At 35.6% G+C, this 288,358-nt stretch overlaps 1 pseudogene; it reads left to right on the top strand.

The window, feature by feature from the left end:
- The first annotated feature begins 64,116 nt into the window (after positions 1–64,116).
- LOC100591192 lies at positions 64,117–65,764 on the top strand (annotated as a pseudogene).
- Positions 65,765–288,358: the final 222,594 nt, after the last annotated feature.

The following is a 288,358-nucleotide window of genomic DNA, read 5'->3' as shown; positions in this document are numbered from 1 at the left end:
GGTTTAGTCTTGGGAGGGTGTTTGTGTCCAGGAATTTATTTATTTCTTCTAGATTTTCTATTTTCTGTGCATAAAGGTGTTTATAGCATTCTCTGATAGTAGTTTGTATTTCTGTGGGGTCAGTGTTGATATCCCCTTTATCATTTTTATTATGTCTATTTGATTCTTCTCTCTTTTCTTCTTTATCTAGCTAGCAGTCTATTTTTTAAATTTTCCTTTTAAAAAATGTCCTGGATTTATTGATTTTTTTGAAGGGTATTTGGTATCTCTCTCTTCTTCATTTCTACTCTGATCTTGGTTATTTCTTGTCTTCTTCTAGCTTTGGAGTTTGTTTTCTCTTGATTCTCTAGTTCTTATAGTTGTGATGTTAGTATGCCAGTTTGAGATCTTTCTAGCTTTTTGTTGCCCACATTTAGTACTCACACAGAATCGATACAGAGAAAGGCCTCTCCTTTGGAAGCAGGCTGTAGATCTCGTCTCCCAGCTTTTCCATGGAGTAAAGGGATGGCCTTGGGTAAATTACTTACTTCCTCAGTGCCTTATGTATTTACACATATAATATGAGGGAAACAACTTAACTCGCTAATTAGACCCTGCTTTCAAATTTTTTGTGTTGGAGAGAGTTGAAGTAAGATTGATGAATCATATGATATTTATAATTATTTGAGGAACTGTCATACTTTTTTCCAAACTGGTTACACCATTTTTTTAATTCCTGGGTTTCAACTTACACATTCCTGCCAATGCTTATTACTTTCTTTCCTTTTATATTTTTGATTGTAGCCATTGTAATGGGTGTGAAATATCTTATTGTGGTTTGGATTTGCATTCCTCTGATTAGTGATGCTGCATGTCTTGTTAAGTACTTTTTGGTGATTTGTATATCAACGTTTGAAACAGTTGTTTAAGTTATTTTCCACTTTCAAGTTAAGCGATTTTATTCTGGTTTTGAGTTGTGAAAGGTCTTTATGTATTCTGTATATTAATTCATTATTGGGTATAGGATTTGCAAATTATTTCACAGGTTCCATTTTCAATCTATTGATCTTGTCCTTTGATACATAAAAGTTTTAAAGTTTGATATGGTCCCATTTGTGTATTTTTGTTTCTGTTGCCTGTATTCTTGATGTCATAGCCAAGAAATCATTGTCAAACCTGCTGTCATGAAGAGTTTCTCCTATATGTTCTTCTAGGACTTCTGTAGTGTAGGATCTTAACATTGAGCTGTTTAATTCACTTTGAGCTCATTTTTGTATGTGGTATAAGGGTCCAAATGTATTATTTTACATGTGGATATACAGTTTTCCTTATACTATTTATCATAAAAACTGTCCTTTCCCCATTGAGTTGTCTTTGCACCTTTTTAGAAAATCATTTCAATATATATAAGAAGGTTGATTTTTCGGCTCTCTGTACTGTTCCACTGGGCTACATGTCTGTCTAATGTCAGTACCACAGTGGATGAATTATCATAGCTTTGTAAAACATTTTGAAATAAAGAAATACGAGTCCTCTAGTTTTGTCATTTGTCAAGAGCATTTAAGCTACCGAGGGTCCTTTAAGAATCCATATGTATTTTTAAATGATTATTTCTATTTCTGCAAAAAATACTACTGGGATTTTTATTGGAATTGCATTAAATCGAAAGATAGTTTTGGGTAATATTGACATCTTAAAAATTAAGGCTTCCGGGCCGGGCGTGGTGGCTCACGCCTGTAATCCCAGCACTTTGGGAGGATGAGGTGGGCGGATCATGAGGTCAAGAGACTGAAACAATCCTGGCCAACATGGTGAAACCTTATCTCCACTAAAAATACAAAAAAATTAGCTGGGCATGGTGGTGCGTCCTGTAGTCCCAGCTACTCGGGAGGCTGAGGCAGGAGAATCTCTTGAACCCAGGAGGTGGAAGTTGCAGTGAGCTAAGATCGTGCCACTGCACTCCAGCCTGGCAGCAGAGTGAGACTCCGTCTAAAAAAAAAAAAAAAAAAAAAAATTAATTAAGGCTTCCAATCCATAAACATGAGATAACATCCTATTTATTTGTGACTTATGTAATTTATTTCAGCAATACTTTCTAATTTGTGGTGTATAAGTCTTTTGCCTTCTTAGGTTTAATCTTAAGCATTTGTTATATTGTTTTAAATGGAATTATCTTTTTACTTTTATATTCTCATTGTTCATTGTTATTCTATAGAAATGCAACTGATTTTAATGTATTGATTATGTGTTTTGCAACTCTGCTGATTTTATTTATTAGCTCTAACAGATTTGTGAAGTCTCGCTCTGTCCCCCAAGCTGGAGTGCAGTGGTGCGATCTCAGCTCACTGCAAGCTCCGCCTCCCGGGTTCACCCCATTCTCCTGCCTCAGCCCCCCGAGTAGTTGGGACTACAGGCGCCCGCCACCATGCCCGGCTAATTTTTTGTATTTTAGTGGAGACGGGGTTTCACCGTGTTAGCCAGTATGGTCTCGATCTCCTAACCTCGTGATCCGCCGTCTCGGCCTCCCAAAGTGCTGGGTGGCGTGAGCCACCACGCCCGGCACACAGATTTGTTTTTATATAATATTTAAGGTTTTCTACATACAAGGTCATGCCATCTGTGAGCAGGTAAAAGTACTTTTTTCTTTCAAATGTGGATGCCCTGTATTTCTCTTGCAGAACTGCTCTGTCTAGGCCTTCCAATAATGTGTTAAACAAAAGTGATGTTGGTGGGCAGCCTTGTCTTCTTCCTATTTTAGAGGAAAAGATTTCATTAATTCACCGTTAAGTGTGATGCTAACTGTGGGCTTTTCATATATGGGCTTTATTATATTGAGATAATTTTCGTCTATTCATGTTCTGTTGTATGATTTTTATCATGAAAGAGCATTGTATTCTTCCATATAATTTTTATAATGAAAGGGCATTGAATATTGTTGAACAGTTTCTCTGCAAAAGTTGACATGATCGTAGGGTTTTATCTTTTATTCTGCAAATGTGATGTACTACATGGATTACTTTTTATAAGTTGAACCATCCTTGTATCCCAGGAATATATTTTCCTTGTTGTGGTGTTTAATTATTTTAATGTGTTGTTGAATTAAGTCTGTTAGCATTTTCTGAGAGCTTTTGTATTAACATTCATCATGGATATTAGTTATTAATTTTATTTTCTTGCAATGTCTTTGGCATCGGCATCAGGGTAATTCTGGCTTTATAAAATTAGCTCAGAAGCTTTCCCTACTTTTCAATTTTTTGGAAGAGTTTCAAGAGGATTGATGTTAATTCTTTAAATGTTTGGTAACATTCTTTAATGAAGCTATCTGGTTTGGGGTTTTTATTTGTTGGGAGCTTTTCATTAATTATTTAGTTTACTTACTAGTTATTAAACTGTTCACATATCTTATTTCTTCATGATTCAATCTTAGAAGGTTGTGTGTTTTTAGGAATTTAGCTATTTCTTCTAGATTATTCAATTTGTCAGCATATTTAATATTATTTTAATTCTTTTATTTGTGGTGTTGATTGTAATATACATGTTTATTTCTGACTTTAATTATTTGAATCTTCTCTCTTTTTTCTTAGTAACACTATGTAAGAGTAGTATGTCAATTTCATTGCTGTTTTCAAAAAATCAATTCTTAGTTCTATTGATGTTTTTCTATTGCTCTTCAAAAATCATATATTTAACCACAGCTAAGCCAGCTATACTGCTATGCAAGACACTGACATTTATGAGAGCATATTAAGGTATAACCTATTTTTTTTCTCTTAATAAATAAGGAAGTTAGGAAAAATTCAAAAACTTTCAGGACAAATATTATGACTAATACATTTCCTTTTCTTCATTTTTCTCTATTTTTGATAAATGATCAACTTTATTACAGAAACATAGCCTTTATGGATATATTTAGAAGATATTTTATGTTTTCCAACAGATACAATTAAACTCAAGTTTTACTTCTTTTAGATGCGACTGACATTTAACTACCCACTTGATTGAATATAAAACTTTATTTCATGACCATCAGAGGTTACTCTTTAAGTAGAATTCTTGGGAGTTAGGCTTCCAAACATTTTTGCCCTGTTCACCTACTGAGACACAAATGAGGGCAACAGCTCACTAGGAATATTCACTTCCTAGAAATATATTAATCAATAAATATTGCCAAAGATCTATAAATGGATTTTGTTCACCATCTGTTTTGTCTATTCAGTATACCATACATCCTGCAACGCCATATCCACTTGGCTTTTTTGACAAGACATTTTTCTAATCCTCCTCATACTTTTAGACTATGCTTTTGAGTGCCAAACTTCCTCATATTGCCCAATAAATGCTGAAATTCAAAAGGCCCTTCTTAGGCTTTTTCATGTTACCACCGCGTGTGTGTGTGCACGTGTGTGTGCATGTGTCTTTTATTCCTTAAGTTATCTTAGCCCACAGTTTCAATTAATACCTATAAAAAGAGACAAGAGACTTTACAAGCTTACAAATCTGACTGCGACAACTTTACTCTCTCCCCCTGGGCTCCAGAGATGTAGATTAAACTTCCTCTATGTTAGCTGGAGTGTTGTAAAGGACAGTAAGCCAAAACATAAAAACTCACTGAGGTAGCTACTTGAGGAGTTGCCAAAACTACCAAACTTCAAGAAGTAGCTATGGTCTCTTGTCTGCATCATTATATTGCACTGTGTACCTTGTGCTGCCTATTAAGTACTTTAGGAGTAAACATAAGTAAAAGCATTTTAGAAGTGTTAAAGTCATTTCACCTACTTTAGATTAGCATTAATGAGGAGCAGGGGTAAATAATGACAAGATAAATAGAGAAAAGAAGATAAATAACAAGGACTAAAAAGTATTAGTTATGTCTATTGTTAGTGTAAGCCAGGGGACGCTTCAGTGCATTTAGAATGCATATGGGATTATTTAAACTTTAGTTCAAATTTTACTATAACATAATTCAGTAGTTAAATCAGTAATATTAATTATACTTAAGTAGTTAATTAAAAACAAACAAACATTAACCTAAGAGTTAGAAAGATCATGTTCAAGTAACTTTTCAATTAGTTGTATAAGAAAGTTCCATAGACAGGTGGATAGGTAATTTAATTTCTCTGAAGTTCACTGTTAACATAAGGTAAAATGAAGTAAAATGTAATAAATTGGATTAAGATGATTAGATAAGATAGAAAATGTATAAATGAGCAGAAATCATTTAATTATATGAATATATGAGTTTATCACTATTTTGGAATGTTTGACATATTCCTAAAGAATAAATAACCTCTTCGTTGTATTGCTTACTATCACTTTGGTTGGTTTCATGGAAATGAGGATATTTCATTTTTTATTCAAAAATCCCGGGAAGGGATAAAATTTGATATTAATATAAATTTTATTTTTAAAACTATGAAAAATCTTTCTCTTAATGCTTTTCATTAATATGTATGAGTTATACTTTCTGGTTATATAAGAACAAAATGTGTCAAGGATTATGGAAAATATTTAATATAATTTATGTTAATAAATTTGAAACTCTAATAAAAACGTTTTTATTATATATATAGCTTTTATTAATGAGCAATTGACTCCATCATACAAGGAACTTAAACAAATTTACAAGAAAAAAACAAACAACCCCATCACAAAGTGGGAGAAGGATACATACAGACAATTCTCAAAAGAAGACATGTATGCGGCCAACAAACATATGAAAAAAAGCTCATCATCACTGGTAATTAGAGAAATGCAAATCAAAACCACAATGAGATACCATCTCATGCCAGTTAGAATGGCAATCATCAAAAAGTCAAGAAACAACAGATGCTGGAGAGGATGTGGAGAAATGGGAATGCTTTTACACTGTTGGTGGGAGTGTAATTTGTGTAAATTTGTTCAACCGTTGTGGAAGACAGTGTGATGATTCCTCAAGAATCTAGAACCAGAAATACCACCTGACCCGGCAATCCCATTACTGGGTATATACCCAGAGGATTATAACTCATTCTACTGTAAAGACACATGCACAAAGCAAAGACTTGGAACCAACCCAAATGCCCATCAATGATAGACTAGATAAAGAAAAAGTGGCACATATACACCATGGAATACTGTGCAGTGATAAAAAAGAATGAGATCATGTCCTTTGCAGGGACATGGATGAAGCTGGAAGCCATCATTCTTAGCAAAATAACACAGGAACAGAAAACCAAACACTGCATGTTCTCTCTCATAAGTGGGTGGTGAACTATGAGAACACACGGACACAGGGAGGAGAACATCACACACAGGGCCTGTCAGGGGGTGGGCGGCAAGGGGAGGGATAGCATTAGGAGAAATACCTTATGTAGATGATGCGTTGATGGGTGCAGCAAACCACCATGGCACGTGTATCCCTATGTAAGAAACCTGCCAGTTCTGCACATGTATCCCAGAACTTAAAGTATATATATATTAAAAAAAAAAATCTAAGGCAGCCTGATATTTCGATTCATTTGACTGATGCATACTGATTTAGACTTATTTAATCAATTCCATTTAATGATTAATTGCATGTATTCCATATAATGAAAGACACTACATTGAATATAATCTTCGGTATGTTTGTGATGCCTTCTTTGAACCTTGTGCCTCCTTCTTTGAATCTCATTCCTCTGACATCTGAATAGATTCCTCTTTTTCATGTAATCTTATATATATTTATTGTACATGCTACTTGCCTTTTAAAAATTAATTGCTGTTAACATATATATTCTACATAGAGTTTTGTTATTGTTTTACACATAACTTTTTTGAAAAATTATCCATATTTAACATCTCTTTGAATGCGAACAGTGAATAATTACCACAATGGTATTTTTTTTTTTTTGCTGGTGAGAGGGAATAAATTAAGTACTCAATTGCATACCAGAGAGGTACATATTTCCTTTGAATTTAGCTAGTCTTGGGCAGGTGGGCAGAGAGACTAATGTTTTTCTCTAAGTGTGCCATTTATCAACCACCACAGTGGCTCAAAGCAATTTTGTTCTCTCTTCATGTCTCCGGGGTGCCAATATAGATTTTCATTTTGCCAGCTGGAATGAGCCTGAAAACTCTACCTGATGCTTTGTCCTGATCAGCTGCTGGTCTTCATTGACTGAGCAAGTAATCATTTTACTGCCATTAAGATGGAGAGGTGACCTATCTTATGAGTGACCCTGTAATTCATTTCCTCTTTGTATGACACTAATCTGTCCTGTTGAAGGACAACAGAGAAGCCTGGGTCACTGGCCACACCTTCAAATGAAATCCACAGTTTGTAGGTGAGGATAAAATATATACAGAGCTTCTTCTAAGTAGAATTCTACAAAAGACCATGCACACACACACACATCTCTATCAGAATTCTTAAGAGAAGCCCCATATATATCTTATTCTCACTTCATATACACTTTATTCACTCACACCATTTTTTATTTGGAACTGTGGCCAGTGACACAGACTTTTCATTATTTAGTCCAAACAGCTTCTTTTGTTCTTAAATAGTATGGATTAGTGTGAATTAAGAGCAAATTAATTACAGGGTCACTCTTATGATAGGTCACTTCTCCATTTTAGCACAGCGTGTGTGTGTGTGTGTGTGTTTATGTGTGTGTGTATAGTCATCAAAATTCTGCTTTGGTGAAGCTCCATATATATTCGTGGATTTCATCAAGGGAAATAATTATGTGTATGTTTGTTGTTTTCTTGCTTACTTATGCTGCAATGTCTTTTTTTAGTGTTTATTAACAATAAGAATACCTTCATGCATTACTTGATTGAATAAGTCCCCTTCGGTAAACTATCTGTAATATTTTACATGCAGATATATTTAGTTGACTTTACCAAAGAAAGACTTTTTAGGATTTGTTTTGTGCACATCAATATGATAGATAATGGAAATGCAAGGATGAATACACACCAGGCTTTATTTTTTATTAAAAAATCTAAAGCACCCTGGCATCGAAAGTGAAAACATGGATGTGCTGAACAATTAAATAAATTATGCAATTATATTTTTTCAATCATTTAAATTAAAATAATTTATATCAAAATTTAAAGTGCCAACCCTTAAAGTGTTACTTCTGCAAAGAGCTTTTAATTTATTTTTTCTTAAAACATACATTTGTTTTATTTATATATTACTTCATAGCAAACTATCCTATAACTTAATGGCATACAAAAGGAGAAATTTTAACATATTCATAGATTTTGAAAGGAATTCAGAAAGAACACAGTTAAGATGGCTTGTCTGGGTCTCCAGATGCCTGGGAGATCAGCTGTGAATATATAAACACCTACAGCGGGAAGAGCTGGAGCTAGAAATTTCATTTCAATCTTGGCTTCTTCCACTCATGTGTCAGGTTCTTGGGCTCAGCTTGTCTGTCTCTGTGTTGCACTGGAACACCTAAATGGTGATATTACATCAACATCATTAAGTACATATTTAGAATTTATGTAATAGAATTTGAATGCAAGATCTATAGTGACTCATTCATCTCCTGTAGTTACAACTAGCTGAGAAATGGACAAAGTAATCACATGAACATGTTAGTTTTATGATGCTAAAATTGGATTGTAGGAAATGGTCTAGATATGAGGCCACCATGGTCTTTATACTTCCTGCAATATTAAAATTACTTGCTCAGTCACAGAGAACAAGACCTTCTCCTTATAGACCTCCTCAGTCCAGTAGAGTTTGGTGAGTAAACCAGAAGCTCTCTCCCTCTGAACAGGAACATCCCAGAGAAGGAACAAGAGAATCTGAGCCAGCGATGCTTGTTTCCTTTCTAATGCAGAAAGAACTAAAACTCATAAAGAGGCTGGAATCTAGTAAGTTCCCACGTAAAAACAAAGGATAAAAAACACGAGGTGTCTCTCAACAGTGTGAAATACACAGAGTAAATCATGTTGTTTTATGATATTTGAAGACTAGAATACTTGTAAGACTAGATAAAGGGATAGATAATTTGGAACAAATTTTCTTTGAAAATTGTGGGTTTTCCTCTGATTAGTTTATTACATAAGATTATTGTATTTGCAGATTAAAAGAACTATTTGCTTATAGTACAAGCCTAAAATTTGAAAAATATAATTTCTGTTTTTGGCTTTAAGCAAAAGGATGATACATTGAATGATTACCATTTACTGAACACCAAATCATATTATAAATGCTATACTAGACGAAGGCAATTAGAACAAAATAGAAAGAAACACACACACACACAAAACTATGAGGGACTAAGGAAGGGCTTTATTAGAATAAAGGCCAGGAGTGAATCTGAAAACAAATCAGTGTTCAGGTATTTACTGTGGCCTTAAATATTGGTACTCACCCCAGTTAATGCAAGAGAAGAACACTATGTTTATATGGTACATATACACCATGGAATACTATACAGCCATTAAAGGGGATGAGATCATGTCCTTTGCAGGGACATGGATGGAGCTGGAAGCTATTAACCTCAGCAAACTAACGCAGGAACAGAAAACCAAACATCACATGTTCTCACTTCTAAGTGGGAGCTGAACAATGAGAACACATGGACACAGGGAAGGGAACATCATATACTAGGGGCTTTCAGAGGGCGGGGTCAGGCAGGGAAAGCATTAGGAAAAATAGCTAATACATGCTGGGCTTAATACCTAGTTAATAGGTTGATAGGTGCAGCAAACCATCATGGCACACATTTACCTATGTAACAAATCTGCTCATCCTGCACATGTACCCCAGAACTTAAAATTAAAAAAATAAAAAAAAGAACCTTGAAAAAAATCAGAATCTACCTTCTACTACCTCACACTTCAAAAGTTTTATTTTGCTGCACTGTTTATTGAATGCTTCCAGTTCTTCATCAACATTTTTGAAGGTGTCATAGATGTCTGAGAAAAGTAAAGGACAAGTGAATCTGAATGTCATGTCATCGAGGACCTAAAAAAAGCGTGAATTGGAATAGTATCTTTGTCAAATACTACCCATGTGTATTCTAGTTAAATTGCCATGATCTAAGAAAAATTCATGCTAGAAGTAATATGGAGAAGGGAGCAAGGTTAAAGTAGGAGATGTTCATTACAGTTTTTGTCAAAATTTCCAACTTTGTTTTTACGTGCTTGTTTGTGTGTGTGTGTGTTTAATAAGTGTAAAACAGATCCCAAAGAGATTCATTGAGACCTAATATAACTAATAATAAACCTCAGGTTGAGATAAATTTTGAAAAACACACTCGAAGCTACTGTATGTAAGAAAAGCGAAGTTAAATAAAATCCTTGAAAATCATTTACCAAATTTAAAAACAAATCAGTATACACTAAGGGTGTAATAGGCATTTGGAGCCATTTGGGGCTTTTTTTTTATATAGATGTGAAATTTATGGCAACTGCCAACTATTGCCTATAGCATTTTATTTTTCTACTAATAATTAGAAAATTAATAAAAGGAGTGAATTGTTTATGTAGTGGTAAATCTAAAGTTTGATTAGACTGTCTAGGATAATTAAATTTTTTTCCTTGAAACCATAAATTGCAAATCATCATTAATTTGAACCTGTGTAATCACCTCAGATATTGAAACAAGTATATATAAACTGTTATAGGGATTTAGACATAAAAGAAAAAAAATGAACCAGTGTGTTTTCTCACGTCCGTAACTTCAAATACAACATGGAAATTTATATGTAAAGTAGATATACTGCTTTTTTCTATGTTAAAATTTTATTTTTATTTTCACAGTTGTGGGATTACTCATTTTACTTAAAAAAAGCCACACAAGCACACATACACACATATTTATGTGAGTATTTATTTATATAAAGTGAACAGTTAGAGAATATCATGGCACGGTGACATCTGGTTTCATCAGTCATTGTGTAAACATGATGCAAAATACATTGATATAGAGTGAAGCGGTATTATTTGTTTATTTTCATTGCAGTTAAAAATACACAATGAAAACAGCACCGTTTGATTGTTAATGTCACTCCTCAATTAGCATAAAATAAAATCAATTTTTCTCTGGCTTGAGGGGGCAAAACAACCAAGAGTTGTTTTCTTCCTCCAGCTGTATTTTTATCAAATCCATCTTTACTGCAAACTATGTTTGAATCTAAGGCAAGTAATTTTCATTCTTGTAAGTCAGAAATAATTTTCAATGGAAACTTTCTATGCTCCCTTAAAGAAATATATTAGCCACCACATGGTGGTTTAAGAGCTTAATTACCTTTTTTCGCACTCTTCCATGTTACACATCCAGGTGGGTGGTCTCTAAACACTCAAGCAGTTATTCCAAAGGCCCTGAACACATGCAAGTTTTGCTCTTCTACTGGACTCAAAGATGAATTATATTCAATCACGTTTGGCTTTAGACAAAATGGTTTGAAAATGGTTTGAGTTTTAGCTCTTCAGTGAGTCATTCTCCACTGAATGGCAAAGTGTGATAAATGATAACCGACCTGGAAGAAAGGATGATACTAAAATAAACAATCCAATCACCCAGGAGAAACAGCAGGGCAATAACAAAAATGGCCTTTCTCTTAATTCTGTTGGGTACTGAATAACGGAAAAATATAAAAAGCCATAAATGTACTTTGATATAGAAATAAAGGCTGTCTACCTTCTAATAGGAAGTGGTGCACTTTATCTCATTACTCTTACAGGAAGCCACATTATTAATTAATTAGAGTGAAAAAGAGGTACAGGTGAGTGCCTGTTACATGCAGGGCTTATAGTAACACTTAAGTAACTAGACTACAATTTTATAAACAATAATTCACAGACTGTAATTGAAACCCTCTAGATTAAAGCCTCTCTCTCAATTCTTAGGTTACTCTATACTTGAACCTAGTTACCAGCGAACACATATAGTCTATAGAGACGCAAATCCAAAGTGTGTAATCAGCATATATTCAATAAAAGCAAGCTGTCCTTGGGAAAATGCTGCTATTAAGAAAATTAAAAATTGTTCCATGTGTTCATGTGTGCAATTCTTCTCAGAGAAAATGTACTCTGCTCTTTTCATATCTACTGATATTCATGATGTACATAGCTTGTGAATGATATACGAAAACAGGGTTCAATCCTGCCCTCCCTTCTTAAAAAAACTATTTGTTAACTCATAACCCAAAAGGAAGATGGCTTATTATTATTAAGGTTATTCAACATAATTTATTACAGGTAACAATATGAACACAAAAGAAAGAATGAAACAGCCCATCACTGCAAAAGAAGTTATCACAATTTGAAAATGCTTCACAAACTACTTCAAAAGGAGCAAAAAGTATCAGGTTTCTTCCCCCTAAATTAATTGTTGACTATAATTGTGACTTTGCTTTTGCCTTCAAAAATGTTTCAATAGTAACTTTATTTCTTTGCTTATTTTTAAATAGTTTTCTTATAGTTCATTATGTGAATATTAAGCTCTTTATATACATTCTTTGACATTTTAGTATTAATAAGCTATAAAATGAGTTGAGAATATCAGAAACATTATTTTAAACTTGAACCACTTAACTTTCAAACTAAGTTAATGTTAGTCAAAAGGTTACCTTGTTCCTTGAGTAAATTAGGTAATTTTCTGTCATTTGATATGCTGTACTGTTTTGGTCATAATGGAGCATATTTTTCAATACTTGAGTATTACTAAAAAGGCTGGTCACAGGAATTATAACGCCTGTTTCTCTTTTGCAGTATAATTACCCAATAATGTGGCTTTTTATTGCCTTTGTGCCTCGATTTATTCATCTATAAAAAGGGGATAATAGCAATTGCTCCGTAAGATTCCCCGGGACATTACATTTGTAACTTATTCTCCATTAAAAAGCATCTGTCAAATATTTAAAGATTCAATAAATGTTAACGTTAGTCTTAGTATTAATATAAACCTGGTTTGCTTATTCAGCATTTGTATTATTTAACTTTCTTTAGCTATCAAAGAAGTTCTAGAGACCAAGAAATATTCCCAATTTCTGATAGGCCATGTAAGATTTTATATACTTTAAAACCCTCTTCAGTGAAAATAGGCATGTCAAAGACAGACTTTTCTGTGCCATAACAGCAAGTTCATCCCATATATATGCATACATGGGGTAGTTCTTCAGAGAACTCTGAAAGAATAAAAGAACTTCAGAGAGTTCTTTTAACTCTCCCATATTATTCTAAAAAAATATGATTTCTATGAGATCTCAAATCTGGGAATATGAAATAACACATCTACTGTGAGCCCCAAATAAATCCAATGCCTCAGCTACTCTTTGAAACTTTTGACAGTTTTTATTTTTAATATTTGGATTATTTTATTTCTGCAAAGCTTACAAAGAGTAAATGCAGAAATCATAAGTAATGGCTCAATAATCACATACTCTATGACCACCACAAAATAATTAGATAATTATTGAGATTTCAGAAGCCAACCTTCATTTTTCTTCCAGGTGTCTACTACTCTCTCCATCCCAAAGGTCACCACTTTGCTGACCTTTGAATATCATATCCTATATTAGTTTTTTCTACCCATTGAAACATGTGCAAGTGAATCACCTAATAAGCATTGCTTAGTGTCTAATTTCTTTCACTTCACTATATGTATATAAGTCATTAATATTATGCATAGCAATGAGTTCATTTTCATTGCTGAATAGAATTTTATTTTATGCATATAACATATTCTTTCTTTGTTTAATGGAAAATTGTTGTTCCAGATTAGACAATTATGAATAATTATGCTATAGATACTTATATACATATATTTTTTGTGACATATATACATATATCTTTTGGGACTACAGCTAAGATCATTAGTAGTCAAGTTCAAAAATTTTTCTAAGTAAATAGAAAAATATTTCACTTCCATCAGTAGTTCATGCTTGCTAAACTGACATTACTCTTTTTTCTTTTTTAATTCTATTAGGTTTGTAGGGATATATAGAGATTTCAGATTTAATTTGCATTTCCTTTGTTCTTATGAGTAACTACCTTTTCATAATTTTTGGGGCCATTTAGACATCTTTTGAGAGACCCATTGAAATCTTTTTCAATTTCTTATATTATTTCTTCAAATTTTTCTTGATGATTCTCAGGAGATCTTTATATAACCTAGATAAGTAATCTTTGTCTGTTTGGGGTATTGAATGTATATTCTCATTCTCTGTGACAACAGAAGTTATCAATTGTAGCCTATTTAATCGGTTTTTATTTATGGTTAGTGCTTTTTGTATCCTGTCTAAAATTATTACCTCTTCCAAGTTTATGAACATATTATCCTATGTTATATGATAAACATCTTTATTCTTTTACTTACATGTTTAGGTCTATAGTACACAGTGAATTCAATTTTGTATCTGATGTGACATGGAGTAAATTTCATTACTTTTCATTTTGATACACAAATGACCGACAGCATTTATTGAATAGGCCATCTCTTCCCCAATGCTCTATACTGCAACAGAGGTGACAAACTTCCTGTAAAGTGTCAGGTTTAAAATACTTTAGACGTTCAGGGCCTGTCTCTGCCACAATAATTCAGCTCTGCTGTTGAAGCAGACAGTAGCCATAGACCAGACCATAAGTGAAGAGATGGGCCTGTGCTCAAATATTATATTATTTTATTTTATCATTTTATTTTATTTTATTATTTTATTTTATTTATTTTATTTTTGAGACAGAGTTTCACTCTTGTTGCCCAGGCTGGAATGCAATGGAGTGATCTCGTCTCACTTCAACCTCCACCTCCTGGGTTCAAGTGATTCTCCTGTCTCAGCCTCCCGAGTAACTGAGATTACAGGCACCTGCCACCACGCCTAGCCAATTTTTTGTATTTTTAGTAGAGACAGGGTTTACCAAGTTGGCCAGGCTGGTCTTGAACTGCTGACCTCAGGTGATCTGCCCACCTCAGCCTCCCAAGGTGCTGGGATTATAGGCGTGAGCCACTGCTCCCAACCCTCGAATATAATTTTATTTACAAAAATGGGCAGTAGCCTAGATTTGTCCCACAGGCTGTACTTTCTGACCCCATGTTTTTAATGTCATATATGTAGATTCTGTTTGAAAATAATCTGTTTTTTACTATTACTCTGTAATTATTTTGTGTCAATTAAATTTTCTTAGACACTATAGCTTTAAAGTAGGTTTTACAGATGGTAAATTATTTCAGCTTCTTAGTGTTTCCCCAAGATTGACTTAGTTATTCCTGATTGAAATGGCATTAATCTGCTGATAAATTCGGGAGAAGAAAAATTTTTGTACAACTGATTGACCTTTCTTATCTCTGATCCTTGTTTGATTTCTCTTAACAAATCACTATAGAGATGTCAGCAAGATGGTGGACTAGGACTCTTGAGCATTTGTTTCCCTGTGGAAATACCAATTTGAACAACTAACCAAAAGCAAAATTATCTTCACAAGATCTAGGGAATTAGATGAGAGATTAGAGTACCTGAATATAGCACGGAAATAAGAAAATACACATTGAGGAGTGTAGAAAAGACGGTTTTACGTGACCCATGCCACTCATCTCGCAGCCCCCTGCAGCACAGCTTGGAGAGAGAGAGCCTCAATGGTGGAGGCAGGAGGAGGAAATGAGCACTGAACTTGGCGTCAGACATCAAAATTGTACCCACCCCTGGAAAATCCAGCATTGAGAAAGCTTCAATGGTCCCAGACCCTAGTTAGTACCTGCAGACTGAGCCTCTGTGCCTGCCAAAGCACCAGGCTAGATCTTGCATCTGCAGGCTCCAGGCCTATGTATGGGTCTTGGTGTCTAGGCAGCCCCCCTGCCAGGCCAATCCCAGTGGCCCCAAACTCCAAACTGCTAGTGTCAGGCCAGCACTCACATTCTTAGTCTTTAGGCAAACACTTAGGGATCCAGCTTCCAGACCAGTCCCTGCAAATACAGAATTTTGGACCATCTAGCTCCAAGCCAGCCTCTGAAGCCACAGGCTGAAGCCTGCCTCAATGCCGGGTCAGCATTCCTGGCCTCAAACACCAGGCAAGCACACCTGACACAAGACGTAAGCTCCAGGGCTACCCAATGCCAGGCTATTCCCCACAGTCCCATGCTCCTAGTCACTTGCTACATCTTCATGCTCCAGCAGACCAAGTCTTCAGATTTGGCCGGGTAGACCAGTTTCAAGCGATTCTCCTGCCTCAGCCTCCTGAGTAGCTGGGACTACAGGTGTGCACCACCACACCCAGATAATTTTTGTATTTTTAGTAGAGACAGGGTTTCACTATGTTGGCCAGAATGGTCTCGATCTCTTGACCTCATGATCCATTTGTCTTGGCCTCCCAGTCTAAGATTACAAGCGTGAGCTGCACTTACATACTTTTATTCAACTTATACTCCTCTGTCATTGTCAATTTTCATAACTCTTGTTCATACAAGGACTTGTTTCTCTACACTAGGCATTACCAACCCAAATCCTATGGGCTACATTTATTCTCAGGCCTGTTTTTGACATAATTTGAGTAAGAGTGTTTTTAAGTTTTTAGAAGGTTGAAAAAAGGAAGAGGATGAGGAGAAGGGGCAGTAGGAGATAAACAGAAATGAGAACACAAACAAAAAAGAAAAACAAGAACCACAAGAACCAGAAGAGGAACAAAAGAAGGATCAGGAAGGGGAAGAAGTTACAGAAATCATATGTGACTTTTAAAGACTAAATTATTGACTATCTAGACATTTAAAGAAAAGCGTGGTTGATGTCTGCTCAAGTATCTAGCCAGGACAGGCTCTCCTTCAGCATTCAGCATTAAGTGCCACACATGTACCTAAACCTAACCTATCTTTTCCTTTTTATCTGATCACAATGAAAAAGGCATACATTTCTATGTGGTTCAATGGTTAATTCTCTGCTGTATACCCAAATTTCTGTATCTAAATTACCTTCTTTATCAATTTTTTTTGTATTTTAAACTTTTACACCAGCACTTTTCCATCATCAATGAATCATACTATCCTTATGACAAAATCTACTAAGTGTAAGATTGATAATTTCTACTTTTATTTGTATGTCTGACTTCTGACTCCATGACTTTTCCAGTATGACAGTGGTTTTGAATGTGTAATCCCTGGGAATTCCAAGGTTCCTTTCAGGGGTGCGTAGTGTCCTCTTTTCAAACTACATACCCGTGTGAGGCAAGATTTTCCTCATATACTCAAACCAAAGCATCATATCACAAGAGACTGGATGCAGAAGCAGATATGAGAGTCCAACTATCTTCTAGTAAGAAAGACTTTATAAAAGACTATGAAAAATATATAAAGCAATAACAGCCTTCATATAATTTTCCATTTTGAAAAATATAGTTATGTTTTCACAAAATATATTATTTATAATAGTATAATGGGTTTTTAATAGCTGGTTTAAAATAAGTCAACCTATTTCTAAAAACTCTTAGTTTTAATTTCCAATAAATATTGATCTGTATAACCTATATAAACAAAAATAACTTTATTTCCTCAGACAGGAAAGTTTGAAAACCACTGCATCATCGCATAGATTCAAGTTAAGTAAAAATCAAACTACAATAGGTCTGTCTAAATATGGAGGGCAGAGTCTCCAACTGTCCCTGATATTAATAAAATCACCTATTTCACCCAGTTGTCTTCAATATTAACACAGTGCCTTTCATGGAATACGTGCTTAATAAATATTAATGAACATTGATGTAATGCATAAGTAAATTGAATTTATAAATGAATACATAAAGAAATCAATTCAGTTCAATATATGGAATCAATGGTGAATTAGAGACGCATTGTGTCTGAGCTGTGGTGGTTTTAAAAAATAGAATACCTGTTTTTATTATTTGATTGAAAAAGAGAAGGGAAAACATATATGCCACAAAAGAAAGAAGTTGTTTTTGTCTTCTCTGATTAACACTACAATCCCTCATACTTTCATAACTTTGAATTTTCCTCACTTGTCTGCTTTGGGCACTCACTAAAATGCCCATGCCTAGATCCAGATTTGGGTGATAACTGATCTGCATAATTCCTATCTCATGTTAGGCCTTCCATAATGTTTTATTAATAAATGTATGATCATATGTATTTTTGTTGACGATTGTAAATTTTGGAAGAAACTTCCATTTTTAAAAATGTGACAATTTAAACACATTTGTATAATTTGGAAGAACAAATCAAATTTTGAGTTATTATTTTAAGAATAATGTTAACATAGAAAAGGAAGAAGAAAGAAGAGGAAAATGAAAAGAACATGAAATAATTTATTTTAATATGCATTTATAGTGAGAAGAAGAATCCAAATCAGGGCAAAAAGGACCCTTAGAATTTTCAGGATGAGCTTCACTTTTCTCCTCATCCTGCATTCAAGCATACCTTGGAGATATAGGGGGTTTGGTTCCAGACCACTGCAATAAAGTAAATGTGTCAGTGAAGTGAGTCACAAAGAGCATTTAGTCTCCTTGTGCTACTGTAATCTAGCAAGTGTGCAATAGCATTATGTCTAAAAAGGCAATGTACGTACCTGACTAAAAATATTGATTAAAAATGCTAACAATTATTTGAGCCTTCACTTCTTTTTGCAGTGGAGGGTCTTGTCTTGACATTGATGGTTGCTGACTTATCAGGATGGTGAAGATTAAGGATGGGATAGCTGTGACAACTTAAATTAAGGCAACAGTGAAGTTTGTTGCATTGATCAACTCTTCCTTTCACAAATGATTGCTCTGTGGCATGCAGTGATCTTTGGTATTTTACCCACAGTGGAACTTCTTCCAAAATTGAAGTCAATTCTCTCGAATCCTGTTGCTGCTTTATTAACTAAGTTTATACACTATTCTTAATCTTTTGTTGTTGTTTCAAAAGTGCTTACAACAAATTCACCAGCAGTAATTTCCATCTCAAGAAACCACTCTATTTTTTTTTCATTTATAAGAAGCAAGTCCACATCCATTAAGGTTTTACCATCAGATTGCAGCAATTCAGTTCCATCTTCAGGCTACACTTCTAATTCTAGTTCTCTTGCTATTTCCACCATTTCTGCAGTTGCTTCTTCCATTGAAGTTTCAAACCTCTCGAAGTTAGCCATGAGGGTTAGAAGCAACTTCTTCCTCACTACTACTACTTTTGATATTTTTATATTTTCCCATGAAGAATGAATGCTCTAAATAGCATCCTGAATCGTGAATCCTTTTCAGAAGGTTTTTAATCTACTTTGCCCAGATTCATCAGAGCTATCACTTTCTAGGGGAGGTATAACATTATGAAGTGTATTTCTTAAATAATAAGATGCAAAACTTGAAATTAATCCTTTATGGACCGCAGAATGGATTTTGTCTTAGCTGGCATGAAAACAACATAAATCTCTTTGTACATCTTCATCAGAGCTCTTGGGTGACTAGATGCATTGCTAGTGAGCAGTAATACCTTAAAGGGATCTTCTTTTCTGAGCAATAAGTCTCAATAGTGGGCTTAAAATAGTCAGTAAACCGTGCTGTAAAGAGATGTGATTTTCTCCAGGCTTTGGTGTTCAATTTGTAGAGCACAAGAAGAGTAGATTTAACATCATTCTTAAGGGCCCTACAATTTTTGGAATAGTAAGTGAGCATTGGCTTCAACTTAAAGTCACCAGCTGCATCATCCTCTATTGACTTTTTCTCTCTAGTTATGGAAGTCCTAGATGGTATCTTCTTTCAACATAAGACTATTTATCTATATTGGACATCTATTGTTTAGTGTAGCCACCTTTATCAGTTATCCTACCTGGATCTTCTAGATAACTCTCTCCAGCTTCTACAACAGCGCTTGCTGCTTCACCTTCCATTTTTATGTTCTGGAGATGGCGTCTTTCCTTAAACCTCATGAACCAAGTTCTGCTAGCTTTCTTTACTCCTGTGGCTTTCTTACCTCTCTCAGCCTTCATAGAATTCAGGAAAGTTAGGACCTTGCTCTGGATTAGGCTTTGGTTTAAGGGAGTATTATGGCTGATTTAATTTTTCCAGACCACTTAAACTTTCTTCATATCCAAAATAACACTTTCATTTTCTTATTATTCATGTGTTCACTGAAGTAGCACTTTTCCATTTCTTCAAGAACTTTTTTTTTTTTTTTTGCATTCACAGCTAAGCTTTCAGCCTATGTCCTCTTTCTACAGGCCCTCCTCAGTAAGCTTAAACATTTCTAAATTTTTATTTAAAGTAAGAGCCATGAAAAGTGTTTCTTTTGCTTGAGCATCTAGAGACCATTGCAGGCTTATTAACTGGACTGATTTTAATACTGTCATATCTCAGGGAAAAAGGAGGTCCAAGGAAAGGAAGTGAGATGGAGGAAGGACTAGTGGATGAAGCAGTAAGAACACATAACATTTACCAATTGTTTGTCATCTTATATGCGTACAGTCCATGGACCCCAAAACAGTGCAATGATAATATCAAAGATCACTGATCACGGATCACCATAACAGATAAAGTAAATAATAAAAAATTGAAATATTGCTAGAATTACCAAATGTCACACAAAGACACATGCCAAACATACTATGTTAGAAAACTGACATAGATTTGCTTCGTGCAGGCTTGCCACAAACATTGACCTTGTAAAAAACCCCAATATTTGCAAAGTAGAATAAAACAAAGCCCAATAAAGTGAGGTATGCCTGTATTTTCATGCATCTATTAAAATATTTAGAAAAACAATTCAGCCATTTGGTAAAAACATCTTTTTGATTAAGAGGGATTTCATTTCTGCTCCTAACTGGGGAAAATGTATCATGGAAAATTATTCGTCAATCAGATAATTTTAAACCTTCCTACTTTTTTGAAAGGAATGCCATTGCAATAATTATTAAAACAATAGGTCCAGTGATTTAAATATTTTAATGATAAAATAATGCTACAATAGCAAAGTAATTCTATTTAAGAAAATATGGTGCTGAAAACAGCAAACACAAACTGTTAGCAAAATACACGAAAAAATTAAATGTATCAATAAGGGCCAATTTTAACTTGAAACATTGAATACACACCACTTCAGTCTGCCTTTGATGTTTTAAGAGATGTATTTAAGAAGTTCATGTCTGTTGAAATCAGCATTTGGTTTGGAGACAATGCCATGTCAACTGTTTCATGAAATGTAAAACATCATGTCTGAAAGTTTCAATCTATTAACTACCTTCAATAAGAAATGAAACATAAACTCCAATAATTTCAAGAATATATGTTCTAAATCATATTCAGTATTACAACAAACATTTTGCATATTAATAAGCATTCAAGCATCTCAAAATAATTGTTGTCCCCTAATGTTGCTGCCCCTTTTCACAAAGTACTTAGAACTGGAAATACCATTTGACCCAGCCATCCCATTACTGGGTATATACTCAAAGGACTATAAATCATGCTGCTATAAAGACACATGCACACATATGTTTATTGCGGCACTATTCACAATAGCAAAGAGTTGGAACCAACCCAAATGTCCAACAACGATAGACTGGATTAAGAAAATGTGGCACATATACACCATGGAATACTATGCAGCCATAAAAAATGATGAGTTCGTGTCCTTTGTAGGGACATGGATGAAACTGGAAAACATCATTCTCAGTAAACTATCGCAAGGACAAAAAACCAAACACCGCATGTTCTCACTCATAGGTGGGAATTGAACAATGAGAACTCATGGACACAGGAAGGGGAACATCACACTCCGGGGACTGTTGTGGGGTGGGGAGAGGGGGGAGGGACAGCATTAGGAGATATACCTAATGCTAAATGATGAGTTAATGGGTGCAGGAAATCAACATGGCACATGGATACATATGTAACAAACCTGCACATTGTGCACATGTACCCTAAAACCTAAAGTATAATAATAAAAAAAAAATTAAAAAAAAACAACAAAAAAAACAAAGCAAAATTCTGGCTAGAAAAATTTGTACAGAAGGTGGACAAGCTCAATTGTGAAGACAGGTCTTAGAAACTCAAGTAAACGAAGATGTCCATCACTGTTTAAGTAATGGCTGGCAGGAATTATGCTAATAAGAGATGACATATTGAGCAACATGAGTCAAAGTCTTAGGAACCCATATACATATTAGTATTAACCAGTATTCCACACGAATAGATATAATCTTGTTTCATTCAAAAAATACATTCTGACGTCGAATTTCTGTTTGCAATGAATGTCAGTTCAAGAATATGAAATGAAGCAAAACTATATTTACACTGTCAGTGCATTCAATCTTTAGATATGAGAACTCTATTTTAGAAAAAAATTGACAGAAGGAAACTTACATAATGCAACAGCAATTCTTTTCCATTCTATTTCTAAAATATACTTCTACGTTGTTCATTTCTCTCATACACACTCTACCATCAACAGAGCCAAGCCCTGTTCATAACCCAAGGGATTGATTTCTCAACAGATTTTATTACTTACACTTTTGTCCTCTCCCACTCATTTTGGCAAAGCACAGTGATTGCTGAAAAATCTAAAAATGATTCTGTCATAATTGCCAGTTAAAATGCTCCACTAAATTCTAAATAGGTATGAAATAATGCCAAAAATCTTTACTATTTTATCCATATGCTGCACATATGAGAGTTAACCTGGCCAGGTACGGTGGCTCATGCCTGTAATCCCAGCACTTTGGGAGGCCAAGGCAGGAGGATCACTTGAGGTCAGGAGTTCTAGATAAGCCTGGCCAACATGGCAAAACACCATCTCTACTGAAAATACAAAAATCAGATGGGCTTGTCCCCACAACCTGTAGTCCCAGTTACTCAGGAGGCTGAGGAAGGAGAACTGCTTGAACCTGGGAGACGGAGGTTGCAGTGAGCTGAGATAGCCCCACTGCATCCTACCCTGGGCGACAGAGGGAGAATCCATCTCAAAAACAAACAAACAAAGTTAACTTACAGAAATGATAATGTAGATTTGTTTATTTTATGGAAATATATAATCTTTTTATATCATTCTGTTTAAGTTAGGTCATATTAAAATAACAACAGACACAAAATTCTCAGTGGTATTGTCAGAAGCTTTTGAACCAGAACAACTCCCTCTTGAATAGAGGCCGAATAAAATGAGGCTGAAACCTACTGGGCTGCGTTTCCAGTAAGTTAAGGCATTCTTAGTCACAGAATGAATTAGGAGGTCGGCACAAGATAGAGATCATAAAGACCTTGCTGATGTAACAGCTTGCAGTAAAGAAGAGAGCTAAAACCCACCAAAACCAAGATGGTGATGAGAGTGACCTCTGGTGTTCTCACTGCTGCACTCCCGCCAGTGAGGTGACATTTTATAAATGTCAGTAAGTTACCCTACGTGATCTAAAAAGGGAAGGCATGAATAATTCACCCCTTGTTTAACATATAAGCAAGAAATAACCGTAAAAATGGGCAACCAGGGGCCCTCGGCGCTGCTCTATGAAGTAGCCATTCTTTCATTCCTCCATTTCTTTCTCTCTCTCTTTTGAGGCGAAGTCTCGCTCTGTCGCCCAGGCTGGAGTGCAGTGGCGCGATCTCGGCTCACTGCAAGCTCCGCCTCCCGGGTTCCCGCCATTCTCCTGCCTCAGCCTCTCCGGGTAGCTGGGACTACAGGCGCCCGCCATCTCGCCCAGCTGGTTTTTTGTATTTTTAGTAGAGACGGGGTTTCACCGTGTTAGGCAGGATGTTCTCGATCTCCTTACCTCGTGATCCACCCGCCTCGGCCTCCCAAAGTCCTGGGATTACAGGCGTGAGCCACTGCGCCCAGCCTATTTTTAATTTTTGTATTTTATTTTTATTTTGGTGAACACAATATTTTCTATTTGTGGTTGGTGAATCCACAGATACAGAGGGCTAACTGTAAGTCTCTTTGTTTTATTCAGAAATCTGCAAGGTAAAAACATCACCAAGTATGACTATTGTTCCCTATGAAGGCGGGGTAATAAATCAATCAATGTTGCAAATTTTAAATCACCCTAAATATTATCTAAAATGATGGAAAAAAATAGAAATAAGTGTTCTTAAAGTTTCTTTCTACTGGACACCACTGTCCCATAACATCAGGGAATTATAGGGGAAAGATTATAAGCCTAATTTCCTAGAACATGAAAAGAGATTAAACTTTGTTATTGGCATGAAAAATGAGAAGCTCAATTTGGGATAATTTTTATTATTCTTTCCATTATAAGATGCATAGTACACTAATCTAACGAGTGCAAATAAGATTGACTTGTCATTAGATGTATAAAATATTTCAACAGCATCACTTTATTCTCCTTCAATCTCCTAATGTAGTATGTGATTCATGTCACACAGATATTCATTCAAAAAGGTGAAGATGTCAATCTCTAAGTTTTTCAGTGAGTTACAAGGATGTCCTTTTTTCAGTGAGTTACAAGGATGTCCTTTGATGATTGAATTAAATGACACAGAAAAATGCCCAAGTTAGTCTAATGTACTCTCATTAAAATGCATGTATGTTTTACCTAGTATAGGTTTTTCTATTGGCTATGCACCTACGGATATATATTTTTTAATGCATTCTGATAGAAAATTTCATACTGGAAAAAATTTTTAAAGATCACATTTGGTGAATAACATGTGAAAAGGTGTTATTTGTTTTGCTCAGTCTGGATTTTGTCCAGAAAATAATACTTCCCTGTATTCATACTGAAGACACATATAATTGTTACATTGGATTTTCACCTGCAAAGTGTTGTGATGGGTATATTAGCATTTATATAGAAAATATGATTTTTTACAATGAATACCAATTATTTTTACTTTTTACAATATCTAGCACTCAGGATAAGTGTATGGTATAAACTCAGAATATAGGTGAATGCCAAGTCATGTATTCTATAATATACTAAATTCCCATTAAATTGTAGGTATGTTGTGCTTAGATAAATTCTTGTCAGAGGCATGTATTTTTGGTGACTAATTTTAGAATTTAGTATAAACTGTATATATGACTGGTTAGTTTTAAAGACCAAATAAGAAAAGGTGAATGGGAACAGCCTTCAGGAAAAAAATGATTGGTAAAAATTTAATGGAATTTTACATCATGCAAGCATTTTTTACTCCATGAAGGGGGATGAGATGGTACGGTTTGAAACAAAGAGATGAAATTGGGCAAATGAAGTTAAAAGTACTGGCAACATAAAGTTCACTGCTTAATGTTAACTGCTTATTTAAGAATATCTTTCCATAATTCATTGAATTCAGACTGGTTTGTGAAAACTAATTATGCTCCAGGCAATTAAGATATAGCAAAAATTGGATATTATCTTGTCTTCAAGAGATATAGGCTGTTATCCTAGATATAAAGAAGTAAACTGGTGATTTTCCTAGAGTAAAATAAATGTTTTGACAAATGAATATTCAGACTTTTATGGGATGAAATAATAGAGGCCTGTAACCATCTTGGAAAATGTGGCATAGAGCTGAGTCCTGGTGGCTGCTCAAAAGCTAACTCAAGAAAGAACTGGGAAGAGCATTTTCAGTCATGAAAGTGCAGTACATAAAAGCTGAGAGTTGGGAGAGATTATACATAAAGTATACATGGAAGAGTGCTGAGCCAAGTAAACATATGGGCACCAATGCATGCATGCTTATTTGTGATGCATAGATGGGAGGGCACAGGACAAAGACCCTGCAAACATAATCCTCAGTGTACCACGGAAATAGCACAGCAGTTTGTTTTCTTCTCCTTTAGGAAATTTGAGGAATTATACTTAAAGATAGTTTATAAGAATAAAGCAAATTAAAAATACAAATATATAAAGAAGGCAAAAAATACCACCTAGCTCTCAATATTTGGTTTTCAGCCTCAATGTTATATTTTAATATATTTTAGCTTCCTAGTTATTTTTTGGGAGGGTTTGTAGTTGCAGATTATATCACTCTCCCTTCTGCTTTGAGGAACTGACAAAGGAGTCTGACCTAAAATGGTAATTTCATTTACAGACGAATCTGGATGACTAAACTCATCAGGGACAAGGCTAATATGGCCTCTTGGGTGCTTTCCCTTCAAACTGAACTTTCCTAAAATCTCAGAAGTAGCGGTACCATACTCAACCTAGAAGAAAGGTAAGATTTCTATAAAGAAACAAACAAAACCATCAGTGTAGCATGTTTTTAGTAGTGTTGGCATTGTTCATCGAATAGTACTTGTGTTTACTGTGGGATACTGAAAATTAGTAATAATACAATATTCTAATCAAATAATACCTTATCCCTTTAAGAACCAAGGTTCTAGATGTGGTGAAAGAACAAATAGAGATACAAGATAGAATAAAGTTTGTAAGCCTGAATTCCATTTGGAACTCTCAGAATGGAATCATAAATCTCTTTTATATAATACTTTTCCTATAACTGCCAATGGAAAGGCTTAGAAACAGTGAAAGAAGCCTCTTCTTTGAAGTATCCTGTGTGAAAAATTACTGCTAGTGTCCAGACTGTGGTCCTGAAATAACATATTTCACTAAAAAGCAAATATGATAACAGGGATCTCCATAGAAACAAATTTATTCCTTGTTTGAGGCAGAGCATGGACAACATGGACCATTTTGATAACCAATTAGCACAGGAGTAAAATAGCTAGTAAGGATCTTATTAAGAAGACTCAGGAGACAATTTGAAGCAGGATTCACTGGCAAAAGATGGAAAATTTGTATCCAAGAAGACACTGAATGAAGCACATCCAAATATATCAACCATACTAAATCCGTAAGTTCATAACAGTATTTAAGATACAAGTTGTCAAATGTGATGTGTTGTCAGGAAGCAAAGGAACAGTACCAAGCATTTATCTTGCCTTTATTAATGAAATAAACCATAAAATAACCATAGGTCTATAAGGTAAAATATATCTTTTTAAAAGTATTCTTTTATCCTAAAAGAAGGAAAAATAATGTAATTATAAGAAAATTTGTGATAAACTAATAAATTAGTGTATCTAGCCATTGAACATCAGCTCATACAAGAAGACATATAATAAACATTATATGACTTTTGATAAAAGAAAAAAATGCCATCTATAAAGAAGTCTTGACAGAACGTCACACACATTATGACTGAGTCTCTAGCCAAGCAAACCTCAGTGAAATTTTTTTTTTAGTTGTAGAAATGGACAAGCTGATTTTATAGCTTAAAATTAAATATAAAGAATATGGAATGTCTAAACAATCTTAAAAGAGAACAAATTTGGAGAACTTACACTACCTGATTTTAAGACTTATTGCCATGTATCTAGACTGTGGTTTTTGTGTAAGAATAGACATAAAGAACAATGGTGTGAAAAACAGAAGCAAGAACAGACATCTTACATGTACTAGTTTAATAGCTTTTTGACCAAGATACCAAATAATTTCAATGTAGGTGAGGTAGTCTTTGAACAAATAAGGCTAGGACAATTGGATACAATTTTGTGGAAAAACTAACAACAGTATTTAACATCCAGCTAACATAGTATTCAGTTAGCACGTAAATATAACACAGACAGATGTTTAAAAGTTGAAATGTATGAAAGATAGGCAGAAACACTAGAAAACATAGGAAAGATCATTGTGAAAATGAAAAAGTAGAAAAAAATTACTTGTGACCTTGATGGAGGAAAAGAATTTTCTAGAAATGACACAAAAGTATTAAGCACATACCAAACAGATACATTTTATTGAATCATATTACTCACTCCCTTAAAGATACATCTTAAAGATGAAAAGTATGCCTCACAAGGAGAGGAAAATGGTTGACATGCTTTATTAGACAAACGACTTGTTTACACACTTTATAAGATATCTTTAACTTTATGAAAGTTAACAACCCAACAAAAAAAGGTCAAAGATTTCAACACACACCATCCAAAAGAAGTTAAATGAATATGACATAACCAAATGAAAAGAAACAAACATTAATAGTCATCAGGGAAATGCAAGTTAAGCCACAGCAAAATACCACCCCAAAAAACAAGAATGGCTAAAATTAAAGACATTCCACATACTGGTGGAGATGGGAAATAATTTATCATGCATTGCTGTTTAGGGTGTAAAATATTTTGGAAGTTTCATATAAAATTAAGAACACACTTCCTATATAAAGGAGTAATTTCAACTCTAGGTATTTAAACAAGAGAATGACTTGCACACAAATGTTCATAGCAATTTTTTTTTTAAGTACAGAACTAGAAACAATACAGATACCCATCAAAAGCAAATAAATTAATATTGTGATATATACATAGAAATACTATTTGGTGATATAAGATAATGAACTGCTGATATCACACATGATAGCGAAGATGAATTTATGAACAGCATGCTGAGTTACAGAAGACAGAAACAAAAGAGTATAAATGTTAATATTTTATTTATATGAAATCTTAAAATAGTCAAAACTAATCCTTAATCATAGAAAACAGCTGTGGTTTTTTGAGGCTGAAGAATGGGATTGTGGAGTGATGGGATGAAGATAACTACAAAGAAAACTTCAGTAAATAATCTGATTTGGTTTTGTCCCCACCCAAATCTCATCTTGTGTTGTAATCCCCATGTGTCTAGCAAGAGACCATGGTGGGAGGTGACTGGATCATGGGGGAAGTTTCTCCCATGCTGTTCTTGTGATAGTGAGTGAGTTCTCAGAAGATCTGATGGTTTTACATTTTCTAAGGGGCTCTTCACCCTTGGCTTCTGACTCTTCTTCTCCTGCTACCATGTGAAGAAGGTCTTGATTCCCCTCCAACTTCTCCCATGATTATAGGTTTCCTGACGCCTCCCCAGCCATCCTAAACTGTGAGTCAATTAATTCTCTTTTCTTTATAAATTACCAGTCACAAGTAGTTCTTTAGAGTAGTGTAAAAACAATTACAGTGAATTATAGAAATATTTTATTATTATGGTTGAACTGCCTTGATTATATATTTTTATAATGTAGCAAAGTATATGCCTAAAATGTTTTTTTAAAAATAGGGAAGCTATACTTCAATAATATAGATTATTTAAACAATTAAAAATATGGGAAGTAGAATGACTTTTTCTGTTGCTCTAAAATCTTGCAAACATAAAATAGAATATTTGTAGTGTTGTGTTTGAGGACATGTTACACATCGATGCCTTGGTTTGAGTGCTATGAAAACTAAAAAATATTTTCTAAAAATCTCTCTTAAATTCATTATGAAATTTTACTTTAATATAAAATTAATTAAACCATGTCCCCATTTTATTTCAATAGGCAATATACTATTATTGTTCTTTAGAAATAGGATTATCTCCAAAGCGATTCGAGATTATAATGTTAAGATAAAAAGTGAACATAAATATTTACATAATATTCATGGCCTTTATTCACTGGTTCATTGCTTTTTATTTTGTTTTGTTTGCTTTGTGATCTACTTCTCAGTTCAGCAAAAATGTCAATTCCTTAAATAAACTCATTATACATACTAAATGAGTAAATATGCTCTTTATAAATAATATTATCATGTTGAAACTTAATAAAAATGCCTAAAGATAAATTTTAAAAAAACCTTCTGTAACTATGATGTTAATTAATCCATCTGGAAAGCAATAGACTTTTTAGACAAATAAGTTATATGCTTCTGTATAGAATAACAATTTAAATAAATCACCAACCAGAAAAGAGACAAAAACATTGTGTATTGGTACAGCAAAACGAATGCTAGACTTTATCTCAAGTTCAGTGAAGCTATATGAAAATCTCAATCGAATGGCAAAGAAAATAATGAGAAATGCTTTTAGGCTTGAACAGCATTTAACAGAAATATCAACCAAAACAAACCCCACAATTTTAATGCGGCAGGAATTGAGGAAACCTGCCAACAACTGAAAATCTATTTTGTAGTGAGTATAAAAATGTGAAGGTGATTCCAAGGAATTCAATTGAAATAAATTCACATGAACCGTGATTAACAGGATTGGAGACTAAAACTAGCTAAACTCTGCTGAATAAAGCTGGGTTAACAGCCAAAAGAGAGATGTTTTTCTAAATGATACCTTAAGTCTACTTAACTTTTAAAAAATGTTTCTTTTTTTGTTGTGCTAGAAATTATATATGATTTATCCTCTTAGAATTTTAAGTGTGCAACACAGTATTGTTTAAGCACAATGTCCTACAGCCAACTTTAGAATTTTTCAACCTGCATGACTGAAACTTTGCACTATTGAACAGCCATTATCCATTTTCCCCTTCCCTCAGCCCTGACAACCACCACTGTACCTTCTGCTTTCCTGAGTTTGCCTACTTTAGATACCTCACCCACGTGGAACCACGCAGTGTTCGTTCTTGGTTGACTGGGTTGTTTTACTTAGCATAATATCCTCAGATTAATCCATTTTATAGCATATGACAAGATTCCCTTCTTTTTGGGGCCGAATAATATTCCTTTATGTGAATATACCATATTTTCTTTATCCATTCATCTATCAATGGACATTTGAGTTGTTTCCATATCTTGCAAATCAGACTGCAATACCATAAAAATGCACATACCTCTTTGAGATCCTTATTAATTTTAACTTTTATTTTTGGTTCAGAGGAACACGTGAAGGTTTGTTATATAGATAAATTGCATGTCATGGGGTTTAATATACAGATTATTTCATCACCCAGGTAATAAACATAGTACCTAAGGTAGTTTTTTGATCCCTTCTCTTCTCCCACCCTTCACCCTCAAGTAGGCCCTGGTGTCTGTTGTTACCTTCTTTGTGTCTATGTGTTCTCAATGTTTAGCTCCCATTTTTAAGTGAGAACATTTGGTATTTGATTTTCTATTCGCATGTTACTCCAGTTCACTTAGGACAATGGCCTCCAACCTCATGCATGTTCTGCAAAGGACATGATAGGATCCCGATTTCAATAATTATAGATAGATACCAGAAGTGTGATTGCTAGATTTCATGGTAGTTCTACCTTTAATTATTTGAGAAAACTCTATACTATACTGTTTTTTATAGATGCTATACCATTTTGCATTCCCACCAACAATATACCAGGGCTCCAATTTCTGCTTCACAATACTTGCTATCTTTTTGTTTGTTTGTTTGTTTGTTTTTTGCTTTTCTGATAATGACCATTCTAACAGGTGTGAAGTGATGTCTCATTTTTGCTTTTAATTTGCATTTCCCTGATGATTACTGAGGTTGAACATCTTTTAATATCCCTGCTGGTCACTTGTACATCTTCTCTGGAAAAATGTCTATTCAAATTCTTTGCACATTTTTTAGTTGGATAATTTATTTGTATGCTATTAAATAGTAGGATACATCTCCTTAAATTTTAACAGTATTTAACAACTTTACAATTGACAAGGCTTTGGTTAGCATGTAAGAAATGCAGTGCAATATATTGGGATAATGTAACAAATTTAACAGCAATCTGCAACTGATATTCAGCATATCACTAATAAAGTAATAATGCTTTAAAACACACACTTATTGATCAAGATAGAACTGTGTCAGCTATGTGTCCATTAACGTCCAAATTAGTATCATGTGAGTTATATTTCCTTTCAAAACGTCTCTCATTTGATGAACTAAATAATAATATTGTGAAGAAAAAATTATCTATCATCTCCCACCTCCATTAATGTCAAAAAAGGAATTTTATATAGACAAAAGGCATAAAACACAATTTCCTACTATAAATTTTAGATGGATGGATTCTACCTATAAAAGATTTCATCTATGATTTCTTTCTGCCTTAGAGACATTTTGTAGGGCAACACTTTTAAATATTTCATATGAAATCTTGTAGCCTGATGAAAAATGAATGGCTTCTGAATACTTAATTATGTTTTTGTTAAATTTTAGTACGGTTTTCTTTTTTAAAACTCCATTGGTCCTCTTTTATAATTTTGACAAAACAAAATTAATTTAATAAAACATTTGGTATTTTAAAGCACCTTAAATTCTACTGATTAAGGGAAATCACCATTACCGTTTTAATATATTTCATTCCAACCTTTTGTGTATATTTTATGTAGCTGCTATTATAAATTATACATACAATTCACAATCCTCATTTTATAATATAAAGATATATTGAACATTCGTCTTATTGAAAATATTTTATAACATTAGTTTGAGTGTGTTCTAAGTTTATAGTTATTTTATTGTAAGGCTAGAACATGCTGTAGCTTTTCTCATACCATTAAGATTTAACTAATTCATGTATTTTGCTTTTAACTTTTGATTTTATATGTAATGGCAATTGGAAGAATCATTTTTAAAGTGTTTATTTCCACTGGAAAAATCCTCAAAATGAATGCTAAACAAAATGATCACCCTAATTTTTAGATGTGATATACATTAGGGTATGTATGTCTGAATAGATTGTCAATTATTCTCTCATCATTTTCAAATCCTACTTTATTTCTATCTATGCATGTATCTACGAAGTGTTATATAATTATATATTTATGCTATCTTTATGGCAACATATAGTATTTACTACTTTTGTAACTTTATACTTAGAATGATCCACATATTATTCACTTTATTAAATATTCCTAGTGCAGGATGCACCATTGTAGAGTCTCATACTTTATATTTACCTAATCACTAATTGTTGGTTATATTGGCTAATCTATTTGAAACTTAAATTTCATTTTGATGGAATCACTTAATCAACTCTGTATATTTCTCATCATTTTCTTCATAATGAATGGCATTGGTCATCCAGTTGATATTATAATCTTAATCTTAAAAAATTTAATATATCTTTTCATACAATTCTCTGTACATTTTCACTGTTTTTCTCTGAGAAGGACTATTTTCTACATATATGATAATATTAGTGTTGACATTAAGTTGTTTTACCAATTTGATAGAGGCAATATATGAATTATATGAATGTGCTGTTTTTCCTTGCATACGAGTTTTATTAATATTTCTCTTTTTCAGAAATAATTATCAGTACATTTTTTTCTTTTAAAATAATTTTCTATTTTTTATATCTATTTTTTGCTTACTGAATTTTGTTGAACTTTTCCTCCGGTTTATTATTTGTTTTTTTATTTTGCCCTAGTAATTCAACAATCACTTTTGTCTCTAATTTTTATTGTCAAATGTTTTGACCTTTCCTCTTGTGATCTATTTTGTTTTGTATGCTAAGCTAAATCTTATCGACCTCACATTGACTTTAATTCTGACCTTAGTCAGTGATTCTCGATCTTTTTAGATGATATATAAGTGATAGTGTAAGAAACTCAATGTTTTCTTCCGGAACCATGGGAATGGAAGTGGGGCTTGGATTTGAAGAGCAGTAATAATGGCTGGTACTTGAAAGAAAGACATTTTATTAAATTTCGTGTAAACCTGAAGAAATTGATTGCTTTTGCCATTATAGTGCATTATTTGCCCTTACTTTTAAAATTCGAATGATTAAAAGTCTACTCTAAGAATAAATGGGTGATTCTTCTTTACATTTAATAGTATCCTAGTTGAGATTGTTGGTAGTTTTGTGGCTGAAAAAAATATGAAAACAGGGTGTTTTTACAATTTTATTCAACTGGAATTAATGGTGGTTTATGTGTAAGGTAATTACAATTTTACCATTTGTACTTAAAAAAAGGTTTACCAAAACAGTATATGTTTTGTTTTGTTGTTGTTGTTGTTGTTTTGAGATGGTTTCTCTCTCTGTTACCCAGGCTGGAGTGCAGTGGCACCATCACAGCATCTCAGCTCACCACAATCTCCGCCTCCCGGGTTCAAGCGGTTCTCCTGCCTCAGCCTCCCGAGTAGCTGGGACTACAGGCACACACCACCACGCCCAGCTAATTTTTGTATTTTTAGTAGAGACAGGGTTTCCCCATGTTGCCCAGGCTAGTGTGGAGCTCCTGACCTCAGGTAATCTACCTGCTTCGGCCTCCCAGAGTGCTGGGATTACAGGCATGAGCCACTGTGCCCGGCCATGTATTTTTTAAGTATGTTTCTTCCCATTGATTTTAGGATACATTGCTTTCTGGTTTTAGTCTCTACTACACCCATGTGAGTTTCCAGAGGGTTTAAATTTGTGATTTACAATATTTTCTGTTATTTCTAATGCAAACCTTTTTTTCATTTTTTTTTTGAAGATTCCTGGTCTATTTATAACAACGTATTTATTCCAAGAGAGGTTTATTTGCTTGACAAGTTCAAAATCTTTTTTTAAAAAATTTAACTTCTATTTTAATTTTGGGGTACATGTGCAGGTTTGTTAATAGGTCAACTTGTGTCATGGGGGTTTGTTGTACAGATTATTTTGTCACCCAGGTATTAAGCCTAGTACTCATTAGTTATTTTTCATGATCCTCTCTCTTATCTCAGCCTCCACTCTCCAACAAAGCCCAGTGTGTGTAGTTCTGCTCTATGTGTCCATGTGTTTTCATCATTTAGATCCCACTTATGAGAACATGTGGTATTTGGTTTTCTTTTCCTGTGTTAGTTGCTAAAAATAATGGCCTCCAGCTCCATTCATCTTTCTGCAAAGAATATAATCTTGTTTTTTTTTCATGTTTGCATAGTTATCTGTAGTGTATATGTACCACATTTCCTTTATCCAGTCTACCATTAATGGGTATTTAGGTTGATTCCATGTCTTCCTATTGTGAATAGTGCTGCAATGAACCTACATGTGCATGTGAGTTTATAATAGAAAAATTTATATTCATTTCAGTATATATCTAGTAATGAGATTGCTGGGTCAAATGGTATCTCTGTCTTTAGGCCTTAGAAGAATTGCCATGCTGTCTTCCACGATGGTTGAACTAGTTTACACTCCCACCAACAGTATAAAAGCATTCCTTTTTACCTGCAACCTCATCTGCATTGGTTATTTTTTGATTGCTCAAATAAATAAGAAATGACACAAACAAATGAAAAGACATTTCATGCTCATTGATAGGAAGAATCAATATCATTAAAATGGCCATACTGCCCCAAGTAATTTGTACATTCAATGCTATTCCTATTAAACTACTATTGACTAGAAAAAAATATTTTAAAATTCATGTGGAACCAAAAAAGAGCCCAAATAGCCAAGACAATCCTAAGCACAAAGAACAAGGTGGGAGGCATCATGCTACCCAACCTTAAACTACATTACAGGGCTATAGGAACCAAAATAGCATGGTACTGGTGCAAAAACAGACACAGAGCCTGATGGAACAGAACAGAGAATCCAGAAATAAGACCACACACCTACAACTATCTAATCTTTGACAAATCTGACAAAAACAATCAATGGGAAAAGGATTCCTAATCAATAAATGGTGCTGGGATAACTCGCTAGCCATATGCAGAAGATTGAAGCTGGGCTCCTTCTTTATTCCATATACAAAAATTAACTCAAGATAGATTAAAGACTTAAATGTAAAACCCCAAACTATAAAAGCCGTGGAAGATAATATCATTCTAGGCAATACCATTCTGGATATGGGAACAGTCTTAGACTTCATGATGACGAAGGCAAAAGCAATTGCAACAAAAGCAAAAGTTGAGAAAGGGGAACTAATTAAACTAGAGAGCTTCTGCACAGCAAAGGAAACTGTCGACAAAATAAACAGACAACTTAGAGAATGGGAGAATATTTTAGCAAACTATGCATCTAACAAGGGGCTAATATTTAGCATCTATGAGAAACTTAAATGAATTTACAAGAGAAAAACAACCCCATTAAAAAGAGGGGGCTGGGTGCAGTGGCTCACACCTGTAATTGCCTGAGCTTGGGAGTTGGAGACCAGCCTGGGCAACATGGTGAAACCCTGTCTCTTCTAAAACACAAAAGAAATTAGCGAGTCGTGGCAGCCTGCTGCAGTAGTCCCAGCTGCTCAGAAGGCTGAGGCAGGTGAATTGCTTGAACTGGGGAGGTGGAGGTTGCAGTGAGCAGAGATTGCACCACTGCACTCCAGCCTGGGCGATAGAGTGAGAATCTGTCTCTCTAAAAAAAAAAAAAAAAAAAAAAGTGGGCAAAGGTCATGAACAGACATTTGTCAAAAGACATACATGTGGCCAACAATCATATAAAAAAAATCTCAACATCACTGACCATTAGAAAAATGCAAATCCAAAAACCACAATGAGATACCATCTCACAACAGTCAGAAGGGCTATTACCAAAAAGTCAAAAACTAAATCTTAATGTGTTTTTTGTTAAAATTAATTAAAACGTTAATTAATTGGGGTGAGCTTCTATGTTTTATTGTAGGCTTTCCATACTCAAACATGAAATATGCTTCCATTTTATTTTATTTTCTTCAATAGAAGTTTTGCAGGTTTTATTTTACTCATATAGGTCTTAAATGTTTCTTCTTAGATTAACTCTATAAGCCTATATAATCAGTACATCTATTTACTTTTGTTTTTTATTGCTATTATAAATGAACTTATTTTCAACCCATCAAATATTCAAGTGTTACAATTAGTAGCTTTAAGGAAATTTATTCAACTCTATTTTTTTCCAAACTCATATTTTTCATTTATTATTTTTCATTATTTTGGGGGTAGCAACTTTGTGATTCCACGTTGGTGATTTTACTATTTGAAAATATTTACAGTATGTTTTCAAATATTTATACCCATTTTTATACTTTATAGCATTTGACAAAAAATTTTGTTAATTATGTAGTATGTTAGATTAACTGAATAAGTCACATTTTTTTATTTAGCTTTTTATTTATTCAGTTTATTTTGGTTTTATGTCTTCTCTTATGTAGAATTACTAAATCTTTTTTATTTATTATATAGGTTTCTGTTTTCTACAAATTCTAATTATTCATCATTTAGGTTAAGTCTCATTTTCTACAATATCAGTTCTTTCTATATATATTTTTTCTATAAAATTTTAATGTTTTTAAAATTATATTTTAATATTTATAAAGTCATATAAGAACATCCAATATTGACATTTAAATAACTATATTGTAGCTAAACACTGTGTAATTGATTAGGTACTATAATACTTAATCTTGGCACTATAATAAAGAAACTCCCAAATCCTAGTGGGTTTACCAAGTAAATATTCTTGGTGGGTTCACAGAGAAATTTTATTTCTTGCTCATGTTGCAGTCCAGTACATGTCCATAAGGGAGGGGGTCAGAAGATTTCTGTTCAATGTAATAATTCAGGAATCTCAAATCCTTCAATCTCAAGGCTTTCATATATATACACTGGAGTGCAGTGGTGTGATCTCAGCTCACTGCAACCTCTGTCTCCTGGGTTCAAGCGATTCTCTTGCCTTAGCCTCCTGAGTAGCTGGGACTACAGGTGTGCGTTACCATGCCCAGCTAATTTTTGTATTTTTAGTAGAGATGGGGTTTCACCATGTTGGCCAGGATGGTCTTCATCTCTTGACTTTGTCTTGGCACCCAGCCAAGGCTTTCCTGTATTCTAAGACACCACTTTTCTCTGTTGGAATCTAGCCGTTGGTAAAGAGAACAGGAGGAAAAAGTATACTACTTTTAACTCCTTTGTCCTCAAAGTAATCCATGTCACTTCAGCAGACATTCTAAAAGTGGGTTCCCTTCACATATCGTCACCTAGATACACAGGACTTGAAAAATATTTTCTAGCTGTACCTTAGCAAATAGAGAAAAAGGCTAATATTTTAAGAACTGTTTTCTCCATCATATGCTGCTACATTATATTTTCGTTTTGTGTTTGTCTCCTTGCCAATAATGGTACTTTACCTACTCTAAATATGTAAGAAAAAGAGGTATCTTTTCTAGGTAAATGAAATATTTATCAAAATGTACTCTGTGTAAACAGTTTAACATTAGTCCCAATGATGAAATTAACAGACAAATAACAGTGCATATTGGCAAAGGTAGAATAGATGCAAACTATCTTTACCACAGCAGGTAGAAATGTCCTCATAATAAGATTTTTAAAAGAACACTGTAAAAATAATATCATTCACTTATAATCATGTTTGTAATTAATGATCAACACTCATTTTATTTTTTATCATTTTGATTTTATAGTAACATAAGTTCGATTGCAAACTCACAAGATAACTTGTGAGTTAAGCATATTTGACAAAATGCCTTTCCTGATCAGTAAATAAATACAACATACTCCTTAGAAAAAAATTGTAGTTAGTACTGTTAAGACGATGCCACAAATAGACTACAAAGTGTTTAATGGTTAAAGAAATGTATTTCTTGTCACATAATGTCCAAAACAGTTTTACTTCTTTGTATGTCACTATCTTCCTGGTGGTGATTCAGACATCAAGGATCATTTCATCCTGGGGTTTTGCCATCTTCAATGTCTGGCTTGGGAGTTCACGATGCTCATCTATTAAGATGACAGAATGGAACATAATGAAATAATTATTGTTGGAGGTTTTCATGGCCAAGGTCTGAAAGTTGTGCATATGTTTTCTGTTTATACATCATGAACTATGATTCTGTTCATATGTGATTGGATATTGATATGGCTTGGCTCTGTCCCCACCCAAATCTCATCTTAAATTGTAGTAATTCCCACATGTCAAAGGCAGGGCCAGGTGGAGATAATTGAATCATGCCCGTGGTTTTCCCCATACTGTCCTCATGGTAGTGAATGAGTCTCATGAGATCTGATGGTTTTATAAATGGGAGTTCCTCTGCACATGCTCTCTTGCCTGCTGCCATGTAAGACGTGACTTTGCTCTTCCTTCTCCTTCCACCATGACTGAGAGGCCTCCCTAGTCATGTGGAACTGTGAGTCCATTAAACCTTCTTCCTTTATGAATTACCCAGTATTGGGTATATTATTAGTAGTAGCATGAGAACGGACTATTACAAATATATTAGTCATATTTTTATGCTTAATTTTAAAGAAGTCTTGAAAATACATTTCACAAAGTACTACTGAGGGAAAGACTACAGGTTTTGGTCAACAAACAGTAATCTCTCACACTGGATTTCTAAATTCATCTAACTTTACATTAAAAAGTGTATCGATAAATGAATAGATAAATATAAATTTCAGAATAAAAGGTATCAAGACAAAAGAATAAATTTATAAACTACAAGAAAGATATACAGATTATCTATGATGTAATAAGCAGCAGATTTCTAATCCCAAACAATAAACAAAAGAGGTCAATAGAATAATACATTTTCAAGATACTAAAGTAAAGACTTGTCCAACTGGAAATTTAAAGAGACCTCAACTAAAATTCTAGACTAAAGATAAAATTACAGTGTTTAAGCTATATTAAAAAGCAAAAACAAAGATACTTTTTGGTCTCAAGAGTCTCCCTTCACCGAAAGGAAAAATATAAGAAATAAATTTGAACAAATAGTTTAGTAAATCTGAATGATAATTAACTATAGAAGTACTTGAATATATAATGCAAGTATTTTGAGATTATATCATCCTTATGACTTGTCAGTTTCTGGAGAAAGTATAATATGTAAGTTAAGTAAAACAATATGTAAAGAATTTCCTCCTATATTTGATTTTTACAAATACTGCTGTAATCTCTCTTCTATTTTACATACATAATTTCTTTCTAGTCAATAAATAATAATTTAGAAAGTTGAGATATTTTAGAAGTATATTCCTCATGACATTCAGTATGCCATATACTTTATACATACATTTTGAATATGTAGATTGTGAATTTCATGTTTGAACATATTTTTCATAGTTTAAGTGTGTAGATATATTTCTCCTCTACTATCATTATGCCAAAACAGATGAAATTATTTCAAGTGAACTTCAACTCACATCCTCCATATAGATAGCTATCCCTTAAATTATTTCTTTAGCTTTCTAAATATACAGTATGTTGGAGGAAAAAAACAGAAATCTTGACAGTTTATGCAGAAAGTATATCAATAATATAAAATTAACATGAACAAAATCACCTTTTCTGACTGAGAGTAAAATAAAATTATTCTAAAAATGATTTTAGTGAATGATTTACCTATCTTAACATTCACCTTGGGTCAAAGAAAAACTAAACACAAAACCCCAATGACTTTGTCTGCTATATGTTAAAATAATGGACATCTATGGCTTTTATTACTCATCACAGGTTTTTTGTTCATAGATCATTTTGGCAATTTACAATGAAATTACTGAAATCTTCAAATTGTTTCATAATCTAATATATGAACAGATATTTATAAGCTTTATATCTATCTATATATGTGTACTTTTTTAGGAGGAGTTTCGCTCTTGTCACCCAGGATAGAGTGCAATAAGCTTTATACCTATACTTAAAATGATCTTATTCTTTATAGATAATCAAGAAGTAACCTGCTTTTACGTAAGTTCTTTTTCAGTTTTTTTTTTTTTAATCTACAGAAATGTTACTATTAAGAAATGAGCAGGTCAGTTTTTCAGTTTAAATTCACAGATCCCCAAATATGATATATAACCAAATATGATATTTGCATATGAAGATTGTGCAAAGCAAATTTTCTTTAAATGATTAAATATGTGCTATATGCTGTATTTTACATATAAATTATAGCTTTATTTGAACTGAATGTTTCTAAAGTTAAACATAATTATATTTGAAAATTATGTTTTGATGGCTTTTATATCTGAAACCGGAGAAAGCAAGAAAATTGAGTCATTACTTCACTTGGTGATACTTATAGTAGGTGAGTGTATAAGATATTTCAAAATTATAAGTAAAATTAAAATATTAAGCTTCCTCAGTTAGCCAGTTTCTGAGTAATTATATATGTGCATATGTATATACATAAATACATATTCCCTTATGTGGCAATCACATCTTTTTTTTTTTTTTTTTTTTTTTTGAGATGGAGTCTTGCTCTGTCACCCAGGCTGGAGTGCAGTGGTGTGATCTCGGCTCACTGCAACCTCTGCCTCCCGAGTTCCAGCAATTCTCCTGCCTCAGCCTCCCGAGTAGACTAGCTGGGATTACAAGCACACGCCACCATGCCCTGCTAATTTTTGTATTTTTAGTAGAGACAGGGTTTCACCATGTTGGCCAGGCTGGTCTCAAACTCCTGACCTCAGGTGATCCGCCTGCCTCGGCCTCCCAAAGTGCTGGGATTATAGATGTGAGCCACTGCCCCCGGCCGGCAATCATATCTTTTTCAGTGTTGATAATGCTGAGCATTAGAGGTCAAGTAAACTGCCCAAGATTATAGAGAATCACGATCTTTTATTTGTACATGGGACATCAAATCTCATTTGCTTTCAATACACTAAGCACTCATTATCTCCTGATAGATGTACAATGCTTCTTTCAGAACACAGAGTTAAAGCAACACCTGTGAGAGGTAAATATGGTTAGTTAAAGCTCCGCAGAGAATGTGAGAGATGATCACAGAAATGGGTTTTAAAGGATAAATAGGATTTTACTAACAGTATTGAGACTGATCTTGACACAGGGCCAAATCTGACCTAATTCCAAAGGGAAAAAAAAATGATGAAGCACCTATAGTAGATACATAAGGAAATGAGCAAAACAAAGGTGAAAGAGGAAGAGGAGAATCAAGATATTAATGCTAGTAAGGTGGAAATTTTCAAATGGTTACTAAGAAATTTGAGATTTAAAGTAGATATTCATGGGGTCACAACATGGGTCTTTAGGAAAGATTCTCAGAAGTTGGACTGAACAACAAGACTTCTTGCTGGTCCCACAATTTGAAGGTCCCTAGAAAAATTGGCTTTCTTCACTCTAGTTTGGAGAAATTCAAGAAAGTTGGCCTACAATCATCTGGGACAATTGTCCTCCAATTTGTTCAAGATAAGGCCTGACAAGTGGGGCTGGGTTCCTTGGCCTAACCCCTAGCTGGGGTTCAAAGGCCATATACACACAAAGCAAGGGGAAATCAGGGTGCATTCAAATTCAGTGTGTTCAAGTTCAGTGCTTACAAGGTCTGTTTTCCACCCAACAGTATGACCAAATTCCACTTAGTTTGCTACCATTTTAAAATAAGAATATCCTTTTCTCCGGTTTCCAATATCGTGTTTCTCATTTCCTTTTGAGACTCATCAGAAACACCTTTAATGTTCTACCAACATTCTGTTCATGATGATTTATGTATTCTTCAAGATGATAGAAGCTTTCTCTACCATGCTTTTTACAGCCAATAAGCCTTCACCAATAACATCTTTGGCATCTATATTTTTACCAATTGACTTTTCAAGGCAATCTAGGCACTTTTTGTCATATGCCCCAAAGTTTGTCCAAGGTTTGTGTATCTTTTAACCCATTCCAAGGCACTTTCCATATTTTGATATTAGATACAGCACTGCCCCAATCTCAGTACAAAAATCCAGGTAGCTTAAAACAAAATACACTTATTCTCTCACAGTTCTCGAGGCTGTAAGTAAAAAATCAAGGTCTCAATGAGGTTATGCTCCCTCTAGAGGCCCTAGAAAGGAATCTTTCTTTGCCTGTCCCAACTTCTGGTAATACCAGCATTTTTGGCTTGTGGTAGCATAACTCAACCTTCTGCCTCCATCTGCAAATGGTCTCCCTGTGCATTCTCCTTTTCTTATACAAGAATGGATTTAGGGTCCATCCTAAATTTAGGGTAATTTCATCTTGAGATCCTTAATTACATGTGAAAAGAACATATTTCTAAATAAAGTCACATGCTGAGGTTCTTGGTAGGTATAAATTTGGGGGGACACTCTTCAATCCACTGAAATATAATACAAAAATATGTAAGTCAAACAACTTACAAAAGAACTTCTTTTAAATTTTCATATTACATTTATAATAAATAGGTAATTTTCTTACCCTTTTATTTCTCTTGAATTAATGTGGCTGATCTTATTCTAACCCATCTTAATTCTGGTCAATATGCAACCTTGTTTTCTATTCCTTTTCTATGACATTTACTTACTTAGAGAATAAATCAACTTACTTCAAAATACTGAGCATTATGATCTGATTTGTTGTGAGGCTGCAGAATCTGGAGTATAGCCAAGGATGACCCTTCTAGGGCTATAAGTAGGCAAAGCAGTCACTCTGTCACTAAGTAATTTAACTGTTCAACGGAACACAACTTGTCCAAAAGTATGTTTGTCCCTCATGTTTGGTTATGCTATTTCTTCAAGCAATTGATGTGAAATAACATGCCTAGAGTTGTTTTTAGGGCTAGAAAACAAAGACATAAATACTTTGCTAAAATCTGTGTGCTACCTATGCGCTGCTTGTGGTATACCTTCCTTTACTCTTCTAGACTTGGGTACCTCAGAAAGCTGCACCATTTAATTTTCATAAATCTGGAGTCAAAGAGAAAAGAATGGAGCATATTTCCAGTAATCATAAAAAAGCCAAGGGCATAGTAACTTTCTTATTTGCTTCCAGTAAGATGGAACATGGATGAACAAATTAATGGCAATTAAAATGAATTGTATGCTGGCATGCATTTTCATGCCTACAATAAATGTTAAAATTTGCAATTAGAGGTGCTCTCTAAAAGGATATCATTGTCACTAAGGTCTTACATGTATTGGGTAATTTTCAGCTGCTCTGCTAAGTTTCAATTATATTGGCATCCATCTTTAATATGTGATCATTTTCTTAAAACATAAATCCAGATTTTAAGACTTCAGATCAATTTAAAAACTCTGTTCCTCCTAATACTGCTAAAGTATATGCAAAGTTTGGCACCTTTTCATTTGCTAAATTTTTATATTCATTATTAGAAAAAATTTCTGTAATAAAGACTACTGAACATCTTCTCTTCCATACACATTTCCAAGTTATTATTCTCTTTATAGGGTAATTCAGTTTTATTAATGTTCCATGGGGCAGTAGAAATAAGTAAGCTATTATTTTTTCTCTTATATCAAATGGGCACTAGCCTTCAATTTCCATTCTCATCAAGACTCTCTTTATTGTCTGTTTAAGCAGGTTTTCAGAATGTTCCTAAAGCCATGTACTTTATAGCTGTCTAAAGCCATGGCTACATATTTTCTTTTTCTCATTTATTCCAGACACATTGTTCTAGTTTATTGTATTGTTTAAATAAATAATACAAATGTATAGGGGTAAACAAATGACATATTTAAGCAAACTAAAATTATCCTTCAATTATTACAGGTGGTGCAATGTAGAAAGGTAAGTTACTACTTTGTTTAATTAAAAAAGACAAAAGCTTGATATGAAATATTTCCAAAATTAGCACAAATATGATAAAATCTCTTTTGTTTACATACTTTCGAACTTTCTCCCCACATGATACATATTAATTATGAAGATAAAAACATAACCTTACTATTTAGAAACCTGTCATACACCACCTTGACCAAACATACAAAGTTAACGTAACCAGTAATGACTCATATTGACATCATCCACCCACTGAAATGATGTATAAAAAAAGCATAAACCATTACTTCCATTATATTTTTACTAAAAATACATACCATAATCAGGAGAAAACATTAGATAAACGCTCATTAAGAACACTCTTGAAATAACTGGCCAATACTCTTCAAAAGTTTTAAAGTCATGAAAAGCAAAGAAAAAAATGAGGAATTGTGTTGGAAGATACTAAAGAGACAAGACAACTAAATATTTGGTCCTGGATTGAATCTTGCACCAGAAAAAGGAAATTAGTTGGACACATAAATTATTATATTTTTCTTTTTGCCCTAATCTTTTGAATCTGTGACATAAATTAATTTGAATAATACTGGTAGATTATTACTCATATTAATTTATTTTCTTAGTGTTCATCATTGGTTATATAACATGAAATTTTTAAAACACTAGATGAAGGATATATTTGTTTTGAAAAACTTGGGTCCCCTTTTTGTAAGTCTGCATTTATTTCAAAATTAAAAAATAAACACACATGACAAAAAATAGTGACATATGATCAGAAAACTTAAATACAGTTGCAGAAAATTATATAGGTTTTTATTGCTAAAATATTTATTTTGAAATATAAAACGAGTTATTCATCTTTCACGTGAGATCATAGCACCCACATAAAGTAGGAATAAGAATTAACCCACGGCCTGGCGCGGTGGCTCACGCTTGTAATCCCAGCACTTTGGCAGGCCAAGACGGGCGGATCACGAGGTCAGGAGATCGAGACCACAGTGAAACCCCGTCTCTACTAAAAACACAAAAAATTAGCCGGATGTGGTGGCGGGCATCAGTAGTCCCAGCTACTCGGAGAGGCTGAGGCAGGAGAATGGCGTGAACCCAGGAGGCAGAGCTTGCAGTGAGCCGAGATCGCGCCACTGCACTCCAGCCTGGGTGACAGAGCAAGACTCTGTCTCAAAAAAAAAAAAAAAAAGAACCCAATAATTTCAGAGATTTGAATTACAATTTTAATCCATTTGTAATTATTAATAAACACACACACAGATGTGCAGAGAGAGAAAAAGAGGCAGAGAGAGGCAGAGATGGCAGATTATAAAAGATCTTATGGTTCTGCTGAATGAGATTCTGGAACAAGTAGAAGATAAAATATGTCTGAGATCATTAAAGTAAATCGAAATGAAGTTAGAAAAATTCAGTAGAGGAATACAGGATATGATAACCAAGCTGTAGCAGTAAGTAATGCCAAAATGACTGTCATTGTACAAAGTAAAATAAAAAGAATAAAAAAGCATGTATGACTCTCAAGTATATGTCATGCAAGCAGCCCTAGCATCAAAATCTACTCAGCAGAAGATGAGCAGAGGTCAGAGAAGGTGACAGAACAGTTTGCCTGGTGTGAACAGATGATGTCAAACTCTCAGGCTAACATAATGTGACCTAGAAGTTCCAGAACCAGAAACAGAAATAAAGGTGAGTCAGTCAAATGGTAGCTCTGTTTTAAGTTGTTAGAGAAATCTCCAGACTGATTTCTAAGTGGACGAACTCATTTACATTCCCACCAACAGCATATAAGCATTCTCTTTTCTCTGCAGCCTAGCTAGCATCTCTTGTTTTTTGACTTTTTAATAATAGCCATTCTGACTGGTGTAAGATGGTACATCATTTTGATTTTGATGGACATTTCTCTGATGATCGTTGATGCCATATGTATGTAACTTTTCCATGTTTGTTGGCTGCATGTATGTCTTCTTTTTTTTATTATTATTATACTTTAAGTTTTAGGGTACATATGCACAATGTGCAGTTTGTTACATATGTATCTATGTGCCATGTTGGTGTGCTGCACCCATTAACTTGTCATTTAGCATTAGGTATATCTCCTAATGCTATCCCTCCCCCTTCCCCCCACCCCACAACAGTCCCCGGAGTGTGATGTTCCCCTTCCTGTGTCCATGTGTTCTCATTGAGAAGTGTCTGTTCATGTCCTTTGCCCATTTTTTTAATATAGGCCTCTGTCAGATGCATAGTTTGTGAATAACTTCTCCCATTCTGTGGTTGTCTGTTTACTCTGCTGATAGTTTCTTTTGTTGTGCAGAAGCTCTTTAGTTTAATTAGGTCCCACTTGTCTATTTTTGTTTGTGTTGCCATTGTATTTGGGGGCTTACCCAAAAATTATTTGCCAAGGTCAACATCAAGAGGAGTATTTCCTAGGTTGTCTTCTAACATTTTTGTAGTTTGAGGTCTCACATTAGTCTTTGATGTATTTCGAGTTAGTTTTTTTTATATGGTAAAATGTAAGGGTCCAGCTTCAATCTTCTGTATAAATCTTCTTGCCAATTATCCCAAAACCATTTATTGAATAGGGAGTCTTTTCCCTGTTGCTTGCTCTGGTCAGCCAAGTTATAGATAAGATGATTGTAGGTGTTTGACATTATTTTTGAGTTTTCTATTCTGTTCTGTTACTGAAAGGAAAGAAAGTAATTCTACCAAGAAGACATCTGTATTCATATGTTCATCTTCACGCTATTCACAATAGCAAAGACACAGTGCATCTCAGACGCCCATCCATGGTAGGCTGGATCAAGAAAATGTTGTACATATAAACCATGGAATGCTGTGTAGCCAGAAACAAAAATGAAATTATGGTTTTTTTTGCGGTAATATGAATGCAGTCAAGATAGGTACTATGCTCATTACCTGGTTGAAAGGATCCATACCCCAAACCTCAGCATCACACAATATTCTCTTGTAACAAAAACTTCACATGTACTCCCTGTTTCTAAAATAAAAGTTGAAATTTAGAAAAAAAAAAAAAGTGAGATCATAGACAGCAGTCCACACAGCAGCACTGGAAAACAATAAACTCAATTTTGCAGAATTTAGAAATGAATACATAAGTTAGACATAATGGAGGCGGTCCCCTTACTAAAATATTTTTGAAAATTATATTTTGTTATTTGCTTTAATGAAGTTAACTTTGTGTGGATATATTTTATTTGTAGTCAAGTAACCTTATTGATCTTTAGATCAATTGTACACTTGTTTATAGTAACAACAAGAAAAAGAATGAAACTGTGGTAAATCTCAAAGAATTAATTTCATTTCTGAAAGGTATTGTAGCAAAAAGCAGGAATTAAATTTTCTCCTTAGAATAAGAGAAACAATTCTCTGAAGTTGTACTTGACTTTTTTATCATAGAATGAAGGGATGCTTACATTTGTATGCTGGCTATGTATTTTGCTTGGCTTCAAATAAAGGAATCCCATAACAATTTGCTTTTTATAAACAAATATATTACAAGACATTATATTTTTAGTGATTTAGCTAGTTTAAACAAACACAAGGTCAAATTTAGAATATTGGAAGGTCATTCTTTGAAACAAACTAATTAAATTATTTTGCTTGAATTATAAAGTACAGAAATTCTTTGAACTGGTGAAAGCTAATCTGGCCCAAATTTAGTGTTTTGTTTTGTTTTTTTCTCTTTCCATTCCTGTTTTCTCTTCAAATGTTATTCTATAAAGTAATTGGAGATATGTTTGGAAATATTTATACATTAATGCATATGGATCCTTTCATCTAATAACTCCATATGCAATTCAAATGTTATCAAACTATTTTTCAGATCCCAAGAGATTCATAGGCCACTACATGACCTAAACAAGGTTTATATGCATTTTTCTGCAAGTTGATAGATATTTAGCTGTTTAAATTTAAGTTCTATTGCCTGAAGTGAAATTGTGAGCTCCTGAGCTTAATTCTTTCAAAGAAAATATTCTCTCAATAGAGTTTGAGTTTGTCAATTAAATCCACCTTTCTTTCCCTTTTTATTTTTTCCTTGTCATCAAAATTATTATTCTTCTCTAAATAGCTACATGGTTACATGAGTTAAAACTAATAATCACTATGGAAAACAGAATTTTTCATGCTATAAGTAGAGAAGCAGAAGAGAGTTGCAGTATTATAATTATTTTTATTTTTACTGTTATTTATTATTACTTTTTTTTGATGGAGTCTCACTCTGTCGCCAGGCTGGCGTGCAGTGGCGTGATTTCTGCTCACTGCAACTTCCACTTCCCGGGTTCAAGCAATTCTCCTGTCTCAGCTTACCAAGTGGCTGGGACTATAGTGATCTCCTCCTTACTATTCAGACCACAGTTTAAATGTCTTTTTTGAATAAGAGATGCTGATGAGGCTGCAGAGAAAAGGGAATGCTTATACACTGCTGGTAGTAAAAACTAAGAAAAGATGCAGATTCCAACTCTAATGCCTCTCACTGTTTCATTCAAAAATAAAATTAAAAATACAGTTGCATATCACACAGACATAGCATTGATTATAGAAGAAACATCAATTTGCAAGAGAGGCCCTGAACAGAAGTCTCTGTGCCTCAGCTGTAAGACTGCTGTGGGGAGAGAAAGGAAAGCCCTTGATGTCTTTTAACACATTCTACGTTGACCAAAAATTCATCAGATGATGAATAATGGGAAAAACAATCAGTACATAGAAGCAGAGGCACTTATCTAGGCTAATTGGGAAGTGACAACAATTTAGCAGAATCTTCATCCCGACTTTAACATTTATTTAAAATAGAACTTTTTCAGCCCTAGAGAAATAATGTAGAATGGTGGAGTTCTCAGCTAATCCCACCCAAACCAAGTGAGGCATCTTCGATATATTCCAGGGAGAAGCTTCCACAGGTAGCTGTTTACTGTGCAATCATCAAAATTGCATTGTGCAAAGCTGTAGGACAGCACCCACAGAGCCTTTCCACAAGAAAAAGCACACTCCTCCCCACTCCTCTTCTGTCAATCTCCCCTTCCCTGAATTCTCTCCCTCCAATTCTCTTATATGTTATTCGAGTAGTTTTAATATAGTTTGGCTGAACATAGAATTACTGATTCTTCATCTTGTTTCTGAAGACATTCAGCCTATATGTAGGCCATTCAGCCTATATGTAGGCCAGTCAGCCTATATACCTTTTTTTTTTTGTTTTTCATGCCCATAATAATTTCTCCTGTGTTTAAGCAGTTATCTTTGTTACATCCTGTTACACATTTATCCATGCAATTGTTATATAGTATGTTTGTAAATATATCAAAACAATAACTATTGATGTTATTCATTTATTTATTTATTTACCTTTTTTTATTATTTCTTTTTTGAGACAGAGTCTTGCTCTGTCGCCCAGGCTGGAGTGCAGTGGAGAGATCTTGGCTCACTGCAAGCTCCGCCTCCCGGGTTCACGCCATTCTCCTGCCTCAGCTTCACCGGTAGCTGGAATTACAGGCGCCCGCCACCACGCCGGACTAATTTTTTTGTATTTTTAGTAGAGACGAGGTTTCACCATGTTGGCCAGGATGGTCTCGATCTCCTGACCTCGTGATCCACCCGCGTAAGCCTCCCAAAGTGCTGGGATTACAGGAGTGAGCCACCACGCGCCGCCTGATGTTACTTTTAATCTTGATGCTGTTTGAGTATGAAGGGAGAATCATTACTTCTTTTTCAAGGTGATTGCGTTTTTACTAATTCATTGTTTTATATTTATTATTGAGTGTGGGATTGCCCAAATAAGTCTCTTTTTAATTTACAGAAGGAAAGATATGGCATGTCATTAGGGGAAGGAACTTGACTAATTGTTCATGGGATGCAGAAGCATAATTTTTTTCTGCTAGTTTCCAACTATTCAAAGCCTCAGGCTTTTTCTTTATTCTGATAATTTCTTTGGGTTTCTAGAGAATAAGGCAGTATTACCTGGATTATGGTGCTCAGGCAATGAGAATGGGGTCAAAAATAAGGTCACATAGTCTAGATCTCCATATCAAATGTGCTAGATAAATGCTGACAGTCTTTCCCGGGCACTCTCCTGATCCTGTATCCACTACTGCCAAGATGTGTACATTTTAAAACTGATCCCTCCTGTCTCTTTTCTCTGCAGTGAATGATTTACAGAGTGATTTCCTCTGTAGATCTGACTGTATTAGTTTTCTGTTGCTATATAACAAATTGTCATATACTTAGCACACTTATAAACATACATGTGTCATCTCACCGTCCTGTAATTTAGAAGTTAGAGCAGGTTAGACTGGGTCTTCTGCTCAGGGTCTCATAATGTTGAAATTGATGTGTCAGCTAGATCATGTTCTTTCTGGAAAGTCTGGGGAAGGATCTGCTTCCAAATTCATATAGGTGGTGGACAGTGTCGCTCTGTGATATTTGGGACTGAGGCCTCTGCTTCCCCATTGGATATCAGTCCTGCTCATCCTCAGCTTCAAGAAATCACCCGTATTTCTTGAATCATGGTCTTTTCCTTTTTTTTTTTTTTTTTGAGATGGAGTCTCACTCTGTCACCAAGGCTGGAGTGCAGTGGCGCAATCTCAGCTCACTGAAAGCTCCGCCTCCCTGGTTCACGCCATTCTCCTGCCTCAGCCTCCCGAGTAGCTGGGACTACAGGCTCCCACCACCACGCCCGGCTAATTTTTTGTATTTTTTTTTTTTTTTTTTTTTTTTTTTAGTAGAGACGGGGTTTCACCATGTTAGCCAGGATGGTCTCGATCTCCTGACCTCGTGATCCGCCCGCCTCAGCATCCCAAAGTGCTGGGATCACAGGAGTGAGCCACTGCGCCCAGCAGGTCTTTTCCATTTTTAAATTTAGAAATTGTGGCTTGAATCTTTCTTGTATATCAAATCTCCCTGACACCCTCTTCTGCCACCAGCAGGGGAATGTTCTCTGCTTTTAAGGATTCATGTTATTGCAATAAGTCTACCTGGGTAATTTTCTTATTTTGTGATCAACTACATCTTATAACATAAAATCATTATGGAAATAATATCTTATGATATTCACTGGTTCTGGGGCTCAGGGTAAAAACATCTATTTAATATGAATGGTCATTTTAGAAAATCATTGCACATTAACATACTACGCTTTCTTATTTCCAAAGATTCTTCCTTTTCCTGGCTCACCACCAGAAGTTACTCATGTTTTTTAGCATTAATACAAATATTTTTCTTGAAAACCCTATACATATGTATGTTTGTAAATATCTATATTATAATTTCTAAATATTTGAGATAGGAAGAAAAGTCTAAGTAATCATTCATTTATTCAAAATTTTTGTTAATGCTGCATTACTGAAGAGTCCAGGGATATGTGGGTCAAGGAGACAGATGATGTGTTTGTTGATATGGCGCTTGCCTTTCATGGTGATAGACAAATAGCAGAAGATTAATAAATGCATGAAAACAGTTGTTTTGTCAGCCTCTCTTTCACTCCATCAGTGAAGGAGGGATTCTGGTCAGAATGGCTATAGGAAGGCTGAACACTGCATAGATGAGCTAGACGGCAGTTTACTCATCATAGAATCCAGGGAAGGAGAGCACCACATTTCATGTGGGGGCATGCAGAGGTTAAATTCAGGAAGAGATTGAAAAAGTATGGGCCATGGGAGGCTGGCTTTTTAGTATCACAAAGGTGGGTGCCCTCTAGTTTCCACAGGAGGATATGTCTTGGCTGAATAATTCTGCAGGCTAGCAGAGAAGCAAAACCCACTATTCTGGGTTTACTAAGATGAGTATCTAAGGAATATGGCTTATCTCCTTGATAAGAAATGTTATTTAGTGGCGGGGCGCGGTGGCTGACTCCTGTAATCTCAGCACTTTGGGAGGCGGGCGGATCACCTGAGGTCAGGAGTTCGAGACCAGCCTGGCCAACATGGTGAAACCCCATCACTACTAAAAATACAAAAATTAGCTGAGCGTGGTGGCAGGTGCCTGTAATCCCCACTACTTGGGAGGCTGAGGCAGAAGAATTGCTTGAACCTGGGAGGCAGAGGTTGCAGTGAGCTGAGATCGTGTCATTGCACTCCAGCCTGGGCAACCGGGCAAGACTCCATCTCAAAAAAAAAAAAAAAAAAAAAAAAAATTTGGTGACAAAGCCTTATCCATGGAAGCAGAATGGGAGAGGGAACTTGAAATGAGGCCATTGAAAACCCTCCTGGTTTCACTGGATGTCAAAGCAGCACTATTGAACCTTAATTTTATGCCTTATACAAGAACAATTTATGAAAAAAATATTAGTACTGTATTAAAATCATTAGATGGAATGTTATTAGGTTGGTGCCAAAGTAATTGCGGTTTTTGCTGTTACTTTTAATAACTGACTAGAGAACTGATAGGCTGGAAATAGAATGGTTAGGGAAAGCTTCATTGCAAAAATAGCATTTTATTTATTTATTTATTTTCAACTTTTAGTTTCTGGGGTACATGTACAGGTTGGTTCTATAGATAAATTGTGTGTCACAAGGATTTGGTGTATATATTATTTCATTACCCAGATAATAAGCATAGTACACAAAAAGTAGTTTTTGAATCCTTACCCTCCTTCCACTTTCCAACTTCTTGCAGGCCCTGGTGTCCACTGTGCCCTTCTTTTTGTGTCCATGTGTACTCATGTTTAGCTCTTACTTGTAAGTGAGAATATGTGATGTGTGGTTTTCAGTTTTTGTGTTAGTTCACTTAGAATAATGGCTTCCAGCTCCATGCGTATTGATGCAAAGGACATGATCTCATTCTTTTTATGGTTGCATAGTATTTCACGGTATATATGTAGCACATTTTCTTTATCAGCCTACTATTGATGGACATTAAGTTGGTTCCATGTCTTCGCTATTGTGAATAGTGCTGTAATGAATATATGAGTGCATATACCTGTATGGTAGAATGATTTATATTCCTTTGGGTATATACCCAATACTGAGGGTGCTGGATCAAATGGTAGTTGTATTTTAAGTTTTTTGAGAAATCACCAAACTGATTTCCACATTGGCTGAACTAATTTACATTCCTACCAGCAGTGTATAAGTATTCCCTTTTCTCTGCAGCCACACCAGCATCTCTTATTCAAAAAAGACATTTAAACTGTGTTCTGAATAGTAAGGAGGAGATAGCTATATGAAGTTTAGGAAAAGCACATTTTAAAGAGGAAGTAGACCTAATGTGGAAATCTCAAGGTCAAAATAAATTTTTCCTGATTAAGAAATAGAAGGAATTTCAGTGAGACTGTGATATCACGAATGAGTGAGGGAGTGATGGGAGATAAACTACAGAGCTAAACTATATTTAGGCGTATGTAGGATTTTTTAAACCAAGTCTATTCTGTGCACAATCAGAAGTTATTTAAGGATTATAAATAGGGGGGTGACATGGTCTTGACAACGATTTAATTAGAAGTGATGAAAAGAATCAGCCAGTATGTAGTTTAAGAAGGAAAGGGGACTTATTATGGAGATCTGGACACTCTAACGTTAGCTGTCCAGCCAAGGAAAGGTTGTCCAAGAAAAATATGCTCAGTCTCCCACCAGAACACAAACCTTAAATCACTTCTTTAGGAATTCATAATTTGGCATCATTTATATCACATTTTTGGTAAATCAGGCACAAAGAAAATTATATTGACTAATGAGAGAGCACCTATAACCTATAGCTTTCAAATTTATAGGAATTTAATGTAAGATTGTCAATGTTAGAGACTTATGTATTTTTATCTTTTCTTGGAGACAGGGCCTCACTGTGTCACTCAGGCTGTAGTGCAGTGGTGATCAGAGTTCATTGCAGACTTGAACTCCTGGGCACAAGTGATCTTCCCACCTCAGCCTCCCAAGTAGCTAAGATTACAGATGCACACCATCATGCCTGGCTTTAAGTATTTTTATATGCTGGAATTCATGTCTAAAGGGGATGATCTTTTTGTATTTTTCTATTAATTACTGTCATGACATTTTGCTATAACTTTCTAGAACTTAAAAGATAAATTTAATTATGTACAAGTAATTAAAATGTACACACATACACACACTGAAAATTACAATTTGTGTTTCTCTATCATTCTACATCCCTGATCTTTCTAAGAATATTTTAAGCAATTATTTTTTAAATATTGCACCTTTCCTACTATTAGCAATAAGCTAATTTAAGAAGTGCATCTATAAGGTAGTATACCTTTTAAAATCCACTTCCATCTTCATTTTTTTAATGCAATGAATATAATCAAATGAAATTTGATGATAAATTTAAAAAGCAAACAATTAATATACTTTACTGGAAATTCACTCAAAACCACATAGGTGACAAATAATGGAAGCCACATTTGAAAACCTGTTTGAAATTCTTGCCACCTTACCAGTGTAATAAGAATTTTATGAAAATTGAGAAAGTGCAAGAAATAGCAATCTGATTGAAAATATTATCTCTTCAAAATAGTTGAGGAAATTGCATTTATAGTCCCAGTAATAGAAAATTATCTGAATACCTCAGTAAAGGTGGCAGAATGGCAAGGAGGATAATCAAAAAACATTTGCAAATATGACTTCTGAGAAATAAAAAGGATATTATAAAAATTTAAATTCAAGACTTAAGAAAATTTTCTCATACATTAGGGTACACAGAGATCTGTGGGGATACTGCTTTAAAATGTGTCAAAAGGATGGGCATTCTTCAAACATTCTGATTCACATGCTCTAGAATGAGACCCAAAAATCCCAATTGTAAACTTACATATCGCAAAAACTCTAGAATAGAATACTATGGACCACCTTTTCTAAACACCGACCTAAGATATTTGAAGAAAACATCTTTATATTTAACATTATTGAAATGCAAACAAAATTAATGCAACTTTTTCAAATCTTCAGCAGAAAAAATGAAAATCTTCTAAGTATTATATTATTGTCCATGAATAAATATATATTTAATGTTATTTATGGTAATGCAAATAATTATAGGAATTGATTATTAAATTACATTTGTTTTGGACAATAAAAAAATAAAATAGTTAAAAGTTTAAACATCTTTAATATTGGAGTTGGGAAGAAAGGGTGATAAATTTTGTACATAGATTATAAATTGCTTAACAGAGAGATAAAGATGCAATTGATAGAGGACAGAGGATATAGAGGCTTTGAGGAAAAAGAGAGATAGAACAGCAAAGCACACGGAGAGAAAAACACTCAGGCACTCATTTCCAGGGAAGTTGCTCCCACTCAGTGGGAGTAATATCCTCAGTATCATATTCACCGCAGCTGAGTTCTACAAGCTTCAGTTGGAAATTTCTGCTTAATAATGCATTTTAAAGCTTCCTGTAGTTTTATCTTGAAATCATTGAAAATGAAATCATTTCTGTGATTGTGGGCGTGCTATTAGAATTATACTTTCGGAACAAGCTTCTATTTTTGCCAGTCTTTACTATATGTTTAAACACACTGGTACTTACCCCATGAATATTAAAATGATAATGAATATTATGAATCACTCTATGCTCTATTGAAACAACTTTGATGAAATAGACCAGTATTTTTTAGGACACAAACTCCCAAGCTTAACACAAGCAGAAATAGATGAACTGATCTTTCAGGCCCAGTCATAGTCAATTACAAAGTTTTTAATGGCAGGTTTCAAGGGGGAAGGTGGCTCTCCCCACTCAACACTTGGTGCACAGCCAATGCATTGCAACCTTTGGAGATAGTTGTAGTCAAAGATTCACCCCCACTCCCACAATGGCAGGCCACAGTTTTAGCCATATATGCATTCCTAGCTTAGACATCCCCATTCAGAGGCCTCCTATGGCAGGCTGGGGAGGCTACACTGACAGAGTATTCAGAACCTCTACTGAGACCTCCTTATTGGTGGCCTTGAGATATTTCTTCAAGCTGGCTCACTAATTTTCCATATCAGTAATTTTAAACATTCATCTGACTCCCCGGGTCCACAAAATGGCAGAAGGCTTTTGTTCATGGCTTCCTCAGCAGTTTTTTCTCATGATTATTCCCATTTATGCTGATCCATCTCACCCTCATCCCATGCTGTTCCACGTGAAAAAAAATGGAACGTTGTGGAAGTTGGTAGAGTTCTAAATAATTTATGTAGATACTCCACCTTCAAGGACTGAAGGGCATATTTCCTCATTCCTGAAAGAGGAAGGCAACATTACAACAGAAAACCCTGACCAACACTACCTCAAACATGGGCTTATGGCCAACACCAACATGATCATAAACCATGTTGCTAGCATATACTCTTAATCATGAAAAAAAAAAAAACATCGGGGAAATCCTACAGAATACCTGATTAATATCCCTCAAAACTGTCAATGTCATCTAAAACAAGAGAAGTCTGAGAGACTGACTGCTAAGAGTGGCCTACGGAGACATGTCAGGTAAATGGAATGTGGTATCCTGGATGAGATTTTAGAAAAGAAAGGGTATTAGAAAGAAAATCTGAACAAAGACTTAATAATTTATGACTGTTTGCTCTTAATTTTAACAAATGTTCCATACTAATATAAAACATTAAAAACAGGGGGAACTGAGCATGGAGTTTATGTCAATGGCCTGTACCACCTTTGTAATTTTTTCTGTAAATATATAACTGTTCCAAAATTTAGAGAGTTTATGTTTTTTAAAGTTTTGTTTCATAACCACTGCATTATTGGCCATAAATATGAAAATCTTACTCTTTAATATGTATATGAAATATATTGCACTGTATTAGACACAAGGTATATTCTATAAAGCATCTCCCAGAAACATAAACTACACCCAATATCAAACTAAGGTATTAAATTTGGAAGGACAGAAAGGATAGCATGTTGGTTTTAGCACCAATCACATACACATAGAAACCTTCTTTGTTAGCCATGAAGGCATAATTATAATAAAAACTATTGTGTAAATGCCAAACTCTACCATTACTAAAGGAGAAAAGATGAGAGTTGTAGCACAAAGCCAAGTTGTAGGGGTGACAAATAGGAGGCAGCAGAGTAGACAGATACATTTCTTTTTTATTGCTTAACCTATATAATGGATAATAGCAGATCTAATAACAGGAAGACTGGCCCTTTTATGCCATAATAGCATAATTATAAAACCACAAAAATATTCTAAGGAGATAACTTTCATTCACTGTTTTGATAGAGATTGTTTGGAGTTTTGTTTTGTTTTAAAAGCTTTAAAGATTCTGAAGGCCTATAGCTTCCAGTGCTAATTTTAAAAAACTTTTCAATATGATAAACATAACATTAACCACTTAAACTCTTTTTAAAAATATAATTCACTGGCCAGGCATGGTTGCTCATGCCTATAATCCCAGCACTTTGGGAGGCTGAGGCGGGCGAACCACCTGAGGTCGGGAGTTCAAGACTAGCCTGACCAACATGGTGAAACCCCATCTCTACTAAAAATACAAAATTAGCTGGGCATGGTGGTGCATGCCTCTAATCCCAGCTATGCGGGAGGCTGAGGCAGGAAAATTGCTTGAACCTGGGAGGCAGAGGTTGCAGTGAGCTGAGATTGTGCCATTGCACTCTAGCCTGGGCAACAAGAGTGAAACTCCATCTCAAAAAAAAAAAAAAAAATTCATTGGCATTAAATACATTCACAATGTAGTGTAAACATCACCACCAGCTAGTTCCAGAATGTATTCATCACCCCAAAAGGAAAATCCATATCCAGTAATCAGTCACTCCTGAATAACTCCTCTTCCATTCCCTAATAGTTACTTATCTGCTTTCTTACTCTGTCTCTGGATTTGCCTATTCTGGATATTTTATATAAGTTGAATCATACAATATGTGTTTTTTGTGTCTGGCTTCTTTCACATAGCATAATTTTTTCAAGGTGAATCCATGCTGTGGCATGTATCGGTACTTCATTCCTTTTCATGGCTGAATAATATTTCATTTTATAAATACATCACATTTTGTTTACCCATCCATTTGTTGATGCGTGTTTAAGATGTTTCTATGTCTTGGCTATTGCAAATAGTGCCACTTGGAACATGTCTATACACATTTTTGTTTGAAAATCTGCTTTCAGTTCTTTTGGGTACATACCTGGGAGCAGCTTTGCTAGGTTATAGGGTAATTCTATGTTTAACTCACTGAGAAACTCATAAACTTTTTCCCCCAGTGGGAGTACCATTTTACATTCCCACCAGCATACTTCCAGTACTATTGTTCGTGCTTTTTATGCTTCTCATTTTTGAATGGGAGATTGCCCCTGCTCCCAATCCATGTATAGTTTGTAATACAGAATTTGATTTATACTCAAATGTGAAAGCTTTTTGTTATGTGAGCTATGAATTAAGGAAAATTTTTTATCTTTATGAAACTCAGGTTACTCATCTTAAAGTGGGGTAATTCTTACCTTATAAAATTCTCAGTATTGCAACAAACAAGAGAGAAACTTTTAAATTTGCATGCCTTGCCATCTTATCAGAATTGTCACTTATGTTGTCCATCTTTATATATTTGTTTCTCTTGCTTTTGTTTAAATAGAGTGTTGTGGTTTCCTCCTAACAACTGAGTCAATTTGCATTTGCTTCTATGAGCTGCCCTTTCAAATATTGCCCTTCTGAGATTCACATTAGCCCTTCTTTACTTCTAAGTCTTTTGACTCAAGTGACTACTCACAGAGAGAAATTTACTGTATGTTGATGATTCTCATGCCTATATCCCCAGCTCAAATCTATCCTCACAATTGCAGATCAGAACACCTGCCTCCTAGATGTATCTGTGAATATGGTATACAGACACATCAAACTTCACAAACTCCAAACTGAAATTTGATTCTCCTTAAACTCATGTTCCTATGAACATGAATGACAGTGACAACCACACTATTTTTGAAGCTAAAGCCTGGCTATCATCACTGCTATGTACCTCTCCCTCATTTCCCGTTTCCCACAAGTCCCCCAAGAGCATTGATTCTACAGACTAAAGAGATCTCTAATTAGCCTGCTTTTTCCATTTCCTCCTCCTAGCCTGTACTGGTAGGAGTTGTTGACATAGAATAGCAGCCACATTCCATTGGGATTTTGAAGAGAATTAAAGAAAGGGACCAGAGACAGATTTAATGTGAAGCTAATGAGGTTTAAGCTGCAGGGCCCTCATTTGCATGAGCTTCTGTGAAGTCTGGGAGTTGCTGTGCAATTCAATACTCTGGATGGGGAGGGACAACAAGCTTTCAATTAGGAATCATTACAGTAAGCATTTCAGATAAATTCCCTAAAGGGATTTCAGGAGAAAGGGATCCACCCTTTTAAGTCTGCAGTAAAATAGTTTTGCTCTCAAATTTGGCGTCTATAACTGTGTACTCCCTATCTTAAAAAAGGAATTCCAAATTGCACAAATTTCAGGCTCCATAAAACCTGTATCTGTCACTGCAAGTGACAATTTCAACATGTATGGACAAAGTTAAGGAATATAACAAGTAATATTGAGGCACTTAGTCAAGCAACTATAGGAATTAGTTACAACCCATAGGTCTGAAAAGTCAAGGGGAAAAAATGGTTTTGTTACCAGAAAGGGGTTGTGATCCAGACCCCAAGAGAGAGTTCTTGGATATTGTGCAAGGAAGAATTTGGCATGAGTCCACAGAGTAAAGCGAAAGCAAGTTTGTTAAGAAAGTAAAGGAATAAAAGAAGGGCTGCTCCATAGACAGAGCAGGGCATTCTCGAAAGCAAGGGGAGAAATATACCACCTTAGGAACGATGCCTGTTTATATATAAGATACATAGCAAGAAATCACGGGAGAGATGTGCTCTACAATTACACAGGGCTCCTGACAAAGGATTGTTAATCTTTGTGTACCTACTGTCTTCGGCAAGAATCTATATTATTACCTTTAAAGAAGACCTTATTTTTAAACTAAGAATTGTTTTCTTCTTAAGATATTGGTGGCTGGGCGCGGTGGCTCACGCTTGTAATCCCAGCACTTTGGGAGGCCGAGGCGGGCGGATCACGAGGTCAGGAGATCGAGACCACGGTGAAACCCCGTCTCTACTAAAAAAAAATACAAAAAATTAGCCGGGCGTGGTGGCGGGCGCCTGTAGTCCCAGCTACTCGGAGAGGCTGAGGCAGGAGAATGGCATGACCCCGGGAGGCGGAGCTTGCAGTGAGCCGAGATCGCGCCACTGCACTCCAGCCTGGGCGACACAGCGAGACTCCGTCTCAAAAAAAAAAAAAAAAAAAAAAAAAAAAGATATTGGTCTGGCCAGTCACAGTGGCTGATGCCTGTAATCCTAGAACTTTGGGAGGCCTAGGTGGGTAGATCATCTGAGGTCAGGAGTTCAAGACCAGCCTGTCCAACATGGTGAAACCCTGTCTCTACTAAAAATACAAAAATTAGCCAGGTGTGGTGACGTATGCCTGTAATCCCAACTACTCAGGAGGCTAAGGCAGGAGAATCACTTGAACCCAGGAGGCAGAGACTGTGGTGAGCCGAGATCATGCCATTGCACTCCAGCCTAGGTGACAGAGTAAAACTCTGTCTCAAAAAAAAAAAGGTATTGGGGCGTTAGGACATTTCCTGGATCTGTTAAGTTCTGGATCTGTTTAGTCAACATTATTAACCTGTTCCCTTAGTCATAAACATCCTCTGACTAAATGCCTAACCTCCTGGGAATGTAGCCCAGTAGATCTCAGCTTCATTTTACCCAGCCCCTATTCAAGATGGGGTCGCTCTGGTTTGAACTCCTCTGACAGTTTTATCAGGAGTGGGTGAGAGGACAAACTTTAGATGGTGCATTTGGAATATGATCTAAAACAATTCGTATGAATTGAAGCCTCTGGAGGTTACCAAATATTTCTTCTTATTTTCTATAGTGTTTTTAAAGTATACTTTTTATTTTTGATCACTATTGACTTATACATTTACAGTGAAGATAGTACAGAGAGTTTTCCACATAACTTAGTTTCCCAGTTTTTAACACTATATATCAGTATGGCATATTTGTTGTAATTAGTGAACAAATATTGATACATTATAATTAAGTAAAGGTCAGATGTCATCGTATTTCCTTTTTCTGTTGTTCCAAGATCTCATCTAGGATTCTTCATTACATTTAGTAGTCCTGTCTCCTTACAGTTATTATTGGCTGACAGTTTCTCTAATTTGCTCTGTTATTCATGATGTTTTCAGTTTTGAAAAGTCCTGGTAGAATATTCTTCTACTGGGATTTTCCTGATGCTTTTCTAATTATTTGAGTGGATATTATTTTCTTAAGGTGAGACCACAAAGGTAAAGTGCCATTATGATGATAAAATATCAGCAGAAGTACTACTTAACAGTGCTACTATGGTTTGAATGTCCCCTCCAGAATTCAAGTTGAATTTAATTGCCATTGTGAAGGTATTAAGAGTGGGACCATTAATAAGTTATTAGACCACCAGGTCTGTACCCTCATGAATGGATTTATATTGTTCTTGTGGGACTGGGTTGTTATGAAAGTGGGTTCAGCCTTCTCTTGCTCTCACTCTTTCCATAATCTGCTTTTGCTTTTCTCCTTTCTGCCATGGAATGACATAGCACAAAGGCCCTCACCAGATGCTGGTACTGTGCTCTTTGACTTCCCAGGCTTCAGAACTATGTGCCAAATAAACTACTTTTTTAAAAAAATAAATTACCCAGCCTGTGCTATTCTGTTATAGCAACACAAAACAGACTTAGACAAGTACATACTATCAACATGGTTTATCTGTTGATGGTGACTTTTATCACTCAGCTGAGGTAGTGTCACTCAGGAATCTCCATTGTAAAATTATTATTCTTCCCTCCTTTTAATAATGCGTTATTTGGAATGAAGTTATTATGCACAGCCTGCACTTAAGGAATGGGGAGATACACATCCTCTAATTGAGGTTGAAGTATCTCTATAAATTACTTGGAAAATTTCTATTCAGGGCATTATTTGTCTATTTTTTCCCATTTGTTTATATAGTTAATAATGTATTTATATCAGTATGCACCGATGGATATTTATTTGATAATTTAAGTTATTATCTCGTACAACATTATTTGCTGCTTAAATTTGACTCTGATATTCTTTTGGTATACCCCCATCATTGCCATTTTTTGTTGTTGTTTGTCTATTTGTTGCTGTTGTTTTCAAAATTTTCTAGTACTACGTGAAATCCATGCTAATTTTATGTATTTCTTGCTCGAGTCCTAGAATCACCTTTTTATCTCCAAGATGGTTTGGTTACATTTTTTGAGAATGACATTAAATTAGAAGCCAAGCTGTGAAAGTTAAGTATGCTTATTAGTTCTGGTAAAGCAAATAAGTATATGTGGATAGATCAACCCATGTATACACACACACACACACATACACACACGTATTTAACTGCCTTTGTCTATATTAAGCTAAACATTATGTTGTATTGATGTCTCCAACTCTAATCTATGACCACCTGGATTATTCTGTCCTCTTTTCCTTACTTGCCTATAATCTCTCACTCCAATATTTAGAAATCTTGCCCCATCATTCACCATTTATTTACCGAATTATTCAATTTCAGTGTTCAGTGGTTTCAAAACTATTAATTTGTATCTCCATGGAAAATCGTTTCATCAGGTAGAATACAGTGCTTACATACACTTCCTATTGCCCTTATTTTAAAAAACTCCACTAACTCCAAAGTTACTTGTATTGGTAACTCATTCCGTAACTTCAGTCGGTGAGGTTGTTTTATAAATTGGTAATATATTTGGATTACTTTCTCACATTCTACATTCCATTCTATTGGCATCACATATGTCACACAGAAGTTTATGGCACAAGGTGTGAACTTAAATGCCTAACATGTCAAATGTTAAAATTCTTCTATTCACCATTACAGAATAGTTTTGCCACAATAAAATATTCCCTCTGATTCACCTACTAAAGATCCCCCCATCTGAACCTCTGGCAACCAGTGATCTGTTTACTTTCTCAATAGTTAAGCACTTTCTAAAACTTTACACAATTGGAATTATACAATATATGATGTTTTTCTGAATGACTTTTTAAATATAAACAATGGGCAGTTTTAAGGTTCAGCCTGTATTCACCATGTAATCCTTACATTTTAGTGTTATTCAAATATAAAGAAACAAATTATGAAAATGTAAGGCAACTTCCAGTTTTTGAGGCATATAAATCTTTATAGGAATAATCAATTCTATCTATTTTATCAGGTACCCCATGCATCAACACATAAGTATGAGAAGAAGAAAAAATGCTAGAAAGTAAATACAAAATATTTTAAGTAAAAGAAGTTTAATGTACAAAACTAAAATACTGCGGAAAATAAAGTTTCATTTCCTAAAATTTCTGTTTCTTCTCATAACCGGCTCAGAAAACAAAACAAAACTCTGAATGTATAAATGTACAAAAGCAATTCTATCAGAAGACAAGAATATCATTTTGAAGTTTGCATCTTTCTAATAGTGGATATATCAGTTTTACTATTTTACATTGTTGGTCTTCTAATGAGAGCCTCTAGAATTTTATTGGAAATTCAGGAAAATCATGTCTATCCTATAATACACCATAATTTTCTTCAGTTGTTCTTATAAGCTAAGAAAAATATAGTGAGATAGTCCAATAACAGGAAATCCATATCTTTCTAATGTTGGATATTACAATTACTATATTGCATGAATCCCATGCTCAGACCTTCAGCGTTTTATCTGAAATTCATGAAATTATATATAGCTTGTAATATAGATATTTCTATAGTTACGGAAAGCAAAGCGATATAATACAGCATAGGCTTCTCCAGATGTCCATCCAAATAAAAATCATATTGAAATAGAGGCCCGACCATGCATGGTGGCTCAAGCCTGTAATCCCAGCACTTTGGAAGGCCAAGGAGGGTGGATCACTTTAGGTCAGGAGTTCAAGACCAGCCTGGCCAAAAGTATGAAACGCCTGTCTCCACTAAAAAGTACAAAAATTAGCTGGAGGAGGAGCCAGCCAGACCGGGGGGTGGCTGCACGCTCTCCAGGATCCTCAGGACTGCAGCGGGGGTCTGTGCACGGCCGGCTGACTCTGCCCCGCGTCCGGTCCCGAGCAGGTCTCCTTCGGGCCAGCCCGATGTGACCGAGCCCAGCAGAGCCTGAGCAAGGAGCGGGTCCGTCGTGGAGCCAGAAGGTGGCAGGAACATGACATCGCGGAGACGGTTTCACCCAAATATCACTGGTGTGGAGGCAGAAAACCTACTGTTGACAAGAGGAGTTGATGGCAGTTTTTTGGCAAGGCCTAGTAAAAGCAATCCTGGAGACTTCACACTTTCCGTTAGAAGAAATGGAGCTGTCACCCACATCAAGATTCAGAACGCTGGTGATTACTATGACCTGTATGGAGGGGAGAAATTTGCCACTTTGGCTGAGTTGGTCCAGTATTACATGGAACATCATGGACAATTAAAAGAGAAGAATGGAGATGTCGTTGAGTTTAAATATCCTCTGAACTGTGAAGATCCTACCTCTGAAAGGAACTGAAATACAACGTTGGTGGAGGAGAACGGTTTGATTCTTTGACAGATCTTGAGGAACATTACAAGAAGAATCCTATGGTGGAAACACTGGTTACACTACTACAACTCAAGCAGCCCCTTAACACGACTCGTATAAATGCTGCTGAAATAGAAAGCAGAGTTCGAGAACTAAGCAAATTAGCTGAGACAACAGATAAAGTCAAACAAGGCTTTTGGGAAAAATTTGAGACACTACAACAACAAGAGTGCAAACTTCTCTACAGCTGAAAAGAAGGTCAAAGGCAAGAAAACAGAAACAAAAATAGATATAAAAACATCCTGCCCTTTGATCATACCACAGTTGTCCTACACGACAGTGAGCCCAGTGAGCCTGTTTCAGATTACATCAAAGCAGATATCATCATTCCTGAATTTGACACCAAGTGCCACAATTCAAAGCCCTAAAAGAGTTACATTGCCACACAAGACTGCCTGCAAAACACGGTGAATGACTTTTGGCGGATGGTATTCCAGGAAAACTCCCTAGTGATTGTCATGACAACAAAAGAAGTGTAGAGAGGAAAGAGTAAATGTGTCAAATACTGGCCTGATGAGTATGCTCTAAAAGAATACGGCGTCATGCATGTTAGGAACGTCAGAGATAGCGCCTCTCATGACTATACGCTAAGAGAACTTAAACTTTCAAAGGTTGGACGAGGGAACATGGAGAGAAGGGTCTGGCAATACCACTTTCGGACTTGGCCGGACCATGGAGTGCCCAGTGACCCGGGGGCATGCTGGACTTCCTGGAGGAGGTGTACCATAAGCAGGAGAGCATCATGGATGCAGGGCCAGTCGTGGTGCACTGCAGTGCTGGAATTGGCCAGACAGGGACATTCATTGTGATTGATATTCTTATTGACATCGTCAGAGAGAAAGGTGTTGACTGCAACATTGATGTTCCCAAAACCATCCAGATGGTGCGGTCTCAGAGGTCAGGGATGGTCCAGACAGAAGCATAGTACCGATTTATCTATATGACAGTCCAGCATTATATTGAAACACTGCAGCTCAGGATTGAAGAAGAGCAGAAAAGCAAGAGGAAAGGGCACGAATATACAGATATTAAATATTCTCTAGCAGACCAGACAAGTGGAGATCAGAGCCCCCTCTTGCCTTGTACTCCAACGCCACCGTGTGCAGAAATGAGAGAAGACAGTGCTAGAGTCTGAAAACGTGGGCCTGATGCAACAGCAGAAAAGTTTCAGATGAGAAAACCTGCCAAAACTTCAGCACAGAAATAGATGTGGACTTTCACCCTCTCTCTAAAAAGATCAAGAACAGATGCAAGAAAGTTTATGTGAAGACAGAATTTAGATTTGGAAGGTTTGCACTGTGGTTGACTACCTTTTGATAAGCAAAATTTGAAACCACTTAAAGATCACTGTATTTTAATACAAATATTATCTGCTCAAAAATATCTGCTTCCCAATTACTTATTTCCTCAGATAAGAAGAAATCATCTCTACGATGTAGACAACATTATATTTTATAGAATTTGTTTTAAATTGAAGAAGCAGTTAAATTGTGCGCTGTATTTTGCAGATGATGGGGATTCAAATTCTAGCAACAGGCTTTTTTCTTTCTTTTTATAACCTTAACCAGTTTATTTTTTTTTTCCTCATTGTGGAGGATGATAAGAAGAAATGATTTAGGAAAATTAAGTAACGACATCCTAGAAAAGTGAGAATGATCTCATTTACCATCATGTATCCAGTAGTGGATAATTCATTTTGATAGCTTCTATTTTTTGCCGAATGAGAACTAAGCCAGTGCCTGAGACTGTCAGAAGCTGACTGGTCTACTTTTGCATTGGCATTAGAGTCATAGGAAAAGAATCATGGATATTTATGAACTAAGATAAGAGGTGTGGCTTTTTATTTTTTTTCAGCCGATGACCAATTATAGTTCAGCCTTTGACTGAGAAGGTTGTGGTGGGAAAACGTTTGCCATATTTTCTTTGCATTTGAGTAATTATCTTGTACTTAGAAAAAAGGCATCTATGAATGATCAGTGTTTTTGGTTGTCAAATGTTGCTGACAAACTTACCCTAAAACTTTAGTGGCTTAAAAAATCACCACCCCCAACTGTTCTTCCGTCTGAGCTGGGCTCAGCTGGGCTGTTCTTCTGCCAGCCTGCAGGTGGCCACTCATGTGGTCAGCAGGTCAGCGGAGAGACTGGGATGGCTGGGCTTATCTCTCTGCCTGCAGTCTTGAGTCTCTCCTTCTCCATGTAGTCTCTTTCAGTGGCCTGGCTGGCAGGGTACCTAGACCTCTCACATGCAGCTCAGAGCTCCCAAGAGCTCAAAAGCAGAGTGGCCAGGCCTTCTGAAGACTTAAGTGCAGAATTGTCACAGTGTTCCTTCTACTGCCCTCTATTGATGATGATTTTTTCTAATCAGAAGAGAGCTGGAGTATGCCCTCTAGTTACTAAACACGTCACAAGCCCAGCCCAGATTCAAGAAAAGGATGTGAAATGGAGGTGCAGCTAATTGGGGGGCCACTAGTCTAACAGACGGTCACAACCACAACCTTGGCCATGGAAAACCAAGGACATTAGCAAAAGTAGAAGTTGCTAGTGAACTTGGGAAGCCAAAGCTGCTTACAGTAGCTGGGACAAGCTGAAAGTCAGACTGAGAAATAAAGAGAGGGCCTTCAAGAAGCTTCCTGAATGATTTCTGCCAACTCTGAGCCTATTTTTGGAACCAGCACTTGGGGAAACTGATCTTGTGAGGATGGATGTGTTTAGGGACACAGGGCTTTTGAGAGCAGCACCACCCCACTGGGGCACTCCCAGACTTGGGAAATGTGACTCTTTCTTAATGCCACTGGTTTTAAGTCAGGCCACAGTGAGAAGGAACAGCCCTAACAGGCCTCCAGCCAGGTTGAACAAGCTCATTTTTGTTTTAGCCAACTGGTAAGATTTGCTAATATTCTACCTTAAGTCCCTTCTCCAAAGACATCTCTCTTTGCCTCATATGTTGAATCATCATTCAGTGCGGATATTTCAATGAAAATATCATTGGTTTCTTTTGTAATGGTAATAAAATGCTATGGCATCTTTGCTGTGAAGTTACAGTCTCCTTGGATTCTTCTGACTGTGGCTCCTGAAAGAAAGGCCTAGATCCAGCCCTGGTAATAGTTCCTTTCTGAGGTCTCTCAGTCTCTTGAGACTCTAAGGTAGTTTGGCTGCCATTCTCACTGACAAAATATATATCAGCCCCTATCCCCGCCCCCCAATATTCATTGAACTTTGAATTGCTTCAGAACACAGGTGTGGCCTGAAGGTATTCCCTTATTAGGGAAATGTTGTGACTGCTGTCTTCTAGTCAAACTTGTAAAGAAAAAGATTTCAGCTCAGTATTTGCAGCAAGAAGCTTGAATCCTGTTCTTTTTATTGCATTCTTACATTGACTCATTCTCTATTTTGCTTTGGTTTTGTCTTGACTTGACTTTGGGGTAAAGTCTTTCACCAGCACAGAAGAGTTTGTGCAAATGTATCTCCTGCATTAACATCTCTGCCTGTTGCTTAAGATCAGTTGCTTTTATACTCAGAATGGAAATACCTGATCTTGGCTAGCTTTGTTTGTTACAGGATACTGATTTCATTTAGATTCCCCTCCATGAGGTCAACAAACTATCACGTTCTTATGTGAATTTAGGCCAAGGCCAGAGTTATCATAGACCCTAGATTGCTAAGGCTTATCATGTGTTTGGTAAAAGGTGACCGCAGGTTCTCGGATGAGTTTACTTTACATGGGATGGAATCAGGCAGAGGGGCTGGGATTAGGTGCAAGTTTTAAAAAAATTGTAGAAATGAAAGTTCCAAAGAGGTGGTTTCTGAGGAAGTCAGAGAGCCCAGGACCAAAGCAGTCAGTAAGGGGTGATTCAGGTTATTTGGAAAGTCGGTGTGACAGACACATGGATGCCATTTACTTCCAGGTTTCTGGTAGGTATTAAATATGCACAATATTCCATAGCTCACTGAGGATTTTAAAATTATAAGCCTAGGATTTTATATTTTGGAGTGAAAGATTTATCTGGCACATGGTATTGGGGTTAAAAAAAAAAAGCCAAATTTCACAGTCTTAGTAACTTTTTCAAAAAAAAAGAAAAACTAAAAGGCACTTTGTGTCTAGGGTGTGGCCCTTCTGAAACTTATCGGTCATCTTTCCCACTGAAATCAAGGTCTTTTCAAATGTGGCTAATTGGGGATGAGAAAACATGGGTAGGACTTTCTTGGTGTGTGTGCATTCTTTAAAGAGCCCAGTTGCTCTGGGGAAACAGCCAAGAAAATGGTCAAGATTATTTTTAGGGGTTATTTTATTGGGGATTTTAAGAACTAATAACATCTTGTGTTTTTTTAATTCAGGGGGATGTGGAAAGGTTTGCAATTTTGAAGTGTTTTCTTGTAGCTCAGTATCCATAAGGGAAACTTAGACTGTAGACATAACTACAAAGCCAGTGCAGCTTTTGTTTTCTGTATGTTGTTGGGGAACTCAAGTTTTACATATAGCAAGCACATGGCCTCCCTGATGTCAGGATGCCTTTGTTAGGATGTGTATTTGCCCTTAATTTTGTTGAAATCTTTTTTCCTTCTTCCTCTTGAAACATTCCGAAATATAGTTTATAGTATCTTTCATCACTAAAAATTTGTTTGTTTTTCACTATGGGCAGTTCACACAAGGCAAAAACCATTGAATAGTTGGTTTTAGTGTGTCGTATAACTTTGCTGTATATCAAACTAATTTTGACAAGTTTTCATCGTAAGCCTCAAATCATGTAATTAATAATTTGCCTGTTTATTTATGACCTAATTGTGATTCTTTTATTAATAAAAGCTAATGGGAAAAGGATCCCTGATTAAGCTGATGACTAGATCTATAATTAATTTTCCTGCAATATATGAAGTATTGCACCGGAGTATTAAAAGATATGCAATATTTATTGATAAATCTATCCTTTAAAAGGAATATGTTTTAGGATGTCATCATTTTGATGTGAATCATGTAAATGTTGATAATATGCTGTTTATTATACATTTAGTGTTTCAAGAGATTCACTTAATTACCTTTTTGCCCACGTATATTATGTAGTCTATTTGCAACTGTTTTTTAAAAAATGACATTAAAAGAATAGTTTATGTAGAGAAATATTAGTGAATGTTAATTTTCTCCCCACCTATATTTATGAATGTTAGTGCAACTGCTTTGCTAGTTGCAAAGCTGTATTATCAGAGTAAAAGTGTATTTGTAAACTGTATGGGAACTAAAAATTAGGAATAAAACCGTTTTCTTAAATGAAAAAAAAAAAAAAAATTAGCCAAGCGTGGTGGCAGGTGCCTCTAATGTCAGCTACCTGGGAGGCTGAGGCAGGAGAATCACTTGAACCCAGGAGGTAGATGTTACAATGAACCAAGATCATGCCACTGCACTCCAGCCTGGGTGACAGAGTGAGACTCCATTTCAAAAATTTTATTTCTTTAACAAGTATTTATTTTTTTATTTTTATTTTTTTAAGACTAGTCAAGCGCAACAGTGAGAAGGAGGAAAAGAGTAGAACAGAAGTTCAATCTGTGACTGTGAACAATCAATTGAGATAATGCGTTATCTCTGGACAAGCCTCTTCGAGTATTTAATGGACACTTATTATAATCATATTGAACTAATTTTAAAAATATGTGATTTATATAAACATATGTAAATTGCACATACATATACATCTACACAGAGCTTATTCTCAACAAATATATATGTATGGGCAAGAAACACAATAAAACTCCTAGGACAAAATGGTACACTGCTGGAATATATTACTGTATTGTGCCTACACTGTGGGCTTGTGTACATGATTTCTTATGGAAGTGACAATTGAACAAATGTAAAGGTAAATTTGCCAAATGTAATACATAAAATTATTGTTCCATCTCTTCATTCCCTTCTTGTAATAAAATGATACACCAACATTTGCCATGTGACTGCAGTGCCTCCAAGAGAGAACACAGACCATCCAGCATATCACATTGGTGAAGGCTTCACCAAACGATTCTTGTGGCCAATAATAGGATATTAGGAGATGCCCTGAGTTTCTGCTTAAAATGTGCTTGTGTAGTTTAGCTTAGCTCTTACATTTCTTCTACCATCTGCCTTGAAAAGAGCATAACCAAGGCTAATGCTAATTCCAGAATGAGGAACTCACAGGGAATATGGAAGCCCATGTTTCTATAAGTAAAAAAGAAAAAAAAAAACTTTCGATAAGTCATTGAGATTTTGAGTTTGTTATGAAGAATTTATTGCAGAATTCTAATAAATACATCAATGGTAGTATCAATATCAGATAATTCTGGAATGAGAAAATTCTGAAAGAAGCAATGTGAGAGAAAAATTAAACATTGTGAAGGGTAGAGAATGAAAAATAAACCCAGACAATAACATCTGCAGGTCAAACTTGAGATGTAATAAAAATAATTGCTATTTTTTTAATGCAAATCACATGCCAGCACAGGTTAAAGTTTCTCTATATATTGGTAAGCAAGTTCTATTTTGATAAATGTTTTCATTTTATTTATTTTTTTCATACTACTCTACCTATCTTATATTTACTATATGGTGTTTAGATAGTAATAGGCAGTATATATTTTTTAAAAACCAGTGTGACAAACTTTTAAAAAAATTGTTGTTTAATTCATTTATAATTACCCTAATTACTGACATGTGTGTTTAAGTAAACTTTTTTATTTTATAATTTTTTCATTCTTTCTTCCATGTTTTTGGATGTATTATATGTTTTTTAATCAATTTCCATTTGCCTTTTTGATAATTTGCTAGTTATTATTTTACTTTTAGTTGACAATTCATCTAAAATTTATAAGATACACTTAACTCATTAATGGTAAAATAAAATACAGGACTAGTATAGGACAGAGTGTGTTTCCTAGAATATTTCTGGATTTCAGACAATATAGGGGTCTTAGAATTCTTAGAACATCTGTCTCCAGTTATTTCCCCATGCCTTTAGTTTTATTGTAGATATGTGCTTTAATTAAGGTGCATGCATATCTATAATATGTACTTAATTGTGCGTAAGTATTATATATAAAGCTCTACAACATATAATTATTTCCTTAGTCAGTTTCATTTAATCCACCTTCAAATTTGCCTGCCACATTCTTCCCTCTGCTTTCTTTATCCCCATCGTTCTATCTGTGATTGTTTTCCAGTGCCAAAAAAATCTTCCTGTAGCATTTTCTTTAATTGGGGTCTTACACAGCTGATTTCTTCCAGTTTTTGTTTTTCAGAAATTAACAATTATCTTCATTTATGAATGATATTTTCACAAGGTATTGAATTCTGGGGTTCTAAGGTGGCACTTCAATGGTTTCAGCCCATTGTCTGCTGGCTTCTATTGTTTCTTTGGGGAAGTTTTTTGAAGGCAACATGCTTTTTTCTGGTTTCTCTAATTCTATTTTCTTGCTGCCTTTATAATTTTCCTCTTTGTTTTTGGCAGTTTTACTATGATATTTCTGCTTTTTTTTTCTTTCTTTCTTTCTTTGATTTGCTTTCAGTTTGTGTGTGTGTGTGTTGTTGTTGCTGTTATTGTGTTGCTGCATGCCTATTTTTGCATGAGAGCAAGAAATTATGTATAAAACATTGCAAGATAACTTAAAACTCAAACTGTTTTCTCATCCAAAAATGTTTTCTTCAAGAATCAATTAAACAGTGTGCAGGGAACCTTAATACAAATGGACCTTGACTTGCTTTGATGCTGGCTTCAGTTACTGTGATTGCTGGCGTATTTTCTCTTCACCTAACCTAAGGCATATCCTCTCAGGACTCAACTGAAATTTTGGTGTGGAATCCAGGATCCTTCTCCCAGGTCAGCCTCAAATTCCAATTTATGCCCTCTCATCAACTCTGTGCAATTGTCCAAAACTCTGGTAAGTTTCTCGCCTCTCAACCACAGATGACTGTTCAGCTTCTCAGATCCCCACCCTCCTCAGAGCAAATCCTTGGTGAAAAAGTGGTTCCAAGTGTCTGCCTCACATCTCTGGGCTTCTCTGCTGTCCAGGAGAGTTAATTTGTAAGGCTTCCATGCTGTAGAAGCACTCTGATAACTACAACATAAGGAGTGTCTAAAATTGGATACTGAAGATCAAGATGATGGTTAGAAGACAGGACTAAAGTCTGCAGCTCCCACTTGGTCAGACAGAGCAGCTTGTGAAGACTCACATTTTTGTGAGTCTTTTGCTCCAAGAACTACCACAGGAACATACTAGGAAAGGTGAGAGAATCCACAGACCCTTTGAAGGAACTGGATCACCCATGCAGGCTACCTGAAAAGCCAAAAAACTGGGCGTCTGCTTGCTTCCTCAATGGCGAGGCTCCTATTCTGAGGCAAATTCTCAGCCCTAGTCAGCAGTTGCCTGGAAATAGACACGGTACTGTTAGGGGACCACAAGTGGGAGTGAAATTGACCTTTAGGACTACTGACTGCAGAGAAGCAGAGTGAAACCAATGACTCCTGGCTTTTCCCCACCTCCCTGGTGACCTGTATGAGTCAGCAGAGGCAGCCATAATCCCCATGGGAATATAACTCCATTGAACTGGGAACCACGCCCCATCCCCCACAATAGCTACAGCAAGCCCTTCCCAAGGAGAGGCTGAGCTCAGTTATGCCTATCCCTGCCCCCGACCTGGTAGGTCTTTCTCTACCTACCCTGGTAGCCAAAGACAAAGGTCATAATCTCTTGGGAGCTCTATAGCCCTGATCACCATCTGAGATTCCTGAATACTTAACCAGGCGTCCCTAGAGCAAGTTTGCATCCTCCCTATACGACCACAGCTGATGGACTCTTGAAAGTCCTCCTCCTGGCTGGAGGCCAACTAACACAAAACCAGCCCACTAAACAAAAACACAACTGTGGACCCTCACAGAGTCCACTTCACTCCCCTGCTACCTCCACCAAAGCAGGTGCTGGTATTCACTGCTGCAAGATCTGAAGACTGATTGCATCACAGGACTCTTTGCAGACACTCCCCAGTACCAGCTCGGACCTTGAGTGGCTGGACCTTGAGTGGCTAGACCCAGAAGAGCAAAAACAATTACTACCCAGTTCAGCTCTCGGGAAGCCCCATTTCTTTGGGAACAGGGAGAACACCACATCAAGGGAGCACCCTGCGGGACAAAAGAATCTGAATGGCAGCCCTTGAATCCCAGATCTTCCCTCTGACATATTCTGCCCAAATGAGAAGGAACCTGAAAAACAATTCTGGTAATATGACAAAACAAGGTTCTTTAACACCCCCAAAAGACCATACCAGCTCACCAGCAACGTATCTAAACCAAGAAAATAATCTCTGAATTGCCAGAAAAAGAATTCAGAAAGTCAATTATTAAGCTAGTCAAGGAGGCACCGGAGAAAGGTGAAGTCCAATTTAAAGAAATCAAAAACATGATACAGGATATGAAAGGAAAAATTTTCAGTGAAATAAATTTAAAAAAATCACAACTTCTACGAATCAAGGACACACTTAGAGAAATGCAAAACACACTGGAAAGTGTTGGCAATAGAATCAAACAAGCAGAAGAAAGAACTTCAGAGCTCACAGGCAAGGCTTTCGAATTAACCCAATCCATCAAAGACAAAGAAAAAAGAATTTTTAAAAATAAAAGCTGTGTCCAAGAAGTTTGGGACTACATTAATGTCCAAAAGTAAGAATAATTGGTGTTCCTGAGGAAGAAGAGAAATCTAAAAGTTTGGAAAACATATTTGAGGGAATAATCAAGAAAAACTTACCCGGCTTTGCTAGCGATTTAGACATCCAAATACTGAAAGCTCAAAGAACACCTGGAAAATTCATAGTAAAAAGATCATCACTTAGGCACATACTCCTCAGGTTATCTAAAGTCAAGGCAAAGGAAAGACTCTTAAGAGCTGTGAGATAAAAGCATTAGGTAACCTATAAAAGATAACCTGTCAGATTAACAGCAGATTTCTCAGCAGAAACCCTACTAGGTAGAAGGGGTTGGGGTCCTATTTTTAACCTCCTCAACAAAACAAATATCAGCCAAGAATTTTGTATCCAGCGAAGCTAAGGCTCATAAATGAAGGAAAGATACAGTCTTTGCCAGAAAACAAATGCTGAGAGTATTCAAGCAATGAAAAGCACAATTAATAGAATGACACCTCACATCTCAATCCTAACACTGAATGTAAATAGGCTAAATGCTCAACTTAAAAGATACAGAATGGCAGGAAGGATAAGAATTCACCAACCAAGTATGTGCTATTTTCAGGAGAGTGGAAAAAGATATACCATGCAAATGCACACCAAAAACAAGCAGAAGTAGCTTCTCTTACATCAGACAAAACAAACTTTAAAGCAACAGTAATTACAAAAGACAAATAGGGACGTTATGTAATGATACAAGGACTAGGACTTGTCCAACAGGAAAATATCAGAATTCTAAATATATATGCACCTAACACAAGAGCTCCTAAATTTATAAAATAATTACTGTTGGACCTAAGAAATGAGATAGATGGGGGACTTTAATCTTCCACTGACAGCACTAGAGAGGTCATCGAGACAGAAAGTTAACAAAGAAACCATGGACTTAAATTATACCTTAAAACAAATTGACTTAACAGATATTCACAAAACATTCTGCACAATGACTGCAGAAAATACACTCTATTCATCAGTACATGGAACATTCTCCAAGATAGACCATATGATAGGCCACAAAACAAGTTTCAGTAAATTTAAGAAATTGAAATTATATCAAGTAGTCTCTCAGACCACAGTGGAATAAAACTGGAAATCAACTCTAAAAAGAACCTTCAAAACCATGCAAATACATGGAAATAAAATACCCTGGTCCTGAAGTATTGTTGGGTCAACAATGAAATCAAGAGGGAAATTTAAGAATTCTTTGAACTGAATGATAACAGTGAAACCACCTATAAAGACCTCTGTGATACAGGAAAAGTGGTGCAAGAGGAAAGTTCATTACATTAAATGCTTACATCAAAAAGTCTGAAAGAGCACAAATAGAAAATCTAAGGTTACACCTCAAGGAACTGGAGTGAAATAGAACAATTGAAACCCAAATCCAGCAGAAGAAAAGAAATAACAAAGATTAGAGCAGACTAAATGAAATTGAAACAAACAGTCTGAAAATTCAAAAGATAAATGAAACAAACACCTGTTTTTTTGAAAAGATACATAAAATTGATACACCATTAGTGATATTAACCAGGAAAAGTAGAGAGATGATTCAAATAAGGTCAATTAAAAACAAAATGGGATACTACAAACAATACCACAGAAATATAAAAGATTATTCAAGGCTACTACGAACATCTTTACACAGGTAAACTAGAAAACCTAGAGGAGTTGGATAAATTCCTGGAAATATACAACCCTCTTAGATTAAACCAGGAAGATACAGAATCTCTGAACAGAACAAAAACAAGCAGCGAGATTGAAATAGTGATTTTTAAAAATGACAACAAAAAGAGTCCAGGACAGGATGGATTTACACCTAAATTTGATGAGACATTCAAAGAAGAATTGGTACCAATCCTGTTGACACTATTCCAAAAGATAGACAGAAAGGTAATCCTCCCTAAATCATTCTAAGAAGCCAGTACAACCCTAACACCAAACCCAGGGAAGCACATAACAAAAAAAGAAAACTACAGACCAATATTCCTAATGAACATAGATGCAAAAATCCTCAACAAAATGCTAGTGAACTGAATCCAATGGCACATCAACAAGATAATCCACCGTGATCAAGTGGGTTGCATACCAGAGATGCAGGGATGATTTTACCTATGTAAGTCAATAAATGTGATACATTACATAAACAGAATTAAAAACAAAAATCACATGATCATCTCAATAGACACAGAAAAAGCGATTGACAAAGTACAGCATCCATTTATGATTAAAACTCTCAGCAAAATCAGCATACAAGCAATGTATCTCAATGTAATAAAAGCCATCTATGACAAACTCACAGCCAACATAATACTGAATGGGGAAAAGCTGAAAGTGTTCCCTCTGAGGACTGGAACAAGACAGGGATGCCTACGTTTACCATTTCTATGCAACATAGTACTGGACAATCAAACAAGAGAAAGAAATAAAGGGCATCCAAATCAGTAACAAGGAAATGAAACTGATCAAATTGTTGCTGCTCGCTGATGATGTTTGTATACATAGAAAACCCTAAAGACTCATTCAAAAAGTTCCTAGAACTGGCAAATGAATTCAGCAAAGTTTCAGGATATGAAATTAATGTACACAAATCTGTAATCTGTAGCTCTGCTATATACCAACAGTGACCTAGCTGAGAAAGAAATGAAAAACTCAACCCCTTTCACAATAGCTGCAAAAAAAAAAAAAATACAGAAATGTACCTAACCAGGTCAGGTGCAGTGGCTCTCGTCTGTAATCCCAGCAATTTGGGAGGCTGAGGCTGGCGGATCACCTAAGGTTGGGAGTTTGAGACCAGCCTGACCAACATGGAGAAACCCCATCTCTACCAAAAATACAAAATTAGCTGGGCATAGTGGTGCATGCCTATAATCCCAGCTACTCATGAGGCTGAGCCAGGAGAAGCACTTAAACCCAGGAGATGGAGGTTGCAGTGAGCCGAGATCGCACCATTGCATTCCAGCCTGGGCAACAAGAGCAAAACTTCATCTCAAAAATAAAAGAGAAATATACCTAACCAAGGAGGTAAAAGACCTCTATAAGGAAAACTACAAAACGCTGCTCAAAGAAATCATAGATGACACAAACATATAGAAACACTTGCCATGCTCATGGATGAGTCGAATCAATATCATAAAAATGACCGTACTGCCAAAAGCTATCTACAAATTCAATTCAATTCCCATAAAAATACCACCATCATTCTTCATAAAACTAGAAAAAAAAATCTTAAAATTTATAAGGAAGCAAAAAAGGGCCCACATAGCCAAAACAAGACTAAGAAAAAGAACAAATCTGGTGGCATCACATTACCTGACTTCAAACTGTATTATAAGGCCATAGTCACCAAAACATCATGGTACTGGTATAAAAATAGGCACATAGACCAATGGAATGGAATAGAGAATGCAAAAACAAAGCCACTCACTTAAAGCCAACTGATCTTCAACAAAACAAACAAAAACATGAAGTGAGGAAAGGACACCCTATCCAACGAATGGTGCTTGGATAATTGGCAAGCCACATGTAGAAGAATGAAACTGGATCCTCATTTCTCACCTTATACAAAAGTCAACCCAAGATGAATCAAAGACTTAAATCTAAGATCTGAAACCATAAAGATTCTAGAAGCTAACATTGGGGAAAAAAAAAAAAACCCCTTCTAGAAATTGGCATAGGTAGACTTCATGACCAAGAACCAAAAAGCAAATGCAACAAAAGCAAAGATAAATAGATGGATCTTAATTAAACTAAAAAACTTCTGCACAGCAAATAAAAATAATCTGCAGAGTTAACAGACAACCCATAGAGTGGGAGAAAAATATTTACAACCTATACATGCAACAAAGGACTAATATCTAGAATCTACAAAGAAGTCAAATAAATCAGCAAGAAAAAAATAAACAATCCCATCAAAAAGTAGGCTAAGGACATGAATAGACAATTCTCAAAAGAAGATATATAAATTGCCAATAAACATATGGAAAAATGCTCAACATCACTAGTTATCAGGGATATGCAAATCAAAACCACAATGCTCTATTACCCCACTCCTGTAAGAATGGCCATAATCAAAAAATTGAGAAAATAATAAATGCTGGTGTGGATGCAGTGAATGGAAACACTTTTAGACTGTTGGTGGAAATGTAAACTAGTACAACCACTATGGAAAACAGCATGGAGATTCCTTAAAGTACTAAAAATAGATCTACCATTTGATCCAGCAATCCCACCACCAGATATCTACCCAGGGGTAAAGGAGCCATTATACAAAGAAGATACTTGCATATGCATGTTTATAGCAGTACAATTTGCAATTGCAAAAATATGGAACCAGCCCAAATTCCCATCAATCAATGGATGAATAAAGAAAATGTGGTATATATATACCATGGAATACTACTCATCCATAAAAAAAGGAACAAAATAATGGCATTCCCAGCAACCTGGATGGAATTGGGGACTATTATTCTAAGCGAGGTAATGCAGGAATGGGAAACCAAACTTCTTATGTTCTCACTCATATGTGGGGGCTAAACTATGAAGACGCAAAGGCATAAGAATGATAGATTGGACATGAGGGATTTGGAGGAAAGGGTGGTGGGTGGCGAGGAATAAAAGATTACACATTGGGTACAGGGTGATGGGTGCACCAAAACCTCAGAAATCACCACTAAAGAATTTATTCATGTAACCAAATACCTTCCTGTTCCCCCAAAATCAATTGAACTATAAATACATAAATACATAAATAAAACCAAACTATAAAATTGGATCCTATTTTTAGTTTTTACCAGTCAAGTTCTGTCCCATTGCTACAAGTCGAACTCACTTCCCTTTAGCTTTACCTTGTTAAATAACAAATTTAAAATGTATGAAATTATAGCATAAAGATATTAACAGACAAGTGATTTCTACATTTTGGTGAGGTGTGCATCGTATAGTACTATAGAAGAGATATGTTTTTTACAATGTGAATTAAGCTCATAATACACTGCAAGGACTTCTGTGATTTTAATCTAAACTACATTTAAAATTATGGAATATGCAATAGATATACAAGGAATACCTCTTGAAATAATGTAACTTTGAACTGAAAGCATGTTAGATCCATATTTGAACAAACAAGTTAAATTTACAGTCATTTATTTCCAGATTATCCCTTAACACAAAACATCTGTTCTAGAAATAAATTGCTTCATCACAAAAGTATATGCTAATATGGAACTGGCACAAAATAAGGGCTTAGTAATTGTTTGATGTAATTAATTTGTGGTTGTTAGCTAAACGCAGGCCCTTCCATTAGAAACTACTCTCATGTTAATCTCATGTCTTACTCGCAATTTGTTAATTTTAATTTACTTCCTATTTCATAGCTTTGCCTGTAATAAGTGCTTGATAAGTACCAATTAAAGGAATTTGAGGAAAATTTAGATGAAAATAATAAGATTGTGCCTATGGTATGTCATATCAGTTGGAATAATTTGAATTGAAGTAACAGAAAATGTATTTTCCTGAGAAGAGAATAAAATATTGGAATGCCATAGAGTAGAAAATAAAGATAAATTTTATTATATCAGATTTCAGGAAGGACATTCTGCATGGGTAAGGACTTAATGTCCACATTTTGAGGTACAAAGGTCAGAGTGACTCATCTTCAACTGTCTCCCACAGATATTCAGTTCAACTCAGGATTTCTAGGATAGACAGAGACACAGGTTGAATCAAGTTGAGTCATGTGATTTAATTGTAAATAATATATGGCTGTTATATATATATATAGTAATAAAACTTAATAATAGATTATTTTGGAGATATTATATCTGAATATACATAACTATGTACCCAACTCTTTATTGAGGCAGAGAGCTGTTTTAAGATAGTCAATCAGGATAAAGTTGAATGGCATAAGACTAATCTCTCTAAAGACCTGTAGGGACTATTACCAAAAGATGAGGAAATAGTTGTTTGATTGGCAAGCAGAGAAATGCAATAAGGTATAGTGTCCAAGGCACAAGCACTGGTGCTACCTTTACAAATCTCAAATTCAGACTTAAGCAAGTGCTCGGTTCGTGATCTTTGTCAAGATTTAAACTACCCCGTGCTTGTTTCTCATGATCATTAAAATGTCAACAATAATAATAATAACAACAATATCTGTTTTATAAGAGTGCTGGGTAAATTTAATGAATCTACAGACATAAAATAGTTTAGGAGAGTGTTTGGCACATAATGACTCAAATAATTATAATTGTTTATATTCCATATGGTTGATTAGTTCTCTGAGTTTGCATGCATTTTTCTGCTTTTCTTTTCCATAATACAAATTAAAATTATTATGCCTTCAAGTAACATCCTGGAATACGCAGCATTTTAAAATGTTGGCTCTGTAATCGGATTTGGTTATAATCGTATGTTTTCCACTTAATTGCTGTGGAATATTGTCCAGGTGACAAACCATCTGAGATAAAAAATTTTATTAGTAACTGAAACTAATATTTACTTTTTTTGAAGAGGTTTATGAACAAACTAAACAAGATAATACATCAAAAATTCTTAGTGTAGACTCCAACATTTCTTAAGTGATATAACGTGTTATTATTCTACAATGTTTATGAATACAGAGTATCAAATATCTTCACAAAATATACCTGGAATAAGTTAGAGGTCTGATCATTATGGGAGAACTATAAATAGCCATGAAAGTACTTTAATCCTTCAAAACCAGGCTAGATTTGATGTATTTCTTTATGGCCCTTACTTTATGTTCTTCTATGCATATTCAGGTATACTGTCTGTATGCCAGGGTTTCATTGTACCCTTATAATTAAATTTAATTGACATTTTGATGCTATTGAGATGTGGTGCCTTTAATAGATTATGATGGCAGAGGACTTATACATAAATAGATTAATGAAGTTATTACAGGAGCGGGCTAGTTATCGTGAGGGTGTGTTCTTGATTTAAAAAGAAAAAGAGTTTGGCTAAATTTCTGTCTCAGTTGCATGCCCTTCCTTGACCTACTGCCTTCCACCATGGAATAATGCAACACAAATGTCTTCACCAGATGCCGGCACCTTGATATTTTGCTTCCCAGTCTCTAGAGCTGCGAGTCAAATAAACTTTTACTGTTTATAAATTACCCAGCCTGTGGTATTCTGTTTTAGCAGAAGAAAATGGAAAAATGTACTTTACAACTTCATTCTTTTTTTTTTTTTTTTTTTGTATTTTTAGTAGAGACGGGGTTTCACCATGGTCTCGATCTCCTGACCTCGTGATCCGCCAGCCTCAGCCTCCCAAAGTGCTGGGATTACAAGCGTGAGCCACCGCGCCCGGCCACAATTTCATTCTTTTTAAAACAAAACTTTTTTATGTGATAACCTATTACTGAGTTTTATTCAAATGTAATAATATATGTAAATGAGATAAATGTTTTTAAGCTATGTACTGCCTGGTGGATATTAAGGGCATGTTAAATTTCTATAGCAAATTAAATATTTAATTTAAGATTTAATTCAATTATTTTTATAATTCAAACTATTTAATATTTAAATATAAGCTATTTACATCACATGAAGTTTTTTTTTAAATGTATGTCACATAGAAATTTGTCTTGTAATTAATAAATAGATGAATATACTTCTGTCTTTAGTATTCTTAGAAACATTGACAGTAGAGTCTATCTGTTCTAGAGGTAATATAGTGTAACCAGAATTCTGAAATTGAAATTTGCTACATATGAAACCAATGATATACTACATAATTTCTTCAAGGCTCATTTTCATCATCTATAAAAGGATAACTATAATAAAATTATACTATAGAATTACAGAAAGAATTAAATGAGATAATTCTTAATGCCTGATGTATAGGAAAGGCATAATAATTATTATGGTTAAGTTATTTAGTTGAATATTTAATTTATAATTGTTAATTAAATCACATTTAAATATATTTAAATTAATATTTATCCCTAGTACTGGTTAACTCACTAGTACTATGAGTTGCTCTAATCAGTAAATGATTTTTTCAACAATTTTTAAGTGGGAGCTAGAATCTAACAGATGCACCTTCAAATCCATCACTTATTTCATATCCCACACATTAACACAATATAGTTTTGGACAGAAACAGGATTCTGTAGCCAGACCCATCAGGCAGTGAAATTTGATTCTCTAATAAATATGCACAGGGTTCACAAATGAATTCTTGCTTTCCTAATTTTTTTTCATTGGACAATACTATCATATGCTTGTCACCATCAACCACTGATAGCTATTTATAATTTGTGGGATTTTTAATAGATGTATAGCTATACTGCAACAGTTAGACACATATTTCTGGTAAAACAGGTAGAAACAAATTAACTATTAAATATTCAGACTAATTGCATCTATGGTGTTCAAGACTCAAAAGGAAAAAGAAGGCACCAGCTTTAAGTAAAAGACTGGCAGTTGAACTCGCAATGTAGGTTCTATATACCAGTAACTCATTGCATCAGGTGAACCATTTGATATCTGACAACTTTAAGGTGGTGTTAAACCGCAGGAAATTGAAACATTAAACTTCCTGGTAGTTACGAGTCATGATGGTCCTAACAAATCACCAGAGGATATTTCAAATGACATATTATAGCTCATAATCCATCTACCTGAAAGTAGAGGGAGCTGAGGCTTTTGTGGCTGCTTCTTGTATTTTCATGGTCTCAATGTTTTTCATCATTTTGTACTTGTATGTAGAAATATATGTAGCCATAAAGTGCTAACTGCATGTAGGGAGAGATTTGAGAATTAACTGGAAGCCAAATTAAATTTGTAATACAGGTGATCTTAGATAAAAAATATACTTCATATTTGTGTTTCTACCCTTTTGGAGGACTTAATATAAACTTGGCATTGTCTGTGCTAACATTCACACAGAAACAAACTGCACTTTCTGAAAATAGGTGCACAGATCTATAAATAAATGAGAAAATAAATTTTCTACCTTGAGAGGTCATTTTAAAAAGAAAATAATGTTCTATGTTTTATCTTTCTCTCCCACAGAGACCTTCCTCCATTTGAATACTTTAACATTAATAATATTATTATTGTACAATTAAAGCTTTATTACCAGTGAAACCGAGATGTTTTAATGATAGAAATTATGTCATTTCGTTTTATGTTAATTACAAAGAGGAAAATTACCTACTATATCTCATAATCTAATATTACCAAATTTCAGTAAGCAAGATTAGATTCCTATATAAATCATACCTGAAAATTAAGGACATTTTTCAGTTCATATCATACACTATATTCTTTTCAAACTGTTTTTAAGAGTTTTCACTCCATTCTATTGCTTTTTTTTTCCCTATAAGACTTTGAAGATTAACGATTAAGTTTATTTATTTACTTATTTCTAAAGAGCCCAGCACAATCATAGCCAAATACATTTTATTTAAGAGGCCTAAGGTTTTAGAGTACTGATAATGGTGGGTAATTGGCACTCTTTCTATTTAGGGCGACTTAATCTGCTATTTAGAAAAAAAGAGAGATGGAAAAAGGCTACTTTCAGAAAATGCTTTGAAAAGTGAAAGGAAATGGCAATAAATGAAAACAGAAAGCATAATGTTTCTATGATTGGAAGTGAATAAAAGACTTCCATTCTCACAAACAATGTGTTCAGGGTAGTGAGAAAATATGTATTTAATTTTAAGACTATTATTTTCAATATATTCACTTCTTTCCATAGAGATTTTAGACTATTTTTTATTATTCACATCTTTAAAACAAAAAAATATATATTTTTGTAAGGCAGAATGAAAAATATTGCCTCACAGTATTCTATATGTGTTTGAATATTAATATCAAATCTTAATCTTTTAAATAAATAAGAAATAGAACAAGTAGTAATTTTTATGAAAGAAAATAGCGTAATATTTTTAAGTAAACAGAACAAAGCATCATCACTAAAATAAATAAAAACATAAAAGCAGATTGCCCTTATATATATTTGTGAGCACATTTAATGAAATGTTTATTTAATACAAATAAAAGTTTATATCAATAAATATGAAATCTTTCAATTTTGCAAATAATTACATTTTGAAATATCTTAAAGTCAGCCAAAGGAATTTCTGCAAAATTGTACTGTGTAATTTAATTCACTAAGAAATAGTTTTGCAATCAGTGCAAATACTAGCTCAATGCCTCCTGAGTATAAATATTAACATTAGAATAGAGTGGTTAGTTTCAGGAGTCACACTGGAGTAGTGCGCAATCCAGTCCACGAGTGTAAAAGTTTCATTATTATACAAGACTCATTTCATTATCTGAAGAACATAGCCCTGGGGCAATCAACCTTTGAGGGACTATATTTAAAAACAGAGTTTAATCAGCTCTGATGCATTTTGGAAGAATCTGCAGAATTGGCTAAGAGGAAAAATTATTGTTGAGATAGCTTTAGAGAAAGATTTACTTGCAAAGAAAGGTTGAAAAGGAAGCAAGATGGTCCCAACCAAATTAAAAAAAAAAAACAACTTTTATTTAAAATGATAATCAGAAGATTGCCAGAATTAACCAGGTTTACAAGGAAGCTGATCACGATGAAAAAGAAAATTTACATTATCATATCTCATGGTGGTTCTAGACCTTTAGACATCAATACTGCAAGTCGGAGTACAATTGGTTTGTGAAATCTAACAAAGATGGAAGTCTCCAAGTTGCATTGATTAAGAAACTATAATTAAACAGTGTGGCCATGTATTTTGTTTGCTTTAGAAGGCAAATTTGGGTTTCCTGACTCTGGGATCTTATGTGTACTCTTATCATCCATAAAGGCAGCAGAGGAAGTTTCCTGTTTTACTTGTACTTAGTCCTTCTTTGACTTAGTCTTCTCTCAAAATAATTCAGAGTAGAAGACCTTTAGCTTTTTCTCAGGCCACCATGTTTTTTCAGTTTCATCCTCTTCATTGCTTCTTACCTTTCTAGCCACTTAACTTCTTTCTTGTTCTTCTATCTCTACTTGACCCCTGAATGTTTTTTTTTCTACTTGTTTTGTTTTTAATTTTTGTTTTGAGTTTTAAAAATTGTTGTTGGCTTTTGGCGCCAATTCTAAACTCTTTGCTTATCCTTCTCCAATATCTTTCTGTATATTATCTCATCCAGATATTATCTCCAATATCTTTTGGTATATTTTTGTATAATATATTTAATATTGTGTATAAGTTCAAACATGCATCTCTAACCCCAATCATTTTTTTCTTTATACCCTATGTATATATTTAACTTTATATTTAAAATCTCCTGTTAGATGTCTGACAAAAAGTCTGAAATCGTTGAGGTAGGCCTATAATGGGTATGACTATAACTGTTTGGTAATTAAATTGTTGATTGCCACACTCGTTCCTTAGTCTTCCCTTATCAGCCATATTTTTTCAGGCCATGAATTCATTCAACCATGATTTTGTCACTGATTTCCATTCATTCTGTCTCCTCAAACATATCTCAGTAAACTTATATTCAAGAACACGTTGAGAACATAAATATTTCTCTCAATCTAGACTGCCAAAGTTAATAACTGCAATTTCTGTTGGCTACACAATTGTCATGTTTTCTGAATTATTCTCTATGATTCTGCAATTAAATCTATTATCCATGCAGCATTCTGAGACATATTTTAAGTATTTTACCACATATATAATTAGTTTTTTAAAAACTTCACAGGTCTTCCCATACAATTTAAACTCCTTAATGAGATCTAAAAATGTTTTTCTGCCTCTGCCTTGAACCACCAGTCATAACCACCTCCAGTTCATTTCCATTTTTGTCACGCTTGACCATATGAAATATCTTTACCTTCACGTCCCCACTCTCATGACATTCTTTTCATGCCAAAAAATTATGAATCTTCAAAACATAGCTGAAGTGATTTAAAAAAAAAATCTTTCTTGCTAATGCACCAACACTCTTAACCTCAGTAGTCTCTATCAATACACCAGGATTTGCTTTCTTTACACTAATCTGAATTTTCATCTCTTTTGGCTTTTGAACCATAAGCTCCACTTTTTTTTTCTGAGAGTGTCCATTAAAGACTATGTTGAAGCAAATTGTTCGATTTCTGTGTCCCATGCTTGATATAGTTGCTGTCCATTATATGTCAACCCTATTTATATTAAGTATGTAAATTAGGAAAATGAAGCAGAATGAGTTCCCCATAGTATTATAGAGGACTTTCCATTTGGAAGTTGAACAAAGCTTTCTTAAGAGAACGTTGCATTTGAAAAATGATGAGACTGACTATAAAATATCTAATGAATAAACCTAAAATGCAATTGAAACCATATAAGGTATATGATTATCCCCAATTAAATTAGCAAAGAGTGCTCTCAAAATGTATTTAAAAATTCTTAAAGCCTCAAATGCATATTGGGCAGTATAAATATTATAAAGGGTATGATTCAAAATCTAAACATTCCTTTGTGACCAGTACCCACATCAAGAAATGAAACACCACAGAGTACTTCTTTGATATTCCAGAAGACTTCTGATGCTGTCATCCAATCACTACCAAGTTCTGAATTTCTAAGAATATGTTTTGTTTCTTTGCTCATATGAAACTAAAACTTGTGTTATTTGTCTATTTGTAATACATATTTGTGACATCAAAAATTGAAAGAATAAAGGTTAAAAAAGAAGAAAAAATGTCACTGCCCAGAGACAAATTTTGGTATAGATCCTTCTTTTCTAATCATACACATATAATTTTTAAAACAAAACAGTGATTGCATAACTATATTTAGTTTTATAGTATATGTGAATATATTTCTTGCCATTAAATATTCTTTCCTATATGATTTTGAATGGTCTCATAATCTTTCATTGAGTGTTTGTGCTAAAATGTATTTAACCTACCTCCAATTGCTGACAGTTTAGACTGTTATAATTTTTTTCTCTGCTATTTGTTATGAACATTTTGATAGTTAAATCTTGGTACACTTGCTTGATTTTTAAAAAATTTTTATTATGGTAAAATACATATAACATGATATTTTCCATTTTAATTGTTTTAAGTGCATAATTTAACAGTATTAATTATATTCATTGTGTTCTGCATATCTACTTTCAAAATTTCATTACCCCAAATAGAAACTCTATCTATTAAGCTATAACTCTGCCTTCTCCTAAATTGTGATAACCATTAATCTACTGTCTGACTCTACAAATTTGCATATTATAGATATTGCATATAGTTGGACTTGTACAGTATTTTTTGGTGTCTGGATTATTTCACTTTGCATGATGCTTTCAAGATTTTTCATGTTGTAGTGTGTATCAGAAATTTATTTGCTTTTGTGGCTGAATAATATTTCATTGTATGTATTATAGATTTTATTTTTTACATAGATGAAATCATGCTAATTTTCTCTTTTGTGTCTAGTTTACTGTGGTTAATTTGACATATGGATATTTATACATATTTTACATGCAGTAATAAATTATTTATTTTGATTATCATATAGTATTCCATTGTGAAAAATATATATGTCTATTTTACTGTTAGGCATTTGGGCATTTTGCAATTTTTTAGCTACTGTGAATAATACTGCTATGAAGATTCTAGTATATGTCCTATGGTAAACTTATGTTTTTCTGTTGGATATATACTTTGGTGCAGAATTTCTGATTCATATATCCTGTTTTGGTAGATAAAGCCAAAGAGCTTCCCAATGTAATTATATCAATATATGTTATCACCACCATGAGAATTCTACATCCTCACCAAACTTGGCATTTTCTTTCTTTTTCATTTTTACCATTATGATGAGTATGTAGTAGTATATCACTGTGTTTTGAATTTGCCTTCTCCTTATAACTCCATTAATTCTTTTGACTTTTGCCCATATCCATATTTGACTTTCTGTCTTCTTTTCCATTCATCTGTTGAAATTGTTTATATATTCTGGATATACATGGTTGTAGTTAAGTATTGTGTAGTTGTCTCTTATGATGTTCCTTGCCTTTTACCTTCAAGTATGTCTTTTGATAAATAGGAGTTTAACCTTAATTCAGTCTAATTTATAAATCATTTTTCTCTTAAAATTAGCACTTCTGTTTTCAGTTTAAGAACACTTTGCTTACATCACAAAAATATTCTGTTTTCCTATTTAATTATTGTTTCCTTTTTACATCAAGATCTGCAAATCTAGAATTTCTTTTTTGTACATAGTGTGAAGTATGGATTTGCGATTGTCTCAGCACCGTTTATAGAAAACACTCTCGTTTCCTCATAGTACTGAACTATTACATTTACCTTTAATCAAGACTTCCATATATACTCCTATTTTTAGATTTGAGAAGTACTGATTTAAGAACTCATATTTAACTTTGTCACAATGTATAGTCTGGAGGGTGGCTATGATTGAGAAGTCACGTTAGCAGGGAACATAACCCAACAAATACACAGCATAATGGTGATTGGAATGGGACAGAGAGGAAAAATTGATGATATGTACTGAAACCATAATGCCAAACTGATTTATGAACTGGTTGCATATAGGACATGAACAATTAATGCAGTAATAAACTTTAAGATGAACAAATCAAAAGAGAAAAAGATTTCTTTTAATGAACATGTTATAAGTTGTATCCATATTGTGTATAAATTTCTTATTAGCAGTATTAACAGATTGCCCAGTCACAATTTAAATAAAAATGTCCCAAGCTCAGATGAAAGATAATTTGCATAGAGATAGATGGTTATTGAAGTTTTGATATTGGAAGAAACTCTGAAATTAGACAATAAATACAATAAAGTAAGAATATTAATTTAATCATCCTGCTTGTGTTCATTCATTCTTCACAAGTAGTAATTACTACAGACAAGTCTTATGAGCCTGAGGTTGGTAATAGATTACCTATTTATCAGAAATCAATTAGGGATGATTTCATTTCACATTTCATATTTGCCACATAAAACATTATGCATAATCATTATGCATGATTATAAAAAGAGATTATATTTACGAATCTTCTATAACAATTAAATTTAAATCCAGTCTTATTAAAACTTTGGTGATAATAAACATCATCACTAATAATGACAAAAAGTATTTTGTTTGCTGCCCTTTTTAGAAGTCAACATACTAAAAATGTGCCCATTCCTTGAGTAACTTCTAGCATGTGGTATTGATTTATGCATAATTAGGGCAAGCAGATACTCTATTAATGTAATTTGAGGGATTCTAAGAAAATCCCCTTTGAATAAATTAACTCCTAGTTGAATCTTTTAAAATGCCCACCATTAGTGATTTTCCCTGTAGACCCTTTATAGGGGATGTATGCAGAGAGTTAGGCATTACATTCCCTTGGAGAGGTAACACATTATCTGGCTAATGAATTAACAGAGAATAATTGGTTGGATTTACCACCACTATCCCTATTCATACATTAGATGGATCCTGAAGGGAATAGGAAAGTAGAAAAATGCAGATCAGCAACAGGAAAAGACAGGAAAGTCAGTGAACAAAGAAGCAGCATATTTTTATCTAAATGTTTGGATTGTGGCCAGAAAGCCCATGTGAAGATAGTCTGCTAGCGTTTGCATGTGTATACACATATTTATTTTATTATAGTATTTCATACTGTGTAAATATGGATACACATATACATGTATACACATATTTATTTTATTATATTTCATATTGTATAAACTGTAATAAAATTTAATTCTATCAATATATTACAAACATATATGATATTGACACTAACACATTGCAGTTTCTGAGTACTTATAAATTAAGTACAATTTTCAACTGTTTGAAAATTTTACACTATATTGCAATCTAAAAATTGAATAGTGGTTTTCCTATTACATTGCAAAGCAATTACATATATTTGCCTTTATAAAATATATTTTAATGAAGACTATTGTTTGATTACTATCTATTCTTCTTTGACTAAAACATTACTGAGAAATGAATGATGAAATAAGCATGTGAAGGTACAAAGAAGAATGGACAGCAATCAATCTTTTAGAGGGTTAATACTTTTACTTAAGGAGTATTATGACAAACTTTAAATTTTTACATTTAATAGAAAATGTCACTTTTTTCTGTATGCAAATAGCATTTTTTTCTTCTTTGTACGTTTTAGTACAGTCACTCTGAGAAAAAACAAAATATTTTGTCACGCCATATTTTTATTCTATGTCAATGACTATTATCACTCTGGTCTTTTTATTTTTTTATCTTTATAAATTTAAGGTGTACAAGTGTAATTTTGTTACTTGGATATGTTGCATAGTGGTAAAGTCTATTTTTTCCTTACCAGGTAAAACTTATATTGAAGGACTGTTTGTTGGGCTTGGTTTTGACTATGCTTCATCATCTATACTTTCTTTCTACAAGGTAACATAAATGTGAATAGCTTTAAAGATATCTGTGTAGATCACATCTCACAAATGTGTATGTTACTCTTGACTTTTTTCTCTTGGGCTATAAACTTCACTGTCTGCCAATGTGAAGTATTCACTTAGAAGCCAAAATTTAGCACCCAGAAATATCTCTAAATTTTTTGTACTGTGTTAAAATGTTCTTGCATTGCTATAAAGAAACACTGGGCTGAGGATGGTGGCTAACATCTATAATCCCAGCATTTTTTTTTTTTTTTTGAGACGGAGTCTCGCTCTGTCACCCACGCTGGAGTGCAATGGTGCAATCTTGGCTCACTGTAACCTCCGCCTCCCAGATTCAAGTGATTCTCCTGCCTCAGCCTCCTGAGTAGCTTGGGTTACAGGCATGCGCCAACATGCCAGGCTAATTTTTGTATTTTTAGTAAAGACGGGGTTTCACCATATTAGTCAGGTTGGTCTCGAACTCCTGACCTCATGATCTGCCCACCTCAGCCTCTCAAAGTGCTGGGATTACAGGCATGAGCCACCACTCCTGGCCGGGAGAAACTTGGAAATCTCTATTATTGTTTAAACGTATTAAAATTCAATGTTTGGATAATTCAAATATAGGCTTAATCAAAAATGTTTATAAAGATTTTTGCATAGGGATAGTAAATAGCACCTTAAAAATGTGATGAGATACAATAAATATTGGTACAGCTATAGGATGTGTATAGTAGTCTTTACTCACTTGCAGGTTTGCAAACAAGGGTTAACTACAGTCTAAAACATTAACTGAAACTTTCCAGAATTTAAAAATTAATAAGTATTAAATTGCATGCCATTCCAAGTAGCCTGATGAAATGTTGTACCATTCCACTTTGTCTTACCGTGGACATGAGTCACCTCTTTACACAGTGTATCCAAGCTGTATATGTAACCAGCTCGTTAGTCACTTAGTAGTCTTCTTGGTGATCAGACTGACTGCCATGGTGTCCAAATGCTGGTATTAAAGTAACTCATATTACTTAATGATCTCAGAGCACAAGAGTAGTGATGTTGGTAATTCAAATATGTCCAACAAAAGCTATAAAGTGCTTCATCTAAGTTAGATTTATATTTTACCTAACTATGAAAAAAAATCATACGCTGATAGTGCTAACATCTATGGTATGAACAAATCTTCTATCCATAAAACTGTGAAGAAGCAAAAAGAAATTTGTGTATAGTATATGCAGTCATGCATCATTTAAAGATGGAGATACCTTCAGAGAAATGTGTTGTTAGGTGATCTTTGTCATCATGTGAGCAACATAGACTGAACTTAAACCTAGAGGGTATAGCCTGCTACGACCTCTGTTATATGGTACGGCCTACTGCTCCTAGGCTACAAACTTTTACAGCATGTTACTGTACTAAATGCTGTAGGCAATTGTAACATGATGATATTTATGTACCTAAACATATCTAACATGTAAAAGGTACAGTAAAAATATGGTATAAAATATAAAAAATAATACACCTGTATACGGCAGCACCATTATAATCTTATGGAACCACCATTGTTTATGCAGTCAGTTGCTAACAGAGCATTACTGTATAGGGCTCAGTACCATTTTAGGTTTCGAGCATCCACTGGGAGTCTTGGAACATCGTCCTTACAGACAGGAGGAGATAATACTGCTGGTTTTTCAGTGTTGTTGTAATACATTGCCAATAACCAGATAGCTTGGATCACAGATTTTCATTCTATCACATATCTGAGCACCAGAATTCCAAAATCAAGGCATTGGCAGTGTTAGTTTCTTCCAGAAGCTCTGAGGGAGGACCTATTCCATGTCTCTCTCTGCGCTTCTGGTTAGAAGCTTCACTCCATGATGTTCCTTGGCTAGTAGATGCGTCACTCCAATCTCAGCCTGTCCTCACAAGGACCCTGCTTTTGGGTATTGTTTTGTCTTCTTTTCTTTCCTATAGGGTGCGTATCACTGTGGGTTAATCCATGGTTAATCCAAGATGATCTCATCTTGAAATGCTTAATTTAATTACATCTGCAAAGACTCTTTATTCAAAGAAATTCACGTTCAAAGGATAAATATTTCGGGGGAGCTATTATTCAATCTAATATAGAATAGAATATAATAGAATATAGTCTTTAAATATTTTGAGTAATATTTAACAACATGTAAAAATATTAACTGTAGAATGTTACACCAAAACTAGATATAGAACATAAATATATTTTATCTTTCTGCATACTAGAATATGAGTAGTATAATATTATCCAGATTTTATATATAAATTGCTAGATGGCAATATAAACAAATGATACTAGTGTTGTGGGACCTCAAGGGAGTGAGGACTACAGATGCGTTTTTTTCTTTTAATTGTGTTTTTCACGTTTTCAAATAACCATGACTTACTATTATAACAATTTAAGTTATAAAGTAATGAGCTATTATATATTTTAGTGTTATTCACTGTATTCATTGTGTTAATATTCTTAATTTAAAATATAGTGTTAAATAAAGTTTAACTTAAGGCTGCCTCCTTACATATTTTAAGCTTGGCCTAAAGGCTTTTCTGCACATCGTGAACTGTAACAAGTGGACCTCCACTTGTTACATACCATAACCTACACTTGTGCCAGTCACAGAGTTTTGGCCGATCAAATGTAGCCAACTGTTCGAACCATGTTCAAATAAGGCCAACACCGAGCTGTAACCCATCCAGCTGTTTCTGTACCTCTCTTCCATTTTCTGTCCATAAATCTTCTTCCACCACATGGCTGCACTGGAGTCTCTGAGCCTACTCGGGCTTGGAAGGCTGCCCAATTTGCAAATCATTCATTGCTCAATTAAACTTTAAATTTAGTTGAGCTGACGTTTATCTTTTATCAATAGTAAACAGACACATATGCATTTATATATGCATGTGTATATATACATATATACATGTAAGTATGTGTGTGTGTGTATTCATGTGTATATACATATATTTTGGTCACAAACTTAATTTTGGTCACAAGCACTGGCAGTTACAGTGAAATAACGAAAAAAAGGCTAGAAACAGAAGTTTTCATATTCCCTTAGGAATATTCTGTGAAATGTATTAGTATTAGTCCCTAAAATCTAATTGTCTTTAAATATTTTCTAAAGTTTTGAGGTCTTAACTACTAAAGACCTTGTTGTGGCTATTTGTAATTACATTTATTAATTAATTCAAAGTACTATATATTGAGAGGCCAATATTACTTCTGACTTTGAGCATATATTAAAACTATTTTTGATTTGGGATGATACTTGTAAATCTGATTTTTTTTTTTCCTGAATGAAGCCTTTGCAGGATATAAAGTCATCTTTGGTGAGTCATTTATATAGATTTATTGCTTCACAAATGTTTCATCTCTTTGCCTACCAAGCAAAAGCAGGAGACTTGGGCTCTAGTTCAGTCCTTATGGATTACAGGATGTATGCCCTTGGGTAGTTTATTCCTTCATTTTTGTTGCAGTTTTCAGGGACCAATATGTAACATTACTTCATTCTTCTCTTGTTCTGATTCAATAAAGAATATGAGAGGAGATAAATGTTTATTAAGATGTAACTTATAATAATGACAATGCTAATTGTTTAAAATAATTTTAGAAACTCCTCCAGTTGGATATGCAAGCAATTTCTCATTATTTAAAGTCAACTAAATTGTTACCTGCAAGTCTTCCTTGGACAAAGCCTGATTCAATAAGTTTATGTCCTGGAAAAACAGTAGAGCATAGCCTGCCAGGAGGTTGGCAGGAATGAAAGAGAGAAACTGAAAAGTACCTGCAGAGAGAAAGAGTCTTTCCCCCAATTAGTCTTCCACATCAAGTCAGTTATCCTTTCTCTTCTAGGGAGGTCAGTGATGGAGTGTGAAGCAGGAAGTATAACTCTCATAATTCATTTTATTTATCTTTTCTTTTACTTTGCTTCCATGGATATACAAAACACGAGCCATAAACATTCTTCCTCACACAGGATTTGCCCTCTCTACCCCTGAGGCTGATATGAACATCCAATAAAAATTTAGTATGATCTTACGGCCATTTGTAGCCACTCACACACAATATGACAGAAATCCACACAAAATGTGTTTCTGAAACATACATTTTCCTTTAATGATTTTATGATTTTGTTCATATTATTTTGCCATTGTTCCAATTTGATGCTGTCCTTTTTTTCTTACAATCTTCTTAATTTTTTTCCAAATCACACGATTGTTTTCTCTTATTTAAAAAAAATTCTTTACAACTGTGAAGTGATATGCATCTAGTTAATATTTGAATTTGAAGTGTTGATGTCATTTATTCTGATTGGCCAATAACCACTAGTTATTAAATATTTTAAATATAAATCTTGTTTATTTCATTACATTGTTATTGTTCAAGTCTTTTTCGATAGTTTGTTAGCTTAATTAGAAACACCTTAAAACATGACTTGACATATATATATATGTTATATATATTGTGGGTGTGTTTATCACTGTGCTTTACACACATATTAAAAGACTTTGTAAGTTAAAAGTGATATATAATATTAAGGCATTTTAACTCACTTGAAATTGAGTGTTACTGATTATTAGAAAAGCAATGAACTACACATAATATATGGAGGTTTAAAACATTCTTAGACCTAGGTATATGGAGCCCATTTATTATATATATTATATATTTTCCATCACTAGTTTTTAAACTAATGAAAATATGTACATATGTTTAGGTTAGATCAAATAGAGGAGGTAGAAAACAAATTTATGATCCCTTTCCCTTCTCCTTCTAACTTTTCCTAACACAAACTGTTAGACTCATTGCAATAGATAAGTTGAGAGGATCTCTGGTTTTTGTTTCCCTGTTTCAAAGTAGATATGAGGAGGTCTTTGCTCAATGTCTATAATACTTTATGAATTTATTTCCCTCTATATTATGTGTTCAGGCTCTATGTTGCCCTTATCTCTCTTTCTAGACCTCTCTCTGCCATGTTCCGTGTAAGATAAAAATTTTCCTTTCTATCATACACTTTTATCAATTACTGCTCATATCAATTTTCAGGCAGCTTTACAAAATATGTACACTTTCAGAAATCCTAAAAATATGTACACTTTCAGAAATCCTGAGTAAGACAAGTAAGAATGGGCAAAGAAAACTGATAAATGGAGGAATAGGTAGCATCTAGGGGCTCATTGTTTTGACTTAAATATACTGAGATCACAGAGCATTCCTCAAGGACTGACGCCTGTCCACCTGCATCAGAATTGCCTGAAATGTATTATTAAACCTACAGTTTCCTGATCCCCACTTCTAAACCGAATCTTTGTGGTTAGATCTTGGGGGTCTGCATTTCTGAGAATGCCCTTTGATTTTTTACTTTCTAAGTAATAGAACTGCCATTTGGCAGGTGCTTCACCTACTTCTTTCTTAAAGTTTAGCAAGGTTTGCTCCACCAGGTTGCATTGAAATAAACGCTGCTTCATTTTTGAATTGAATGAATTCTATGTGTTTTGAAGATTCTGATTTTCCAACTTTTGGTGTGACATATTTGACAGTGATGAAATTGTTAAACTCTAAAAATGATGAATATGGTGTTTTCAAAATTGGAGGTTTAAATGGTGGACTCAGATCTCATTGTAGTATATTAGCTCTGTCTGGAATTGGACACTCACTGAGCTTTCCAAAAGGATTTCCATTTCTGGGACTACCAACACTTTGTTATGAATGTTTTGTGCTTAGGTAAGAGATTGCTGAGAAACCTGTCAACATTATTATGCTAATGTAAATATTGGCCCACACACAGGAATTCTATCATTCTGTTCCTAGTCTTCTTCTTCAGACGTTTCAAGTAATAGCATTTACAATTGTGAGCACAAATGGTACTCGCTGTGATTCAGGAGTCCTGGGACCATCTTTCAACATGATTACAAATAGCATGTTATTTGGCAAACTAATTTGCCTTTGACCCAGTTTCATCGTCATCCATCATAATAAAGGCTTAATGCAGACAATAATTTTACCCCTGTAATTCTATAACAATGTTTTTTATAAGATATAGAAAAGCTTCCATCACATATGACTGTATTAAAAAAATGCAATAACCCAAGGAATTGTCTATACAACTATAATAAATAATTTGAGTGTCAGACTTTGGTTTAAAATTATTTGCCTTTAAGTTTCTAAGTATGTATAATTTTTTTTTAATGAATGGCTTTAGTTCCTACATATCAAGGTAGATTTGATAATAAATAATAAGCCTACTAAAACTGAGATTTCAATTTAAACCAATACTGTATTAAAATGGCTACAGCCTTAAAATCAAATTACACTGGATACAGTTATTCACTGTATTAAATAACACAAAGTCATTGTTAAATATTTATTCTCTTACCTGGTGTTTATTCAACAACACATTGTGTAGTGAAATTATACATTATTATAGAAAAAAAAGACGCCATTTATGTATCTTCATGGGTTCATGTTTTAATGTTGTTTTTCTTGGTGAGAACATTGCAGCCAATCTTGTTTACTAGCATTTGGAAAACACTTTATTCAGAATTCTTTCTGGAAGGAAATAACTTTAATGCATTATTGGTCCTTGTGTTGCAATGGTGACTGATCTGGAATTTCAAATAAACTACTTCAGAGTCCAAATGTTCCTCATGCTAAAGATATTTTCGCTTTATTAGCATTCCATAGAATAAAGTATATCTTATGGGTTCTTTAATCTACAAATAGCATCAGACACTTTGTGAAAAATATTTTTATTTTATTCTTTAAACTCATTAAGTTTTTAAAATACATGTTTTCACCATTTCTCCCCTTTATCTATTGAATAAGAATGAATGTTAAAGACAAGGTGGTTAAACTTAAAGTATGAATTTGGTTGACATCTGAATTGAATGTATTAAGTGATACATTGCTTTACTTTTTCCTTAAGACAAATTTCCAAATTCTCTTGCTTTTCCAGACATGAAAACATAGAAATAAGCTAAAAAAATTAAATAAATAAAACAATTCAAAACATTCAAAACTCCCAATTACCTAATGAAGGTAGCTATGTTATATATTTGCCTCATATACTACTATTTGGTTCAAACTTTTTTTTCATTTTGTAGAGAATGGGTTCTCACTATGTTGCCCTGGCTGATCTCAAACCCCTAGGCTCAAGCTATCCTCCTGCCTCTGCCTCCCTCAGTGTTGGGATTATAGGCTTGAGCCACTGTGCCTGGAATATACTACTACTAAATATTGAAAAAATATTTACAAGAAGAGAAAAATACAAACAGTCTTCAGGAATTACTGGTATTTAAAAAGCCATTTTGTATTACAATAATAACATAATGTGTAATTACAAAATATCTTATCCCGTTTCTGTAACTAATACATTAGAAAATGGAATGTTGCTTAAAAGTTAGGTGAAATGTGTGTGCATAGTAAAAAGCAATTCAGTGTAAAAAGAAGGATTGCCAGTTTACCAAAAGAAAATACTTTCAAAAAAAATTTGGACACCACAATATGCTTACTTTGATAGTATATATGTATTTTATCCTCTCCACAACAATTTCCAGTAATAGCCCATTATTGTTCCTGCTGTGCTACAGAAAGCAGCATATAGAATTACACAGAATATCAAGGTTGCTTTCAGGATTAAACATTTTGTAAGTACATCAGAATTTTTCAGGACTACAATCATTATAATGAGATTTTGACTTTTCGGGATTCCAAGCTTTTAGGAAATTTCAGGTAGCCCATCTTACTGCAACTCCAAGTGACAGAATATATGTGATTTACTGACTGTGAAAATAATTATACTTACTTCATTTAAAATGATGCAGATTTACAATGATAAGCACATAAATTTGCTATAGAAGTTAAATTGTGTAGGAGACTAGCGTAAGATTCCTACAACAAGGAATCCACAGTCTATGCCAAAACTATCCAAGGTAATAGTGGATTCTGGTGAAACTGATGATAGTAAACTCCAGGTCCTTTCAAGACAGCTGATACAGTCACTATCTTTGACAACAAGATAACTCTTCAAATCCCAGTTGATCACAACACTAGATGGTCAGAAGATATGTTAGATCAGGAAGGGAACAAGTGTTTAGAAGAAATGAGCCCCGTCAACAAAGCTGTAACCTCAGAAAAAGGCCTCAAAGGCCTCTGCTATCCACAGTGGTTACCACTGATAAGTACACAGCTTGAAGACCCAGAAGGTAGTTTTCCAAAGGCTGAGATGACAGAAGAATGTGGCAAAGAAACCAGAAAAAATACTTGCAGTCTGCAACTACTGGCCTGCCTTTAAAAATGGCAACCAGCAAAGTCCTTTCTGATTCTAAATTTATTGGTAAATGTTTGTTTCCTTCCAAATCATAAATAAGATCCAAAAAATATACCAAGTCAGATTGTCTCTACACTCATCAAGAATACCTGAACTGCTTCAAGAAAGTAGCAAGAGCATTAGTACCATATGTAAGTAGTCATCTTTGCCATTTCTTGCCCGCTTATTTTTAAAAAGTAAAATATTTGGCCGGGCACGGTGGCTCATGCCTGTAATCCCAGCACTTTGGGAGGCCGAGGCAGGCGGATCACGAGGTCAAGAGATTGAGACCATCCTGGCTAACACAGTGAAACCCCGCCTCTACTAAAAATACAAAAAATTAGCCGAGTGTTGTGGCACGCACCTGTTGCCTCAGCTACTCAGGAGGCTGAAGCGGGAGAATCGCTTGAACCCTGGAGGCCGAGGTTGCAGTGAGCTGAGATCGTGCCACTGCACTCCAGCCTGCGTGACAGAGCGAGACTCCGTCTCAAAAAAAAAAAAAAAAAAGTAAAATATTCTTTTTATTACCTGAACACTGTAGATTTAACAGTTTCTAGAACCACCCTGCCATCACTGTATTGCCACAACATGCCTTAAAGTGGTTTCAGCTTTAAACCGGGATAAAACCCAATCCCCCCAGAATATTTTGTGTTTTTGAAAAAGTTTCCACTATGGTAAAAGTTATTTTACAGATCTGATCCAATCACTGAAACTTGCAGTATATTGTTTTCTTACTAAGATGCTTATTTCCTTTATAATGTGTCTACTTTTTTACATACGGAATTTTATTCAGTGGTCTTAACATGAGTGGTGTTTGTTACTATGAAAGAAAGTCAGTATAAGGAACAGCTAAAATTTTTTTAATTTTTAAAATATTTTTGAGGCCCAAAAAGGGATATATGAATTATATATTATTTTTCTTGGGGTTTACCAATATTTACATGTATATTATATATTTATATATAAAATTATGTCAGCACTATTTAGGATTTTTCAATCTTTGTCATAAATCTATGTGTAAACCTTAGAAGTTGTATTTAGCATGAAAAAGAGATCCTAGGGCTCCATGCAGATTCATCAGAAGTGAAACACAGCATTTGACATCCTTTCTGCTCCTGTGCATCAGAAAACACTATTTAATTGCACTACAGCCTTTCTGGAGCCCCTCTATAACTATGATGATGATGGCTCTTCTCACTATTCTTGATTCTCTCTGGTTAGATCAATTGGTTTCTAGATTATAGTTTTAGAAATGCTGAATCCTGTCACCTTCCCACAAATAAGAATGTCTGTATCGCAATTATTAAATGCTTTTGGAGAGAATGAAGACAAACCTACTTTTTAACAATTTTTTTTTATGTAAACAAGGATCTTTAGCAATAACCAAGAACACAAGGAATGAAAAACAAAGACACAGGCTCTACATTAAAAGTCGTTCACCTTTTAATTGTGTTAAAAGATGAATAAACCTGAAAAGATATTTTAACATATGAAGCAATAATTGGTAAAGGTAAAAACATGGGTGGAAAAATAACCCTCCTGCTAAGGTTTGAGAAACTGTATGTATGTTGGATTAGAATTAAAAGTTACTGAGTGAGTCCTGAGGAAATGCAAGCATCAGTGCATGGTATGAAAGGAAAAGTCAAAGGAATTAAGATTTACTCTGTGACATTTCTAAAAATAAGTAGAACCCAAACAGTGTAATGATTCAATACAACCATTTAACATGATGTGTTAAGATTTTTTTTTAATTGTATTAATTTGGGGGCTCAGAAAAATACCTCTAAAATAACAAGGATTAGTCACAGTGGGATCCCACCACTGGCTGCCAATTACTATGCAGTAGTAGTGGCTTGTCATGATGTAACACAGCATGAATTTTTTTCCCAGAGGATAATAAAGTTGATTTTTTTTTCTGCCTTTTTGTTAGGGGTTATATACAGTATTAACCCAGGATCAGAACTGTGGAATTAAAGCATACTTTTACTATTTCCAGCCCCAAATTCTCTGTAAGCTATAACTGTTTCCATTTTGTGCCAAAGATACTTGAACTACTAAACTAAAAATTTAAATTGCTCTCCTTTAATTAGCATTGCTGCTTTTTTGTAAGTCAAAGTAATATTAACAGTTAGTGAAAGTAGTGTTTCTTTACCCGAATATAATTACATGTATTATAATGAACCATTTTAAAAGACCTTATTGCTAGAATTCACTAATTGGAAAATAATAGAAAAAACAGGTATCATGCAATTATTTGCAATGTGTTTGAGGAAACTCAACTAATTTTGCCAATTACACTAAATATAATAATCTCTATTATTTTTGTTCAGAAAAAATAAAATTTCATGTTGAACATAATATATAATGGTATTCTGCCTAGACTTGCAAATTTGCATAGATAAGTAAAAAATGATAATTTAATTATTGTGCTAGTGTGATTCTATCTTGGTAAGGAAAAACAGGTTAATGCAGTTATAAAATAATAATAATAAATAATGAGGAAATTAGTGTATTATTTATATCAGTGGTCTCAAAGTTTAGCATTCATCAGAATCACCCAGAGGGCTTGTTTGTCTTCATGCTCAGAGTTTCTGATTCAGTATGCCTTGAGTGGTACCCAGGAATTTACATTTCCAACAAGTTACCACATGATGCTTATGCTACCCACACTTTAAGAACAATTGGCCCATGGACGACAAAAATGATTATTTGCAGTAAGTAAACAAAACAAAACAACAATGATAACAAACAGTATAAAACGCTATTTCTTTATGTTTCTACCTACGCAATGGCAATTCTAATCAAGGTCAGCGTTAAAATAACTCTTCCCACAGAGGTTGCATGGCTCCCATTGTGCAAACCACCTCCCTTTTGAAAAAGAGAAGAGGAGACAAAAAATAAAAATAGACAGACAGAGACAAAAATAAACAGCAGGAGTCCAACCTTGCCTGTTATAATCACATTCTACCATTATAACAGTTTTCTGCTTCTATCATATACTGTATCTATATTATTTCTAACTTATGTATACACTATATCCATGTATATATGTTATATATTTCTAAGATAAATGTATATTTAGATAATAAGACAGACTAATAGATTCTCTTCCATTTTGCATTATTTGTCCCAGTGGGCTTTGTTGGCTGTTGCAAATTGGCTTCCCTGACAGCAGACTCTGAAACAAGGATGGGCACGCAGGAAGCATCTGAGGAGTGCTCTGCATCAGCACCTATGGGCCTAGGGCAAGAAGCCAGACTAAGTATAAGGAAAAGTTAGGATGTAGTATTATAATGGTTAATATTGTATGTCAACTTGACTGGGCCATGGAGTAATAGGACATTTGTCCAAACATTATTCTGGGTGTGTCTGTTAGTATGTTTCTGGATAATACTAATATTTGACTAATATTTGAATTATAGTGAAGTCTTTTGTCCTCCCTAATGTGGGTGTGCCTTAGTCCATCAGGTGAACATTGAATCGAACAAAAGGCTGAGTAAGAGGGAACTCCTCCTGCCTGACTGTCTTTAGGAATAGTGAAGGTCTTTTCCAGTCTTCGGAAACATAGACATTAATGGGTCTCTGCTTGCTAACTACAGATCTTGGTACGGCTCAGCCATCATAATCATGTAAGCCAATTGCTTATAATTCTCAGTTATAAGAAGAGGCAATTTCTAAGTTGTTTACCAAGAATTTACGTTAAAACAGCGTAAAGTTATTGGTGGGCTACACATTGTTATTTGTATCACAAATTTCAGGAACATGAAGATAATGGGTGAGACTGCTAGTCAGGAACAAAGTACCTTTAAACAGTTGCCCCTGGGCATGGGTGGTGTGGGTGTGACTAAAGTTCCCTACTCAAATATCTCTAGGCCTGATAAATTTAGCATAGTTCACATAGCTCAAACTGCTGTTTTTCTTTTCTCAGTGAACACATGTGACCTGAACACATGTGTGAGCTTATGGAGAGCCACAGGTGAATCAATGGAGGATGGTATGGGGAACTAAACCACTTGCTGTGCCATCAGGCCTTATTCATGCCCAATCCTGTATATATCCCTTCTGATGTTATGGTAGACTGCTGCTGGGCACACCAACCTTGTGACTTATTCAGGGTGACTCAACCCAGCTCAGAATGGGCAGTTTGCCATATGTTGTCACTTGATGAACCATAGCCATGTGTTCCATTTTTGACAAGACCAGTAGTATGGTGTACTGGGACCAAGTGAGAAATGATTTTTAAAGACAATAAATACTCTGCCACTTAACATAGCCATGTTCAGCACTTTGAATAAAGGCTCTGCCACTTAACATATGTAATATGCCACTTAACATATATAATATAACATACAATATGCTGCTTAACATACACAACATATAATATGCCACTTAACATATATAACAATATGCCAATTAACATGCCACTTACATATAACATATATGCTTATGTTATATACAACTAATAACATATATATAACATACATGCCACTTAACATATGCCACTTAACATATATAATAAACACTCTGCCACTTAACATAGGCTTGTTCAGCACTCTGGGGTGTCTACATTTTGCATAAGTCACATAGAGCATATTTTACCATTACTAGTATCTCCAATATCATTTATACTACAGCCCAAACTTGTCTTAGCCCTTTCCTACTCTGAGCCTTACTCAAATGCAGCAACTTTTATTACATTTTTATATGGGTTGAAACAATATTCCCATGTAGAATATACTGTCTTAACAACTCAACGTGTCTCACAGGACATTGCGATTCTTTTAAATGGTGGAAGTTTAGATACAATGATTGATTCATTTTTTTTTTTTTACATTGAACTTCACCCTCCAGATTATTGGATTTCTATACATTTTATAAATGTGACAGCCCTGAAACTTCATAGAGTTTTGTAGCACATTTGTTCTTAAAAGGCCTCCAATGAACTTACCATTTCTTTCTTATCCCATCTTATTCGCATAATGTCGTGAATATAGTGGATCATTTTGCTATGCTGTAGGAAGCTAGAAAGAACGATTATCTTTAGACAAAGTGAGACTTTTACCATGGCCTAGTGCAAGATTGTATGTATACATTGTTTTTCACCCTACATAAATAAACCATTTATGATCCTTGTCTTAGTTCATTTTTTGCTACTATAAGAGAATACCACAGATTGTGTCATTCATAAACAATGTAAATTTATTTCTCACGGTTCTGGGGCCTGGGGAGTCCATTTCAAAATGCTGGCATCTGATGAGGGCCTTCTTTCTGAATCATTTTTGGCAGAAGGCAGAAGGCAGAAGGACAAGATAGTGAGTACTTGACAGCTGGAAGACGGGCAATCTCATCTTCTCGTAAGAAATCCACTATGATAACTAAACCCCTCCATTGATAATGGCATTAATCCACTAATTATGTCCCCGTCATCATAATCTAATCAGTTCTTAAAAGTTCAACCTCCCAGCACTGTTCCATTGAGGATTAACTTTCTAACACATTAACTTTGGGGGACACGTTCAAACTGTAGCAATCCTTCTTTCTGATAGGGATGAAAAAGACTGCATGCAATAGGTAAATGCACATCATGTACATATATCAAGTTGGCATTTTATCTTACAGCAAAGGTGCCACATATGTAGCATAGCAATTGCGATGAAGAATACTACCTATTTAAATCTGTGAAGGTCTACTGCAATTATCTTGGGTCTATCTGGCTTCTAGAAAGGCATGTCTGATGAATTAAATCAAGCTATATCAAGGGCCATCATCTTTACGTCCTTTTATATATTTTAGGGTGGCACTATTATAATTTATTCTCATGAGGAAAAACATTGTTTTTGATTTATAACCATGGAAGAAGGTAAGGCGGGACATTTTAGAGGCTTCCACTTTTTCATTTCCTACTGTAGATAATAAGTCTTACCCCATAGTCCAAGAAATCAATATGCAGATTGGGATATCTACCAAGTATGTTCTTCAGACACTAGGAAACAAATCAATAGGTAGTTCTATGGATCCAGTGAACCAAAGGTGAAGTGGAACCAGGCTAGGACTAGTCACCAGTCACCACATTTCCCTTTCTAACAGAGAACCTTGAGAATGTCTTTTTTTCCCTGCTATTAGTATTGATTCTTACTGTGTAATATTCTCCCAATGTTTGAGGTATTTCTCATTCCCAGTGTATTCTTGCCCAAGCAAATGGCCACTGGTTTCATTGAGGAAAAACTGAGGAATTCACCATAAAGTTGCAGGGCTATCCTTTCAGGGAACAAAGAGCTATGGGCCTATGAACTATGGGCCTATAAACTGGCTCAGATATGGAAACTGGGCAAGAGATATGCCTTTTATTGATATGGATCTATTTAACCTCTTGATCGTCAACAGTTTGGGTTGTATAGATAGATCAGTTTTCTTCTTGGAAGACCACTTATCTTTTCCCTAGGGATACTGTTTCTTAATTAAGCACCTGCATTGGCTCTCTGAGGATCATGTACCCATGACTGAGACTCCAGCCTTGTCACTCATGATTATTGTGTTTTTCTTGAATCTGTCGGTTAAGTGCTACCACCTGGCTTCTGTAATTTCAGTTTTGTACCATCCTTATTACTCAATAAACCAAGTTCTAAAATGGCATCTCCTACTTCTATCCCTTAAGGAGTTGTAGAACCTAGCCAACATGTGCTAGTGGGATCCAGGAGAAAAAATATAGGTCTGAATTCTAATCAAGAACAAATGGAACATAAATTTAATTAAAGGATATATAAATATAGGTATAAGTATATATAAATATAAAACTTACAGAATATACCACCCAGGCATGGACCCCAGCTTCAGGTTGATCATCAGACTTCTAAAGGATGCTACGATCCCTCTTACCATTCTTTATTACCTTGGTCAATAGAATATCTCTTGTACCCTTCCTGACGACATAGTCAACTGGTGAGTGGTGCAATCTTCCATAGTATAATCAATCTGATGTCTTATTCTTTGAACACTTTGATCCATACTTCCAGTCTTTGCATAAAAATCTTATACTTCTACTCAACTTAACATCGGCCATTTATTTCTCTAAGTTTTTAAAGACATATCATCATAGTGTTTGCACTGTATTCTAGGGTCCCTGGGTGGGTGATACACTCTGTGAAGCATATATCTATATATCTACATCTATATCTATATCTATATCTGTATCTATATCTATATCTATATATTTTGAGACGGAGTCTTGCTCTTGTTGCCCAAGCTGGAGTACAATGGCGTGATCTCGGCTCACTGCAACCTCCACCTCCTGGGTTCAAGCGATTCTCCTGCCTCAGCCTCATGAGTAGTTGGGATTATAGGCATGTGCCACCACACTGGGCTAATTTTGTATTTTTAGTAGAGACAGGGTTTCTCCATGTTGGTCAGGCTGGCCTCAAACTCCTGACCTCAGGTAATCTGCCCACCTCGGCCTCCCAAAGTGCTGGGATTACAGGGTGAGCCACCATGTCCAGTGTCTATATTTCTATATTTCTTTAAGGGTCTCTTGCACCATTAACAGACTCAGCATTTCACCAGACAGATCACATTTTGGCTTAATGCTAATTATGGTTCTTAGCCAGAAGGCTAATGGAGGGAGATTTTGAGGAAACTCTGTTTTGATTTTCAGGGCAGAGGCCTCTGTGTTTTATTCATGTAAGGAAGGACTGCTATACACAACGAAGAAGGAATGAGCCATTTATTCAGATTCAGAGGATTCAAGATAATCTGAGTTTTTGAGAATATAGAATGTTCAGTGCCCAGATGCCTCTATCTCCTATCAGAGCATTCCATTCTTTCCTACTTAAAGCCTGGACATAAGCATAACATAAATGCCTACATTTCTTTGGAACTCAGTGGCCTTGTCTTGAACTTTGCTATTTTGCTGATGGATGCTCTTAATAAGCTGCCGGCTTGGTCTACGGACTATTACATAAAGCCTTTAATTAATGATTAATCATCCTTGGCCTTGTAGTGTCTTTCTCTTCACCAACATCCATCTATTTCCATTTTCCTTATAATTGCTATCTCCCCCATATTTTTCAAATGATAAACATGGAACAATTGCTAGTGCATTTTCTCCCAGTGGTACGCCATCACATTTCACCACTAGTGAGAATTTTAACAAATATGTTGCTAGTTCTTAGCAGAAATAAGCACTATTTATGCTTGACCCTCAAGCAATGAAGGCCTCATTACCACCTTTCAATTAGTAATCCAGCACCAATATTTCATATTGGTGTCTGCTTTCTCAGACCAATTCTGGAAACATTGATGAATATGTTTCACAAGGAAGCATATGGTTTGACAGAAGAATCAGCATGCCATGTGTTTATTGGGGAGTGCTCTAGTGATCAACATCTGAGGGGAGGGAATGAAAGCATGACTGGGCAGAGAAAGAAGTTGGACAGCAATGTAGTACAAACAAAAGTTTCAGCTGACCTTGCAGGGATATTAAAAACTGAAAGGCACTTTAAGGATATGTTGCACTGAGAGAAGAGATCAGATTTTTATATATCCACAGTGACCAATCACTGGATGCAGAAATGGATGAAAAATTGGGCAAAATGACTTTTTTAAAGCAAAGGGCAATAGTGAGATGAAATTTTAAGCATGACATCCAATTTCACTCCTAGTAGCTGGGAGAAAAGTCCTTCCATGCTGAAAGAAATTTCTAATGGTGTATTATAGTGCCCATTACATTAGCACACAGGCATATTGCATATTTGTCTTCTCATGCTAAACAAAAATCATTAGGGCTTCAGAATTTCAGCTTAACATGTATGAGATATTTTCTCTGATTCTTGCTACTTCTATTCTGTTCCTATTAGGTAGTTGATTTAGTTCCTCTAGGTCACTGCAAATATCTCTTCAAAACTATCCAAAGAAGCTTTGCCTAATTTTATATTGCCTATCTCCACATTAAATCTCAAGCAGACAAAGACAAGGCACCCACTTTGTCTTCCTTTACTCATTTAATAATTAATTGTAGGCTTATTTTTTTTTCCATTTTCCACCCGAGCAATTCTCTGGAAACTTATGAGTTATTTATTGTCTGTATTGTATACTTCATAGTTTACTATTTCTGCATTACATCATAGGCTATTACTAATAGCTTATTGTTGACCAGGAGCCTTATCAGTAATATAAACAGTTAACACATGCTTTGTATGTTATATATAATTCCAGGTAATTTACTGTGCTCTTTTTTTTTTTTTTTTTTTTTTTTTTTTGAGACAGAGTCTTGCTCTGTTGTCCAGGCTGGAGTGCAGTGGTGTGATCTCGGCTCACTGCAACCTCCGCCTCTGGGGTTCATGCCATTCTTCTGCCTCAGCCTCCTGAGTAGCTGGGACTACAGGCACCTGCCACCACGCCCGGGTAATTCTGTATTTTTAGTAGAGATGGGGCTTCACCATGTTGGCTAGGATGGTTCTACCTCCTGACCCTGTGATCCACCTGCCCTGGCTTCCTAAAGTGCTGGGATTACAGGTGTGAGCCACCACGTGCAGCCATTACTGTGCTCTTATATCAAAGTAAGCTAGAGAAAATAAATACTATTGCAAAGATCATAAGGAATAGAAAATATATTTGCTATTCATTAAGTGGAAATGGATCTTTGTAAAGGTTTTCATCCTGGTTGTCCTCAAGTTGAGTAGACTGAGAAGAAGGAGAAAAAGGAGGAGGTAGTCTTGCTGACTCAGGGGTGGCAGAGGCAGAATCAAATATATGTGTAAGTGGACACTTACAATTTAAACATGTGTTGTTCAAGAGTAAACCATAGTCTTATTTGACATAATGTAATGACATATTGTATAATGTCATCACTGGTGTGATTACTTCATTACCTTTGTCATATAATATAACCTAATAATATGGAAATGACTCTCCCATCATATTTACAGGCCTCATTTACACTGAAAGGGCAGGGCTTGTGCACTATGGCACAGAATTCTACCTAAAACATTATATTAGTTTGGTCATTATTTTGCTTATCATTTCTGTGATGTTTTTCTATATCAATCTTTTGTTTTAATAGATGTTGCTAAGGCTGCCAATCATTTCCATATTGCTAAATCCAACAAATAATTGTAAACCATCATCTTCCTTGACCTCTTAGAAGAATGCAATTTCTTGACCATTTCTGAAACACAATACTGGACTTCCCTAATTCATTAAAATTATATGTGCCATTATACATTCTAAGGCTAAGAGGTGTCAATGGTATAACAATACATGATTATTCATTGGCCATCCCAAAAAACAAGTTATGAGTAGTCCTCAGTAATAAGCAAATAAATATTTGTCTAAATACTTATATTTTCCAACTACCATTTAGGAATTTTATGAAACTGATTCCTCTTCTACACATGTTGTAATTATGCCAAATCTGTAGTACCGTTAACTGTTTTGTAGTATATATAGATTCCTAAACTTGATGCCTGTAGGATCTTTCAGAAATGTATAATCTGAAGAGGAAAAAAATATATTTTTGGAGATTAACTAAATAAAAAACTAGCCATAAAAATCTACATACTTTGTATATAAAATATTTACATTGCCAGTGCTGGCCATATCCATAACTTTTAAAAGTTTGCTTGTTGAGCAAACGAACACAATTACAGTGTATTTCTGTATAAAACATTTATTAATGCATATCAGAAACAAATATAAAATGCTTATATATTTATGATTATCGTTACAATGAATAAATATGTTTTGTGAGACACATTCAAATGTAAGACACATTCTCTTGTTTTTACAATAGCATGATAACATTCAAAAAATCTACTAGAACTTAGAATCCTTGAGCAAAAAATATTATTGAGCTGGAAATAAATAAATTTCCTTGTTGGGTTCTGACTTCTCTCACTTTATTTTTCTATTACTTATTGGGTAACTCTGCATTCTTTATATTAAAATATTTCTATTTATTTGTTTCATAAATTATAATTACTGGGCATAGTACAACTATTACAACAGTATTTACCCTATATGTAAATATTCAGCCTGACTAATTAAAATATTACCTGAATTACCAAGTGTGCTAATTGTAGCATCACATTTAGCATATGTAACGATGAAACTAGATTATTCTGGGGTAGTTCATAAAACAGTCTTTCATATACAATACTGACATACATTTTATAATTTAATTGCTAGCACATAAATGATAAATTATATTTGTGTTTATAAGTATATAAATTCAGGAAAATTTTAACATGACACAGACCCTGCCTGAGTTTATATCCAGAATATTTTATTGTAACCATTTATAGCTTTATTTATGTAAAATCTGAATGTATTCATTATTGATACACTTGAATTAATAACAACAGATCAAATTGAATAATATTTATTCAGAATGACCCTAAGTTAGGAAAAGAGGTGGGTAAGAAAATAACAATTTAATTTCTTTTGGACAGAACAGAAACATAATTCTATCATTCTTAGTTAAATATATTTTCCTCACTGTTGTATCCAACCTCTAGAATTATCACTGAGCTTCAGAAAATTCAGGGAAAGGGTCTAAGGCTACATCTGGGTTTTTAGTTGGAGATCATCTATCATTATTGGATTGTTTATTGCTCCTTTTAAGTCTATTCTTTCTGTCTAAATTTTGAGGGGCATTTTTACAGTTATAAGCATCTCTGTGACTTGACATCTTATTTTTTATTTGCTTGTGGTTTCCTTTTTGGTTCTTAGAACACTTTTTAATTATTTTTGAGATGTAAATCACCCTTGTAAAAAAATATATGACATTAGGTATTACATACAATAAAATATGTTAGCTTCAATCCCAAACCCTGGTAAATACCATTAATAGTTGGCACTTGAAAAAAAAAATAGGCCAATGGAACAGAAAAGAGAACCCAGAAATCAATCCCTACATTTATGGTAAATTCATTTTCAACAGAGGTGCCAAGAATGCACCACGTGGAAATGACAAACTTGTCAATTAATGGTGCTGGGAAAACTGAATATCTACATGCAAAAGAATTAAATTGGACCATTATATCACTGCATATACAATAATCAACTAAAAATGAATTAAAGACTTAAATGTAACACCTAAAACTATAAAACCACTAGAAGAAAACTTAGAGAAAAAGCTCCAGGATATTGATCTGGGCAATTCATTTTCGACATGATATCAAAGCACAGGAAACAAAAGCAAAAATAGACAAATGGGATTATATCAAACAAAAGAGCTCTGTAGAGCAGAAAAAAAAAAAAGTGAAGAGACAACCTACAGAATGAGTGAATATATTTTCAATACATATATCTGATAAGGGGCTAATATCCAAAATAAACAAGAAATTCAGATAACTCAATTTTGTAAGAAAACTTTAAAAATTGGGAAAGGACCTAAATAGACATTTCTCAAAAGAAGACAAACAAATGGCTAACAGGTTTATGACAAAAATGCTCAACATCACTAATCATCAGGAAAATGCAAATTAAAACCAAAATGAGATACTACCTCACACCTGTTAGAATAATTGTTATCAAAAAGACAAACGATAACAAGTGTTGGTGATTCGTGGAGAAAAGAGAACCCTCACACACTGTTGGTATGAATGTAAATTAATAAAGCCATTATCAAATACAGTATAAAGGCTTCTCAAAAAAATGAAAATGGAACTACCATATGATCCAGCAATCCCATTGCTGGGTATATATTTAAAGGATCTAAAATCAGTATGTTGCAGAGATATCTGCACTTCCATGTTCATTTCAGCATTATCCCCAGTATCCATAATATGAAATCAAATAAGTGTCTATCAATGGATAAATAGATAAAGCTGATATATATACACAATGGAATACTATCCAGCCTTAAGAAAGAATAAATTTCTGTCATTTGTAACATCATGTATAAGCCTAAAGGTTATTATGTTAAGTTGAAATAAGCCAGGTACAGAGAGATAAATACCATATGATCTCAGTTATGTATGTAGTGGAAAAAAGTGAAACTTACAGAGATGGAGAGTAAAATGGTGTTTACCAAAGGCTGCGTTGAGGGAACTGGGGACATGTTCATCAAAGGATACCCAATTCCAGTTAGGCAGGAGGAATAAGTTCAAGATATCAACTTTACATCATGGTGACTACAGCTAATAACAACATTTTAAATTTGAAAATTGCTAACAACAGATTTTAAGTGTTCTCACCACACACACACAAAACAGTAAGTATGTGAGGTAATGCATATGTTAACTAGCTTAATTCAGCCATTCCACAAAGTATACATATTTTTAAAAATCATTTTTTGCATACATATAATTTTTACTTGCAAATTAAAATTAAAATAAAAAAATGGTGGCTATATTTTCATGTATTTTGCCTTTGAAATAATCGATCAAATTATGGCTAGTATATACATATAAACATTTCACATTTTTCTCACTTTTGTTCAATAATTCTTTTTTTCTTCGTCTAGTTTCTTTTTTTTTTTTGTCAATGTTAATCCATTGCTGGAACAATTTTATAACATTTAAAAAATCTTAGTCTAGAAATAAATACATTTCCTTGTTGGGTTTTGATTTCTCTTTATTTTTTTATAACCCATTGGATAACTGCATTCTCATAGTATTAATAATAGAAATATATCATGTTCATTGATGTTATGGCACCACTGTATTTATTTTATTAGAATTCTTTTGCAATCCTTTCAAAAGTGAATAAAAACAGTAATAAAATACAGCCTTAAATGCTAACATTTAATTATTTTAGTTAATATGCAGCATTTATATTACATAAATGTACACTTAGAATATAAAAATTAAAAAGTAATATTTGTCCTGAAGTTACAAGTTACAATCATTCTCTTTTATCACTCCTCATTCTAAATTTATTTTCCTTACAATCACTTTTAAGTCATTAACGTTATCTGCTATTTGCTTTCATACTTCTAATTCACTACCATTTCTTGCTCTTTTTTACATGCTTCATGTATTGATGTTAATGTAGAATGATGTGTATAATATCTTAAATTTGCCACTGCCTGTACACATAACTATATTTTCATTTTCCTAAATCTCTCAATAAAATTTAACCACCTTTTTGGTGCTATTAGCAGTCAATTTTTAGATTATGTGACTGAGTAAAAATTCAGATCTAAGACAGAATATGTTATGATTACACTGCCTTTATTGATTTTGAGTGTCTTTATTAAAGATCTAATTTTCTAATTTATTTCATTTTCTAACTTTGTATACTGTATTAGTCCATTCTAACATTGCTAATAAAGACATACCCAAGACTGGGTAATTTATAAAAGAAAGTTAAACTCACAGTTTAGCATGGCCGGGGAAGCCTCAGGAAATTTACAATCATGGCAGAAGGCGAAGAGGAAGCAAGGCAGTTTCTTCACAGGGCGGCAGGAAGAAGAACTGGAAGCAGGGGAAGTGTCAGACACTTATAAAACTTATAACAGGATCGACCGAGCGCTGTGGCTCACTCCTGTAATCCCAGCAGTTTGGGAGGCTGAGGCGGGCAGATCACCTGAGGTCAGGAGTTTGAGACCAGCCTGACCAACATGGAGAAACCATGTCTCTACTAAAAATACAAAATTAGCCAGGCGTGGTTGCACATTGGCCCATGCCTGTAATCACAGATACTCGGGAGGCAGAGGCAGGAGAATCGCTTGAACCTGGAAGGCAGAGGTTGCGGTGAGCAGAGGTTGAGGTGAGCCGAGATCACGCCACTGCACTCCAGCCTGGGCAACAAGAGTGAAACTCCGTCTCAAAATAAAAATTTAAAACAAAACAAAACAAAACATCAGATCTCCTGAGAACTCACTCACTATCATGAGAACACCATGGGGGAACCGCCCCCACGATTTACCTCCACCTGGTCCCACCCTTAACATGTGAGGATTATGAGAATTACAATTCAAGGTGAGATTTTGGTGGGGACACAGAGTCAAACCACATCATGGACTTATGAATTAATTTTCAAATACTAACTGTTTTAGTCAGGGTTCTTTAAGAGGGACAGAACTAATAGGATAAATGTACACAAAAAGGGGAGTTTATTAAGGAGTATTAACTCACATGATCACAAGGTCTCACAATAGGCCATCTTCAAGCTGAGGAGCAAGAAGCCAGTCCTAGTCCCAAAACTGAACTTGGAGTCCAAGATTTGAGGGCAGGAAACATCTAGCATGGGAGAAAGATGGAGGTCAGGAGGCTAAGTTTGCTGATCTCTCTACGGTCTTCTGCCTGCTTTTATTCTGGTCGTGCTGGCAGCTGATTAGATTGTGTCCACTCACATTAAGGGTGGGTCTGCCTTTCCCAGTCCACTGATTCAAATGTTAATCTCCTTTGGCATCACCCTAACAGACACACCCAGGATACTTTGCATCCTTCAATCCAATCAAGTTGACATTCAGTATTAACGATCACACAAACAAATACAAAAAATCTTCTGTCGTTATGTTCAAAGACATTAGTTTTTATTTCTAAAGTTTCTCTTCATTCTTCCTCCCTTTTCTTTCCTTGTCTTTTCCTTTCTTCATTCCCTTTTTATTCCCTCCTTGGAGATAGCTCTCCTAGTGTCCTTCTTTGTTATTCTTGCGAATTTTTCTCCTGAGTATTTTTATTCTCCATTATTCTGAAAATATGTTTACCTTATTCTTAAACAGGATCACTTATTTCCAATTACAGCATTTCTTATATTCCTCTGTCTTTGTTTACTCCCACGATTGGATGGAACACATTCTTCAGTAACTTTTTGAGAAGTCCACAGAGTTGGTGAAGTATCTGTTTAGAGAAACATTATTGATAAAATATTTTTTGATACTTTCCCATAAGTCGTGGCTTCACATAAATAATTTTGGATTTTAAAAGATGTTCTCTCAAAATGTGGAGACTTTTTTTCTTGATATTCTATATTCCAGTTGTAAAAGCCACTTAGCTGTCTAAACATTTTAGAGTAAACAATTTCCCCTTCCTCTCAAATTTTACAACGATAGATTTTGGTATGAGGTTATAAATTTATTTATTTTTTCTTTTTATTGGCCTTTTTCTTTTGGAATATTCATTTCATTTCAAAATAATTTATATATTTAGTATGTTTTCTTATTTAACTTATTTTTATATCCTCATATTTTCTCTATTTATTGTATTCTGCAATTCACATTATGAGGATGTTGGAGAATGCTAATATTTGTATCTTCAGTATTTTTTTAATCTATATAAATTTTTTCAATCCATGAGGAATTTTCTCAACTTGTATCTTATAATATTTTGCATGTCTCATCTCTTATTTTGGGTCACGCCTGTAATCCCAGCACTTTGGGAGGTCGGGGGGGGCAGATCACCCGAAGTCAGGAGTTCGAGTCCAGCCTGACCAACATGGAGAAACCCCGTCTCTACTAAAAAAATACAAAATTAGCCAGGTGTGGTGACACATGCCTGTAACCCTGGCTACTCAGGAGGCTGAGGCAGGAGAATCGCTTGAACCCGGGAGGTGGAGTTTGCAGTGGTGAGCCAAGATCGTGCGCCATTGCACTCCAGCCTGGGCAACAAGAGCAAAACTCCGTCTCAAAAAAAAGATATACTATTTGTTTTCTGTTATTTATTTTATTGACCACTATTCTTTTAAGAAAAAAAAAATACAGTGTTTCCTCTTCCAATATTGAGAAGATTTCTTAGTTTTAAAGGTTTGTCTCAAAGTATATACATGCATATTTTTTATTTAAATCATTTTTCCTTTTCTTAGCTTTGAAATATGTCCTTCATTATATATTTTCCTCAAATGCCTTGATAATTTTCATTGTGATTTCAGTAAGCATAACTACCTATGCTGAAATTTAAAAATCTTTACAATCTTAGGACTAAAGCAGTGCTTAATTTCTGTCTGTTGCTAACCATTCATAAAATTGTGTGTTGGGGATTCTGCTCTGTGTCATCATCATGTTCCCTCTTTGACCCAGGCTGATGGAGTGGAACTGATGGATTGTGATATATAGTTTGGCTCTTTGTCCCCACCTCAATCTCATATTGAACCGTAATCCCCCATGTTGGGAGAGGGCCCTGGTGGGTGGTGATTGAATGATAAGGGTGGACTTCCCCCTTGCTGTTCTCATGATACTGAATGTGTTCTCAAAATATCTGTTTGTTTAAAAGTGTGTAGCAGCTTCCCGTTCACTCTCCCTTCCTCCTGCTCTGCCACATGAAGAGGCTGCTTGCTTCCCCTTCGCCCTTCTGCCATGAATGTAATTTTCCTGAGGCCTCCCCAACCAGGCTTCCTGTACAGTCTGTGGAAATATGAGTCACTTAAGCCTCTTTTCTTCATAAATTACCTTGTCTCAGGTAGTTCTTTAAAGCAATGTGGGAATGGAATACAGATTGTATCCAATGACTATGGCAGAAAGAAGCTCTTAAAGTTTCTATCCGAGAATGAAAAAATCCACTTTTACTCACATTCTGTTGACCAAAACAAATCCTGAGGCTAAGCCTAAATTCAGCATGCTGAAAAGTGAAAAACAAAAAAAAAACACTTTAACTCACATACTCACATTCTGTTGACCAAAACAAATCCTGAACCTAACCCTAAATTCAACATGCTGAAAACTACAACTCTGACATATGGCAAGAAGAGAAAAAATAAACAATTTAGGAAAATGATTAAATGGTGCATAGTTGTGCCTTTATAATTAATAATGAGGCACCAAAATGCTTTAAAAGCCTGAGTGGGACTAATTGATAAGAAAAACTTTTAAAATACAGATTCTCAAATTTTATTTTCTGGCGTTTCATCTCCTTGACAAATAAATGTTCACAGAAAGAAATTCTCCTAGCTCTTACCTTGAAAACTGCAGTTAGGGCAACATTCTAGCCTCAGACATTGTGGAAACCAGGTTGAGAGAAGTTGTAGAACTTTCATCTTCAATGTGTAAACCCAGTTTTCAAGATGGCACTACACCTCCATATTTAGTGTGCCTGTTTTAGGTGAGTCCAGAATTAACAACTCCATAGGATGTGAATTTTGATTGTGTCTATAGCTAACAGAATTCATAATTTTTAGTTTTTTGGGGGGCATTGTTGTGGAGGTAGGAAAGAGCATATATGCTTCTAAATTCTTCCTTTAAAACCTTCAAACAATCTCATTTTTTCAGCTCATTGGACTCTGCCAAGGAGCATTATCTCTATAGAATCCACTAGCATTTGTTTTCAATACTTTTTCAGCTCTCTTTATTTTATGTATACTTATATACAAAATTATGTAGTATTCTTCACTTGATCTTAGCCAAAAGGCCGAGAAGTGATAAAATTATGTATTATTCTTATCTTGGTTTATCCATTTTGATTCTGGGAGAAACACTAAATTTGGAAGTGTTTATTTTGGACTATTCATAAGAGACAGAATAAAATGATGGCATTATTTCCAGTTTGCTGGAGAATGATTAAATGTCCTTGTGACAGTAGGAATACCGAATGAAGCCATTTAATACTCTCATTAAAATATTAATATAATTTTATTGCCTGAAATCATCTAATACTGAATCTTAAAATATATATTTATTATGGGAATATACTACTGATAGGCTTAAAAATGCTGAACATGCAGTAATACAAAATGTAAAATTTACTGAGAGTAGCTTAGGTGATAAATCCAGATTTCTCCAATAATGGCAGAGGATTAATTGGTACTATATATATTATTGTTGTCTTTTTTAAAACTTGATAACAATTGTAAACGTAATAAAGCTTCATGACCATTCAAACTGCTGGAATCAAGATAATTAAGGTATACTTAAATCTAGATAACACCGAGAGTTAATTTAAGTAGTGACTGAGCTTGAACATTCACAAAGTAACATGCAAGATACACAACCTAAAGCAATTGAGTCAATTTGTCAATCAACAATTTAACATGGAACATCTATTTATTTTTATCCTTTTTTTAGTTTGATAAGCTTTTATAAATACAGAGGTTTAATCAAAATACTATATAAGGCATTGTCTGCTGAGTTTCTAAGCAAGAATAAATTTTCAAATATGTAGGCAATATAATTCAGTGTGAATTTTCCTAGTATATTTAAAGCTTGACAAATGTGCTGGGTGTATAGCTACTTTTTCTTAGCTACAAAATCACCTTTCCATACTGTGTTGTGATGCTATGTCTGTGAATCTTCATATCACATTTTTCCTATACCAGCTGACTCAGTGAAATGTTCTTCCCATAGTAACTGATTGTAGGAATGAGAGGGCACTTGGCTTCCTGTTTCTTTCTGTGTTACCCAAATTATTGATGTTTACCCTGAGGATGGCAACTGTTCCACCTATAGTTAGGTCCAATTTCCTGTTTTTGTTCCAAATCTGCCACAGCATTTTATTATTCTGTTTTCACACATACTAGAACCAGATGACCTGGGGGCTGGTAGAGAAGGTCATAAGAAGTCTGTCTGAGCTCTCCTGAACTATTAATAATGCCAGTCTCTTCTCTTTATCCCCTGTAGCCCTAGGAATCTCAGCTGTTTTCTGTGGTAACTCTGCGTTCCCCTGTCCTTTTTTTATCTTTTCATTCCTTATGTACATGGTTAAACCATTTTTTATACAAAAGTCCTCTTTGCTTACTACTATTTGATAGCACAACAAGGTGACTATAGTCAATAAAAATGTAATTGTACATTTTAAAATAGCTGGAAACATGTAATTGAATTGTTTGTAACCCAAAGGATAAATGCTTCAGGGGATGGATGCCCCATTCTCCATGGCGTGATTATTTCAAATTGCATAACTGTAACAGAACACTTAATGTACCTCATAAATATATACACCTACTATAAACCCACAAAAATTAAAAATTTTAAAATTTACAAAAATCCTCTCTGTTTAAATAATTTGTGTTGTCTCTTTTCAAGGAAGTTAGTAGGGATTTAAGCAGTCAAATGGGATTTGATAAAGACATTAAAATGTCTGTGACCTTGAAAAATGATTACAATGTGGGTGTCAGACAAGAGAAGGGGTAACGAGGGCCAAGAAACAGAAGTAACAATGAATAGAGATTTTGTAGCAGAGAAGGAAAGTGAAGACTAGAATAATTAGGACAGAAGACGTGTGCTGGAAACTAAATCAGACAGGCATAACAATTGGAAAGTTTGTTGATAACTCTTACTATGGGATGTAAATGGCCTTATAATAAAAAGAATAAAAGAAGTGGCATATATAAGAAAGATATGAAAGGCCTTGAAAACCAATAAATGACCTTTAAGTGAAATCATATTGCTATTATAAGTTGGTCCAACCAACAGAAAAGAATTCTATAAATAGAAAAGAAAATATTTTATTTTAATTTTTTGTGGCTATGGCTATGATTAGTTTGAAAACGTATAACTATGGTAGATATTTGAGACTGAAATAAAAAGCTATCGGAGATACATTATTTATTGAGATTGAAAGAAATCGAAGTGTCAAAGTGACTTTATGGCTTTAGAACTACTCATAGAAATGAGATATTAGGTTTAAAAGTGATTCCAGGAAGTCAGGAGGTGGGAGCAACGAGAAGGTTAGAATTTGAATTTTGATTGTGTTGAGTTAGCAGTAATGGCAGGATTTTTAAAAGATGTCATAAAGGTGGGTAGAAATATATTTCTCTTTTATTGTAGGAGAGAAAGAGAGAGAAACAGATGTGTAACGATACTAAAATATAAGGTGCGTGTATAATTCTAGTGCAGTAATATGGAAATCACTTTGAAATAAACCATTTTCTAGGAAAATCTTAGAATATAAACATATTTTTAGAGTTAGAAACAGAGAAATCTAACATTTATTGACACGAAACAACACAGCAACACAATGCTTTTGTTTGATACTATTTACACATATATGTAAATCCCTTTCTGTTTTACTGAGGCATCTTAACTTACATGAAATTATATTGGTTTTATTTTGGGGCAGTCACTGATTTTAACTCTGCTTTGTAGAATTTCTCTGTCCTTTGCGTGAGTGTGTCTGTGTGTGTGTGTGTCTGGTCACTTACTACCCTGGCGGGTTGCATGGCATTCTACTCACTTTCATTTATGAAAAGCAATCACAGAGCAGACTGGATTCGTCGACAAGACATTCCCAAAAAGGAGACAAGATTATGGTCTGCTTTTCAACGTCTCACACTCCAGGACCTTGGCTCTCAAATGAGAGTGTGTCTTTCCCTCCTCCTTCTCCCTGCTCTGCTCTATTCGTTGGGTCAAAAACTTCTATTAGGGGATAGGAAGGGTGGGGTAATGAAGGCAGAGTTTTTCCTATGTAAGTAAGTCTTCACTGCCAAGGAGGTTAGTCCTTGGCCTAATAGGGATTTATTCTGTCTGCTGCCAGGGGCTCAAGCTGTATTCTCCAAACAGAGAGTGTGGATGTCTGTGGTGTTCTCTAGGCCATGTTCAGCTTGCTCCAGCCTTTCTGTCACTCACAACACTCAATACAGTACACCCATGTCCCTCCAAACCCAGTGTCTTATTCTGGTTGTGCTGCTACAACAGAATATCTGAGACTGGGTAATTTATAATAAGCAGAAATTTATTTTCTCACAGTTCCAGAGGCTGTGAAGCCCTAAGTTCAAGAAACTGGCATCTGGCAAGTGCCTTCTTGCGGTGTCACCTTATAGCAGAAGACAGGAGAACATGAGAGAGAGCCCATTCCTCAAAGCCCTTTTAATAGCAACATAAATCTAACCATGAGGACAGATTTCTCATGACCTAAACACCTCTCATTAGGTTATACCTCCCAATACAATTGTATTGGGGATTAAGTTTCCAACAGGTGAATTTTGGGAGACATAAACCATAGCTCACCTTTGCTTATGGAGCTTTGTGTATTTTTGCCAGAGTTCTGCCTCCTCCTTTAGTTTCCTGGCTTCTTCACTGTAAACACTGGAAAAACAGAGGCCTCTTTTAAGTCTTTAAAAGATCACAAAGAATGGCATGGAGATGTATGTACATGGGTTTAATTGCATTTATTTTCTTACCAGGTTCTACACTATGGTAACATAAGTCCCTCCTTACTAAACCTCCAGACTAGTAATTAGGCACCATTATCTTTCATATATACCCACAACTCCAGGAAACACATGTCAATCTCTCTCTAGAACTCTCTCACTACCATTTCCCCTCCCTTAACAGGCCTCCCTGAAGAGGGCCTATGGGTTCTGCAGCCCTCCTAAGTTTGGACAAAGGAGCAACAGGCCAAATGCCGTTTCACTCAGGGATGGCTGCTCATGTCTGCCATTGATTCTTTTGAATGGCTCTGTTCTTATTGTTTGATGTGCCATAGTACATATGAAATCCCTTATATCATATATAGGTATTGAAAATATTCTAATTAAGAAAAAATAGCTATAAAATATATTATGATCTTTCTTACTACTGTGATAAATATTCCTACATAAAGTCAAAATAAATCATCAAGTGTAAAGTGACAGACTGTATCATATATTCAGTCTCCTTTTCTAACCACTTGGGAAATTTGTGAAACAAACTTCCATTTTCTCTCACTCAATGGAGAGCTCTTTCCATTTTTTCCTGAGGTCTGCCTGTTTTCTCACCCGTTATCCCTCTTCTACCCCTACCAAGGAGGGACCTCTAAAAGGGCCCGAGAGCAGAAATAATAATTTTTTCCAGGCAGGATCTGACCACGAAGTGCTCTATGGGGATCATCTTGCTTCCATCTTTGTTTTTTAAAACAATATGGGACTAAAAGGCTGAATTTGAAATTAAAATTATCCTGCTTCTAAGAATTGGCACATGGCAGAGAAAAAAGAGCTATCCTCGTGCCAATCAACGGCTATCCTTGGTTTTGTTTTCGTTTTTGTTCTTTCAACCCAGGCCGCTTCTAGTACCTGGAAAACTTTTGTGGGCTTATGTGCATCTTCAAAAGAACTCCCAAGCAGATAATCCTTGGGCATCCAACATCATTAGAATTGTGCACAGTGGCTCTGATCTGCCCTTGGGAAATTAGATCCTGAGAAAAGACCTGCTTATGTTGTAATACAGTTTTGAGATTTGTGCTGCAAATTACATAGTTCTAGTCTGTTGAAACGTGGTCAAGAAGGGGCATACTGAGTGTTGGAGAAACATAATTTAAAACAAAATATTCTTCCAACCCAGAAAATCTTTCCATAAGGGTGAAGAGAAAGAATAACAGTTTAAATCTTTAATAAGCAGTAAGCCAGAATGGAACGCACATCCCATGCCATTCTCTAAGAGATTGCACAGATAGAAAGAAATCTCACCTTTTGTATAGTCAAGCAGATACAACCCGTTCCATACAAGTTCTCAAGATTAACAATAAGTAGTCCTCAAGTATGAGGACTTGACAATACCACTTGTCACACACAGTTCATCCTAAAATCACTTGGTGGTTGAAGTGACCATCTGTGTTAGCTAATTGGCTTTTTCCAAAGAAAAAATAAACTTCTCATATCTTTATGACAGGAAGTAGATTTGCCACTTGGAGCAAGGTTTCCACAGAAGTTTGGCTCTTACACTCCTACAGAAACTTGGAGATGGGGTGGGGCAGGAAAATAGGGTCTGGAGGCAGGGAACATAAGGACAATTCACACTTCAGCTATAACAGGAAACATGCTCTCCATAAAGCATACACAGTAAATAACTTTGTAGCTTTACTTAATCTTCTTCATTTACATAGGGCGTACCCCAAGCAGAGAGTATTTAAACTCCAAAAAACGTCTGTAACAGGGTCTTTGAGCCACTATATTAAGGCCCAATCCCACGTTGTAGAGTATACTTTCATTTTCTTTTCTTTTTTTTTTTTTGAGACAGAGTTTCACTCTTTTTGCCCAGGCTGGAGTGCAATGGTGCAATCCCAGCTCACCGCAATCTCCGCCTCCTGGGTTCAAGTGATTCTCCTGCCTCAGCCTCCTGAGTAGCTGGGATTACAGGCATGCGCCATCACACCCAGCTAATTTTGTATTTTTAATAGAGATGGGGTTTCACCATCTTGGTCAGGCTGGTCTCGAAACCCCAACCTCAGGTGATCCGCCTGCCTCGGCCTCCCAAAGTGCTGGGATTACAGGCGTGAGCCACCATGCCTGGGCAAAAAAAAGAAATCCCTTCATTCCTTCCTTGCTTTGTGTGTTTTGTCCAAGTATTTGTTCAAGATGCCAAGAACCTGGACACTCTCCACCATTACCATACTTCGGTGAGCCAGCCTGGAGGAAGAGGTAAGCCCAAAGTTTGGGATTTATTCTTCTCCTTTCTTTTTTTCCTTTATGCTCCATACAGGGGAATCTCTTTCTCTCTCTTTTCCTTTCCACCTTGGTTTAGGAGGACACTCTGTGGGTCCTGCAGTCCTCAACCTGCCCAAAAGGGACGCCCTTGACAGAGTTTCCCAGGACGAGTATTAAGCCCTTCTTAGAATTTTCTCTCCCAGTTGCAATGCTGCTTGGCCCCAAAATTGTTTAGAATATGAAGTTTACTGTTTAATGAGAAAGTGGAATGGCATTGCCTGGGTCCAGGCTGGTGTGCTGCTGTTCTAAGCAGGGGGCCTGGTTAATGGGTGATGCCCTCCTTTGGTACTGTTTGGCCCCAGTGCTCCTTGGAGTCTGGGGAGGTTTAGCCTTTAAAAATTAAACTGTCATGGAGACTGCTTTATGGAAAATTCTGGTTCACAACCTTCCTCGGATTATCTATTGGGCAAAGTAAAACTGGCAAGCTTGTAGTGCTGTCTCACGGCTAAGGTTCCAAGCTACCAGATCTTCATTTATATGTGCGTATGGATGCCTAGATGTGTTTATTTGTATGTACACATACAAATGTGTCTACCAAACTGGCTTATAAGTAAAAGAGCGCTCACAAATTAAGTAAGTAAGTCTAGGCAATTTTCAAGCTCACGTGACCTAAGTATAACTTAACTAAACAAGCTGGCTTTAAAACTATTGGTGGAACAAAAATAGAAATGCCTTCGTGATTGTCAGCATACATTTTGTCTGGATTTTATGTTTGTCTTTGCTGGATATTTTAAAATGTCAGTGGTTAATTCAAGCTGGGAGATGCTAAGAGAGAGCCTGCCTTCCATTTTATTCACAGTCTCACTGAGATAAATGCACATCTGATTGCTTCCTTTGGAAAGGCTAATCAGAAACTCAAAGGAATGCAACCTTTGTCTCCCACCTGTGATCTGAAAATCCCCAAGCCCCATTCCTTACCTCAAGTGGTCCCACCTTTTGGAACCAAACATATGTTGATTGATGTCTCATGTCACCCTTATTAAAAGTAAAAATTAAGTACAGTGAATGAAATAAATGTTTTAGGTAAGTTTTTTTGTATAAATTAAATCTTAATGTTATTTTTGATGCCCATTTAGTATCTGGATCATTTCCAATTAAGAAAGGGCTGTGGTAAGGGAAAAACTCTGGAATTTTTCTATCTATAAATATGCATATCTAATTCTGTTTAACATGTAATTCTGTAAACAAAATGTGCCAGAAAGGGTTATGCTGTTAGTGAAAAAAAGAAAAAGAATAATTTTATCTAATGCAGACATTATCTAAAAGTTCAAATTACAGATTTGAAAGGTTATTTATGAAACAATGTAGTAAGAAATCATTAAATAGGGGAGGAAGATGTGGAAAAGTTTAAATAATAAAATATTCTTTAAATCCAGATAAAGAAATGATTATATTTGGCTAAGAACTATTTTCATAGTTAAAGCTCTTAGTCTTAATTAAAGTAAAATAAGATGTATTGTAAAGAAATGCATTGGCAGTTTGGCAATTCTTTTTTAATATAGTTAAGCATGAAGCTGAATTTAGCATAAAGCCAAATTTCACATCCATGCTTACATTGCTTCACACCACGTTTGTCATTTTGCATGGATAGTGCTGGAGTACTTATTTTGGCCATAAGCCTAAAGTGAATGTCTTAATTACACTGAACGTACAATGATACTGGTGAACTTAAGGATACTGAATTGTGTATCAGGAATAAAATATTCATTATGTAGGTTTTTGGGGGGCCCTGAGTAACACTGTAGCCTCTAGGGTAAACTGAGTAGGAAAATTTAGAGTTGCTTTCCTGCTTACTTGTTTTTGCTTCTAGTTTTCATTCGTTTACTGTTTATTCTCCTCTGACTTTGCTTGGGTATCCATATATATATAGAACCATGACACTTTTTAGTTTCTAGTGGAAGGCTTTTATTTGGTTCTGTTATTTTGTTTTCTACACATTTCTAGTGAGTCATGATCTGTTTCATTTATCTGGCATTCCTAAGCTACCTTTGTCCGGTTGCAGGAATTAATGGAACACACCAGCTTTCTATCCTTAAGCTAACTTTTTGAATTTTAGGCTTCCTGATGCTGTAAGTGTGGTGACTATACTCTCACAAGTAGAATTTGAGTCATATTTCTCTATCTCTGCCTAGTTTTTCCAAAATTTGTAAACTATCTATGAATATTCTTAATTCATGGCAATGTGTTTGTTTGCGTACAGTCAAGCAGGGTCACTGGGACCGCTCAGGGAGAGAGAACCCAGAAACCTGGCATGCCGGCAAAAGGGTAAGAATTTCTTACCACTGAGTCTCTGGCCTCTTTCTCTCTTTGCAAACTGGTTAATCTCCTCTGTGAAGTCTTAAATTGACTGCTTTAATAAGAAGAAGAACTTAACTCAAATATTTTGTCAGAAAAATAGAAAGTGTAATGCCTTTCAGTTCACAAGACTTTAGCAATCTTTGGGAAATAAAGATAGTTTTCAAGATTATTGGTAAAATAGGATTGTCTTCAAAATGTAAACACATGGTCTAAATTACGGTCAAATATTAGGTTTGCTAAATGCTTTCAGGTCATAAACTGCTTCTTTGGCTTTTGAAAATTGTTTAACTTGCCTCCCTTCCGATACCACTCCAATGAGTGGAGGAACACCAGTTTCTTCATCTGGAGTTGAATTAGATAAAGTGACACAAAAACATGTGGAGTGGTTTTAAGGAGTGGAGAATTTAACAGGCAAGATAGAAGGGAGAAGAAAGAAGGAAGAAACTCCCCTGTACAGAGACAGAGGGAGAGAAGCTCCAAAGGTGAGAGAGGAGTCCCCACGTTCAGGAATACCAGCCAGTTATATGAGATGGCTCAGTAAAGCAGTGTCTGATTTGCATAGAACTCAGGGGATTGGTTTGACCAGGCATATCATTCATGTAGCCAGAGAAAAAAACTGGCCCCCCTACTCTAGGGGGTAATTTTGAGTTTATTGTTGTCTCCATCCTTTATTAATTTTGTGATTTTATGCAGGACACTTAATTGCACTAAAAATGTATTTTATAACCTGTAAAATGAAAGAGAACTCATAAATTAACTCCAGTGAAATCTTTAAATAATCTCTAATGAATGAGTCCCCTAAATGATATACATGTATTTATTTTAGCTATAAAACAACGTATCATTTGAATAAAGAATAACTTGGTTTAATTTACATGTATAATAAAATATTCCTCAAATAAAGATGTTTGACCAATAAAACTTGATTGTAGGTGCCAATTTCAGAATTTGAAATAAAATATTTTATTATAAAATAATTTGTCATAAACTAAAAGTCTTTGAGTATATATATGAATATATAAAATATATATACTCATATATATGAGTATATATAAAATACATATATATTTCATATATACTTAAAGTCTTTGAGTATATATGAGTATATACATTTTATATATTCATATATGTGTATATCTATTTTATATACACATATATATGAGTATATATAAAATATATATATTTATAAATATATAAAATATAATATATATGAAATATATATATTTCATATATACTAAAAGTCTTATATATATACTTTATACATACACTCATATAGTGTATATATAAAATATAGAGAGAGTATATATAAAATATATATATTTATATATAAAATATGTATTTCATATATACTCATATATATACTCAAAGACTTTTAGTTTATGACAAATTATTTTATAATAAAATATTTCAGATTCTGAAATTGGCATCCATAATCAAGTTTCATTGGTCAAAGATCTTTATTTGAGGAATATTTTATTATACATGTAAATTAAACCAATAGTTATTCTTTATTCAAATAATATGTTGTTTTATAGCTAAAATAAATATATATATATCATTTAGGGGACTCATTCATTAGAGATTATTTAAAGATTTCAGTGGAGTTAATTTATGAGTTCTCTTTCATTTTACAGGTTATAAAATACATTTTTAGTGCAATTAAGTGTCCTGCATAAAATCACAAAATTAATAAAGGATGGAGACAACAATAAACTCAAAATTCCCCAACTGCTAGCTCAGCACTTATTCTATCACATAAGAATAGAGTCACAGAATCAAAATGTGGAAAAAAAGAAGACATGAAAAAAGCCTTTTACTGAAATCTCAGTTACTTGAAATCAAGAAAAAAAATTTACACTTTTTCCCTATATTTAAGTACTGACATTCATAACTAGCTAACATGCAAAATGGACTAATACTGAAAATAAGTAGGACGAAATCTTTCAAATGTGCATTTTTATTTTTTGAATGATCGATTTTGAACTGTAATGCAGGTTAATAGACTGTTTACCTACGTATTTGAGTTCAGTGATACAGCAATATACTCACATACTACAAGTTACATGAAATGAGTTTCTTATTTAGAGATAAGCAGCAAGAGACAAATGAAGCCTAGCATCTATCATGAGCCAGTCCCTCAAGGCTCAAGAAACTGACCAGGATGGATGCAATATTGACTGCATGTGCCTTAGCTGCACCACAGAAGAGGGACGCTGAAAGACATCCCTGGGTCATATACCTCAGGGGCCACGTGACTGACTGGGCAAAGCTTTAAAGGACATCCTGTTTCCAGGTGAGAGAGGAGCAAAGCTGGGGCTGTCTTGGGCATTTCCTCTGTATCGCAAGATGTTACATTTTTTAGGTGGAACAGGAACAAGACCCAGGCCGTTTCAGGCATTTCCTTGCTATCTTAGCATACTATATCCCAGCATATTCTACAGTTATTCCTGAGAACTACAAGCTAAGAACTTGGAGTGGGGATAACTAGGTTTTTCCAAGGCTACCCAGAGAACTGACCTGTATTAACTTTTAAAACATGAAATAAATGTACTTATCTATAAATCAAATATATGCATTTACAAATGCTTTTTAGCTGATAGGATAATATTTTATAACAATTTGATTACCAAACATTGGGCATAGGTACAGCCCATCGTCTTCCCAAACAATAAGGGAAACCTAAAATGCTAACCATCACAGGTACTAGTAATAACAGCCTAAACAAAGCTACTACAGTCGATTTCCTAATGCATGAGGTGGTAATCATAGCTGCCTCTTCTACCACCCATTCATTCCATATTCCCATATCTTTGATCAGTAGCATGACTGCCCGGTGTGTGCCAACCTTCATTACTGCAGTTACCTGCTATTTGATTGTCTTCTCTGGATTGAGTTGCTACAATTTCAATTGACCAGGACTATTGTGCAACTGGAGTACTAAGAGCACCTCATTGAATTTCTTGTTCCAGATTGTCCTCTTTATCCTCAGCATACATCAGTAACTCTGTGTCTCCTGGATAATTGGGATCAAGCTCACTAGGTCATAGAGTGATACTCTTTTCTTTGTCTGTTGCTTTAGGGTTACAAAGAGCCCAAAATAGCCAGGGGATAGTCTCTGCTGCCAATTAATTGGAGCCCTGACTGGATTACCTGGTGGAAATAGTACTTGTTTGGCACTAGGGTTCAGTTGATTAATTCTGAGGCTAAAAATTCTTAAACTGTGTTCTCTGGTGACACGAAGAAAGCAGTCACTCCTGACTCTACCACTTAGTTCCACGATACATTAGTTCCACGATACATTCATTCTTGCTACGGCAAGATGGCACTGTCTACTGGATACCGGGTTAGAACATATTTCATATACGTGAGGACTCAACGTACTGGTCAACAGGCCTCAGAGAGTACTGTAACTAAGCTTTCAGCTCATCCCTGGTAGATTAAATTATTTCAGCAAATGTTTAATTTTCTTTTCTCCTATCCTTTTCTCCCTATCCAGCTTCATATGCTTTTCCACCAGTCTGACTTTAGGCTTAACCCACTTACTTGCTTTAATGGATAAAATATAAACAGAAGTGACACTATGACAATTCTGTGAAGACCAAAGTCTTTAAGAGACATTGTGTGTGCCCTTTCAGTCTCCTACATTCCTGATACAAAATAACTGATATGATTTCAGCCTCCACCTAAACATGAGATATGTGAGGAACAATCCTACACTACAGCCCAGCTAAGCCCAACCAAGCCCAGGAACAATCTGCAGATCCACAGATAGCCAGCCAGATGCTGATGTAGACATAATGATTGTCTTTAAACCACTCAAGATTTGTGGTGATTTAGAGCTGAAATTGCCTTTCCAGTTCCATCAAGGCAGCTGCTTCTGGGTGATGGGGCATGTGGTATCACTGGGAAATGCTGTGGGCATTATGCCATTGTCCCACTGTCTTCCCTCTAAATTGGCAATTGTTAAAGGTGATACTGAGTGAAATACCATGGTGATGCCACAAATGGAAGCATAAATGCACAAATTGTAGGCCTGGCAGAAGCACTGCATGGAGGAGAGAAAAATCCATACCAGACTCAGTAATCTGCTCTTTTAAAAGAAACAACTGCTTCATTCATGGTGGGAAAGCATAATGTAATCAATTATATTGTCACCAGGTTGCTGAACGATAACCTCAGGACAGGGTTTGCAAGCTAAAGCTCTTGGGTAAAGTCTTGTCTCTGTTTTTAACAAAATGTAATTCAATTACAACTACACTCGATATATTTACTGCCTATGGCTGCTTTTGGGTTATAATGGCAGTCGAGTTTAGTAGCTGCAATAGAGACAACATGGCCCACAAAGCCTAAGATATTTACTATCTAGCTGTTTGCAGAGAAAGGTTGTAGACCCCTGCCTTAGCAGTTATATGCTAGATCCATATCTGAAGATTACCTCTGATTTCTACCCTTGGTAGGTTGATTACCCAGCACGTAGTTAGATGCATTTAAATGAGAAAAAAAGGGAATTTATAGCTCTTATCTCTGCAAACCAAACTGATATAGCTGTGATGACTGGGGGAACACCACGGTTCTTGGTCATACTGCTCTGATGACTGGGGGAACACAACGGGTCTTGGTCTTGCGCCAGTAGGATTAATGACATGGACACACGTGTAGTGGTTTTAAGGAGTGAAAAGTTTAATAGGCAAGAAAGAAGGAAGAAGAAAACAGCTCCGGCTGGGCGTGGTGGCTCACGCTTGTAATCCCAGCACTTTGGGAGGCCGAGGCGGGTGGATCACGAGGTCAGGAGATCGAGACCACGGTGAAACCCCGTCTCTACTAAAAATACAAAAAATTAGCCGGGCGTGGTGGCGGGCGCCTGTAGTCCTAGCTACTCGGAGAGGCTGAGGCAGGAGAATGGCGTGAACCCGGGAGGCGGAGCTTGCAGTGAGCCGAGACTGCGCCACTGCACTCCAGCCTGGGCGACAGAGCAAGACTCCGTCTCAAAAAAAAAAAAAAAAAAAAAAAAAAAAAAAGAAAACAGCTCCCCTGCACAGAGACAGAGGGACGGGGGATTCGAACAAAGAAGAAAAACCGTGTGCAGTGGAAAAATGGCTACTTACATGAGGAGGCTGGAGTAGGTGGTATCTGATTTGCATAGGGCTCAGGGGATTGGTTTGACCAGGCATGTCTCTCATGTAGCCAGTGAAAAAACTGGCCCTCCCACCCTAGCCTTTTAATATGCAAATGCAGGGCACCATGACGTTCTACACAAGTGAGGATATGTGGGGGCGACCATGTTGCCAGGCACATGTTGGGGCAAGGGCAAGAAGAACACAGCAGGAATCTCCATGTTTGGGTGGATCCAGTTCCTAATGGACGGCATTTCCACATCAAAGCTTACCAGCCAGGCTCCAAAAGCCAGGGCTATCTTGCTACACGATAAACGTTTCTGTAACTGCTTTAAAAGAAACAAAAACTTCCCAATGACCCCTTTTCCTATCTGCCTAAAATAATTTCTTAATAAACTCCTATAACAAAACCACTTTGAGAGCATGGGCCCTTTGAGAAATCACCACATTGGTTGAGAAAAGAACAGCAGGATATCTACAGGATAATTCCTACCTCTCCTTTAGGCCTCTTGGCCATCTATTTTCTGGTGATAGTCCTTTAAATATCTGACCAGTTGACCAACTATTTAGCTATGAGTAATGGATCGGTATAGATCCACATATCAGGCTATTCTCTTTGTACACCAAGTGGTACACCTGATGTTCTGATCACTGAAGAGTATTTTCTTTCAACGTTTTCTTTTTGGGCCACCCAGGAGTGAGGATGGAGTAATCAAATGCAGGCACAGAATGCAATGGAGTTGGTCTTAATCAGCTTAGATTTTTGACCAGGGAAGTATGGCACAGAGACACAAGGACAAATGAGTATAGAGTATAGATATATGCAGGGTAGAGACAAGGAAATCAGACAAGAAACTTCTTGTCTCTACCAGTGGTAAAAGGAGTACCAGTGGTATATCTGCTTGTACATAAATCATAGCAGGTATCATTTTTGAGGGATAAAAGAAGAAAAAGAGTCTCCTGGTAGCAATGGGTAGGTAGTATAAGTACTGCACTTCCAGACCCTGCATTTTGTGTAATGTAGGAGGAAAAAAAAGACAGAAGTGTAGCAAATATGTAAGAGTATCACTTCATGGGCATACTGCCTGAGATTGTAGTTGAGGTTCCTCACACAGTGTGGCACTGTCTATGTTAGCTAAAAGCAAATTCACTGTTCCTCAGATTTATTATATGTAATTTGGTGCTAATGCTAGTACCTATCTCATATATTGGTGTGAAAAATAAGTTCTCTAATAAATGTAAAGTGTAAAATATTGTGTGGCCTATCATATGCATTCATTAGTATTTGAGAAAGCGACAGAGGATATGGGCAGCTGGTCATCTGTGCAAGAGATAAAGGAATGCTCACTACAAATCCTCAGTGGCTTAAAAAAAAAAACACACAGTCACCATTTCTACATCAAAGCAGTCTGACATTCTGGAAAGTTGTTCTAAATGGGAAGTACTGGGATCCAGAAAGTATCTTGGAAGGTTTATAGAGAAGAACCTGTGGAGAAACTGAGTCTTACCCAAGCAGATGTGAGGGTATGAGTCTAGCTGGGGGTGACTGACCTGGGAGGCTGGAACATCTGGGAGAGAGAAGATGTGCAATGAGACTTCTGTGTCAGACTTGGCAAACTTTGTCTGTAAAGGGACAGATCATACATATTTCAGGCATTGTGGGCCACATGATCTCACTTCAAAACTATTCAGTTATTTAGTGCAAAAGTAGCTGTAGGTAATATGTACAGAAATGGCTGTGCCTGTGTTCCAATAAAACTTTATTTAAAAATACAAGTGGTAGACCACATTTGGTTTGTGGCCATAAGTTGCTGTATTTGTTACGGTTGCTGTAACAAAGTACCACAACATACATACATTTATAACATTTATTTTCTTATGTCAAGGTGCCGGCAGGGCTGATTTCTTCAGAGGGCTGTCAGGGAAGAATTGGGTACAGGCCTCTCTTCCTTGCTGGTAGGTGCTTTCTTCTCTCTGTGTCTTTTTGCATAGTGTTCTCCCTGTGTGCATTTCTGTCTCCAAAGTCCTTCTTTTTATAAGAACACAGGTCATACAGGATTAGGGCCTACACTAATGATCTTAACATAATTACCTTTGTAAAAACCCTGTGTCCAAATAAGGTCCCATTCTGAAGTACTGGGGGTAAGGACTTTAGCCTATACACTGGGGACACAATTCAACCCATAACAGTTTTCCACTCTTACTCTGAAATGATTATCTATATTCAATCTTAAATAATACCTTATTTTCTTAGGCCATGTGGAAAACAATTATTAGTCATTTTCTTATAATCTTATATGATTTTTTGCTAAAAATTTGAAATAGGAGTAGAAAGCTGATCTCTCAGCAGCAGCTCACTGACATCTGCTTTATTGTAGCTCTTTTACCTGGTTACAAATAAAGCTCTGACTTAGGTTTTCTTTTCTGTTTTTTCTTTTCTTTTCTTTTTTTTTTTTTTTTTTTGAGATGATCTCTTGCTCTGTTACCCAGGCTGGAGTTCAGTGGCATGATCTCGGCTCACTGCAACCTCCACCTCTCATGTTCAAGCAATTCTCCTCCCTCAGCCTCCCAAGTAGCTGGGATTACAGGTGCCCACCACCACCATGCCTGTCTAATTTTTGTATTTTTAGTAGAGATGGGGTTAGGTTTCACCATGTTGGCCAGGCTGGTCTCGAACTCCTGACCTCGTGATCTGCCCACCTAGGCCTCCCAAAGTGCTGGGATTACAGGTGTGGGCCACCGCGCCTGGCCCGACTTAGGTTTTCATTACAGCTGATTCAATCAGAAAACCATGTCTCAAGTCCAAGAAGGGGCTGAATCCAGAAATCAGAGTCACTGGCCGGTCAGGTCAAGAGATTCAGGGTTGTCATATGGCCGATGTGGACCATGCACTTCATCACTTCCACAAATGCTGTCTAAAGAATACCTGCAGAGCATATATGCTCCTGAATTGAAAACACTCTGGTGAGGTTCTGAAGATGGCCACTTGTCTAACAGTGACATTCCTCAGCATGATGTCAGCATAGCCCACATAGGACCATGCAAACCTCCCATTCACCTCCCTGTTTCCTCCCACCTACCATGATGCAGCCCACACCACTCTGCTCATAGACTAAGAGACCGTTGACAAGTAGGGTGGGATTTGTTTTATGCGGGAGGGAGATGAACATTAAAAATGGGGAAGACAGTAAAGACATAAAGTTGGCAGGAAGGTATTTTCATGAGGTAATTGTTTAATGAGAAAAGTAAAATATTAAATAAACACATATGTTTATGTATATGCATAAATATATTTTTATACATGCATATAAATAAAATTGCATATTTAATAAAATATATGGACAATAGGAATACATTTTCAAACCATGTCTGGACAACCTATCTATGTATATGTGTGTGTCTCTGTGTGTGCGTGTGTGTCTGTGTGTATGTGTGTAGCAGGGTGCATATTCGGTGTTTTGTGGTTTTGGGTAAACGTATGATGTTGGGAAGGGTGAAGTCACTTAGGAGAGGTGGCAATGTGATAAGAAAAGAAAGGCCAACCCCACAACTAAAAGAGCGAAATTAGATTGAAACAAAATACCTATATTTTTATTACATTTATGCATGTATTTAAAATTATGCATATGCGTGGGAATATATCTATATAAAAAGCTTCAAAAGGTGGTGAGGCAAATGCGGAGGTCTGGAAACTAAAGGAGCAGCTTTGCCTCCTTCACAGTTTGCAATGAGCCATGTTCAGCATGTGCTTGCTTTGGAGGCTTCCAGGAAGCTTGCAAGAAGCAAAAATAGTTTTTCCACTTAACATTTTCCATGTAGCCAAACGTCTTCATAGTGTATTATAAGTGACTTAGTGAAGTTATGATTATTTTCTTATGTAAGTGAAAAACTGGTGTATCCTGGCACCCCCAATTAGAATTATTAGGCAATAAAAGCAAAAGTTAGCAAGCTTAAAGCAATCATATATAATCATAAGACCTAGTCTTTACATAGCTCTTACTACGGGCCAGGCACTTCTGAAACCATTTTAATGTATATTTACTCCTTTAATCCTCCCGGGGAAGCTATGAGGCAAATACTGCTTTTAACCACATTTTTAGGATATAAGAAAATCACATTTATTTTCTGCGCTATGCAAGAAACAACTAAAAATTAAGCAGCTTAAAATTACAAATGTATTACCTCATAGTTTCTGAAGGCCAGGAGTCGGGGCATGACATGGCTGCATTCACTGCTCAGGAAACCACACAGCTAAAATCAAACTGCCAGCCATGTGATGGTTCTCATTTGCAGCACAGGGTTTGTTTCTAAACTTATGTAGGTTTTGGCAATTCTCTTCTTTGTAAGAATTCTCTTTATAAGGCTGAGGTCCTCAACTTCTAGTGGCTGCCCCTCTCCATAGACAGCTTAAAATGTGCTTCTCATCTACTGGCCTCAAAGAAAAATACCTGCTAATGCTTCGAATCAATCCGAAAGACTTTTTTTTTAACCTGTAGACTGTCTTTAAAATGGCTCACCTGGGCCGGGCGCAGTGGCTCACGCCTGTAATCCCAGCACTTTGGGAGGCCGAGGCGGGTGGATCACGAGGTCAGGAGATCGAGACCATCCTAGCTAACATGGTGAAACCCCGTCTCCACTAAAAATACAAAAAAAAATTAGCCGGGCGTGGTGGCGGGCGCCTGTAGTCCCAGCTACGCGGGAGGCTGAGGCAGGAGAATGGCGTGAACCCGGGAGGCGGAGCCCGCAGTGAGCCGAGATCACGCCACTGCACTCCAGCCTGGGCGGCAGAGCGAGACTCCATCTCAAAAAAAAAAAAAAAAAAAAAAAAAAATGGCTCACCCGATTAGCTTAGATTCACCCAGGATGAACTCCTTTTTGATTAACTTGAAGGCAACCAATTACTGACTTAATCATGGAAATAAAATCCCATGCTATTCACAAGTCTCTTCCACACATAGCTTGGAAGATATTAAACAGGGCATGTATACTAAAGGCAGAAATCTTGGGGGCCATTTTAAATTCCTGCCAACCACAAAACCTAAGACAAAGAAGGGAGGTGAGGCTTGCTCCATATCACAGTCAGTCTACATTTAAATTCCATGTTAAGAATTACTATGTTATATTATGCAATGAAAGAGGAGTTTCAGCTTTTAGATATTGTATTTGGTGTCAAGAAAAGTTAAGACTGAGATTTTCCCCTACTTGCAAACTAACAAGTTATTCTTCCCTAGTTTCATGGGGGCTAGAAGGAGACACAATACTCCTGCGTGAAAGACAAAGGACATTTTCTTACAGGAATAGCAGTAGCCAGAGTATCAACATTTGTGCTGGTTTTTTGACCCTCAATTTCTATAGGGTGACATAAAGACCATGTGATATCTGCACATGTATTGGATTGCATTACTGGAGGAAAAGAAAGCACTTTATTTAGCGAACTATATCTCTTTTACTAGACACTAAGTTGGCCTGAGGCTTGCCTTATGGAGAGATATTATCTTTATTATACTGGACTGTAAGCAAACTTCATTTTCTCTGTAGGGAGATACTATCTTTATTTTCCAAGACAGTTTCCTACACAGCCATTCTTGAAAAGCTAGTGCTGAACAGAGTCAATGCTTCTACTTAAAAGTATGTGAAAATATGAGACCTCTTGGGAATGACTGTCCAATCATATCCACCCTTTGTTTCTACAGTCTAGGTTTCTAGTAAATTTTCCCATAATTACACTGACCTTTGGAATTAATCTTACTGACTGAGTCTGGAATCAAAACCATTCCATTTGTCCTATAAGGTCTTTAATTAAATTTGCAACCAATAACACAGCAAAGATCAAGATGAGGCCAATCTTCAGCACTGAACTCAAACACGTCCCATTTAGGACTTCAAACAAGACTCCAAATAAACCGACTAAACAAATTTCACAAATCGTGAAGTTCTACCTTAACAAATCAGGTGGCCTCCTCCTTAATTTTTTATATTGACATTTTCACTTGACCTGAAAATCAATCCAGATAAGTCAGAGTGAATTCATGATTTCACAGACTCTACCTTGCAAAGCAAGGACAATTTTATCATCCATAGCAACCCTGGTCAGTGAGTTGCAGATGAACTGAATACTTTCCAGGGTCAAGGTAGTATCTTCCAGGGCCAAGGTATTATGTTTTAGCTAGAGTCAGGAATATATTTCTTACAATCATTCCTAATTAGAGAATTCCCTTACAGGGAAAATTGCCCATAGCATGTACACAAATAATGAGTCAGTTATCCCTCTGGGAAGTTGTCCTGAGTAAGCAAAGTCATGTGATTTGGGGCAGTAACACTTTTTTTTTTTTTTTTTTTAAATGAGATGGAGTCTCGCTCTATTGCCTGGGCTGGAGTGCAGTGGCGTGATCTTGGCTCACTGCAAACTCCACCTCCCTGGCTCACACCATTCTCCTGCCTCAGCCTCCCGAGTAGCTGGGACTATAGGTGCCCGCCACCACGCTCTGCCAATTTTTTGTATTTTAAGTAGAGACAGGGTTTCACCATGTTGGCCAGGATGGTCTCGATCTCCTGACCTCGTGATCCGCCCACCTAGGCCTCCCAAAGTGCTGGGATTACAGGTGTGAGCCACCGAGCCTGGCTTTGGGGCAGTAACACTTAATTCGACTTACTCACTATTAGAAAATGACTCAGGTGTTCAGGGAATACTTCAAATATATATTCTCTCATTAACACATTTCTCTTTAAGTTTCTTCCTGATTGTGATAACTCCCTCTGGAAGATGAATATTTACAGTATGCACATGTACAATACCAATTATATATTCAGCCATGAAAGCCAAAACAACAGTACATTAATTAGAAAAATCCCCACTGACAAGGTTATCTGAGTTTCCCGCTGTAAACTTTATCCAAACTCCATCTGTTGAATTTGGGTACCTCCACATCTTGCCAGATAGGACGGTGACTTGGGTGCCTGCATCCAACAGAGCTATGAAAGTTAGTGTTTCTCTCCTTCCTGAAATTCCCCAAAATACTCAGACAGATTGTATTGCTTTTATTATCCTCATGGACGGGGGTCCTCAATCCCACCCCAATCATATTTATTCTCATAATAGCTGCATTCAGGTTAGAATGGGATAAAAGGATCATGGTGGTTGGAGGAAGAGAATGACTCCTCATCATTAAGCAAAAACCATTCACTTTTGCTTTCAAGTGGTAGGTTGTCTGCTGGGCTTCAAACAAACTTTTGACTGCCTTAGGCTTGACTTGTACAGCAGTGGTTTTCCGCAGTAGATTAAGGAATCCATCATAATCTGGGGCATCTACTGCCTCATTTTCATGACAGCATCTCTTAAATGTTTGAATGGTTTCAATATAATGGCAAGGAGATTTCTTTCAAGGCTGTAGGTCTCACCACTAAAATTTACTTGGAATTCTTTGGGTCAACGTAATGTAACGCAATGTAATGAAAGTTTGTGTCTCTCCAAAATTCATATGTTGAAGGCCTAACCCATAGCACTGCTGTATTTGGAGATGGAGCACCTAAGGAAGTAATTAAGTACAAATGAACTCATAAGGGTAGGGCTCTGATTCCATAGAATTAGTGTTTTTAAAAGAAGAGACCCCAGAAAGCATGTTATCTCTCTCTCTGCTCCTATGCACCAAGGAAGGGTCATGTGAAGATACAGTGAGAAGGTGGCTGTCTACAAGTCAGGAAGAGAGTCCTCACCAGGAAGTTGGTTGGTAGATATGGAATGTCTACTCTCCAGAACTGTGAAAAAATAAATTTCTGTGTTTAAGCCTCCCAGTCTGCAGCATTTTGTTATGGTAGCCTGAGCAGACTAAGACAGTTTAGATTCTCATTTTCCGGTGTTCCACCTGCATTAGCATTGTAAACCTAGTCAGGGACAGTGAAGGCCTAAATGCATATCAATTTCTCTCCTGTGATTTCCCACAAGAGTGCTTCTTCTCAGATAAATCACCCCTAAAACACCAAATCTCCCCTATAACAATCAGGGCCTGCTGCAAAAAAACTCTGAGACTCTTTACTGCAATGTTTAAATATATCTGAGGTTCTCATGATATACTGCAGAAAGAGCTAAGCCTTCAGACAACCCAGCTATTGCTACTTTTTTTCTTAACAAAAATAATACATCTTACCTCTCATCTCCTAATTGAAACAACCAAATTTGTAATGAATTATTCTGATTTATGACCATAGAAGTCACACATTTCTCTCCTTACATACTCAAGTGTTGACTGAAAGAGAAAATAAAATCATGCCTGTCAGGGAAAACAAAACAAAACAACAACAACAAAAAAAACACCTTAGTGATAACATTTGAAGTGCTTTGTACCTGAGGCTGACCACAACATTGACTAGAAAATTTCTACATCCAGAGGAGCATTAGCAATAACCAGGGCCCATTCCAACAGCTGCCTTTGAAACCCACTTCTTGGTTATAGCCTGCAATCACCTCCTTGATTCTTCCTCCTGAACAGGCATGAATGAAAGACAATCTATTGTACAGCAATTAACTGTACAATTTAGTTGACATATATTCTCTTGGACTTTTCTCAAATCCTGTTAATTGGCCCCAACACCTCTATTGTTCCTGTTCCAGAAATGTATGTTTCTATCAATTATATTGTCAAAACTGTCAAGAGCTGTGAAGGATCTGAGACTTTATCTATTTGAAAGTTAACAAGTTAGCCTATTATAGCTCCATGGATGCTGGCAGAAAGCATGAGACTCCTGGATCAGAGACAAAGGACAGTTAATTACACACAGAAATAGCAGTAGCCAGAAAGTTAACATGTGTGCCAATTCCCTAAGCTCCAAAGCTGCAAGTTGCATTCCAGGGGAGGAACCCCAAGCACAAGAAATCCAAAATTTTTATGGTGGTCCATGATCCTACCCAACCTGGAGGAAAACATGACCTTTATTAAACAGTAAACTTGAATTTTTGTCCCAGAGGGAGAGACTATCTCTCTTATAAGACTATTTGCTGTACAAAATCCTTAAAAGGCAGCTAAGAATAAAGCCAGCCAGAGACTTTGCTTGTACAATAGGGAGAAAGGCAAGATTCATGGAGAATTGTCTGTAATATTTGCTTTCTTAAAGTCACTTCCGGCTGGGTGTGGTGGCTTAGGCCTGTAATCCCAGCACTTTGGGAGGCAGGTGGATCACCTGAGGTCGGGAGTTCGAGACCAGCCTGACCAATATGAACAAACCCCGTCTCTACTAAAAATACAAAATTTCCGGGTGAAGTGGCACATGCCTGTAATCCCAGTTACTCGGGAGGCTGAGGCAGGACAATCGCTTGAACTTGGGAGGCAGAGGTTGCAGTGAGCCAAGACCTCGCCATTGCACTCCAGCCTGGGCAACAAGAGCAAAACTCCATCTCAAAAAAATAAACTAGATAAAATAAAAAAAACTTCCTTTTTTTTTCCAATAGAAAAGCACCAACTTTTACATGCTCTATATTTTGTAATCATAAAAACTGCTGACGTTTACTATTTGGGAGGTTGGCACTGATTTACATATATGTTTATATTAGCTCATTTTATCTACACCACATTACCATGAGGTAGATGCTATTATTTTATCTCCCATTTTGAAGATGAAAATACTAAGATATGGAATGTAAAGTGCCCAAGTTCACAGTTTAGAGCACTTAGTACCAGAAGACATGGAAAATATTAATCTTAGGAATTCTGAATCGAGAGTCCATGCTCTTAGCATCAAAACTAGGGCTACAAGCAGGACCACATAGCTTTAAAACAGACCCAAGAACAAATAAAGTCCTTAGTACTGAGTTGGATACATGACAGTTTCTCAATGGATAATGATTAATATTAGGTTTTCTTATTATCTCTTAATTTTTAAAATGGAGAAACTTCGACTCAGAGAATATAGGTTGGATAGCCAAGCATTCTCAAATAATAAAGGTTAGAAGCTTGGTTTTAAACCTAATTTTTACCAATTATAAAACTCCTTGTTCACATAAAACACCATGAAACTTTTATGACAAAGAGGTCTCTATTGGACATTTCAAAACATTACCTGATTTCTTGTAATGATTTGAAAAATACTGCAAGTTAATATGTTTATTCATATTATGAAGTCATAATTATCCTAATATTTATGCATATAGAATAATGTCATTTAATGCAGTTTCTTAAACACATCAAATGTAGAAGCCTATTTGCATATAACATTCAACACCATAAGAAACATTGTTAAGTGCTTTAGGCCTATATTGGACCATATTTATTTTGTTTTGAATATTAATTTCAACTCTGAAAAGTTAATCTGCATTCTAATCATATCTACTAAACATACGTGTGATTCTTCTGATATGCAAAATAATAATGGCTATGATGGCTTTTATTTTATTATGAAAACCTATAGTATCCCAAATGCCTGTAGAAAGTATGACATAGGAAGCCCTTAGGTTTCATACTCAGGACAACGGGTGACAATAGAGTAAATCAGTTACCTACTAACAGTAGGTAACACTTCAACACAAAGTAGGAAAATCTCTCATAAAAATTAGATTATTTGATAGAAATACAAACTCTTTTGAGTGGCCATGCAACACAGGACATATTGATTGATTAAGTGGTACATTAGGTACAGGATTAGTGATTTTCTATTATCACTTACATTTAGACTTTATGGCCGGACAGTCCTGGATTGGAACTCAAATTCTGAAACTAATAATCTGAGGTAATTTAAATATCTCTGAACCTTAATTTCTCCATCTGTTATGTGAGAATATCTGGATTGTTGGAAGAAATTAGTTAGATACTCTATGGACAGTGCTTATTTCAGTCCTATTAAAGATAAAATAATAAACAGTAGCAGATAATTTAGTTTAACTGTAATTTATTGGAATCTCATGACAAGTTGAGTACTGTGGTTGATGTTAGGAATGTATGGATGAATAAAGCACAGTTCATGAGTGAGAGGGACATGTACTTCACTCGGGAGCGCCACATGTAAGCAAATATTGCCTACACAATGGAGTATGTACAGAGGTGTACCAAAATAAATAGCTCGGCATGTCAGGAGCTTCATTCTGGAGAGTGGAATCTATTCTAAAACTCAGATTATGAGTATAAATATACTACTTGAACAAGTGGTAATGTGGTCTGATATCATAGGCAGATACAATACTCTTGTGAAAATAGTGTTTGCAAAGCATTCAGTCTTGGCTTTTCTTGTATGCGGAATCTTTCTAAATGTGGAAATACGTTTGGGAATGTGGCACACTTTGCTTATATTTGTTCTCAGGTTTGAAGTAAACTGTTTTAGAGAGGGGAAAAGCGTGAACAGTGAACCCTGAGGACGCACGGTATTTATGGAAAACTACAAAGAGTTGTGTAGAAAGGCACATGAAAAGCGAATGGAGCGACAGATGAGAAAACAGTGGGCATTAAATAGCATACAAAAGCACTGAGCTTTTATTCTGTAGATTAGCGTTTCGCAAAACGTCATCAGAATTAGACCCCATGCTGACCCATAGAGTTAGAACTTTTGGGAGAATGAATTAAGAATCTGCTCCTGTAATTAAATCTCTAAGGATTTGTAAACAAATAAAAGGGGAACTTGAGCTCTAGGTGAGCTGCAGCCACCAACTGTGTGATTAGCATTTTTGGTAGATGGCTTTAATGGTCACTAAAGAAAAAAATGGAGGGGGACAAACTGAAAGGCAGGAAGACAAATTAGGAGCCCATTTATTCATTCATACAATAACTTCGGCTACGTGATGTGTAAACATAGTAGGAAAAAAGCAGGCAAATTCTTTCAACTTTTGGTGTCTATGTTCTTCCAGAAAACAAGATGAGTAACTAATAATTTCATGTGTATTGTAAAAGAGATGTTCAAAATGCTGTAGGGGCAAATACATCCTGGCTTAACCCAGACAGGAGGGTGAATTGGGAAAAGCTTGAACGAAGTGACGATATTCACAGTTAGATTAAGTAACTAGATATCACGTGGGTGAAGTCTGAAAGGAGGAAGGGGAGAGTGCTCAAGGCTGAGCGAACATCATCACTGAAAGCTCTAAGACATGAAAGAACAGAATATGGTTCCTTGGAGCAATTCAGTATTTAGTATTTCTTATTTTGGGTGGGAGATTTCTTTTTTTTTCTTTTTTTTTTTTTTTTTGAGAGGTAGTCTCGCTCTGTCGCCCAGGCTGGAGTACAGTGGCGCGATCTCGGCTCACTGCAACTTCCGCCTCCCAGGTTCAAGTGATTCTCCCGCCTCAGCCTCCCGAGTAGCTGAGGCTACAGGCGCCCACCAACACGCCTGGCTAATTTTTTGTATTTTTAGTAGAGACGGGGTTTCACCGTGTTAGCCAGGATGGCCTCGATCTCCTGACCTCATGATCTGCCTGCCTCGACCTCCCAAGGTGCTGGGATTACACGGTTGAGCCACCGTGCCTAGCAGGGTTGGGGGACTTCTTTAACAATACCATATGATTATATAAATCCTCTTAGGAATTTAAGAATTTTTTCGTTTGTATGTGTTATATTATAAATTATAGGGAAATTTTAAAAAATAAAGTAGGTTTTAAGAAAATATTTTACAGCAATATGAACACAATCTATTTGTATGTATTCTGGATAGGCAATTTGGAGCATTTGAGCCATTTTAAAAAAGTATGTTGTTGACTTTAATTATCTCAGAAAAATGTAGGAATAATATAGTAAAAATGTATTGTATATAGATGAATTTGGGGATTTGGAGGACTGAGTATATACCAAATATAGGTTGAAATAGAATTATATCTTACGCCATGTAATATAAATATATTGCTTTCATAAGCTGTTGTTTAAGTTTCTTGAATTTTTTTCTAAAATAAATGAGTGTTTTAATAATGTTTATGTTTTGCTTCTAACTAATGAGATAGTAGACAGGGTGTTAGATTTCTACTTAAAAGTAAAAAAAATTAGCACATTAACACGTTATGGTTGCATATATTTCATTCTCAAGAAATATAAAAAGGCAATTTCAAATGTAACCAGTCTTATATTTTCTCTTTTATTAGCACTGGAACTGGTTTCAAAGTTGACAAAGAGAACTTGATATGTCGACGTGTTGTACATGATTTTAAAAATACAAATACAACATGTAGTACAATGAAAGTCACCTTGTTGTTTATTTGCAGAATTATTATTAACTTATAATTCAACATCAACAATGCTCGTGCTTTCTATCTTCAATCTAGTATTTATTCTGGAAATAGAAACCCCGTCTCTACTAAAAATACAAATTAAAACGAAAGCAATAAAGCTAACCAATATGGTAAAAACTGACACAGGACTCGGCGCGGTGGCTCATGCTTGTAATCCTAGCATTTTGGGAGGCCAAGGCTGGCAGATCACGAGGTCAGGAGATGGAGACCATACTGGCTAACACGGTGAAACCCCATCTCTACTAAAAATACAAAAAATTAGCTGGATGTGGTCGCCGGTGTCTGTAGTCCCAGCTACTAGGGAGGGAGGCTGAGGCAGGAGAACAGTGTGAACCCGGGAGGCGGAGCTTGTAGTGAGCCCAGATCCTGCCACTGCACTCCAGCCTGGGCGACAGAGAGAGACTCTGTCTCAAAAATAAAAAAATAAATAAAATAAAAATAAAACTGACACAGGTAATGAAACAATTCAGATACATTGTTGGCTGAGTCATTAGCAAGTTTATTTCAAGTCAGTAACCCCTTATATGAGCCCACTTAAAAATTACAGATGTCATACCATTGTATTTTTAAGTGGAAGTATGTACGGTATTTAATTATTAAAACTAGAAATTAAAATAGTTTTAATTATCACCATTAGAAACTTGGACCCACTGAAACACCTTTGCAAGTTCCTGATTGTGGGGGAAAATGAGAGATTCAGAGACAATGGAATGTGCAGAATTGAATGCAATCCAATGAAACAGGCCAGTAGAGAATGAGAGAGACAGACACACACACACACACCGAAGGAGAGCGACAGAGACACAGAGAAAGTTGCATGAGATTTATTTGAAAGGTAAATATTTTAAAGCTTTCAACTGAAATTTTTCAGAATTCTTTTTTCCTTGTGAACATCATGAGATGACATAAGGCTATTAAGTTGAAACTGATATGATCTCATTAGCATTTTCATTCAGACAATCTAAATGTATATTCAAAAATGAATCTGGTAGCTAAGAATGGATAGAAGAAGCAATTACAAAAGTTTAGGTAAGATGTGATGGAAGATGGACTTTCACGTTGTTATGGGAATTGAAAGAATTAAGCATAGTCAAAAATTAGAATAAAGAATGGGCTGCGGCCATGCGCGGTGGCTCACGCCTGTAATCCCAGCACTTTGGGAGGCTGAGGTGGGCGGATCACCTGAGGTCAGGAGTTTGAGACCAGCCTCAACATGGAGAAACCCTGTCTCTACTAAAAATACAAAATTAGCCAGGCGTGGTGGTGCATGCCTGTAATTCCAGTTACTCGGGAGGCTGAGGCAGGAGAATTGCTTGAACCTGGGAGGTGGAGGTTGCGGTGAGCCGAGATCATGCCATTGCACTCCAGCCTGGGCAACAAGAGCTAAACCCCGTCTCAAAAAAAAAAAAAAAAAAAAAGAATGGGCTGCAATTGTTTAGATGTGAGAGAGAAAGCGTTGATCAACAAGTTGGATGCTATCAATGTTTTCTGAGAAAGGTATTATTGAATGAGAATGAAAGAGATGAAAAGAATGACTATTTTTGTGGTTATGATAGTTGTTTTATTTTCCCCCGATTTTATTCATTTTTTAATGTTTTTGAAATTTATGAATGACACATAATTGTACATATTTATGAGGTATAGGTGATGTTTTGATACATGAATAAATAATATAGTGATCAAATCAGGGTAATTAGCATATTCATTCATTTAAATATTTATCATTTATTTACAATAAGAATATTTTAAAACCTCTCTTCTAGCTATTTTGAAATATATATTATTGTTACCTCTAGTCACCCTACTATGCAATGGAACACCAGAACTTATTCCTCCTATCTAACCATAGTTTTGTCGCTGTTGACCAATCTTTCAACATCCCCTTATTTCCCCTACTTTTCCCAGTCTCTGCTAACCACTATTCTATTTGCTATTTCTATGAGAATGACTTCCATTTTTTAAATAATGGAATAGACAAGAATGTGTAAATTCTATTAGGAAGAGGTGGATAAAGAGGGAGACATTAAAGTGACAGAAAAGGGAAATGAATGTTATTGTAAAAATAAGAAATTGGCTGAGATATTTTAATAACAATTTTAATAACATAAAAAAATAGGATGGAGACATAAGAAAAACTATATGGAGCTGATAATATTATGGAGATGATAGTGACACATTGATACTTCATTGATTATCTCCCCAACTATCTTATGTTTTATGTGTGTGGTAGGAGGCGAAGACAAAGGAGATTAGTTTGGAGATGTGAAGAGTGTGGAGAGCATTTTCAAAATTCTTGGTGGTGAATATGAGATTAGAATTGCATCCTTGAGGGCTCAGGTGAGGTTGCATAAGCAAGAATTTACTTTTAAATCAAACTGCTTAATTGTGAGATGTTCTCAAGTATCACCAGAAGCCACGTTGCATTTCTGGTGTAGGCAGGATACTTAAATGCCAATTGGATTAGGTTTTGCTAAAATGGTTTGATGACAGAATAAAGAGTCATGTTATTGGTCATTCAGATGATGATGATGGTGGTGGAGGTGATAAAAGGCAATAATCGTTGAAAGAAATGATTAAAATTTTTAGTTTCTCTCACATGGATTGGACTTGAGAATAATCAAGAAATTGAAGGCCATCCTGAAATTATCCTAAAATTGTAAGGACATGAGGATTGAGTAGATGAGTGTGTGTGTGTGCACACATATGCATTTATGCACACCTCCACAGATTATACAGGAACATGGCTTAATTAAGAGGCAGCAACAGAAATTAAATTCACTCAAAGCTTCCTTCTTGGATGACTAACAATACACATAATATGAGAGAAGCTCCAACACTTTGGGGGCTGGATTATGAGTTTAATTTTAAACTTGTGAAAAAGTTTTAGGTATTTCTCGTGTATTTTTCAGAGTCCTACCAGAAGACAGCAACATTGCATTTTAAAGAGAAAATGTTTAATATAAACAACTATTAACTAAAGCAGAGGATTGAAGCTCACAGGGGGTTTGCTAAGAAGAAAGAGAACTCTGAAGAATACAGATAGGAGATCAGAGGAGTAACATTCAATCATACATCTAGATGTAGAGAGCACCTGTGGAAAAGCCCCTCACACACAACACCCCAAACTTGAAATCCAGAGCTCAGTGGAATTGGCCTAGCCTTAGCTCACTGAAACATACAGAAATCTCAGGCGCTGTCCTAGCAGAATTTGCAGAAAATTGGCTGTGTTTCTAGGGCAAGCCATCCACAGAGAGATGCCATACCTCAGAGCTTAGGAAATCAGCCTGAGGTTTTGCTGAGCTAAGCTGTTGTCTGTTCTGCACTGCAGGAAGCAGATAATGGAAAACCCATTGCTGAAGGAGCTGAATTGCAGAGAAACTGTGCACTGCAGGAACCTACTGAGAAGAGCCACCCTGAGACTGAAATGCCCGTTCTTCCTTCACAGTTCCTCTACTGCCCTCTATTGGCCAGCCCGCAAAGTACAGACATTTAAAAGGCCCAGCTTCATTTTCAGAGGAGGAAGTAAGGGATACATGTGCAGTTGAGAGTCAATAATTTGATAAATAGCACAGTGGGATACTTATTGGAAGTAATCTGCTGAAGGAAACTTAGAGCTGAAAAAAAGAAGTTAGGCAAGAAATCGGAAGTTGTCAAAGAATGGGTGTTCTCCAATTATTTCCCTAATTGACCATAAAATTTGGCACAGAAATACACATTTGAAGGTAAATTAATCATTTTGACAGCTTGACAAAAGAAAAAAAATTGTTGTCATGCATGAAAACTTACATTTGTTCTACTCTTCTAACCTATAAGTAAACAAACATAATTTATAAAAGGGCCAGATAGTAAGTATTTGATGCTTTGCAGATGATCTGGTCTCTGTTGCAACTATTTAACTTGATCATTATAAGGAAAAAAACAGCCATAGACAATGTATATGAAATTAAGGCTCTGTTCCAAACAAATTATTTATAAAATAATAATAAATATGTATAATAATATAAAATAAAATTTAAAAACATATTATTTATAAAAACCAGATGTGGGCTAGATTTAGTCCACAGGCCATAATTTCTAATCTCTGATTTAGATAATTACAATTGGCTAATTACAAAGAATATATATGATCAGAATGCTCCAAGCAATAGCCAGAATGACAAATCACTGTCTTTGTTTAATGTTTTATTCTTTGTTTTTCATATAAACTCATTGTCTATATTCAGTATATTCATCCATCTGATGAAAAAATATATAATTCTCAAAACTGTACATATATAATGGAAAACATATCAATATTATAAAAGCATGCTCAATTTTATGAAATAATAAAACAACTCCTAAATTCAACTTATACTTGATATATTGAAAAATAATATTCCACATACCATTAAGGAAAAGAAAAGTGAAATTCTATTTACCTGCTTTCAGATTTTTAATTGATGGTATGATGTTCAAGTTTACTTAATTTTGATTTAGATTTTAGCAAAATTCATAAAAGAACAGCAGACATCTATTACCCCAATATACATCCACTATTGCTCCAACATTCATAAATTGGGCTACAAGGTTTTAATATATTATTTCAAATAAATAAGTGGAAAATTACAAATGTTGATTCTTATAAATTAATTCATAGATAAATTACATGTATTTAGTTATTTTATGGATTTTTCTCATTAAAAAGAGGCCACATAAATAATTTTAATATTTTAAAATTTTATTTGACAAATCTTACTGATCTTTTTCAAAATCTTCTGTGTCACACACACTGTTCTGGTTACCAACATTCACACAAAAACTATTAGATACTGAAACATAATTTCAATTGGTGTCTCCCCAAAAATCATGTGTTGAGTCTGTATTAGTTCGTTTTCATACTGCTATAAAGAACTGTCCAACACTGGGTAATTTATAAAAGAAAGAGGTTTAATTGACTCACAGTTTGGCGTGACTGAGGAGGCCTCAGGAAACTTACAATCATGGCGGAAGCGAACGGGAAGCAAAGCACCTTCTTCAAAAAATGGCAGGAAGGAGAAGTGCTGAGTGAAGGGGTAAGAGCTTCTTATAAAACCATCAGACCTCATGATAACTCACCACTATCACGAGAACAGCACGGGGGAAACCGTCCCCATGATTCAATTGCCTCTGCCTGGTCTCTCTCTTGATATGTGGGGATTATGGAGATTATAATTCAAGATGAAATTTGAATGGAGACACAAAGCCTAACCATATCAGTCTTTAGGAAGTGATTAGGACATGAGGGATCCACTCTCATGAATGGAATTAGTACTGTTCTAAAAGAGACCCAAGAGAACTGCCTTGCCTATTCCACCATGTGAAGACACAGCAAGAAGGCACTATCTATGAACCAGGAAGCAGGCCCTCACTAGACCCTGATCTGCTGGCATGGACTTCCCAGCCTCTGGAATTGTGAAAAATAAATTTCTTTTGTTTATAAATTACTCAGTCTGAGGTATTTTTGTCATAGCAGCCTAAACATACCAACAGAAATTTAGAAGTTAGGCATAAAAGAATGTGAAGCTATTCTCATTTATGAAAGAACAGGAAGAAGTCATAAGATGGTTCAGAAAGATTAGCAAATCCTATTCAAAAGCAGCCAGGAAATCAGTATGTTAAGAGTAGAGGTTTTGGCCAGACATGGTGACTCATGCCTGTCATCCCGGCAATTTGGGAGTTTGAGGTGGGAGGATTGCCTGAGGACAGAAGTTTTTGACCAGCCTGGGGAACATAGTGAGACCCTTTCTCAACAAAAAAAAATAATTGAAAAGCTATCAGGGCAAACTTGTGAGCCTGAGGTGGGAGGATTACTTGAGCCCAGGAGTTTGAGATTTCAGTGAGCCATTATCATGCCACTGCACTCTGGCCTGGGTGACAGAGAAGACTGTTTCTAAAAGAATTAAAAAAAAAAAGTTAAAAAGGGCAGAGGGAATAGTTACAATGAAAAGTTGTCAATAAATAAATACTGATCATTTTGATGTGATTAGTTGGCTGTGAGTGGTGCTTAGGGAAATAACAAGTTAAGTTTGCCTGTATACTTGATTACATTTACTAAAACCTTAGATTCAATGAACATAAAAAATCTGAGAAGTGAACATTGGCTACCTTTAGGAGGTAGAATGAAGAAGAACTCTTGCAGAAGAAATGGAATTGAGACATGGAAGAAATAAGGTAGAAACAGGGGGTATAATGGTAATTTGAAAGCCAAGGAAATTTCCCAGTGAGAGTGTGGTCAGCAGTATCAAATACCAAGCAATGAACTGCATTTGTGGACATAAAGAGAAGGAACTCTATTATGTAGAAGATACACGGGGGTTGCCATAAGTGAATTTATGTTCAAATTCCTATCCTGCCATTTAGCAACTGGGTTGCTTTGAAAGGGTTTTAGAAAAAGTCTTTCTGATCCTCAGTTTTACTTGGGAAATAAAAATGCTAATAACAGCTTTCCCAAAGGTTATAATTAAGGATCAAATAATTTACTAATAATGAATCAATCTGACACATTTATGTTGTGACAATTAGTACTATTTGTGATAGCACTGAAGACTGGGAGCAAGAGTTAAAGTGCTAGATGAAAGGGATGCGAATGGAGCCTATAAATGTACAAGCTTATTTCAGGAAGTTTGACATTTACGGGAAGGAAAAAAAATCTATTTAAGTTAAGTGGGGCAGGTTTTTGGTTTGGGTTCCAGTAGTTACAAGCTACTGTGCAAGGCAAGTATTTAAGGCAATAGGAAACATCTTCGCAAAAATAGCCAAGACCAAGAAGTACTGCATGCCATTTACATTTGTTAATCAGCAGATACCCAGAGTTTAAACTGCCATACATAATACAGCATACAAAATAGTTACAATACCCCTACTTAAATCCACTATTCCAAGCTTAATCATGCTATTTAATTGCCAAGCTTAATTTGAAAATAATTGTTCACAGCAATTAAGTAAATGCCCCAATTTCATTAACAGACTTTCTAATTAGAACCTACAACATAAAAGTGCTAATGTTGCTTCATTATCTTTGATTTACTCTTTCTAATACACACTATTTTTTTATTATTCTTTTCCTCAAACCTGAAACTGTGTTTTAGGGTTAATTTTGTATTGTTCTTTGCAAATATCAAGGGATAATTATTTCTGGATTAAAGCCTAGATAGATCTTATATTAAACTTTCATTTTAATTTTTCACATTAACCACATATTGGGACCAACATTTTAAAACCTCCTTATTGTAGAATAGTTTAAAGCAATTAGTGAAGATTGCACTTGGCTTGAATTGTAAGCAAACAGGTTTTTCAAAATTGAATATGCTCCTTCACATATGGTATCCAATTGTAAAACAGAAGAGCAAAGAAAGAAGTCTAATTGCAACATAAGCCCACTATTACAAATTGCTTAAGTTGGCAATTGAAGAGAATGGAAGATGATTTTGATTAGTAGTAATATTAAAATCTAAGACAGTAAAGTTAAAAATCTTCAAATATATAAACTATTGTTTGCTAATTTTAAAACCTAGGGAATTAATTTTTCTCTTTCAATTTCTGCCTTTGTCAACTGAAAAGAATTTCCTTATGTTTTCAAGCAAGTATTGCAACCTTCTGTATATAATATACCTACTATTATGGCATAATTATAGAAAAGGATGGAAAATATACTGTTTCCCTAAATTGGCACTAAGATGAGTCTTGAACAATTTGAACATTATTAGTAGGATTGCAGTTTAAGGGTGAGGGAGGCAGAATTAAAAGACTGCCTAGTCCATCTTCACTGCATAAATACAATTGACCCTTGAACAACATAGAGGTTGGAGGCACCAATTCCCCATGCATTTGAAAATCTGCATATACATTTTGACTCTCCAAAACCTTAACTACTAATAGCCTAGTTTTGATCAGAAGCCTTATTGGTAACAAAGAGTTGATTAACACGTATTTTATATGTTATATATGTACATATATATATTATGTGCTGTATTCTTACAATAAAGGAAGCTAGAGAAAAGGAAATGCTATTGAGAAAAACAAAGAAGAGAATATTTACTATTCATGAAGTGGCAGTGAATCATCATAAAGGTCTTCATCTTCCTTGTCTTCAAATTAAGTACCCTGAGGAAGAGGAGGAAGAGGAAGGGTTGGTCTTGCTGTCTCAGAACTGGAAGAGGCAGCTTTATGTTAATGTACACACACACACACACTCCCCAGAACATATTTTTCTTGGAAACATATCTTTGTGAACATGTCACAACACATGACAATTGCTATCTAAGGAGATTGCATCGTGATGATTGGGGTAAAAAGAGAAAATTAAATATGAGAGATCTTGTATGGATCAACTATGTTAATAGTTTCCCTGAGGAGACTGCTTAATTGTATCATTCTATATTTTATACATAAAGTTCAAAAGGAAAAATATAAATATTAAATTTAAAACTATTACTTTTTTAGATTAATAAATTTTAATTTTTAGACCATTTTAGTTTCACAGAAATGTTGAACTGAAAGTACAAAGTTCCCACATATCCCCAGGCACTCATAACCTCCTCCACCACCAAAATCCCACACATTCTGGTTCATTTGTTATCATCAATACATGAACATTGATGCATCATCATTATCCAAAGACCACAGTTTACCTTAATGTTCCCCTTGGTGTTGTATAGTCCATGAATTTTGACAAATGTATAAGGATATATGCCCACTATTGTATTTTCACACAGAATAGTTTCATTGCCTTAAAATCCCTCTGTCCTCTTTCTATTCATCCCTCCCTCTCCCCTAAACACTGGCAACCATGAAACTTTTTACCATCTCTTGAATGTCATATAGTTGGAAGCATACAGTGTGTAGCCTGTTAAAATACTTTTCTACTTAGTAATATGCATTTAAGTGTTCTTCATATCTTTTCATGGCTCAATAGCTAATATTTTTTAGCACTGAATAATATTCCATTGTCTCCATGTACCCGAGTTTATTTATCCAGTAACCTACTTAAGGGTATGTGGTTGTTTCCAAGTTTTGGACATAATGAATAAAACTGCTTTAAACATTTGTGGGCAGGTTTTTGTGTGGACATAAGTTTTCGGCTCCCAAGAGTAAATACCAAGGAACACAATTGCTGGATTATATAGAAAAGGTAGGTTAAGCATTGTAAGAAACTCCCAAACTGTCTTCCAAAGTGGCTCTACCATTTTGCATTCCCACCAATAAGGAATGAGAGTTTCTGTCATTCCCACTGGTGGGAATGCAAAATGACCACATCCTTGTCAGCATTTAATGTTGTCAGGTTTTGTATATTGACCATTCTTACAAGTGTTGAACAGTATCTCATTGTTTTTATTGGCAATTCCCTAATGGCATATAACATTGAATGTATTTTCATAGACTTACTTGCCATCTGTATACATTCTTTAAGTGTCTGTTCAAGTCTTTTGTCCATTTTCAGTAGGGTTTTTCATTTTCTTGTTGTTGAGTTTTAGAATTGCCTATTTTGGATAACAGAGCTTTATCGGATTTGAATTTTGCAAATATGTTTTCTCAGTCTGTGACTTGTCTTCTTTTTCTCTGGTCATTGTCTTTTGCAGAACAGAAGTTTTTAATTTAATGACAGCAAGCTGATTTATTAATTATTTCATATATTGGGTTTTTAGTATTATATATAAAAAGTCATTGTTATACCCAAGGTTATCTAGGTGTTCTCCTATTTTATCTTCTAGTTCTATAGTTTTATGTTTTAATTTAGGTCTACAATTTATATGTTATTATTTTTTGTGGAGGATTTAAGATTGTGTGTAATTCAATTTTTGCATATTTGCTCAGTTGTTTTAGTGCCATTTCTTGAAAAGAATATCTCTGCTTCATTGTATTGACTTTTCTCCTTTTTTAAAGATCAGTATACCACATTCATGTCAGTCTATTTCTGGGCTCCATTCTGTTCTATTGATTTGTTTAATCTACTCTTTGGCCCAAACCACACTGCCTTGATTAATGTAGTTTTATTGTAAGACTAAAGCTGGGTAGTATCAAATTTCTGACTTTTTTTTTCTCCTTCATTATTGAGTTAGGTATTCTGAGTTTTTTTGTCTCTTCACGTAAACCTTAAGTATAGGTTTGTGAATATCTACGAGATATCTTGCTGGAATTTTTATTGTAAATGCATTGAATCTAATAACCAAATTGGAAAGAACTGATATCTTGACATTATTGACTCTTTCTATGCATAAATGCAGAATATTTTTCCATTTATTTAGTTTTTCTTCTTAATACAATATCTTTTTATCAGAGTTTCATAGTTTTCTTCCTGTAAATTTTGTGCATATTTTGTTAACATATTTTGTTTTCAAAGTATTTCATTTTGGGGTACTAATGTGTTATTACATTTTTTATTTCAAATTCCACTTATTCATAGCTGGTATATATAGAATTGCCTTTTGTATATTAACCTTGTATCCTGCAACCTTGCTGTAATTGCGTATTAGTTCTGAGAAAGTTTTTTAAATTGTCTGGTCCTCTAATTTTTTCCATTTCTTCATGTCAATGATAATATCACCTATGAACAAAGCCTGTTTCATTTTGTCTTTTCAAACTATGTGATTTTAAATTTCTCATATTGACTTATCACATCAACTGGGACTTCCAGGATGATGTTAAAAAAGCAGTAGTGGCTGGGTGTGGTGGCTCACGCCTGTAATCCCAGCACTTTGGGAGGCTGAAGGGGGCAAATCACCTGAGGTTGGGAGTTCAAGACCAGCCTGACCAACATGGAGAAACCCCGTCTCTGCTAACTGCAACCTCCGCCTCCCAGGTTCAAGTGATTCTCCTGCCTCAGCCTCCCAAGTAGCTGGGATTACAGGCATGTGCCACCACACCTGGCTAATTTTGTATTTTTAGTGGAGACAGGGTTTTTCCATGTTGGTCAGGCTGGTCTCAAACTCCCAGCCTCAGGTGATCTGCCCACCATGGCCTCCCAAAGTGCTGGGATTACAGGCGTGAGCCACCGCGCCCGGCTTCCCAATTCTTTTGATTACTGTTAGAATGGTATATCTTTCTTCATCCTTTTATTTTAAAACTACATGTGTAATTACATTTAATGTGGGCTTCTTGTAACTAGTACATAGTTTTCTTTTAATTTACTCTGACAATCTGTTTTTTAATTGGTGTATTTAGACTATTAATGTTTAAGGTAATTAGTGATATAGTTGAATTAATATCTACCATATTCGTTGTTTTTTATTTGTCACTATTGTTCTTTGTTTCTATTTTTATCTTCCAAACTTTTTCTGCCTTTTGTGATTTTAATTGGGTATTTTATATTATTTCATTCATTCTCCTTTCTTATCATCATAATTATGTATTTTTTTAATTAAGTGGTTGAGATTTTACAATCTATATTTAGAATTACTTCAAGCCCATTTTCAGATAACATTATACTACTTAACAGGAAGTATAACTCATAATAACAAACTATTCCTGTTATTTTCCTCCTGTTCCTTGTATTATCAGTGATGTCATCCATTTTACTTATACATAAGCATATGCAAATATATATAGTCATAAACAATTGAATATGGCTTCTACTGTTAATTTGAACAATTTTGTTATCTATTGGATAAACTAAGAATAAGAAAAATAAAAGTATTCTTTTTAACTTATTTATTCTCTAACGTTCTTCCTGTCTTTATTTAGATCTGCATTTCTGACCTATGTAATTTTTCTTTGTACTGAAAAATATGTTTTTAACTCTTCTTGAAAGATATCTGATGGCAAAAAATTCCCTCAACTTTTGTTTTTCTGTGAAAGTCTTTACTACTCCTTCACATTTGAGAGGTAATAAATTCTAAGTTGCTGTTTTTATGTTTGTTTATTTTATTTTTTCTCTCAATCCTTCAAATATTTTATTCTACACTCTCCTTTCAGGCATGTTGTTTGAGGGGAAGTTGTATGTAATTCTTTTTTTTTTTTGTATTTTTAGTAGAGACGGGGTTTCACTGTGTTAGCCAGGATGGTCTCGATCTCCTGACCTCATGACCCGCCCGCCTCGGCCTCCCAAAGTGCTGGGATTACAGGCGTGAGCCACCGCGCCTGGCCAGTTGTATGTAATTCTTATCTTTGTAAGGTTTTTTTTTTTTCTTCCCTCTGGCTTCTTTCACAACTTTTTAAAATCTTTTCTTCTTTTTTTTTCTGAGAAGGAGTCTTACCCTGTCACTAAGGCTGAAGTGCAATAGTGCAATCTCGGCTCACTGCAACTTCTTCCTCCAGGGTTTAAATGATTTTCCTGCCTCAGCCTCCCAAATAGCTGGGATTACAAGCATGTGCCACCACGCCCAGCCAATTTTTTGTATCTTTAGTAGAGATGGGGTTTCACCATGTTGGCCAGGCTGGTCTCGAACTCCTGACCTCATGATCCACCTGCCTCGGCCTCCCAAAGTGCTGGGATTACAGGTGTGAGCCACCACGCCTGGCCAGATATAAGTTTTCTGGCATTTATCCTGCTTTGTGTTTTCTGAGGTTCCTGGGTCTGTTGTTTAGTTTCTGATGTTAATTTGGGAAAATTCTCCGTCATTATTTTCTCAAATAACCCTTCTGTTCATTTTATTCTTTCTTCTTTTTCTGGTATTCTCATTATACTTATGTTATACATTCTGTTGTTGCGCAGCTCTTGGATATTATTTGCTGTTTTTGTGGGGTTTTTATTCAGTATTTTTTTCTCTTTTGTTTTTAGTTTTTGAAGATTCTATTGTCATATCTTCAAGCTCCAACAGTCTTTCCTCAGCCATGTCCATTCTAATGAACCTATATGATAAATTCTTCATTTCTGTTACGTTGTCTTTTATTTCTAGCATTATTTTTGACTCTTTGATATAATTTCTATCTCTCTGATTATATTATTCTTCTGTTTTGGCATATTATCTACATTTTCCATTAAAGCTCTGGGCATAGTAATTATAGATTTTTGGGGAGATTTTGTTTTGATTCTTGATCTGACAATTCTGGCATTCTTTATATTACTGACTGGTTCTGAATCTTATTCAGTCTCTTGAACTTCATTTTTGCCTATGAGTATGCCTTATAATTCTTTGTTGAAAAATGGATATAACCTACAGGATAGAAGAAACTGCAGTAAATAGACCTTTAGCAATATAACAGTAAATTGTGGGGACAAGAAAAGTTTTTGATTGTCTTATAATTAGATCTCAGTCTTTTGGTAAGATTGTGCCCTTGGACCATGAACTTCGCTAGTGCCTCCTGGTCCTCTCCCACTTAGGTGGAGCAGGATGGCTGGAAGAGGGCAAGTGCTGTGTATTTCCCTTCCCCCATGTAGAAGGATTCCTTTCCCCAGGACAGTTAGGCTTTTATAAAACCCCAGCAGATTAGTCTCTGCTAAATAGTTTCCCCTGAAGGCAGGCCTTATTAAGAAGAACAGAATGCTATGTCATCTTTCAAAATGATTACTTTTTACCTCCCCCTAGCAATATCACAAAGGGAAGTTTTTTCCAATATTTACTGTGAAGAATTGGTAGCACTTATGAAGGTAATTATAAAAATGTGGCAGCCTCCAGAAAACAGGGCATCCTGGAGTTTTTAAGTCTCAGAGTTGTCCACACTGTGCTTCAACAATTTGTCAATTACAGTTCAGGTCCACCCTGCCACTGGTTCCTGCAGAGATTTTTGATCCAGGGTTTCTGCTCAGATAAGTTGTGATTCTCTGTATCTGTCTGTCTGTTTCTCCAACATTGGGAGTGATAAACAGTGGTCTGCCCTCAATTCTCTACCAGATGTAACAAGAACTGATGATTTTGTTATCTTTTTATTTGTTGTTACGATGGAGTGGCAACTTCTAAGTAACTGACAAGCCAGACCGGAAATCAGCATTGCCCTACAAAATTTAAAAAATTATGCATAACCACTGAGAGAACTTGGGAAGTCATAGAGGAATGAAGATACTATTGGTGTTATATGCCAAGAATGGCTTGCATTGATTAGCAAGAATTGATCACATCCATCCTTCACAACTCCTAGTTCAGTGATGAAACATGGGTAGATTGAAATTGACCATGGGATTGTTTGAGTAGGTAGCTGGTCAGACATGAGCAGGGTAACAGAGGGCCCCACACAATCAGGAATGTCAGGCAACCATCAGGTGATGGCCAGGTGGTCGTTAACTGTCTCTCTAAAATAATAATTAGTTGTAGCCAGCACCAGGGAAAGGCAGTCTCTCAACAGATAGAAACACAGGAAACTGGTGATTAGCAGTTTCCCAATAAGATCTCAGAAGTTGGGTGAGTGGGCTCAAATATGTGCACTAAGAGGCAAAATGGCAGATGACCTTCCTCTAGGAACACCTGACAGATAAGGGAAAAATGCCTCAAGTGAACACGCATATTTTAGTAAACACACTGCACATAGAGCCCCTCCCAACTGCCAGTAGGCCACTGAGCATGCGGAGAGCCCACCCTAAGGGAAGAATCAGAGGAGAAGAGATGCACCTCCCAGGAATCATGCCAACATATAAAACCCCAAGCCAAAAGTCAAACCACTCATTTGTCTCTCTAGAGTCAAGTGCTTGGCCTTCTTCCACATGTACTTTACTTCCTTTCATTTCTGTCCCAAAACTTTTAAATAAACTTTCACTGTTGCTCTAAAACTTGCCTCAGCCTCTCACTCTGCCTTGCGCCCTGTGGTTGAATTCTTTCTTCTGAGAAGACAAGAATTGAGGTTGCTGCAGACCCCTGCAGATTCACCACTGCTAACGTATAAGCATCTACTCTTCACAGTAATTGGCTTATCCTACAAATCATCCCCCTTTCCTCACCCACACACTTGATATAATGGAATACTTGAGGAGTTTCCAGTGACCATCACACGGGGAGACAAAAGTTAATATCTGCTTTACAGTCTCCCAATTTCAAGTGACATAATCCAGTACTAACAGGTTCAAGCAGAAAGAGAAACAAATTGATTGGTTCAAAAACGGAAACATCTGTTTTTAGTCCTAGTTTCAGACACCATCATATTCAGGATTCATACTATATCATCAGGGCACTGTTTCTATGATTCTCTAAGCTCTGCCTCTTATGGTGTATTCTTTTACTTTTTATGGTGGCCCATAGTAGGTCAATACTCACAGCCTCCTGGGTTCAAAGCCAGCATAAAAAGAAAGTTTCTCTTTCTGATGAATAACAGTCCCATGCATTCCTCTGTATGGACAAATTTAGCACAAACTTCTACCCTGAACCAATAAGTATAAGGTGTGTGTGTGTGTGTGTGTGTGTGTGTGTATGTGTGTGTGTCTGGAGAGAGAGAGAGAGATTGCAATGAAATTGATGCTTTACCCCTGAGCTAGAAATAGCACCCCACCTAGGGCCAGAACCCTACTGTATAGGACAGGATGGTCCTCCAAGACAGTCTTGAGTTTGTCACCAGCAGCAACATAAAATTGGAAGAAAAAGACACAACAGATGTCGATTACTTCCTACAATGAAGTGAATGTAAAAGAAAGGTGTCCCTTTAAATTAGAAACCAAGTGATTTGTGTTTACATCTCCCCGAATTTTGTTTGAAAGTTCTAAATTTTTAATGTGGCAGTTGAGTTATCTCCAAATTGGCCCTAAATGGAGCTTTTACCAGATTGTGACAGATGGATATCTCAGTTCAGAATGCTATAACAAAATACCATACACTGGGTGGCTATAAACAACAAATTTTTCTTCTCTCACAGTTCTGAAGGCTGAAAGTCCAAGATCAGGATACTGGTATGGTCAGGTTCTGGGGAGGGCCCTTTTCCAGACTGCAATTGCCAGCTTCTCATTGTCTCCTCACAGTGTTGAAAGAGGGCAAGAGGGTTCTCTGGGGCCTCTTTAATAAGGGCACTAATCTCATTCATCGGGGCTCTATCATCATGATTTTGTCACCTCTCAAGGACCTTACCTTCTAATGCCATCACATTGGAGATTAGGATTTCTATATATGAATTTGGAGGAGACATAAACATTCAATCCATAACAGTAGAAGTTATGGAAAAAGGAGAGTCTGACCCGTAACAATGCCAGAAGTAATACATATATGGCTCTACAGGGGCTTATAAGAAAAGCAGATGTCTAATAGGAGAAGGCCATCTCCATTAACAGAGAGCACTGTTTTGGTACCAGTGGAGTAGGCTGACTTACCATTGTTGGTCAAGGCCACCAAAAAATATTAAAGTCAATACCAAGGCCATCTGATGTCATCCAGGTGCATTTAGGTGACAGCAATAGTGGCCGTGACATAACCAAAATAGAAGTTATGGACCACTGTGTTTTGATGTTAATTTTTTTCTACTTGAAATGTAGAATGGGGGAATGTAACTTGAAATACAGTCTTGAAATACAGTCTCAGAAAGGGTGAACTTTAGAAAGGGGCATTGAACATTAGAGAACATCATTTCTGCTCCACACTCCATGTTTGTACTTCTTTGCAGGCTACCAGAGCAGTTACAGAGAAAGAGGTAAAATCTAGGCTAGGAATTTTGGCTTCTGCCCAGAGCAAGACAGAACAACAAATGCATTACTAAATATGAGTTCCATTTTTAATTTTATGGTGAAGGATAAACACATACAAAATTAAACAAGCTCCTAGTCTTGCACTGTAGGCGTTGGGACTATATTGAGTTGTTTATCATGGTAAATAAAATTTGTACTTTAGAACAAGTTACCAACGGTGTTATAGATAATTTGTGAGGAATTCAGACACCTTACATTGGAAATAAGTTGTATGCATGCCCCTTAATTGTCATCACAATATATTCTGTTTTACCACTGTATTTTCTCTCTTTTCTTTAGCTTTCTTAAACAAATGGTAATTAAACTGATTATTTTATTGTGTATACTCAGTGATTTCTGCAGAGTAGATAGTCCATCCATGTTTGAGGAATAAATTTAAAAGTTGGTCTCAGCAAGAGGCTTTATTGCAATCATTAGAAGTTGGTTAACCACATGTACTTTATCTATTTATTTTATTAGTTTTTAAAGGATGCTTCCTAATAATTTAATATCAGGAGGCTGTGTTTCACCTAAAACTTTCTGAGAGATCCTCCTTTGCTTCACCTATGCCCAAGGTGAAATGATCACTATTTATTATGTATTCCTACTAATCATTCAATTACAATTATACTCATACTCCTAGGACATATTTCAAAATTAAAATTATTTTTGTAATGATAAATGTAAGGTAAACAAAATAGTTACCGAATTAAGAATCATTAACTTTGCTCATGACACTTGTATTTAAGTAAATATATATTTATTGTACATAGATGGAGACTTTTGAGAAGGATTTTCATTTAAAAGCATCGAGAAGTATTATGCTACCAATGGCTATGAAAACAAATATATACAACCTTAGCCACTATATGAACTCCTATTTAATAAAAAGTTCGTTAAATCTAGCCGGTAAAAAAATTAAAAAATAACTTTTCTAAAGAACACCTTATAATTAAGTCATTAAGCACATTTATAAGATAACCTAATTTGGGTAGTTCAAATGTTTCCACTGGTAAAATAATTTTGCTTTATATGAAGTTTAAAACTACTCTAGGTATATATTTGTGTTGAGGGTATATGAGGGAGACATAATTGGTTTTGTGATTGTTGTTTTCTGTTAGTCCCAGGTAATATAAGAAGTAAAATTAGGTTCCTCTTTTGATGGAGGTTTCAGTTAAAAACAAAAATGAAACACATACTCATTTCTTAAGTCTACAATCTTTTCTTTTTTTTTTTTTTTTTTGAGACGGAGTCTTGCTCTGTCGCCCAGGCTGGAGTACAATGGTGCGATCTCGGCTCACTGCAAGCTCCGCCTCCCGGGTTCACGCCATTCTCCTGCCTCAGCCTCCGGAGTAGCTGGAACTACAGGCACCCGCCACCGCGCCCGGCTAATTTTTTGTATTTTTAGTAGAGACGGGGTTTCACCGTGGTCTCGATCTCCTGACCTCGTGATCCACCTGCCTCGGCCTCCCAAAGTGCTGGGATTGTAGGCATGAGCCACCGCGCCCGGCCCAGTCTTTTCTTTAAAGGGTCAATTAGTAAATGTTTTAGGCTTAGTCAGCCATATGGTCTCTGTCACAACTATTCACCTCTGCTATAGTAAGCCAAAATGGCCACAGACAATACTTAAACACAGGGGTGTGACTTTGTTTAAATAAAATTTTATTTACAAAAAGTGGTGGCAGATTTTTGCCCACAGTCCTTAGGTTGCCAACCTTTGTACCTACATCAGTCTACAAATTCTTAGGAAAATAATATATATTTTAAAGTATACTGAAGAATAAATACTGGTTTCTTTGTTGCATTATCCTTAAATGACATTATCATTTTTCCATCTTTTAAAGTGTTTTTAAAATTATTTATCTGAGAATAAAATTGTCCCTTTCAAGAAATTTTAAATAAACTTATATAATATAATATAATATAATATAATATATAATAATATAATGCATTTGTATTCAGAATGTGGTATTGCATTTGGTAAGGGTAAGACCAAATAAAACATAGACAAAAGATAATAATACACAAATATTTGGGCAACATTTTATGAAAAGACTTGTTGAAAATACTGTGACTTATTATCTTTTTAAAAAAATTTTTAAAAATGTAACTTCTACTTACTTTAGAGTGTTGATGGGTATAATATAAAAAAGGAAATTATTTCTTCACCAGCAAGCAAAACTATCATAGCTGGTGCTTGGTCTGTTTGCTCTTACATGTGTTCCTCCCTTTTTCCTTACTTTGTTCTCTATCACAAGATAGGAGACCTTTGCAGTTGCACTTTGCCATGCTCTCTTGACAGCTGGTTGTTGCTTGGTTTGGTCAGATGGCCCAGGGGTCATGGAACACCTCTTCATTCCTGTCCTTCAGTTTCAGAGTGGTTGTTTCTGATCTTTATGTTACCTCACTGTCCTCTGTGTGGCTTAGATCTTACATGACAAGAGTAACAAATCACCTGCGTTAAATATACACTATTTCAATACTTTCTCTGTGTTCTGCTTTCTCAGTAGGCCTCTGATTGATACAAGCAAGAAAAAGAAAAAACTCTAGCTAGGCTCTATTTCACTAGAGCCATTTGAAATATCCAAGATAGGCTATCTTGTGATTGCACTGAATAACTTAATTATCACTTACTTAGAAATGTTCATTTATTTATTTTTCCACCAGCTGGATTAAATTACTGGCTGACCTTTATGAAAAGCATTTTGTCGGTAACATATGATTAAGCATTATAAATGTTACCCTAAAAATCAAGAAATGTCTGTTTAGTTTATGAATTTATCACTGAATTCTCTATCATTTCCACTTTAATAAGAAAATCAATTTATTAAAACATGGACTAATTGCTTTAGTAATTATAATATTGTTTTATTGTTATATACTTTAACATGGAGAGAATCATGTTTTATCATGGGTAGCTACATGTGTAAAAAACAGCATTATGATCAATTGCATTATAAAATATATGCATGAGAATGTTATACCATTATCTTCTAGTGTTGCATTTTAGGCACAGTTAAACCACTCTGATATTATGAAACAAAATGAGCTCCGTCATAACAAAACTCTGTTAAGTTGCATTAATTACTTAATCTGACTGTACATCACAGATATCTTGTATAATAAAGATGAACAAGGGGATTTTAGGAGAATTAAATGAGATTTTATATGTAAATCCCATAGCACAAAGTTTGACACTCATTAGATCTAGGTTTACTTTCTCGAAAACAAATTATCCTGTTAATAGTAATTCTTAACTAGAAAGGATAAAATGTTAAAAGTTAAATGTCTTATTCCATTTAGACAAAAAGTATTTTTGTTTGTTTGTTTCATGGTTTTACCCTAAACAAAGTTTTTAGGCAAATTACATATATCATTTATGGATCAGGATGCACTGATATCTCCAAAATGTCAAAATAATATCTGTTTATTTGGCCATGTAAGGTTTGTCTTATGAAGGCAAAGATCTAAATTCTAAAAATATTCTCAAGGTTTTTTTTTTGTGATTTCATTTTAATTCTTAGCCTGTATTTGAAATCAGGCAAATTAAACCTATTTATAAAACATGTTTTAATGAAGACAATTGTAACCATGGGCTTATTTTATTAAACTCTAAATGATTGTTCTGAGCTGCATGGCACCTGCTGATGAAGACATTTTGTATCTAAAGTTCAGTAAGTTTTTAAAATGAAAGATTTTTTATGCCTCCTCTAACTTCAGATCTGCTACTCATAATTCATTGTAGTAATCATTTTTTCAAATTAGGCATTTTGACATGCACAGCCATGGCAAATGCATTCAGTAGTCACGTGGCCTATTTAATTTTAAATCTTCATTTTTATGCATACCCTGGAAGTTAACAGCAGTTAACTATGTACAGGTGAATTTAATGAACAGATATTTGGAACTTTAGAAAAAGACAACGGGGTAAGAACTAGCTCCTAATTCTCTGTCCGTTTCAAAAGATTCCTAAACTATTTTTAAAGTGAGCAAAAATAAAAAATGTATCTTCATTCATATTGAAACTAGGTAACAGTAAGAACCATATACTATAAAATATTTATACAACATTACGTAGAATTTACGTCAAAATGAAGAAAGAAATACAGAGCCAATGCATGGTACTCAGTCACGAGAAAATAGGGCACTGTTGCAAGAAATAGTCATCAGACACGTGAAAAGAAAATGCATGTGTATTTCTTTTTTATTATTATTATACTTTAAGTTCTAGGGTACATGTGCACAATGTGCAGGTTTGTTACATAGGTATACATGTGCCATGTTGGTTTGCTGCACCCATCGACTCATCATTTACATTAGGTATTTCTCCTAATGCTATCCCTCCCTAGCCCCCCACTGCCTGACAGGCCCTGGTGTGTGATGTTCTCTGCCCTGTGTTCAAGTGTTCTCATTGTTCAACTCCCACCTATGAGTGAGACATGGGGTGTTTGGTTTTCTGTCCTTGTGATAGTTTTCTGAGAATGATGGTTTCCAGCTTCATCCATGTCCCTGCAAAGGACATGAACTCATCCTGTTTTATGGCTTCATAGTATTCCATGGTGTATATGTGCCACATTTTCTTAATCCAGTCTATCATTGATGGACATTTGGGTTGGTTCCAAGTCTTTGCTATAGTGAATAGTGCCACAATAAACATACGTGTGCATGTATCTGTATAGTAGGATGATTTATAATCCTTTGGGTATATACCTAGCAATGGGATGGCTGGGTCAAATGGTATTTCTATTTCTAGATCCTTGAGGAATTGCCACAGTCTTCCACAATGGTTGAACTAATTAACACTTCCACCAACAGTGTAAAAACTTTTCTATTTCTCCACATCCTCTACAGCATCTGTTGTTTCCTGACTTTTTAATAATAACCATACTAAGTGGCGTGGATGATATCTCATTGTGGTTTTGATTTGCATTGCTCTGATGACCAGTGATGATGAGCATTTTTTCATGTGCCTATTGGCTGCATAAATGTCTTCTTTTGAGAAGTGTCTGTTCATATGCTTCACCTACTTTTTGATGGGGTTGTTTGTTTTTTTCTTGGAAATTTGTTTAAGTTCTTTGTAGATTCTGGATATTAGCCTTTTGTCAGATGGGTAGATTGCAAAAATTTTCTCCCATTCTGTAGGTTGCCTGTTCACTATGATGGTAGTTCTTTTGCTGTGCAGAAGCTCTTTAGTTTAATTAGATATATTTGTCTATTTTGGCTTTTGTTGCCATTGCTTTTGGTGTTTTAGTCATGAAGTCCTTGCCCATGCCTATGTCCTGAATGGTATTGCCTAGGTTTTCTTCTAGGGTTTGTATGGTTTTAGGTCTAACATTTAAGTCTTTAACCCATCTTGAATTAATTTTTGCTTAAGGTGTAAAGAAGGGATCTAGCTTCACCTTGCTACATATGGCTAGCCAGTTTTCCCAGCACCATTTATTAAATAGGGAATCCTTTGCCATTTCTTGTTTTCATCAGGTTTGTCAAAGATCAGATATTTGTAGATGTGTGGTGTTATTTCTGAGGTCTTTGTTCTGTTCCACTGTCTATATATCTGTTTTGGTACCAGTAGCATGCTGTTTTTGTTACTGTAGCCTTGTAGTATAGTTTGAAGTCAGTTAGCATGATGCCTCCAGCTTTGTTATTTTTTCCTAGGATTGTCTTGGCAATGTGGGCTCTTTTTGGTTCCATATGAACTTTAAAGTAGTTTTTTCCAATCCTGTGAAGAAAGTCATTGGTAGCTTGATGGAGATGGCACTGAATCTGTAAATTACCTTGGGCAGTATGGCCATTTTCACAGCATTGATCTTTCCTATCCTTGAGCATGGAATATTCTTCCATTTGTTCATGTCCTCTTTTATTTAATTGAGTAGTGGTTTGTAGTTCTCCTTGAAGAGGTCCTTCACATCCCTTGTAAGTTGGATTCCTAGGTATTTTATTCTCTTTGTAGCAATTGTGAATGGGAGTTCACTCCTGATTTGGCTCTCTGTTTGTCTATTATTGGTGTATAGGAATGCTTGTGATTTTTGCACATTGATTTTGTATCCTGAGACTTTGCTGAAGTTGCTTACCAGCTTAAGGAGATTTTGGGCTGAGACAATGGGGTTTTCTAAATATACAGTCATATCATCTGCAAACAGGGACAATTTGACTTTCTTTTTTCCTAATTGAATACCCTTTATTTCCTTCTCTTGCCTGATTGCCCTGGCCAGAACTTCCAACACCACCTTGAATAGGAGTGATGAGAGAGGGCATCCTTGACTTGTGGCAGTTTTCAAAGGGAATGCTTCCAGTTTCTGCCCATTCAGTATGATATTAGCTGTGGATTTGTCATAAATAGCTTGCATTATTTTGAGATACGTTCCATCAATATCTAGTTTATTGAGAGTTTTTAGCATGAAAGGCTGCTGAATTTTGTCAAAGGCGTTTTCTGCATCTATTGAGATAATCATGTGGTTTTTGTCGTTGGTTCTGTTTATGGGATGGATTACGTTTATTGATTTGCATATGTTGAACCAGCCTTGCAACCCAGGGATGAAGCCAACTTAATCACAGTGGATAAGCTTTTTGATGTGCTGCTGGATTCAGTTTGCCAGTATTTTATTGAGGATTTTTGCATCAATGTTCGTCAGGGATATTGACCTAAAATTCTCTTTTTTCTGCTGTGTCTCTGCCAGGCTTTGGTATAAGGGGGAGCTGGTTTTTTGAAAAAAATTAATAAAATAAGTAGACTGCTAGCTGGATTAATAGAGAAGAAAAGCAAGAAGAAGCAAATAGACACAATAAAAAATGATAAAGGAGATATTAACACTGTCCCCACAGAAATGCAAACAACCATCAGAGAATACTATAAACACATCTGTGCAAATGAACTAGAAAATCTAGAAGAAATGAACAAGTTCCTGGACATATATAACCTCCCAAGACTGAACCATGAAGGTGAATCCCTGAATAGACCAACAATGAGTTCTGAAATTGAGGCAGTAATTAGTAGCCTACCAACCAAAAAAAAGCCCAGGGCCAGATGGATTCACAGCTGAATTCTACCAGAGGTACAAAGAAGAGCTGGTACCATTTTTTTCTGAAACTATTCTAAACAATGAAAAAGGAGGGCCTCCCTATAAGAATGTTGTTGCTTCTCACCTCCTTGCCTTGTTAACTGTCTTCTGCATGGAGGTTTACTGTTCACTGTGCATTTAATTCTACCATTTATCCAATATCTCAATGAATATTGGCATTATATAAAAATCTGCATTGGCTAACTATTGATGTGTAACAACATTACCAAATATCTAGCAACTTAAAAACGCATACACACATTTACTATCTCACAGTTTCTCAGGGCCCAGCTTAAGCAAGTCTTTAGTCTCAGCCTCTTTCACAAGACTAATCAGGATGTCAGCCGGGCTGCATTTATGTCAAGACTCAACTGAGAATAGATCAATTTTCAGGTTCACGTGGTTGTTGGCAGAATTGAGTTTCTTTTGGTTGTTGGACTGAGGAACTCATTGTCTAGCTGGCTGTTGGCCAGAAGCCACTCTTAGCTTCATGCTAGATGGGGTAGGGGAGGAAAAATAATTTCCTCTCTACTTTTCTGAGTTTTTAGCTGGGAGTCCGTGACATTGTAAAATCTATATTTGATCTTTTACTTCATTTTCTGGAACACAACTTCTAAAATCCTTAGAATCTCCAAAATGATGTATTTCTGTATGCTAATGAGTTGGCTGGGAGCCGGAAGCCCCTGGCTTGCTTCAGGTTGAGGGTTGGTCACCAGAAAGTCCAAGGAAGGATTAGAGGGTTGGAACATTCAAATCCCACCCCCTAACCTCACAGGAGGGGAGTAGGATTGAAGGCTAAGCTGATCACCAGTTCCCAGTGGTTTAATTACTCATGCCTGAGTAATGAAACCTTCATAAAACCTAAAAGAACAGGGTTCAAAGAGCTTCCAGATAGGCAATCACGTGGAGCTTCCTGGAGGGTGATATACCCAGAGAGGTCTTAGAAGCTCTGTGCCCCTTCTTACATCCTTCGTAATATCTTTTATATCTTTTATAATAAGCTAGTTGGTGAGGCATGGTGGCTCATGACTGTAATCCCATGCTTTGAGAGGCTGAGGAGGGAGAACCACTTCTGGTCAGAAATTTGAGACAAGCCTGGGCAGCACAGCAAGACTCTCAACTCTAAAAAAGTAAAAATAAAAGTAAATTAGCTGGACATAGCGGTGTGTGTCTGTAGTCCCAGCTAGTCGGGAAGCTGAGGCAGGAGGATCACTTGAGCCCAGGAGCTTGAGGCTGCAGTTAGTTGTAATTGTGCCACTGCACTCTAGCCTGGGTGACAGAGGAAGACCATATTTATTTTAAAATAAATAAATAAACCCGTAAATGTAAATAAGTGTTTCTCTGAGTACTGTGAGCCACTCTATCAAATAAATCAAAATCACAAAGGGGTCATGAGAACCCCAACTTGAAGCCAGTCAGTCAGAAATTCTGGAGACCCAGACATGCAATTGTTATGTGAAAGGAAGACAGTCTTGGGAATTAAGCCTTCAGCGTGTGAGATGGGTGATGCTCTTTCTAGGTGCATAGTGCTCAAATTGAGTTAGAGCCACACACCCAATTTGTCTCCCCGGCAGAATTGTTTGCTTACTTGATGTAAGGGGGAAAACTCTCACACCTTTGGTCACAGAAGTTTTCTGTATTGATTGTTGTGGTGTGATAGCAGAGGAAAAACAGTTTGTTTATTTTTTTTTCTTACAGACCGTAATGATAGAAGACAGATTAACAAGAAAAAAACAGGTTTATTCACATGTATATTTCCTTTTTTTTTTTTTTTTTTGAAGTGGAGTCTCGCACTGTCACCAAGCTGCAGTGCTGTGGCGTGATCTCAGCTCACCGCAACCTCCGACTCCCTGGTTCAAGTGATTCTCCTGCCTCAGCCTCCTGAGTAGCTGGGATTACAGGAACGTGCCACCACGCCCAGCTAATTTTTGTATTTTTAGTAGAGACAGAGTTTCATCATTTTGGCCAGGATGGTCTCAATCTCCTGATCTTGTGATCCACCCTCCTCGGCCACCCATAGTGCTGGGATTACAGGCATGAGCCACCGCGTCTGGCCAACATGTATATTTCATATATACATGGGTGATACCCAGGGAACCAGTAATTCTCAGAGGAGGCTTAGAACTCTGGCTTATATAGTATAGCAACATCAATAGAGCACAATACATTTATAGAGAAGTGTCAAGACAAAGAAAAGAGAGTTTCGAGGGGGTGCAAATCATGAGGAGGCAAATATACGAAGGGCAAATCTTCTTAGCAAAGTTACTGAGTAAAGTAACTTTCTTCTATTATCAAACTTTCTTGTCATCACCACCCTCCGCCACACACCCTAGGAGTGAAGGGACACCTTTGTAAAATTATGTCCTGCTCTGAGGTCTAGATACAGAGCTCAGAGAGCCTTTCCTGCATCTGCTTCTTCTCAATTAACTCAAAGTAATCCTGATGTCAAAGGAGCAGATTTTATGGAGGTGTATTTTGCTATCTTTTAGTGTGCCTTTGAAGGATTGCAATTGCTTAATTGCTTTGTAAAAGCCAATAAGGGCAGTGGTCCCCCACCAATATGGCACCAGGAACCAGTTTCACAGAAGGCACTTTTTTTCACAGACCAGGAGAATGGTGGGGATGGTTTCAGGATGATCCAGTGGTGGGGGTGGTTTCAGGATTATCCAAGCACATTACATTTATTGTAACTTTTATTTCTATTATTACTACATTGTAATGTATAATGAAATAATTCTGCAACTCACCATAATGTAGAATCAAGGGGAGCCCTTGGCTTGTTTTTCTGGAATTAGATGGTGCCAGCTGGGGGTGATGGGAGACAGTGGCAGATCATCAGGCATTAGACTCTCATATGCTCTTTCCCACCTCCACAACAATGCCCCCCAAAATCTTTATTTTTGGTCATATGTGAAAAATGAAATCAGTTCTTTCTAATCTTGCATTTGGTTTTCATATAGCAAATAATACAAGAATCATTGTTAAAGTAAAATATAGCAATGCAGTTTATAATTTCACTAGAAGAATCATGTCAATCAATCAAACACAGGGAATGTGAAATGCTTCTTTAAATTATCAGAGCTACAATTTGGTGTTTCAATAATCTCTTAGGGATTAAATAAACTTTTAAAATTTGTTAGCATTCTGAATACAATTCCTTATTATTCAATGATGCAATCTAGGTAACCACCATTTTTACTGAATAATTATTTTATCTAGATTGTGAAATTAAACAAATTAAGGAATAATTAGTATGTTGGTTTCCTGAAGGGAGAAACAAGAGTAGCAATACATTTTGTTTTCACTAATCAGATACATATATACTCAAAAATGCAAATAGTATGTAAAAGTCTATATTTATCTCCACCATAATTGAGAAATGCAGAGTTTAACAATAAAATGTATTTAAAAATATTTTTGAGAAAAATTAATTTTAAAACATAATCCAGTCTAAGAAAAACATTTAATTTTTAGTAATTCAATCACAAAAATACTATTACGAATAAAATACATAAGTTTACTTTTTATTATATTATGTAGTTTAGAATTTATCTTTTTTTTTTTAAATTTTAAAGACAAGGTGTCATTCTGTCACCCAGGCTGGAGTGCAGTGATGTGATCATAGTTCCTGCAGCCTTGACTCTCTGGGCTCAAGGAATCCTCCTGTCTCAGCCCCCAAGTAGCTGGGACTATACCTATGTGCCACCATGCCAGGCTAATTTTTAATTTCTTTTTTTTTTTGTAGAGATAGAGTCTCACTGTGTTTCCCAGGCTGATTTTGAGCTTCTGGCCTCAAGCAATTCTCCTATCTTAGCTTTTCAGAGTGCTAAGATTACAGGTGTGAGCTACAATTCCTGACCTGGAATTTAGCACATTTTGACCATTTCTTCTGACCTCCTGGGTTGCTTCTCTCTTGTTCTCTCTCTTTCTCTTCTTTCCTCTCTCTCTCTAATACATACACACACACACACACACACACACACACACACAATATAATCCAGAAAGTTTTTGTTGTATCCTTTTAAAAGATTATTACAGTATTTTTTAAATAATTCCTTTTTAGATGATACTAACCCACAAAATTTTATAAAGTTTTTATTCCAAACATTTTCATGTTTATGAAATGAGTTATTACTTATACTCTGTCTTTCCAAAATATCTTGTTTTTTATTCTAATGTATTTTGCCTTTTCTTAAAGGATAAATTATTAAAACAAAATATTTTATATTCTTCAGTTCACTGCTAATTTATCAATTTTGAAAAAAAGCATTGTAAAATAAAAAGGAATATACTAAAATATCCAGACACTTGACTTTTTATTCTGTATAATTATTTTATCATCCAACTTAAATTCAAAGTTAACAATTAAAAACTAAGCGAAATTTTAGTTTTAGTTATCTCATGGTATTTAAAAATACAGCGATATAAAAAGAATGACCATGTAATAAAATGTTTGAATTCTTGTTTTATATGCATTCATTTTAAATTCCAGCGTTTGGAAGATTTTTATGATTAACATTTTCATGATGCATGTTATTTTGTAGTTGCCTAGTTTCAATTTACACCTGAAATATGACACCATTCAACAATGTCATTTTAGAGAAGATTAAGTATCCTGGTATGTGACACAGTGAACTCTATTTTTAAATTATGCACCTTGAAATAATGAAAACAAAATAAAATGGAAACTCTATTTGTCAGGAGCCTGCTATCTAGTATGTAAATCACTTACAGCACTTGTCCTTTTTTTCTCACTGCTCATTTTTCCAAACTAACTTCAGTACTTTACTACATTTAGCTGTTTCTTAACTTCTCTGTGTAGATGTTTAGTGAAGAGGCAGAACACAACTAAATACAACTAGAAAAATGTAGCTAATTTTTATTTATATACCTACTTCGTTCACTTGTCCCAGATACTAAGAAAAAAAAAAACCCTGAGGTTTCAGGAGGCAGAAATTACCAAAATCATATTTTTGTCTTCATAGTGCTTTATTTGAATCAATTTTGTGGCCCTAAACTTAAGTCAGATGTGGTTTCCCTGAGGATCTTCCCAAAGATAGAAGAGTTTTTTTTTGCAGTTGGTGCTGGTAGTAGCTGTGGCGGTGAAGAGAAATGCCTGAATAAAAGAAGTAACTTGAACTTACAGGAATAATTGAGCAATGATTTATAGGACTTTGACTGGGATATTTCTCCTTTATGACATGGATCTTAAGACTCTAAAAATAGTGGCACCCTCACTTTCGAGAGTGTTCTGGCCTAGGTGGTCAGTTTTATGCACACTTTGTAAAAACTGAACGGTTATACAAATACGAAACTAAGCAAAGTTTTATATTTGTGTAACCGTTCAGTTTTTACAAACCTGTTTTAATTTTGCCATTATATTCAATTACTGTATTAGGAATATTATGACGCAGGAAGAAAAAGAATTGTTATTCTAAGTTCACCCACAAAAATATTGTATGAAAATATTAGGCACCTGTTTTATGTGCCTCAGTTAACTGAAGTAATGAATCCAACCAAGGTCTTTTATTCCAGTCTTGTTGCCCTTTCCATTATAAAATACTGCGACAGGTCAACTCCCCCAGATATCACCAGATAGCTTGTTAATATAATAAAATACATTTGTTGGAACTCATTGTCATAACAGAGAATACCATCTTAACAAAATTTTAGCAGTCTCTCAGAAAAGGAAACACAAAAGAAAAATAATTATAAGGTTTTAAAGTTTGGGCTCAAGTGGTTTAAGGTATGTATATCTAACAAGGTGTTGAATTGGCTTAGATTTAACAATCAATGTTCACTCCATAAATGTGTAGGATTGGTGGGCACGGTGAGGTGAGCATCTCAAAGTGAATCTTGATAAATGATTGTTGGATATGTTTACTGTTTCCTCAGGGGAGCAGACTCTTGTCTAAGATAATTTGATCTCCAGGAATTTCCCGAAGCAAACAGTGAAGTTATTAATTTTTGTATTGTCTTACCTCGACCGACAACTGTTTCACGACTGCAAAATGTTGGTTCAGCTGCTCTCAATGCTTAGCTTCTCCTTACGGTCATTCATCACTCATTCTGAAGGATTCGGCATGGTCATCTGTGGACTTTACTACTTCAGAGCTGTACTGTTCTTTGAAGAGTAACAATGCATATTATGTTTCTGATGGTGGTGATTTCAACTGCTATATACTTCAGATTTGCCTGTTTTTGTTGGATGATCTTTTGTTGGATCATTTGATGTGAGAACAGCTTGCAACAACATTTCAAACTCCAAAAGTCATATATTTTAACACCATAAGAAGTAGGTTTTCTAGAGTTTATAGTCCACTTCTAAACCAGAATCTAAAGTGTGCTTGAAAAGAACAGATCCCATCCTTTAGAGTTCATGAAAAAAAAGGGGGGTGTCAATCATGTTACTGAATTTAATGCTTTATTTGCTTCCCAGTTTTCTTAGAAATATAAACATCTCACAAAGTGTATAGAAATTTAAGTGTGTTCTTCTCATAAAATAGTGCATACACTTTCTTTAGAGGCCCGTATTATGTTTAAGGTTCCTCTAGTGTGAACCACCATCAATTTTTCAAAAAGCGAAGAGAAAGGTTCAGTCTCAACTACATTAGGATTTACTAATGGATGCTGTCTAAAGATGATAAGAAGAGTATCCCTAAAATGCCTAATAGACGATTGATTCTTTCTTTGCTTGCAGAACTGCATTAGGGTCTACTCTACTCACAAAAGAAAGATATTGGAAATAGCCTTCAAAAGATTTTGTCCAAGTTCTACATATTTTCCAAACCCCCTTGTTTCCTGTGCAAATACAGCTTTCTTAAATCGTTCTTAAGGTCTCATAATTCTTCCTTTTCTTTCCAACTATTCTGTGTTTAAGGGTTCTGATAACATATGAACCAATTGATATAGACAAGAATAATAGATTATATGCTGCTAAATGTATTCTAAATCCCTCTGTTAATCATTTTTTTTGTCTATCTTGTCTAGGCTTTGGAAAGTCTCTGATAATTGTTCTCAGCACAGAAGGAGACCAGCTTTTAGTATCAACCTTGCCCTATTGAGAAAGGAATTTACCCTTAAGAGGTAAATTAGCTGTGTAAGTGTTTGGGCAGCCATAAAAAAAGGAAAGGAGGCCAAGAAGAGAGTAACAGCAAGGGGTACTGTTAAAGTGTAGGTTTGGGGAAGAGAAACAGTAGTGTAATGGCCATTAGATTCAAATTGTGCTTGGAGTATCTAACATAAAGACAATTTTAACTTTTTTACATTTATATTTACCTTTGTCAATAAAATCATTGTATAATCTTAATTTATTTTGTAAACTTCCTTTTAACTCCACTTCCCCCAATTCAGACCATTAAATGATTGTATCATTTTTCTTTCATTTCTAAAGTACCTCTTGAATGAACAATTTTGTTCTTGATAAAGATCTTCAAAGTGGCAATTGTAATTTTAAATTATCATTGATAAAATTGTAACATTTAGATGATATTTCCAATAACTAGAATTATAATGTAAATACATTAATAATTGTCTGGCACAGAGAGGATAGACTTAGATTTATAATAATATGGCATCATTAAAACCACACCAATTAGTAATATTGGTAGTTAACAGTAGTGCTTGATTGCACAGACTCTGACTTATGGTTTCATTGATAAGTTTTCAACACTACCATGGGTTTACTGAGATGTAACCCCATCATAAATTTAGGAGCATCTGGACTTACGATGGTTCAAATTATGAATTTTTATTTTTACAATGGGTTTTTGGGGGTAATAAATACATTTTCAACTTCTGATATTTCTTATTTGTAATAAGTTTACCAAGATATAAGCTCATCCTCAATTAGAGGAGCATCTGTACTAGTTTGGATTGTCTTAACAAAGTACCATAGAGTAGGTGACTTAAACAACAGAAATTTAATTTCGTATAATTCTGGAGTCTATAAGTCTGAGATGAAGGTGTCAGCAAGTTGGTTTCTTCTTAGGTCTCTCTCCTTGGCTTCTTGATAGCCATCTTCTCCCTGTGCCTTCATATAGTATTTCACTCTGTATATCTGTGTCCTAAACTTTCTTCTTATCAGGATACCCTGTGTATCAGATTAGGGCTCATCCTCATGGCCTTTCTTATCCTTAATGACCTCTTTAAATATTCTATTTCCAAATACAGTCACATTCTAAGGTACTGTATGTTAGGACATCAATATGAATTTTGGAGAGGGGAACAATTTAGCCCATAATATTGATATATAAGCTATCACTTCAGGTGAACAGATTGTTATTTTACATAAATTGGTTTGCTGGAATTTTCTGAAGCAAATAGTCATGCTTTACAGTCTTATATTTCCTAGGAAAGTGTTGATGTGACACAGGTATTCAACTTTCTAATTATTTCATGTTTTTAATTTAGTGAGTTGTCTCTGCTATTACCAGTCCAGGATTTATCCCTGCCTTCACACAGTGTGAATTTAAAGAAGTTACTTAACCTTTATAAAGCTCCTCTTTCAAGACATTACCAGTAGCTACTTCATGAAATTCTTGTGAGATATAAGAAAACCATACAAAATTAGCCAGGCGTGATGGCACATGCCTGTAATCCCAGCTACTCAGGAAGCTGAGGCAGGAGAATCGCTTGAACCTGGGAGGCAGAGGTTGTGGTGAGCTGAGATCATGCCATCGCATTCCAGCCTGGGCAACAAGAGCAAAACTTCATCTCAAAAAAAAAAAACAAAACACCACGAAAATGGATGCATATCTTTTAACAGCGTGCCCCAGTAAATGTGGACTAGGAGGGTGATGATGACGATGATGATGATGATGACGATGCAAGGGCTACAGAATTATATAGTTTAGAGTTGAGTTTCAAAGAGAAAGTAACACCTGGAGTCTTTGAGACCAGAGCTTGCTTTTTTTCTTTCTTTTTATTCTTTTTTTGTAAGAGTAAAGGATAATAAAAAGGAGTCTTTCCTATAATGTGATATGGTGAAACCTCAAGTATTTCAGAAACTATTAAATGAGCATTAATTACATGGAAAATTTTTATTTTCTTTAATTCTTAAATAAACCAGTGAAACTGATCATTTTTACCTTAGCTATTGAAGAGAGCAAAGATCATCTGGTAGCCATCAAGCAGATCATCCAGAGGTAAAACTCCTTATGTGAGGAATTCAGAAGTAATTAGACTTCCCTATTATCTAAAGCAGGCTTCAGATACTAGGCTTCTTTCCCCAGAATTGATAAGTAGAATTTCTATATATCTTCAGAATGCATGCATATCAAAACTGATTATGTAACCCTTGCTAACATTAAGGCACCAAATTATCTACAAATGTAATCATTTATCATGACCTACATGGCAATTATGGTCCAAATTACCCTTAAGCTCCTGCTTCAAGGTCCATAAATACCTCTAAGGAAAAAATCCACCCTGGTGCTCTCAGTCCTGTCTTGCTGAGGCTCCCTGCCGTACTCTTCCACAGCATTATTTCTTTCTAAAGAAACTTTCTCTTTTCCAAACCTATGCTGTTGGTAAATTCTTCTTACCAACTCATGAGTTGACCACTTTCTGATGCCGGGACTCTGACACCTCACCCAGCAGCTACAAGCAAAAAAGAAAAATAAAAAGACTCAGAGATGCTATTTAATGTGTTCAAGTGTATTCAGACAATGAGTGAAAGGGCCAGAAATTGAACCTAGACCTGTCTGATTTAAAAACTCATGTTTTTAGGCAGTATTTTATTTAATCACTCATTTAGCAAATATTAGAAAAGAAGACACAGTAATAAACTCTTTTTTATCTCTTGAACATATATTTCCTTTTTTTATTAGAAGGTATTTGGACTTATTTCAACTAGATAAGTAGTCACAAGAGAATCACCCAGATAAAAGTTTGACTGCCTGATTATGCATGCGTGCAACATGTCGTAACTCTGAGAATTTGGTCACCATTTCAAAGATGAGATTTGACATGGCATAGTAGCTGAGGGAATAAAAATCCTTAACACTATGGAATCAGCTCCCATTCTCTTTAAGTGCCTGGGGGAGATGCATTTATAATTGATTGCTCAAGTTCCAGCTGTTCTCTGAACTGTCACTGAAGTCATGAATTATTTGCTGAATCTAATATGTGGATAACAGTTAAATCAGCACAGTGAATTTATTTATCTCTTGCATAATCAGTTTTATAAACATGCTTGTCCAAACAAAAGACACATAATTATCAAAGAAATTAGTCTAAATTTTTTGACAAAAAATAGTACAAAATAAACACACATGTGTAAACGCAAACACATACACACGCAAATACACCCAGAATAACTCATTATGGAATAGATGTCAAGGCAGCTTCACAAAATTTTCAAAAATTTCTGTTTAGAAGATCCCTGTAAACATCTTTGAGACTATTTTCTTGAACTGGCTTCCTTCCTTCCTTAGGATTCATTGTTTGAATCCACCTCCTTGAATTACAAAGTAAGGCTTTGTGTGCCCAACTGACTAGAGCAGTGTTTGCCAACTTTCCTTGATAAGAAATCCTGAGGCATTCCTTATGTGACTTCTTTTAGAAAAGTACTTCTCACCTTTAATAAGCATGTGAGTCACCTGAGAATCTTTTGAATATTCAGTAGGTTTGAGGTCAGAGATGAGAGTCTGTAGCCCTCAGAAGCTCACAGCTGATGCTAATGCTGCTGGTCCAAGAACTATTCTCTGAGTAGCATGAATGTGGACCCACACCATCCAATAACCTAGCCACCAGTGACAGGCAGTTATGGGACACTTGAAATGTGACTAGTCAGGAGAGAGACGTGCTGTAAGTCTAAAAGAGACAGCAGATTTTGAAACTTAGTAAACAAATAATAGAAAATATATCAACAAAATGTTTTTTATCATGGTTACATGTTGAATACATGATGTTTTGGACATATTGGATTATGTAAAATATATTCTTAAAATTCATATTATCTGTGTCTTTTTGTGTATTTGAGTGAATGCTAAGTTTTTAAATGAATATTTGTCTTGCATTATGATTCTATCACATGGCAGTGGTCTCATAGAGGGTCAAGTCTGTGATGTAATTCATTTAAACTGATATGGAGGTTATATGATTGTCACACTTTACGACTCATGCATATTAATAATACTAATGTATCAATTTTCCCCACAGGATTGTGAACTTCTTGAATGCATGACTCTTCACCCTTGCATCACCAGCAATTAGGAGGGTGACCAGCAAAGAAAAGGTTCTTGTGTTGGTTAGATATTTACAACAAATCATTTTGAAGGAATAGCCATCCTGTGATCATTAGAATCAGTGATGCAATGAAGAATAAATGTATTTTCTGGAACATTAGTGATATAGTTTGGATTTGTGTCTCCAACCAAATCTGATGTCAAATTGTAATCCCCAGTGTTGTAGGATGGGCCTGGTGGGAGGTGATTGGATGATGGGCACAGATTTTCCCCTTGCTGTTCTCATGATAGTGAGTGAGTTCTCATGAGATCTTGTTGTTTAAAAGTGTGTAGCACCTCCCCTAGCTCTCTCTCCTGCTCTGAACATGTAACACATGCCTGTTTCCCCTTTGCCTTCCACCACGATTGTAATTTTCCTGGGGCCTGCCCAGTCATGCTTCCTGGACAGCCTGAGGAACTTTGAGTCAATTAAACCTCTCTTCTTTATAAATTGCTAATCTCAGGTGGTTCTTTGTAGCAATGAGAGAATGAACTAATACAATTAGATTTTCTGAATTTAATATCGGCTAACAAGAACTTTCTAAAAACCCATTAATGCTTCCTTTCTTCTGGTAAGAAAATATTCCCTATATACTATAGAGAATGTGTGAAGTCATGTCATAACCCCTGCTCAAATATATGATTATCTTACCTCAAACCTAAGAAATGATAAAATGCAGCTTGTAGGAGTTCCATACAAGGGAGCTTGAGATGATAAAATGTCTTGTAATTCTCAGTTATGAATGACTCCACTGAAATGGAAAAGTTTACTTTCAACAAAGTAGTAGTCTTCAGACACACAGGAACTTTTTCACTACTGTAATCTGTCACAGAATATACTGTATTATCAGGATCTACATAGCGTACAATGGAGCATGAGTTTATGTGCACACAGGTACATAAAACATCCACCGTTCAGGGGTACAAAGGTGTGATACCTTTCCACACCCATTGTAAGGGCCATCAAAGGCACGTAGGTACGTATAACAGACTATGCAGAGGTGCAAAGGTGTGATACCTTTTCACACCCATCATAAGGGCCAGGACTGACACTCCTGTAACAAAAGACAGGTCAACAAGAGAAAAGCATAACAAATGGGTTTAATCAAAGTTTGATGTGACATGACAGCCTTCAGAAATGAAGACCCACAGACAAAGGGAAAGCAGTTTTTATGCCTAAGTTCAATGAAGCCATGTAGAAATGTGACAAAGATGTCATTAATATGGTATTTTGGTTTTCCCCACATATGAGGCAATAGAAGGTAGTGATTACGATCAAGGTACCCAGAGTCAAAATGCCTTATGCAATTTACCATTCTCTATTTATCAGTTGTCCCATCTCTAGAATGTATTTTTCTCAGAGGGCTATTATAAGGAAAAAATGAGTTAAAACATATCAACTATAAAGAACAGTTTGCATATAGTAAGTACCTGATAAATGTTGCCATTAGATACTGAAATGTTCCTAATTATGTCCTGAACTAGCAACTGAGATAAAGAATTTAATAGCCCCAAAGCAAAATCTACATTATAATTTAAATATAAGGGATATGCATTATTTATTTCTTACTATATTTCCACTGAGGAGAAAATTTAAGGATAATTCATATGTTCTATCATCTGGAATCAAGTATCACCAAAATATTTTAAAATTCCATTTGAAAATATTTCTCTTTTAAGTGAGAGAAAATCTTTGTGTTTCTCATAGTTCAAGAGAAAACATAGGATTTTTAACCTTATTTTCCCTGACAAAATAGAAAAGAAATTATTATATGTCTGTAGCAACTACTTTATCCAAATTTAGAAATATATTACCTTTGGATTTTTTGAAGGTATATTATATTCCTTTCAGTTTGAGTCTCAATATTATTCAATATATAAAATTTCCAATTCAATCTTGAAATTATAGGTCATGCATGATTTATGTGGCCGGATATATTAGCACTTTGATAGTCCATTTTCCACCTGTGCAACATAATTGCTTTGTCTCAATATTCTAGCAATCCCAGTGTGCAATGCATTTGGTTATATTCTATATTTGAAAATTATGAAAATATATTTTGGAGGGATGGAGACATGACTAAATGTGATGTCATAACTTGAGAAGGGATATTAGAATAAGAGAATGACATTAGGTAAAAACAAAGGAAGTTCTAATAACATATGGACTTTAGTAATACTAAATCAATATTAATTCATTAATTATAACAGTTGTACTAAAGTTATGTAACATGTTAACAATTAAAAAAAACTGGGAGACTTGGTGTATAAGTCTGTTCTCATGCTGCTAATAAAGACATACTCAAGACTGGGTAATTTATAAAGAAAAGAGGTTTAATTGACTCACAGTTTCTCATGCCTGAGGAGGCCCTGGGAAACTTACAATCATGGCAGAAGGGGAAGCAAACACATCCTTCTTCACAGAGTGGCAGGAGACAGAATAAGAGCCAAGTGAAGGGGGAAACCCCTTATAAAATCGGCAGATCTCTTGAGAACTCACTCACTATCCGGAGAACAGCACAGAGGTAACCACCGGCATGATTCAATTACCTACCTCTGGGTTCCTCCCATGACACGTGGCTATTACATTCAAGGTGAAATTTGGGTGAGGGCACAGCCAAACTATATCACTTACTACACAGGAACTTTCTTTAATATTACTACAACTTTTCTATCAATCTAAAAGTAATATAGAAATGTTTATTAACTGCCAATATACACATTCGGAGCTTTATGAAATTTCTAATCCTAAAATTATTTATTCCTCCCACCCCCCAGCCTCTTCTGTCCTTCACTGTCTTTTTATTATTCCATGTGAAATTATTTCTATGAAATCAGCATTATGAAATCCTAACAGAAGCCTATATTGCATATATGTGCTTCTGACTTAGAGCCTAAAACTTTCAAATATAAGAATAATATTATCTTTCTATAAATATGCAAACATATCTGATTATTTACACTGTTCTCAAATATGGATGATACTTGTAATGTTAAGAAAATGAAATTCTGCAATAGAACTCTGTACATCTCTACAAATATTTCTAAATCAATGTAAATGGCTACATGAATAATAAAGGTCTCTCCCTGAATAGAAAAATAGCATCTAATTATCATTTTCCTCCACTTGCTTGCCTTTCTGGGACAGATATTTATTTAAATAGAAAATATGAATAAAGAATTCCTATCATGAACCTTGTAAAAGCTACTTCATAAAATTTAAATAATTATTTTTACTTCATTTAATAAATGTAGTTACCCAATTTACTGTTTGTTTTCCTTTTAAAAATTACTTTATTAAAGTACACTAATTTGAGGTTTTAGATTACTTTTGGGCATGGTTTTGAAACATGAGTAAATTTTGATTCAGAATGAGGTCAAACAAATGCATTTTGCAAATGTTTTGTTTTATAACTGCTTTAGTGTCTGCTTCTTTACTCAAACACTCTAGTGTTCAACCCGCACTTGTAGTGTGACTCTAAGAGGGAGGAGGGAAGCAGTGGAAATTAGTGTATTTTAAGGGAATTTCTGCTCCAGAGACTTCAGGCTTCTCAGATCCTGACCTCCTCTCATACAGATGATATGCAGGGTTCCCAGAGTTAGTGTTGCCTGGATTATATACTCCTATGTATTTTATTCTTCTTACATGGAGTTTTCATCTCTTTTGCCTGATTTCTTAGATTCAGACTGTGTTTCCAGACATTATACTAATATAATGTCATCCCTTACAGTTCCTGCCATCTCCCTGAAAATCTTGGTCTTAATGTATTATTTTTCTTAATCTAAAAAAAAATGATAATAGCAACAACAAAAATATTCTAGAAAGTAAATCACATCTGAAATACTATGTTTCTGAGTTTTATAGCACAATTAACATTTACTTTTTAAGGGTGAATGGAGGCCTGTAATCCTAACACTTTGGGAGGCTGAGGCAGGTGGATCAATTGAGCCCTGGAGTTCCAGACCAGCCTGGGTGAAATGGCAAAATCCCTTCTCTACAAAAAATACAAAAATTAGCCAGAAGGGGTGGCAGGTGCCTGCAGTCCCAGCTACTCGGGAGGCTGAGGTGGGAGGATCACCTGAGCCTGGAAGGTTGAGGCTGTGGTGAATCATGATTGTGCCACCGAACTCCAGCCTGTGTGACAGAGTGAGATCCTGTCTCAAAAATAATAATAAATATAAAAATAAATAAAAAAAGAAGTAAATGGATTAGCTTTAGTCTTTTGATTTTAGGATTTAGATTACTTTCGGACTTTTGGAAAAAGCCCACATTTTATCCGCCTTATATTGAAGACTCTAGCACATACTACCATTTAGTAGCAAGATATTATTGCAGTTCAGTGTCTAAAACATAAAAAAAACTTTAAAGTTACTAAAAGTCTTTATGTCTGCTAATTTTTATCTTTCATTATGGAGTTGCAGGGTCACAAATGACATATATTTTCAAAAATGTTATGTTTTTATCAGGAACTACAAAATATTTCTTAATGGAATCAGAAACTGTTAGCCAAGTTTGAAACTCATAAAATGTGTGGGCCCTAGATCTTAATCATGAAAGTTAGATGTTACTTATGAAAGCCAAATTAGACTCCATCTAGAAAGGGTCAGAGGGTTCAAGAAAGTCAGGACTAGTAGCTATGAGGGAAAGCATGAAGAGTGCAACAGAAGAGGCTCTGTATCTAGAGTTTTCTCTGGCTTGGCTGTTTTGGAGGAGTTACATGTATTAATATTAGCCTTTGAGTTCCAAGTCCTGTGGTTCTATTGAAGTGAAATTATTACTCCAATGTATCTTCATCATGCCTTTAGTCCATCTGCACTGACTCTTATTTTTCTTTTGCTTTCCTTTCAGGAAATCTTCTTTCCTTCCAGAAAGTTCCATAAGAGGGTAATTTGTATAGTAACTTGCATCCTCAGAAAGTCAACAAGGGTTTCTGTCATGGTAAAGTTTGTTCTTGTTTTGGCAACAAAGGGATACAATACACCTAAGGCTGGAACTCTGCAATTAGATCATTGATATGAATGATTATAATGTTTTTAAGTGGCACTTTTAAAATAAATCATCTATGCGATTTTGAAAGCAGACAATTGAATTTGTTATTGACTCATTTTTTTTCTTACTGAGATTTGTGCACAAAATAGAATTTTTGTATAAAAATTAGATTTAAAAATTAAAACTGGGACCAGCCTTCCATGAAAGCCTTAGGTCCTGAAACTCACTGGGGTTTTCCTGGGCAAAGACATTTCTCATGTCTCTGTTGCTCATGCTAGAAAATGAGCACACTTGTGTGGCTTCAGACCAGGGAGCTCCTGGAAGGCAGTGCTAGACCTCCCTGGATTCCTTTTGGACTCATCATTTTTCTGATGCTTTTGCTTTGTATCCTTTGCTGTGATAAACCTTTGCAGTGAGTTATTATCTACCCTCCTCAAAAAATCACAACAAAAACAAAAACTCTGTCTTTTCAATTTTTTCCGAAAGATGAAATGAAGGAAATATTGTAATGAAAAGCTAGCATCTTTTTTTATTAAATTCCTTGCTACAATTTTACATTTCAAAAGTTCTAAGTTAAGAAAAAGATTAACTAGCTATCAAACAATTGTCTTTTTAAAATAAAAAATTTACTTTTTTAATACAAAATTTAACTAGAGTTATTCACACCTGCCAATTTAAACATAGTACATATAACATATAATTATGTTGAACTGGAGCACCAACAAAGCACATTTTACAATGCCGTTGCTGTGTTCAAATCCTAAAAATATGCTCATACCTTCTGTTTGAGATTTAGGGTTCTCCCACCCCCCAATAAAATTAACCAAACCCAAATCTGGTATTGGTTTATTTATGTTCCCACATAGAGAGAAAAGAACAAACCAAGACATTTAAAGGAAATTCAGAAACACAAATTACATTCAAGAACACAACTCTGTGGTGCTAGAAACTGATCTTAGAAATGCACAATATTGTAACTGTTTTAAAACACAGTATTAGCTGTTTAAATAATTTGTGCATTATCTATTTTGTGCTAGAAACATTTGGAAAATTCAGGAAAATAGTTAGTTTGTCTATGGTCATTTGCAGTATATCACAGATGCACAAGCCAAAGAGTGGAATAAAAGAAAATGTAAGACAAGTTTCCTTCTCACAGGAATTTTAAATTATTGGTAGTGTTGACTGTTTGAGTCCCGTAAATACAACTAGAACAATGTATTGGTCAATGAAAAGCTGAGTTAATTTAACTTAACTCATAAGAGAAAATATCATTTTGACAATTGTTCAAAAGAAGGAAGATAGTTAATTATCAGGTTTTGAAGTATGGGCTTCAATGGTCTAAAGCAGCAGCCCCCAACCTTTTTGTCACCTGGGACTGGTTTGGTGGAAGACAATTTTTCACAAACCAGGGTAAGGGATGGTTTCAGAACGATTCAAGTGCATTACAGTCAATGTGCATTTTATTTCTATTACTATTACATTCTAATAGACAATGAAATAATTCTACAACTCACCATAATGCAGAATCAGTGGGAGGCCTGAGCTTGTTTTCCAACTAGATGGTCTCATGTGGGGATGATGGGAGGCAGCGACAGATCATCCGACATTAGATTATTATAAGGAGCGGGTAACATAGATCCCTTCTATGCACAGTTCACACTAGGGTTTGCATTCCCACGAAAATCTAATGCCACTGCTGATCTGATAGGAGGCAGAGTTCAGGTGGTAATGTGAGTGATGGGGAGTGGCTGTTACAGATGAAGCTTCGCTCGCCCTCTGCTTACCACCAGCTGTAGCAGGGTTTGGGGACCCCTGGTCTAAAGTGTATTTTTCAGAGAGAGGAAATAGCTGGAATAGGGCAGAGTTTACAGAACATTAGTTTATGATCAGTAGACAAAATGAGGCCAGGGCCAGAAACAAGTCCTTCTAGGCAAACAGTTGCCTTATAAGCAAATAGTTTTCCCAGAGAAGTTTAGTAATTTTTCTAGAGGAAAGAGTAGTTTTTTTTGGTTTATAGTATTATCTTTCTGCACAATAATTTTCTGGAACACACACGTAAGTCATATTATCATTGGTGGTTTAAGTTTTCAGTAGAGAAGCAGAATTCAAAGAATAAAAATTATTTGTAACAATAGAAAATGCCAGGAGACTTCGACTCGAATGCAATCATCCACAGATATTTATTGACCAGCTATTGCCTGCCACATGCTGTGTTACGTGCTACCTTTAACATGTGCGCATTAGAGAGATGGCCCCCCACTTCACAGGCCGTAAAGTCTGGTATATAATGCAGGCAAATAAAAAGGCAGTTAGAGTGTGGTGTGGTAAGTGTGCTAGAGCACACGGATATGATGGAAGCACATAAGAAGAACACACAGTCAAGATGAGGCATGTTCTCAGAAGGCTTTTTGAAACTAATGGCTGGAATCAGATTCGTAACAGAAGCTAAGGGACTTGATGTAAGGAACATAAGAAATGAGGACATGAGAAATATGAGGACAGAACTTTGGAGAATTCCAACATTTAGAATAGCAGGATTTATACATAGCTAAATCAATGATTGCCTTAAAATGAAAAAGTGGTTAAAATGCCCCTACACAGAAAATGTACATGACTATATTGCTATGAACCAAATCTTTGTGTTCCCCAAAATTCATCTGTTGAAATCTTAACCCCCAATCAGATGGAATTAGAAGGTGGAGACTTTGAGAGGTAATTGGGTCAGAAGGGCAGGGCCCTCAGGCTGGGATTCGTGCCCTAAAGGAAGACAAATGAGAAAAATTTTTTTCTCTCTGTCTTTGTCTCTGCCACACGGGGAAACCAGGAGAATGGCCCTCTCCAGAATCCAACCATGTTGATACACTAATCTGTACCCTCCAGCCTCCAGAAATGTGAGAAATAAATGTTCATTTTTTAAGCCACCCAGCCTATGGTATAGCAGACAAAAGACATAACCAAACATAGTAAATTAGAAATGACAAGCAAATGACTACGCTAAGACCTAAATATACATAGTAAATTAGAAATTCATTTAAATTATGTCAACATGTTATAAAATCTATTGTGTATAAAATATATTTGTGTATAAAAATATGTTTTATAACATGTAGAAATAATATGATATGATAATATAAATATATACACACATACCCATATGCATGTATATTTTTGTTTTTAATAAAAGCCAATTAATAAGATATAGAAATAAATCTAAATAGTACACATAAAAATAAATGTCATTCTGCTCAGATTCAAAAGTGACATGAAGGTTACTGTTATTTAACCTTATTTTGAAGTTGATATTTCTGAGAGGTCATTGATGTGGCAATATGTGTAGCATTTTTCAAACCAACCAATTTATATTTTAAGTTTTGATGGTACTAAAAATATGAAAAATGCAAGTGACCCCTCTGTGATCTAGTGGCCTAGATTGTAATTCAGGAATGTCAGGATTCTCTAAGACATTTTAAATTGAATTCAGGTTTGCATCTCCTTCTTTGTCCTCAATTCATTCAGGCTATGTTTAGGATGGGCTGCAGCTTCTATGCTATTTGCATCACCATGGAAAACATTAAGAATATGCTATCGTATTGTTAATTTTTTCTAAGAAATAACTGTGCAAAGAGTTTCTCAGCTTTTTATTCAGGTGATTAGAGATTTATTTTTGTGGAAAACAGACAAAGCTTTACTGCTGTCAACCCAAAGATGCAGGGATGCTTCTCGTAGCACTGAAAGATTCACATATTCATTCATGTATCTTCTTTTATTGTAGGTTGGTAGCTAATTGCAAACTTTTACTTTTAAACAACATTCCATATTAGTGAGTTCGGGGCCTTCAATTAAACAAAAAATTACCTTATACACTTGGCCAAAATATATCTACTACCTACAAAGTCAGTCAAGCAATAAATAAACGTCTGTTTTGTTTAATTAGACCAAATTTGAGTTATAAATTTCTCTCACTCAAAAACAACTTCACTTAAAGAATAAATAGTTAATAATTCTACCCCTAGTTCAATCAAACACTGGAAGACTCATCATCTTCAAAATCACATATCCATTGTAGAGAGCATGACTACAAATCCACTATCTAAAAACCTGTTTTAAAAAGTTATTTTTCTGTTGTAGATGATGATTTTCATAACAGAAGAGGAAACTTCTTTGGGGATTGTTGATGATCTCTTAGATGTGGGATGAATAAGTCATGTTTGGAGCTTCTAGCATCAAAGGTGTTCTATCTGTGAAGATTTTCTTTATTATTTTTAATCCAATTCCTTTTTTCTTTTTTTTCTTCCTTATTATTGACAGAGAAACATGTCACCATAGTAAGAAACATCTATGGTCTTTCAAGTGTTTAAAAGAAACTCAAAAATTGAAAAGTGTCTTTGATTCCATCAGTGTACTCATAGGGATGGCAAGCCAAAGACTACTGTGAGAAAGTCCTAAACTTGCACCCACATACATGCTGACTAGAAATGGCAGAGACTCTAATTACTGATTCTTAAGAACTTGCTCTAAAATATTAGCAGAAACATTAACATTTCTGGATTAGGACCCAACTATTGTCTCGTGGTGGAAAAAAAAATTGTTTTTATTTTTTCTTCTTTCTTTACACCCAAAACAACAAAGGCATACAATTTCATCACATTGCCTCAAAATTGTGGTTATTTATTTTGCTTTCAATAAATTTGGTAATTGTTGGACTACAGAGAAAATTTGATCAGGATTGCAACAAAACTTCTTTCACAGTAAATTATGTATTGCATTAGATAGAGTGAAGCCAGAATAGTGTGTGAAGTCAAAGACAGTGACAAGAAACCGTTAGACGACGGTGACAGATGAGCTAAAATAAGCATGGTCAACACCTACCAGACAGTCTATTAAAATACCTCCACGGAGTTTATTTTGACTGTATTTGAGATCTTCTTATAACATACTTCTGTAATCTGAAGAGTGTCAGCTGAAAGTGCTGTGGCTTGAGGCATACAAAGGAGAAGACAGGAGTCATGAAATACAGAAAATGTCCAAGATACTTGGTAGGAGATACAAGGAGCTTTATATGGTGAGGAAAACAGGGTGGTAGAAAGTTTAAACTGCCTCCTGGGGGTCAAGTTATTCTCCCGCCTCAGCTTCTGCAGCAGCGGGAATTACAGGCGCGCACCACCATACTCAGCTAATTTTTATATTTTTAGTAGAGACAAGTTTTCACAATGTTGGCCAGACTAGTCTCGAACTCCTGACCTCAGGTGATCCATTCCCCTCGGCCTCCCAAAGTGCTGGGATTACAGGCATGAGCCACTGCGCCCCGTTAAAAAAAAGTTTAAACTTTTGAAAGGAGAGAGAAGGTTGGGCCCGGTGGCACACGCCCGTAATCCCAGCACTTTGAGACCAAGATGGGCAGATCACTTGAGGACAGGAGTTTGAGAGGACCCTGGCCAACATGGCGAAACCCTGTCTCCACTAAAAATACAAAAATAAGCTGGGCGTGGCAGTGGGCACCTGTAATCCCAACTACTCCCGAGGCTGAGGCAGGAGAATCACTTGAGTCCAGGAGGCAAAGGCTGCAGTAAGCCGAGATCATGCCAATGCACTCCAGTCTGGGGGACAGACTTTGTCTCAAAAAAAAAAAAAAAAAAAAAAAAAGGCTAAAGAAAAAGAGGAGGCAGAATAGAGTATGTTTATTACAGAGAAGAAGCCAATTAATACATTGAGGACTAGAGAGAGTAATTGATTAGTTATTAGAGGTGAAGATCCCTAAACAAGGTTAAAAATTGGATGCTGGGGTGAGGGGGCATGGTTTGAAATAGAAAATAGAAGCAGGGCGGGGCCAAGATGGCTGGCTAGGAGGAGCAGCCTTCGAGGCTCCCATCGAAAAAATATAGTAAGGGTGTGAATCTTTCACTGGCAACCAAGGTATCCAGGTGCTCTCCTCAAAACTGGCTGGAAGGCTGGCGTGACCCATGGAAAGAAGGAAGGGCAGTATGGTGCATCGGGCCACCTGAGAGCCACACGGGGAAGGGGAACCCCCTTCCCGAGCCAAGGGAGGCGGTGACTGAGCCACTACCCAGCCGGGGAAACTGTGCTTTTTTCCATGGAACTGTGCAACCCACAGATCAGAAGATCCCACTAGCAAACTCAAGTCACCAGGGCCTAGCGTGCCAACTCCAGAAAGCATGGAATCTTACAGCCTCTCAGCGGGAATCTGCTTAAGCCTACCAAACTCCCAGGGGTAGGGGCGACCAGCAGCGGCCGAGGCTGCCTGCTGTCTAAGCCCTTCCAGCTCCTTGTGGGAGGGGCAGCAGCCAGCAGTGGGACTCCCAACTGCCTAACACACTAAGCTCCCTGGGCGGGGGAAGGGCAGCACCCATTTCTGTAGCTCCAGGCTGCACTTTTCCCCTGCTGGAGCCAAGGAGGCTGGACATCTCAGTCCCAAGGCTTGTCCCCACAGCCCAACACACTAGCTATGGCAGTCTGAGGCCAGAGATCCTCTTTTGACCTAACCCTGACCCATCCTTCCTCAGTGGGTGGGGCGTCCCTGCAGGATCTCCAGTAACTCCAGCCAGAGGCTCAGGGACAGAATTCGGATCTCTCTTGGCCTGAGCCCCTATGGGGAAGAGTGGCCATGGTCTCTGTGGACCAGCAGACTTAGCCTCTCCTCCTGGTAGTTCTGAGGAATCCAGGCAGTACAGACAAGTGGGTTTCCCCCCAGCAAAACACACCCTCTCCACCAAGGGACAAAGTGCTTTGTTAAATGGGTTCTGTGCCCCATGCCACCCAAATGGATAAGACTCTCCAACAGAGGTTGTCAGATGCCCTATACAGGAGCAATTCTACTGGCATCATGTTGGTGCCCTTTGAGGCTAGAGATCATAGAAGAAGGAGCAGGCACTCTTCTTTTCTGCTCTCCAGCCTCTTTGAGTGACACCTCCAGGCACCCGGGCAGATCAGATGAATAGGGCCTGACGTGAACGGCCAGAAAACTGCAGCAGCCCTACATAAGAGGAACCTGACTATTGAAAGAAAAACAAACAAGCAGAAGACTACAACAATAGCATCAACAACAACAACAACAAAAGACCCCCACAAAAGCCTCATCCAAGGGTCAGCAGCCTCAAAGACCGAAACTAGACAAACTCACTAAGATGAGAAAGAATCAACAAAAAAGTGCTGAAAACTCAAAAGGCCAGAGTACCTCTTCTCCTCCAAATGATTACAACGTCTCTCCATCAAGGGTGCAGAACTGGACAGAGGATCAGATGGACAAATTGACAGAAGTAAGCTTCAGAAGATGGGTAACAGAAAACTATGATGAGCTAAAGAAGCATGTTCTAACCCAATGCAAAGAAGCTAAGAACCTTGATAAAAGGGTAGATGAATTGCTAACTAGAATAACCAGTTTAGAGAGGAACATAAATGACCCGACGGAGCTGAAAAACACAGCATGAGCATTTCTTGAAGCATACACAAATATCAACAGATGAATCGGCCAAGCAGAAGAAACAATATCAGAGTCTAAAGATGACCTTACTTAAATAAGACATGCAGACAAGAATAGAGAAAAAGGAATGAAAAGAAATTAACAAAGCCTACAAGAAATATGGGACTTCATAAAAAGACTGAGCCTACAAGTGATTGGAGTACCAGAAGAAGATGAGGAGAATGGAAAAACACACTTCAGGATATTATCCAGGAGAATTTCCTCTACCTAGCAAGGCAGGCCAACATGAAATTTCATGAAATACAGAGAACACCATTAAGATACTCCACGAGAAGAACAACTCCAAGACACAGAATCATCAGATTCTTTCTCCAAGATCGAAATGAAGGAAAAACTGTTAAGGGCAGCCAGAGAGCAAGGGCAGATCACTTACCACAGGAGCCCATCAGACTAACAGCAGACCTCTCAGCAGAAACTCTACAAGCCAGAAGATATTGGGGGCCAATATTCAACATTACCAAAGTAAAGAATTTTCAACCCAGAATTTCATATTTGGCCAAACTAAGCTTCATAAGTGAAGGAGAAATAAAATCCTATCCAGACAAGCAAATGCTGAGGGATTTTGTTACCACCGGGTGTGTCCTGCAAGAGCTCCTGAAAGGTGCACTAAATATGGAAAGAAAAAACTGGTACCAGCCACTGCAAAAACACAACAAAACATAAAGGCCAATGACACTATGAAGGAACTGCATCAACTAGTGTGCAAAATAACCAAAAGGCATCATGATGACAGGATCAAATTTACACACAACAATACTAACCTTATATGTAAATGGGTTAAATGCCTCAATTAAAAGACACAGACTGGCAAATTGGTTAAAGACCCACCAATGTGCTGTATTCAAGAGACCCATCTTATATGCCAAGGCACACTTAGGCTCAAAATAAAGGGATAGAGGAAAATATAACAAGCAAATGAAAGCAGAAAAAATCAGGGGTTGCAATCCTAGTCTCTGACAAAACAGACTTTAAACCAACAAAGATCAAAAAAGACAAAGAAGGGCATTACATAATGGTAAAGGGAACAATTCAACAAGAAGAGCCAACTATTCTAAATATATATGTGACCAATACAGGAGCACCCAGATTCATAAAACATGTTCTTAGAGACCTACAGAGACTTAGACTCCCACACAATAATAGTGGGAGACTTTAACACCCCATTGTCATTATTAGACAGACCAACAAGACAGAAAATTAATAAGGATATTCAGGACTTGAACTCAGCTCTGGATCAAGTGGACCTAGTAGATGTCCACAGAACTCATTACCCAAAACCAACAGAATATACATTCTTCTCAGTGCCACATGGGACTTATTTTCAAATTGACCACATAATTGGAAGTAAAACACTCCTCAGCAAATGCAAAAGAACTGAAGTCATAAAAAACAGTCTCTCAGACCACAGTGCAATAAAATCAGAACTCAGGATAAAGAAACTCACTCAAAACCACACAACTTCATGAAAATTGAACAACCTGCTCCAGAATGACACTTGGATAAATAATGAAATTAAAGCTGAAATCAAGAAGTTCTTTGAAACCAATGAGAACAAAGAGAAAATGTACTAGAATCTCTGGGACACAGCAAAGGTAGTCTTAAGAGGAAAATTTGTAGCACTAAATGTCCATGTCAGAAAGCTGGAAAGATACCAAATTGACACCCTAACATTCACAATCCTGAAGAGCTAGAGAGGCAAGAGCAAACATTTCTGAAAGCTAGCAGAAAACAAGAAATAATTAAGATCAGAGAAAAATGAAGGAGATAGAGACACTAAAAACCCTCCAAAAATCAATGAATCCAGGAGCTGTTTTTTGAAAAAATTAACAAGATAGACTACTAGATAGACAAATAAGAACAAAGAGAAGAATCAAATAGACACAATAAAAGATGATAAAGGGGATATCACCACTGACCCCACAGAAATGCAAACTACCGTTAAAGAATACTACAAACACCTCTACACAAATACTCTAGAAAATACAGAAGAAATGGATGAATTCCTGGAGGCATACACCCTACCAAGACTGAAACAGGAAGTTGAATCCCTGAATAGACCAATAACAAGCTCTGAAATTGAGGCAGTGATTAATAGCATACAAACAAACAAAAAAAACAAAAGCCCAGGACCAGATGGATTCAAAGCTGAATTCTACCAGAAATACAAAGAGGAGATGAAACCATTCCTTGTGAAATTATTCCAAGCAATTGAAAAGGAGGGACTTCTCCCTAACTCATTTTATGAATCCAGCGTCATCCTGGTAACAAAACCGAGAAGAGACACAACAACAAAAAAGAAAACTTCAGGCCAATATTCCTGATGAACATCAATGAGAAAATTCTCAATAAAATAAAATATTGGCAAGCCAAATCCAGCAGTACATCAAAAAACTTATCCACCACAGCTTTATCCCTGCAATGCAAAGCTGATTCAACATATGCAAACCAATAAATGTAATCCATCACATAAATAGAACCAAAGACAAAAACCACATGATTATCTCAATACTTGCAGAAAAGGCATTTGATAAAATTCAGTACCCATTCATGTTAAAAACTCTCAATAAACTAGGTATTGATGGACATATCTCAAAATAATAAGACCTATGTATGACAAACCCACAACCAATATCATATAGTATGGGCAAAAGCTGAAAGCATTCTCTTTGAAAATGAGTACAAGACAAGCATGCTCTCTCTCACCACTCCTATTCAACACAGTATTGGAAGTTCTGGCCAGGGCAATCAGGCAAGAGAAATAAATAAAAATATTCAAATAGGAAGAGAGGAAGTCAAGTTGTCTCTGTTTGCAGATGATATGATTTTATATTTAGAAAACCCCATCATCTAAGCCCAAAAACTTCTTGAACTGATAAGCAATGTCAGCAAAGTCTCAGCATACAAAATCAATGTGCAAAAACACAAGCATACTTTTGCATCAACAATAGGCCAGCAGAGAGCCAGATCATGAATGAACTCCCACTCACAATCGCCACAAAGAGAATGAAATATCTAAGAGTACAGCAAACAAGGGATGTGAAGGACCTCTTTAAGGAGAACTACAAACCACTGTTCAAGGAAATAAGGAAATAAGAGAGGATACAAACAAATGGAAAATCATTCCACCCTCATGCCATACTGCCAAAAGTAATTTATGGATTCAATGTGATTCCCATGAAACTACCACTGAAATTCTTCATGGAATTGGAAAAACTTATTTTAAATTTTATGTGGAATCAAAGAAGACACCGTATAGCCAAGACAACCCTAAGCAAAAAGAATAAAGCTGGAGGCATCACTCTACCTGACTTCAGACTATACTACAAGGCTGTGGTAACCAAAACAGCATGGTTCTAGTACCAAAACAGAAATATAGACCGATGGAGCAAAACAGAGGCCTCAGAAATAACATTACACATCTATGACCATCTGATCTTCGACAAACCTGACAAAAACAAGCAATAGAGGTAAGATCTCCTATTCAGTAAATGGTGCTGGGAAAACTGGGTAGCCATATGCAGAAAACTGAAACTGGACTCCTTCCTTACACCTTATAGAAAACTTAACTCAAGACGGACTAAAAACTTAAATGTAAAACCCAAAACCATAAAAACCCTAGAAGAAAACCTAGCCAATACCATTCAGGACATAGGCATGAGTAAAGACTTCATGACAAAAATGGGAAAAGCAATTGCAACAAAAGCCAAATTGACAAATGGGTTCTAATTAAACTAAAGAGCTTCTGCACAGCAAAAGGAACTATCATCAGAGTGAACAAAGACGCAACCTACAGAATGGGAGAAAATTTTTGCAGTCTACCCATCTGACAAAGGTCTAATATCCAGAATTTAGAAGGAACTTAAACATATTTACAAGAAAAATCAAACAACCCCATCAATAAATGGGCAAAGGATATGAACAGACACTCCTTAAAATAAGCCATTTACACACCCAACAAACTTATGAAAAAAAGCTCAACATCACGGATCATCGGAAGAATGCAAATCAAAACCACAATGAGATACCATCTCTTGCCAGTCAGAATGGCGATTATTTAAAAGTCAGGAAACAATAGATGCTGGTGAGGCTGTGGAGAAATAAGAACGCTTTTACACTATTAGTGGGAATGTAAATTAGTTCAACCATTGTGGAAGACAGTATGGCGATTCCTCACGGATCTAGAACCAGAAATACCATTTGACCCAGCAATCCCATTACTGGGTATATGCCCATGGGAATATAAATCATTGTACTATGAAGACACATGCATATATATGTTTATTGCATCAGTATTTACAGTAGCAAAGACTTGGAACCAGCCCAAATGCCCATCAGTGATAGACTGGATAAAGAAAATGTGGTAAAATACACCATGGAATACTGTGCAGCCATAAAAAGGAATGAGATATGTCCTTTTCAGGGATATGGATGAATCTGGAAGTCATCATCCTAAGCAAACTAACACGAGAACAGAAAACCAAACACCACATGTTCTTATTCATAAGTGGGAGGTGAAAATTGAGAACTCATGGGCACAGACAGGGGAAAAACACACACCAGGACCTGTTCGGGGGGTGGGGGTGAGGGAAGGGAACTTAGAGGACGGATCAATAGGTGCAGCAAACCACCATGGCACCCCTAGACCTATGTAACAAACCTGCACATGTATCATTTTTTAGAAGAAATAAAGAAAAAAATAAATAGAAAATAGAAAATGGGAGAAAGAACCTGCCAAACCAATCTATAAGGATTGAGATAAAACACTGAAGATCTAATTGAAAAAAAAAACATATATTTATCATGACACCAAATTTGAGGCCATGTGTTTCTCTAGTGATTTTTCTTTAATGATGTCCAACAGTGTGGATATCAGTAGAGAATACATAGACATTTTCTAATAGGTATATTTGAACACTTAGAAAGTACAAGACACTGTATGGAGTAGAAAAAAAAAAGACCCTTTTCTTCTGTAGAATTATGTAGTCGGGCATACATAGTTAAATTAGTTTCAAAAATACATAGTACAAAACAACAAGGAATAATTGATCTCCACATTCCACATCTGGACAAAAGATGTTTATGTGATTTAGTCTACTCTTTAGTTTAGCTAACTCCTCCCCCTCAGCTTTTCATATCTAATAACTCATCCTCAATGTATCACACATCTGTACCTTCAGGTAGGAAAGCAATTATCTATTTAAATGTATTTTGAAAGAAAAAATGAATTTTTTATCTGTATGCAACAATATTAAGTAAAAACATTATTTTGCCAAAGGATTTTTGTCTCTCCTACTTTAATTAGTATTTGTGAGTCCGTGCTTCCTCCATGCTGTGTAACTAGGTATAACATTGATAAGGAAGGCTCTCAGGTGTAGTTCTAGGTTATCACCATAAGATGGCGATGCTTTGAATTATACTGCATTTTACCCCCAAACTAAATTCAACCTTATGAAACCAAACTGATTATTGATAGTAACACTTAAAATCATTTAAGATGGAGGCTACAGTAAGTTAGATATCGCCTTAAATAATGTATCAAAACAGCAGTTAAAACCCAGATTCTGTTATGCCTCTGCTTATTTTCTGCTGTTCCTCTTGGTAGCAGTCATGGATTGATTTAATTTGGCACCTCAAACCTGAACTCAGTCATTCTCTCTTGCTGCCTTAGTGTTTGTATACTGTCCTAGTTGAACTTGCCAATTTGAGATTTGAGTAAAGCCAGTAAGTGTCAAAGTCTTTCTGCTAACCTAATGCCCTGCTTAAACTATTTTTTTTTTTCTAAATAGTGATCAGACTCTAGGTGACAGGAAGAATCTGTCCTTTCCTAAAGCCTCAGATAAGAGTGGATATGGTTTAATACTGTGTTTGCTTTAGTAAAAGCAGTCAAATAATATCTCTGACAACTGAAGTCTCTTCACAAAAGAAGCATATTTTAAGGCAGGCACATTTTCAATCTGTGTGAGAATTTTCAGAATATCATTACAATAATTTAATAGGTGAATTATATTGATATAGTTAAATACATTTTAAAAGTTAACATTATATTTCAGCATTCTCATGCATACATTTCACATATATATGATCAATAAATACAAATACATTCTGAAAGTGCTCTTTTATGTAGTGATAGTAATAGCATTAACTGTATGTTTGACACTATGACAGGTTTAATTAATTATATTTATTTCATTATTTAATTTACAATAGATGGATGGAGTAGGTTTTATAAGCCTTTTTTACAGATGATAAAATACATGCTGACCATGATTTTGAAGATTGCACAGACAATAAATGCCTTTGCTGTGTTTCAAACCCACGTTAGCGTATCCCTGTACCTATCCTGCTTTTCATTTTGCTATACTAAAAATATATAATCTTCTCATGCTTTCTTTTTAATAAAGATGGAAAACCAAATGTCATTTCAACCATCATTGATTCCAAGTTATTGTCACATAACTGAAGACCTTCGTATTATAATCTTTCCTTAGTGTTCAATGTGAAAGCAATTGCTTGCCTGACCACTCACTGAAAAATCTTCCCACTTCAAAATAAATTTTAAATATAATTCAAGTTTCTATATTTCAATACATTAAAGAGCATGCCTTAATATATTTGAAAGCCATTTTGTTTGATATTACTTTGATTTTAAGTTTCAATTCTCAAAAGAACAAACTCTGAATCATCTCTAGGTTCCGTTTCCTATATGAAAAATACAAGCATGTTAGTGCAATAATCCCGACTAATTCTATAGATTAATGTTTTTAAGGGAGGCATCATTCTATTAAAGTGTGGTTTGGTTTCACTGTGTGTATAAAACAGGTCATGTTTGTTAGCTAAAAAGGTATTTCACAAAATGTGTTAAACAAAAATGTTAATGTTAACTTCAACATTTTCTTCTAATTGCCATTTATAAATATAAACTTAGCCAAACTACATGCCTATTCAGCTTTGATTTTTGTTATTCTAAGCAGATCTTAATTGTTCACTTACAAAAATTTCCAAGATTTATATGTTGACACAGTCTCCTCCAAATAATAAATAAACTGTGTTTTTCTCTGATTCTTATGAAAAAAATTCTTTGGCAAAGCCTAATTAGTAAAAAACTAATTGTTCAGGGACATAGAGCACCAATATTAAGCAATACAAACTGTATCTAGAAAAGAGGCTGCTCAGGACTTAGATTCATGGACATTCTAGTACATACAGATACAGTAGGAAAATGCATAGAGCTAAGGTTAGCATGCTATGCTGATTGCATGAAGGTCAATTTAGCACCATACATGCTAAAAGTCTAGACAAGTCTTGATAAGACATTCACTTTCAATTGTAAAATCACAGAAGGGTTCAATTTAGGCTGTTTGCAGGTCTTCTAATTTAAGATGAATGTCATGGGTGAGCATCGTGGCTTCATTTTAGGAATATGGTCATACAAATAATAACTTATTAGAAATTAAAATTCGAACTAAAATTTAAATTAGAAAATTTATTATCATGCTTTTATGTTGTTGGAAATAGCACATGATCTCGTATCTAGCTAATAGCTAGATCTATGAGAGAGAGAAAGGTGGAGATACAGACAGATAGATATTGATGATATAGATATCTATCTCCGGCTCTTGGCCTATGATCAGATGCCCTGGTTCTCCTATTTTTTCTCCTTCCTTTAAAGAAGACTACCTTGAGACTTCAGCTGTCACCTCCATATTAATATTTAAAAGGACTAAACCTAGATTCCGCTTCCAATGCCCATGTCTGAGTTTAATACCTATTTAAACTTATTTTCTGCTGAAGGTTTCTATTTTAATCATCCTTCTTTTTCTCAAACTGAAAATGCTAAGACATTTATCTCTCAAGACCTCTTCTATATTTTCTGCCTCTTTCATTTTTCTGCCAATTACTTCAGTTAAAAACCTCTCAGTTACTTCTAATTCAACTTTTCTTTCATCTGTGTCTTAATTTTCTGTTGATGGTTTAATAAATCACCTCTAACATAGTGGCTTAACACAGCACAAATGGATTGTCTTATAGTTTGGAGGTCAGAAGTCCAAAGTGGATCTCGCTAGGCTAAAATCAGGATGACAGCGGGGCTTTTGTCCTTCCGCAGGAGAACATCTTTTTACCATCCTTTCCAGCTTCTGGAGGCCACCTGCATTCATTGATCTGTGGCAACCTTGCAGCATCCTCAAAGCCAGCAAGATGAATCTAGTTACCATACTGGCATTTCCCTGGTTCTCTTTCTTATGTCTCTCTTTTCCCCTTTTAGGGACACTTTGCCATTACGTTTGCCCACTCAGATAATCCAAGATAATCACTCTGTTTCAGGATAAGCTGATTAGTAACCTTAGTTCTATTTGCAATCTTAACGCCTTCTTCGTCATGTAACATGACATATTCATAGATGACAAGGATTAGCACATGGACATCTTGTTTACTGGGGGGCAGTACCAGTGCCTACCACAATCTCCCATCAGTAAGTAACAATGTCATAGAGATTTTTTGTGTTTCACATGAATTTATGATCCAGTAGCCTGTCTTCTACTCATTATCTCTTACACATGTAATGTTCAGATTCCAAAACATCTAATTTTATTTTCTCAGTTAGAAATTAAGAGGTCTGTTTCCAGTCCTGCACCACTAATTAACTTTATGTCTTTTCTGGGATCTAAATGTTGCACCTCGCCTCCCCCCATATTTCTATGTTAAAATATTAATCACCAAGCTGATAATATTAGAACGTGGGGCCTTTTGAGAGATGATTATGGGAAATGTTCCACATGAGGACGCAGTGAGGATGCTGCAACCTAAAAGAGGATGCTCTAATCTTGGACTTCCCAGCCTCCAGAACTGTAAGAAATAAATTTCTGTTGTTTGTAAGCTACCTAGTCTATGATGGTTTGTTATAGGAGCCCTAATGGGCTAAGACTGCCTTATAAAAGTGACTTAAGATTTTGGACTTTCTTATAGATAAACCAACATTATTAGGCTAGATGATTTATAGGACTCTTTCCATTTGTTAAATAATATATATTTCAGAATAAATAATATAATTATAATTGAATTGGATTATCATTTCTTAAATAATGACATATGAATAGTCAAGTCTAAATGTACTATGTGTATAGTTAAGACAAAATTTGAATAAAATGTCTTCTCTTTAGTCGTATAAGAAATTGAAGTTTCTTCCGTGAGTGTTTCTGTTAAGAATGATGAGGCAGAATGATTCTATCTTTTCAGTGGTAAAAATACTCTGAATGTTCTGTTCATAGGAGAGAAAAGATTATTTAGATGCATTTTTTCAAACTTTTTTCATAACATTTCTAAACTTTTCTAACATTTCTAAACATTTCTAAACCATGACTTTATTTGATAATATTAGTTAATACAATAGACTTAAGTACTACAGATAGCATTTCTCTTTAGGTAGTGTTTAACGTGATAATTTGGCTACTACAATGAAAAATATCCAATTATAACAAAATGCTGTGGCTGCCTGGGAGGCAGTAATATGATAAAAATTAAAAACTGAATTTAGTGAATTTTTAACGTACAGTAATTTTTTTATACCCACAAACAGAATCACCTCTGGAACAATCTCCAGACTCTGTTAATAACATTAAAAATTTACTGAATTTTATGAATATGAAATATTCATAATTTGTATCCACATTAATTTATCCTTTGCATGCCTCTAACATTAAGTAATTTTGAACCAAAGAAATAATGTTAGCCTTTTTTTTTTTTTTTTTTTTTAGAAGAACAACATCTCGGCCAGGTGTGGTGGCTCAAGTCTGTAATCCCAGCACTATATGAGGCCTAGACCGGTGGGTCACGAGGTCAGGAGATCAAGACCGTCCTGGCTAACACGGTGAAACCCTGTCTCTACTAAAAGTACAAAAAACATTAGCCCGGCGTGGTGGCAGGTGCCTGTAGTCCCAGCTACTCGGGAGGCTGAGGCAGGAGAATGGCGTGAACCTGGGAGTGAGCAGTTAGCTGAGATCACGCCTCTGAACTCCAGCCTGGGCGACTGAGAAAGACTCTGTCTCAAAAAAAAAAAAAAAAGAAAAAGAAAAAGAAGAAGAAAGACATCTCAATTCTCTTTCTTTCTTTTTTTTTTTTTTTTGGAGACAGAGTCCCACTCTTGTTGCCCAGGCTGGAGTGCAATGGCGCAATCTTGGCTCACCACAACCTCTGCTTTCCGGGTTAAAGCAATTCTCCTGCCTCTGTCTCTTGAGTAGCTGGAATTACAGGCATCCACCCCCATGCCCAGCGAATTTTTGTATTTTTATTAGAGATGCGATTACAGCATGTTGGCCAGACTGGTCTTGAACTCCTGACCTCAGGTGATCCCCCCACCTTGGCCTCCCAAAGTGCTGGCATTACAGGCTCAATTCTCTTTCTTATTTAGTTGCTACTATTGTTAATGTTCATTGTGGTTCCTTGGACTAGAAGATTATAGGACTATATTTTTAAGGTGTCATAATCTAAACATTATTAAATTTATGGAAAGATGTAATTTTCCTACCATCACATGTGAAAGAAAATTGCAGTTTGTGTTTGAAAGGTATGTCCCCACCTTAGAAACTATAAATTGTCATGTAGTGAGTAATATTTGAATGAATTTTGGTAACGAAGGACAAAGCTTTTTTTAAAAAATTTTTATTTTTATTTTCCTTTTGGTATTATGCAACTGAAAAAACTGCTCAAAATGAATAAAAATGAAATTATTTTATGGTGGATTAAATGTTCCCCTTGGTCTCCAATATTTCTTTTTTTAAATTCCTTTTAACAAAAGTGCTGATTTTTTTTTCTTTTCTGTTCAACTGTTTTCCAATGACATCAGCATTTCACAAACTATTGCTAACTGTTTCTAAGAAGTTGCCAGTATGGCTGCAGCATAAATTCGGAGTCAACTAGAGTTAATCCTTTGATTTTTTTTTTTTTTTTCAGAGTTTCGCTCTTGTTGCCCAGGCTGGATTGCAATGGCGTGATCTTGGCTCACTGCAACCTCCGCCTCCTGGGTTAGAGCCATTCTCCTACCTCAGCCACCGGAGTAGCTTGGGATTACAGGCATGTGCCACCATGCCTGGCTAATTTTGTATTTTTAGTAGATGTTGGTCAGGCTGGTCTCGAACTCCTGACCTCGTGAACCACCTATGTTGGCCTCCCCAAGTGTGGGGATTACAGGTGTGAGCCATTGCTCCCAGAATAACTTTTTTTTCAATATTGAAACTGGACTGTATGGGGTAAAATTTTATGCTGTCGATATAATTGGACTTGAGATAATTAGTCCTAATTACTGTAGTAATTGTAATATATGAGTCAAATAGTGAAACAAACACAACAAGCGAACATGCTCCTCCCTGAATGCAGGAAGGAATTCCTGATTCTTCTAAGGCGACAACTGTGCCACTTCTATACAGGAAGGCCATGTTGACTGTTCAGTAAAGTTCAGGTGAATTGGGGGAAGATGTATTTTCTACTCTTTTTGGTTTGTTTGTCTTTGTGGTTGTTGTTGTTTGTTTGTTTGTTGAGATGGAGTCTCACTCTGTAGCCCAGGCTGGAGTGGTGGCACGATCTCGGCTCACTGCAACCTCCGCCTCCAGGTCTCAAGCGATTCTTGTGCCTCAGCCTCCCGAGTTTCTGGGACTACAGGCGCCCGCCAGGACGCCCGGCTAATTTTTTAAAAATTATTTTTATTAGAGACAGGGTTTTGCCGTGTTGCCCTGGGTGGTCTGGAACTCCTGAGCTCAGGAGATCCACCCTCCTCGGCTTTCCAAATTTCTGGGATTATAGGCGTAAACCACCGCACCCGGCCTTTTTTGTATTCTTTAAATTTAGAAAATCGTTAATCTTAGGCATTTTTTTTTTACCTTTAATTATTTGCTGCCAATGATGAATCTTATCTATCAAGAAGGTGAATATCAAGTAATATCCCACAAACCATTTAAGGCAATACTTAAGACATGGTATTAATATTCTGCAAATTGTTCCACAATTTGCAGTTTTATTTGTAAGATATGCAATAAGGTGGTGGAACTTTTATAAAGAAACCGTAAAAAAATTACATCTATTGATAAGCAGTCAAAAATGTCACATTATCTATTGCTAATTAGCATGCAGATTTAAAATAATTATGTTGCTGTATTTAATGTGAATGTATTCATTTCTCAATAGTTATATGTGATTACCATGTATAAATATATGTTTTATATATATATATAAGTGAAAAATGCCCATGTTGCTGCATAAATATTAAATGTTGGCCAAATATCTCTCTCTTAAAAAAGAAAAAGAGTCACAAGATATGTGATTGGTATCAAAATAGTAATAATCCATTCATCTGTCATTGTTAGACATCCGTATGCTGCTTCTGCATATTTTTGGTTATGGATTAATAAAAACAGAATTGTGATTTTTTAAAAAAGTGAAAAATAGCTCTCTGGGAATGGAGACATAAAAAAGGTTAGGTTTTCATGGTGTCCCAGAGGTTGTTCATCATCCTGTGTTAAAACAACACACAAAGTCCATGAAGATTCAAACACGAAGTGGACGACATCTATTAAACCATAAAAAAAGAGGGCACTGATGTCCAGAACAAACCAAGCAGCAGCAGTTTATAACAAAGGACAGGGAACACACAAATAAACAGAAGAAAATCTCGCAAAAAGTGAACAGAAAAATTACATTTCTCAGGAAATAGAGATGCGATGTCAGATGCATGTGCAATGTAGTTATGATCTAACCGAAATAGAAATATTCCCAATATATACAAATAAATGACATTGATGTCATAGTTTGTCACATCAAATCAGCACTGCAAAAAAGAACAAAAATGTTTTTTAAAACTTTTTTTGCAATATTTTGTTTAGGAATACAATTCAGTGTACTTAAATCCTGAAAAGCTAGCAGAGCTATTATATATTATAAAATGAGTCAGATTAAAAATAATTTGTAATGGAGTAATGCTACAGCCGCAATGAAATTTTTTTTTTTTTTGCTTTTTTAGAGACCTCAGTTAAGAGTGTTGCTATTTTAGACTCCCCAAAAGGGAAAAGTGAGGTCACAGCGCAGAAAGGATTAAAAGACAAACTGTATGATGCCTGCCTCTTCACGGCTGTGCAGTGGCAAGGTGGATGTCCTGCAGCTGTGGTGGTGGAACTAATCAGACATGTACATCTGATTAATTTTGATGTGTTAGAGGGCATTTGGCCTCCTGAAGAGAGAAGTCATGAATTTCATAATGAGACCCAAAATGGAACAAATATAGCTATAGCCTTGAGAATATTTGCTCTGAAAATGCTTTCCTTACGGAAAGTATCCATTTATATTATATTTTAACAGGTGTCTAAAAATCGCAGAATTAATGAGCTTCACTCCATAAAGAATCTCCCAAGTAAGCTAAAGAAACAGAAATTTTGACACCAAAAAAGAAACACTGAGTGAAACACCAATACATTACATGTCCATCATGATTTATAGAAAGAAGATTGTTAATGTATCACACTTTTTTTCTAGGACAGTCAGAGATCTTGATGAATGTTTGTTTAGGTATCACTAATCAGATAGCCACATTTTTTGTCTTTTCCCTTGTCTTTCTTAATTTTAGTTATCGATGGAGAAAACGAAAATTCGAATTGGATATAGTGAGAATTGTCACTCCATATAAAAACAAGCATTTAATTGATAAAATTCCAGTATACTTTTTGTACATTATTAAGCAATATGAGATGTTTTAAATAAATGTTGTATTTAAGCATAGAAATATATTAAATATGTATTATGGAATAAAAGATTACTATAGAAGAATACAGTTGATTTTCCAGTTTCCCAATTAGTTATGCAAATTTTGGAAAATGGATTAATAGGAGAAATGTCTGTAACAATTTATTTTTTAATTTATATATATCTATTTATACACATTATATATATGAAACTATAAATAATTTGGCAATTTTTTTATCTATTCTTACATTTCATGTAAACATTTTACACAAACTTTTTACATTAGTTTTTGGCACCATCTTTTTTATTAAGAGAGCTAACTTTCACATTATGAAATATTTTTCCAAGGCATGTAATCTTTATTACCACCTAAGTTCTTAAAGAAACTGTATATCTCTGAAAATCTTATTTATACTATTATTTGCATAGCATTAGGGCATTAGTATTTTACAATTTTATATTGAGGCATGTATTTATGATTGCTAAAACCTAACCACTTGCAATTGTGAACTGTTACCTTCAAGTATAAAAGTTAACTTTGGCTGTCTTAACTTTGTTGGTATTCTGTTGGTTTATGTGTATAATCATCTAAATCATTGTTTCTTGAACCAATCCAGTATGTTGAAAATAAAGACACTGAAAGAGTCCTAAATAAAAAGAGATAATCAATCAAATTAGAATATAAAAAGATGTTTGCCCTTGCTTCTTCAGGGAAATTGGGTGGAGGAATGGTAATCCATCTTTTATAAGGTTACACAGCTAAGGAAAAGGTCATACAATGTTAGGAAGGGGAAGAAACGAGTTTTAGGTGGTCAAATTCATTTATGTTAGAAAAAAATTAAAATACACTGAATTTTATATATTTTTTTAATTTTTAGGCTTTTACAATATATTTTTGGTTAATGTCTCTCGTGCATTACACTCAATGGGATACTGTATCTAAAAATTTATAATTAAAATCAGAGTCTCTTGGGTAAAAATGTTATATCATGTATAAAACTTTTCCATGATGAGTGTTTGAATCAATACTTGAATACTTGCAGGGTGAAAACCATAACGTGTCACTGACACATAATGAATCATAACTAAATGGAACAATATCCGATGCTCTTGCATTAGAGTAATCAGTTATATCAAGACTTCAAATCTTCTCATATTGAACTACAGATTCAACGCAGCCCCATTTATAGTCCTTGTTGGCTAATTTACAGAAATTGATAAGTTAATTTTAAAAGGTACATGGAAATGCAAAGTAAGTAGAATAGCCAAAACAAACTTGAAAAAGAACAACTGTGTTAGAATATTCATTCTACCAGATTTCACTCTTACTCTAAAACTACAACAATCCAGACAGTGTGATATTGGCAAGAGATATACAAATGACAAATGGAACACAACCAAACTTCTAGAAATTGATACACACATATATGTTCAACTGTCTTTCAACAAATCTGAAGATACTTCAATAGAAAAGTAAAAGTGTTTTTAAAGACAGTACTGGAAAAATTGGGTATCTATATTTTAAAAAACCCCTCAAGCTCTTCTATGTGATATACAAACATTTAATAAATAGATAATGCATACAAACATAACATCTTAAACTATAAAACTTCTGAAGAAAAATATAAAATGAGAAAAAATGTTTCAGAACTTGAGATAAACAAAGATATCTTAAACTGGGCACAAAAAACAGGAGGAATAAAATTTAAAACATGTTACATTAAAATTCATCAAAATAATAATAATTATTGCTTTCCAACGCACTATTTAAAAAGGCAGGAAATATAGAGGGAGAAAATATTTACATATATTTTGTCTATAAATGACTTGTGTTCAGAATATTAAAAGTAATTACCACTCAATAACAAAAAGATAAACAACTTGATAATATGACAATAAATGTGGACATCGCACAAACAAAGGAATGTAAATAGATAGACAAGAAGCTCAGAAATCATTAGAAAAATGCCGAGAGAAACAATGAAAGTAAACCACTATATACTCATTATAATGATTAATTTAGAAAACCTGATATACTAAGTATTGGCATTTTGGGGCACCTAAAATTCTCATTCATTCTCATGCCTGTGTGGAAATGATATAGCCACTCTGTAAATCACTGAAACCATTGCTTATAAGGTTAAATCTACCTTTATATTATGATACAAGAATTCTACTTCAAGGTATTTATTCAATAGCAATGAAAAGATATGTTTTCACAAATACTTATATGAAAAGTTAATATCAATTTTATTCATAATAGCTTGTTATGGACAGAATTATGTCATTCCAAAATTTATTTGTTAAAGCCCTAACCCCTAATGTGAATAAATATGGAGACAGCGTTTTTAAAGGGGCAATTAGAGTTAAACGAAGTTTAAAGTGGGGCCCTAATTTAACAGGACAGGTATCCTTATAAGAAGAGGAGGAGATACCAGAGAAAAGGCCATGTGAGTACAGCAAGCAAAGGGCGCTCTGTAAGCCAAGAAGAGAGACATCACCAGAAATCAACTCTGCCAGGACCATTATCTTGGCCTTCCTGCTTTCAGAACTGTGAGAAAATAAACATTTTTGGTTTAAGCCATTCAGTCTGTGGTATTCTGTCATGGCAGTGATAGCAAACTAATACATAGCTCAAATTAGAAACAACACAATTATTCATAAACTGATGAATTAGCATACAGACTGTAGGATAGATACACAATTATTGACTATTCAATATTAAAAACAAGCAGACTATGGGTGAATCCAGCAACATCAATGAATATCAAACCCCCTGTAATAAGTGAGAGAAACCAGAAACAAAATGCTAGATACTCCAAGATTCTATTTATATGAAATATGCAAAATTACATGACTATAAACAGGTAAGTTTTTGACAGGAGGGAGAAAAATTGACAGAAAAGGGTACTGAGAGAACTTTTTATCAGTATGGTGAAAGTGTTATTTTTGGTGTGTGTGGTGCTGGTTACATGGTTAAATACATTTGTCAAAAAGTATCTCTGTGTACTTAGTTGAAAAAATATGATAGTATGTAAGTCATATCTTAATAAAGTTTACCTTAAAATCAAGAGAAACTATAGGAAATAGAAGTATACCTAAGAGTGAGTCAAAACACGAAATATATTTATGTATTTATTTATTTTTTGAGACAGAGTCTCACTGTTTCCCATACTGGAGTGTAGTAGAGTGATCCTGGCTCACCGTAACCTCTGTCTCCTGGGCTCAAGCGATCCTCCGACCTCAGCCTACTGAGTAGCTGGGACTACAGGTGCAGCACCACAGCTGGCTAATTTTTTATTTTTCATAGAGATAGAGTTTCACTATGTTGCCTATGTTGGTCTTGAACTTCTGGGCTCATGCCATCTGCCCACCTTGGCCTCCCAAAATGCCGGGATTACATGTCTGAGACGTTGTGCCAGGCCAAAACATGGAATTTAAAACATCGATCTTAAAAGTACAATGTTACATATGTCGAATAAAATAAAATGCTAGGTAGAGATTTTTCAAAGAAACTACAAATAGTGAGAAATGATAACAAGGCAATTTTAGTACAGAAATATGCAAAAACTGAAAGTAAGAATGCACTAGATAGGTTTAAAGGCAGATAAAAACAAACAAACAATCAACCAAAAAACAGCCAAAGAGAGAATTAAAAATCTGGAACATATTCCAGTAAAGAGTAAATATATAAAGTACATGGCATACGATACCAGAGCATGTAGAAAAGACACAGAGCATACACTCAGAAGGTGAAAATATACTTATGTGCATTGCAAAAAGAAGCCAAAAAAGATAACAGAGTAGAAGCTATATTTAAAGAGATAATTGCTGAGAATTTTCCATAGCTGATGAAAGAAAGCAACTCATAGATTCAAAAAATTCAATAAATTATTTATCTATCTCTCTGTCTATTGAATTATAGTTCAATTTCTAAAAGCCACATAAAAAATAAAATCTTAAAAGCAGCCATAGAAAAAGCCATGAGCTTCTTTAGCCAACAGCTCACCTCTCAACAGAAACACTGGAATAGGAGGCAATAGAATATTTTTAAAATATTGAGAGAAAGTAACTACTACATTCTCTGAAAATGTGACTTAAAAATGAATAAGAAATTAAGATATTTTGGGAAAAAAATAGAATCATTTTGTCCGCTTCAGACTTGCTGATGTTCTTCAACATGGAAAACAGACTTCAGATGAAATTTCATCAATTTAGCATAATCTTTAATAAAACAAATGTACATGTCCTATTGTCTAAGGCAACTACTAAAGCATAGGTTTTGCAATTATAAATTAACAAACTAATAGAGACACAAAATAAAGTATTAAAATATAATTGAAAGTAAAAACAAAAAGTGAGAATGTAAAAACACCTTGCTAAAACAAAGCAGCTGGAAAACATAAAGAAAAATTATTTTCAAAACCAATTATATCATTAAATTCTTTAAGTGGAAATTGACTTTCAAACAAGGTCTATTTGTCAGATTCAATTTTTAAAAAATGAACCCATTAATATGTGTCTCACAGATGAAACATAAGTTAATATAATATAGTAAGTTTGAAATAAAAGTATGGGAAGAGATATACCATACAATCATTAATTAAACACAAGTGGTGTAGCCAGGTTACAAGTATTGATGCTTCTGTTAGAAAATATCATTATGTTGCAATAACAAATAACTCTGTAACTCATTAGTTAACCAAAGGTTTATTTCATGTGCTCACTAAGTGAAGCTCACAGGTCCATGACAAAAAGAAAAAAAAAAAAAAAGCCCTGACATGTTTTATGCTGTCAATTTAAAGGCTCTTCTCAAAAATGATATTCTGATCACAACTCACTGGCCAGCATTATCCCAAAGTCATGGAAACTAGGAAGTGGATTACCCCAATTACCTGGGTCTCTAACAACTACTCAGACATAAAGGATGCACACTTTATGATTCTATTTATAAAAAGTTCAAAAAAGGGCAAAATAAAATATATGGTGAGAAATCAGCATGGTGGTTACTTTTGTGTAAAAAAGGAAGTTATGTGGTTGTTCACAGTGTGGAAAGTTACTGAGTTGTACTTTTATGTTTTGTTCCTTTTATGTGTGCAGTATTTCAATGGAACTATTACAAGAGTAAAATTAAAATGGGAACAAATGAAGAGAAACACTGGTGGTTCAGACTCACTCAGAAGGTAGAATATAAAAGGAGTTTAGCAGAAGTGAAATATTTGGTTTTGAAGAGAAGGAGAGTTTTTCTTAACCGTTTACAACTTTTTTCATTGGAATGTAAACACCTACTTTTATCAGGAACCTTTTAGTTCCATATAACAGAAATACAATTCAGCTAGCCGAATCACAATGTAAATTTGTTGGCTCACAAACTGAATTTCAGAGAGCGTTTTGCATTTGTGTTCTGTTAGATGTCAGGTGCTATAACTCTGATGCTGAAAATGTGCCCTTTGTTTTCTCTTAATCTTTATTGTCTACGTGTTTCCTTTATATCTGTGGTCTCTCCCCACAGGAATGAGAAGATAAATTTTGGAAGAGTCAGAGAAATCCGGTTCTTGTAGTATCTAATTACATTAAAAAATGTTAATTTGCCACAGAGCCGAAGAATTCCCTAAAAAACCCCTTGACTTACTTGGGCTACATGAGTCCCCACATGACTAGCATACCTGTAACATACGGGATGGGAGAAAATGTGGCTCCTTAACTGAAAAGAGAGAGGTAGACAAATACATCCCTTTCCAATTCCCATCTAGCTGCTATTCTTGACCTGGTTCTTATTTTGTCAACCAAGCTTCTTGAAAGACTTGATGGTTCCTTATATCCTATTCTTTATCATTCCAGGTAATCTGCCCTGTGCCTTTATGATGGCCACATTGGTATCTTATTGCCAAATCAATCAATGGCTCTTGGTAGATAAATCCAAAGGGACATTTTCTTATTTATTATTTGACTTTCTACCTTACATTTGTTCTCCTAAACACAAAAAGTCTTATTATTTCCACAATACTTTCTCATATTTGTCTTCATGCCTTTGTAACCACCTCTCAGTTATTTTTTTGTCTTTTTTTTTTAATTATACTTTAGGTTTTAGGGTACATGTGCACAATGTGCAGGTTTGTTACATATGTATCCATGTGCCATGTTGATTTCCTGCACCCATTAACTCGTCATTTAGCATTAGGTATATCTCCTAATGATGTCCCTCCCCCTCCCCCCACCCCACAACAGTCCCCGGAGTGTGATGTTCCCCTTCCTGTGTCCATGAGTTCTCATTGTTCAATTCCCACCTATGAGTGAGAACATGCGGTGTTTGGTTTTTTGTCCTTGTGATAGTTTACTGAGAATGATGTTTTCCAGTTTCATCCATGTCCCTACAAAGGACACGAACTCATCATTTTTTATGGCTGCATAGTATTCTATGGTGTATATGTGCCACATTTTCTTAATCCAGTCTATTGTTGTTGGACATTTGGGTTGGTTCCAACTCTTTGCTATTGTGAATAGTGCCGCAATAAACATACGTGTGCATGTGTCTTTATAGCAGCATGATTTATAGTCCTTTGGGTATATACCCAGTAATGGGATGGCTGGGTCAAATGGCATTTCTAGTTCTAGATCCCTGAGGAATCGCCACACTGACTTCCACAATGGTTGAACTAGTTTACAGTCCCACCAACAGTGTAAAAGTGTTTCTATTTCTCCACATCCTCTCCAGCAACTGTTGTTTCCTGCTTTTTTAATGATGGCCATTCTAACTGGAACCACCTCTCAGTTATTATAGCCCCTGCCACTGGTTAAACAAAAGTTTAAAACAAAAGTTTTTAATAAACAAATAGGCAAAAACTGGAAGCATTCCCTTTGAAAATTGGCACAAGAAAAGGATGCCCTCTCTCACCACTCCTATTCAGCACAGAACTGGAATTTCTGGCCAGGGCAATCAGGCAAGAGAAAGAAATAAAGTGTATTCAAATAAGAAGAGAGGAAGTCAAACTGTCTCTGTTTGCAGGAGACGTGACTGTATATTTAGAAAACCCCATTGTCTCAGCCCAAAATCTCCTTAAACTGATAAGCAACTTCAGCAAAGTCTCAGGATACAAAATCAACTTGCAAAAATCACAAGCATTCCTATACACCAATAATAGAGAGCCAAATCATGAGTGAATTTCCATTCACAATTGCTACAAATAGAATAAAATACCTAGGAATACAACTTACAAGGGATGTGAAGGACCTCTTCAAGGAGAACTACAAACCACTGCTCAAGGAAATAAGAGAGGACACAAACTAATGGGAAAACATTCCATGTTCATGGATAGAAAGAATCAATATCATGAAAATGGCCATACTGCCCAAAGTAATTTATAGATTCAATGCTATCCCCATCAAGCTACCATTGACTTTCTTCAGAGAATTAGAAAAAAAAAAACTACTTTAAATTTCATATGGAACCCAAAAAGAGCCCACATAGCCAAGACAATCCTAAGCCAAAAGAACAAAGCTGGAGACATCATGCTACCTGACTTCGAACTATACTACAAGGCTACAGTAACCAAAACAGCATGACACTGGTACCAAAACAGATATATAGACCAGAAGCCTCAGAAATACACCACACATCTACAACCATCTGATTTTTGACAAACTTGACAAAAACAAGCAATGGAGAAAGGATTCCCTATTTAATAAATGGTGTTGAGAAAACTGGCTAGCCATATGCAGAAAACTGAAACTGGACTCCTTCTTTACACTTTATAAAAAAATTAACTCAAGATGGATTAAAGACTTAAACGTAAGACCTAAGACCATAAAAACCCCAGAAGAAAACCTAGGCAATATCATTCAGGACATAAGCATGGGCAAAGACTTCATGACTAAAACACCAAAAACAATGGCAACAAAAGCCAAAATAGACAAATGGGATCTAATTAAACTAAAGAGCTTCTGCACTGCAAAATAAACTATCATCAGAGTGAACAGGGAACCTACAGAAAGGGAGACAATTTTTGCAATGTATCCATCTGACAAAGTGCTAATATCCAGAATCTACAAAGAACTTAAACAAATTTACAAGAAAAAAGCAAACAACCCCATCAAAAAGTGGGCAAAGGATATGAACAGACACTTCTCAAAAGAAGACATTTATGCAGCCAACAAACATATGAAAAAAAGCTCATCATCACTGGCTATTAGAGAAAAACAAATGTTCAACATCTCCATGATTCCATGATAAGTGCTGTCTCTGACACCTACTCAGCCTGCTCGCTCTGTTTGGAATTACTTTTCACTTGGTATTAACCTGTGCCACTCCAGTTTGGCCTAAAGACCTAGGTCAGGTTTATTCTACTGATTACAGGTAAGTAAAAGGTCTCTGAAGCACTTTGGCATATACCAATATAACTTAGGCACCACTCTATTGTAATTACATTGTCCATCTCTCCTATTTGCACATACATTGCTTTAAACTAGGGTCTTTACATTTCTGTACCAAGACCCTGGAGAAAAGTAGGCCCTCAGTAGCTATGGCAAGATGGGAAGGTGGAACATTGCCTTGTTGACAAGCACAATTTCTGCTGTGAAATAGGAAGCTCAGTCATTTACTCATAGAAAAGTCTGCAGAACTGGGATAGAGTGTTTGATGAGAGGTAGGACTTTTGGAGTTGGTAAGGAGCAAAATCTATTCCTAAGAGGTGCAGTTAGCTCCTCTAAAAGTTTCTAATTCCTGGGTCCTAATAAATCTTACCATGTTATGTTCTCCTTTATTGATGCTTACCACTCTGAATGAAGAAGACAAGACATATAGCTAGATTGATAAGAGATAAAGTGTCAAGAGGTGAGGGATGGGATAAAAAACAATGCAGTGAGAATAATTTCCAGAGGGTTATTTCAATCTAGCACATTTAGAGTTGGCTTGCTTAGAGAAAAATGCTGAAGCTACAAGACAGAACGAAGGAAAAGAAAATAGAATGGAGCTATTAATGAAGTCAAAGTTCCTACAGAATAGATGTAAAGAAAGAAAGAGAACAGATTCTTCCCTTTCACTCAACGCTAGTTTTTGGAAACATATGTATGTACTTGCTTCACCATTTGTTCCTCTCCATCCATATTTATGAACTATAATACTGAATTTTTCATATGCCACCTATACTGCGTCTGTTTCCTGAAGGCCACCTATAACTTCGAACTGAGAAATCCAAAATGTCTTTTAAAATTCTTTATCATTCTTCCTACAGGAAGTGTCAGCATTACTTATTCCTTTGAACATTTTCTCTTTCTGTTCCTTCATGCCTGGTTTGCCAATGGAAATGATCTCCACCCTAGTTTCAAGGATGCTTCTCATGACCCAACTTAAATTGCAAAATTAGGGTCACTTACGTTTTTATTGATACATTATATATATAAAAGTATTTTTAATTTAAAAATTTTGGAAGGTATTCATAAACATTTATAGATATTAAATAGTTGATAACTCTATAGAGGCTTTATATTAATATTAAGATTTTAAAAATTCTCATTTTGTATTTTATTATGGGATTTTAACAGTAGTGATCTGATAAAAGTTTATCTAAACTTAAGAAGCAGATTCCTTTGTCTTTGATGATGAAAATTATGCATTATACAAAATTAAAAAACAATATTATACTATTGTTGAAGTCAATAAAAGGCCATTAAAACTCCGAAATTTTATTTAACCCATGTTAGCAAATATTGATTCAGTTGTAAAATGCCCAGTGCAATTTATGTCTTAATGCATCTATTTATTAACTATTCAAAAGTGAATAAGGGAAAAGCATAATTTAATAAAAGAAATCATAGTCTAGTTGTCTAAGATAGCCAAGTACACACGCAGCTCAATATAGTAATTTTTCCCTTGGAATTCTGTAAATTCTGGGACGGAGGGGGCTTCAAAACTATTATTAACTTAGAACTTGTTTGATAAAATGAAAATTATGATATTTTACAAAAGTATCTTATAGTATGTGTTAAGCAGATTCAAAAATTATCTGGGATTATTATTTTAATTTACTCTTCTGAACATAGTTAAAATCTTTACAGCTAAGCCTGATTCTTATGATACTTAAATGTAATGATTATAGAACTCAATTTCTCCTCTTAGAAAGTTCTGTAATTTCTGCTCAATAAAAATTTAAGCCTAGAATTTTAAATATGTTTTCACCTCAATCCGTATATCCTAATTAGCATGGTACAACTAAAATAAAATTACTCAGCCTCAATCTTAACCATAAACAGAAACAGGAAACAACAAAATAAAAAAAACAACTGAAATTGTATGCTGGCATTATATTAAAAGATATTTAATCAGGTGTTCAGGAACGTGTTATTATTATTTTTACGTGATCAAAGACATTAAGGTATGATTGTAAATAACATACAAATAGACAAATTTCAGAACATTAAAAATTTTTTAAGGGAATTACTAACCATGGTTTGAAAAAGAATGTAAGCTTACTATCAGCTAACAGTAATTTCTCAAATGACTTATAATTTTAACTATAATATTTTATGAATAAACATAATGAAATAGATATTTTTCTTTGTGTAATAACCCTTCTATGTTCCTTTTAAACTTTTAAGTAAATTTTTGGAAAGTTTCTAATTTCAAATTCTGAAAAAAAAAGCTTTCTACATGTATATCATTGCTTGAAAATAGTAAAACAATGTATTTAGTTAGATTGTCTTAGATTTCAACTAGCAGAAAACTTTCCAGTACATAAGTTTGTAATTAACTTAAAAAGCAGTCTTATTTCTTTTCATCTCTCTGGTCTTTCGTACCACGTGTTAACTTATTCTCATGGTTACTTACCTCACACTGTAAAGATGGCTTCCATTTTAACAACCATAAGTTGAAATAATAGCATTCAACAAAATAAAGCATCCTTTCTGGAAGAGCTTTTTTTGTTGTTTTAATTTATCAATAGTATTCTAGAATTTATGACTGAATATTTAACAAAATATACAACTGAAAAAAAACTTTAGAATGTCGAATTTTCAACTCATCTTGCTATCTTTTAACATCTCAGATCACGTATACTCTCTTCATATTTAGAAAGAATATTCAAATAAGTATTTAAATAATATTGCAGTACATGAAAGAGTAGACATAGAGAAGAAAGTAATGATCCTTTAGTATGAGAGATTTGAGAATTCTTTTAGTTCTTTGAATATTTGGGCAAATGAGAAATCAGACCTTACGGGCCTAGGTTCATTGAATATAAGGAAATAAGTGGGGGAATCAGACCATTGAATCTATTTCCCTGCAAGTAGAGAAAAACTATTTCTCATATAACCCTTTGGTGTAATGTCTAGTCATTCCTCGTGGGAGGAAGTGTCTGCTCTGTCTGTGAGAATCCAGAATCTAATCTAGTAGTTCTCAGCAACAAAATGTTTTCTTCCTAGGTGACCTTAATTGCACTACCCTAAATCTCTTCCATTATTCCTAATTGCACTTTCTTGGTGAGCACTGCAGAACAGTTTCATGTGTTGTGTTTTCCATATAAACTTTTAAAATCCTTTTATTTGAGCTAGAAATAGAATGATACTCTAAATATATATTTACTCTGTTTTATGTTAAAGTTTTCTTTGAATTCACTTTACTTGGATTACAATTTTCAACTTTTAAACATAAATCTCCTAATTTCATCAAATACATATAAACAAAAACTTTTATAAGTTTATAGGGTCATTTATTTTACTAACATTTTCTTAAAAATTTACTTCTATTATTAATCTTCTTTCTCATCCAATATTTGTCAGTTGCATAAATCTAAAAAGCTTTGAATATCTGCAACTGAAGTCAAGGAATTCAAAATGAATTATCAGCTTCAGAAATAAATGCAGTTGTTTGTCTCCGATTTCTCATAAATGAGGATTTTTTTCCTATCACTTGTATAACAGCTTTTATTCTAACTTAGAAATTCCATTCTGAATCTAAATTTTTCTAGTTGCAGATTATTATAAAATGTAAAATAAAAAATTCTATTATTCTGACTATAGATCTAGCTATAAAAGTAATTTTTCTTTATGTGTACAAATACGAATATAACCAGATCCAAATTAAATTATTTTATAAATTTATTCTCAATTTTGTTTGGCTTCATCTCAATATCAGTTAATAAGCTAATTTTGTCAATGTGTGCATACACATTTTTATGGTATTTTGTTCACAGTTACATTTTAATTCTGCTGCTTTACTATATGAGATCTTTTATAGTGTTGCTTCAATTTTGAATATGAAATTCTGCTTCTCCCATTCACTTCTGTCTTACATACATAGTGACTCCACTCCCGCTCTGACACTTACAATTATTTAAAGATACTATGTTTCAGGATATTTTAAAAATTTAAACTATGATATATTGAAATAGGTTATGTTATGTACAAATGTCATTTCAGTATAGTAAAATTGCCATAATTTTTTTAATGAGTGCATTGGACCAATAGTGTTGCTGATAATACTTTAATATTAACCATTGGACCTGATTGTCAGTCACAGCAGTCCCTTTTTTTTTATAGGGTTGAGAGCTTTATATACTTACATCTACTGCTGTTGATCACAAAAGTGCCCATATTTCTTTAGAACATCTACCCCAAGGTAGTTACCTTGGAAGCTGAGTAAACATAAACTCAAACATTTATTTTATATCTGCTTCAAATGCATATTTCCAGACAGTAGTCCTGATCAGGACTCCAAATTCTTAAAATTTTAATTTACTCAAATTGTAGCTACAGAATAAGTGTAATAATGTGCTAAAAATTCCCTTTACAATTTGCTCTCAATTTTTCTTCCCAGATGTGTAACTACTTCTCATACCCACCCCATATTCTGAAGATACAAGATTAGCTGACAGTCTTCAGATAGCTAAGCAATTTCAAACTCTAAATTCTACTTTACTTCTCTCTTGGATTTTTACTACTTTCTCCAACTGGAGAAAAACTCTTTTATGATGGATGGCTTTCAAGGTGTCTGTCTTACATATGAAATCCAAGTTCCCTGAAATTGAGAAAATACAAACATATGGAAAATATCCCTCAAAGTGTGAATTTTTACAATTGCTCCCCAAATTTTCTGTATTAGAGAACCCTAACAAATTGCCATCTTAGAGCTTTTCAAATTCTCAGAGGTTATTGTCTGAGAATATATTTAAAATTATTTAATGAAAGTATTACTATTATTATTATTTTGAGATGGAGTCTTGCTCTGTTGCCCAGGCTGGAGTGCAGTGGCAGGATCTCACCTCATTGCAGCCCCCACTTCCCATGTTCAAGCGATTCTCCTGCCTCAGCCTCCTGAGTAGCTAGGATTACAGGCATGCACCAACACACCCAGGTAATTTTTCTATTTTTAGTAGAGATGGGGTTTTACCATGTTGAGCAGGCTGGTCTTGAACTTCTGACCTCAGGTAATCCACCAGCCTTGGCCTCCCAAAATGTTGAGATTACAGGCATGAGCCACTGCGCCTGGCTGAAAGTAATTTTTAAACAAGAAATCTTGCTTAATACAATGAAAATTATTTTTTGAATCTATCATAGACATGCAAGAAGAAATTGTTGAAAATTTTGGGAATTCAAAGTGTAGGTTTGCCTATATTAAAGGTATATTAAAGGAGATAACAGGAGTTACATGGAGAGGCAAGTGAATATTTTATTCTTTTATGCCATAATGATCTCTGTGTTTTACATGAGACAAAATGTTTCATGACAATATGTCTTTTCTCACATGTAGAATTGCTTTATTCATCCCTCGTTCCAGAAAGAAAAAAAGTATATGTTCTGCAAAGCGCGTCTTAATGTCATCTCTTCTTGGGAAGCTTTCTTGGGTCATTTCCCTCAGCAGACTTAAAAATTGCTCTATTTACAACTTGATGTACTTATTTTGTAGTTCTTACTTGGTTTGCTGGTAATAAAATGTATTTTGCATTTCACATTTTGAACTTCATAAGGGAAATACTTTTAATTCACTCATACATTAATAATTTCGTAAATAAACATTTGTGTAGTGGAGGTTGAATAAGTACGTCAAGTTCTATGACAGCCCAAATTCTGCCAGAATGTGATCCACACAAGGACAGGTTTTGTGTGTGTTTTGGTACCTATGTTTCTCTCTCTCTCTCTCTCACACACACACACACACACGCACACACACACACACTAGAAGTTACTAATTGCTGTGGTTGGGCAATATTTAGAAAGACCAGTCAATGTGAGTTTGTTCTCAAAACCTCTCACTACTATGCAGCCAGTTTCCCATTCAGTCACAGAGGCATTATGTATGAATTACCTCAAGTAGGATATTGTACAGAAAAGAATTGCATAAAGAAGTTAAAAAATATATGAATCGATTCTTAACTTTCATGTTTCAACATCATCAACCTTAAGAGATGCCAAAAGCATCATATATCAATAAAATGGTTGCAGAAACATGTGAAATTTGAGAAAGTAACACAATTTTAAACTACATTACCAAGACAAGAAATGATTTCTGAGGTCAGAGAAGGAGCACAAAATAGGGGACGGAAGAGATCCTTAACTTGGTAGATCTTGGGAAAGGATAGAGGCCCTGAAGGGAGTATGCAGTGAAATTTTGCTTTCACTTTAGCATCTCTAAGCAAAGACAGTGTAGCTCATTCTTAGGAGCCATCAGTTAGCCCGCATAGTACCCAAAGACCTTCCCTTTTAATGTTTGAGTAAGCCTCCTTGAGTCGTTGAACCTGCCAGGATATTACATGTTTACTTTCCTGCATAATTTATATTTACTTTTTCCCTGAGATATTAAAGTATTCTTATTCCACTTATTCCACATGGACCAATCCCTTCTTAGGAATGGAGGTTGTATGTCTTTCAAATTAGTGTGAGGAAATCAATGGAACTACCTGAATATCTTCTCTAGAACTAGAAAAGTAGTAAAACACATCCCAACCACATAGTCTACTGGGGAATAGAAAAGGCAACAAATAATCCCCATATGGTAGCTGGTATTATTATTAAAGAGGTAAAATCAATTATGGAGAAAACTGACCAGGTAGGCTAAGAACACAGACAGGAAGAGTCAACAAGTCACATTTAACCTTAAATTCGAATGTACATAAATTTAGGACATAATCTAAAATTAACAAAATAGTGGAAAGTTAATCACATACTCACAAGAATGTGCTGCAAGTAGAAGTAGTAGTGTGTCATATTAAGTATCCTCAAAATAATATGTGCAAAAATACATAGGGTTTACTGTACAGAATACCCAAAATAACGTTCTGAAATCTTATTGGAATGACTAACAGGTTAGCCTAATGGAAATGGGTAAAACTGTAAGAGTACACCAAGAGTTCACTTGTGTGTATATGTGTTTGTGTTTTTTTGTTTCAAGATATAAATTAACCTAACAACCCAAACACATTGAAATAAAGAGATGTCCATAAGACAAAATATATAAGGGTTAAAGAAACCATGCATTTAATAAATACAAGTGATGTTTAAAAGTTGCAAGAAAAACCTTTTTAAGATATTAGAAGTCAAAACAGCAAGACCTGACTGCCTACAAATTAAAATTTTTGAAAGTTAAAGTCACCATAAAAAATTGATTTATAACAACTAGTGAGATTATTCTTTGCCATATATGCACAAGTCATATATCTTACTAATAAATAAAATAATTTTATAAATCAGCAAGAAAACAACTATCCAAAGAGAAAAATGGACAAATACCATGAAAAAATCAGTTCACTAGAGTTTTGAAATGGTAATATACAAATACAATGAAACAAATAAAAAGCACATTTATCCTACTAATAACAAAATAAAATTAACTCATCCTGTGGTGATATTTTTTATCTCAGTCAATCAATTAAAAGGTGACTCATAACGTTATTGAGGCTTCTGAAAAATACATATTTAAAATCTTTAAAGTATATACTAAATAATTAATAATCAATTTTAGGAACCAATTTGAATATTCAAGCGTAGATACAGGCAAAATATTCCAAGAGGAAACTCAAAGTGTCGCTAATAATGATACAAATGTGGAATCATAAGTGCAAGGGAGTAGTAAAACATATTAAAGTACCATATTCATCTGATGAATTACAAAATTTAGTCATTCATTATGAATCTCTTTAATCAGAAATTACCTATTCTGTTTTTACTATTTGTGTCAAGTTTTATGCTAAGCATTGAAGACAAATTATTGAAGGTTCACTGCTAACAGTCACCTGTTGAAAAAATAAATAAATAATAAAAAAGAACATTATCAGATTTTGATAATAATATAAAGCACTTATGTGCCATGCTAAAGAATTAGCATATTCGAATAAATGTTTTTACAATGGCAAGATAAGGATGACTTCTCAGACCCGAGAACATCAAAGAGATAGGATTGCAGAGGGGATATGTCGGCCGGCTAGAATGTGTTTGTGACCTTGCTGTTTTTTAAATAAGAAGCTCCCAACAGAATTAGCACACATCTACCAGGCATACTATTACTCTCTATTTGGTTATTAAAATGATAAAGTTCACAAAAGGTTACTTGAAACTTAATACAAACCATAACACAAGGTATAGTTCTGTTCCAGAACTGAAGTGTACTACTTAGTTTCTATGCTATTACTTAAAGTAAGCTACGTAACCTCTATGCCAGAATACAAAATTTGTAACTAAAACAGATTCATTTTTTTTTCAGAAAAATACTTTTATTTTTGAAATAAAATCTATCTTTTTCAGTTTTTGATTTAAAACATAGGAGGCATGGATTTCATTTAGCATTCCCAGACTCAGATTATTGGCTCTCTGCTGAGGTAATTCAGAGAATTTGGCACTCCTGTAACTCTGTTGAGATGTTGGCCAATTCTATTGCAATCCTTAATCAAATTATCACCGTACAGTATCTGTGTGTTCTTGTCTATTACTTTTTTATTTTTATTTTTTAGTTTTCACAGGTTTTGGGGGGAACAGGTGGTGTTTGGTTGCATGAGTAAGTTATTTAGTGGTGATTTGTGAGATTTTGGTGCACCCATCACCCGAGCAGTATAAACTGCACCCAATTTGTAGTCTTTTATCCCTCACTCCCCCCTCACCCTCTCCTCCAAGTCCATAAAGCTTATTGTATCATTCTTATGCCTGTGCATCCTCACAGCTTAGCTCACACTTGTGAATGAGAACATACGATGTTTGGTTTTCCATGCTTCACCTAAATCTGACAATCCAGCTCCAGCTTATAATTGAATTGAGGAGGCCAATGAAAGACTGAGAAAATATAGGATGCTGTGAGTTGAAGGAGTGTAAAGGGAAAACATGTATGACCAGATCATTCAGAGAACAAAATATGTTTCTTTTGGAGATTGAAGGGTCCAGTGGATAGTGCCTGATTCACATCTAATAAGTCAAAAACTATGCTACTAGTTGGGCTGATGTCACAGCAGAGGTGTCTGGACTTCTTGCATGAGACTTTTTGCATGAATATTTTGCATGAGAAATTGGGTTAGAATTTCCCATGGATCAAGTTTGGGTCCTAATCAGAAGATAAACTTGTCATTAGATTCTTTATACTTCTGTTCGGGAAGTCCATCTGATCTGGATGGGCAAAATGATGCCAACAGAAAGGATCTGGAAGTGCACCCAGATGGCTAAGGTTGGAGAAAGGAGACCTGCCAATTTGAGGGGCATTCACTCTCCTCAAAAACTCCCTGAGAGTTCTCCAGAAATGTGACAAATTCCTGAATAAACAGTGACAATGCCTCAAAGTATGCCAACCTCCTCCTTCCCAGTGGCTCCCAGAAGCTCTCTCAAGAGGTACATGTTCAGTAAGCCACTCCATTGCTTCTCAAAAACCCTTCCCTTCTTGGCTTAGCTTGAAGAAGAGGTACTCTCCTCCTAGGAGGACAGTAAATGCCCAGTAATCTTTACTACAATTGTAGCTTTATATAAACAAAATTTTAATAATTGTGTCTTTTTAATTAATAAAATGCTTATTTTCCTGTATGTAACTTATGTGTTATATACATATATACATATATATATGTATATATATATAGTCAAACAATGAGCTATGGGTAAAAAACAGTTGTATTTTCTCTCTTAGCTTTACTGCTAGGTATTTGGTGCCTATTATTCTCAGCTAACTAAGCCTCTATAAAAATATTAAATGGGAAAACAGATTTTATATAAACACACACACACACACATCCCTACTAAAATACAAGTCTCATGAGAGGGATTTTTGGTCTATTTCCCTGTGTCACCAGTGCCCGGAACATGGAACACTCAACAAATATTTGTTGAATAAAATTAACCAAACTCACCATTACAACATCCTTAATTAAAATAAAAATAATACAAAAATTTCCACAATTTTTATCACCCACATGATAAAGCTTATATTAAAATAGCTATAAATGTAATTAAATAAGAAGAAGGTAGAACGCATCTCTATTTCTAGCTTTCTTCCTATTTATAAGGGAAGGTAGAAGTAATAAATTTTGACAATTTTATGTTGACATACTTAGAAAATTCAAGGGAATCAACTAAAGTAGCATGAGAATTGATAAGAAAATGTAATAAGGCAATAAATAAAATTATCATAAATAATTCATTTAAAAAATCATGTTGGAAACAGTATTGACAGACTAAGTCAAACTGCCAGATGATTCTTTCCCAACATAGAGTTTCTTTCATAGTAGGTGCTTCTTTATATTCAATATGATGTATAAATTTGCATTTGTGTGATTATTTGACTACTGTTTTTCTCCACAGCTGGTGGTAAACCACAAGGACAGGGACTATCTACAAGTAAAGAAAGAAATCCCAGGGCCTAGCGAGTGCCTGCTGCACCGTGAACATTCAATATATTTTGGAGAATGAATGAACAATGAATAGAATCAACACAAATGAATAAATCAATGAATTACTGACAATCCATAGTAGACAGAAGATCAAGACTGCAGTCCCTAGCATCACAAATGCTGACTATTTCAAATAGTATATGTTCACCTTCACATTATGGGATGACAATTTCCGTAAATTGGTCAGAAACGTGACTTGAATAGCCTCTGAGAGTCCATGACCTCTAAAATGTTAAACACGTAAGTCTGTTTTCATGGGAAATATGTGTATTAATACCAAATGAAAATTATAATAAAAGACAGTGAAAAGCAAAACAAAAAGAAAACAAATGTAGTACTTGAATATGTTTATTTCTGAACTGCACAAATACTCAGTATTTTTGACTTCCATGGTAAGTTTATAAATCAACATTCCACTGCATATTATTTTGTGGTTGGATCAACGGAGATAAAATAAAATAGGTCAGGTTATGCTCCCAAAAGACATATAGTTTTGAATAGCACACAGCAACGTTTATTTTGGTGACAACCATAAATGTAACTTCTATGAGGTTTATAATGATGGTATAATTTGGAAATTACTAAAATTAAGAAATAAGATTTCTTCACCTGATTTTTTTCAAGATCTATTTTTTTAAAAAGCTTTCATGATTTTTTATCTAAGCAATTTCAAAGTTTTTATATTTACTTCACAAGAAGCTAGCATTTTATCAGGATAAAAGTTGACTGGTATTAATAAATTGTAATCTTTCAATCAATTGAATAATTCTCATTGTCCCTTACTAGAAATTTTTCAGCTAAAAAATATTTTATTTTCAGGTTATTCCTGAAGAGTTGACACTTTCTACATTTAAATTAATTATTTTATTGTATATCACTTACCGATTATCTTTTTATATGCTTTACAAATGAAACATAAATTGAGATGATGCCTTACTTATTTTTGAATGAGAAAAAAATTACTTGTGATTAAAAATCGGTACTATTTTCTTAGATTTAACAGGAAAAACTCAGCTTGTCTTTTTTCATTTTTTTACAGCAAAAGTACTTAGATAAATTGACTCAAAGTACAAAACAATGAGTAATGTGCAGCTTGAATAATCCCCTATAAGACGAATGAAAGCTGACAACGTCAATTACAATTTGAACTGTCTCTTTGTATATGAATGTGATTTAATGGAAATCTGATATTCAATAAACCTGGCTTTCTTTATGATTTATATTAGATAGCCTTAGGTTACCCAATGCATTTTATAGCATAAAATGACATGATGCCCTGTTCTAATGATATGCAAAATTCTCAGTCAACCAAGAATCCAAGCATCTTTTCTTTCTGATCAAAAAGAAACACGTATGACCTTGCTGAACTAATATTTTACTGCACATTCTGAGTCCTGCCCAAACCCTCTTTTATTTTTCTTGAAGCAACTCACATTATGTTTAATAATTTTTCTATATTTCATTTAATTTATTCAAACTCACATGTGTTTAAGATATAGTAAAAAGAAAGTTCTCCCAGGATATATTTTTGAGAAGCCTGATATCTATACACATGACGCAACCTGAAGTCATAAGTATCTTTTCATCCCAATTTAGTATGCTATACAGAGAGAAATATAAACAGGAATACGTTTACAACTACTTTGCACCAACCTAATAAATGTATTCTTATTCGTATATTTCTCTGAAAAAACCTACCAGAAAATATCACATATTATGACTTTACCTAGTTCCATAATAACCATCATATTCTAATTCTATGTAAAAATGCATACTCACTTAATTTTAGAAAACGTGATTGCAGATAAATGATAAGTGTTCCATGAAGTATATTTAGTGCTTACCATGGCTTACCTCATTGACCTTAAATTTTTTTAATTGATACATAATAGTCATACATATTTATGGGGTACATGTGATGTTTTGTTATATGCAATATACCTATGCATATATGTATATTTCTTTGTTGACTTAATGGTTGCTCAGGAGCATGTTGTTTAATTACCATATATTTTTACAGTTTCCAAAGTTTCTCTTGTTATTGATTTCTAGTGTTATTTTGTTGTTGTCTGAGAAGATACTTCATATAATTTTTACTTTGAAAAATTTGTTAAGACCTATTTTGTGGCCCAACATATGATTTATAGTGGATAATATTGCATATGCTGATGAGAAGAATGTGTATTCTGTAGCTCTTGGATAAAATTTGTGTCATCCTGAAAGCAGGATGTTGAAGTACTCAACTATGATTATAATGGAATCTATCTCTCTCTGTAGATCTGGCAATATTTGCTTTATATATATGGGTGCTCTGGTATTGGTTGCATATATATTTAGAATTGCTCTATCCTCATGCTGGATTAATTTATTGATCTATATATAATGACTTTCTTTGTTCCTTTTTTCTGTTTTTGACTTAAAATCTGTTTATCTGATGTAAGTATGGCTACTCTTGCTTGCACATGGGTTCCATTTTTATGGAACATCTTTGTCCATTCCTTTACTTTCAGTCTATATGTGTCTTTACAGGTGAAATTAGTTTCTTGTAAACAACATACAGTTGCATAATGCTTTTTTATCCATTCTTCCAGTGTATAAATTTTAAGTGGAAAATGTAATTTATTTACATTGAAGGTCACTGTTGATATGTGAGGACTTCTTTCTGCCATTTTGTTTGGTGTTCTGCCATTTTGTTTGGCTGTTTAATATATCCTTTGTTTCTTTCTTTCTCTCTGATCTTTTATTATTGTGGTTTGGTAGTTGTCTGTAGTAGCAACATTAAGTCATTTTTCTTCCTCATTTGTGTGTTTGTTCTATCAGTAACATTCATATTTTTATATGTTTTCATGATGGTAGATATTATTCGTTTGCTTCCAGATATAGGACTCCCTTAAGTATTTCTTGTATGGCTGGTTTAGTGGCGATGGAATTTTTTTAGATTTTTTCTTCTCTGGAAAAACTGTATTTCTCTTTCATTTATGAAGGATAGATTGCTGAGTGTAGTATTCTTGGCTGAAAGGTTTTTTTTTTTGTTCCTTTTTTTTTAACACTTTGAATATATCATCCCATTCCCTCCTGACCTGTAAAAGTTTCCACCTAGAAATTCACTCTTATTCTGATGGGGATTCCCTTATATGTAACTAGACACTTTTCTCTTGCTGGTTATAGAATTCTCTCTTTATCTTTGACATTTGATGCTTTAAATATACTGTACCCTGGAGAAGACTTTTCTGGCTTATTTCCATTTGGAAATTTCTAAGCTTTCTGGATTCCTAAATCTCTTGTCAGATTTGGAGAGTTTTCAGTTATTTTGTTAATTTTTTTTAAATGTCTTTGGTTTTCTCTTCACCTTCTGGAACTTGCAACAGGATATCACATGTATCATATAGGTTTTGCTTATTCTTTTTTATTCTTTCTTCTCTTTTTTGGTTTGACTATTTTGAAAAACTTGTCTTCAAATTTTGAAATTATTTTATCTGATTGACCTAGTTCATTGTTGAAACTCTTAATTTCATTTATTGAATTCTTCTGTTCCAGGACTTCTGTTTGTTTTTTTATAATATCTGGCTCTTTTGTAAATTTCTCATTCATATCCTAAATTGTTTGCTGGTTTCTTTGTATTGTTTATCTGTGTTCTCTTGTATGTCACCGAGCTTCTCTAATATCATTATATTGAATTTTTCACACATTTTATAAATTTATTTTTCATTGGCATCCATTGCTGGAGAATTATTCTATTTCATTAAAGGTGTTATATTTCCTTACTTTGTCATGTTTCTTGTGTCCTTACATTGATAGCTGTGCATTTGATGTAATTATCACTTCTTCCAAATTTTTGGAATGGCTTTCATAGAAAAAGTCTTTTTCCTAAAGTTATAACTATGGTGTTGATTGGGTAGCACGTGTTGGCTTTGATCCTGGATGCCTGAAGTAGTGTAGTTTCTGTGTGACTTCTCAGCTATAAACAGTGTCAGTGTTGTCTGTGATTCCACAGTGGCTTAGGCTGTGCTTGTTACTGGATGCTGTAGTGAGGCTTTGCTGGAAATGGGGAGGTCAGGTGGGCCAGTCTTCAGGCTTTAGTGGTGACAACAGTGGACCAAGTTGATCTCCCCTTGGGCCCTGGGTACATATGTTGGCACTGATGTTAGCGGGACTAAGTAGTCTGATGCTTGGGCCTCAGAGCAGCTTCCTCAGGTGCCAGTAGTATTAACGGTGAGTTAGGTATGTGAGTGGGTCATCGGGTCCCTGGGCAGCCTGCATGACATGGGCAATGATCATAGCAGTAGCAGGACAATATGCAGAATCAGTCTCCAAGGCAGCAGGTGCTGATGTTAGTAGTGGCTGTGATAGACTGGGTGGACAGGTGGCACATGCAGGTGGGTGCTAGTGTTGGTGGTAGTGGCAGGTTGAGTGGGCCCATCCTCAGAACCTGGGGAGGAGTTCACAGGCGCTAGCAGCAGAGGATAGAGAAGGGAGGTTTCAGGCCTCCACGCAGCATGCTTGTGCACTGGGATGGTGATACCAGCCTGGGCAAGCCAATTTTCAGTATTCTAGTGGTGCACGTGGGCAAAGATTTGGTGGAAAAGGTGTAACTTATCTGAAGGCCCCTGGGTAGCATGATTTGGTGGAGGTAGCAGTGGTAGCAGTGGGTGGGAAGAGCCTGTCCTCTGGGAATGTAAAAGTATACTGCTGCCCTGCTGTCTGCAAGGATGGGGTTGCTGTTAGTGGCAGTAGCCCCAGGCAAGGGGCTCTCAGGCTTTTGTGCATGTTTTGGCTCCCAGTGTGTAGTCAGCAGTGGCAGTGGTGGTGGCAGGCCAAGAGAGCTCGTCCTCAGGGTACATGCAATTGCACAGCAGTTCTGTTGCTGGTGTGGGTGGCATTACTCTCAGTGGCAATGGCCAAGTGGCCTTCAGGCTCTGAACAGCACACATTTTGGCTCCTGTTGTCCCAAGAGCAGCCTACTACATGTACTACACTGCCCATTTTCCAAGGCATAGGACACTGTGCAGCTTAGAGTACTGGGAACCCTGCAGGACTTCTGGGTTCAATTGACATCCCACCGCTGAAGCCGTTTGGGTGGATGCAGAGGGATATCCTATGGGGCTCCAGGGATATGGAGTGTCAGGAACTGTTGGGCCCTAGGGCAGGATGCTGGCTTGTCGGGGTTGGTTCTCAAAATGGTACCATGTTCCAACTGCTTGGGTCTCAGCAGATGCGTGGGGCCCATCATGATCTCCCTCTAAAGCAATGCTGTTTTACGGACTCCGGGTAGCTCCCAGACTGGTCTTAGGGCACACAGGAATCAAAAGATTCTCCTGTGGCTAGGACTGTGGGAATGTGGACAGCTGGGGCTCTCTCACTCACCTTTTCTCCACGCGGCAAGCCTCTTCAGGGTCCCAGTTGATCCCAGATAGGCGGGGTGCCTCACTTCCCTCTCCTATTCTGCAGGTTTTTCTTGTCACTTCTGTCCTATTCTAGTGTTCTCTTGTAGGTGCTGTTTTCAAAGTGTGATGATCTATTTGCTATGTTTGTTCTTCTCTGTGGAGGAGGCTAATGTCGGATGCCTCTAGTCAGTCATCATCCTGAAGCCCCCTCTCTCACTGACTTTTTAACAGCAACAATATTAGGATTTATTATTACTACCATTGTAAAATAAACGTTTTGAAATTTACAGAGGATAACTTTCCCAGTCGGCACAATTAGTAAGTGGTAGAATCAGGATGCAAATTTATATCTACATAATATAAGATGATCGTGTACATATTTTAATTTGAGAGAAAATTTTTATTTTTTTATAGAATCCTGAATTAACTGAACCCGGTTACTTTGTGTTTGCTACCTAAGGATCCAGTTGTCTATCTATAAATCTATTAATCTGCCTAGCTACCTATCATCTATAAATCTATCATTACTGGAGGTTAGGTTCCCTGCAAGCTGATTCTGAGACTTAGATTAGCAGGCAGAGTATTTATTACTGTATGCTTTTAGGATCCAATCCATGGAAGAAAAAGGAAAGAAGGAGGGGTGCTTAGAGAAAGACGTTTGGGTGAAAAGAAGTTTCAATGAAAAACTAGCTGCACTAAGGAAGCTCTCTCAAGCTTCAGTGGATCTTCCTAAGTGTCCAAGTATGGCCAAAAAATTATATTTTTATTGTCCTTCATAGCCAGTCCCAGGATGGAGGCTTCCAGGAGAGCATATATGACCTTTTTTTAACCAAGTTAATTTGGAAGAGTGCTGACGGCTGAGGGCTGTCTGCCAGCAATACTCCTATCAGCCATTGGAAATAGACCTTCAACCTGAAGGAGGAACTGAGCTGTGAATCATAACATCCACCATACTTACATACATAAAGGTAACTCTATACAATTATATAGAATTATGCACTTATAACACACAATATATATTTTAGAGGTAGATGCACCCAAAACCAGGTTAAAGCACATTCTTATGAAACAAGCCTAAAGCTTTGCATTTTATTCATAATACAGAATATACACTTCATTGAGAAAATAATAGTAGAGAAAAAACGCAAATGCATTTCTTATCTTAGGGGTCAATGAGGCATGTCTATTTATTAATAATTTTAAGGCAGAAGTGAAGAATTTAGACTTGTCACTACATTTGTCCAGTAAAGCTAAATGCTTTCTGTGGAACTGAGAAAAACTGAATTCAGCTTCAGGGGCTAAGAAAAGTTTATCTAAATGGGTAGATTATACATTAAAACTTCACATATGGTTAACTATATATTGGCTTTGTTTTTCTGCAGAAACCTGACTAAAACAGATTTTGGTGCTGAGAGTGGTTGTACAGATTTTTAAATTGTCTTTGTGGTTTCTGGATTTGGCTGTCTATTATAATTGGCTTTTAAGATGCCAATAACTATTTGTAGTAGTGAAGGAAGCATTCTGGCAATAGAGATACTAGAGATACACAAAATATCTACATTGAATACTCTATTTTTTTTTTTTGACTGGATCTCACTTTGTTGTGCAGGATAGAGTACAGTGGTGTGATCTCAGCTAACTGCAAGCTCCATCTCCTGGGTTCAAGAGACCCTCCATCCTCAGCTTCCTGAATAGCTGGGACTACAGGCACACATCACCATATTTGGCTATTTTTGTTTGTTTGTTCGTTTGTTTGTTTCTGGGAGAGATGCAATTTTGCCATGTTGCCTGGACTGGTACATTGGATATTGTTAACCAGCACTTATAAGATACAAGGAACCAAGTGACTGTGTTTATGACATTGTTGAATATTTTTGGAAAACTAATAAATTTAACAAGATTCGTTGGTTGCTCCTAATGTTGCCTGACTAAGTAGTTAAAAAAAGAAAGAGAGGACCTCGGGAATTTAATTTTCCTGCTTAAGTGCCATATAAATGACCTGAAGGCATCTTTGTGTGCCCTGAAGGACATTCCAATATCCTGTAGCAAAGGGGCTGAGATTGTTGAAAATCAAACACTTAATCTCATCTTATGACTGGCTGAATTAACAAGTTGAACTCTTACCTTTAGAGTAGACATCTTACACAATGACTATTGTCAAAGTGAGGGCATTAATGGGGAAGGCATGAGATTTTAAAATTTGGAATGTGGATATGTGGAAAGACCCTGAACTTTGGAATATTGAACCCTTAAATTCTGATGATTTATTTGATAGTGGAAGAAGCCTCTCCACCAAAGTTGCCTTCTCACCCCCGGTGCAAATAACTTTCTGGCCTGTGGCAACAGCGTCTTCACCAGCGTCTGAAAGAATTAGCCTGCATTGCCTGAGGAAACTATAATGATGTTTCCTGAGGCAGTTGCCATGTAAGTAAATGTTAGTTCTCCTCAGGACCCATCCCATACTCCTCAGAAATCTAAGCAAAATGTCTGGAAATAGACATTGAGGGTGTGAGAAAATGGTGGAAGGAAAATAAAGTTGAATCAGGCTGAATTATTGATACGTGCTCACAAAGCAAAGATTCTGCATTTATTTATTTATATTTATTTTATTAATTTTTAAAAAATTTTGTTTCAGAGGGTACATGTGCAGATTTGCTACGTGGGTAAAGTGTGTGACTCTGAGGTTTGGGGTACAAATGATACCATCACCCAGAGAGTGAACATAGTACCCAATACGTAGTTTTTCAGCCCTTGCCCCTTCCCGACCTCTGCTCTCTAGAAGTCCCCAGCGTCTGTTGTTCCCATTTTTATTTCCATGTGTACTCAATGGTTAGTTCCCACTCATAAGTGAGAGCATGCGTATTTGGTTTTCTGTTCTTACATTAATTTGCTTAGGATCTAGGTGCATCCATATTGCTTCAAAAACATGATTTCATTCTTTTTTTATGGTTGCATAGTATTCCATGGTATATCAAAACCACAATGACATACTATCTCACAGCAGTCATCATGACTATTATTAAAAAGTTGGAAAAAAAAACAGATGTTTGAAAGATTGTGGAGAAAAGAGAATGCTTATACACTCTTGGTGGAATTGTAAATTAATTCAGCCACAGTGGAAAGCAGTTTGGAGATTTCTCAAATAACTCAAAACAGAACTACCATTTTACTCAGCAATCTTTCTACTAAAAGGATACATGCACTGCTGTGATCATCATAGCACTATTCACATAGCAGAGACTCTGCACTTAATGTTGCAATTTTGAGCTTCAGAAAAGTTCTGACAATTTATTTGGTTACTCGAAATATAAACCACATATGGCCCACAGTGAGTAAATCAGAAATGCTGGATCTGCCTTGGTTTGATGTACAGGAATGAATTTGAAAGTTAGAGATATTGTCACTTAAGTGCTACTTATCTACACTGGGAAGGGCCAAAAGACCTTTCACCACAACTGTGAGGAATATATTTGTGAGGTGAGGCTGAAAGTATCCTTGAAAGCTCTGTGATAGCTCTTCTCTGTACAGCAGAACTTACAGTGAAGAATTTGGTTACTGAATTGGGAAACCTAAATACAGTGGTAGTAATTGGATGCTTGGGGGACAGGGGCCACGTGGGGCAATGTGTACATGGTGACTACACTGAATAGGAGATCAAAGTAGCAATCAGAATAGTCTGATTTACACAGACCTGTGACATTGGCTACTTGATAATGATGTTTCAAGAAGTGAAATAGACAGAAATCTTAATAAATTCTTACTGAATCTTTGTAAGCAGAAAAATTTTAGGTCCAGTGAACAAAAGCTTAGCCTATCTCTGCACCCACAAAAGACTAAAGAAAAGAAAGGAGAGAGAGAGAGAGAAAATCATGGACTCCAAATTAAATCCTAGACTTGAGTCAGTTTACACACCCAGAACCCCTTGAATGAAGAAGCCAGGTTTTCTCGAGGAAGGACCTGATACACTACTGAAAATGCACATTGTTACTCACTGTTTCAGCCTTTCTCAAAGAGACCTAAAACCCTTTACCAGGATAACTATAAATTTGGAAAAAGGCAATAATCAGAACTTTTGGGAACTACTGACACTGTTTCTGAACTGACACTAATTCTAGGAGAACCAAAACATCATTGTGTTCCACCAGTCAGAGTAGGACTTTCTGGCTGCTAGATGACTAATATAATTTTAGCTCAGGTCCATCTCAGACTGGGCTCAATAACTTTGGTTATTTCCCCAGGTGGGAAATGCAGAGTTGGAATACCCAGACTCAGCAGCTGGCAGTCGCCACATTGGTCCCTTGACCTATTGGATGAGGGCTCTTATGGTGAGAAAAGCCAAGTGAAAACTATTAGAATTATTATTACCTAGGAAACTAGGTTCTCCTGAAGGCTGGACAGTCATCGCTCTGTATCCACAGGGAATTACTTCCAGGATTCCCTATGGATATTGGAATCAGAGGATGTTCAAGTCCCTCAGGTAAAATGGTGTGGTAATTGCATATAACCTAGAACATCCTCTCACATACTCTGAATCATCTGCAGGTGCCTTATAAAATCTAATACAATGTGAGTGTTATATAAATAGCTATCATATTGTATCATTTTTACTTTGTATTGTTATTGTATTTTTACTTAAAAATAATTTTGATTGGCAGCTGGTTGAAATCTGACAATGCAGAACTTGCAAATATGGAGGGCAAACTGTAATTGTTCTAAATCATCATCTAAAATGTGGTACTATTTCTGTCATAATCAGGATTCTTGAGTCAAGAAATCAAAAGGTAAAAATGGGAATGGCATCACTCATTATTACCTATAGTGATCCACTAGCAAAATTTTATTTCCTGTTTCTACAACTTTAGGTTCTTCAGTCCTAGGTGTCTTAGTTCTAGAGAAAGGAATGTTTCCATCAAAATACACAACAATGGTTCTATTAAATTGAAAGTTATGACCATCACGTGGCCACTTTGGTTCCTCATGCATCTGAGTCAACAGGCATATAAGGGAGTCATGGTGCTGGCTGGAGTTATTGATCCTGAGCACCGCAGGAAAATTAGACTACTACTCCACAAGGGAATCAAGGAAGAGTATTCTGAAACATAGGAAATGTTTGAGGATGGCTTTTAATGTCCTGCTCATGTCTTGTGATTAAGTCAATGAAAAATTCCAAGAACCTATTCCAGGAAGAAGGACTACTAGTAGCCCAGACTCTTCAAGAATGGTAGTTTGGTGGTAGTTTACCACCAGGTAAAGAAACATAACCAGCTGAGGTAAAGAGAATATAGAGTGGATAGTGGAAGAGAGGTCTAAATATCAGTTATGACCACATGGCCTGTTACAGAAATGAAGACTGTAATTGTCATGAGTATTTCATCTTTCTTTCGTTATGAGTATATTTGTGTATGAAAATATATGCAAGATAGTTTTGCTGTCTTCACTCTCTTATTCCCCTATATGTAACATATGATGTGTTAACTTTACATCAGCATTATGGATATCATTGGTTTGTTCCCAATTTTTATGGTTACTTTTCTGTGTCAACTTGACTGAGCCTTGGACAGCCCAGATAATTGGTTATACATTATTCTAGTTTTGTGTGTGATGGTGTTTCTGGATGAGTTTATCATTTGAGTTGGTAGACTGAGCAAAGCAGTTTGTGGGCACACCTCATCCAATCCATTGAAAGCCTGAAAAGAACAAAAATACTGAGTAAAGAAGAATTTGACGTCTGTGTCTGACTGTCTTCAAAGTAGAAGAGCCCCCTTTTCCTGTCTTTGCACTAAGACTCAGACTGAAACTTACACCATCAGCTGTCTTGGTTTTTGGGCCTTCAGATTCAGACTCGTACTATATCTAATTGCTTGTTTAGGTTTCCAGCTTGCCAAATACAGACCTTGGGATTTCTCATTTTTCATAATCACATGACCCAATTTCTTATAATATCTATCGATCGATCGCTTTCTCCATCAAACTATCTATCTCCTATCGGTTCTATTTTCCGGGAGAATCCTGAGTACTACCTACCCATCTACTTGATTTTCTTACATGCCTTGTTCAAGTGAGGAAGTCTCAGAAGCAGAAAATACAAGATTAGTAATTTCCAAATATCAAAAAATAGAAGCAGTTATAATTTAACAATTATTTAGACATTAAGAATTATTTAAGACAAACAATAATAATAAAACCCTCATAACCTAAAGAAAGGAACTTAAAGAATTGGACTAAGACAGTATCCTGATTTGTACAGAGTTGGAGTATTTTATCTTGAGTGAACATAAAGAAAATAACTGAATAGCAGTGCTGAGACAGAGACACAATAGCTGCTTCAGCATTGTCTATATCTAGTCACCATTAGTCTGAAACTGTGGCAAGGACATGTATTTTTATATCATTGTTAATAACTGAACAGATCTTATAGGAGGAGTGAAAGTCAGAAACAACTGTGAAGTGGATCTTATATTATAAAAGGAAGAAAAAATGTTCACAAATAGTTATTCAATAACTTTGCCGAAGGAAAAAATACTCAGAAACTGAAATGGTTTATAAATACACACAAGCAATTCAAAATGCACTTCTAGGTAGATAATAGTGCCTCCATTCTTCCTTCTTCCCCAAATAAAATGTCATATAAAAAGAAATCCTAGGTAAGGGCAACCGTTCTTGCCCGTTCTCCCCATTTTTCTCTATCTGAGTCATTGCCATCACCTCTAGTTCAGTGGTGTAATTCTTTCTTCCATTAACTTTAATAGGCTTTATACCAATGTTAAGCAATGGGATCATTTTACACTGACTGGGTTAATGAGAAATACCTCCACTCAATTAGTTTCTCAATACTGGAATACTTTGAAATGAAGAAGAAACAGGCAATCTGAAAACCCTAAGCTGAAAATTAGGTAAAACTGTCTCTATTTTAATATCCCGTGATGTTTGCAAAAAACTTGATAATTTTTCTGTAATTACAGTGAGGAAAATGGATTCAACAAATGTCTGGAGAATAGATCATATACTATCCTTCACAGATGGAATATTTGTAAAGCTATACAGGTAGTTTTTAGCGTGTTTCTTGGAATGAAGTCCCAAATATTTGGGATTTTTACATTTTGTCATTACGGTTTCCCTTATAGTTTCAAACAAATATTTTATCTGATATAAAATTGAGATAAGATTATTATATGAATGCATTAGTTTATAGAAACTGTGCTCTTGCTAAAATTTATATGATCCTCAAGTATTTCTTATCTGTAATATACTAAAATACTGCTTGAACATTAGATTGTATTTTAAATATTATGAAGAATTGGTTACATTGGAAAGAGTTGAAAGAAAAATAAACTATTGTTTAGTTTTTTAATGATTCATTACAGAAAAATCAACTATTTTTATTTTTTAATAATTCATTAAAATCATATGTAAACATGCAACTTCAGCGTATTATAAAATTACAACAAATAAGAATACACAATACATTTTACTGAAGAGGCAAAACTAATCATTATTTTCTATCTCCATGTCAATTAAAAATACAAATTTGCATTAGCCTTATCTATTTATGTACACAACAAATGAATTTGCATGCTTCTGTTCACATATACACATGTGCACACAAACATAATTACAATTTTAAGTTTATTCAATAAATTTGTCCAAGTTTGAATTAATTATTTTTTTAAAGATTTTTTTTTTTAAGTGCAAGGGTGCAAGTGCAGGTTTGTTACACAGGCAAACTTGTGTCCTGGGGATTTGTTGTACAGATTATTTAATCACCCAGGTATTAAGCCTAGTACTCATTAGTTACTTTTCTTGATCTTCTTCCTCCTCTCACCCTCCACCCTCTGAAGGGGCCCAGTGTGTTTTGTTCCCCTTTATGTGTCCATGTGCTGTCATCATTTAGCTCCCACTTACAAGTAAGAACATGCAATGTTTGGTTTTCTGTTCCTGGGTTAGTTTGCTAAGGATAATGGCCTCCAGTTCCATCCATGTCCCTGCAAAGGACATGATCTAGTTCTCATTTATGGCTGCATAGTATTCCGTGATGTGTATAGGTACCATATTTTCTATCACCTTTATCCCTAGGCAATCAAGAATAATTTCTAGGTGTTCGGATTTTCACCAATAAGTAGCTGAATATTATAGGAGCATACAAATATTCAGTAAAAATGATTCATTCAGGCAATGATTCAATCAGTAAAAATAAATCAACCATTTTTACTGAATATGTGTATGCTTCCTGATAGAGCATTCAGCTACTTATTCATGAAAATCAAAATGTCTAGAAATTATTTTTTATAGCCTAGGGCTAAAAGAAATTGTTTTACTGTGAGTTCACTCTCCTATGAAGAGTGTTAGAGTGTAATTACCTACACAGATTTTTTCCATAGGGTAATAGAAGCATTTTGTTTGTTTATTTATTTATTTATTTTAAAGTTCTATTTTCCATGTGATTCTCATCCTTTTGTATATAAAAGGCAAATGGTAAAAACAAATGAAGTAGAAAATATTAACCTCTTATCCTGGTTGTTCAGAAATTGTGAAAAAATCCTTTTTTATTCCTGTACATTACCTCACAAAGTTTTAGAGAAAGGGCACCAAACTTACAAGGCAATGGACATATCAGTTGAAGGAAGATTTCATATCAACACATTTAAAAAGAAGCTGAAGAAATCACAAAAGGAAGGAAAAACAATTAAAATATTTACAAAAGAACTTTCTAATGGGAATGATGATTTTCTAAAGAAGGAAACAATTGTTCATACATCTTTTTTTTTTTTTTTTTTGAGATGAAGTCTCACTCTGTCGCCCGGGCTGGAGTGTTGTGGCATGATCTAGGCTCACTGCAACCTCTCCTCCAGGATTCAAGCAATTCTTCTACCTCAGCTTCTCGAGTAACTGGGATTACAGGTGCCCGCCACCACACCCAGCTAATTTTTGTATTTTTAGTGGAGACAAGGTTTCACCATGTTGGCCAGGCTGGTCTTGAACTCCTGACCTTAGGTGATCCGCCCACCTTGGCCTCCCAAAATGTTGGGATTACAGGCGTGAGCCACTGCACCCGGTGGTCATTCCCTCTTTTCCTCCACTGCAGGCATGCATGCAACCCCACAGGCCCTCATCTTCTCATTCAGTCTGAAAGGGTTAGATTACACTATCTTTAAAGTCCTTCCAATGTCTGGTTCCTTCATCCCTTCAAAACAGTTTAATGTTTCTGAGATTATTATTTTCTGCATTAGATAAAAGATACCTGTGGAATAAAAATCATGAGTCTTCTTGCCCTGGTTAAGGATAAGTAAGTCAGGAGAAACTTTACGTATTCAATTTCCCATAATTGTCCATCTGTCTGTGTGCCATAAAGACCAGGAGAGGTCAGTGTGTGGTGAGCACAAGGGAGCACCCTTTTGAAGTACTGGCAACTAACAGATGTCTTAAAATTTAAAATATGGCAATTTATGTCAGAAGAAAAATACCCATGGCTGTAAATGACATACTTCTTTCAAACAGGAGGTTTGCAAACATTGAGAAGAAATAAAGCAAGAGACAGTAATATATTGGAGCAGTTTAGGACACGCTATCTACTATAACTGCCTTGAAAATCACAGTAGCAATTTTCCTCCAGGTGTACTAGTATCTTTTATCCTAAGAGAATTAAAATTCTCTGATAGGCAGCTTCTTATAGGCAGACCTGTTTTCCACTCTGTAGCAAAGTGATTGTCAAAACACACACATTCTTCACAATGGATCTCTCCAGAGTCATTTCCAAAGTGTGTACAGCTATCAGTGCTGAAAAAAAATAAGTTGCATACATATTTTAATATATAATATGACTATCGATGTATGATTCACATTCTGTAGCCCATTAGGAACTACATCTTGCTGTTAGAAATAGTGTGTGGCACTTTTAAAAAAGTGAAATGCAAGAGACAGAAGCTACAGAAGGCATTGTTCAAATACTACTAGTATTAATAAGAAAAGTCTCAAAAGAAACTATGTTTCTAAAATTAAACATTTCCCAACAGATACAAAAATATACTATTTTCAGGTTTGTAAATGTATTTGTAGTAATATCACATGCTTTTTGAGTACCACTAACTCAAATACAAAACTTCAGGATTATTGATTTGATTTTACCTAGTATCACCTTTTGTTTGCCAGGAGGAACATGTTTTCAGGATTAAAATATGGAGAAGGTATGCTTGGGTGGAGAAGAAGATAGAGAAATGGAGACTCTAATTCACTCCTAAGGTGAATGTAATTTAATATAAACTTTCTGTAAACAATTTAGGAAATAGGGTGCAAAGTTCTGGAAAAAAGGTCTAAATTAGGTGATACTAATTCTAAGAATTACTCTTATGATAAGGAATGATTAAATATAATTGTATAAGTATACATTACCTTTAACTTACTATTTTTAGTAAAGTTATATTTCTGAGAGCCCAAGCTGAACACAATGAACATTTATAAGAGTTAAAATTGCAAAGAACTTAAATATTCTACAAGCTATAGCCACATTCATGCATCCACTAATGTCCAAGTGTTTTAATTTTTAATGTTATGGAAGAGTGTTCACAAAGCATTAAGTTAAATGAAAATAAAAAGAAATTAGTTACAATGCACACATGCATACACACACATATTTGTATATAGCCAAATTTTTATTCAATGTACATTTATTTATACATAAATACGTAAATGCATTCATGACATAAATAAGTGAAAGTGAGTTTATATGAAATGTATGGAGTAACATTAAGCTACCTGTCACAGTGTCTCCTGCTCCATCTTCCTTTTCCCAGCTGCAAAAAATATCCTCTAGTACTGTTAGTCTGCATTCTTCTGGCCCTTCCCACTGCTGATTAAGCCTTTGTTTCACATGGCAGTGGGATCTGGATGGACTTGACGGTGTCTGGTCTTTCCCTTCCCAACTAGTAAGACAAGGGAAACATTCTCTGGATTCTCTCAGATCCCCCCTGTAAAAGCCTCATGGTGTTTCTAGAGAAAAAAGTATTCAAATGGGTGGAAAGCCCATTACCGTAGCCCCATACTAATGTTCAACCTCCAAGGAATTATCAGTGTTTCTTCTTTGATATTCTGGCGGGCTTTCTTGGTATCCAGCAGCCTCTGTCCAAGGTTAGCAACTCTTTGACTCCTCTGTCTCCCTGGATGTGCCTATGTCTCCTCAGAATTTTGGATGGTCGTTTATCCTTTGACCTGTTTTCATATGGGTTAGAAAAGCCATTACTTTACAGCCTGAACAAGGTTTTTCTTGTTGTAAGAATAGGGACTTCTTTTTTTTTTTTTTCAGCTCATGAGATATCCAAGATAAATCCCAAAGCGGTTAATCTGGAATAAACAAACCACAAGAGTCACTTGTTAGATCTAACTCCACAGAAAGAGATATTTTATGTAATGCACTTAATTTGAGAAAATTGAAAGTACTAATTTCCAAACCTAAAAATAACAATGAACCATTCTAAAATAATAATTACTTACATCATTTAAATACATGTATGCACAGCTTCTAGCTAATTGACTATACTTTATCTCTTGCATCCCTTTGACCCCATGGAAAAATTGAAATGAGAAAATTAAGCACATGCAAAGGAAACTATAATCTAAGGCTGGAATATATTATTCTAAATATGAGGGTTCTTTTTGAAATAAAAATAGGAGATAGAAAAGCAAGATTAGTAACAGGATCAACTGGGAACTGAAATGACTTTTCCCCCCCTTAGTACAAATGATTGATTAACGGGATTCAGAAAACACTTTGCTTATGTTTATTGATTAACTCAGACCAAAAGTATAATATTGGACATGAGGACAATGTGAATAGTATTAAAGATGACAGTAATAATAATACCGATCATGGTGATTATTGTGATGATTTCAATTCCAGTTCCCTGAGAATAAATGCTTCCATGAGTTTTTCTTGATGTAAGAATTATTTCAGGTTACAAGTTTCTCAAATAAATATCATTATTATCATAGAGGCTTATTATATCATTTTATTAGAAAGTGTACATGTTATCATTTATTCAAATATTCTTCATGACCCTATAACATCTCCATTATTATTCTCAATTTGGAGACACAGAAGAAGTGTTCATAAGTATATTTCCTACAAGTTATAGATCTAAGAAAAAAGTCAAACTGTAGCCTCAGACTCCAAAATTCTATCATTTGCCTGTGTTTTCTTCTGCACAAAAAAGCTACAATGGTACCAATATTCTATGATCAATATGAACCAGACACTGTTTCTAAGCCCGTATCACATCTCATTTACAAAAAATAAATTTGACTTATTATTATCACACCCTTTTTATAAATAAAAAGACTAAAGCACAAAGTAGTTAAGTAGCCCATCAAAGATGGTACCATTAGTATGGGAAGATTTGGAAGTCAGTATGTCTGGCTTCAGAGACTGTGCTTTCTTAGAAAGTAATATTGGATTGAAGTGTTTATGTTATAAATGTATATACAATTACATGCTGCATAATGATGCTTTTGTCAATGATGAGCCACACATACAATTGTGGCCCCATGGGACCATAAGATTATACAATTGAAATAATTTTAATTCACCCATTTTATGTTTAGATACACAAATAGCTACCTTTGTGTTGCAAATGCCTACGGTATTCAGTATAGTAACATGCTGTACAAATTTGTACCTTAGAAGCAATAGACTATACCAGATAGCCTAGATGTGTAGTAGGCCATACCATCAAGGTTTGTGAAAGTTCAGTTTATATAATCAAAATTCACATAATAACAAAACCACCTAACAAGGCATTTCTCAAAATGTATAGCCATGATTAGTGACACATGGACATAGGACTATACACACACCGAAACAGAGAAAAGAAGATGTATTTAGAGATTGCAAAAGCTTCAAATGTTTGTGGGGAATGAGATAGATTAAAATAATTATTTCAAGGCCAGGAACAGTGGCTCAAGCCTGTAAGCCCTGCAATTTGGGAGGCTGAGGAGAAAGTACGGCTTGAACCCAGGAGTTTGAGACCAGCCTGGGAAACATGGCAAAACCCTGTTTCTACAAAAAAATAAAAAATAAAAAAAATAAAATTTAGCCAGGCATGGCGGCAACTGCCTGCAAGTCGAGGCTGGAGTGAGCTTTGATTGTGCTCTTAAACCCTGGAGGTCAAGGCTGAACACTGGAAGTCGAGGCTGAAGTGAGCCTTGGTTGTGCTGCTGCACTCCAGCCTGGGCAACAAAGTGAAACCCTGTCTCAAAAAAAAAAAAAAAAAAGATTATGTCAATATTCCAAAATATTACCTTTTAAAGACAAACATAATTAACATATTTTATGTTTTTTTTTTTCTTGGTGCACACACACGATAGTGTTTTATATGACTAACAGTATACTCTAAACGTTACTTTGCAATATCCTTTATTATTTTTTTTTAATACTTTAAGTTCTGGGGTACATGTGCAGAACGTTCAGGTTTGTTGCATAGGTATACACATGCCATGGTGGTTTGCTGCACCCATCAACCCATCATCTACATTAGGTATTTCTCCTAATGCTGTCCCTCCCCCAGCCCTCCACCCTCCGACAGGCCTTGGTGTGCGATGTTCCCCTCATTGTGTCCATGTGCTCTCATTGTTCAACTCCCACTTATGAGTGAGAACATATGTTTATTATTTCTTAACTCATAAATAGTATAGGTTATTCTATCTACTTTTACTGCTTATATTTAGGAGAAAAAAGCACATGTACAATAAAAGAAGAGTCCAAGTAAGCCTAGTGTAAATTCGTGTGCTGCAAGTTATATGATATGGACGTGGAGATGCGTGACTCAGATATCACTTTTAAGAAAGTACTTTGATAAGTGAGGTTATTACAGCTTCAAGCTGTTAACTCCTTTAAGTTTTCCTAATCTTTTGAGCCAAGACCGTGTTCTTGGCATGGCCTTTCACAATCACGAAGACTGCAATATAGGACCTAGCCTCTTTTCCCTGCCTGGAAATCCAGTAAACCTAGATTATGGGAATGAGTGGTTAAAGAGGCCAAAACATGACTGATGAAGGGTGAATTTAGAGATGTGTAGTGAATAATTAACTTTACCCAAAGAAAAGTCTGGCCTTTGTTCTTTGCTTCTGTTGGGTAACCTCTAGGCTCTGAGTGTCCTGCCTGAGAGGAATATCTTTATTCTAGAATTTGTCCACAGGAAATCTAACAAAGTGACATGCAATGGAAGCTTTGAACCATGCCCTATAAGTTCAGAGCTCCAGATGAAGTGGAGACAAAATGCATTAGTCTTACCTCTTGGCTGAGGGTGGGAACTGGAGACTAAAGTTTAGCCACAGAGACAGTATGTGATCAATAAGAACTCTGAACACTGGGCAGGGCGCGGTGGCCTGTGATCCCAGTACTTTGAGAGGCCGAGGTGGGCAGATCACGAGGTCAGGAGATCGAGACCATCCTGGCTAACACGGTGAAACCCCGTCTCTACTAAAAATACAAAAAATTAGCCGGGAGTGGTAGGGGGCGCCTGCGGTCCCAGATACTCGGAAAGCTGAGGCAGGAGAATGGTGTGAACCCGGGAGGCGGAGCTTGCAGTGAGCCCAGATCGCGCCACTGCACTCCAGCATGGGCGACAGAGCGAAACTCCATCTCGGGAAAAAAAAAGAAAAGAAAAGAAAAGAAAAAGAATTCCGAACACTAAAGTTTTGGGTCGGATTGTCTACCTGTCAGTATTCTGAATACTGTAGCACATTGATGCTGAGAGGGCAACATATCTCTGAGCATAAGGAAAGCTTCGAGTTTAGAACCCTCTCAGATTCTGTAACATCCATTTCTTCATTGAGCTGATTCTAATGTGGATCCTCTGCCTGTTACAAACATGATGGGGATTATAATCGCTCTCAAGGAGTTCTGTGAGTCGTCCTAGTAAATTACTGATCTTGGAATCCATAGGGATCTATAAATTTGTAGTCAGCCAGTCTAAAGTGAGAGTGGCCCAGGAGGCCCCTGAAATTATGACTGGTGTCTGAAGTGAGAGTAAGTCTTATAGGGACTATTCTCTCATTCTATGCAGTTTGCCCAACTCATGTGCAAGGGGATACCCTCAGCATAAAGAGCTTAATACCTTAGCCAGGACTCTGGGGCCGGGGGGTGGGTGGTGGTGCAGGCTCAATGCCAGGTTGGCTCCTAGAAGTCTAGAGAAAATAAACCCAGGAAGAGTGAAGCTGAAAAGCTTTAATTGCCATAGCAGATGGTGGAGGAGGAGTAGAACAAATGAAGAAGACAGACATGCTAGAGTGTGTGTATTATGTGAGGCCACAAAACCCATGAGATAATTTTGTTTTATGAGAAGGCCAAAGAGCACACAATTTACCAAGGTCATAAGGGACACACTGATTAAGAGAGTCACCATCATTAAGAAGTTCAGTGGCAACTCAGCAGGCTAAAATAGAGGGTAGGAAAGGTTATAGAGTTTAACTTATTAATAGCAGTGGAGAATGTAAGTCATTTAAGAACCAGCAGAACCTTCAAGAGGATGCAATTTTTGTAACGACTGGCAAAATCTAAGTGGCAGCTGCAATGGTTTAACCTGAGGAGTGTTATAGAAATCAGTAATAGACATAGCGACTCCAGGAGCAAAAGAAATGGGCAGCCAACTAGGGTACTGTGTAATGTAATCACAATGTAAAACATGACTAAACAAAGCAAGAATGAGCAAGTGGAAGGCTAAGAGCAGTAATCTTAATAAAAACGATAATACTTTGTCCAGTTCCTATAGCTTTCTCCCTGAAACACACTGACTAAAGAGATTTCCAGGTCTGTAGGAAGAAAGACGTGGCAAAAAGAAAATGCTGTTATAATTTTATCAGTTCTTTTCCAGATGCCTTGTGGCTATTTGCTTGGATGACAGCACAATGCCCAACGAAAATTGCATGCCATTTCAAGAACTATGGAACACAGCATCTGAGATGAGATAGATTATCCGATACATGATGTGTTATCACGTTCCTCTCCCCATTAAACTGGAGTTCTTCTGATCCAGGTTAAAAAGTAGAATCCTTGTCAAAGTGCAGCAAAGAGAGGGTTTACGGCATTAGAAAAATTACCTGGTAGTCATTTCACCAGTCTCTAAATAGATAATTAGAACTGGATGTTTTGTGGTTACAGCAATCTCTACATTGTGAACCTGGCTTGTGGCATAAGAGCTATAATAGTAGATAATTTTAAAAAATGGAAATTTTTAAAACTTCCCCCAGCCAAGATTATAAATACAAAACAATATTTTGTGATGCAGCAGGATGGTGACGATTAGTGCAACATGTAAAGATCTAAGAAATGCAGAGCAGAGGGTCCCTGTCACCACTTCATTTGATTCACCAGTCTTAACCCTGAAAGTGAATTTTGTGGACTACCACAAGAGCACAGGTAGTGGGTCCAGTAGCATCTGATATGTTGAACATGGAATAATACTTGTGCAAAACATCATGTCGCTCCATTACACTGATGTTACGGAGTTCAGAAAACACTACCTCAAAGCATGGTGCTTTGACATGCTGAATACTTTGAACTAAAGCAGCAGCCTCAAAACCAAAATCTCTCTCTCGCTTTCTCCTGCCCCACTGTCTGTCATCTCTCTGCCTCTCCCGAAGCAAAGGGAGAGGGTTTTCTCTGAAGTTCCTTTATCTACCTGAAGACCAGATCCACCAAAGAAGAGCTCAATGCCTTCGATCTTCCCACTGAAATTTCATTAACCAAGAAAGATGAAACTCATTTCACAGAGGAAGAGACTGAAAATCAAACACCATACCTAGAGCCCAGACAAGCTTTGTCCCAGGCTATCTGTTCTTCTGTCTCATTTATCTCTCGTAAAAATCATTTACCACCCCTCTAAAAATTGGCCTATACCCCCCATTTTCCATTATCCTATGAAGAAAAGTATCTAAACGTCTAGACCTCATTGGGATATTGAACACTCGCCTTCCTGTGATGCTCCTAAGCACATAAGTAAATTTCTATGCACTTGTTCTTGCTCATTGGTCTACTGTCAGTTTATTTCTCAGACTCAAATATCAAACCTCAAGAGGTGACAGAAGGAGTTCTTTCATCCCTACATCATCATGAAGAATTGGCAGCATGATCAACAAGTGCTAGCAGCATGGAGACTTTAATAAAATATGTGAATTCCAGAGTATGAGAAATAAACCTTATGGATAACAAGAAACTACCATTTCAGTAAAATCTGCAGGGGCCTGAACGGTTAGGAGCATGCTGGGATATCCTCTCCCAAACAAAAGGCAAAATGCTGCATCTTGCATTCCCTACCATGATGAAGCATGGGTACCACCTAGTAAACATCTCAAGGTTCTGGAGACAATACAGTTCACCCCAAAGAATACTACCTGGATATATAGCAGGTGATATGGAAGGCTATTTGCTTTAAGGAGGCCTAGGGCAAGGAAGAACTCTGAAGTAGGTCCAGGCTGTGGTGCAAGCAGTGTTCTCAGCAGTATCTACAGTGTAGGAAATACCAGGGGTAGCAAAGAACGCACTGTGGAGTTAATGACAAACTCTATTGGTAGGATCCTAACATAAACCCATTAGAAAGACCATGCCCTTTGCAGCACAAAGATACATTATTTAAAAAACAGCTGTTGGCATGCATCTGTTTCTGGATAGAATCAAAATGATTTACATTGAGACACAGATGAACTTGTGTTTGGAATTACACATCAGGAGCTGAGTCTTGTCAGAACTTTCAAGTCAGGCAGGTCTAGTGGCAAATTTATTGAAAAACAGAAATAATAAATTTAGGACTGAGCACAAGTAGAACAAGAGAGCATAAGCAAAACTATGTGGGCAAGTTTCCTGGACTCCCATGTCACAAAGAACATTTGCACCATCACCCCTCCCTCAGGTCGCACCAATGGTCGTAAGCGCCATTACAAACAACTGAATGTGGATAAAGAAGTGGAAGCGTGGTTTAGCCATGGGTTAGCTAAACATGTTGGTTCTATAGTAAACTGGAGAGTAGCTTCATTGCAGGGAGCCTTGAACGACAGGCAAAAGAGAAAAACCTCTCCAATGGGTGAAGCTATGGGTGGTAAACCTGATTACTCATATGATTTGAGGACTATCTGAAGCTAAGAGTAGTAGTTAACTACATAGATAATTATTCAGGAGACCACAGGAAAGACATTGAAAGATTAGTGACAGAAGGCCTGGAGTAGAGACAATCAGATGGACATATAGGAGTTGGGACAAAGTGAAGATCTGTGTATATTAATATGCAATAGAAAATATCCACCATAGAAAAGACATTCTCTAATATAATAGATATAAATGGCTAAGCCGATGGATGTTAGCCAGAGTTTGTCAGCAGCTACTTAGCGGTAGACAAATGAATATGCAAGTGATGTGTGCATATTCACAGGGATGAAGAATGTGCATGTAATCTTCTTCATCAAGGCTTATCTAGCTATTGCCTTCTCTAAATGTACAATGGAGAGCAACAAAGAGTCCCTGGCATGACACTATGCCTCAAGGAGATCAACTGGCTCTTAATGTCTTGGAATGGCTATTGATTTGTTCTCACAGGAATAGATATGTATTTCAACCATGGATTTGCTTTTCCTGCTTGCTGAGCCTCAGCCAACACCATTATCTAGGAGCTTATGGAACACCTGCCCATAGGCATGAAATCCCACACAACTGAGCTCCAGAACAGGGGACTCACTAACAATGAAGGAAATGTGGAAATGGTGCTAAATTGCACTGTTTAGAAACAGCTGGACTGTCAGAGTTGGAATGGCTTGATAAAGCTGCATCTCAAATGCCAGTTTGGAGGTAATACACTGAGGATGGAGCTCCATTCTCACAGAATCAGAGATTTCTCTCTGTTCCTTCATCCCAACTCAGAAAATTTTACAGTTCCAGGATCCATGGAAAAGCCATCACCTTCAGTGGTCCATTCAGTTAATTTATGTTATTTTAATTTAATTTATTTATGCATTTCCAGAACTCTGGGCTCTACTAGGATACAAGTCCTGGTTTCCAAAGAAGATACCCTTTTGATAGGAGACCAGTAGGCAAAAAGAAAAGTCACGATATTTGCAGGAAAACTTACCTTGATTAACAGGGAAAGATAGGACTACTGATATATCATGAGGGCAGGGGGAAACACAGAAAACCCAGGTGATGCTCTTGGCTGTCCATTTGCAATCTATATCTCCATTGTGATTGTGAATAGGTAAGTACAGCAACCCCTGCTGTAGAAGGGTATGTTTATCTGGGTTCTAATGCTTAAAATGAAGATTTAGGTTACACAGCCCCACAGCAGCCAAAAGACCAGCAGAGATGATAGCTGAGAATACGTGGAATTTAGAAGGGATAGTGGAAAAAGAATACAATGGGTTGCAGTCCCTAAACCAGTCACAAGAATGAGAGCTGTCGTTTGTTTACACTAACCTCTCTCTTCTAAATTTACATGTAGGAAAGGATAATCACTGGAACTCTGGAAGAGCTGCTACCTAAACGTGGGTGGAAAAGTGGACTACATGAACAAATAGAGGACTGTAGCCCCCAGGTATCTTCAGGAAATGACAGGTGGCAAGTGTGGTTAACTGGCAGCCCATGGCTATTAACTTCTTCAATTCTGCCTCTGTATTGAAAATGAGGTCTTACATCTCAAGATGGCTTCAGGCCATGACTAAGCAAGGCTGTACTAACCAAATCTTGTCATTTACACTTGACGTAGGACTCTTCTAGTGAGCCATCTTCGCTCCAGAGCTCTTGATTTAGATGGCAGAGACTTTGTGAGATTTGCATCATGGTCTCTTGGCTCCCCCTGAAATTTTCTGCCACATTCTTTTTCTTTCACAGATGCTACTCCCCAATTAACCTTTACTGCTAACTTAATCACAGTATCTGCTTTCTAGAGGATCTAATTGATGCTTATGGATTAGCAAGTTTTCTATGACAGTATTTGAAATGGGGCATAGCATGAAGGAGAAGGGATTTCTTTCACAGAATAAAAATTTATCCAGTTCTCAAACAAAGTAAACTATCAAACAGTAATAAGAGCTCTAGCAGTCTTAAACCACCACACTCTGGAATACTCCAGTGTTCATTTTGAAGGTACAACCTCCTAGGACTGCACCTCACCAAGGGCTGAGTGAGGCACACATCCCAGAGCCCCACCTTGTCTTCCAAAATGCCACTCTTTTTTTCTTTTTTTTTTGAGATGGAGTCTTGCTCTGTCACCCAGGCTAGAGTGCAGTGGCGTGATCTCGGCTCACTGCAACTTCTGCCTACTGGATTCAAACGATTCTCCTGCCTCAGCCTCCTGAGTAGCTGGGACTACAGGCTCCTGCCACCATGCCCGGCTAATTTTTGTATTTTTAGTAGAGACAGGGTTTCACCATATTGGCCAGGCTGGTCTCGAACTCCTGACCTTGTGATCAGCCTGCCTTGGCCCCCCAAAGTGCTGGGATTACAGGAGTGAGCCACCGCGGCCAGCACAAAATGTGACTGTTCGAATGGCTCTTTTGAGAGACTCCTCTGGGGATTCCCATCAGCTTGACTGAGGTTTACTAAGACCTACACTGCAATAGAAGTCTTTTCGTTCCCAATTTTCCTTCCTGTCTGCTCTCCTTTCACAGGTATCAGACCTGCATCATGGGTTAATAGCTCTCATAACCTACTCTTAGTTTTCACTTCTCATTATTTTTCAAAGGCGTTTTCCTCATTAAACCTCTTACATTCTAATTATCACCTGATGTCTGATTTCCAAGGTACCCCAACTAACACAGGACCCACATCATTATTGTATTGAATATTTAAAATTTTTCTATATTTATATGGGAACTCTGCACATGTATTCTTTGTTTGCACCTATTGTTTCCCTCTGGAATTGTGTGACATATATCCAATATATGTCATTCTAAAGCAAAAGCATTTTAAATTATCCAATTTAAATTCCTCACATATTTCTCTGTCATAAAGCAAGAAAATTTTTATCTGCTTATAAAAAGTTTGTCACAATTACGTTTAAGAGGAATTTAATCTGATATAGTACCAGATAAATGTAGATATGTTAATATGATTTGTAAATATGACTTTTGCTCTAACAAAAAGAACAAAAAGGGAATCAATTCAGGAATAATTTTAGAAATGAAATGATTAAAAATATAAAAAATGATTGGAAAATTGAACTATAATCATACTGGAGCTTAAAAAGAAAGCAATTTTCACAAGTCAATGAACATTTTCTTTGTCACTTTCAAATTAAGTCAAAATCTCTATTTTCATGTGTTATGCAACCTCAAAAACATTCTTTCTTACTTATGAGCCATAAGTAATAGTGGACTGCTGCACACTCCATTATATCTGCTACTCTAATGGGCTGATTTATTATTCCATTTGGTTTTAATTTTGATAACCATTTTACTTGACCATATATAATTTAGTCTCAATGTAGCATTTATCAAACAAGCTGAACATCAAAAATGTATTTCAATACTATTTCAATAATTAAAACAATATACTACAAAAGAAAATTTGAATTCTCAAATGGTAGGAATAGAAAAAAGTTAAATAATACAATGCAATAATGCAATATTTATTATAGTATTTTTTATTATTTTTTTATTTTTTATTTTTTTGGTGAAATATACATTTTTTTCTTTCTTTATATCCTTATTCTATACGTTTTTATTTTTTTAATTTATTATTTTTTATTTATTTATTTATTTTTATTATTTTATTTCATGTACCCTAAAACCTAAAGTACAATATAGTATTTTTTAATTAATGAGAAATTTGAGCTTCTCAAAATAATTGTATGTATGTTTAAACATTCTGTATGTTATCCATAAGTCAAGTTGGAATTTGGTGCAGAAATAATGTTTCTTAATATTATTAACAGAATTAACTCAAAATACTGTGAATGCAATAGGTTGAAAACTTTAAAACAACAGCAACAAAAGTTTCAAAAATTGTCTTATCAATAGCAAGACTATTATCAAGTTTCACTTAGTAATTCTATTAAAGTTGGCATTTAAAAATGCTTTTAATATTTTAAATATCAGAATGTCTACAACGGGATTTCTCAGCTTCTGTACTATTAAAATTTGGAGCCAAATTTGAGAATTCTGATTATTATTTATTACAGCAACTACTGTAGTGGGGGAAGGGTTGTCCTGTGCATTGTAAGATGCTTAGTAGTATCCCTGGTATCTATTCCTGAAGCATGCACCTGAATTGTGACAATTTTTTTTGTTTTGTTTTTTGAGACGGAGTCTCGCTCTGTCGCCCAGGCTGGAGTGCAGTGGCGCAATCTCGGTTCGCTGCAAGCTCCGCCTCCCGGGTTCACGCCATTCTCCTACCTCAGCCTCCCAAGTAGCTGGGACTATAGGCGCCCACCACCACGCCTGGCTAATTTTTTTGTGTTTTTAGTAGAGCCGGGGTTTCACTGTGTTAGCCAGGATGGCCTCGATCTCCTGACCTCGTGATCCACCCGTCTCGGCCTTCCAAAGTGCTGGGATTACAGGCGTGAGCCACCGCGCCGGCCCATTTTGGACTTTTTAAGCTGAGAAGTCTCAGCTGAAGCATTAAAAGATGAATGCTTCAACCAGGACAGACACCAAGAGTTCTACAGAATTTAAGTTACAGCTAGTGGCCTATCATTTTAGGCTCCTTATGCCAAAAGACCAGAAGACAAATAAAAATCTGCCTTACTTATAAGGGTAGTTTTTTTCCAATCATAAGGAAGAGGTAAAACTGCTATTATATAACATGATCAAAGAAGAATAGGTTTGGGGCTCAGGTGATCCACCAATGAATCCCTTGGAGATATTATGCCTTTTTTTAAAGAAAAATTGATAGTTTAGGAAACACAGTTTGAGAAAGGCATAGTATATAGTGATTTGGAAATATCGGGGATGGAATTCTGGGAGATCTTCACCAAGAAAACTGCTTAAACAAGTAAAGGTGCCAGCAGAGTTTGAAGGTCCCTTGGAAAGAGAGCAAGGAAGGGTTAATGAACCTCTGTTATGCCCCTGAGGTCAACTGTAGTGGTAGAGGCTGTGCTTCCATCCCACTAACTTGTCTTTTTTTAGTGCTCCAGAAAACAAGACTAGCTAGAATTCTGGAAAAGCTCTGTACAAAGACAGCACCTGAGTGAAACAGGTATTTACATACTGGATATGTAAATGGACCTGAGTGAAACAGGTATTTACATACTGGATATGTAAATAGGCCTGAGTGAAACAGGTATTTACATACTGGATACATGATTTTCTTTTTTTCTCTAGACAGAGTTTTGCTCTTGTCACCCAGGCTGGAGTGCAATGGTGCAATCTCTGCTCACTGCAACCTCCGCCTCCCGGGCTTAAGCAATTCTCCTCACTCAGCCTCCCAAGTAGCTGGGATTACAGGTGCCTGACACTACTTCTGGCTAATTTCACATATATATATATAATCAGTAGAGATGGGGTTTCACCACATTGGTCAGGCTGGTTTTGAACTCCTGACCTCAGGTGATCCAACTGCCTTGGCCTCCCAAAGTGCTGGGATTACAGGCATGAGCCACCGTGCCAGGCTCATACAATGATTTTTTTTATCTGGATTCCTTCTTTGAATCGTACACACTCATGCTTCACACATTTGGAGATACAGGCTGCTAGTGTTCAAAGCTGCCTCATCACTAAGATTTGTCCTGTGCTATAGGGAACTGCCTTGTGCACATTGAAGCTTTCTTCTGGGGTGTGGTCCTCAGGACCAGTTCCTGTATTGATGACTTGCTAATAAGACTCACAAAACTTAGCATGTAATTGTATTCATGGCTATAATTTATTATCGTAAAAGGATATAAAGCAAAATCAGCAAAGGGAAAAGCCTCATGGGGCAAAGTCCAGAGGAAATCAGGCCACAAGCTCTCAGTGGAGTCACTCCAGAACTGCTTCTTTCCCCCAACAAAGAATTGTGACATGTGTAAAATGTTGTCTAACAGGGAAGCACATTAGGAAATAAGGGCCCAGGGTTTTTACTGTGGACTAATCACATAGGCACCCTCTTCTTGGCATGCACCAAAATTTCAGACTCCCAGAACAAAAGCAAATGATCATACTAAACTGTATTGTTTGCAACAATAGTTCAAGCATAGCGAATCACACTTATCAGTTAGGGAAGGCATAGCTATCCTCAAATCCAGGTTCCCAGATACCAGCCAAGGGCCAACCTTGGATACAAAGAGCCAGCCCTCTTGCCTCAATTTGGGATATCCTGGAAAGGTCATCTCAGCACCAGATTGACTAGAAGGCTTCACAGCTGAGCATCTTGCTCTGCCATGCTCACTTTATGCCTTCCCTCCTTCCTCACAGTGATACTCAGAGCTCCTCCTAATACAATTCTGCACACAGCGCCCCATCTCAGAGTCTATTTCCAGGCAACTTAGTCTAAGGGGACAGCCCTACTTATGACTACTTAAGACAGATTGAAGAGTAGACGATGAGGTATAATGGGGATATTAACTTCTAAAATGCCTGGAGATTCTGATGTAGATTGAACAAGTACAAATGTGGTAAGAATCATGATTATGATTTTTAAGAATTATAATTTTAAGAATTATGATACAGGAAATTATACTTCTACCAGTGAAATAAGCTAACTGGAAGGTCCAATATGGATCGCAAACCTTAAGTTTGAAATGTAAAATGGAAATAGCTATAACCTCAATAGATTGTTGAAAAGAAAAGAAGAGGCATAATTATTTTAGACTTAGGAGTTATAATAGAAGTAGAGAGGCACATGGTAGATTGTTGGTAATACAAGCACAAACATACATGCACATACATGGACACACACACACAAATATCAATATCATGTTCTGTATACTCTTTGATGTCAAATGAATTAAATGAATATGCAAAATAAAGTCCCAGGCAATCAAGAGCATTATCGTTGCTCTACAAATGTTAGTTGATCCTGATTCTAAATGACTATCGCTACTTTGTGTGGAACACTAATAATTATAAATCTGTGTGTGAGTAAGAAAGGTTTAATCTACCTTACTAGTTGGGACCAGTGAGAGGATTTAAGGTCTTAAGCTTCTGAGAGAGGGATAATCAACGTAATCTTTTAAAATTTTTCTAATTTTGTAATCCTGAAAAGTCTGCCGCTGAATACAAATTGAGCATGTGCTTTTAAATCCTTCAGTTACACATCAGACAGCTCATTATTTAGTTGAATGTAATAAAACTGAGTTTTATTTGGCAAAATTAGCCTCGTTGTTTTAGTTAAATTTGAAATCATACTCATTTGATAATAAATTTCTTCTAGCTACTTGCATGATTTTCTGCAGCCGTCTACACACCTTTACCATATCATTTGTAAGGCAATTTTATAACATTTGTTTCACCTCCCCATCTCTTTCACAGATGTGTGAGCCTCTTGAAGTAACTGTATCCCCAAGACTTATGATATGTACTGCAATATATGAAGGGCCATCCTCTGAATTTGTGAAACAACTAACTGCATTTGAAATACGTTTGACTTTCCGGTATTATGTTAGACAGTACCCCAAATGTCAATTAAAATACATTTCATATGAGTTGGGGAAAATAGGGTTGCATTTTATTGCTCTAAAATCTCAGAAATGAGTTTTTATATCTTAACTTCCATAACATTCCTCTTTTAGTTTTTCTGTCAGAATGCTGATGAATGACCTTTACCAACTCTAGATTTTCTACACTCATTGCTGTATTTTAAAGGAGAAGCCGGAATCTGTGTTTTCCAGGACTCTTAACCCACAGAGTTCCAGTTTAGATTCTTATAGCCAGAGGCAATCATGTACGATCTAGAAATTGAAGGAGAAACAAAAGTAATTGTTCACCAGAAGAAGCTGTGAACAGACCAGTGGATATTGTCAGAGCAGTCTTGGGGCTTCAGTAACAGTTTCTTGCTGTCCTCAGCAAAATTTTCCATTTCAGTCTGTCAGGCAGCTGAATCCTTCCAAGACAGTGGTCCTGCACCCCTTGTACTCCTGTGTTCCCTCAGGGCCAGCAGAAGTCTCTACAACCTTCTCTATTTCAGGCCTTCCAATGGTCGAATAATCCACCTATATTCAACCCCTTCCCATCTAAAATATCTAGTGTGGTTTCTGTTTTCTTGGCCAAATCTCATTGATGTAAGGGGCCATGAGAGATGGTGAACACGCATACATGCTGAGATGCTTCAAATTAGAGAGTATTACTTTTAAAAGTACAATCACTAGACTAAGCCTTAACTCAGTTTCTGAGAGGAGATAGAGGCAAAATTTGTAAAGCAAAAGGAGCAAACTATTTGAGGAAAATGCTTTTTTATTTTTACTTATTTTATTTTATTTTATTTTATTTTTGAGATGGAGTCTTGCTCTGTCGCCCAGGCTGGAGTGCAGTGGTGCGATCTTTGCTGACTGCAGCCTCTCCCTCCCGGGTTCCAGCAATTCTCCTGCCTCAGCCTCCTGGGTAGCTGGGTTTACAGGTGCATGCCACCATGCCTGGCTAATTTTTGTATTTTTAGTAGAGACGGGGTTTCACCATGTTGGCCAGGCTGGTCTCCAACTCCTGACCTCAGGTGATCCACCCATCTTGGCCTCCCAAAGTGCTGGATTGCAGGCATGAGCCACCGTGCCCAGCCAGAAAATGCTTTTTGTTGCTCTGATTTATTGTTAGTTGGTCAAAAGCACTGACTCTGACTTCTCCCTTTTCTCAGGTTTTCTAGATGGCAATTACACTATGCATTTAAAATATTTATTTCTGTAAGACTACTGTAAAATGAGAAAAAAGCTACCTGTTATAATTAAAACTACTACAAGCTATACTTAAATATGTAGAAATTTCTTACTTTTAAATAAGTAAAATATAAATACAAAGTGAAATTGAGATATATGTGGTGAATTCTATGATTAAAATACAAAACTTCCACTTAGAAGAAAGCCAAACACAAAAGATTCAAGAGAACTTATTTTTAAACTCTGGAGTATGACATCAGACACAAAAAGTTGTCAAGTTATCATATACTAAATGTATGTATATACACAAACACCAATTTAAGTCTATTGAAAACTGGCAATTTGTAATTCTTATTTCATCAATAATAACCAATGATTCAGAAAACTTTGAAATGACATATACTGATTTTTATTTTAAAATTTTATGTGCTTCTTGGCAGCAATTTTCTTGGAAGTAGTAACCATCTGCAAAATGAGTCATTTTATACGTTTGTTTGAAATTTCTGAGTTACATTTTTTTCTATAATTAAATCTTACGTATAAAACCTAAATTGTAAGGTGTTGTGTTACTTCTAACCATATCTATATAATCAATACTTTGACAGTGGTGAAATAATTTTCTCCAAGAAAGAAACATCTAATTTGAGCTATTTGATTATTATAATGGTAGAACTAGTTATGAATTGTTGTAAAAACTATTACAATTCAAATTGTGAGTGACTATTCTGAAACATTTAAAATATTTCTCTTCTCTCCCTGCAACCAACATCTCACAAAAAATTTTAAGTAGCACCATGCAGTTTTATATTTATTCATTTTTCAAAGCATCTAGTCAAGTTCCAGAGATAGAGAATGGTGATGGTTGTACAATACTAATGCACTTAATACTACAGAATTGTACACTTAATAATTATTAAGGTAGTAAAATTTAATTTATGTATATTTTGTTCCAATAAAAAAACTGGAAAAATATTCTACTATTTATTGCTCACCAAAGTTCAGCTTCATCTTTCATTTCCTTTTCTTCAGCATTGATCGTGTTATAATTGCTTTCGGGTAGGGTGGGTTGAAACACAAAAATAAATATGTTTTAAGTAGGAAAAACCCTAAAAATCATGGACAGCAATCATTAAAATACTTTATGTTCAATAAAAGTCAACTAATTTATGATAGGTCACTTTATATTAAAATTTAAATAATGAACTGAATTTAGACACAAATGATAAGAAAAAATGAATTGATTTAATTATTTCCATAGAAAAAAGGGGATTATAAGAATTGGCATCTGATTATACGGGATTATTTCTCCCCAGAAGAGTAGAAGAGAAAAATAGGATAGCAGCTCAACTCAGTAGTAAATACCCTTTTGTTTTAGTTCCAGAGAAACTCTTCTTGGTTTAACAGTTTTGAGGTGTTCAAGCATGATTTGTCTGCCGCCACTCTGTTTTCTTTTTTTTTTTTAGATTTGAACTGCCATACTTTTTTTTTTTTTTTTTTTTATACTTTAGGTTTTAGGGTACATGTGCACAATGTGCAGGTTTGTTACATATGTATCCACGTGCCATGTTGATTTCCTGCACCCATTAACTCGTCATTTAGCATTAGGTATATCTCCTAATGCTGTCCCTCCCCCCTCCCCCCACCACTCAACAGTCCCTGGAGTGTGATGTTCCCCTTCCTGTGTCTGCCACTCTGTTTTCTAAAGGAAAGCATTCCTGTTCACTCATCCCCTCAATTTTCATAGAGGTTACAGTCAGTCATCCGACAGAGATAAGGGAAATCACATGAAGTCAACAGGCAAACGTAAGTACAGAGGAACTCCATGGCCACTGTCCATAGTTCACCTGGCCCTTGGCAGCCACCCGTCATCCACTTAGCCCATTACTGCAATCAGTAAGCATTTGAAGAAGCCAAGAACATATACAAAAAAGTAAAGAGATGTTAACTTCTTAAAAAGAGAAGTTGGTGGAAACAAGAGAGGGAGCTTTTCTTTCTTTTTCTGTTTGGAAACATTTAAATAACACTAAAAAATATTTATATCTTGAAGGTTTGATAGAATCACTTGTGTAAAATTTGTCTTGTTTTATTTTGGAGAGGAACAGTTTGACAGCTTTCTCAAATCCTACCGTGGTAATTGGTTTGTTTACATTGTATGCTCTCCTGGTAATTTATATTTTCTGAGAATTTGAAGTCAATTTTCAAATTTATTTGAGCAGAGTCGAGTAAAATATTGTCCTATAATTAGTTTCCTCAGTATGGCTATGTGAGTATTCCCTTGTTTGATTAGATTAGCTATTGGTTTATCTATTTAATTGGATTGTTTCATAGTGCCAACTATTAAATTTACTTATTAATGCTATATTTGTATATTCTAATCGTTAATATGCGTTTATGCTTATCAATTACTTCCCTTTGCTTCCCATAGGCTAATTTTACTCTGTCCCCCAGTTCTTGAGATTGGTACATCATTAATTTATTTACATTATTTGTTTTTTAAGTTACATGAGTACTTGAGAATTGAAACCTTGAATTTTCAGATTTAGCTATAGCTCCAATTTATTTTAGTCAACTCTGTTAACAAAAACTTTGTATACAATGAGCGCTAGGCATTTAAAATAGGCCATTGAATGTATGATTGCAGAGTATGAGCTGTACAACTAGCAACACAGATAATTTGAAGACCATTTTTTTCACCACCAAAACATCTCATATATCTTCTTGCAGTGTATCTGTCTCTTTGTCCTAAACCCCAGACAACCAGTAATTTGTCTCCTGTCATTATAGTTTAATTTACTTTTATTAAACTTTTATATAAATAAAATAATCAAATCTGTATTCTTTTGCACTTGACGCTTCTTTTCACTTTGGCCTAAGGATGTGTAAGCTTCATCCATATTGTTGCATGCATCAGTATTTTTTTAATGCTGAGTTATATTCCATTATATGTTTATCCATTCACCTACTGATGGATATTAGGTTGGTTTTCAACTTTGTCTCTTACAAATAATGCTGTCGTGAACATTCTTGCACATGTCTTTTTATGGATATGTTCTTTTATTTGTCTTAAGTGAATGCCTAAAAGCGGAATGGCTGGGTATTTGGTAGTTGTATGTTTACTGCCAACTGTTTTCCTAAGCGTTTGTATCCTTTTACATTCCTGCCAGAAATTTGTGAGATACACCATTTGGTAAAATGTCCTCATCTAATTTGATATTCTAGATTTATAATTTCATTTATTTTTACAGATATATAGTGTGGTCTCATTTATGGTTTTAACTTACATTTTTCTAATTACAACACGAAATATATTTTCATATGATTATTTGCCATTTGCATCACTTTTATGGTGAAGTATATTTTCAAATCCTTTAAGATTTCTTTATGTGGGTTGACTTCGATCTTATTATTGAGTTTTGAGAGTTCTGTATATATTTAAAAACAAAAATCCCTTGGCAAATACATATAGTGCAACTATTTCTCCTATTTTTGTATTGTATTTTAATTTTATTAATGGCATCTCTTGAACAACAAAAGTTTAAATTTTTATAAAACTTAGTTTTTTCTTTTATGATGCATGATTTTTGCATCCCATCTATGAAAAGTTCTAGAAATGTTATAATTTTAGTATTTGCATCAGGTCTGTTATCAATTTAAATTAATTTTTGTGTATAGTGTTAGGTAATAGACAACATTTTTTTCCCATATAGTTATTCAGTTGAGCCTGCACAATTTCTCAAAAATTGCCATTGCCTTGGCACCTTTGTTGTAAATCAATTTACCGTAAATAAAAAGTTTTATTTCTGGATTACCAATTCTGTTTCAATTGTCTACATGTTCATTCTTATGACAGATTTAATTCTATGCTGGCTCTTCATTCATCTAAAAACTCTTCATTTGCCCCTCATGCTTGAATGATATTTTTGCTTTATATAGAATTCTCAGTTCATTTTTTCTTTAATCTATTTACAATTCTAGTTCTAGTGTCTTCTTTTCTCTGTGTATTCTGATGAGAAATCTACGGTCATTTAAATTATTGCTCATCCGTATATTTTCTTTGGCTGCACTCAATAATTTCTCTTTATCTCTGTTTTTTTTTCTTCCCAGCCTTTTGACTATGTAATGTGCCTAGGATTTTTTCTTTGTATTTACTGTATGTGTAGCTTAGTTTCTCAACCCCATAAATGCATATGTTTCATTTAATTTGAGAGGAGTTCAGCTATTCTATTTTTATGTTAATCTCCTCTTTCTCATTTCTTTCTTTCTGAGACTCTAATTGTCTGTATGTTGGACTCATCATACAATATTGTTTCTTATGTTCCTGAGGTTCTAGGCTTCTTCCCAAGTTCGTTTCTTTCTTCTTCAGATTGCCGAATCTTTCTTCCAATTTATTGACTTACTCTCTTCTACTTTTGGTTTGCTTTTACAGTCATCCAGTAATTTTCTTAAAATAGTGTTTATTTACTTCATTTTACATCCTTCCAGTGATTTAATTTTTATTAAGATGGTGTTTCCTTTAACAATTTTAGAACTCTTTGGTTCTTTTTTAATTTCCTGTTTCTGTTATGGAGATTTCTTATTTTTTTCATCATAAATATGCGTTTTTCTAGCTAATTTTGAAACAGTTATAATAGCTGCTTTAAAATCTTTGTTTCATACTTGTATAGTCTGAATCATCTTAGGGTAGTCGTTTGGAAAGTGTATGTTCCGTTGACAATGGATTACATTGCGTTAGTCTTTTCATGTAAAGAAATTTTAGATTGTATCTTGAACATAGTTAATATTATGTTTGAAACACTAAATTCCGTTATGTATCTCCAACTAATATTGATATTTTGATTATAGGAAATTAATTTGCTTATATTTCAAACTATGACATATCTATGTTGGGCTAAAATTTATATCAGCTTTTAGTCTGCCTTCCTTGAGTGTTAGTTGTGCATGAGCCTGACTTGGGCATAATTTTAGACAGACTTTGAGTTTATTTCCTCTGCATTTCTCCTGTCTAGTTTACGATCTCACTTTTATGTGGCTCTTGGAATTATTCCCTTGATTTATTCAACCAAAACAAATGGAGGCTTCTATGAAAGACTTAGAAACATAACATTACCTCCACAACTACAGTTTCTTTCAGGGCATGTCTGCAAAACAAAACAAAAACAGAAAACAGGAAAGTGATGGTCGTTTACTGAAAATTTCAACACCTTTAAAATCTGCCTGCATTTCTTCACTTTCTGCAGCTCCCGGGCAGTTGTTTCTTACAGACTTACCAGAGGTATTATTATTTGTAGGGCAATTAGTTCAATAGGAACTTACTCTTTTATACAACAGTGAAAATCTTTTATACACAACATTGTGACTTTTTTTTTCCTTAGGACTGTTTACTTAATATGTTGTAATTTCTGTTTTGATTTGATTTGATTTTGTCTCAGAGGAGAAAGTACAAAGTATCAGACTGCTTATGAGAATCACAAGAATAAAAGACGTGACTTAGCATGCAATTTTATTAATGATTTCAAGACACCAGTGAAGCAAGAAGAAATCAATGTAGTTATTCAGGCCCTTACAATATCCATAGCCTAGATTAACATATGAAGTCGTTATGTTATGAGTGAATCTACACCATTTAGAAAGAAGAGGTCATCTCAGTTATGAAACATTTCTATTTTATAATGGTTACGTACCACACATCACATTTTCTAAGGAGTCAGGCACCAGAATTTCTTATCCCAGATTAATCTGGACAGACTTGATACATTCTGCTAAAGCAATATATAAATACTCTCAAAAACACTAGTTTCCTTGTGTCTATTTCATTAGCATGCTGTTTTATAGGATTTGAATATCCTTTTGATAGTGAGACACAACACACTGACACTAGAATAGAATAAAAGCAGAGCTGTGTGTTATTTTGGGCTCTGAAATAGAGAAGGCTTCCAGGCAGGGCCACCAAAGGGTTTGCGCCAGAGACTGATAACAGAATCTGGAGCTGTTGGGGACAACTCACGTATGGCAAGTGGAGTGAGCTAAGTTGCTCACGCTCCTGGTAAATTGGCTGATTTGAATAATGTCTTGGGCTCTAGGGTATAGAGGCTGTCCCTAGTTGCCTGTCACCTGGCTCTGGGGTGATTAGGGGAGGAGAATTGTGGCACTCGCATGTGAGAGCCCAATGAAAAAAGAGGTTGTGGGGTGGACTTAAGCAACTGGTCAAGAAGATAAACTAGCCTCTAGCTAGAGCCTCAAAAGTGAGTCAAAATAGCATTTTAAAAGAAGCATATGACATGCATAGAAGATTTAACATGAGTCATCCTTATTTCCTGGGGATGTCCACTCACTAAAGAGAGAATTGCAGACCTGCTGCACCATGACTTAGTTTCTACAAGGCGTTAAAAAAATTGGTTGAAAGGAATTCCAAATTCCCCTATCCATTAGTCCAATTTCTCTATCCATTAGTGATCTTTGGAGGTTACCACCTCACAGGGTATCTTGGGCCAATAGGAAGCAGCTTGAAATCATTTTTAGCTGGAGAGGGTAGGCTGGAGACCAGTCTCTATAACTACATTTCCTTCTGCCTATTCTTGGCACAGAGGAGAGCCCGAACTTTTTAAATGCTTCCATTGAATGTGAAACTTAGAGAGCTGAAAGAAGGTGGAACGGTTCTTTTAAGTGCCATAGCCATTCAGTCATAGAGGCTGTGGACTGTCTCTGCCAGGGACAGGGGAAAAAACAGCTTATGGTTAAAACTCACAAAACAATGCTAGTAGGAGCCCAGTGAGTCTGAGTGAGTAGGGTCCATCAACACTCAAGCCCTGACTGGGTCAACAGGATGAATCAGAAATTTGGCCAAATGAACCTGGATACTGGCTGAAAGTCTTACCTCATTGCTATCAGGTGTTTGCTTCTTCCTTCAGGAGTCTTCTTTTTTCCCCAACACTGAGACCATCAACTAAAGGTATTCAGTATAAGCACAGACAAACTAAACATTGCATGAGGATGAGGATAAACATCAGATGATTCTTTTTTTTTTTTTTTTTTTGAGACGGAGTCTCGCTCTGTCACCCAGGTTGGAGTGCAGTGGTGCGATCTCGGCTCACTGCAAGCTCCGCCTCCCGGGGTTCATGCCATTCTCCTGCCTCAGCCTCCTGAGTAGCTAGGACTACAGGTGCCCGCCACCACGCCCAGCTAATTTTTTGCATTTTTAGTAGAGACGAGGTTTCACTGTGTTAGCCAGGATGGTCTCGATCTCCTGACCTCGTGATCTGCCTTCCAAAGTGCTGGGATTACAGGCATGAGTCACCACGCCCCGCCAGCATCAGATTATTCTTACTCACATTTGGTGAAAAGTTGGTGTGGGAGAAGGAAAGTACTTGATTACCAACGTTTCCTTTAAATGAAGACTAGTATCACAACCCCAATCTTCCTGCAGGTCTCTATTAGTCTAGGCTTCTCTAGGGAAACAAGACCAATAGTGTGTGTGCTTATGTGTGTGTTTGTGTATGTGTGTGTGAGAGAAACATAGATATTCATTTTAAACAATTGACTCATGCAACCATGGAAGCTGTGATGTCCAAAATCTGAAGGGCAGGCTGGCAACCTAGAGACCCAGGATAGAGTTGATGTTGCAATCTCAAGTCCAAAGACAATCTGGAGGCAGAATTCCTTCTTCTTCCTGATAACTCAGTCTTTTTCTCTTAAATCCTTCAACTGATTGGATGAGGTCCATTCACATTATGCAGGCTAATCTGTTTTACTCAAAGTCTACTGATTTAAATGTTAATCACATCTAAAAATACTTCACAGTAACACCCAGACTAGTGATTGAGCAAACATCTAGGTGCCATACCCTAGCCAAGTTGACACATAAAATTAAGCATCATAAGGCCCCTCTCCAACCCAGTTGTTTGCTGGTCTTTGGCCTCTGTTCTCTGCCTCAAAGGAAAAATGTGAGTTAGCTGAGCCTAACCTATACGAAGCCAGAGTGTATTCACTCTTTGGCTTCCTTGGATGTTTCAAGCTAATCTTAGCATTGCCATTACTTGTGGAGGTTCTTTTTAAATCCAAATTATTCTTGCAACAGGTCTTCTGTTTTGGGTCCAAAGCCTAGGATCCTTAATGGCCTAGGATTCTGAAATTGGCCTTAGTTTTCCAAGGAGAGACTCACTTCTTCTAGAAATGTAGAATGCTAGAAAGGAGTTACAACGGTAACATTTTGCTGTTTTTCTCTTGTTTCTTATACACATGAATGACCACTGGATTCTGCCCATTATTTCTTTCACATAGAATCACAGGCTTACCTCAAAGTGGTTGCTCTCCCAATTAGGCAAAGAGAACAGTCATCTGAAGGAAAGGCTGATATTTGTAATAGAGATATTCATAGTATCACTTAATGAATTGTCATATGTAATGAAGTTAATATTTACACAACACAAAGTAGGTGTATGAAAATTATAAAACTTATATTCAAAGTGAGGTTGCTGCATAAAGTAGGAATAATGATGGTATGGTCTGAATGTTTTTATTCCTCCAAAATATGTATGTTGAGACTTAATCCCCAAAGAAGTTGTAGTAAGAGGTGAGGCTTTTGGGAGGTGATCCCCACTTAAGGGCTGAGCTGTTATGAGTGGGATTCGTGCCCTTGTAACAGAGGTCTGTGGGGACTTGTTGGGCCCTTCCACTAACTACATGAGGATGCAGTCAAATGGAGGCATCTATGAAGAATAAGCCCTCAGCAGACACCAAATCTCCTGGTGCCTTTGCCTTGAATTCCCCAGTCTCCAGAACTGTGAACAATATATTTCTTTTGTTTATAAATTACCCAGTCTAAGGTATTTTGTTATGACAGCTTGAATGGACTAAGTGAGTTTTTATGCCCTATTCTGGCAGACTGAGAGGGCCTGGGGCAACATGCCTTCCTCTCAAATTCCTCCAGAGTTTTAGGTGGCAACGAAAGTCAAACATCTCCTCATGCCGTACATGGGGAAGGCAAATGGCACAGTCTTAGCCAAAAGTCGCCATGGTAGAAAGGAAAAACGTCAATAAAGACACAGAGGACAGCACAGGAATTCAAATGCAGGCCAGAGGCTTCTTCCTCATGGATGTGAATATTCCTACACACCGAGATGCCATGTGGGGAGTCCAGAGGAGATAAGGGATGAACAGTAGCCAGGATATCTCTACATTCTTCAGATAGTCTATAATTGCATGGAACACTTTTCTAGATAATTTGAACTACCAATTTTCTTTGGATGTTTATCCAATGTAAGCTGAATCTGCTTAGAAAAATACTGACAGACACCATAGATTATTCTACTATCATAATTATTATTTTACCGTGAAAACTCAAATGATGTTTGGATTTTGATGTTTTTGAGCTCAGTGTGTGTGGATGTTGTTTGCTGATGGTGATGGTGATGATTTGTAAGCAAAGATTGTGAAATTAGTAGATCTTTCTAGTGTTGCATATCTAGGTTTTGAACTTGTATTCCTGTAACAGTTTGAGGTCATGGTGTGGCTCCAGGAAGGAAATGTCATGTGGAGAAAGTGAACCTTAATTTGCCTAAGATAGCCTAATAGCTTTCTTCCATATTAGAGAGATGTATGAGTGTGTTTCAGTGATATGCCCCGAGTAGAATTTGAGTCTTTGAAGAACTTCATTGACCCATCTGGGAAATAATATTCATAAACATGAATTTTGTATGGTGGGAAATTTTGTCTGAATTTCCAACAGTGACTTTGTTATAGACAGATTTTTGTAGTATGGGTCATTTCCCCCTCTATGTGACTATTTTGTAGAATTTATTCAAGCATTTACAATATTAAATTCTCTTTCATATTTAAAAATAAAAAAACTATCTTGTTGCTGTGCATATACAGATTCTTTGACTCTGTAGACGCTTACAGAGCTAAATAAAATTCAACATGAATAGTCATGACCACGTTTACATGTATGAATATTTGTCAAAATCACAGGACACTAAGGCTAGAAAAGGATGATTTGTAATTTAGACAAGGATCAACAAACTTTTCTGTAAAGCGTCAGACAGCAGTAATTATAGCAGGTTATGTGAGTTACATATGTTCTTATCTATTCTATATTCTCTCCCCCTTTATAAATAGTTCTTTTAAAATGTAGTAGAAAATGGCCAGGCGTGGTGGCTCGTTTCTGTAATCCCAGCACTTTGGGAGGTCAAGACAGGCAGATCACCTGAGGTTAGGAGTTCAAGACCTGCCTGACCAACATGGTGAAACCCCGTCTCTACTAAAAATATAAAAATTAGCCAGGCATGGTGGTGAGCACCTGTAGTCCCAGCTACTTGGGAATCTGAGGCAGGAGAATCACTTGAACCTGGGAGGTGGAGTTTGCAGTGAGCCGAGATCATGTCAATGCACTCCAGCCTGGGTGACAGAGTGAGACTCCATCTCACAAAATAATAATAATAATAATAATAGTGGAAAATGAAACAAACAAACCTCCAAAAATAAAAAATGATTCTTAGCTAGAAGGCCATAAAAATGACCATAGTTTGCCCACCTTTGAATCCTCATTTTACATGTAAAAAAACCTGAGATATATAAATAACTTTTTCTGGAAAACATGCCACTTTAGCATGACTAGACTCTGATCCTGCTATAATTCCCAGTGCTCTGTGGTTACTCTGAGAACACAACCCATCTTATTCCTAAGAAAGAAGTCCTGTGAGAAGTGGTGTTCCTAAGTGTCTTCACTAGGCAAAACCTTCTTTAAGCAGCAACTGAATCTTCCTTACCTATGTTTCTTTGTATCCCAGAACACCAGGCAACATTTGTAACATCTATAGCAGCCTGAGATCAGAATTGCTTTCTTTGTAGCCCTGACACAAGTCACTTCGCCTGTGAGACATATAACAACTGTATGAGCAATCATTACACATTATTCATCGGGGCCTACCTTTTGGCAGGGACTAGGTGCAGCATCAGTACTGGAGAAAAATCTCAAAAACACACAAAATTCTCTGGTGTTGCAAGGTTATGTTCCAGAGCATGGAAGTGAGTTTGTAAGTAAAGCAATACACATAATAAGAGGTACATTATACATTAATTGAAAATATTTAAAAAATGCTACAGTGAAAAATAAAAAAAAGAAACAGAAAGGAGATCATTGGGAATTCGTAGGCAGTCTTGTGTATTTATATCCCTGGCATTTTAAGTACCAACATTTGGTGTTTAATAAATTTTAGACGTTTTGCATAACAACAACAACAAAAAATCTACGGCCGGGCGCCGTGGCTCACGCCTGTAATCCCAGCACTTTGGGAGGCCAAGGCAGGCGGATCATGAGGTCAAGAGTTCCAGACCAGCCTGCCCAACATGACAAACCCCGTCTCTACTAAAAATACAAAAAATTAACCAGGCATGGTGGTAGGCACCTGTAATCCCAGCTACTTGGGAGGCTGAGGCAGAAGAATCGCTTGAACCCAGGAGGTGGAGGTTGCAGTGAGTCGAGATTGCGCCACTGCCCTCCAGCCTGGGCAACAAGAGCGAAATTCTATAAAAAAAAAAAAAAAAAGAAAGAAATCTAGTTGAGTTATTATTTTATTTTTCTAACTGTCTGGCTTGATAAGCAGACACAAAACTGTTATAGGTATTTAATTAAATTTAGGTGCAAGAATCTCCTTATTATGTTTTAAACTTGGTTCCGTGTTGTATAATTTTCAAGGCAGTCTAATATAGTTTGTAGACTTGTAGACAGCACGCTTATCACAACTTAGCATTTTGCTCAATAACTAAAATATTTTGCACTCAAAAGTAAAAATAAACACCATGTGCATCTCCACATTTATTTTTTAATTGATATAAAACTAAGTAATTTTTGTTTGTTTCTTTTCTTTATTTTATTTTATTATTATTATTATACTCTAAGTTTTAGGGTACATGTGCACAATGTGCAGGTTTGTTACATATGTATCCATGTGCCATGTTGATTTCCTGCACCCATTAACTCGTCATTCGGCATTAGGTATATCTCCTAATGCTATCCCTCCCCTCTCCCCCCACCCCACAACAGTCCCCGGAGTGTGATGTTCCCCTTCCTGTGTCCATGTGTTCTCACTGTTCAATTCCCACCTATGAGTGAGAACATGCGGTGTTGGGTTTTTTGTCCTTGCAATAGTTTACTGGGAATGATGATTTCCAGTTTCATCCATGTCCCTACAAAGGACACGAACTCATCATTTTTTATGGCTGCATAGTATTCCATGGTGTATATGTGCCACATTTTCTTAATCCAGTCTATCGTTGTTGGACATTTGGGTTGGTTCCAAGTCTTTGCTATTGTGAATAGTGCCGCAATAAACATACGTGTGCATGTGTCTTTATAGCAGCATGATTTATAGTCCTTTGGGTATATACCCAGTAATGGGATGGCTGGGTCAAATGGTATTTCTAGTTCTAGATCCCTGAGGAATCGCCACACTGACTTCCACAATGGTTGAACTAGTTTACAGTCCCACCAACAGTGTAAAAGTGTTCCTATTTCTCCACATCCTCTCCAGCACCTGTTGTTTCCTGTTGTTTCCTGATGGCCATTCTAACTGGTGTGAGATGGTATCTCATTGTGGTTTTGATTTGCATTTCTCTGATGGCCAGTGATCATGAGCATTTTTCATGTGTTTTTTGGCTGCATAAATGTCTTCTTTTGAGAAGTATCTGTTCATGTCCTTTGCCCACTTTTTGATGGGGTTGTTTGTTTTTTTCTTGTAAATTTGTTTGAGTTCATTGTAGATTCTGGATATTAGCCCTTTGTCAGATGAGTAGGTTGCAAAGATTTTCTCCCATTTTTTGGGTTGCCTGTTCACTCTGATGGTAGTTTCTTTTGCTGTGCAGAAGTTCTTTAGTTTAATTAGATCCCATTCGTCAATTTTGGCTTTTGTTGCCATTGCTTTTGGTGTTTTAGACATGAAGTCCTTGCCCATGCCTATGTCCTGAATGGTATTGCCTAGGTTTTCTTCTAGGGTTTTTATGGTTTTAGGTCTAACATTTAAGTCTTTAATCCATCTTGAATTAATTTTTGTATAAGATGTAAGGAAGGGATCCAGTTTCAGCTTCCTACATATGGCTAGCCAGTTTTCCCAGCACCATTTATTAAACAGGGAATCCTTTCCCCATTGCTTGTTTTTGTCATGTTTGTCAAAGATCAGATAGTTGTAGATATGCGGCGTTATTTCTGAGGGCTCTGTTCTGTTCCATTGATCTATATCTCTGTTTTGGTACCAGTACCATGCTGTTTTGGTTACCATAGCCTTGTAGTATAGTTTGAAGTCAGGTAGCATGATGCCTCCAGGTTTGTTCTTTTGGCTTAGGATTGACTTGGCGATGCGGGCTCTTTTTTGGTTCCATATGAACTTTAAAGTAGTTTTTTCCAATTCTGTGAAGAAAGTCATTGGTAGCTTGATGGGGATGGCATTGAATCTATAAATTACCTTGGGCAGTATGGCCATTTTCAGGATATTGATTCTTCCAACCCATGAGCATGGAATGTTCTTCCATTTGTTTGTATCCTCTTTTATTTCATTGAGCAGTGGTTTGTAGTTCTCCTTGAAGAGGTCTTTCACATCCCTTGTAAGTTGGATTCCTAGGTATTTTATTCTCTTTGAAGCAATTGTGAATGGGAGTCCACTCATGATTTGGCTTTCTGTTTGTCTGTTATAGGTGTATAAGAATGCTTGTAATTTTTGTACACTGATTTTGTATCCTGAGACTTTGCTGAAGTTGCTTATCAGCTTAAGGAGATTTTGGGCTGAGACAATGGGGTTTTCTAGATATACAATCATGTCATCTGCAAATAGGGACAGCTTGACTTCATCTTTCCCTAATCGAATACCCTTTATTTCCTTCTCCTGCCTGATTGCCCTGGCCAGAACTTCCAACACTGTGTTGAATAGGAGTGGTGAGAGAGGGCATCCCTGTCTTGTGCCAGTTTTCAAAGGGAATGCTTCCAGTTTTTGCCCATTCAGTATGATATTGGCTGTGGGTTTGTCATAGATAGCTCTTATTATTTTGAGATACGTCCCATCAATACCTAATTTATTGAGAGTTTATAGCATGAAGGGTTGTTGAATTTTGTCAAAGGCCTTTTCTGCATCTATTGAGATAATCACGTGGTTTTTGTCTTTGGTTCTGTTTATATGCTGGATTACATTTATTGATTTGCGTATGTTGAACCAGCCTTGCATCCCGGGGATGAAGCCCACTTGATCATGGTGTATAAGCTTTTTGATATGCTGCTGGATTCGGTTTGCCAGTATTTTATTGAGGATTTTTGCATCAATGTTCATCAAGGATATTGGTCCAAAATTCTCTTTTTTGGTTGTGTCTCTGCCCAGCTTAAACCAGGACTCAAACAAAAACAGGCCAAAGAAAATAAAAATAAAACATAGGATTCTACTTGTATAAGGTGATACATTTTAAGTACTTGTCAATTTTAAGGACAGTATTAAGAAATAAATAGCATCTGGGCTTTTGAAAATATACCTACTATTTACTTACTTGCTTAATATTTGAGTATTCCTTTACTTTTAGAAATTATTTATATGAAAAGCTTGTTATTTTTACTAGGACATGATCCTCCTTTCTAAAGTTCATAATTACTTCACTTTTAGAAGTAACTCAGGGGCCAAGCACAGTGGCTCATGCCTATAATCCCAGCACTTTGAGAGGCCAAGGCAGGTAGATCATCTGAGGTCAGGAGTTCGAGACCAGCCTGGCCAAAATGGTGAAACTCTGTCTCTACTAAAAATACAAGAATTAGCCAGCGCGGTGGCTCATGCCTGTAGTCAGCTACTTGGGAGGCTGAGGCAGGAGAGTTGCTTGAACTCAGCAGGCGGAGCTTACAGCGAGCCAAGATCAAGCCACTGTACTCCAGCCTGGGCAACAGGGTGAGACTTGGTCAAAAACAAAAAAAAGTCACTCAGGAATGGATAAAACAAACAAATATTGTATGCTCTGTCATTCATAAGTGGGAGCTAAGCTGTGAGGACGCAAAGGCATAAGAATGATACAATTGACTTTGAGAACTTGGAGGAAAGGGTTGGGAGTGAGGGATAAAAGACTGCACATTGTTTACAGTGCACACTGCTGGGTGATGGGTGCACCAAAATCTCAGAAATCACCACTAAAGAACTTATTCATGTAACCAAACAACACCTCTTCCCCAAAAACCTATTGCATTGTTTTTAAATAAAGAAAGAAAAAAATAAAATAAAATCACTTCACTTTTATCTATGTTAAATTAGTAATTCTGGGCCTTACTTACCTTAGTGTTTCTACATCTGCATAGAAAGTTTTGAGACTCTAGGTTTCCAACAGACACTTGGTCTTTGGTTTATTAATATAAGAACATGAGGTTCCTTATTAAGGTCAAATATTTATCTTCAAAACCAAAAGGAACTAATAAATTTAAAACTTTACTATTAAATATTAAATATGGAATTCCATTGATTTTATTTTGGTAGGATAAGTGGTAAATCTTAAGGGACTGAGCTCCACATCAGTTGTCTTCAAATAAATAAACTCCACATCAGTTGTCTTTCCATAGGTCATCTAATCCTTTTAATGAACAGAAAAATAAAATAAAATTGCTTACATTTCACATATCTGTGTTTCATAGTTTTTTATTTATGGAAGGGAAAACTACTATTGAGGGAGGTTAAATGATTGCTTCAAGTCACATAGATAGTGTGGGCTGGTCTGGGTAACAAATAAGCCCACATTTCCTGGTGGATTAAGAGCAATTTTAATTTTCACTTATGCAATATCTTCTGCCAATCTGGGGGGCATATTTTGACAATTTTTTTTCATCTACTCCTCATGCATCTTAACCTTGGACCTTCTCCAGCATGGTGACAGCAAGGACAAAGAGATAGACAGGAAATGCCATCAGCAATTAAGTGTCTTATCCTGGAAGTAACATGCATTCTCTTCCTAGATCATCCTCACGTGGCCCTGCTCAACAGCAAGAACCATGGGAATTGAGTCTCCTACGTGAAGAAGGGAGAGGTGATGGGGTTGAGAGCAAGCACTGATTTTATGCACATGGGTAGTATGAGGTAAAATCCAATTTGAAGCCAAGTCTGCTAAATCTAGAGCTTCCTAAGTTATAATGCCACCTAAGAGTATAATGAATGTGTCAGAAGCCAAAATTCTCACTTGTAGTCAATTCACTGTGTCAAAATAGATTAAAGACTCCACTCTGAAACACAAGGATGTTTATATCAAAGACAATGCTTGGAAAGCATTTTCATACTATAATGTGAGATTTCATTTCTCCCTAAGGCTGAGGATAGCAAATTGAAATAGTATCTTCTCATGACATATTATTTCAAAAGAAAAATATTCACCATCATAGTAAAAATTTTTATTACAGTAATTGTCCTCCTGACAACAGCAACAATGATGCCAATTGACAATAACCTACATACCTTGGGAACTAACAGTTCTAGTGTTATAAGTAAGAATTGAAATCTTAACGTTAATAAAATAGAAATTATGTCTTGTTTTATGATTTTGCTCTTTTTACAAGATTAGAAACCCAAATATTGGCTTAGATGTTATTTTCTAAAATATACTGTATTATAACATTTATTTTAATATCACAAATTTGTCCCTAGATCTGTCAAATCACTTTTAACAAGGATTTTAAATAGGAATAGAAAAGCTTAGCTGACTCAACTACTAATTTAAAAAAAATACATTTTTCTTTTCATCATCTGTCAAAATCAAACATCCAATTCCTTTATTTCTCAAGTGAAACATAGAATGTTTAATCTCCTTGTAAACCAGGATTGTTCACTTTTGCCTTACATCTGAAACTGAGAGTTTTAAATGGCAGCACAATCACACTTTAACTTCCCTTGCCAAAAGCCATCAATAATGCAGTGCTTAAATGTGTTCTAGTTGAATCTCTTTCGTTGTCTGCATTCTGATGCCCTCCACTACAGGTCTCTTCTTTCATAGATTACTGTGTCTATTGCTATCACAGAATATTTATTGGAGAGGGCATCTTAGAGGCTCAGGGAAAATGAGAATATAATTCCTTTGTCAGAATCCAGTTCTATTTCTACAGCTTCAGAATCAAATTGGCAACTGCCTCATCATTTGGCAGGCGTCTGGCCTTTCACAGACGCAAGGCAGAGAGAGGCTGCGCTGGCCGTTATTGTTCTTTGAAATTTGAAGATTCAATAAAATTATAATGAGGATTGTAGAATTCTGTTATTTCGTTCATGTCGATCTGTCTATCTTCCTGTCTAGCTAGTCTACCTCTTATTGTTTGCCAACATTTTCTTCACATAAAAATCCTTTTATTTGTATTTTAAAATTCTATTTGTTTCTCTCTGGTCAAGTTGAAAAATTGTGACTTCAAAATAAACATAAGCCCTGGCAAAGACTAACTACTCTCTCTAATTCTTCCTGTTCAGCCTATCTTTTTAAATCTTTGACACCCGAAGGACCCACAATCCATTGATCCTATGACATCTTTATGTGCCTTAACCGCTTCATATCCTCACTTCTCTCCATTCCAAGCTTAACTTCTATGAATCACAATTATAATCTCCCTTTTTCTCAACTTTTATTATTTCTTGTACTTTTTTGTTGAACCACATGCCTGTCTTATCAAATTCTCTAGTAGTAGAAATCTGCCCTACACAGGTGAACAGAGCCTCCCATGACCTTCCCCTTATACTGACTTTTCTCATTTATCACTCATCTCAGGAGGGCCTCTATGCCGGTCCACGCGGTCCTATATTTCCCTAACCCTTTCACTCTTCCACGGTCCTCAACCACTGACTCATATTTTATCCTCTGTCCTCAAACCTCCTTCACTCTCCTTATTCTCAGCTTTGATCTTGCTCCCTGTATTATTGAAAAAAAAAACAAGCAGACAAGATCCTATACAAGCTTTTTCGCTATATTAATCTTATTTACCAGAATTCCTGCATCTGTGTCTGTACATTTTACTTTCCTGTTATTTTAAATGAATCTATTGTACTTAGATAAGAAAAAAAAACTTATTTTTCTTATCTAAGTACATAGAGTGGGCGGGAGGCGGGGGTTAAAAGGTTACCTATCAGGTACTGTGCTCACTACCTTGGCGACAGGATCACTCATATACCAAGCCCCAGGGATGCACAATTTAGCCAGGTAACAAATCTCCACATGTACCCCCTAAACACCAAATAAAAGTAGAAAAAAGGAAAGAAAAAAAGAGCAGTCTCTTGAAGTAGGAATTAACAAGGTAATCAAACAATCTTAATTGTATAGTAGTTTTAATACTATAATTAGGTAGACACATATCTAAATGTGCACTTGAAGTCACCTCCTTTTGCTACTCAGAAATCTTTCCTAGCTCTCCTCATTGATATCCTCTCTTTCTTTTTTTTTTTTTTTTTTTTGAGACGGAGTTTCACTCTTGTCTCCCAGGCTGGAGTGCAATGGCACAATCTCTGCTCACTGCCCCAGGTTCAAGTGATTCTCCTGCCTCAGACTCCTGAGTAGCTGGGATTACGGGAGCCAGCAGAGATGGGGTTTCACCATGGTGGCCAGGGTGGTTTCGAACTCCTGACCTCAGTTGATCCACCCACCTCAGCCTCCCAAAGTGCTGGGATTACAGTTGTGAGCTACCACACCCAACCTATCCTCTCCTTTTAAATTTTTTCTTCTGCATGGCAGCTTCCCATCTAAACAATATGAAACAAAGCAAACCAAAGCAACTCCTATATATCTCTTCACTTTTCTTTTACTGATCCTCAAATCTCTCCCTGACTTTACCGCTTTGCTTAATGAAAGGATAGTCCATTTCTACTGTCTCCAATTAGTCTGCTTGCATTCTCTTGAATCTGTGACAATGATATTTTCACACCCTTCCCCAACAAAACTGCCCCCATCAAAATCACCAATGACTGCCACATTCCAGATTTAGAGATCATTCTTGGTTTTAACCTTATTTGAACAACCAAAAAAAACCCCATAACTAAGTTAATCATTTAGTCTTTGAAAGTGTTTTTTAAATTTCTCTAGACAACATGCTTACCTGTTCATTCCTGATGGTGTTCCATCTCTTTTAATGGTTCCCAGTTGCCTCCCTGACCTCTTAATTTTGGAATTTGCCAGTGGCAGTCTTTGGACTTTTCTGTGTTCCTTCTCTACTCACTTATTTGATGCCTGCATTCTGTCTCCTGGCTGGCGGCCCTAAATAATTATTTCAATCTCTTAACCTTCAGACCATCTTAACTGAATGCCAGACCGCATCTGGATACCATCACTGCTTCCATTCTGCTATACAACACTGGTATCTCTTGCATAGGTTATTCTGATGGCCTTTTAACTGGTCCGGTTTTTGTTTGGTTTGTTTCCCCCCCCGCCCTCTGCTAGTAAAGTCTATTTTGAGCACACTTGTCAAAATGGCTCTGTTGAAATATGTTTTATTATTACACATCTTCATTTAAACACTTTCAAAGGCTTCCCATGTCAGTCAAAGTAAAAGCTAAATTCTGATAATAGCCTATGGAGCCCTCTATGATGTCTTCCCCCTCCTCATTGCCTCTGGAACCACATCTTCTATTTCCTCCCTCTAGCCACACACTGGCCTAATTGTGCTTTCTCAAACGTGTCAAGCAAGCTACATCCTCCAGATATGAGTATTGATTCTCCTACCTCCCTTAAGTCTTGATCCAAGATTTGCCTTTTTATTTTTATAAAATATACTCCAACAGAAAACAAATGGAAAAACAAAATTTATTTTTGTGGCCTTGCTTTTTGCTTTGGTTTTTAAGATTTAAGCATATTTATTTTAAAAGCTTGAATAGTAAAAGTAGCTGTGAAAAGTAGAAAATACTATAAATACTCTAAATACTATAAATACTATAAATTCTTAAATAATTTTTTCCTGGCCGGGCACAGTGGCTCATGCCTGTAATCCAAGCACTTTGGGAGGCCCCGGCGGACGGATCACGAGGTCAGGATTTTGACAAGATCCTGGCCAACATGGTGAAACCCCATCTCTACTAAAATACAAAAAATTAGCCGGGTGTGGTGGTGCGCAACTGTAGCCCCAGCTACTCGTTAGGCCGAGGCAGGGGAATCCCTTGAACCCGGGAGGCAGATATTGCAGTGAGCCGAGATTGCGCCACTGCACTCCAGCCTGGGCGACAAAGTGAGACTCCGTCTCTAATAATAATAATAATAATAATAACAATTTTTTCCTATTATTTTAATTAACAATGAAAGAAGTATACATTATGTTTTTAACTTGCTACAATATGAATGTAAAAGTATGAGACATAGGAAATTGCTTGAAAATATTGTTTGATATTGTTAAATATAAATACACAGATTAATATATGGGCTAACAAAGATAATTGGTCGTCAGAAATATGTACTTATGAGAAGCTACTCCTTCAGTAAATACCAAATACCTTGAAAGAGTAGCACTGTTCTAAAATTTCATAAGATCATTTGTAAACCATGTATTTTTCTCAGTCATTACTTTCCAAAAAACTTGTGTAAAAAGAATTTGTCTTGTAGCTTAAGGTTTCATTTTATCAGTCAAATTAAAATAATCCATATCCAAAGTTAGTCAAAGTGTATATTTACATTTTAAAAAAATTGACTTCAGTGAGATGTTTAAATGTTTTATCATGCATCATGATTTCAAATAGTATCTGTGTTTAACCAAACAAGGCATGAATTCCCTTGGGAATTCATGAAAGAATAGATTTGTGAATTCTCAGTCAGGACTGAGCAATATTGGGTTCTAGATCCATATTTGATATCAATTGGATTTGTAATCTTCCCCAAATTGTAGAATTTACATAAATAATTTTGGCATAATAATTTTAAATCTTTTAAGTCTCAGTTCTTTTTATCTGATAAATAAATATGTCAGACAAGATCAGGTCACAACAAACTAGGGGTCATTCACCAAATGAGGCCACAATCTATTTTTGTGGAAAGAAGTTTTACTGTAACACCCTCTCATTTACATACAATTTATTGCTGTATTTACAAATGCACAGCTGAATATTTGAAATAGAGATCATATGGTGTGTGCTTTAAATAATTGCTGTCTGCTCTTCAGAGAAAATATTACTGACTTCCGGGCTAAATGATCTTTTAGGCTCCTTTCAGCTATTGCATTTGTTAATAAATGCTATATAATGTGGACAGGTACAAAATGTGAAAAAGAAAAAACGTATTTTTGTTTACTAAAAATTCACCGATTTACTCCGTTAATCACAGATTCTAGTAAAATATTTTTCCCAAATACTTAAAACTGCTACTTAAAATGTTGTAATTGTATACATGAATACACATGATATTGTCTAATTTTATCTAATAATGAAAGAATAATTAAGTAACCAAATAAATACAAGATAACCAGAAAGACTGATTCATGACAAGATTGCCACAATTAGAATTTTATAGCAAAGAACATACATTTCCTGGGAGAGCATCAGTGTGCTTTGATAAGATTTTACACAGTAATGTTATTGGTGTTCACCAAACCCAGATCAAGATTAGGTGGTCAATTATTGAACTACTTCCAAGAAGCAGCGCTTGTCCACAATAATACTGTTAACAAGTGAAAGTTATTTAAAAGTTCAGCAATGTTTATTTCAATATTGATAATACATTCTTGGAAAATTTTAGAAATGAAATGGGCTGTATAAATTATTTACTTTAGAAAAATAATAACTATAACAAAAATTGAAGTGATGAACAACAGTAAGTCTGTAATTGGAATTACAGTGTTTAAAAATAATAAGATAATAAAACCACATGAACAAGAGGAAGAATAGACATAATCTTATGCATAAAACTGGCAGTAAAACTACTTTTACTTGTCTTTAGCTAATTTGGGAAATATTAGCTGAATATCCAATATATTGCAGCTGCCTTTCCTTTCAAGGCAATTCTTCAGTTCTATCTGGCTGTGATCGATGGCATTATTGTTCAGCAAATATTCACTCTGTCCACCTCCAGTCCTGTAGGTTGCACTGATGTTGGGTTTAATCAGGTGACCCGCTTTGGCTAATAAAAATGGTTGTATGTGATCACCCTACCTCTGAGCAGTGGCTTTAAATGTGCTTCAATTCATGACTTTGCATTCCTCTTCCCCAAGAGAAACATAATGTTCTATACCTACTGCTTACTGAACTGTGTTCCAAGAAGGAATAATATGTGAAGCTCACTTGAATTTAGCCTTCAAGTTAGAGTGGAGTGGTGACAGCCAGCCCTCAGACTTGTAGGCAAAAGTAAGAGTTGTCTGCAGTAAGGCACTGAGATTTAGGAGTTCACTGTTACACAGCATTATAAGTCAAAAGCCGGTTAATACAGCAGCCTTAGAAAAATGCTGACTCTATTCCTTTCATTTCTCCAGGAAAAGTTCCAGTATAACTTACAGACTTTGAAAAATTTTATAATACATAGAAACAGTAAAGAGATCCCCATACCATAGAACAAAGTGTTATTATATTTCTGGAAGTTCAGACTATTTCATTGGTTCACATCATGAGTAATAATTCAAAGTGTAGGCTTTGCATCATTCCATTTTTATATCACAGATTGTATTTAAATTTCATTCTTGGACATCCATTATATTTCAAAATAAATATATAGGTACTATTTTCAGTTGTTCAGCCTCTCAACTCTGCAACTTCACTATCGTCTATATATTTCTTATATGCTTACCATGTCTTCACTTCAAAGGTAACATGTCAAAAAACTAAAATAATAATATTTTTAATATTTTCCTTCATCTCTGTATGCCTTACCACTATTTATAGAATTATTACTTCCAGAGTATTCATTTTAAACAGATTTTAATGATGCAATTTTCACCTCATAAAATATGCTACGTAGATTATACTACCTTGTTATACAATATTTTTCATATTATTTTGTCACTCTCTACACCCACTAAGAATGTTCTAGTCCTTCTGTGTGCCATTCAACTGTTTACCTGGGTTGGGGCTATTAAATTTGATAATAGGCATAAAATGATTAGCATGTTTGCTTATACTACCTGTGCCCAATACATTTCATGATTTCTATTAGCTCTGGTCTACCTGCTCTGATTTAGATTTGTTCTCCCTCTCTCTCTCTCTCTCTCTCTCTTTCTCCTCTTCACATGCATGCACACAAATACACATTCATGTGTAAACAGTTGAGAAAAGGTTATGTTAAAAAGAGTTTGCATTATTTCAGTATGTTGGAATGAATTCCAGCAATACTAATCTCAAGTCAAAACAGATAGACTGATGTTCATATAAGGAATAATGCAATGAATAAGTACAAAAATAAATTTTTAATTCTAATCCACATCTTATCTAATTCACTACAGAGAGGCTAACCTCTTTGCTTTGCGATTTCCTTATTTGTAACAAAAAAACTGATTCAGATAATTGATTTAAGAAAATGCATGAATCATTTTTCTTTTTTTTTTTTTGAGACGGAGTCTCACTCTGCCGCCCAGGCCGGAGTGCAGTGGCGCAATCTCGGCTCACTGCAAGCTCCGCCTCCCGGGTTCACGCCATTTTCCTGCCTCAGCCTCTCCGAGTAGCTGGGACTACAGGCGCCGGCCACCACGCCCGGCTAATTTTTTTTTTTTTTTTGTATTTTTAGTAGAGACAGGGTTTCACCGTGGTCTCGGTCTTCTGACCTCGTGATCTGCCCGCCTCGGCCTTCCAAAGTGCTGGGATTACAAGCGTGAGCCACCGCGCCCGGCCGTAAATCATTTTTCACAGAAAAGGTATGTGATGCATATTTGTTCTCATAAATTTTTGTTTTCATAGTAAAATTACTTGCTGTCTATTTTTAGGCTTTAACTGCATACAAAATTATTATAAATATAACAAAAATAATTACAATTTTAAACATTTTACATAAATTATTTTATTCAATCTTTAACATAAACCTTCAAGATGGATAATAAATTATTATTCCCTTATTAAAAATCAGGATACTACATCTTAAAGAAGGTAAATATCTTGGTCAAGATCAAGCTACAAAGAATATAAGTTACGGAAAAGAATTTTAAACCCCAGTTTTCTTGCTACAAATCATAGACTCTTTAATATGTATACTACATTGCCTCTTAAAATTTATCGCAATATATGTATTACAAAACGTTTTCAAACAAAATGGTCTCCACAATCCCCATAGTGAGTTGTCTTCACATTGCGATAGTATAACGCTTACTCTTCATTAACTGAAATTTGAACTCCAAGAAAAATTTCTGGGTAGAAAACTAGAATGATAAAATTATATAAAGGCAAGCTGCCTGTTCTGTCCTATTATTTACCCTTCCTCTAAATAATTTTAGGTTCTTGAATAATGTCAAGGAAAATGCCACCAAACTGCGTTTGAACTCTGTGGGAGAAAATAATGAGTGGGTAGAGAAGAGTCTAACAATCATAGTGTACTAGTCCGTTCTTACACTGCTATAAAGAACTACCTGAGACAGGGTAATTTATGAAGAAAAGAGGTTTAATTGACTCACAGCTCTGCAGGCTTTGCAAGAGGCATGGTTGGGAGGCCTCAGGAAACTTAACAATCATGGGGGAAGGCAAAGGGGAAGCAAGCACATCCTCCCATGGTGGAAAAGGAGAGAGAGAGAGTAAGGGGAGAGGTGTCTCATGCTTTTAAACAACCAGATCTCATGAGAACTCACTCACTATTATGAGAACAGCGAGGGGGAAATCCGCTCCCATGACCCAATCATCTGCCATCAGGCCCCTGCTCCAACACTGTGGATTACAATTTGACATGAGATTTGGGTGTGGACACTAGAGGTACTTTATCACATAGTAATTTTGAACTATACTTCATTGCTTACAGTGCATTCTTCAATGGCACTGATCAAAGCAGATGTAATGGAGGGTCTGATAACTTTAAAAAAGGCATACGCACACAAACACACACACACACACACGATATGCAAATATCTACCATAAAATATAATATATAATGCTTATAACATTGTTTTCCATCACCAGATTCTCCATTCATTCTATCTATGTGTGTGTGCATGTGTATGTGTGTGTATAAACACATGCATGTATATGGTTATGTACTTTAGGATTATAGTACATATAGGCATTTAGGCTTTGGGTGTTATGGTAATGCAGACTGCACCAAGATTGACTTGGAGGAACAATGAATCCTCATGAGGACTACAGAGTGAGATAAGCAGTATGACTTCCATTAAGGCACCAGGTGTTTATTCTATAGTATTGCATGAGGTGATGCCATGAAACAAAGGTGAGTTGTGAGATATGTGGATATCTACAAAGCAAATATTTAGTAACACAATTTAACACTTAAAAAAATGCTAGCCTGCAAAGAGGATATTTAAAAAAAAAAACCTTAAAGTACAGATATTGGAGTGGATTTGGGAAGAGAGGATTTGCTGAGAGCTGCTGCAACACTTCAATTCCTACTCTCCACCAGACCAAACTCAGAAAATATGCAACCACATTGGGATCCAGACTTTAAGAAACCCAAAAAGCAACTCTTAGGCTGAGAGGGTGATGAGGGAAAATGTTACCAAAAGCCAAGCAAATTCCTCTTTATAAAAGGCTTATAGTGCATCTGGGGTAGAGAGAAAGGGTGTCTTTTCTCTAAATGAAGATTGACATGATTTTTAGAACTCTTTCACATTCTGAATTTAAATGTGTTATTACTTAATGGGGCAATAGAATCATCCGTTTAATAAGAGTCAGGAGAAAATTCACAGGGCATGCTGACTTTTCATTCGAAGAAGGATCATTATCACTGGATACACTTTAAAGAAAAAGTGACAAAAATAAAGTCACCTTTTCATTACATTCCATGAGTCAGGCTAATTCAAATTCTAGTTTCATAGTGCCTGTTTATTTGAAATAGGCATCCCTACTATGAATCTGCTAGAAATCATGAGGGTTATATTTCAATTCAATTTAATATTTATTTTATTATCCACAACATATCAAACAACGACATAATGTATCATCAGTGTGCACATATGAACAAGATGTAACATCTGAATTCTAACACATTGCATTATGTAGGAGAGATAAGTACACCAAAATAAATTAACAGAAAATGAAAATGGAAACACCATAACGGTACAAAAACACTAAAACCAGATGATCTCAAACATAAATCATAGTAAGTTGGAAACACAAAGACTTATTTTTATAGAAATAAAGAGTGAAGCCAGGAAATGCACCTGAAGCAGGAATTATTAAAGAGTAAGCAGGGTTTTGACAGGTAGTCCTGATGAGAGGAATAGAGATTCCAAACAGAGTGAGATGCATGAGAAAGAAATACTCAGAAATAAAATACAGAATACTTTCAAGAGGCATTGGGGACATCAGTTTGAAGAAGATTCCTTGGTGCCTGTAAGGGAAACTGAGAGGTAATTATTAAAAATAAGAAGTCCATACAGAGGGTGAAAAATCCAGGAAAACATAAGAAAGATCTCTTGAGACATTCTCAAATAATTTTAACTCAGGTATTCTTTAACTCAGTGGACTTTAAGGATCGTTAATATGATTCACAGGAACTCAAGAGTAAAAATGATCATGTAGAATACAGCAAATATCAATTTGTTGGATCCTACAGGAGATAATAAGACAGGGGCACGGGCAATACGTAATGAAACACTCCTATGTACTAGAGTGATAAAGAGAAAGGAGATACCACGGATGTAGTAAGTGTGAAAAGGATTCAAATTAAAATAATTAACATTTCATAGAAATTGAGAGGAGAGAAAAATATAGAAGTCAAATAGTTTGAGCAAATGTGGTTAAAAGAATCGTGGTACAGATGAGGGAAATGGAGATGTCAGGAAGAGAACCAAGAAACTAGAAAATATTGAATGTGTGAGTTTTTTTTTTTAACTTAATGGCCATGAATAATCAATAGAACACCCACATGGAGATGCTTGTCATGTATTTAGACCTTCAGATACGAAAGTTCCTTTTAGAGAAACAGACTTCAAATATTTATATCAAATTTAAAGAAGAGGACTTATACCTAAGTAAAATTCCAAGGAAAGAGAAAAGAGCAAAAATAAAACATTCTACATAAAGGAGACTGAACACGAAAGGTAGTGAAGCAGATGGAGAAAGAATATTCATCAAGGAAGGGGGACAAAGATAATAGAGTGAAATGCAATCTAAGGAAGGAGATATTTTCAGGAGGAATACGATTCACAGTGGCAAATGTTTCCCAAAGAGCAAGAAAGATGAGAACTGTTTTTTAGATAAAACTATCATCAAAGACACTGAGAAAACTTTCTATAATGCAGAGCTTCTCTAGTTTTTCCTCTAGAGTAATACAAACCATACAGTAGCTCAAAAATGTACACACGAGGGAGAAAAAAAGAGGGAATCAAAACACTTCTCAATTCAGAAATTGGCATCTCACGTCAGAATATGTATGTATGTGTATATATACTTCAATATTAGCTCCTAATTTATTTATATTATACTAATAAAAGAATTAAATTACACTCCTTTCCTAACCCCAGTGATTCAATAGTCTAATTTTATAATTTTATTTTTAATGTCACTTCTTCATTTGTAGAATTTAACTTTAGAGTGAAATTTTTGTTTTCCATATGTGGTCTAGTCTTTCCAACTGCCATGTTTTGATTATATTATAATTCCTAGAGATGCTAGAAATTTATATCTGACCTATCCTAGTTAATATGCCAATTTATCTTTAATGAATTCTTTAATCTACCACATGAGCATATGGAAAAATGAGTATTGAATTTATAAAAGAAAGTTGAGTTCAAATTTCAGCTGCTACAATTAAAAAACTTGAACTAGAACAAAGTATATTAATTTTTCTGTGATTTGTAAAATCACTGAAGTGGTAAAAAGCTTGTATTAAGCAGCTGACATGAGTGTGACGAAAATGAAATTATAGCTGCAAAGTAAAAGCAAATTGTCTGACAGCCAATTAAATAACAAATAATGGCTATTGTGTTTATTGACAATTAGAATTACAACTGTCTTTATGATAATAGGAATTGTTCTCCTTGGTACAACTTCGAAAAAATGATGAACAAGTTGCTGCTATTCTCTTACTAAATATCTAGAAACTACATGATAGCTCACATCTAGAAATCAACTCCTGAAAAGATCTCACATTTATTATTTGGCTGATTCTCAGATGTAGTTTAAGGTACAGAAATGTCAGAGTATTACCTAAATTTAAAGAATACAAAACCAAATCACAAAGAGGTTTTCAACAGAAAGCTAGACATAAAACACTCACTCTTGAATTCCTAGTTTCATTCCATTATTTAAATACAATTCTTATCACGATAATACAGCATCATTGATTTTCTCCATTACATTAATTACACTATAATATATGACCCTCTATGCAAAATTTCAGCAAACTGTTGCAGGTACAAAAAACCAAACACTGCAAGCTCTTACTTGTAAGTGGAAGCTGAACAATGAGAACACATAGACAGAGGGAGGAGAACAACAGGCACTAGGGGATGGTGTGGGAGGAGGGAGACACTAGAAAAAACAGCGAATGCACGCTAGGCTTAATACCTAGGTGACGGATTGATAGGGGCAGGAAACCACTATGGCACACGTTTATCTATGTAACAAATCTGCACATCCTGCAGGTGTACCCTGAAACTTAAAAAAAAATAGCCATGAGGATCATTATAAAAAAGTAAGACAAATGCTGTGAGTATCATCTTTTAGAATTATACATTTAGAGACATGTAAAAGTGATGTTTATTTAATTCCGAAATACTTTCAGGATATATGTTGAGGAATTCTTTGTTTGCTTTGTTTTTTTACATTTCTGTAATTTTTATTTTATTTTTTGTGTTCCAGAATTTTAAGTAATAAATTTGAATTTATCAGAACAACTATACACTTTTAAGATTTTCAACTATAACATAATTTCAAACTAAAGTGTATTCTCTGTGTTTTTGAAGTTTTTTTTAAAGCAAATAGCTTTATTTACTTTTCCTGAGTAACCAAGATCACTCAGGTAAACGGTTTTCTAAGCTGCCATGACACCAGTGTATATGAATTGATCATGATTAGTAAATAGATAGTTTTAAATATGAGATACTGCATTGAGTTCCTGCTTTAATGAAGATTGAAGGTGTATAGCTTCATTTTCTAATAAACCTATATGAGGGCATACAAATTCAGGGAGCTGGTAATAATTTTAAATTAATTTATGTCATCAGGTTTTCCTAACAAATGTAGGTTATGCCAAAACACCAAGAAAAAATCACAAGCATGCACACACACAGAGACACACACACTCACACACACACCACACACACACACACACACTTTTAAAAAATTAACCTAAGCTAGGCTGATTAATCTTTGCAAAGAAGTTACTGTATTTTCTATATTCACATTAATTTTTCTCCTCTTCATTTTATAACCTAACCATAGATAATAAGTAGGTGGATATGTAGATATGCAGATAAATAGATAGACAGGACTTTTATATAAGCTTAATTTCAACAATTTCATAAAATTTAATGTGAGATGCATTCAGTAATAATTATAGGCATAGTTGGAATAATCTGTGAATAAGTCATGTAAGAAAATAATAAAGATTTGGAGATACACAGATCATGTTTTGCTCATCCTGTTCCACTTATACAATTCTATAATATTAAAAAATTAAAATGGAGACAGAAAAATATGTTAGGAAAATATCAATCCCAGAACAGGGGAAGAAATCTGTAAAATTATTTATTTAATCAAAGATATTCCACTTATTTGGTTAAAATGTGTCTAGCATATCCTTAGAAACACGGTAAAAACAAAAGTAGTTGATATTTATCATATTGCAGATTATTAAAACCAAATCTGGTTTTATTGCTATTGACAGCAGTTGACCATTACCTTTGAGGCAATAAAAATATGGATGACTTTGTACTTATAAACATGAAAATAGATATTGTTCATGGTAGTTATTTTTTGTTGAGTTTTGTTTTTCTGTTCCTACCTGAATGTGATTTAAGATTGTATTTCTACTACTCTATGGAGATAAAATTTAATAGTATACATTACTGTAACCTGACAGATTCTTTTTTTTTTTATTATTATACTTTAGGTTTTAGGGTACATGTGCACAATGTGCAGGTTTGTTACGTATGTATCCATGTGCCATGTTGATTTCCTGCACCCATTAACTCGTCATTTAGCATTAGGTATATCTCCTAATGCTGTCCCTCCCCCCTCCCCCAACCCCACAGCAGTCCCCGGAGTGTGATGTTCCCCTTCCTGTGTCCATGAGTTCTCATTGTTCAATTCCCACCTATGAGTGAGAACATGCGCTGTTTGGTTTTTTGTCCTTGCGATAGTTTACTGAGAATGATGTTTTCCAGTTTCATCCATGTTGCTACAAAGGACATGAACTCATCCTTTTTTATGGCTGCATAGTATTCCATGGTGTATATGTGCCACATTTTCTCAATCCAGTCTATTGTTGTTGGACATTTGGGTTGGTTCCAACTCTTTGCTATTGTGAATAGTGCCGCAACAAACATACGTGTGCATGTGTCTTTATAGCAGCATGATTTATAGTCCTTTGGGTATATACCCAGTAATGGGATGGCTAGGTCAAATGGTATTTCTAGTTCTAGATCCCTGAGGAATCGCCACACGGATTTCCACAATGGTTGAACTAGTTTACAGTCCCACCAACAGTGTAAAAGTGTTCCTATTTCTCCACATCCTCTCCAGCACCTGTTGTTTCCTGATTTTTTAATGATGGCCATTCTAACTGGTGTGAGATGGTATCTCACTGTGGTTTTGATTTGCATTTCTCTGATGGCCAGTGATGATGAGCATTTCTTCATGTGTTTTTTGGCTGCATAAATATCTTCTTTTGAGAAGTGTCTGTTCATGTCCTTTGCCCACTTTTTGATGGGGTTGTTTGTTTTTTTCTTGTAAATTTGTTTGAGTTCATTGTAGAATCTGGATATTAGCGCTTTGTCAGATTCTTAAACTGTAAGGTATACTTTTAAAATTCAATCTTCATAGATTTATAAAAATACAACATTTTACATATATATGCATATATAAAATTAATACATAAGACTAATATGTACCAACCACTCTGCCAATATCACAATTACTGCCCCAAATCTGAATTATTTACAAATAAGAATAATAACAAGATATTTCCTCTTTCACAACTTCTACTCAAAATTCTACTGTAGGTCCTAGCCATTGTAAAAAGTTATATATAAATAAATCAGAAAAATCAAGAAGATAATAAAATGGGTTATTTCATCATTATGTTTTTGATGAATTTGGTCATTTTTTGAAGTATTTATTTGAGGAGGCAACATGAAAGCTTTTGATAGCATTAAAATTATAAAAATTATATAGGCATATTTTATCATAATTTATAATATGATGTATATTGCAATCTATTTTATGTTTTATAATTTATTACACACATATTAGTCTGCTGGTGTTATCATTGAGTAGGTTAAATAACAGAAATTTATTGTCTCACAATTCTGGGAGCTACAAGTTTGAAATTAAGCTATTTGCAGGACTGGTTTCTTCTGAGTTTTAATGGAAAGATCTGTTCTAACCCTCTCTCCTTGGCTTGTACACAGCCATCTTCTCCCTGTCTTTTCACATCATCATTCCTCTATGCACATCTGTCTCCAAATTTCCCCTTTGTGTAAGGACACCAATCACATCGGCTTACAGCCCACCATAATGACCTCATCTTAACTAATTACATCTGCAAAGAACCTATTCCCAAATAAGGTCACTTCTGAAATTCTGGGGCTTAGGAACTTCACATAAGAGTTTTGGGAGACAGAATTCAACTCATAACATGCGTACATTTAATGTTACTTAAAACTGACTTGTTCTAAGAAATTAATATTACGTATCTTCAAAAACTTGCATCAATATTCATTTTCCAAATGAAATTTGACATTATATAATATTTGATAAAACACATTCATCCAAGAGAACAATAATATTTGTTAATTTTTCACTTCTTTCTGAATTATTTCCAGCTTTTTTGCTTTTGAAAGCTAAATGTGCTGGGCCAGTAAAAGCTGGAAAATTATGTATTTTTATAAGTATAGTTTATGTGAAATAAGTTTAAGTTTGATGGCTCACAGCATTTGACATATTTTATTCAGGAGTCCGATATTTGCAAATAAAAAATCTTAATTAATGTGACTATAAAACATGCCTTCCACTTTCCTGATATAAAGTATTTTTTCTAATTCGATGGATTTCTCATTATCAGATAAAGCTCTTAAAAGGGAAAGAGCTTGCAAATAAAACAAATAATGATAATTGTTATTGTTTTGGGCTGTATATAATTTAGTATATAAGAATTTTTCTCTAAAAATAATCATCAAGATTTCAAATTTCCTTAGTGACTCCATCGCAATAATGGGCAGTATATATTTTAATGAAGTCAATTTTACATCAACTATG

Source organism: Nomascus leucogenys, chromosome 6 (assembly GCF_006542625.1).
Source record: "Nomascus leucogenys isolate Asia chromosome 6, Asia_NLE_v1, whole genome shotgun sequence".
Lineage (NCBI taxonomy): Eukaryota > Metazoa > Chordata > Mammalia > Primates > Hylobatidae > Nomascus > Nomascus leucogenys.
This window is presented reverse-complemented; position numbering and strand designations above follow the sequence as displayed.